At 53.4% G+C, this 285,242-nt stretch overlaps 3 protein-coding genes and 1 long non-coding RNA gene across 12 annotated transcripts; 3 read left to right on the forward strand and 1 right to left on the reverse strand.

The window, feature by feature from the left end:
* Positions 1-9,132: 9,132 nt before the first annotated feature.
* On the reverse strand, positions 9,133-211,598 carry TNS1 (tensin 1). Of its 6 annotated transcripts, XM_042950109.1 has the most exons (35): positions 211,536-211,598; positions 191,970-192,084; positions 180,753-180,790; positions 121,440-121,481; positions 108,018-108,059; positions 106,964-107,014; positions 100,846-100,895; positions 98,577-98,748; positions 96,090-96,140; positions 95,056-95,178; positions 94,602-94,666; positions 93,563-93,646; positions 89,919-90,031; positions 89,451-89,511; positions 89,141-89,216; positions 88,416-88,545; positions 86,191-86,256; positions 84,943-85,059; positions 51,584-53,179; positions 45,458-45,541; positions 40,784-40,980; positions 39,819-39,894; positions 36,044-36,136; positions 35,385-35,408; positions 29,888-30,086; positions 25,953-27,019; positions 23,047-23,133; positions 21,955-22,086; positions 21,489-21,581; positions 20,703-20,780; positions 18,818-18,889; positions 18,423-18,591; positions 17,709-17,777; positions 17,209-17,241; positions 9,133-13,879 (listed from the first exon to the last, which is right to left on the reverse strand). In XM_042950109.1, exons 8-35 carry the CDS (start codon positions 98,742-98,744, stop codon positions 13,735-13,737), a joined length of 5,268 nt encoding a protein of 1,755 aa, XP_042806043.1. In that variant the 5' UTR covers positions 98,745-98,748; positions 100,846-100,895; positions 106,964-107,014; positions 108,018-108,059; positions 121,440-121,481; positions 180,753-180,790; positions 191,970-192,084; positions 211,536-211,598; the 3' UTR covers positions 9,133-13,734. The 6 variants fall into 6 exon arrangements, with proteins under 6 accessions (XP_042806043.1, XP_042806046.1, XP_042806045.1 ...); XM_042950112.1 differs by lacking the exon at positions 45,458-45,541 and having other exon boundaries at positions 211,536-211,597; XM_042950111.1 differs by lacking the exon at positions 35,385-35,408 and having other exon boundaries at positions 211,536-211,597.
* On the forward strand, positions 113,461-116,706 carry LOC122226623. Its single transcript, XR_006205707.1, has 2 exons — positions 113,461-113,494; positions 115,617-116,706. It is a non-coding gene; the product is annotated as an uncharacterized LOC122226623 (long non-coding RNA).
* A 25,988-nt stretch (positions 211,599-237,586) lies between the features above and the next one.
* RUFY4 (RUN and FYVE domain containing 4) lies at positions 237,587-256,293 on the forward strand. 2 transcript variants are annotated; one of them, XM_042950117.1, is made up of 13 exons: positions 237,587-237,670; positions 238,413-238,561; positions 238,691-238,797; positions 240,246-240,371; positions 240,684-240,790; positions 241,135-241,278; positions 241,744-241,807; positions 242,342-242,482; positions 242,887-243,516; positions 244,276-244,382; positions 250,124-250,270; positions 254,639-254,749; positions 255,276-256,293. In XM_042950117.1, the coding sequence occupies exons 2-13, from the start codon at positions 238,522-238,524 to the stop codon at positions 255,379-255,381; spliced, it is 1,830 nt and encodes a 609-aa protein (XP_042806051.1). In that variant the 5' UTR covers positions 237,587-237,670; positions 238,413-238,521; the 3' UTR covers positions 255,382-256,293. The 2 variants fall into 2 exon arrangements, with proteins under 2 accessions (XP_042806051.1, XP_042806050.1); XM_042950116.1 differs by lacking the exons at positions 254,639-254,749; positions 255,276-256,293 and adding an exon at positions 249,680-249,840 and having other exon boundaries at positions 250,124-251,485.
* Positions 256,294-259,558: 3,265 nt separating this feature from the next.
* Positions 259,559-271,236, forward strand: CXCR2 (C-X-C motif chemokine receptor 2). Of its 3 annotated transcripts, XM_042950119.1 has the most exons (5): positions 259,559-259,654; positions 260,081-260,133; positions 261,356-261,438; positions 264,559-264,630; positions 268,518-271,236. In XM_042950119.1, exon 5 carries the CDS (start codon positions 268,543-268,545, stop codon positions 269,611-269,613), a length of 1,071 nt encoding a protein of 356 aa, XP_042806053.1. In that variant the 5' UTR covers positions 259,559-259,654; positions 260,081-260,133; positions 261,356-261,438; positions 264,559-264,630; positions 268,518-268,542; the 3' UTR covers positions 269,614-271,236. The 3 variants fall into 3 exon arrangements, with proteins under 3 accessions (XP_042806053.1, XP_042806054.1, XP_042806052.1); XM_042950118.1 differs by lacking the exons at positions 259,559-259,654; positions 260,081-260,133 and adding an exon at positions 260,942-261,162; XM_042950120.1 differs by lacking the exons at positions 259,559-259,654; positions 260,081-260,133; positions 264,559-264,630 and adding an exon at positions 260,936-261,162.
* Positions 271,237-285,242: the final 14,006 nt, after the last annotated feature.

A 285,242-nucleotide genomic window follows, 5' to 3' on the forward strand; every position in this document is an offset into this window, starting at 1 on the left:
CCGGTGGCCTGGGAGTCTTCGAGGGAAAGGTGGATGTTCACACTCAGTCTCATGGGGGGTCCCTGACTTTGAAGAGGGGGGAAGTGAATTACCAAGTCCAGGGAATGCAGGCACCTGCATTCCTGGTTCCTAGACCCAGGGCCCTGAGAACAGGAAGCAGCTGTTTTCCACCTCCGTAGGAGCCGGACCCTGCAGAAACCTGCTCGCACTGAAGGCCGAGGCACAAGCGTGAGCAGAAAAGAAGCTACAGAGTGTCGGGTCATTCCTAAGGACAAGTGGAGCCAAACTCTTCATTGCTTGCCTAGGAGAGACCCCGGCCCGGCCTGCCAGCTTGGCGAGGGTGAACAGCAGGCCGGCGGCAGGGCGATGGGCTGACCAGCCTTGCAGACCCAGAGAGTCGGGTCATGCAGGGCTGTGATAAGGTACCCAGAGACATCGTCTGGCCCAGAGACCCATGTTAGAGAAAAGGACACAGAGATTTCAGAGGGGAATTCTCCTGGCCAGCCCCAGTGTACCCAGATCTCCTGGCTGCTAGTTCAGTGCCCCTCCACTGAGCTACACACTGTGGCCTCAGTAGCCTCAGGGCCTCAGTTCCTGCCACCACGGGCCACCTGCAGGACCTCGGGCCCCATCCCCAAGCAGGCCCTTAAGAAGATCTGGGGGGGCACCTGAATGGCTCAGGGGCAGCTGGGTGGCTCAGTCGGGTAAGCGTCCGACTTCAGTTCAGGTCATGATCTCAGTCGGTGAGTTCGAGCCCCACATCAGGCTCTGTGCTGACAGCCAGGAGCCTGCTTCGGACTCTGTGTTTCCCTCTCTCTCTGCCCCTCCCCTGCTCACAGAGCTGTCTCTCTCTCTCTGTCAAACATAAATAAATATTTTTTAAAAAAATTTTTAATAAATAAATCAATAAAAAGAAGATCGAGACCAGTTCTGCGCTGCCAGGAAGGGTGATTAATGATGAAACCTCCAGGGGCCTCCAGATCTATGTCCCCGCCACTGCCCTGGAGCTTTTAATAAACAGTCTGCGTCTAAGTGCCCAACTACTCTCGGCTTCCAGCTCTCAGTTAACTGGGCCTCTCAGGCCCTTGGAAGCTGGCTCAGCCTGAGGCCTCAGTGACCGCGGCCAAGAGTGCCTGCAGTACCCCTATTGGCCGCTGGAGGGAGCCTCAGGCCAGGGACTCCACTGGGAAGCCGGCCACGGTCAGACCCTAAGGCTGGAGGAGAAAAGTTCAGATCACAGAATCGCAGCCCCTTCTGGACTTCCAGAGCCCCCCTTCGCCCCCCACGCATGCCTAGGCCCCTCCTGTTTTCTGAGGTCCCTGGTCCATCCACCGGGAAAGACCACAGCGGGTAGTTGCAGCCGGTCTACCCGCCCCCTTGAGGGGTGGGGGGCGAGGGGAGGCTCCCTGGGGGACAGAGAAAGAGCAATGAGATGGGCAGTGAGGGGGACTGAACCGAAGGGAACCGGGAAGGCAGCGGGAAAGAGCAGCTAGGAAGGGGATGAACGAGAAAAGAAGGAAGGGAGAGAGGGCCCTGAGGGGGGAAACTTGAGACGTAACATCTCCCTAGGCCTCCTCCCGCCTGGCCCTGCAGAGCCCGGACACCCTGCTCTGGCGTCCGCCTCGTGCACCTGCTGCCAGCCTCCTCAATACCAATCCAGGCTTTGGGTTATCAGCGCTCCGGGAGCAGGGAGTGGAGAGGAAGAAGTGCGGGGAGAGGCTGTAATGCGAAGCCAAGGCACAAAGGCAGCCGGCTCTCACCTGATTTTCACCTCCCTTATCTCCACTTGGGATAGAGTCCGGCTGGTTCTAGCCCTCTGAAGGAGCGTCATTCAGAGAAGGCTTCTCCCTCCCCAGCTGACACCTGCTGATACTGCTGCGGGAAAGATCGAGATTAGGTGTCAGCTCCTTCTGCAAGGCCACCCCAAGGAGGCTTCGGATTTCCGGGACAAATCACCTCCTTTCCCGGCCTCTGCCCTGTGCTAAGCAGGTGGAAGCTAGGCCAACCTGAAAGCAGGTGGACCACCTGAGAGCAGAGAGCAAAGCCCAGGACAAGAAGGGAATTACGGTGGGTAGCAGTCAGGGTTTTTGAAAGAGCTGCCCGCACCTGCTGTCTCTCTCCACCTCCTGGTCATTCATGGAGTCACCAGTTCTGGGATTATCCTGTGCCCTTTTGAGTTAGACACCGTGCTAAGCCACTTGCTCAACCCTGTGCCCCCACGCTCTGCGGTCACTCTTTCCCCAAAGGAAGAAACAAGGCCTCACGGTCTAATTCAATGAACTTCCAGGGCTCATGCGACTTGATCCGAAGGGGGATGGCTGGACTGTTGATCAGCCATTTCTCCCTAGAAACTCTCTCCCCTTTGCCTATTAACACATGAGATCTTCCTCCCGTTCTGAGACCTCCGTCCTCTTCACAGGACCCTCTTCCTCTGCTTCCTCCCCACACACCCATGTGCCCCGGTCCCACTCATGACCCTCCTCTCTCTACGATGCCTTTAGATCAGCATGAATCTCACCCCACAAATGCATGACAAGATTTTCACGACTCAGATTATTTTCTCCATCACATAACCCTGTCCGCTAAAGTAGCGAGGAACTTCGGGGCGCCCAGTACTTGAACCTTAGGTAGGGCCGCGGCATCATCTGGGCTGCGTGGCCCCAGTGAGGCTGCTCTCTGCAGTTTCTGAACCACACCTGAGACACAGGGACCTCTGTCCTGCTGCCCTGGTCCCTGTCCTCTGTACTGAGACGCAGGACCGTCCTCCTCTTGCATCTTGTCACCTCGCTGGAGGTACTGTCTAGAAGTTCATAGTCACCCACCCCAGACCCGGGCCCTTTCTTTTCTCCTTTCTCTGGTTCAAGGAGGAGCTTGCACTGCCCCACCTTAAGTCACATACTCGCCCCTGGACCAGCCTGCTGTATAACTGGGAGGAAGCAGTCAGGGTACCCCAATGCACAGACATGACTACTGGGGGTCACCCCCGTATGTCATGGCCTTCCCAGGAAAGAGGACCACTGAGCCGTGCAGCTACCCCACATGATATCACTGTAAATTCAAGACCTTGACCCTTCACTTCTAAGTGCCCAGTGAACATTTCCACCCGGAAGTCCCTCGGCTACTTCCCTCAACTCATCCAGCCCCAAACTCCTCACCTGTCCCTCAACTCTGTGTTATCCTTCTAACCATACTTCACCGCCCCTGCATTGGATCAGTGTTTGTTTTCCAAGTCTAGCCACTGAGCATGCCCAGTGTGGCCCCAGAAAGAAGCATAGTGTAGGCCCTCACCTCCTGCTTCTGGAGCCACAGAGGGGATCTCCTTCCCACTGGCCCTGGAGTGTGAGCCAGAAACCAGCGGCTACGCCCAACACCCACTCTCCTCTTCTTCCTTTACTAATGAGTCCCCAGAACTCATTGGGCTCTTGGTGGCACAGCATCAAAGTAATATCTCCCAGCAGCTCCTTGAGGTCAGGTGATGGTCTGGGCGGTGGCAATCTGAGCAGAAACAATGTATACGATGCAAACAATGGACTGTGTCCTTAAAGAGAAGGACATGATCTGCTCTTCCTCTGTCTCTGCTTTCCACTAACTGGAATGCAGCTGCAATGGCAGGAGCTGGAGCCACCTTTCTGGACCACATATAACAAAACTGAAGGACCTGTATTTCCTCGGCAACTTCATCAGTAGAGCTTCAGTATGAGTTGGAGCCTTTACCTCGGGGCGGGGTGGGGGGGACTCCTAGCACATTTAAGTGTTTGGTAATGTGGAATCTGTTATAGAAGCTGAGTCAATGTCCTAAGGGATCTTGAATCCATTTCTGTAGCATTTTCCAGCTTTGAGATCTTGGGCAAACTAATCTCCCAAGCTTTAGTGTCCTTACCCACATATAACCTGTTTCCTGGGGTCGTTTTATAAATAAGTTAGATAACATCGACTATGTTATCTAACATATAGCTGGCATTCAACAGATGTTGGAACAGACAGCCCAGTCATCTCTGCAAAACGCTGATCTGTTCCCACCACTCTCATGATGGAGAATTTTCAAAACCGTCTACTGTTCTTACAACAAACACCAAACCCTTCACGTGACCAAATGCGCCCTGCCAAACTCACCCACCCTCTTCTAGTCCAACCTCCTGACCCTCCCCACCCCCCATCAGCTCCCTTGGGCTACGCTGACCTTGCAGTTGCCTCACTCTTTCCACAAACATGAAGAGACGGCCTCCCACATGCCCGACACTGTGCCGGGGCTCCAGGTACGGAGCTGGGTCCTTGCTCTTAAGGACTTCATAGCCTAGTGAGGGGGGCAGCGGGGAGGGAATCAAGTAGATAATAAACAGAGCCGACATTATTGAGTATTTACTGTTTGCCGAGTGCTGTCCTAAAATGTTTGTACAGGTGGAGACTCTCAACTCCTACACCAACCCCCGAAGTCGGATAACACCACTGTCATCCCGCCCTGGCAGATGTGGAAACAGAGGCATAGCGAGGTCAAGCCACGTGCTCAGGGTCACACAGCTAGTAGGAATGGAGCAGAATCTGAACCGTGACACCACAGCCTGTGCGCTTAACCCCTTTTCTATCTGGCCTTCCACTGAATATGAAATTAAAACTGCAAAACACGCTGCCCAGAGAAGGCACATGAGGTTCGGGCAGACTATGTCCCTCCTGCCCCTGGACCTTGGCATGTGCTGTTCCCTCTGCCTGAAATATCTTTTCTCTCCTTTTTACCCAATCGACTCCTGCTCACTCTGTGGACCCTAACGTCACTTCCTGGGGGACCCCTTCTGTGCTCTCCCCAGACCATCAGAATCTGTTCACAAACTCTTACTGCATGATGTGCCTGTCCTCTGGGGCACTTGTCACGCTGTAATTATATATTAGCTGCTTCTTTATGTTCCCCCCACTCTCCCTTCCATGCTGTCATTAGACCCAGGTGCTGCAAGAGAAGCAAACACACCAGTATTGCTCAATGCCAAGCACAATGCCTGCACATAGTAGGTACTCAATAAATATCTGGTGAATTCATGGATTGATTGACTTACCCTGAGGTCTCCACCAGCTCTAGAGCTCCGTGTCTGTGAGGTTTTCTCCTTCTCCCCCTGGTGGTCTCCTGCCCTTCTCGAGGACCCCTGCCCCACGCAGCCTCTGCTCCTGATGTCCCCAACCAGCCTGAGTCCCCTGAGGGAGGGGTGATGGTGCTCCAGGTCAGATTCTACTCATGCAGGATACGAGGCTGGGGGAGGCCAGGGGCCGATGACCTTGCAAAGCACCCCCTGGTTTTTCAGGACCAACCCAGGAGTCAGGGAATGGAACGGGGGCTGAGAGGAGGGGTCCAGAGCCCGGACATCCTGTCTCGATGGCCAGAGATGATCTTTAAACCCCATAAAAGCCGGAGCCGTGGAGGCGGCCGTACCACCCCCACCTCAGGCATGTGGTCTGGAGTCAGGAGCCAGCTAGATCAATATCGTTGGGGAGGCTCTCAACTACGAGTCCTTTCTGCAGCCAAGCGTCTCCCGAGGCCTGAGGAATGGTGTGGAGGAGGCCAGAGGCACAGGAAGAGGAACGCAGATGCATATTCCTTAAGGCCCTACAGCCCGGCAGCAGACTCTAGTTTATCTGCACACCCGCCCCTCGGGGTAGGCGCTCTCCCATTTTACAGATGAGGAAACCGGGGCCCAGAGAGGGAAAAAAAAACTTTCCCGGAGTCCTAGCAAAACCAGAACCACGCCCAGCCATGCCTGCTTCGGAGACCCGCGCTCCCTTGACAGGTTACACTGGACGAGGCTCATCTCTAGTCCCAAGGCCTGGCCTGGTTTTCCCAGATGCCCAGATCGGGCTGGAAGAGAGGCCTTTCCTAGGCTGTGCCCGCGGCCACATCCGGGATGGAGGCAGTCCACACTCCAGCACTTGCAGAGACGGGAGCTCACTGGTCCCAGAGCACACTTGCCAATAGCTCCTCCCCCCTCTGGGCTCCCAGCAGCCCCCACCTGTGACGGTGCGGGCTCCCTTGTCCCCGGGAGGCCACAGGACACAGCCCAGCCAGCATCCCGGCCTCCCCGCGTCTCCACTGCTCCAAGCCAAGCTGTGCCAGTCCTGAGGCTCCTCGAGGCTCCTCGAGGCTGCAGCCCACTGGCCCTTTCCACCCACTCCTGCTTGCCCACGTCCTGTGTCCACTGTGCACCGGGCCCCTGGCCTGACCTGTGGAACTCAGGGGGTTACGGGTGCTGTCCCTCTCCTCTGACTGTGCCACTCTGCTAATTAGCACAGCCAGGGGTCAGCTCGCTGTGGGAGCAGCCCTGCCCCTTGCTGGCCTGATACCCCTGGGACAGAGTCTCCACACCAGAAGGTGGGCGGGAAGAAGGTCACAAAGGAGACACTGTGCAGCCCAACAGGCTAGGTCTCCTGTGTGTGCGTGTGTGTGCGTGTATGTGAGTGTGTGCATGCACCCCACCCCACCCCCACACACAGGTGCATTTGGTCCCACACCTACTGTCCATTGTTTAGAACCAGCTAGATCCTTTCCATACTTTGAGTTGCTTAGAAACTCCTGAGACAAATAGTCATTTTCGCCAACGAATGAGGACAATCCAGCTCTTTAAAAGAGGAAGGCAGAATTTTATGCCCATGAGGAGACATTTCAGAGCCGCTGGACCAGATTTCCCAGGCCCTTCCCTTCCCACTCACATCCAGAGGGCCTGGGCATGGCCCTGGAGAGACTAAGACAGCTTCTCCTTCAACGAGTTCTGCCTCAGGCTGGTTGGGGGCTGGGGCAGGAGGAGGGACATTTGGGCTCAGCTCCCAAGGGGACAAGGGGGCACATGGGGAAGGGGGCCATGGGGCCATCCAAGCCAATCCAGAGAGGACTTCTTCCTACTCTGGCCCTCCTCTGGGCCGTTCTCCAGGGCAGGTGCCTCTGTCTGTCTTTCTGCCTGTGGGCACACACACCTGCCACAGAGGATTCTGCACGAAGAAAGGTCTTCCACAGTGGTTCTGGAGAGAGGTGAAAAATTCCAGTGCCCCCGCTGGACCTCAGACGGATTCACTTGGGATCTCAGGGTGTGACCCAGGCTTCGGGACTTTTCAGCCAAGTTTGAGGCCAAGTGAGAGACTCCTCTTCTCTGGCCCCTAACCCCATCCCTCTGCCCCTCCTGCCCTTCCACTGATGTTCCTGCCTCTTCCACGGCTGGACTCTGCCAACGCTCGGAACACCTGGAACAACCAGGGTGCTGAGTTCCAGGCCCCGGCGCCGCCCCTTCCTAGCCCCGGCCAGCGCCGGGCTGCAGAGACTCCACACTCCGGTCAGCAGGACGGGACGGTGAGGTGATGCCTAGGACCGCTGGTCTCCACCGGAGACCCAGACAAGAGCGGTCACCATCCTAACGGCTCGGGTGGTGCTGAGGCAAGCCGTGCATGGAGCATCTCGGCCCCTGGGTTTGAGTCCCAGCTGTGTGACACTCAGCCGGGCTGCTCAGACTTCGGTGCATGTGCGGATTTCTTGAGGGTCTTGTTAGCATGCAGATTCTGATCTGCAGGTCTGGGGTGGTGACCGAAGTTCTGCCTTTCTAACAAGCTCCCGGGTGATGCCGATGCTGACAGTGCAGGGGCCACACTCGCATGAGGAATGAAGAGTCGTCAGTGTAATAAGGGGCATGAGGAGCGCTCGCCTCCCTACCCCAGACCCTCCTGCTGCAGCCCCAGTCCAGTTCCTCCTCCCCAGGGCCGGCCCCCACCCTGCCCCCCTGTTTGGTCCCCTCAAAGCCAGGCAGCCTCAGCCTGTCCCTCTCCTCTGTCTCTCTCATCCCCTGCCCCAGGCCCAGCCTAAAGTATCCACATCCCTCCAGAGCGGGGTGGCATCGGAGGGTGCCCTCCCTGCTCACACATGTGGAGCCCTGGTCCCCTCCGTGGGAAGCCAGCCAGACCACCCAGCCTCCCGAGCTCCCCGTCGGACCGATGCCAGCAGTTTGGTCTCCTGCCTGCCCATCACTCATCAGAGTCTGTCTTTCCCTCCTAAACAAAACCCCAACAGCAGAGGAAGAGAGATGTGAGCTAAGAAACGCATGGACGCTTCAGGGTTCACAGCCCAGCTCCGCCAATTATCAGCTTTGTGATTTTGTGCAATCTCTCAACGTTTTTGAAGCTCGGTTTCTTTCTCTGTAAACTGAGGACAAGGACGGCCCTTATCTCACTGGGTGCAGGTGCATGAGAAAATACGCATACGTGCTCAATGTCGTCTCTGGCACTTAGCAGGTTTGCTACGTGATCTGCCTGTCAGAAGCTACATGACCTCTCACAGCCTTGCTCTCCTTGTCACTTTGATGTCACGACACCTCCCTGCTGTCCCCGTGGACCAGAATGTTCCAGAAGCAGTCCTGTGAACCAGCTCCAGATAAACTGGTTGGTTCGGAGTTAGTCATTATGACCCAAGCAGGGTCTATCAGAGCCTAAGAGCATTCATCCCAGCATCTAATACTTGCTTGAAATATTGGGAGAAAAGAGCTCTCTACAGGGGCTGCTGCACTGGAAGGATGCAAACTGGTAGCACCGAGTGGCCGTATCCTGGAGCATCCGTGTGGCCACCCCAGGGATAGAGGCTGTCCAAAAATTAAGCCAACTCAGAACCAAGTGATGGAGCTGAATTCCCCATTCCACCGTTCGAGCTGCTGGACCAGTGGTGCCTCACTTCTTGGTCACGTGGGCCAATACATTCTTTTTTTTTTTCTTAAACCAGTTTGAGGGGCGCCTGGGTGGCTCCGTGGGTTAAGCGTCCGACTTCGGCTCAGGTCGTGATCTCACCGTTCATGAGTTCGAGCCCCGCGTCTGGGCTCTGTGCTGACAGCTCAGAGCCTGGAGCCTGCTTTGAATTCTGTGTCTCCGTCTCTGTCTGCCCCTGCCCCACTCTTGCTCTGTCTCTCTCCATCTCTCAAAAATGAATAAACGTTAAAAAATTTAAAAAAAAACAGTTTGAGTTTCTCTCCTAACTGAGAAGAGAGGAGAGGCAGAGGCATCTGCCAGAGGCATCCCTGAAGCCCACCCCATACCCGGAGCCTGGGTGAGGCCCCCTTCATGCTCACCAAGACGCAGCAGACCCCTTCCCGAAAAACACAGTTAGATAAAGGCACAGACTTTTTCTTTCGCTTTACCATTTATAAAGCCATACAATGGGTCGCAAAGAAACAAAGCAGCTGTACAGGAGCGGGCCAGCATTGGTGTAAAATACATTCATATCCAGGGCAAGGAGCACAGGTCAGGGTTTATACAAGGTGGCGGAGGTTATAGGCACGATGATACAAAATAGAAAGGATATTTCCATCTATATAAATACACAGCCAGGGGACAGGGAGGATGCCAAGTTATTGTTTCTCCTGCAGAGGGCCTGGGAGGCGGGGAGGGGGTGGCAAGGAATTTCTTACATTTGTTTCGAATGGCGTGTCGGCGGGAAGAGAGAAAATGGGGAAACATGGCGTGCACACACACACATGTGCTCAGTCTCACGCACAAACCGAACATGGACACACAGGAGAGTCTCAAACTGTTTAACACTGATTAGAAAACAAACTGGGGACATTCCTCTGCAATTACCTCGCTGCTGAGAAGAGCCCAGGTGTGGGACATAAACGGAAGTCCTCAAACATGCTGGGCGTCTGAGGACAGAGGAGTCGGGAGGGAGCACCCCGTGTAGCCAATCCTCACCAACAATACTGATAATCTAGCGATCGGGGCCCTCCTGATTCCTTTCACTGCTGGGTGATACTGACCTTGACATCCCATAGCTCATTCGCTGCCTTTGACCCTAACCCCGTGTTCCCTAGAGACCAGCAAAATATGTACACATATACACCCACACTTGCACACGCACGTGTATGCACCCGCCCCGTGTAACACCAGCCAGGAGCTCCAGTCTCAGGACCCTGGGGCCTGGGCCTGGGTGAAGAGTGGCTCTGGGACTCTGCCCCCAACCTCTCCAAGGAACCCAAGTGTGGGGAGATGTAGGGGCGGGAGGCAGCCCTTGGATGGGGCATGGACCCACTTGACCTCCCCCAATCCTGAAGTTGAGACAGTCCGAAGAAGCAAGGGAGAGCCAGGAGGCAGGGACGGTGAGCAAATGCCCCAGGCCTATCCCTGTTCTGCTTACAGACACCTCCACACCCCCTGGATGGCAGGGGAGCCTCCCTGACCTCGGCTGTGGTGCATCAGAGTACCCCCCCTCCTGAGTGCCCTTTATAAGGATCACGCTTGTCCAGCTGGCTGCTGCCTCCTACAGATCACACGGCCACCAGGCCCCGCCACCCCTATCCTGCCAGCCTCTGACACACCCAGGGAGTCCTCGAAACCCACAGGAGAAGGAATCCACATGTTTTTAGAGTTGCTAGGGAGAGACTCCGACAAAGATAGGGGTCAAAAGGCCCTTCCCTAGCCTAGGACACAGTGTATTGGCCCCCAAACACCTGGCTAGATAAGGGGACCAGGGTGCCAAGACTGCAGGGCAGGAGCATTGCAGTCACCCCTGGAGGTTGACCAGACAGCTCACTTCCTTCCTATTTCCCCTCTGGGGTCACCTCTCCATTGTTCCCATGCCCTGCCCTGTCCTCCTGTTCCACGGGTGGGGAGCCACCTGGACCTCTCCCTGAATCGGACAGATGTCAACTCCCTGCCCTCTTCCCTCCAGACACCGTGCAGGCCAGCCCCAGGCCCCAGGCCGGCTTCAGACGCCTGGCTGGAGCGGGGGGGCGGGGCCTGAGCCCGCCTGGCGTCTGTGTCACTGTTTCACCGCCTCTCCCGTTCTTCCTTGCCAACTTCCCCCAGACCCTTGCCCTGCCAGCCTGTTTCAAGACCAGACAGCATTCTCCTGGCTGGCACACAGATTCAACAATAACAGCAAAAAGGGTTGAGGGGGAAGGAGGAGAGGAAAGGATAGACATTCACACAATAATAACAATAATTATTAAAAGTGCTTTCTCTTAAAGGAAATCTTTGGCAAGAATATACCGCAGCGCTGTGGGGTGTGGGGGGTGTGTGTGTGTGTGTGTGTGTGTGTGTGTGCGCGTGCACGCATGGGTACAGAGACCTAACCTGTGAGACATGGGAGAGCCACAGTGTGCTCCCGAGCAGTGTCTGACCCAAAGGTAGGGCCGCCTGGAGACGGGGGTACCCTTCCCTATCATTCTTCTGGAAACCCACTCCTTCCAGAGGGACGTGAGGGAGTGAGCTGATCAGCTTCCCAGGATGCCCGGTCCTTCCCAGGGTCACACTAGGCTCAGGCCTGAGTGGGGCGGGCTGGACATGCCTGGGAGGTGGGAGCTGCTGGTGGGCAGTGGGAACGCACGTGTGACGGCCCGGGGCTGGCTGCCGAAGGGTTTACACTCCACCTGGCCTCAAGCGGAGAGAGGACATCCAGGCCAGGAGGGGAGAGTCCCGGGGCCAGGTCCAGCAGGAGATTGAGATATTTACAAAGGAAGTGGGCAAGGGATATCTCCTATCTGGGAAGAGAGTCGGGGTATGTAGGGAATGAGGAGGGGGGAGATCTGGGTATCTGGCTTGAATGCCTCAGAAGGAAGAGCACTTGGGAGGAACCTTGGCCACCAAGTGCAAGGTTGTATTCTTTAGGAAGCGAGGGCCTGCTCCCTACCTTCAGACACTCTCCAACTCCCTGAAACAGAACGTCCACACAGGTACAGCTTCTTGGAGGAGAAAAAATGCAAAAGACACACCTGTCACCCACATCTGCCACACACACCCTTGTCCCCCGCAGGCTCATCCACTTGTTCAGGCCCACAGTGAGGGGGGCAGCTCCCCTCATCTCTGGGAGCTGACTGCTGTGCCCCGGGCTTGCCAGAAAACAAGGGGGTGAAGGGAATGGACGTGTGCACCCCCTTCTCACTGAGCCCCAGACGGAGTCTAGGGAAGGCCAACAGTAGGGCCAGGAGACCCCTGATGGCTCCAAGGATAAAGGCCCCCTACAGTTCAGACCTCACTTATACATAAAAAAGGGACGGGAATTGGTTGATGCCCGGGAAGGCAATAAAGCAATATGGGAAAACAATAAATACTTCTTGTCAATTTACCTATTCTTTTTTTTAACCTTTTCTTATATTTTATTAGCTTACAGATTCTGTCAGTATGTCTCACATATATATTATATATATTTATATATCAGTACAATGCCTCTCTCTAGGGAACCCCATAGGCTTAAGAAGCCATTCAATAATGGAATCCCGGTGAATTTTCTACTCTGGCTTAGAGTGCTTGGGTGGTGGTCTGGGGGGTTCGAATTGCCCAGATGGACTCTCAGCCCTCTGACCTAAATGCATTCCCTTGCCCCTCTGCTCCACGGGCAGCTTGGCTCTGCTGGGGAAACCATGGCAGGATGGGGAACAGCGAGGCTTTGGCATTGTAGGTAGGCCATGTAGATGCACAGGAAGTGGCCCCAGGAGCTCTGCCAAGGACAGCCCGGGCAGCCCAGTAAAAATCAGACCCAGAATCACCTGCAGAGGGGGGGACGAAAGGCCATCGGGTGTCTCCCCCGGGGCCTCACGGAGCAGGTTCCCCAGGACGAGCTCCAACATAGAGACCCTGAAGGACAAACCAGGGCAGGAAGGCTTGATCCCCGACACCCAAAAAGGCATCAAACAGATAAGCAATTCTGAAGAAAGGCTGGTCTGGGGCACAAAACCCAAGAATGGGCTGAGGGCTCAGAGCTGGCCGGAGCCACCTGCCCATACCTGCTGCTGGGCCACACGCCTCTGAGAAGACCCCCAGAGCTCAACCAGCAACCCTCTTGAGGGATCTCCTCCCCAAGACTATGCACACGTACATCTGCACCTCCCGAACCAAGCGTCCAGCCTCCCTGTGGGGGCAGATCAGGGCTAAGGCTGCAGGGCGGCCAGCCCCACTCCTGCGGGGGTCTTTGCTGGGAAGGTGCTGGCAGCACCCAGGGCCGCTAGAGAGCAAGCGTGGGGACCGAGAGAGAGTCTGCGATCCCATGATCTTGGATACTCCTGCTGCCCTGTCGCGCCCAACTCTCACCTTCTTTGGACAGTATGCACATGCATGTGCAAATACACGGGGCACGCAAAAGTCTATATATTTATAACTCTGGCTGAGAGGCACATGGAAATCAATACGTGAAGATGTGGGTGTGGACACAGTATATACCCCATACAGACACCCACACAGACTGTACATCGGAGGCAGAGTCCAGAGACCTCAGGGACCTCAGGTCTACGGTACTCTCACAGGCAAAAGTTCTGCCACTTGGTGCCCATGCTGGCTCTTTTTGGTTTGCCAATCTACCCCAGAGGTGGCCAGAAAAGGATTCTCTCAATTTGATTTCTCCTTGCAAAGCGGTCGGGTTAGGGAGACAGCTTTTCCATTTACTTCCAAAATATAGATCCTCAAGGAGTTGGTCTGTCTGTCTCCTCTGAGGAGCCTCTTGGAAGGGGGAGGGGGGTCAGGTGGACCTGGTTAGCGGTGGAGGCTTTGGGGGCTCTGCGGTATCCATCCACCCAGGGGAATCCGAGTTATCCTCCCCCATCTTTTTCTTTCTCTAGCTCTCTCTCTCTCCCCCCCTTCCCCTCTGCAATTCACTTCCCCCTCCCCACGTTGCACTTTCTTCTCTCCTTCTCCAAAATTGGCCCAAAGTCCTCCTTCTGGATTCAAGGGTGGTCAGGATTCATGAGTCCCCGCCCCACATGCCCCGTCCCCACTGCCATGGCCCCGGGCGAGGGGTGGCATTCATCTCTTCTGGCCTGCACTCAGCATGACCTTGGAGACAAAGTTGACGATGGCGGAGGCGGGCTGGTTGGGGTCAAGCTCAGCGAAGAGGTGGCAGGCGTTGTCGGTGGTGCTGCCCTGCTTCCGGGCCACGAAGCCGAAGAGCCTGCAGGGGCAGGAGAAGGGGATGACGGGCGTGAAGCGGACCCCAGGCCTTGGAGAGCTGCCCCCGTGAGCGAGCTCTCCTCAGGTTCAAGTCTCTCGCCACTCTTCCCGCCTCTCCCAGCACATGAGGACTGGGGCACAGGGCACAGGAGAGAGGGTTCCTCTCTCCCTTCCACCCCGCACCCCAAAGCCAGGTCCTGGAGATAACAGGGTCATTGGTTTTAGGTAGACAGAGATTCCCCTTTGAGAGGCAGGGGGAGGCGGAGCTGGAGGCAAATGACAAGACTGGACACTAAAAGGCAGGGAGGAGACCAAAAATAAAATGGGGACATTCCTAGGCGAGCTTCTCTCGGTCCTTCCCAGCCCCGCCCCTCCCTGACTGTTCACACAACACAGAAGCACATGAATAAAACGCTGTCTGCCTGTCAAAGCACTTGGCCTCAGACACCAGGAGAGGGTCAGGGAGACAAAAGGACAAGGGGTCACCACCACCCCCCCACACACACACACTTCTCCTGGGCTCCAGAGAACGGGAGGGGACAGAGGACCCCACACCTGTTCCTCCCTACCCCCCACTCCCTGCACCAGGGCTGGAATGACCTGGCATTCTCTGTGCAAAACAGAGTTAAAAATATGAGCAGAGAACAGAATGTGAGCCCAGGTCCCCTCCCAGTCGGCACGTTGCTAATTAGAGCGAGATGGGGAAATCGGGACAGCTGGAGATTCCGATGGAAACCCCTCTCCCCAGGACTGGACCACAACAGCTAAAATTAGCAAAGTTGGGTCCTGCTTGCCACCGACCGCACGTATGTACACACACACACACACACACACACACACACACACACACACACACTGGGCGTCCTACAGCTTTGCTCTCCCCAACTCTGTTTCAGGGTCTGGGAACAGCTGGACCAGAGTCTGGGGTAATGGCCTGCCCAAGTGAAGGGGTAGCCTGGGTCCACGGACCAATCCCCAGGACCCCCTTTCCAGGCTGGCTCAGTCTCCTTGGTGCAGTGGAAGGCAGTAAGGGCGGACAGAGGGAGCGGCTCCAAGCTGCCGCATGACAGCGAGCCAGCCCCGGCTGCCCGGTTCTGCCGGGGTGGAGAGCCAGCCAACCTCACCAGCCTAAACACGGCCCGCCTGCCCTGCCCTACTGTTTACTTCAGCTCCCAGGGCCAGTTCAACAACTGCCAAGTCCTTTCTCTGCTGGGGGCAGTGGATCCAGGCAGGAAACCTCAGCCCCGAGGCAGGGAGGGGCACTTACAAGAACCTGAGAACAAGTGTCTCCTTAAACGTGGGGCCTGAGGCGCCTTGCGCACCCCTCCTTCATCTGAGACAGGCTCCCTGGGGCTCCGCCTGGCCCAGCAAGGCCGTGTCAGCAGGAAGCTCAGCACAAAACCAGCTCCGGAATGAAGAGAATGACTTCCAGGCCTGTGACCAGCCCACTTCTGTCCCTGACCCATCTCCCCACGGTGGGGCCCAGTGCTGAATGAGCACGAGCTCCCTTAAACACCAAGTTCTGGCCTGCCTGGCTGGGGTCCGAGACTGAGAGACCCAACGACCCTGGGAACTCAAAGAAGGCTGAAGTAGGTACAAGGCAAGCTTCAAGAAGGCTGGACACCTGCGTGCTCCTTTCAGCTAATTCTTTATGTAACCTCGGTCAAGGAGAGGTGCCCTGCATCCCCCTCTGGATGCTCCCAAGGGCGTTCACGGTGCTGACTGCCTACGCTCAGCTCCATTCATTCCTGACCCAGGGGGCCTCACCGTGCTTCCTCCTCACTCTCCCCCTGCTTGCCTCCATCCTCGAATTTCTTCATTTGGCAAATATTTATCACCCCTCCCATACCACGAAGGCAGTCCTGCCCTCAGGAGCTTGCCATCGGTGTGGCCCTGCCTCCCTGTCCCCTGGAAATTGTCTCCTACTCCCACACCCATTTCTACCTGTGCAAAATGTGCTGTCTTTTAAGACCCATTTGAAAGTATTAGTTCTGGGGCGCCTGGGTGGCGCAGTCGGTTAAGCGTCCGACTTCAGCCAGGTCACGATCTCGCGGTCCGTGAGTTCGAGCCCCGCGTCAGGCTCTGGGCTGATGGCTCGGAGCCTGGAGCCTGTTTCCGATTCTGTGTCTCCCTCTCTCTCTGCCCCTCCCCGTTCATGCTCTGTCTCTCTCTGTCCCAAAAATAAATAAAAAACGTTGAAAAAAAAAAAATTAAAAAAAAAAAAAAAGAAAGTATTAGTTCTTTCCCCAAACCTTCCCAAATCTCTCCCTGCCTAGATGTGCTCTTCTTCGTGCTTGGTACCCTTCATGTGTCGCTACAACAGCAGTTTTAATTTTCTTTTAACAGGAAAAGTTTTCCTTTTCTAAAGCAATCTTACATGAAGTCCAAATACATGAAGGTGACAGCAGGATTTATGGCCATGAATGTATCGATTCAACAGCAAAACATTTACCTATTATAAAGTCAATGAGGGAGAAAAATTGGGGCTGCTTGCATGAACCATACAAAGTCAAATGTGGAATTGCAGACCATAGGCCAGCTTCAGTACTCAGATTATTGCTATACCCTATTTAGGTTTTGTGAAACTGAGAAAACCCTGATCCATACTGGTCAATAACTGCCTCTCAAGCCAGGGTTTCTTCTTCCTTCATAATGGCTCAGTTGCAACCGGAAGACCCTAGGGTTCCTGGGAACATGGTTTGAAAACCACTCCAGCACGTCAGGGCTGTTTATGCACTTGTCTTATCCACTGGGCCAATATCAGGCCTCCTGAGGGCAGAGTCAGCCTCCTGGTCCGTCTGAATTATCCTGGGGCCGAGTGCCCTGCAGACATGTGGGAAATGCTGAAGGGGTGGAAGAATCAGCCAAAAGGTCCTAGGTCCATCCCAGAAGAAATGTGGACTTTCTGGGCTCCCGACTTCTGATGAAGAGGTGAGGCCCAGCCACAGGATCCACAGAAACCCACCAAAAGAGCAAGAGTAGGAATCAAGGAAGCCAGGACTGGGGCAGAAAGATCATTTAAACAAGCCTTGCCCCATGACCACTGCCTCCAGTAGAACTCCCAGCTTTCTGTCCACTTTCTCAGATCTCTGCTGGTCTGGTCCTGGGAGAGGGAAGGTGAGGAGACTGGAGGCTGGGCCTCTGGCCTTGAGGCAAGAGAAGGCAAAAGACCTGGCTGCCTGGCCAAGCTTTTCTCCAAAGCTGAGTAACCTGAGCACAAAGGGCTTTGTTGCCCTTTGCCTACCCCTGGTCCCAGATTCTAACCACCAACCCCCCACCCCCCCGGCCCAGGGAGCAGCCAGCTGGCATCGGGGGAGAAGCCACACTTACTTAGCAGGGGCACCTCCTTCTGTCTTCATCCACCTGTGGAGACAAAGATACCACAGTGTAAACCACCACAACTCCTCCCCCGAGAACGCAGCCCTGCGCATGCCCAGACCTGCAGGGGGAAAGCAAGGGAAACCCCGTTCCAGGGGGGTGGGAGCCTCCAAAGACCACGCGGGGGGAGGCATTCAGGGTGGAGAGAACACTGTGGCCTGCCTCACAAAGAGCTCTCCCGAGTGTGAAGAGGAGAAGCGGATTCAAGGTCAAGGATATGGCACGGGGCATGGAAGCAAGCATTTGAGTCCCTGGGAGGGGCTCCAAATTTGTGGTGGGAAAAACTCAAAAAAGTACCCAATGCAATTACTGACAGTCTCACAGACACAGGCGGATCTTCCAGTTGAACTGTGAATACACACCCACACGCACACCCACGCCCACACGTGCCCCCACACAGACTTCAGGGCTGTGAAGATGGGTGCAAGAGAAGGCGACTACAAGAGACTTACTTTCTCTCCTGTGGATCCAGGTCACAGAAGGTGACAGTGTTGAGGGGGTAGTGTCGTCTGAAGAAGAGCCTGTGGCACAGATACCAGATACACAGAGAATGAGTATCCACGTGACCACCCTTTGCCACTTTCCACTTGCAGGCGTCAGGCTACCCTCTGCAGCTGTCATGGGTTAACCCAGCCTCTCCCTTATGAGCAAGGTGGCCTGGGCTGCTCATCTTAGCAATGCACAGGGACATAAATGTGTCACTGAAGCATGTCCCCAATGCTAGTGACTAGGAAAAGAAGGAAGAAACTGGTACTGAAGAATGATCAATGAGGGGATGTGACAGAGGAAGGAAAGAAGCTGGAGGAAGAGCACAAGAGCAAGGGCTCTGCTCTAGAAATCAGGCACTTTCATGAGTTGTGTTTCTGGCTGTATACCCTATGCAGGCATATTTGTAGGAGGGAAGACAGATGGATGGATGGATGGATGGATGGATGGATGGATGGATAGATGGATGGGTGGGTGGGTGGATGGATTGGTGGGTGGGTGGAAGACTGGACAGGTGGGTGGATGACAGGTGGACAGATGGAGGCACAGGTTGGTAGGTGGACGGGTGGACAGGTGGACAGATGAGTACAAGGTACAAATGGTAAGTGGGTGGGTAAGTAGATTGACAGATGGGGCACAGTGGGGAGAGCCCAGTACGGAAGCAAGTGGAAGAGTCTTACTTTCTCTGGTTGTCAGTCAGTGTGATTCCCTGGGCAGAAACTTTGAAGTGAACGATGGTGGCAGCTGGTGTGGGGTCAGCAGCCAGCGTCTCAGAAGTGGCTTTGGAGATGGCCTGTGGCCCAGTGAGTGATTCCATGTCCACGGAGTTGACGAAGAGCACGTTGCAGGCTGGAATAAACCCACCCAAAGAGAAGTCACGGGGAGTGGAGTGGGTGGGGATTACCTCCCAGCTCAGCTCTTCGGGGGAGGAGTAGATGAATGTTAGGCCAGCCTCAGTCCAAGGCATCCGCACAGAGAATCACGGACTGCCCAGAGATAGCTGGGTCTGCAGGACGGGACAGGGCAGGCAGAAGGAAAGGGCTGGGCGGGCATCCTGTCTGGGGTGGCCACTTACCTGCCCCTTGCTTCAGCAGGTCAGTGGTTGAGTTGGCAGGGCCTGAGCTATCTTTCGATTCATCTGTGGGGTCTGAGACAAAAATTTAATTCAGCTGGTAATTAAAACTCTAGAGCTGGAAAGAAGCACAAGTTCGGCTGGGCCTCAGGCAAGCTCTGCAAATACTTCGTGCAATGGATACCGCTTTTCGTAACAGGCCCTGGCAATAGGCATGTGTGTGTCCAGTCTGAACATTCAGTGAGGACTGTCGATAGTTAGCACATGGGTTGAGAGCTCTGGAATCCAACAGTGTGGGGTGCAGACCCTCACCCCAGCACCTGCCAAGTACCTATAAAATGGAGATTGTGATGACAGTCCCATTGTGCTGGGTTTTTGAGATGTTCCATATACAGTGTTAGCCCAGTGCTTGGCATAAAGCAGGACCTCAAGTGGCAACTGACATCTCTGTTGTCATTTTGCATTAATGTGTCTTTGTGTAGATCGATAAATGTCCCAATTCACTAAAGCACTAATACAGCGCAGTCATGATTTCGATATTACTAAGAACGGAGTATTGTCCGTACCAGTGTTTCTCAGGCTTTGGAGTGCAGGCTGATTAAAACACAGGTTGCTGAGCCCCACTGGAGGGCTTGAGAATATCTGCATTTTTAACAAGTTCTCAGGGTGCCGATGCCACTGGTCTGGGAACCATACTTTGAGAAGCACTGGTTTATATAATGTAAACGTCAAACAGTTTTGTAATTGCTAAACTACTTTCATAAATTTCATAGAACTATAATTTAGTTAGTGTCTCAACTTTGTGCTTAATAATGCTACTTAAGTTGTACTTGAACTTTTAAATTAATAATGTCGGCCAATTATTAGTAGCAATTCAATGAAATGAGTTGTATTCACAGAAATTGTGAAATAATATTAGGGGTTTTGTGTATGGGCACAACCCCAAGAGCTCCAAGAGAAACCGGAAGAAAGTCCCAGAGACACTTCTGAATATCCTATTGCTAAACAGAGAGGATGGGGACCAGGTACCCAGTTTCCAGTTCCTAGACCTCAAGGTCAGGGCTGAGCATAATTTCCCTTGGGTGGGCCCTGATTCATGGGGCTGGGCAACAGAAGCCTGTGCGGTGACGAGTCTTGGGTGTCCATCCGCCAGCCTCCAAAGCTGGAGCTCTTCTCTGAGAGAAGCTGGGCCTGGTGTCTCACTCAATGTCCTATATGTCCTGAGGCTCGTGGGTTCCATTTGTACTTCCCACAGTCAAGAGGCCTTGCTCTTCCCATCAGCTCTACGTCCCCTCAGTCAGAGAACACCCTGTCAGCCAAGCAGACTAAAACTCCAAGGACGTCTTGGCCCTGTTTTCTTCCCACACCATGAGGAACCCAGTCACTCTTCCTCTGTGTGTGCTCCCTGCTCTTTATTCACACCAACCTCCAACACGTGGGCACCCCCATGACCTAAATCTGCCTTCCCCTCCCCCTTCCTTCAGCCCTGCCCACCGATGCCCATCTCATCCTCCAGACACAGTCCTCCCCATAACTGACTCCTACCTCTAGTGCCTCCCCCCTGGGCTTATTCTGACGATTCGCAAAAAAATTTCTCAAAGGCACCGGAGAATTTTCCAGAACAATCTGGAAAGTCAATTATGTGTGTTCCTGGAGTTAAGTTTTTTTTTAAGAACTTTTCCTTCTTTTTTTAATAGGAGATTTAAAAAAAAAAAAAAAAAAAAAAAAAAAAAAAAAAAAAAGGAGAGTAGCTTTGAATTTCCCTAGATTGGCAAAATGACCCAGGTCCTCAATGCTGGCCCATGTTCTGGAGCGGCTGGCAGAGCAGACACAAACAGCAGCCCAGCTCAAAGATGTACTTGGAGAGCAAGGAGTCTCACGTTCCTACCTCGGTTTGGAATGACCAGCTTACAGGGCAGAGCCAGTGGGATGATGGAATGCTGGTAGACCAGGGCAGAGAGAGACCCTGCAGGGGGAGACAGCATGTCAGGAGCAGTGCCACTGGGAGCAGGCCCGGGCACCGAGGAGCCCAACCACCCAGCCCACTTTCCGTCATCTTCAGCTTCTTTATTACCCACCTCTCCCTCATCCCACAATGAAACTGAAAATCCACTCCCTCCTTGTTAGCAATATCTAAGGGAGAAGGTTCCAGCAGCTCGCTCTAAGCAGCCATAAGGTGTCCTTTCTAGAAAGTTCCTCCCAACATTTCTCCTAAGTCCCTCTGGCTACTGAGGCCCTCTCAGGACAGTGCAGCAGAAGTATCAGAGAAATCGTGGGATCAAATCCCAGCTCAGTCACTTATTAGCTATGTGTTCTTGGGTAAGTCTAACTTCTACAAACCTCCGTTTCCTCATGTGTAAATGGAACCATAACACCTCCCATGCAGGATTGTTATGAGACCAGAAGTAATGTAAGGTTCCCAGACAGTGACTTTCACATAGTAGGTGGTCGATAAAGGCAGTTGTTACAGCTGTTATTCAAATTCTAATGATAATGCATTTCAGTGGGGTGAGACAAATGCAGAAAGGAATTTGGCAGAGTGAATCAGCCACAGTACAGAGGACGGGAGGCCACTGTTCATTTCCTCTGCTGCGTCTATGACAAGGGGGACCTGGGACAGCCTGAGATACTCTAGGCAGGTGGACTGTGGAGACGGGGTTGGGGAACAGCTCACCGAAGTTTGGCTCATTGGGGCATCCCTTGAGCTTGACTCCTCTGGGGCCAGTCTCTATCAGGAAATGTCTCACCAGCTCATGGGTCATGTCCCCTGGAATAAAGAGAAAGACATGAGGTTTGAGCACTTCTCATGGGGCCCTCCCACCACTTGCTAACATCACTTCATCCCTTCCCCACATGCCGCTCTGTGGCGGGAGAAAGGGTTGGAAAGATAATACAGCCAGAACCCAGGAATGGAGAGACCACCGCTCAAGGAAACACAACCAGAGTTCCAATAATCCTGCTTCCCTGTCCTCTGACCCCAACCATCACCAGGCCCAAGACTCATTCTTCCAAAGAGTCTGACTCAGCAGGCACCAGCTCCCCCAAGAACCATAGGTCTGTCCAGCCCTGAGTCCTTCTGGCACCTCAGGCTTGGAGGAGGCTGTGCTGGTCCAGAGCCTGGCTCGAGAGGAGGGTGTTACCTTTTTTATTCTGCTGCACGACGGTCGGAGGAGGAGATGACACCTTCATGGCCAACCCGTAGGCCCCTCGGAAGGAGTGGCTGTCGCGGATGATGAAGGCCCCTGGCTCCTGGTCCTTAAGGAGAGCGATGGCTGGGATTGGAAGGGATGAGGGGACCAGAGCAACTAAGAAATTGATGGCACGGGCCTTGCTTAAGACTCATCAGGTCTACCCAATCTCGCTCCTTAGTTAGAATTTAAACACCCCTAAGGGTCCTCCTATGATAAAGTTGGCGAACATCTTCTATAAATAGCCAGGTAGTAACTATTTCAGGCTTCACAGGTCATGCTGTCTGTATTGCAAACTACTCGTCTCTACCATTGCAGCACAAAAGCAGCCACAAACAATACAGAAGCAAAGAGATACAGTGTGTTCCACCGAAACTGCATTTACAGAAAGAGGTCCGGGCCCTGGGCCATAGTCTCCAAAACCTGTCTAACATCCACACAGACCTTCCCTGGGGGCCCGGTGGACCTCACTCCATCCCCACAACCACAGCTTTGTTTTGCCTATAAAATGTGCAAAACTCTCCACATCACATAGCTAAGATTTGTTCTATGACCTTGGCTGGCCTTTTACCTTGCTTGGAAAATCATGACTTTGCTACCTTTTTTTTTTAACGTTTTATTTTTATTTTTGAGACAGAGAGAGACAGAGCTTGAGCGGAGAAGGGGCAGAGAGAGAGGGAGACACAGAATCTGAAGCAGGCTGCAGGCTCTGAGCTGTCAGCACAGAGCCCGACGCAGGGCTCGAACTCATGGGCCATGAGATCATGACCTGAGCTGAAGTCAGATGCTCAACCAATTGAGCCACCCAGGCACCCTGAGACTTTGCTACTTTTAAGCACCCTTCGTAGGTCTACAAACCATGCTTCCTCTCCCCACAGTTCACCGCGAGGAGGTGCCTCTTACCGTCTGAACTTGATCCCAGCCCCCCTCTGTGTCCACCCCGTACTGCAAAAAGGAGTAAGTCTGCCCAGGAAGACATGGTGGGCTGCAGCCAGCTGTGACCTCTGATGGACCACAGGACCCTCGGTGCCACCTAGGACTCACCCTGCTCTCTGGAGATCTCAGGCTTGTACCAATACTTGGAAGTGTCCTGGACGAACTTCACTTTAGCCCGTGTCTCGGGGCTGTTGTCTAAGAGAGACGGAGACAGAAAAACAGTGTTATGGGTTGAAATGTGTCCCCTAAAAAGGTAGGTTGGAGCCCTAACCCCAGGTACCTGTGAATGTGACCTTATGTGGAAATAGGTCTCCGCAGGTGGATTCAAGTTATGATGAGGTCATGCTGGATCAGAGCGGGCCCCAATCCAATATGACCGGTGTTCATGTCAGAAGAGGAGGAGAGACACAGAGACCATGGGGACAGTTGTGAAGATGAAGGCAGAGGCTGGGGGGACACATCCACAAGCCAGGGGACACCAAGGATGTGCCAGCAACCACGAGAAGCTAAGAGGTAAGCCTAGAACACATTCTCCCACGAGCCTCCAGAAGGAGCCTGCCAACACCTTGATTTTGGACTCCTAGCCTCCAGCCCATGACAGACTAAATTGTTCTCTTAAGCCACCAAGTCTGTGGCACTTTGTTACGGCAGCCATAGGAAACTAACACAGAAAGGCAGTGTCCTCGACACCATCAGAGCCCTGCTGGAAGGGGCCTCGAGTGGCTTGCCCATCCTTCCCCTGTCTCCTGCCAGCCGCTGTGCATCGCAGAGCTGCTCTCCGATGGAAAAGCCTGGCACAGCATTCTCACTGAGCTGAGGAAAGCCCTCCCTCCACCCCATCCTCTCCTCTCTCCAGAAGATCTGGACCAAACCCTTCCTGAAGCTTCCCTTCCACAGGCTAACGCACCCCACCTGCTAGCCTCTTTCTCCACTGGCTGAATTTCCCGACTTTGTCATAGCAACCTTGCAGTTGAGGGAAGAAAGCTACATTTCCATCACTTCTCCCCAAGCCCCTCCTCATGCCCTATATGAAGAGCCCGTGTTCTCCCTCATATTCACATACAAAAAAATCAGTCCTGCCCTGGAACAGAGGAGGAGGTGGCTTAGAGGCCATCTACTGTGAGTCACATACCCCACTTCCCTGGCAAATGACCCCCACCCAGACCCTTTGCAGACCAGAGATGCTTTACAGAGCATTAGGTTCTGGAAGATGCTCAGAGAGAGCACCCAGGATAACCGCTCAACTTTACAAACGAGGGAAGTGAGGTTGAGAGAGGGAGAGGGACCTGCCCAAATCACACAGGTGGTTCACAGAAAGGCTCCTGTAAGATCTTCCCAGGTAAGAAAACACAGGTGCCCATTTAGTGCCTGCTTTGCCTGATCTTTGTCTGGGTATTAGGATGTGCGGCCCTCGCTCTCCAAGCCTTTCCTTCATCTTTTGGCACCCAAGAAACAAAAAGGCGGGGGGGGGGGGTGTGGTGGAGTTTGGGGGGAGAGGAAGAAAGGAACATTCCAATTCCCCAGGTTTCCTCCCCTTTAGAAAGAAGCCAGAACAGAGGACGCCTGTGCTAACGACGCTATAAAGCTGAGGGTGCAGAGGTGAGATCCGGGTTAGACTGTGGGTCCAGCGTTCAGTCAATTTTGACTTGTCAGTAACCCTGGGCTAGACCCCTGGGATCGGCTCTGGAGGACAGCAAGGGGGTAGGCCGGCTCCCTTTCCTGGCAGCTGCGCACGGGGCAGGGGCGGGCGAAGCAGCCGGGCCAAGCAATTGCGGCAAGCTGCCTGTCTCTCTGCTCTGAAGCCCCAGGCCCCGCGGCTGCTGGGGCCTAACGAGCTGTCAGAGGTGGCTGCAGTGACTATTTTAAGCAGGGAAGATGGTGGGAAACAGGAAATGTCCCAACTACTAGAAGTTTTCCATCCTCCAAGAAGAGGGGCTGGGAACCAATCGTCTCCGGTGGGCAGCAGGAAGCAGGGGCATGCGGGGTCACTGTCGATGCCCCTGCCTGGCAGGCTCGGGGCAGGACCTGGGAGCGACACACTGAGAATCTAGGCAGCAGGGGCCCACCCCGGGGCTGCCTGAAACCTTCTCAGTCTTCCTCGAATGCCCCAGAGTTCTGGGGCCATTCTGCAACAGGCACATTCGAGGTCTGGCGGAGGCCCTGACCTTTGTGTTTAGACACTGAGCCCCCTACGCAGAGGCCAAAGATGCCGAGTTCTGGAGACGAGCAAAGAGATCAGTGTGCGGACATGCATGAGCTTCAGCAAAGCCGGGTCGGCAGAAACCAGACTCCAGTGAAAATGCTCAGCCCTCGGCCTCAGCCCCCAGTGCACGTGGCCGCCAGATATGTTAACAGTGATGTGCACACAGTGGGATCAAAAGGTGGGGACTGAGTGCTGTGGGCAGGCCAAAGGGATGGCAGTCCGGGTTAGGAAGGCAGATTCTCAAAGTTTTGCTAAATCATAAATGTGGAAACAGGAGAAGACAACTCCAATAATGCTTTGAGAGCGTGAGTTTTATGGCCAATGAGCCTAGATCGGAAGCCATTTACTAACTGTGTGACCCTGGACAAATGACGGAGTCTCTCTAAGCCTCACTTTGTTCATGCATAAAATGGGGGTAATAATACCTACTTTGCCAGGCGGCCACGAGGATTAAAGAGCTAGCGCATGGCTCAGAGCCTGGCACACAGCACGTGCTCAGTGAGTGGCAGAAGCTAAGCTGATAGTGATGATAATCATAACAGTAACACTATCATTATCCTCCCCCTCCTCCCCCTCCCCCTCCTCCTCCTCCTCATGGGCACCCACATCCTCATCACTGCCCCCGCACCTAGCCCACTTACTTTGAGGCCACCTCCAACTCCCATTTTACAGACAAGGAAACTGAGGCCAAGAAGTCAATGAGCCGCCCCTGGTTGTGTGCCAAAGAGCCGTCAGCACAGAGATGGACACAGACATCCTACCCAGTGGGCCATGTGCCACGGCAGAGGCGGGGGCGGAAGGAGGGGCTCACCTGGCATGGAGTACTTGGAGAAGTCGGGCAAAGTGTGGGAGAAGGAGACGGTGCTGCCCCCGCTGGGGCTGGACATGCCGCTGGCCACAGGCGAGGAGGACACCTTCCCGTTGACAGTGGCATAGTTGGGGAGGCTGCCTGCTCGGTCTCCCACGGACATCCTCCGCTTCTCGGGCAGGGCTGGCGTCGGGCTCCCTTGCCGGAAGGCTGCCGGATCCGGCGACGGGGAGGTGACGGGGCTGCTGAGGCCCGGGTAGTAGGCAGGGGACACAGGGAAGGAGGGCGTAGAGGGAGCCTGGTAACCAGAGGCACTGCTCTGCCGGGACAGCGTGGGTCTCCGGTCCTCAGGGGTGGAATAGCCGCCATAGGCCGCGTGCCGGTCCAAGCTGGGGCTGCCGGGAATCATGGATCCAGGCCCTCCCAGGTGCCGGCCCGGGCTGGGGCTTCCAGGGCTGGCTACTGCATTGCCGTGGAGGCCGGAGGCCAGGTTGCCTTGGTGGGCCCCGGGGTGCCGGCCCAGACTGGGGCTTCCCGGAGTAGTGGCCACACTGCCGTGGAGGCCTGAAACCTGGTGGGCCCCGGGGTGCCGGCCCAGGCTGGGGCTTCCTGGAGTGGTCGCTGTACTGCTCTGGGGGCTGGAGACTGCACTACCATGGTAACCAGTTCCCGCTGGACCCATCACCTGGCGGTGGCTCAAACTGGGGCTACTGGGGGCAGCCATGCTGGGGTTGATGGCCCGGCGGCCGAAGCCAGGACTGGGGGGGGTGTTGGTGCCCACTGTCCTGTGGCGCGCCTGAGGGCTCCCAGGCACCGTGTGGACGCCGGCCACGGTGAACTGAGCCCGCGCCTGGCTTTCTGGGGAGCTGAACTGCTGTAGTGAGTAGTCGGGGCTGCTGTAGCTGCTGCCCACGGTCGGGAGAGGAGAAGAGCTCTGGGAGCTTCTCTGGGCCGAAGGGCTAGGCTGTCCCAGGCTGCCGGAACGGAAGCCGGAACCCAGCAAAGGCTGGGTAGGTGTCCGGGGGCCCTGGTCGCTGCTTTCCCCTGAGGGGAAACTCCCCACTGAAGTGCTGGAAAGAGAGGGGGCAGGTTGAGACATCAAGATGGCATTTCATGAAGGCCAGGCTTGCAGTGAGCACTCAGCCCTCCCCCCCCCGCCACCACTAGCAGCAACACTAGGAGCCCCACTGGCATGAGCCAGAATGTCACCACTTTTGCACATCACCCTATGGAACCATCAGAAGAAGAGAGAGGCTCAGAGAGGTTAGGCAATAAGCTCACAACCACATAGCTTGTAAAAGACCAGGCTTCCAACTCAGTCGCATCTGATTCTGAAGCCCATGTTTTCCCCACTGCCCCTGTTGACTCCTCAACCAGAAGGCAAAGCAAGGGGTCTCCCTTATGGAAACTGAAGATGGCTGTCCCCATGTCACCTCCAGCACCACAGACACTGAACACCAGGGTGGGGTCAAACCACCCGGCTCCTGTTCCTACCAGGAGTATCCCTGCCTTGACTCACTTTTCCCAGGATGCTGCTAGCATCTTTGAACACTGCCTAGACCCACTAGACCTGGGCTCTCATTCCCATTTTGTCTTTGCAAAAGGCAAAGACACCACGTCTCAGAGCAGGACAGTTCAGCTTATTGTAAGGTCTGCTTTCCAGCTGTTGGATCTGGCCACTAATTCAGCAAGCTGCCTTGCATGGTAATGAGGCTCCCATCATTAGCAGCATTTAAGCAGAAGACCAACCTCTTGAATGTTGTGGTGGGAATTTCCTCCACCGGGAGGTTACAGTAGATGAGCACAAAGGTTGCTCCCAATTCTAAGACTCTGGAAAGTTCAGTTCAGAGGGGACTGTACCTGGCAGACAGCCACAATCACAGGCTCTCCTCCAAGGTTAAGGGCAACCTGGATCGTGCTTGTTAAAGTTTCCTCATGTGGGAAGCAAGGGGGCTGGATCAGATAACCCTGATTCCTTCCAGACCCAAACTCCTATCCATTGTTGACATGGCGGGAGAGGCCAAGGTTGACAGGGACCCTGCATCAGCTGCAGCTGCAGGGAGGTGGCAGGTAGGCTCTGCTCCAGGAGCCCCTGGGTGGGGGGTGAGGTAGGGGTTGGGAGGGTGTCCTTACACAAGAATATGGGCCAACCTGGAAATACAGACTGGAGGGAGTCTCGAGGCCAGGCTGAGGCCAGGATAAGCTCAGGTCCCCGGCTGAGGTGAGGTGGGGGGCCCGGCAAGAGCCAAGGGCAAGAAGCAGGTCACGGGCCAGGCCAAGAAAAAGTCTACCTCAGATCCCAGAAGTGGCTAGAGTGGAATGCCATTCCTGGTACGGAATAACATGGCCTCTGAGGAATGGAGGGAGTGTCCGGCTGAGCAGGGTGGGGTCGGGGGGACTGACATGGAGTTCTGGAAGATTAACCCCACAGGAGAAACACTAGCTTCCTGAGCCCTGAAAAGAGCCAACTCTACAGCAGGAGGAATTTGAGTGAGAAACAGTGAAAACTTCCTGATGTCAGGGCTCCCTGGACATGAGCTGGGGGGGGGGGGGGCTGGCCAGGTTAGGAAATGTCCTTTCCTTGAAAGGAAGAATGCACCTTCTGGCTCGGAGCAGATTTCCCAAGAAGTGGAGCCGTCTGCCTGTCAAGAGGCTGGGGAGGGGGCAAGGTGGACTGAGGGTGCACGCTTGGCTTGAGGTTCCAGAATTCTTAGAAGAGCAGAAGAACGCAACCTCTGCTCACCCAGCCACCCCCACGCTGACCTGGGAGGGGGCGCGCCGTGCGGGACCAACAGAGGGTGGAGGGCCTGCGGCAAACTCAGCCACCGGGGCCTGGCCGGTGACATGGTTGGAGAGTTTCAAGGCCTCCTAGGAGCCCAGGCTAGGGAAGGGGGTGGACGTGCAAAGGGACGCCCAGCAGCTGTCTCCCGTCCCAGGGCAGCCTAGCCTAGTCCGTAACCCCCGTGCCCGGCACCCTACACCCTGCCCGAGCTCACCCCCGGCTGGCTCCCTGTCCTGTGTCAGGTCACGCTCTCCCTGTCGCCAAGCCCACACCCACTCCCCCAGCTGAGCAGCGTCTCACTTTACCCCCCACAAGGGGGCTTCCCCTTCAGAGCCCTCCCCTGCCTGATTCCAGGCTTTCCTCTCTGTCTGACCCACCTCGAATGCCAGGCGCCCTCCACCAACACGGCCCTCCTCACCTGCCGCTGTGTGCCCTCAGCCCCCCGCACCAACACGTCCGCACCCCAGTCCTTCGCCCCGGCTGTGCTGTCCTTCTAGAATGCCCTCTCCCTCCCCCTCCCCCTTTCAACACCTGCTCGCCCTCCTGGCCTCACCACAAATACCTCCAGCCCCCAGAAACCCTCTCTGCACCCCTACCCAGAAACGGTAGCCTCCTGCTCGGAGCTCCAGACACGTACATGTCTGCTTTGGGCATGTCCGACTGTCATCCTGTGACAGGCGGGCACCTAAATGCAGGTCCAGGAGAGACATGGGCTCTAGAGCCAGACGCCTTTGGTCTGAATCGTATTTCCGCTACTGTTTAGCCTGCAGGACCTTGAGCAAGCTACTTGGCCTCCCTGTGCCTCAGTTTCCCCTTCTGAAAAGTAGGATCCTAAGAGTAGCATTTAGCAAAGCGCCTGGCACACTGGAAGACTCACTAGATAGTGGGTGCTGTCGTTAGGTTTTAAAGTTGGGGGGAAGGACTGGTTTACCACAGTGCATGGTGGTTTACATCCGGCACAGTTTTCTGGATGGTGGCATTGAATTCAGCCTGGGAATTATAGTTCACCCATCCTCATGCTCCATGAGATTTGGCACCTGGGATGCTCTCCCAATGCACCCTGGGGGGCTGGTGTCCAAGGTGCAGCCATCTGGACGTGATTTCTACCCGCCCGCGCTCCAGGCAGATCTAGGCCTGGACCCTCCTCCCCACTTACCTGTCAGCACTGAGGATGGGGCTGCTGGTGGAGAGGGGGCTCGGGGAGACAAAGGAGCTTCCTAGGGTCCCATTCCTCAGGGGCATCTCGTGGCTATAGGCCTGGGCAGGTGGGGCGCTAAAGCTCTTGGGCTCCGGGTCCTGAGTTCGGGGCCCAGCCACTGCCGTCCTCACCACTGACTCCACGTAGCTCCGGGGCTCTGGAAAGGGCCAGAAGAGACACTGAGGTCCACGAGGGTGCAGTGTAGACCCCTCCCAACCTGTCAGGGAACCCAACAGCGTTTCCCCAGTCTGTGGGGACAGCTCCCAAAGGACAGCCAAGCATGCAAAGGGCACTCCTCGGGCTCCGGCCTACCCACACTCCCCCTCTTCCCAGTGTCTTGGAGAAGCTGTAAGAGCCCCCACAGAGCCTTTAACCAGGGCCTCGCTCACAGAAGCTTCCCAGAAACGGACCCCAGCTTTGCCGCTGGACACAGCCATCGTAGAATCTTCCCTCCTAGAGCTAGGACACCTGTCGATGGCTGGCACCCCTTTTAGTGGCTTCTTTCCTTCAAAGACCCTTCTACCCAACCTCCAGGCCCTTCAAGGTCCCCCTGGCACCGCTGGAGTCTGGGCTCTACAGTGAACCCAGAGCTCCAGCCCAGCCTTGCCCACATTCGGGACAGAGCCAGGGTTCACATGGGCTCCACCCACGCCCAGAATCCACAAACAGGCTTGCTGGCCTAGCAACAGGCCCGCGCTGGTGAGTCACGCCCAGCCCCTTCCCTGCCAAGACACACCCACCCACCTTGCCTGACACACTTAGCATTCCTCCCGAGACCGACATGACTATCCCTGTCTGGTGTTTAGCAGAGTCTCAGAATCCGGGGGGGGTTGCGGGACAAGTGCCAGCAAGGCCGTTCTACAGGTGAGGGCGCTGAGGCCTGGGGAGAGCGATCAATGTGTCCGGAGGTGCGGCCCGGAGCCAGATCTCCTGACCCCCAGCCGGCGTTTGTCTGACCCTCCTCCCAGCCCTTTGAGGCCAGGCCTGAAACTAACTCCGTGCTACGCGGGGAGAAGAAGCAGGGCACTCGGCCTCTCCAGGGACATGAGCAGGGACGGATGATGTTCCTTCCACCTCCACACCTGGCACCATCCCGTCTCCCCCAAGAGGGACATAATCAGAAAACAGGCTCACACACTACCCACAATCGGGGCATCCGCTGAAATCAGCCTGAGAAAGTGAAGAACCAGAGAATCTGTGCTGCCCTGGGCCGGCCAGGCCCCTGGAGCTTTCTCAGGCCAGGACTGTGTGACAGCAGATGGGGGGAGGGCAAGATGTCTTCAGAGGGTCAAGCATGGGGTGTTGTATTCCAGGTACAGAGCACAGGGTGATACAGAACCAGCCACCTTGGTGTCCGAAGCTGGAGTCCATACAGGCAGAGGTAAGCAAGGCCTACTCAAAAGCCCCCCTCCACCAGCCAGGCCACCCAGCCATGTCGCAGAAGCCCCAGGCCTCTGTCACTCCAAAGGCATTGGTTCTGGGCCGACCATGCCCGAGGGCCTGCTGGAGCCAGGAGACGCTACAGAGACCCTCTGGCCCAGTGCAGGCACGCGCTTCTGTAAAAGGTTCGATAGTAAATCGTTTAGACCATTTAGTAAATGGTCTCTGTGGCAAACTACTCAATTCTGCATTTGTAGCACAAAGTCATAGACAATTCGTGAATAAAACAGCATGGCCGTATGACAATAGAACTTTCTTTACAAAAATAGGCAATGGGCCAGATGTGGGCATAGTTTACTGAGCCCTGATCTCACCCGTCTCCTCAGCCCAGAGAAGTGGGGTGATTTGCCCCAGAACACACAGCCAATCAATGGCCATAGGTACTAGCACTGTGGTCTCCTGATTCTCAACGCTGGCTCCCGGTAGCCTAGAGAAGGGCCAGAGCCCCATGGGGACACCAAGAGCTGGCTGTGACCCAGTACTCCAGCATGTCAGCCAGAACTATTCATAATAATAACAATGGCAATTCCGTGAGCAAAGGAGGAGAATGTAAGTCCCTCGGCCCGTCACAGGGGACCGAGGGACCCAGCTGGCCTAGGAAAACAGGCGGTCTGACCCGGAGCTGCCCTCCCGCCCACCGCACACACACTGGCCAGCTAAAGTCCGGAAGCCCGTCGTTTCATGTGTCTTTACTCTTGGGGGGTGGGGGGGATAGCTGTGTCCTGGGGTGACCCATCAGGGCAGAGGAACCACGCAACAAGGAGCCCACAGAAATGGCAATGGAGACGCAAAGCCAGAGTCCACTCTCCCCTCCCATCCCTTGCCATTCTGGGTCACTCTCCGAAAACTCCTCTTGTACCTTTCCAGGCTCCTGGCTTCACCCCGGGTGCCCACAGTCCTCAGCACCCCTTTTCTCTCACTGGAAGACAAGGACGTCCATCCGCTCCCTGGCCACCCTGGGATCCTTGCTGATCTACACTTGCAGCGCCCCCCAACCCCCTTGCCTACAGTGTACCCTCGCCCAGGGTACAACCTCCAAATGGAAACAGTGGGGCTGGGGACTGAGTTCTCTTCTTCATGAAGGAAGGAGAGGAAGAAAGCCATTCCCCCTTACTCCAGCCTCCAGCTCCCTCTTGCTCTCAGCCTCACTGATTTTGCAGTTCCTAGAAACAACATGCAGTTCCCTCCCACCCCAGGGCCTTTGTACATGCTTTTTCTCTACACCAAATGCTTTTCTCACCTCCCAGTTTCACCAGGTTAATGTCACTCACCCTCACATCTTACTTCTTCAGCCAACATCAGGTTCTTGGCTATAAGGTCCCGTAAACTGTATCCCTTCCCTTTGGAGTGCCATCTCAATGCGTAACTCCAAGTAACCTAATTCTGGCTCCTGATCACTCATGGAGTATATGCTCCATGAGATTAGGAATCACAGTACTGCGTATCAGTATATTCCCAGAGCCTGGCACAGTGACTGGCACGTAATAGGGACGTGAAATATGGAATCAATGAATCAAAGAATGAGAGAATACATGTAAAGCACTTAGCACAGTGCCTTGAGAGCAGATCCCCCTAAAATCTGCTCTTCCTCTAGCCGAGTAATTCTGCCTCTGATCATTTTTCCTCACAGGCATCTTTCTCTGAATTTCCCACCAAAGTTTCAGCAGGGAGATCAAGCAGAGCTTCGGAGGGTCAGCAAACAATGTGCTTTGGTCTGACCAGGGAGGTGGTACATGAGTCAGGGAAAATGGAACTGGCCGGGAGCCTCGCTCCCCGGCCCTCTCCCGCCCCGCACCCCAGGCCATGACAGAAATTCCGACCCCCACGCTGGAATCCCAGGGCTCAGTGTCTGGAGGCAGGAGGGGGGCTCTGAAATAGCCCCTTGACTAGGAGACAGGAGACCTGTAAGTCCAGTCTGGGCCCTGCTGCCTCCTAACTGGGGCCTTGGACTGAAGCCCCAGACCCTCACTCACAACACAGGCCTCCATCCCACATCTGTGGAAACGATGGGTCCAGCAGAGGTGATCCCCAAGAACCATCCCCTCCAAACTCTGTGGCTCCCGGACACACGAAGGAGGGTCGGAGGACTCGGGGCCTTGAAGGCCGAGAGTCATTCGTGCGGTAAAATGGGCAGTTCAGTTCTGCTGAGACTCACTTCTCTGAAGTGTCACCCCAAAGTGGGAAACACAACACCCAGCACCTATCAGCCTGTGGGATAATCCCCCCTCAGAGCCTCCCACTGGAGAGGGTTTGTGGGTGCTCCTGGGCCCCAGCATTTCTGGACTCCTGTCCCATCCCCACTGCCCTGTCAGGAGCTAGGAGCCAGCAGCCGGCCTGGGGGAAAGCCCTTCCCCACCCCCGACTCCCATAGGAGGCTGGGGAGAAGGGCAGCCAAGAGCACGCTGTGGCTCCCCCTGCTTGGGGCCTGTTGCTGGCAGCCACCTCGTTCTGCAACCCCCAGGCAGCCTGGGGCTGCTGCCCAAACTCTGGCTGGTGTCCAGTGCGCAGATTCAGAGGGGCACAGCCCATGCCCACTTTGGGGGTGGGAAATCAAGGCGGTGAGTGCAAAGGAACGAGGCAGGTGGGATTCGGAAAAGCAGATAGAGCCTTTAAAGAAAGCAGGCCACATGGAACCAGGGCCCGAGTAGGAAGTCAGAACATCTAACATGTCAGAGCTGGAAGGGACCTCAGTGCCCACCTCATCCAAGCCCCCCTGGTGGAGACGGGGACCCTGATGCCCAGAGTCACACACAGACGGCCTCGGCCGGCACCCCCTTCATTTCACCTGATGCTCTTGAATCATCACTTGAATCCTGTTCCTAATAAGTTAAAGGCCTCCAACCAGATTGTGTCCCGCCTCTGCTTATGTCCCCTGCTCTGCTTCATGTACAACACAGAATTCATCTAAACTGAGGGTTAAGCTGGGACACAGACATGCTAACCCCTTGAAACTGTCAAAGTTATGTGCACGGTGTCCCGATGCATTTGTGTGGGAGGAGATCCATAGCTGTCATGAAATCCCCAGAGGCATCCAAGATTCCAGAAAGCAGACTCCCTACCTACCATCTGTGGTAGCAAGGGCTTCAAGGGGGCAACTCTCGGCTCTAAGTCTGCTGAGAAACCTGCTCTGAGCTATGCACGTGGGGCACGCCCCAGGAAGTGGGATCACGTGTGTCCCTTCGCCCTCTGAGGGGGCTGGCCGCACCGCAGGCAAGCTAGCGGAAGTGTCGCTGGGGGAGGAAGGGGCGGGGGTGGAGGGGGGGTGGATCATCGCGAGGGGGCACCACACTGGCACCCAGAGCTGGCTACGCCTGAACCTGTGCCCAGCTCCCTGGTCAGAACTCGGGGCAGCATCCAGGGGGACAGCTCATCACCAGGGGGTGGGGACCAGAAAGCTATGTACCTGGTCATCTGAGACCCATCAGAAAAGAGAACTGCCCCCGAGCCAGCCCAACCAAGCCCCTCGTGAACAGCCACTGCCAGACTCAGAGAGAGTGAAGCGGCCACCAGCAAAGCCACACTTACCTTTGGGAAGCTCTGTCACCACCTTCCCCTCATCCTCCTCTGAGGGAAGATGAGAGGAGAGGTAGCAGGAAGGAGAGGCAGGAAAGAGAGGCAGATGATGAGGAGGTGAGGAAGAGCAGAAAGGAGAGAGAGAGACCGATTAACAGGGATTATTTCCTGAAAGAGAATTCACTGAGAAAGGGGTGGTAGGAAAGCAGGGGTGAGGCCAGGGCGGAAGAGCCCAGGGTGAGGGGTAAGATCCACCCTGACAGGACCCTGAGGGCTCAGGGCGCACAGTTCAAGGACAGCCTCGCTCCCAGGGACAAAGCCGGCCCCTCTCACGGCCCCTGCCCCCTCGGCTTACATCTCGAGCAGAAGTGTGCTGGCCGGTGAGAGGCAGCCCCAGCCCCTCTGCTCCCTGGTGACTCAGTGTCCCTGGCCATGCAGACACCTCCAAGTGGGAGGCTGTGCCGGCCGTGTGGGTCACACATGCGTGTCATTGCCCTCCTACCTGGCTGGATCAGTCTTCTGGTGACTAAGGAGAAAAAGCAAAGTTGGCCCCAAGAGCCCCAGCCCAGCCCTAAAGCCAGAGTCTAGGGAACAACCTTCTGGGCTCTGCCTGCGCAGAATGGCCACTCAGGGACCAGGGCCCTCCACTCTCCCCTTCCCCACAGGGAAGAAAGGAGCTGGGGCACGTGATAAGGAAGTAGGAGGTGTGAACTGGGAGTGTGTGTACATCTGTGTGTGTGTGTGTGTGTGTGTGTGTGTGTGTGTGTGTGTGTGTATGTGTTTCCAAGTACACAGTGCCTGAACACTGGGGGATGGCAGGGCCAGGCTTCTGGCAGAGAAGGAAACTGAGGCCAAGCCTCCAAATCCCCCTGTCAGAGGACCCTGGGAGTGGCACTGACCCCATGAAGACTATAAAGGGACCTGCCCGCCTCCACCCCTGCAGAGAACCCCCACTCAGACCTGACAGTGTGGGCACAAAGCCAGGTTGCCATCTTGTTTCCAGAAGGGTCCTGAGAACCCATCACCTCGGGGCATTTTCTGATTAGATCCTGAGGCCCCGCCCAGGACCACAGGGGTCCTCAGATGCTGACTCACTCCTTTGGCCTCCCCGCCCCCCCCCCCCCCCCCCCCCCCCCGCACCTTCCATGCCCTGTCACTCACCACCGGTAGGGTGCAACAGGATGTCCGCTGGGTTGTGGGGTTTCAGGCCAAGAGCCGACAGGGGTGTCTTGGCCAGACCTGGAGGGGAGCGCACTGTGCCAGAAAGAAGAAAGGAGACACGGCGAGTGAGCCTCGGGGCGAGAGAGGTGTGGGGAGAGGAAAAGGGGCAGGAGTGCAGACACCCATAAGTGAGGGCATGTCGGTGAGGGGTGGGCGACAGGAGGGGGTGCAGAAGAACCAGCCCCAGTCCCAGAAGTTGCTGCCACTGCCCTTTCCTGTCTCTGTGTTCCTCCACAGCTCCAAGGGTAGACAAAGTCAAGACATGGAGCTGCCCCTCAGCCTGGCCCTCAACCTCAAGGAAGTAATTTCTTGACCTCAGTTGCATCGCCGTGATCCCCTTGAATCGCCACGGCTCACGACATACACACAGGCTTCTCTGGCTTTCTCTGACTTCCTCCATACTATACTCTCCCTTCCCTCATCCTCTTGTTCCCCGCCGATGCACAGTCTTTCTATACCACGCATTTCAACGGACTTAGAGAACTAAAGGAAATGGGATATCAAGACGGCACATCCTGTAAAGGACAGAGGGAGGAAAGGGACCCCGGGCAGAGCCGTGCCCACCCTGAGACCCCAGGGCAGCCCTCAGCCAACCACGTCACTTGCAAACCCCAGGAAGAGAGAATTCCTCAGTGTGAGGCTCTCTGTACCCCCAAATCCCAGCGTCCGGGAAGAGGGAGAAGCCCCATCGCCACCATCCTTGGCCAAGAGCACTGACTCCCTGCGCAAACCCCAGGGCCCTTCGCAGCTGCCCGTCTGGGTTAGAAGTGTCATGGAACACACAAGGTCAGAGAGGGCTGTCAGCCGTTTTCCCATCAGCCAAGGACGTGGCCAGCGTCCGAGCTGAACTGCAGGGCGGTGGTTATGCCCAGCCACGAGATCTCTCCTCGGTGGCAGTAGCTGCCTCTCCTAACACACCTCTGAGAAGAAGCAAAGAAGCAAGCTCTGTGTCTCCTAGCCCAGCCACGGGGAGCGTGCAGAGGCCACGGGCCCTGAGGACACGCAGCCTCGGCCAGGACCCAAGCCTGCCTGCCACACGCCGTTGGCCTCAACAGACCAGCGGCCACCCTCCGATGCCTAGCACCCCCACAGCAGCTCTGGGACCCCCCCCCACAATCCTTTTCCCAAAAGGCAGAGAGACCTACAGGAAACAAAAGCTACACGCTCTCAATGCAAGCGACATACATAAGTTGCTGGTGCACAGGTGGCTGTGTACATGGGTGCACACAGGAACAGTGGGAACTCGCAGGGGTCCAGGTGGGGGGCAGTGTCTATCCTCGCACCATCCTTAGGTGCTGATTAGACAAATACAGCACAGGAGACAAATGTGTACAAACGTACACATCTGGGTAGTGAGGCAGATCCAGGTTTGCAGGTCTCTCTCCTTACGTGCACACACACTCACACACACACACACACACACACACACACACTTTTGGTTTCCACCACCCTCCAGCCCCCCCCTTACTGAAAATGGTGTCTTGCAAGAGATATTTATGAAGCACTTATTAATGTTTGTCAAACGAATGAATTTGAACGTGATTAGTTATGGAGGATTGAGCCCAGCTTCAGAGACCACTGCCCATGGAATGGGCACGAAGCATCTCCAGCCCACAGGTGTGCATGTGAGGGCCCAGCTGGTAGCAGAGGCACAGGTGGCCCAGTGACCCAAGATGAAGAGGACAAGAGGCAGGGGGAGGTTTCTCCTGGCTCCACCTCAAGCATCTCCAGCTGCCTCGTCACTCATGCCCCAGTCCCCAGGCATCTGGCTCTTCTGCTGAGGCAGACGAGTGGGTGGCCCTGAAGCCAGGCAAGGCTTTTGCTTCCCGACAGAGAAATTCCTCGCATTTCTCCGCCTCTGTCCTCTCTCCCAACCCTGTGCACCGATGAAGCCTCGGACTTACTCTCCCCGCTGGGACACCAGGGCTGGCGAGGGCAGGGCGAGAAGAATGGGAACAGGCACACGGGACAAAACCTAACTCGAGCTCAGCCCAGATGGCTTCCATCCCAAACAGGGTGATGACCAAGATCCTGGCTGATTGGACCAACCGCGAATTGGAGCAGGGGTGAAGGCGGAGGGCTGAGACCAGGGAGAGCGATTCCACGGAGTCACAAAAGGCCACAGAGCTGCCTCTTGAGCAGACCGCCCTGGGCCCGCACTGTCCACGAGGGGAGCCCTGAGGCACACACGTGGCTTTAGAGCACCTGCGCGGTGTGGCCAATCTGAATCGAGATGTGCTGCGCGTGTAACACACACGCCCGATTTCAAACACTTACTGTGAAATAAGAAGGCAACACATCTCTTTGTATGACAGGTCTTTGGGGTTAAATAAAACCTGTTACTGAAAGGGATTTCATTGGCCTCTTTTTACATTTTTTAAAAAAGATTGTAACAGACCCCGTTAATATTTTTATCTTGAGGGGCGCCTGGGTGGCTCGGTCGGTTAAGCGTCCGACTTCGGCTCAGGTCATGATCTCACGGTCCGTGAGTTCGAGCCCCGCGTCGGGCTCTGTGCTGACAGTTCAGAGCCTGGAGCCTGTTTCAGATTCTGTGTCTCCCTCTCTCTGACCCTCCCCTGTTCATGCTCTGTCTCTCTCTGTCTCAAAAATAAATAAACGTTAAAAAAAATTAAAAAAAAATATTTTTATCTTGATCTACCTATTGAAACGATAATATTTTAGATATTTGGGGTTAAATAGAAAAATATTAAAATGTACTTCTCCGGTTTCCTATTATGTCTTTCAAGGCGGCTGCTAGAAAATGTCTCATCACAAACGTGACTCGTGTCCTGTTTTCCTTGGACGTGAGCTGCTGCTCACTACTTGGGCCTCCTGCGTGTCCCAGATGACAGCCAACACCAGTTGTGCTGGCACCGTGGCGGGGGACTGGTGCCACGTTCCTCCCCTCCTCAGGATAGCCAGCCACCAGGAGAACATGTCAGCAGTTCTGTTATCACCCTCCTCCCCTCCCCGGTCTCTCCCTCCTCTGCTGCCCCGGGCCTGCCACAGACCCCCCCTGAGTCCTTCTCAGTATTGTCCCATCACTGCTGTCCCACAGCTGCCCTCTTCCAGCTCCTCCTGCCTCTTCTACTCCACCCCTGCACTCAGACGGGTCTTCTGTTTGGTTGGAAATGCCTGTGTCCTTGGGGGATTTTGCCTCTCCAATGAGTGCATCAGGAGGTACAAACTAAATGCTCCTGCCTGGAGACCAAGGATGGATGAGATGGGGACTCTGCCAGGCTGAGTGTTCTGGGCCTTTCTTTCCTGGATGGAAACTAAGTAGGTTGCCTGAAACAGAACAGGTGCCTGGATGTAGACAGAAATGGGTGTCAGGAGCAAGTAGGTCAAAGGGTATCTCAGGGACACATCGGCAAGTCACAGTCGCTTTAGGAATTGGGGGAGGTAGGGGGGGGATGTTGCACGCAGGATGCAAAAACTCTCAACAGTTAGGAAAAATCTAGACGGTGGGAGGCCGGGGACCCCACAGAAGGTCAGCAGGATCCCAAGCCTGTGGCTGCTGCATCCGTACATGTCTGCGCGTGGACGACGGAAGGAAGAGACGTGGGGCAGGATGGTGAAGTGAAATGAGTGGCAGATCCTGGCCATGCCCAGCATTGCCAGCACCTCCCCCCACACCGGGGTGCTTACTCAGGCCAGGGCTGAGAGAGGGGCTTGAGGGGACCCAGGGAAGACAGATTCAGTGAGGAGCTCTTACCCCCGCCGGGTGGTGGGCTGGTCGGGGAGGCTCCCTCCATCTCCTCAAAGGCCTCCTTGTAGCTGTGCAGATGGGGCTGCAAGAGAAGAACAGGGCGGGTAGAGGGGATGCCCACTGGCGGCCATACCCTGCAATCAGGGGCTTCCCAAGTAACCGGCCCACTAGTCCCCTCGCCAGCCCGACCACCCACCCCTCCTCAGGCAAGCACAAAGGTCAAAGGGAGATGGCCACCAATTTCTTTATCACTGCTCTTTGCAAAACCGTGGAAATCGGCTCTTTGCAAAACCGTGGGCCAGCATGGGTGGAAATGAGGGGCACCTGCCTTGGAAATACTCCACAATGGGGCCAAAGACAAGAGGCTGGGATGGGGGACTTGGGTCCAGAAGGCAGTCAGGAGAGAAAAGATGTCCAAGAGCCATTTATATCCAGAGTAACTCACTAGCCTGGATTGTATCCGACATGGGCCACTCGTATCAGGATCTTCCAAGATGCACGTCTACAATGCATATTCCTCAGCCCTGTCCCAGCCTTAATACACTGGAATCTACTGCCTCCAACTACTGAAATGGCTCAGAAGTGCAAACATTTTGACATAGAAATTAGATATCCCAAGAAAACTCTATACCTAGAAAGAATTCAACAACACTCTTGTCAGTCTCTATGATCGGGTTCGGAGTGTAGAGACTGGGGTCATCTGTGTCATACCCAGGATCCTTACCACCCTACTGAGGGGCGCCCTTTAGGAGTCAAAGGGGGAACTTCAACCTCAGTGTTGATGTAAGAAGTGGGAGCATAGAAGTTATTTAGGGAGGGAAATGCCAGCTTCCACATGCCAGAGAAGAGACATAGGGTGAGAACTGAGTTTACTGACAGGAGAGTGTCACTCAGGTGACTATCGGGCCCCTGGATAGTTCAGGTAGGCTCCACTACCCTCTCTGGCCACAGGACACAGCCCAAGGACTCACCTCTTTGGGCCGCCCTCCAGGATTGAGGGCGATGGTGAGAGCCAGCTCGGGGGAGACGCACTGGACAGGGGAACGGACCCCAGGGCTACGGGGAGACGCAGGTTCTGGAGACTGGTTCTCATACTGTCCGTCGCTGGCTGCCCGCCTCCGGAGAGGGGCTGGGGGTTCTGCAGGCTGCTTCTCCCGAGCCTGCACCCCTGGGAAGAATGCAGGGCATAGAAGGCAATGAGCATATTAGGCGAGAAAGGATCGATGAGGCCCAATCCCCCCAGAGAAGGCGGTGCACCTTAGCCAGGGGCCACACTGGAGCTGGGCCTGTCTCCCCTGAGTACTCCCCACCAGCTCCCTCCGCCCGCACCCCAGGCTTTCTCTGCAGGGCGGGGGAGCTGCTAAGGTTGGGCTGGCCTTCACCGGGAATCGCTACCCTGCACAGGGCTGGGGCCCAAAGCACAAGGGCTGATACAAGAAACAGATGTCAACTCTTTGCAAACCCTGGAGGCAGAGGGCCAGAGCTTCCAGGGAAATGAGGGAAGGTGGAAGGAGGAGAGACAGTCTCCAAGGTGACCGCGTCAACCGACAAGCAACATCAGGCCCGTGGGGAAGAAATTTGGAAAGAGCCAATAATGCATCATCTTGCAAATGGTGCTCCCGAGGAGAAACAAAGAAATGACTCAAGTCTTATCGTGAAGTCCCCAGCCCCAGCTGGCCCCTAGAATATCGCCGGTCTTCTCTGGGGTTCCCCACCCTTCCTCCCATGCATCTCTGAAACCTCTCGCCAACTTCCCTTCTGCCGGCCCCTCATCTACTCACCCCTTTCCTCGCCCCAAAGATGGTGAGCTTCCCACCCTCCCCCTCCCAGCAGAACAGCAGGCAGAGGGGCTGAAGTCATGAGCTCCATCTGCTTTTCTGTATCCCCTCCGTTCCACAGGCCCGGGCACGTTGGGAGCCTCGCCCTCCTTCCTTCCCACTCCGTCTTCCCACAGCTGGGCTGAGGCACGGAACCCATTGCCTCATGGAGCTGGCTCCAGAATCCTCGAAAACTTACTCCCCAGGTCCCGGAGGCCAAGACCCAGCCTGAGGACAGGCTTCTTGTCTTCATTATCTTGTGTGAGAGAACTTTCAGCTCTGCCTTCACCACTTCCCGGGAGGGCAGGTGAAGTGAGAGGAAATGCCGGGATATTCCAAAGGCCACGTAGGACGCTGGCCGCACCAACCTCATGCCAGCGCATCTGGGAACGCTGTCCCACCGCACACCACTCACGCACACACACACGCACACACGCATGCGTGCCCAGCCCACTGCTGGCCACTAGAAATGTGCCAGCGCAGCCAAGCAGAAATCACCCTCCTGCAGAGCGAATCGTCTACCATCCACAGTGGGGTCGGCGTGCCCCCAGGTGCCCCACCCCCAGCTCCGGCCTGGCTCAGCCACTAAGGCTGCCGTGAGAAGCACTTGCCGGGAAGCCTTCCTACTTGTCATGAGCAGCAAGATGCCGAGGCCAAACTAGGGCCAGACACACACTCTCTCTCTCACACACACACACAGTCACTCATGTCCCATTACTGGGGGCCCATCCAGAGAGCAGCAGGACTGGCATAATTTACAAAGGCACAGCGGTACCCAGATGGGGTGGGGTCCGCTTTGGGCTCCTCATTGCCCAGAGGCAGCCTCCCTGTTATCTCCACCAAGACAAAAGAGCCCCTTGATGGGGACAGTGATCCAGACTCCCAAACGGCTCTCCTTAAAGCAAAAAAGCCCTCACCTTAAAATGCCCTTATTTTCAGAATAGAAGCATAGGGGTCACATAGCCCTAACTAGGGTCTGAGCATCAGCCCGGGTCAAAGGTGCAGGCAGGCCCTGAAAGGGCTGAGCAGCGCCCGGGGACCCCGCAGCAAACCCCAGGCTCCCAGCCCTCAGAGAAGCAGCAGCATCGAGTGCCACTTCACAACTGAGGGTGCGCCTGCCTTCACCCCGCTTCTCCCACCTCCGCTGAGCCCCTTCCTCCCCAGGCCTCCTGGGCAGCCTCATCTAGAGCTGCTGCTCATTTCATTCCTGGCAAAAACATTAGAAAGAAACAGACATAGCCATTGATTTTCTAATAATAATTGTGACAAAGGAGGCCCATTTGGGAAAGGCTCTAGGGGTTTGGAACGAAGTTCAGCCCCAAGGTTAAAAGAAATGCATTAGGGCCGGTTTTCAGTTCCGGCTCACCCAGCCTGGCAGCCTCTTTCTGGCAGGTCCCTGTGTCTTTGCAAGGGGTGGCCTGTTTGGGGATCTGATGTCTGCCCTTGAAAAGTGTGTCTGTTTTAATCCAAGGCCCTGAATCTCCCAGAGGGACAGAGAAAAATCTTCCCGGTTTGCTCAGAGCATCCTCCATGTCTAGGTGCCCCAGATGGTGGCCACAAATGGTGGCCACCTCGCAGAGGCGAGGCCGGACTACTGGAGGGGCTTCCCAAATGTGGAGACATGAGGCCCTGGCACAAGGCAGTCAGACATCTGAGAACGATCACACCTCCTCAAGTCCTAAGGCAGGGGGATGGACAGGATGACCTCCAAAGAGCCAGGAGTCTGCAGAAAGGGGAAGACCCCACATTCCACTCCCATGGGGACAGCCCCTCCCCCCGCAGTGCGCCCCATGGCACCAGTGGCCGGCCAGGGCTCTCGCATTCTTTGAACACAGTATCTCACTGTTGTCCCCCTTGGCAGGCTCAGATATGCCCCGGAGTGCTGGAGAGCGTGTCCCCTCTCTCTTGTCCTTCTCTATGGGAGGGGAGACAGGGCATGGCCGGGGGGAGGGAAGAGAGTCCTACTGTTCCTCAGCCAAGCTGGGACAGCTGGACACAAGCTAACAGCCAGTGTCAGAGAGAGAACACCCCTCCCTCGTGTCCCGCAGACTGACCCATCATAAAAATAGGCTTGCTCCCCACTCCCCTCCTTCCCCCCACCACCCTCAACCCCAAGACTTTCTCAGTCTCTTGAGCCTGTTCCCGGTCTGTCAGGGCCTCTGTCTCCCTACACATACACAGGCGCGCACACATACTCACTCTCTCTCTCTCTCTCTCTCTCACACACACACACACACACACAGACACACACACACACACACACACACACACACTGCAAGTCTGGGCGCTGTAGCCCTAACACACATCAACACACCCGCTCTGGCCGAGCACAGCCACCCACCACCCGAGTCCCACGGACAAATGCCCTGGTGTCAGGCTTCATCACATGTCTCCCCTGCAGCCCCCGGACTGGCCACTTCCACCCCCACAGACCCAGCTCTTCTTTCCAGCCTTCCGATTTCCAAAAGACTGGATTCCTCAGCTCCAGGTGACGGGGCTGGGTGTCCGACGGCATGCCTGGGGCTCCGAAAGCCAGGGTATCCGGGAGGCCACCTGCTGGGCCAGGGCACCAGAAAGCCACACGGCGATCACACTAGCAGCCCCAGGGCAAGCCATGCCAGCTCCCCTCGGGACAGGCCCCCCCACCCCACAACTGCCCCCATCCCCCAGGCCCAACTGAACACTCCCCACCACTGGGCCGAGAAAGGGTGAAGGGAGGGGAGAGGAGGCGGACAGGGGGCATTCTGCTAGAGCCATCTCCCCGTTATCCACGGACTGGGAAGAGGAGGGGCTGTGCAAGCACCAGATACCGCCATTGGGAGTCAACAATCCCCACTGTCCCCTAAGCCTTTTCCCGGAACTGCAGCCTTCTTAACCTGGGCCTTCGGGCTTCGAGGCTCAGGGCACTGATAACAAGATTCCCTCCATAGAGCTAAAAGACTATGGGCCTTTACGTCCGAGAGGCCAGGGGCAGACGTTAGTGGGCATCATCGAGCAGACACAGACCCTTGATAAAGGGTCCACCATACTGGAGGCCATGAAGCCACCAACGTAAAATACACATGGCAGGGCTATGATCTCTCCATTTTTCTCATTAGGCAATTGAGCCCTGAGTAATTAAGAGACCTGCCCAGGGTCACAGAGATGGGTCACAGGCAGAGCCAGGACCACACCCAGGGCTTCTGACGTTTGGCAACGGGTCCTAGGATCCGAGATTCAGGATGAGGTCAGAGGGTGTGCTGTATCCCCAGAGAATAGTGTGCTCTAGAGTGGACAGAGCACAGATGTTCGCTCTTTGTCGTGAGCCTGGTGGCCCACGCAAAGCACAGCCTAGCTCCTACCGAGACCCTGGCCCAGCAGCCTGAGTGGTCTGGCCAGGGTAGCCAGAGAGCTGGGCTGTCCTCACCCTTACTGAGCACACTCACGCGGTGGCCTGCGTGTCCACCGGGAGCCTGTAAGTTCATCTAGTCACCCCAGACCCTGTCCCCAGCAGATAAGGCCAAGGCAAAAGGCATCAGGCCTGTGTCCATGCAGAAGTGGGAGCACTCGCTCATGCAGAAAGGAGGGGGAGAGAGTGTGGAGAGAGGGAGGAGAGAGAAATGGGTGGGGGGGGGCAGTAAGGGGCTGGCAAAGAGAATGGGAAGAGATGGAAAGAACAGAACAGAAGAGGGAAGGAAGAAAGGTAAAGGGGAATGGAAAAATGAGGACAGAGGACTAGACTGGGCAAAAGTTTGGAAGAAGCGGCCCATGGAGCAGAGAGGAAGAGAAGCTGAGAGCCATAGTGAGGGCGGCAGACTTATCAGGGGGAAGGGACAGAGGTGGACCAACCAGAGAGGGAGGAAGATCGGAGCCGGTGGAGAGGAGGCAGCTGGAAGCTCGTGTGCCCGATGCTCTGCAGCTTGGCGTTGTATGCTGCCCACCCCCACCCCGGGGAGCCGGCAGGGAGGGGGTGAGCGGGAGGGGATGACACCAGGCAAGGAAGGCACCACACCCATAGCACAGGGGGCAGGTGAACACGGGACACACGGAGAACGCAAGGGACAAGGCATTAAACAAGACGAAACAAAACAAAAACAAAGAGAAAATCAAGATTAGTTGGTGTTCTGAGTCTAGGATCTGACCACACGCTGGAGGGAGGTGGGAGGGTGTCAGGCAAGAAGAGAGGGTCTTGCTTCTCCAATGGCCAGGCGGACCTCCCGCTGTCGGCAGGGATGCCACAGCTCTCTTTTCTAACCCCAGCATGGGGCGAGCAGGTGCCAGCCAGAGACCAGGAGACTACAGTCCTGTCGCCCCACACCTCACCCGCCCTCACCATCGGCCTGGCCCCATCCCAGGACCTGTCTCCTCTCATGGTCACCTGCCTCTTCCTGGCCTCAGCTGTGATCCTACCAGCCTGGCCCAAGGGCCACACTCCCTAGCCTCCTAGCATCCCTCTGCCCTTCACCTTTCCCTCACACGTACCTTAGGTAACCTTCTTCCCCGGAGCCCCTTACATTTCTACTGCCGCCCAAAGCTGCTGGGCACCACCAAAAAGTCGTTAAAATGAGCCCACCTGAATGCACTAGAAAGACCTACTATGCCATCCTTTAATCCACCGTCACTGACCTCCTGACACCTCAGGGGCCGCACAGGGAACCAGGCTCCTTCACCAACCCTCTGCTTCACAAGCTGCTCCACACCGGTTTCTTGGCCACTTCGTCTTCATGCCTCCCACCGTCAAATGTGGGAGGCTCTGGGACTCAGTCCTAGGACCTCTTCTGTATCCGTGCTCACCGCTAGGTGCCATATGCTACGCCACACTTCACGTGACATCACATACTGGCATCATAACACCCGCATTTTTAAACTCCAACCTCTCCCCTTGGTGGTTTCGAGGGCATCCCAAATCGATCACGGCCAAACTCACACTTAGGACATTCCCCCCAAGCCTGCTCTTCCCACACCTTATCCATCTCAGGAAAGAGCAACTCCACCCTTTAGTTGCTCAGACCCAAAACCCTAGAGCGGCCCTTGACTTGTTCACATCCCACCTCTAGCCTTGATGGCTCCACCTCCAAAACTGTCTACAACCTGAGCACCTCTCACCATCTCCACAGCCACCTCCCTGATCAATAGCGGCAGCCTCCGCACCAGTCTCCTTCCTTCCATCCTGGCCACACCGATCCTTCTAGAGCAAGTCGGATGATGTCACTGCTCTGCACACAGCACACAGAGTACCAAAGTTCTCACGATCATGTAAAAGGCCCACTGCAAGCCGGCCCCCACTCCCATCACCTCTCTGACTTCATGCCCCACTAGGCTCCTCACATCAGGCACACCCCCACCTCAGGGCCTTTGCACCTGCTGTCCCATCTGCGCATTCCCTGGTGGCCCGGTGAAGCCTCCTCTGATCCTACGTAAAGTGCAACCACCCATCTACCCTCTACCAATCACTGACGCTTGACTGCTTTAACTTATCTCTATGGCACTTATCAGCAATCTGACATATTATATATGTGTTTGCTTATTTGTTTTTTGTCCATCTCCGCCATGAAGGCAAGGATTTTTACCTGTTTTGTTTACCTCCATTTTCCCAGAGCCTAGACTAACACAGACTAGGGATTCGTGCTGAATGAATGACTGAATGGGCCTCGATGCCCTCTCCTATTTCCATGATGAAATGTAAATGTTGGGTTCTCAATTTGAGGTCCCAAAGCTTGATACAGATATTTCCCTATATCTGTATTCATCCATTATTCTTGCTTCACAAAGAGGTATCTCACTTCCTGCTTGAGCCTAAATCATCCACCTGGGCTCCTGGGCCTATATCCCCTCTTACCTCCTTAGAGACCTTATTCTAGCAACTTCTTTCTTTCTCTTACATTCTTTTTCTTATTTCTTTTCCCTCCATATTCAACCTCTGTTTCTCCTCTAAAAACATTCTCATGCCTCTTAAATTTACAAAAAGAAAAAAAGGAAAAAACAGGCTCTCGATATCTTGCTACCCTCTTTAGCTACTGTCGTCTTCCCTTTTATCACACAGCCACTTGAAAGAACAGTTGACATCCTGTCTGTACTCTCCCTGCACTCGCTCCTCACTCCTGCAGTCTGCTTTCTGTCACTCTCTATATGCCTTTGAAAATCCCTGGGGCCACCTAATTGGCAAGCCCAGTGAACTTCTCCCAATCCTCTTCCTCATGATCCCTCTGCAGTGACACTGCGAACCCCCCACCCCTCCCCCTGGAAACCCTCTACCGTCTTCACTTCTGCGGTGACCCACTGTCCCTGTCTTCTCTCACTGTCCTGAACATTCCGTCTCAGTCCCCTTCCTCTCTCTTCTCCTCATGGCCATCTCGTCCTACTTTTCTCTCCATGCCCCCTGACACAGAGATCTCATCCATGCCCAAAGGTGTGACCTACATCTTTGCGAGGATGACTCCAAAATCAGTAGTTTTTCCACTCTTTCAAGCTCCAGTTCCAAATGTTTAGCTGTTTTCCATACATCTCTCCTACCTGCAGGCTCACCGTCACCTCCAGACTCAACATAGGGAACACTGGCATCTCTGTCTCACACGAAATCCACTTGTCCTCCTAACTCTGGGCTGGTTAGTGGAACTAGCATTCTGCCCCTATTCGTGGAGCCTCAGAATAATCGTCGACGTCTTCCTCTCCTTCACCCACTACATCCAATCAACTTGTAAATGCATTGGTTCTACTCCCGCGGCGTCCTTGACACTTTTCTTTTTCAACTCCACGGTCAGCATCTTAATGCAATCCCCCAACCCAGTCTACCTAATAAGCAACTACACCTCCTTAACTCAAACAAAGTCTCCTCTTTTGCACCCTTCCTGCCCAGATTCACCAGCTACATCTTCCTAAATTACAGCTTTGATCATGGCTTTCTCCCGACTAAACACAGTCATGGGTTCCTACATTGCCACCAGGTAAGATTCAAGCTCCTTGGTCTGGTATTTTAAGACCAACCAGAGGCAGGCCCCAGGCTACCTTTCTTGACCTCTCACACTACCTAAATTGCTCTCAACCTCCTATATCCATCAAACACTTCTGCCTTCGTGTCTTCACTAAAAACCCTCTCTCTCCTATGACCCCACCCACTTTCAAACTCCTACTCATCTTCTAAGGCTCTATCTAAAACCCACACGCAACTCACTCCTCAATCTCTCCAGCTGATACTGATCTTTCCTTTTTCTTCATTCCCACAGAACTTTCCCCATGTCTCACTTATTAGGAATGACTTCATTTTAAAGTTCCAGTCCTTTTTCCCCTTACTAAACTCCAGACTCCTTTAGGGATAAGATTCACACCTGATTTCCAGCATGCACTGAAATCTCTACCTCTAGAGACATCTGAGATCAGTCCAGTCACATAATCAGGATCATACGGTAACATGAACTCGACAACTCTGGCTTCTATCTCTTTTTCCTGCCTTCTTGCACTGGCTAGGGTATCCGATACAATGTTAAATGATAGCAGTGATACTAGGCATGTTTATTTTGTTCCTAGTGTAACAGGAATGCTTCTAACCTTTCACACGAAAGTGTGATGTATGCTACAGGCTTCTGGTGCCTACCCTTTATCAGGTTAAGAAAACTACCCCTATGTTCTCTGAGATCCAAGCTTAAATAAGATAGGAGGACCTGTCCGATCAAAGTGGAATGAGCCAGGGATATAGTATTAAGGTACAGAGGAGGTATTGAGCCTAGGGAAGAAAAGGCAGACCTGTGGGAGAAAAGCCAGGAGAAACCAGATCAGGTTCGTGGCCATGAAGAGGCTCTCCCTCGGGTCTAAGCTTCCTGAGTTACTCACGCTGAAGCTTACGTTCCAGCTTCTGGCAGAAGAATGTACAAGAAGCAGCAAGAAGCGGTCCTGGTCTATTCCCTGACTCCCATACTGTTGCACGCGATGATCCTGACAGTGCATCTGTACCTACACAAGCACGTCAGACACTCTGCAGGGCAAACAGGACCCGCTGACATAGGAAATACTTCCATGGCAGGGCATGAACCAAAGAGGTCCCTTCATGGCCCTGGGGACCAAACGTATCTGTCCTCTCTATGCATCTCATCCCTTCTCTGACTGAGGTAGAGAAGAGGAAATTAGGGTTGGAGACAGAGATGCTGTACCAACGACGTCTCTCCCTTCCTGTGACTCCTTGGCAGCCAAAGCCTGAGCAGCTAAGGATATGGATGGTGACAGTCAAAACCTCAGAAGCCGGCAGGAGAGAAAAAGGCTGAGGGGAGACGCACTATAAGATGAACACACTTCTGGAGCCATTCAGGTATGGCTTCCTTTAGGGCAAGCTCCAGGAGAACTACACAGAAGGGTTTTCTGGTGGGGGGGTAGGGAATTCACTCTGTTTCCCCAGAGAATCTGCCCCCCAGACCCTATCATTAGGCTAGAGGGTTACCATTCATCGGGCCACCTCAACTCTGTAAAATATTAAGAGGGCCACATCCCTCTCCCTTGACCAAAATCTGTGACAAGGAAGACAGGGCCCAGATGTGGGACAAAGCAAAAGACGGCAGCCCCCTGTGGACCACTCCATAAAGCATTTCACGTCTAGAGCTATAGAGCTACTCATCCTGTGTTTGACTCCCCACTAAAAGCAATGATGTTCTCGTGGGCCAGCTCTCTAGGCGAGGTGAGACCCTGATTACCAACTTCCATGGTGTAAATACTTTCATGACGGCCAATTTGAAGTTGCTGACAGTGGAACTTGGGACTGTGCTCTCCTCTGAAGTACAGCAGGGCATCTATGCCTCCACACCCCAATCCTGAACCCAACCCAATAGCCAGCTGGCCTGCCCTCAGCTACTTCCCCAAGCCCACTGTCCATCCCCAGGGAGGGTGTGTCCCTCTCTCCTACAGCTGGCACGGTGACTCAGCTTCCCCTAAATTTAGGGAAAAGGGTGGAGGGCAGAGTCAGCCGCCCAGGCTCCTCTTCTTCTCCCTGAACTCCCACCACCCTGTCAGCTGAGGGGCTTGGCACAAGATCCCCTAGCCCCAGTCTCTAGTCCATCCCCGCCCAGCCTTACCTCCACAATGAAAAACACCCCCAGGATTTCCCACCCAGTGTGGCTGCCACCATGGAATGGTCATAGGCTTAGGCCATTAAGAAGGAAGGGAGACCTTCTGGTCCCTCCCAACATGACTCTGCACACTCGGCCATTTCTTGCCTTTATCTCCCCAGTGAGCTCTCTGGTCACCCCATTCTCTCTCCTCTCTCCAGGAAGATGAGCCCATTCTCTGATAGGAAACAGAGTTTGGTTCCTCAGTGCCTGCTTCTCATACAGAGCAGGTCCAAAAGCCAGGACTAGCAGGACAGTTGAACAAGAAGGGGACCTTGGCCTCCCCACCAAAATGAGACATATCTTGAAAGGACCCACCAGGGTTGAACACTCGGGTAGAGCCCAAGGCCTTTAGGACACCCTTTCTATCTTTGTTATGCCTCTGAGTCTACAGAGGTCTCCCTCCAGCCTTCTCCACACCTTCCCCCTGGGAACTGAAGTCTGAGGACAGCAGGCAGTTGCAGAAAGCATCTTCTCTCTGCATAGAGAATCTGTACTCCAGCCCCAAAGTCACCACTTCCAAGAAACTTTCCCTGATTGCCCTAGGTGGTAAGCCTTGCTTTCCCTCCAGCTCTGGGGCTTTGGTCCCCACCTCTGTCACAGCACACGTTACATTCCTGTGTAGCTGTCCCTTAACTAGACGGTAAACTCCCTGAAAGCAGGAACTGAAAGACACTGATCTTTGAATCTCAATGCCTGGCTTACAGCCTAACAGACAACGAATGCAGGAAGGGACGGCTAGGACGAGGCTCCTGACAGCCTCTCCTCCAGGTCCAAGCGGCACCTGCCAAGGGGCGACGGCTGTGCCTACACCTCCTCCCCGCAGCGAGACCAACCAAGACCAAAGAGGGAAGGGGAGGGGATTCCTAAGACTGATGGCTCTTACCTGCTACCCGGTGGGCCACCAGCCCCTCCAGGTTCAGTGGCTCCTCTTCTGGAGTGCGGGAGGGGTCTGAAGTCACCTCCTTTGGTGGGGGCTGAGGCTGAGCAGTGAGGCCAGGGAGAGAGGCTGGGGGCTGCTGAGGCCCTGGAGGGCTATGGGTAGTTGGCAGGAAGGCAGACGAGGAGGAGGAGGCTGGGCTCTTTGGACGGAAACTCTGGTTGGGCCCACCTGGACACGGCTGATAATCGTAAGGTGAGTAAGCCCTGCCAGGAGGGAAGGACTCCAGGGAAGCCCGTGGGGCCGGCTCAGGGGCTCCCAAGGAATGCCCACTGGGGATGTAGCCAGATCTGGACTGGGTCAGTGGATGGGGCTGACAGGAGGAGCCGGAGAGAGGCTGGGAGGACAGCGGGGAAGCCCCTGGCCAGGCCCCTGGGACACTCTGGGACTTGTGCAGGGGGGCGGCGGCCGTCGGTTCCAAATCCAGCATGAGCATGTTGAGTGTTTCGATGGACTGCTCGATCTCCTGCTGGGAGGCTGCTCTTGGGAACTCAGGGAGGCCGGGGATGGGGGTCTCTGCCAGCGGCTGGGGGCTGGGCCTGCTGGGCCCGAGACTCTCCAAGTAGGCTCTATCCTGCTGGCGAGGAGGGGGACGAGGCTGCTGCTGCTGCTGCTGTGGCTGCTGCTGCTGTTGCTGCTGCTGCTGCCAGGAATTCAGGCCCCTCTGCACAGCCTCCCGGCTGCTGCCCCCACGGGCCGGAGCTGGGGGCAACTGGGGCTCGGTTTCTGGAAAGGACTGAGAGCGGAACATACCGCTGGGGTCATGGCCATAGTGGGAGGTGGTCATTGGCTGCGGCCAGGCTGGGTGGGGCCCCTCCCGCTGGTAGCCGGCTAAACCCTCCTGTGCGGAGTAGGAGGGCCGCATGGGGGCCGTGTGGCCAGCGTGGGCAGGCACCGACCGGCTGGCGGACTCATAGGCGTAGCCCCCACCGTTGACCATAGGTTCCGCGGGATAGGGCTTGTCCAGACCGTTGGTCAGTGAGGACAGGGCCTCTGGGTAGCCCCCCTCGCTGGTGTTGGTGACCCCATCCAGGGAGGACAGTGTGCCCATGCTGCCCACGCTGTGCCCATCCTGGTTGGGCAACTCGTCATCCAGGATGTCGGTCTCCCGCTCAGATGCCAAGGCCCCACCGTTGACGTGAACCTGGGCCGGGACAACATGGCGGCCAGGGGAGGGCACGGCAGGGCCCCCCGCTGGGCGGGACCGGAGATGCTGGGTATGGTACATGGCGCCTTGCTTCTCTCTCTCTACGCCGAAGCCGCTGAGCAGACGGTCCAGCTCCCGCTTCTCCTCAGGACTCAGGGCAGCAGGGGCACTGGAGGGGCCAGGGGCAGGCTCATCGGTCTTGTCTGTTTTGGTGGAGGCTGTGGAGTTGCCGGAGTCACTGCTCACGGAGAGGGTGTGCTCTACGTGGTTGGGGGTGGCCGACAGGACAGGACGCGTGGCATTGACGGCTCCGGTGCTGCCGTGCAGGGAGTCCTTCTTCTTCACCTTGGCATACAGGCTCCCGTCCAGAGGCCCCTGAGTGTGTCCCACCACCTCTGTAAGAGAGCCGCGGGGGGAACAACAATCAGCAGACGTCGGTGGGAGGCAATGACATCTCCTCCCCAAGGAAAGGAGCCAAGAGCTTCCGTTCCCTAGACCCTAAAATCTCCTCGCACCACCCGAGATAGAGCTGAGGTCAGAGGATATAGGGGAAGAGGACAAAGGGACCCCTACCCCAGGCTCTTGGGCCCCAACACCCGGCTTCAGGGCCAAACAGCGAAGTCTAAGACTGGCTGGGGTGCTCTGGGAGCAAGGTGCCCCAGTCCAAAGCCTGGCTCTGGTATCTCCTCAGCTTCCCAAAGACCTGGAGGTACTGGGTCAAGATGGAGTTCAGCCAAGCCAGCACTCCCCGTGCTTTTCCTCTGAATGCTGGGCTCATGGGCTTCTGGAAAGGGGGTTCAGGGGCCAGGGTGGCATGGGAAACATCTTAGGAATCCAGAACACAAAAGGAGATGTTCTCATCCAGGAAGGGTGTCCCCTGTGTCATTTTGTCTGCACACAGCTCTGGCGACCCCATGAGCAATACTTTCTCTGAAAGGAAAGAGTGAGCGCTGGGTGGCTCAGGGCCAAAGGGCTGACTCAGGAACGAAGAACTTCCCCACCCAGAGGGACTCGGTGATTTCACACCCTGTACAGTCAGCAGCCCAGCTTCCAGCCCCGACACACACACACACACACACACACACACACACACACACACGCACACACATACACACACGCACAAGCACCTCCCCTCCCCTCACTCCGAGGCAGGCCCCCAGCTGGCAAGAAAAGAAAGTCCCCTCCCAAAAACTGCACAAACTCCAGCCAGACACCAACAGTCACACACACCAACCACACACGGGAAAACCAGACACAAAGACATCCAGACACAAACACACACCAGCTCATAATCACCCAAGTCGAACACCCAGCGGCCAAATCAAACGCCCTGGTGCGCTCTTGACGTACACGAGACAGGTGACCTCGAGACGCCAATCACCTTGCTAGGCACTTTACACACACATTATTTCTAATCCTGTGAGTCAGCGAGTTTTACACCTACTTTAAGGATGGGAGAAACTGAGGTTCACAGAAGTGAAACCATTTATCTGCAGATACACAGTATCTGGTAAAGCGAGGATTTAAAATCAGAGATTTAAAATCACTTAAAAGTCAATTAAAATACAACTAAATTAAAAGCAAAATTAAAATCAGAACTTCAAAGACCACGCAATTTCTATTATTCCACATTCTCGTATCTCACACACACACACGCACACACACACACACACACACACACACACACACACAGTAAAATAAACACATAAAAGGCAGCAATACCCAAAAATAAATACTTAAATTTAAAGCCACAATCATTCCAGAAAATACAAGCTCCTACCATGCCCAAGGATCAGCCCTCAGGCCAGAAGTGGCAGCCTCTAAAAATAAACACTCATACAGAAGCCCACGGCCAAAAACAAGTGATCAGACAACCACAAAACAGGAACATCCTGATCAACACACACACACACACAAACCACAGGCCAACCAAATGACGTCACCGGGAGCAGGCACAGAGATGCCGGCAAGGCACACGGTCCACACACACCCCCCGGGGGCTGGATGCTCTGCCCATTCACTTAACTCTCCAGAACCATCTATCTGTCCCCAGTTTTCCCTGGGGCTTTGGGATGCCGGCCGGCAGCAGGCCCCAAGCGATAGGGGGCCAGAGTGTGGCCACAGCCCTAGGCTCACAGGGATGGGGCTGGTCTGAATCAGACATAGGTCTGAATCTCCAGCGGTCTGCTCCCTGTGCCAGGTCCCCTAATAGTTGCTAAGACGCAGATACAAGCATGGCTGCCTCTTCTAAGTGGCCTGTCACCGTTCCTAAAGGTGTCGAAGCTACTAAAGGAGAGAGGCTGTCCTTCGTGCCATGTCCTCTAAAGAACTGGGCTCCTTGCTACACCAAATAAGAGACCCCAGCTGACTGCTTCCCTAGCATTGCCGACAAGGGCTCTCCTCCACTCAGACTTCCGAGGGTGGTGCCGTGAGAGTGGGCCCCTCGCATCAGTCAGAGGAGGCTGGAGGGCTGTCCTTCCTTCTCTCTGTGCCTGGAAAGCTGCTGGCACCAGTGAAACAGGCCCATTCCGGGGCCCTGGCCCCACTCTGCAGCTCACGCTGCGAGACGCCAGGTGCCTTCCGGGCCAGGGAGCTCCTGCATCCCCTGCACCTCCTTAATCCCCCCAAGTCCATGCTCATGTGGTCTGGGAAGTGGCGGGGACAGCAAAGCAAAGGGTGGTGTGCCCAGTACGCTCCCCATCTGCACTTAGGGTCGATGAGAACCGCTGGGTGCAAACCAGTGCAAACCTGTAAGTATCCTTTCCTTCTGGGAGAAAGTGGACCCACTCCTGCATCTCACTCGGGTTCATAAAAGAAGAGCTTTTGGCAAGAGAGCTAAGAGAGCGTTCCCGGAGGCAGGGAGGAAGAATTCACACTAATTACCACTACCTGATATCTCGTCCCTTTTGGCCCCTTCATTGATTCTGACAATGTCAAAATTAAGCTCATTCTGCCACGTAATCTACCCCCAAGGGGTCCACTGTTTGCAGCAACATCAGGAACAGTAACTGCCAGGCCACTGAGGCTGAGTAAGAAAATGGAAGAAGTAAAAATTGTTGAACTAAATCTTTTTTGCAAAGTAACAAACGGAAATGTCTATTGCTGTCTTCCAAAAAGGAGCCAGCTGCTTCTGACCACCCAGTGCTGGCTACATGTTCCGGGCTCTTCTGCACCTTCACTGGTCTTCCTTTTCACATCAGGGGGAGACAGTGAGGACACCCCAGACCCATCCCGGGTATGTCTAGTCCCCGTGAGGGTTCGCTGAAACCCCAGCATGTCAGCATGACCCCAGCGGAGGCACGCACCCCCGTTCCTTCTAAAGGAGATAAAGTGCTCCCCGCACCCCACACAGGTACACACATGCCCATCATTCCCTTCTGCCCATCCACCGTGGCCGCGTTAAGTGCTATTTAGCAGGACCACAAGAAGCCGGAACATAGCGCTGGTTTCAATCTATTAAGGCAGGAAGGGCAAAAGAGAGGCAGGCAGAGTAAGGAGGAGGGTGAAACAGAGAGCCAGAGAAGAGGGGCTTTAGAAAGGTGGGGGGAGATGGCTTTGAGGCTCTAAACCTGAGGGGCCACCAGATTCAACTCACAGTCCCAGAAGCCTCCAGGGGCATGACCAGTTTACGTAAATCCTCTCAGTTGAGAGGCTGCTGGGCATCCAGGGGCAGGGAGCAGGGGGCAGAGGAAGAACCTGCCTGGTTGGTGGGGCCGTGGGGACAGGAGGAACCTGTCACCGGCATGGGTGACAGTGGAACAGAAAGCTAAACTTCAGGGGAAACGCGAGTTACAAGCAGCCCGGAGTGGAGAGCTCTCAGCCCCAAGGCCAAGCCAGCCAGAACGTCCTGTCTCATGGGCCTTCTCCCTGGCCATTGCTCTAGGGAAGCCGAGAAGCCTGCAGTCCTTTCAAGGCCCCACTTGCTTTGTCTGACTACATCTCCTGGCTCTCCCCAGCAGCTGCTCCGAACCCGCACTCCACCCTCGACGCTGAGCTTGACTGTACCAAGAGGCCCTTATTCCACAGCGGCCGTACTCCAGATGTGTGAGTCACGCTTTTGGAAAGCCCTGAGGAAAATCCCCAGCTGACTTGGATGTGGACCTACTCCCTAGGCTCCTGCCAGCAGGCCGCGGAGGTGTGTGCGGTGCTAGGAGGCGCGGCACAGGCCAGGATGCAGGGAAGGAGGGACGCATCCATCCCGTACGCTTCAACCAGAATGAAAGAAACACGGGTGCAAAGGTGATACGGGTTTAGGGCAGGTGTTTCCCAATTTTGATGTTCATAAGCATCTCCTCCAGGGATTGGTTAAAAACATGTAGATTCTGGGGCCCCACCCCCAAAGATTTTCACTCATAGGTCTGGGGTGAGGCCAAAGAGCAGTGTTTTAGCTCTCCCAAGGTTCTGGGGCTCACACAGGTGGATAACATCTTGGGAAACCCTGATCCCAGTGGTCAGCACTTTGGACTCTGAGATTAAGGATCCTCACTTCTCTTACTCATGTCTAGTGGAGAAATTTTCTTGTTTAGATGTCAGGACAGATGGCCTGACCATAAAGAATAAAAGGTGCCAGGGGCACCGGGGTGGCTCAGTAGGTTAAGCGTCCGACTTCGGCTCGGGTCATGATCTCGCAGTCCGTGAGTTCGAGCCCTGCGTTGGGCTCTGTGCTGACAGCTCGGAGCCTGGAGCCTGCTTCAGATTCTGTGTCTCCCTCTCTCTCTCTGACCCTCCCCCATTCATGCTGTGTCCCTCTCTGTCCCCAAAATAAATAAACGTTAAAAAAAAATTTTTTTTTAATAACAAAAGGTGCCAGGCTGATCGAGTGCAAGAAAGAAGTTTCCTTTAGTGATGATTCAGTGAGGAGCGACCCCTCCTTGTGTAACCTGCAGACCTGTTTTGAATAGTGAATGATTTATTAAGGTTTTCAGGATGGGGCCTTTCATGATAAAAAGTCTTTTGGGTCCACATCCAGCAGAATAGCAATTCATTAAAATATATTGCCCAGAGCAGTGATGACGAACCCTTGTGGAAGAAAATCAATGCCGTGCCAATAGGAAGAGGCACCGTGCCCACCGTGGACACAGGTAGCTCAGAGGCAGACCGGGGCCCCCGCAGACCCAAAGGGAATCTCAGCTCCTTACACACGGGAGTGGAGCATCAAAGGCCATGTGTGTCCAAGAAGCAGGTGAGCTTTGGGGCACCCGGGTGGCTCAGTTGGTTAAGCGTCCAACTCTAGGTTTCAGCTCAGGTCATGATCATGATCTCACGGTTCGTGAGATCGAGCCCCATGTTGAGTTCTGTGCTGGCAGTACAGAGTTTTCTTGGGATTCTCTCCCTCTCCCTGCCCTTCCCCTGCTTGTGCGTGCATGCTCTCTAAATAAATAAATAAATAAATAAATAAATAAATAAATAAGAAGTAGGTGAGCTCTGACAAGGGCTGAGGCTAGGCCAAGAAGCAGCCTGGAGAGCAAGCTCTGGACGTGTTAACCTGTTAGCCACAGACTCTCCCTCAGCCATGGAGGGAGCCAGGCTGGGGCTAGGACCAGGGCTATTGAGAAGCAACAGTGTAAGAGCCAGAGGAGGGGGCTAGGTAGCAGGGAGGCCACAGAGATACGGTTCTGGAGAGAAGGCAGAGGAGATGTACCCCTTCCCACCCCACCTTTGTGCCAGATACACCCCGTTACTCCAAAGGATGGTCCCCATCTTAATGGCAAGTCAGCTTGCATCAACCATTTAACCACACAGAGCCCAGCCTCCAAGCCTGGTGAGTGAAGATTCAGATGCTCACTTGAAGGTTTGCTGAGTGACGAGACTCAGGAGCTAAGTAGCTAGAGCTCTAGTAAGCTAGAACTGGGACATACGGACACTATTCTCCTCTCTCTCTATTCCTCTTTACCTATTTTAACAGCTTCCATCACCCACAGAGTAAAGCCCAACCCGCCACTGCTGGACTGCCAGACCTCTTCTCATCTGGCCCTTGTCTGCCTTTTGAAGCCTCACCTTCGCTGTCCTCAATACTCCAAATACCCTTCAACGCACTCAATATTCATATGCTCTTTCCTCCTCTGGGCCTTGTACATGCTGTTCCTTCTCCTGTAAGATCCTTCCTTGCTTTTCTTCCCCAAAGCTCCCAACTTCCCTGGAAAACCCCTTTCTCCTCCTTCAGGTTCAGTCTGAACTTCTTTGTGACACATTCCTCAACCTAACCCTTTTCCCACAGCCCTCCAAACTGAGATTAACCTCTTCTCTGTTCCTGTTGCCTTCTTCAGACAACTACTCTAACACCAACCTCCCTACTGTTATCCATGTTTGTCCTCCCACTAAGGTGAGGACTCCTGGAGAAAAAGCCTTTGTCTCTCCCGACACACACCCCGGTCCAGTGCCTGGTTCCCAGAAGGTACCCTTCACAATATGTTCTACGTGAACAGTGCCTCTTGGACTTTAAGGCATAACCTGCATGGCTATACAGGACAGCTCTACAGGATGCAGTGCCTGGCACACATTATACGTTTCCTAAATGCTTCTTGCGTTATATTAAATAATCCAAAAACTTTTATATAGTCCTGTCAGCTACTGAGACACTCTTCTTCCACTGCCACCCGGGGACGAGAAAAATCAGAGGTTCAAGGTGGACCCAAGCTTCTGCCAAAGGGAAGAAGAAAGAGAACATCACGAGAGAGGAGTGTTTACGTGGTTATTAGCACCGGCTGGGCACGGTGGAGGTGCCTGTAAGCTGGCTGAGCCAGAGCTGGACCCATGGGGTCTCTCAGAGGGCTCCGCGGCCCTACTCCAGTCCAGTGGACGTTAGTTTTCTTAGGTAAGGACCCTTGGGGATAGCTGATGAAAGCCTAGACTAATTTCCAAAAAAATTGCACAAACACAAATGTCGTACCTAATTTCAGGGGGTCAACAGACCCCTCCATGTCCATCTATGACTCTTAAATTTAGATGTATGCATCGAACAGGGTGCTGCTTCTGGGGATCCCTCTCTGGCACCCAGGATTCCGCCAAGAATGCCAGGCTCTGCGAGAGATGGGACAGTGCACCAAAAGGAAAATCTTCTGGTTGGGGGAGCGCAGAGGGGGTCTAGCCCAGAGCAGCCCACTGAGTTGCGACCTGCCCGAGGAAGGCAAGGGTGAGGAGAGGATGGTGATGGACAGGGGCATGCAGAACCTCAGCCCCATGGCCCAAGCACAACCTGGGGTCCTCCTGAGACACCCTAGCAACAGTGGCAGGGATCTCCTGTGCCCCTGTCTGTGACAGCCTTAGCCTCCACCCATGCTGACCTCCCATCCTACAGCCAGCCGGGGACTGAGGCAGCCCTTTGTTCCTCCCAGCTGCAGAGAGCTCTGGAACATCTCCAGATGGAAACGGGCTTCCTCGGGGACTCTGAAGGTCAGCAGAATTAGGGTTGAAGAGGAGCACGCAACTCTCTGGAGGGGAAGCGCACAGAGGAGACACTGCCTCTGAGATGGCAGAGAACAGGCAACAGGTGCAGCCCGAGAGACTTAGGTCCACATTGGGAGGCGTCCGCGGAGGAGCACGGGCCCTCAGGCCCCGTGGGCAGGGACAGACGAGTCCACGCATGGCAAACAGACACCTCTCTTCTTGTTTCATAGCACTTGGAGGGAACCCACTACGTTTTCCGAGACTGAACAAAAGATCAATAAGATTCCTCTCAAGGCTGCTGTCAATCTTTTCACAGGTGGCTCTGTGCTCTGTACAAGCGACCTCACCAGAGATACCCACAAACCCGCCTCTGTGGACCCAGGGAGGGTGGGTGGCCACCTCCGTCATTCCACTGAGACAAGAAAGAAAGAAGGCCCAATGTCCAAGTGGAGGCCTGGTCTCAACTTCACCCTGTGGGCCTTGAAGGTGGAGAAAGTCAGCAGTCAAAGAGAAATTGGAAAGACAGCCCCTCCCACGGGCTGCTCCAGGAAGTTAGCGGAGCCAAGAGAGCTTTTTAAACGTCATGAGGTTTTAAGCTAAAGGGTCTTAGGGGATCAGTTACTCCACTGCCCACCCCTCAGTTTTCAGGAGGCATTGACACTCAGCAGGCTCAGCGAATCCCTCCCCCTCCCCCCCAAGGTCACCCAGCACAGAGAAGTTCGGCGCTCGTTCTCCTAACGGCCTTCAAGGTGAAGATGGCTGAAGTCTGGGGAGGGCAGGGGGACTCCATTCATGGCTGCACACCAAGAACCTCACAATATAATATATGGGGCTTCATCAAGCGATGATGATAGATGTGTCCCCAGGCCTTCCTCAGGAAGGACCCATGGCACTTTCACAGATACCATCTTACTGGAATTCCTCCAGAGAGAGGGAGTAGGGACAGAAAACTCAATCGTGACCTTTATTTCAGACCCGAGGGACCGGGGCCTGGATGATGTGTGACCTGCCGAAGTCACACGAAGGCCCACGCCTGTGGGGCAAACGTGAACTCTCAGGGCCAGCCGCTTGACTCCAGCCTGGCCGTCAGCTCCCACGCCAGGCACTATAAGCAGAGCCTGGCGCCCCCACTCCCTGCCCTCGGCCTATCCGGGCACCAGATATCACAGGCGCTCGGGACAGTAAAAATAGCACCCGAGCCCACAGCAACCGAAGTCCTTCTGCCAGGCCAGGGTGTCCGCCTGGACACTCAGGGATCCCTGGCCAGGAGGATGGTCGAGCCAATACAGGCCCTGCCAAAGTTGGGGGAAAGCCATGAATGGGAGCCCACGGGCGGCCAGCGGGGGAGTGGTCAGCACGGGGTGGGGGGGGGGGGGGGTGCCACAAAGCCCCGACCACAGAATGAGGGCGGGGGTGTCCTGAATAAAACATCCCACTGGGAATGTTTCGGGAGCTAGCCATGCCTCCAGTACATTCCCTCCACCCACCACCCCATTCTCATCCTCCGTGAGCGAGGCCAGCTCAGACACTCTGCCCCCCACCAACTCAGCCACCCCTCAGACCTGAGGCGGCGGCTTTCACTCGTCCCAGGGCAGCAAGTCCAGGAGGGAGGTGGCCACCTCCAAAGGCAGCGCGGCGGGCCACAGCCCCACACCGCCCCACGCGCTTCCCTGGTCCGGGTCCACGGCAGATCCCGGTCCACGAGCACAGAAGCCCCCCCCCCCCACACACACCTCCGGGTCCTACAGGGAGCGCCACGCAGGGACACACACAACTGCCCAGCAGACACTTACCCTCTGGACGGAGAGGGAGAGAGGGGAGGAGAAATAACCACTCCGATCTGATCTCTGCTCCTTGTGCCTCAAGTTTCAAATAAGTCCTCCATGGCTGCAGCCCCAAGGCTGTCTGTGTCCTGCTCGGGGCTCCCTCAGACTGTCAGGGGTGGGAGGAGCCAGTGCCGCCTGCCTGCCCGGTCCACACGCACCACCCCGCCCTCCACTCGCTCCCTCGCTCTCTCCCCCTCTCGGCCAGCTCTGCCTCGCTCTGGCTTGTAGGAAGCCAGTGGGATAAAACTCTGTCTGTAATTTCAGCCAGCTGGGTCCCCAGGGCTTCACTTATCATCCTGTAGCTATGCAGCTCTTGAATGACATCACAGTGGCTTCCCAAGCCCTCCACACGGAGCGAGGAGCGGCGGCCAGCAGCCCGGCCCAGCTCAGCCCCAGTCCCAAACCCATCGTGGCCCCAGTGCCCAGCAAAGTGGGAAGAGCGAGCCCGGGAGCAGAGCAGCCGGGATGCTAGGGGGAGAGAGGGAAGGGCCAGAGCTCCTACGATGGTATTGAGATTTATTTCTCCAAATTTTTCCACATTTTTTTCCATTCTCAGCAAATGAAAGGCAGAACAGATGACAACAATTTTCCAGCTGCTGAACAATAAGGTGGAAATCTTTTTTTTTTTTTTCCCCTCCCTCTCCCCCTCCTTCCCCCCAGCGGGGCAGAGTCTAGGAACCAGGACACTTCCTTGGCTTATAAAGGGGAAGAGAAAACAAAACAAAACAAAACACAAGCCCCCGTTCTTCCCAGAGGTGACAATAGTTCTGAGGAGAGGAACTGAGGTGTCACCCAGGCCGGTCTCTGGGAGGGGGACAGGAGCCCCAAAGTTACATTCTCAGTGCAGAGCTTTGGATTCTGGCTCAGCAAACTGAACGATTTATGAGGCCCAACTTTGGGAAGGCCAGTGGGCATCTGGCCCAGGATATTGATCCACCAAGGCCACCTAAGATGCCTCCAATTGACTAGCTCTCAATATTCAGCTTGTTGCAATCTATAAAGATCATGAAGAGTGGAGAGAATAACTTTTCAGAGCATCAGTGACATCCACATTCGACACCAAGCACCCAGACCTGAAGCAGGCCCCTCAGCCAAAACCACGAGAGCTGCCCGAAAGTCCCCACCATCATCCTGGCGTGCCCCCCAAAGTGCCAGAAAGTCCTGGTGTCCCTGACAGTAGGACACCAAACCTTAACTCTTATTTGCACCATGTTGGTGACTTATTTGCACATCAAGGGGATGTCCCAACTCTCAGAGTTGGCAAGACATGGCCTGGGGGCTGCCGCCAGGCCATGGGGGCTTCAGGGTTTGTCGTCTCCTTGAAGACCCCAGTTAGTTTGCAATCCCAGCATGCTTCTGCATCACCCCACCCCCGTGCCCAGACCTTTCACAGCCAAGTCTGGCGCCGCAGGCAGGCTCGGGAGGGAAGAGGCAGGAGCCTGAGCTGATACCTCAACCCTGGCCCCCTTCCCATTGCCAGCATCACTCTCTGGCTGCCTCTTTCTGAGACTAAAGAAGGAAAATAGGAGGAAGAACAAACATGGTACCAAATGCCCTGTACGCTGGTCTTGCCCTGTCTAACTGCATCTACAGGGATGAGACGGGATAGGCCCTTAGCCCAGTAACACAGACTTCACGGACACCATTACGAATGGAGAGGGGAGAAGTGAATTTCCAGGCCTCAGGCTCCAAACTGGAGGCAGGACAACTTGGAATTTTCCCAGTGCCGGGTTGTTGGAAGACCACCATCTGGACAAACTACTGCAATTACCCTCCTACCTCCACAGAGCCTTCTAGAACTAACCAACAAACCCCAAGCTCCTGAAAGGGTTAAGGTTACCCAGTCCATGGACGTTCCTACCCAAACTCCACCCACAACAGTGTTAACCTAGATTTTATTTGTATAGGATCTTCTTGTTTATCTGTACATGTGAATCCTACCAACATCATTTTTATATAATTTTGCAACTTTTAAAATAAACTTCATATGGGGCACTTGGGCAGCTCAGTCGGTCGAGCATCTGACTCTTGATTTCGGCTCAGGTCACGATCCCAGGTTTGTGGGATCAAGTCCCGCATCCGGGTCCACATTGAGCATTAAGCCTACTTGGGATTCTCTCTCTCTCCCTCTGCCCCTCTCCCTTGCTTGTGCACGTGCACGCTGTCTCTCAAATTAAATAAGTAAATAATTAATTAAAAACCTAATTTAAGCTCAAGTAGTTCTAAGCATCAATACCCATAGATACATACCGTATAAAATCTGTACCTTTTTTTCCTAACACGCATTAAAATAAATGCACCTAAAATCGTTTCATATATAATTGTCAACCTGGCCAACATAACCACACTTTGGAAACCACCGCACAAGTCCCTAGAAGTCACAACCGGATCCTACGGTTCTGTGCTACCTCTAGAGACCGGCTGCACCAGAAGCCCTGGGAGTTTTATAAAAACCCTGAACCCCTGGCCCCACCCCAGACCTTCAGAGGCAGAATTGTGAGAGGTGGGGCCTAGGGAATCTGAATTGGGAAACGCTCCCCAGCTGAGAACGCTAGGCCACCAGGTTTGGGAAAAACTGGTCCTCGCTCTGCTTAACTATTTTCAGCTATGGGGAATCTTACTATCCCCCCAAAATGCCCACTTCATCTTTAGATGGCTGTAACGGGTAGATTTTAGCACCCTGTTTTTTCCACTAACTGGCCTTATTGTGCCCGATGGCAAATTTCTGCCACACGAGAGCTCTTCAGATACTAAACGTGGTGCACATGTCCTCCTAAGTCTGTCCTTTGACAGGCAGTCTCTCCCCAGAACCCAACCTGGAGTCCCTGCGCCCGCCGTACCATTACCTCCCTTTGCTTGACTATCCGAGCACCCGTGTGAGTGGTTTTATCACTGGGAAGCAAGGGTCCCACAAACAACGCATGTAACTCTCTGACCTATATGGCCCCATACGCCTATCACCTCCCACGTTCTGGAAACCACACCTTTAATAATGAAGCCTAATATTATACCCAGCCCTTCTTGCTCATGTCACTTCAGCATCTGCCATGAACAGTGGCTAAGAACACAGGCTTAGGGGTCAAGCAGACACTGGTTTGAATCCAGACACTACCACTTACTAGCTTAGTGCAACCCTGGGCCGATTACTTAATTTTTCTGAGCACTGGTTATTTTATCTGCAAAATGGGTATATTAATATTTTGATCTCAGAAGGTACTGCAAAGACCGATGCAGTGCGCATACAGCACTCGGCACAGCACAGAACGCACAGAGGTGCTCTATATGAGGCAACCCCATATACACAACCACAACTATGACACCTGCTTCCTCCTCCCCCTTCCCTAACCCAGCTCCACCCTGAGCGGCACCTCAGTGACCCTAGCGCCCCGGGCCCAGATGCAGTATGCCCGATGCTTAAGCTTCAGGGCATATCACTTGGCCTGTCCTTTCCCTGCTCCAAAATCATGGCATCAAATGAAACAGTGATGCTGTTCAGCTAATTAAGTACCAAGACCGTCCAGTTTGGTTACTGCCAACAGCGCCTCTCCCGCCTCCAGAACTGGCTTCTCCATAGGACCATGAGGAAGGAGGAGGAAGGAGGGGCAGGCAAGACTTCGGCTGCCTTCACACAAATAGGAAAGTGCTTCCTGGAGAACTGGGCAGGGGTGTGGTCGATCTGGTTTGAAAAAGGATAGACTCAGTGTTACCATGCATTCTATTTAGGAAAAAACAAACATTTTTTTTCCTTAATGTAAACTGCAGAATAGAGCTACAGCAAAAATCTTTCTGGACAGGGGGTGGGGGAAGCTAAGCTTGAGATGTGAAAGCACTGTTCCTGCTTCCAAGGAGGCTGCGTGTCCCCTGCCCCCTGAGACAGTCCTGGGCAGGGCGGCTTCATGAAATATAAGATCTAGAGCAAGGATGTGACCTGGTGACCTTCTGGAGACCCTCAGACGCCCAGTAGTACTTGAGACCCCAGATTTGCCACATGAGGCCCGGCTAAGGGCAGCCAGCCTGGATGAGCCCTAGTGGTGGTCAACCCAGAGGACATCCTGAGTTCGTCACCCCCCCCCACCCCCCCCACACACCCCTGTGTGGTCCACCAGACTCAGGGTAAGGAAGTTTCCCACTGCTGCATTTTGGGTCAGTGCTGGAGCAGAGACTACCACCCAGGGCTCCCGGTCCCCAGAAGGAAATCCTCTCCACCACCAGAGAAGAGTCACACACGATGAGGGAGATGCCCCAAAGGGCACTAGGGTCCCTGTTATGTAAGAACCTCAAAGGTCGGGGAGCCTGGATGGCTCAGTCGGTTAAGCATCCGGCTTCGGCTCAGGTCATGATCTTGCGGTTCGTGAGTTCAAGCCCCGCGTCAGGCTCTGTGCTGACAGTTCAGAGCCTGGAGCCCGTTTCAGATTCTGTGTCTCCCTCTCTCTCTCTGACCCTCCCCCGTTCATGTTCTGTCTCTCTCTGTCTCAAAAATAAATAAACGTTAAAAACAAAATTAAAAAAAAAAAAGAACCTCAAAGGTCTCTGGGTCCCGCCATGCAAACAGAGTGGAATAATCGAGGGCAATTCTACAGCTGAGAAATTGCATTGCATTTCCATCCAAATGCAAATCTACCAAATGCTTCATCCCCTGCAGACGCACAGCTGGGCCAGCTGGACAAGGTAGGGCCTCTCACTCACACTGAGGGTTCTCCAGGGGGCCTCCCGCAGCCCCCTTCCTGCCCCGTGCTTTCTTTTCATTGCCAGGTGTGGAAGATCTTTCCCAACCTGGATTTTGGGAGGGGGGGGGGTGGTATTTTTCTTTTGTTTTTTGTTTTTTTGCTCGTTTTCCTAAGGAACAAAATGGCTGAGTGTTTGGGTTTCCGAGCAGCCAATCCGGGAACGGAAACAAGAAGCAGAAAAGAGTGTCCCCAGTGAAGGGCTGCTTCACACCCTACGAGCAGGAGAGGTAAGGTCCCAGAGACAAGGGGCTGAGGGGACAGCTAGGCCAGTGGTCCTCCCCCAGGGGATGTGCCCCCCAGGGAACAGTTAGCAATGTCTGGAAATATTGTGGGGTTGTCACAACTAGAAGAAATACCACTGGCATCTGGTGGATAGAGATGCCGCTAAACACCTGCAATGCACGGGTCAGGGCCCAGCAACAAGCAATTACCCAGTCCAGACTGAGGGTGTGAGAAACAGAGCTCAGGACTGTGACTCACGAGTCCTGGTTTCCGGTCCCAGCTGGGCCACTAACTCGCCACTTGACCTTGGGCAAGTCATTTCCTTTTCCTGGGCCTCTGTTTCCAAAGTGGTAAAATGAGAGAGAAGAACAAGATGACCTCTGAACTCTAAAGCTTCTCGTCCTACGCGGAACAGGCACGGGGAGGAGAAAGGCACGGGCATGCCAAGCGTCAAGTTGTCGAAGGTCAGGTGGACAACGGAGGAGCACAGGGAGAGGCCTGCTGCCTGGGTGGGGGATGAACTCATGTCCACACACCTCCACAGCACCTCCTCCTGCCTGCCAGCCCAGGGGAGATGCAAAGCAGGGCTGACCGGAAGCTCAGGGGCACGGGGGCAGGGCAGGCTCTGGGCGCCCCTCACACGGCCCCAGCCTTCCAGGGTCTCTAAGTCCCCCCACCCAGAAAGGCAGCAGACAGCGCCAGCCTCAGGATAGTATTCCCTGAGAGGAGGGCAGGGGCCGGTGTGCCAGAGGGTCACTCAGGGAGGGAATCGTCAAGTCCCAGGCAGATGTCTGAATTGGACAAGTGTCAGAGACATACCCACACACCTTTTCCTGCCTCTCCCCACTCTTACAGTCTCCCTAGAGAAGGATGGAGGGAAATGGGGAGGGGGCCGTGGAACCAGGGGAGCCAAGAAGAATGGGAGAGTGCCACAGAATGGAGACCACAACTTATTTACTGTGTGTCCGCCCTTCAATGGATACTCGCACATTTGCTTCCACAAATGCCCTTCAAGGGAGATACTATCATTCCCATCTTCCCGGTAAAGAGACTGAGGTTTGGAAGTTGTATCTTGCTCAAGATCACATTGCCAGTGTGATTCTGCGGGGCTCATGTTCTTTCTGCTTCCCGGAGGGGAGGAAGGAAGGAGAGGGAAGGGCAAAGGGTGAGGGCTGCGGGGGTCCACCAGGAAGAAAGGAGTGGAAAGTGACAACTGCGATGCTGATTCAGAACGACCTGCTTAAACCCTGACATCCAAGTGAGAGCCATCAACGTGGTCCCCTGGGGCTTTTATGCATTTACCCTAATGATGCTTCCGGGGCTCAAAGCATTTCTGGAAACTTGTAGGCAACTGTTTCAGGACTGGTTCAAAATTCACAAAAATGAACCCATCTCTGCACTTAAGGGTCAGTCCCCATCCTTAACACCAAACAGGCCCATGAAGTACCACACGTGACTACTGGTTATGAGACTGGCCGTGCAGTTGTACCATTAGAGCCCCCATCACCACTGTGCGGTGTGCCGTGGGGTAGAGGTCTACGTGGGTCCATGAATGAGTGGTGGGTGTATGCTGAGTGGGAGATATTTGTGGTTCTCTGCACGAGTGGTGAGTGTACACAGAGGAGTCTATGCAGTTCCATGCGTGTGTGGGTGTGGGTATGGGTGTGGGTGGCAAATCTGGTTGGGGCTCTGCTTCTTTTTCCAAATAAGTGAAAGGAGGCTCATACAGGCATCTCCATGGCAGTCTGCCAGGCAGCGAGTGCAAGCTCCACCCACTGGGCAGGGGTGGGCCAGAAATGAGCACTCCCTGCTGCAGAGGGACAAGCTGGACGTGCCCCCGCCACCAGCCGACAGAAGCTACGACACCATAGGGCACAGGCCTGGACAGGACACAGAAGGCAGGGCACCACCCCCAGGCTTCTTTCTCTCTTTGTGTCACATGACAAGCACCTGCCTGCTTCTGGAAATTTCTCAAGTCCTGTACGCACAGAGGGGGGCAGGGAGGCAGGAAGGGAAGTGAAAAGATCCGAGCAGCTTTGAGCTTTCATATCAAAATCTGATCTCACTGCCCCTGGAGAAGGAGGAGAACAGACATCAAAGAACACTTGGCTGCTGACAATTTTAAAGCCATCAGCACAGTCCAGGGTGAAGTCTCCAACTAGCACCAGGGCATTGATGAGCTGTAAAGATGTGAAGACTTGGTCAGTCGGTCGGGGATAAGAAAGGCAGTCAGAGCTCCTGGCGCCCACCCACTGACAGCTCTTCAGCTGCTTCCCAGAAAAAGGGAGCCCCGCCCGCGGCCTGGATAAAGTGCCCAGGGGATGGACAGGCTCTGGCCCTCGAGGGTGGGACAGCAGTCCAGCAGCTCTGTCATCTGAGGCCGGATGCCCCGTGTCCCTGCTGGAGAGTCCTGTACTTGCAAATAATGCTTGAGCACAGAAAAGGAGGGGCAGGAGTAAAGGGGGTTTGGGGCAAGACTCCAGAGTCCCTCTTGCACTCAGAACCTTGTTGGGGCTCTGTCCGAGCACTCTAGAACCTGCCTTGTTTCCCCATGTCCGTGCACCATGGTCACTCACCCCATCTAGGCAGATGTGTAGGGTGGAAGGAATCTCAGAGAAAATCCAGTCCTGCCACCAGTTCCCCTTTCTCATCTCCCTCAAAGGCAAGTCAGTTCTCCTGGATGTCAGACCTCTACCTGTCGTGCTGCAGCTAAAACCCACTCTCTCCAACTCTGTCCTCACATCCGTAACTGGCCACTGCACAATACACAGTCCTAGAGAAAGGCTGTCCGGCAGCAACAGCAGTAGACTGGGAGTCAAGGGGCCAGAGTACTAAAGAGCGATCCTACATGGGCCTCCGTGTACTCCTCTATGCAATGGGAAAGCACAACCAGATGATCTCTGAACTCCTGGCCCAAAGCTAGGTGCTCAAAGATCCAACTTGGCCAGATACTGAGCCTGATTCTCCTCTCCTACTTGGTCCTGCCTGAGTAGCTCTGGGCTCCAAGCTCATCCGAGGCTATCTATGCAGCAGCCACAGAGCCCCTGGGGGCTAGGACAGAAACAGTGACTTACCGGAAATCTAGAAATACACGCCAGGCTGCAGAGATGCTGAGGGCCATGCTGGGCAATAAAGAGGCTGATTTATTTTCATCAGCGAAATGCCGAAACCCAATCCCTGGAGCGAGCCGACCCAGCAGACAGCAGTGGGGAGCCCCCCACCTGGAGCAGAATGAGCTGGACCGCAGCCTGCCAGGTCTCGCCACCGGGGCTGATGATGGGAGGGGACAGAAGGGGAGGCCAGCTTAGCCAATGTGGCTCCCAGTCCCTCGGGCTGGCCTCTTCCCACCCTGCTGCTGGCCTGCAAGGGTCTCCAAAATGCAGATGCAGCAATGGCACAGCCAGGCAAGCAGGCTTTCCATTTTAACTCAGCCCCTCGTTTTCAGGAGTCTCAAACCCCAGGCTGCTAAGTCCACACACCCGCTGGCATCAGGCAAGGGGTAGGGGGCAGGGGGGGCACAGCTCCTCAGACCATTGCCCTTGTGAAGCCATGGTGAGAAATGGCGGGCATCAGAGTCCAGCTCTATCCCTACCTGGTTGTGCAAACACTGGCAGGTTACTTAACCTCTCTGTGCCTGTTTGCTCATCTGAGAAGTAGGAACAAGAATAAGCATCTCACAGGAGGGTCATGAGGAGTAAAGGAAATAATGGGCACCTAACAGCATCTCACGCATGGAGGGTGTGCATAGAAGCGAGAGGTGGACTTTCCTCCTAGTCCCTAAGCAAATTGCTGGCGGGGAGCGTCAACTAACACAACCTGTACAGAGGCCAAGTTGGCCCTTTCAAAATTATGTATGCATCTAATCTTCACCCAGCAATCCCAGTTCTACAGATAGAACTGCACAAATAAAAATGGTGTAGATACGAAGTTATTCACTGCAGCAGTTTTGACAACAGCAAAAGCCTGGAAACAACTGTCCACATTACTTAAATACAGTTAAATAAAATACCAATTAAGTAAAACATAGTACATGCATACGGTGGAATCATATGCACCTGAAAAAAGATATAAAGGTTCTTTACGTGCTACTATGGCAGGGTCCCCATACACATCACTAGATGAAAAAGCTTAGGCTACAAGCCAAATCCTTGCAATGGCTACCAGACTCCAAATGATCTGGTCCCCATTACCTCTGACCTCTCTGCCTATTACAGTCTTCACTGCAATGACACTGGCCTCTTTGATAATTCCCAAGCCTACGTCTCAGGCAAGCTGCTGCCTCAGGACCTTTGCACTTGCTGGTGTTCTGCTGGCAATGCTCTTCCTCAGATATTTTGTTGACTAACTCTGTCACCTCCTTCAAGTCTTTGTTCAGATGTCTCCTCCTCAGTGAAGGCTCGGCTGACCAGCTTTTTAAAAAATTTCAACTCACCACTCAACTCCACCCCCATTCTCAACCACCGTTATTCTGCTCTATTTTCTCCCAGAGTGTTTATCACCTTCTAGCACGCTCTCTCATTTACTTATAATGTCTTTAAAACTTTCTTTCTCATTGTCTGTCTTCTCCCACTAGAACGTAATCACGACAAGGGCAAGGATCTTGGTTTTGCCCAGTTATATCTTCAGCGTCTAGAATAGTGATGGCACATAGACACTCAGTGAATATTTGTTGACTGAATGAGTGAATGTCACTGAGGATAGTCCATGTACCAAAGAACAGACGTGATTTGGTTTTTTTCTTTTTTTCTTCTTCATCAGTGGAGCAGACTCAAGGTTACCCTTACAACCACGTCATTCTCGCTCCCCTGAACTGTTTTCTCAAACGGAAGACAACAAAGCAAGTTCACAGCCACGCCAGCAGTCGCCATGACCCACAGCCTGGGCACTGCTGAGGATTGGTGCCAGGGAGGCAGGACCCGTAGAGGTGAAGATCCTGAAAAGACCCTGGGAGCTAGGCCTGGCTCTGTCCCAGTTACCAGTGTGACCTCCACCTATCCCCCAACCCTAGGGCAAAGGGTGTAACTCACCCACGGGAATGGAGCCTGGTGTTTGGATGATGCCGGGGAAAAGGTCCGGCCACCCATGCCTGGTGCAGTGTGGTGGGAAGAACGCCGGAACTGCAGCCAGAGGCCCAGGTTCCAGGTCCAGTTCAACAACTGGGATCGTTGAAAAATGAACGGACTTGCACTCAGGGAAGCATTTTACAGAGCACCACCCAAGGTCAGGTAGTGGTATCGGTGACAACAGACATGAACTGCCAACTCACTACGTATAGGCACAGAGCTAGACGCCCAAAGGTTATCTCAATAAATTCTCAGCCCCACGGGAGAGGTACTGTTCTTGTCCCCATTTTACAGGTGAGAACCCTGAGGCTCAGAAAGGCTAAATGATTTGTCCAAGGTCAACAGAAGGCAAGAGGGGCTCATCTGCTGCAGGATTGTGTGCTGTCTTTTCTCTGAATCTCCTGGACTGTTCTCCCCTCCTGGACTCTAGGATATGGCTCCCTCGGTGTTCCCCCAAACCCTCCACCTCCACCCTCTCCATCATCCCTTCCTTCACCAGCTCCAGCATCACGCTAGCGTCCCACCCACCCGCCCCAGGACCAGAGCAGTGATGAGAGGGAAGTCAGTCAGATTCTACGACTTTTCTTTCCCTCCACTAGCTACACTTTGAGAAATGTTGTTATGCCGCTTCTAGATTTGAAAACGATTCTGCTTTCAATGCCGCATACCCCTCCCAGACCCAGGGCAAACACAGCCCCTCTACAGAGCCGTCCCCCAGAAGCTGCTGCTCTCCTGAGAAGCCGGGACCCCCGGCCGAGATCCTTCTCCATCTGGCTGTGGGACACAGGGGACGGTTCCGCACCCCCTCCCGCCCTCGTCTGCAGGCAATTCCAGGACACAACATTCCATGCCCAGGCCAGCTCAGCACCTGCCACCTAGGAGGTGATCCATAAGTCTCTGGGCAAAGAAAGGAAACAGAAATGGAAGGGAGAGAAGGAAGAAGGGAGGGAGAGAAAGAGGGATGATGGTGAAAAGTAGCTGCAGCTGTAGGAAAAAATATTTGATTCATGGGAGCTTAAGTTTCTTTCCTTGGACATGGTCAGAGTCGGCATCTTGGGGTCTCGCCAGGTCCAGCTAACTCGCGCTTGTCTACAAGTGTGGCAGGAGAGGAAGAGGGGAGGGTGGCTGACAGGGGCAGAGTGCTCTCTTCTTGCCCTGCCTGGAGCTTGATATTTGAGCACCACAGGAGGGCAGACGTGCAGCTCAGGCCACTGGCCGGGAGCTCCGGTCCGCTCTGAGTGTGGCTCTGGCCGCCTCCCAGCCTCCACCCGATGGCAGCGATTACAGAGGGCCAAAATCACATTCCCTCAGGAGGGTATTGGTTTACTGAATGTTCCATGGGCAGACACTATTCTCCTAGCCTGCCAGCTGCCTCATGGAGCAGGGCCAGCTAAGGGTCCAAGGGCATTGGGACAAGCCCCGCCTCGCCCCACAAAGCAGGTGGCCGGCAGATGCTGGGTCAGTGGTGTCATCTTCTTACCCACAAGGTCAGGCCAACCTTCCGTCTGGATTCTCAGCACCCTGACTGTGACAGGAAGTCAGGAGAGAGGACTCCCCTCACTTGGGAGAAGAGAAGGTCCTAGATCCTCCTCAAGAAGCCATCCCATCCTGCCTCTGTCCTTATGTCAGGCCATCCCACCCTGAGACCCATTTCCCTTGTTTCTTGACATCTCTGCCCAAGGGAGCCCACAGGACAAGAACCTGACCTCCCTGACCTCCCTACTATAGCTGATCTGTGCTCTCACAGTCGGGAAGCTCCGCCACCAGGTGGCTAAGTCATTCCCTTCCTGCTGCAGACTAAGCTTTTGGTCCTACGTGACATGACAGAACACGGACAGAAGATTTCTGTGGCAGCTTTGGGCTTCTGCCTCTCTGCCCGTCCCTGCCCCCCACCCCCCGAAATCACAGACCTGAAGGGCTGCCTTCTCCAGCAGCCAGGTTGACATTTCCCAACAAAAATCAGTCTGGCAGGCTCTCGGTTAGAGGATCACCCCCTTAAAACCCTCTGCTCAGAGGTATGGGGCAGATTATCACTCCAGGATCCTTGGAAACTTTTCGTGAATCCGTTGGGACCGCCTGTAGTTTTGCACTCCTCTCTTCCTGGTTCTTCCCACATCTTACCCAAAAGTTCAGAAAGCAAGGATGCCAAACCCTATGCAAGTATGTCAAGGGCAGATATTCACCATGACGGATAAGTGTGTGCACAGGGTGGGCGCAGGGGCTATTTCCCCCTCTGCCGAACTGCCTCCCTCCCAACTCAAAGGGGCCACGTTCTGGAGGACAGTGTCACCCGCCCTCATCCTGCCTGGCCTCGGGGAGATGACGGGACGGACACAGGGCCATGTGGGTGGCTGAGGCAGCTGAGAGGCAGAGCTCTCTGCCATCCAGGGATCTGAGACTTGGCCTCCCTCTCTATGCAATGGGGCAGATTTTCTAGGCCAGTTCAAGCACCATCTCTAGGGCTGGAAAGAAATCAGACCAAGCAGCCTAAAGTATTTCAGGCTACCGATGAATTCTCTTTTAGATCAAGATCATTAAGTGATAGGAAGCAGTATCGATCCCTGACTCTGGCTCCAGACCCCCACGTTGGAATCCTGCCTCCACCATTTACTCAGGACATGATCCAGAACAAGGCCTTCAACCTCTCTGCGACAGCCTCAGTTTCCTCATCTAGAAAATGGGAACCCTAGTTGCAACCAGATGTTAACATGGAAGTATTGGGATCTCAGCTGTGACAGAGGCCCCAGGAAAATGAACACCCCATTCCAAAAGTAAAGCAGGAGATCACCACAGAAGGATTGCGGGAACACATCACTGACATCAAGAAAGTGAAGAGACGGGGCAACTGGGTGGCTCAGTCAGTTAAGTGTCAGACTTCGGCTCAGGGTCATGACTGCCCGATTCATGGGTTCAAGCCCCATGTTGGGCTCTGTGCTGACAGCTGGGAGCCTGGAGCCCGCTTCAGATTCTGTGTCTCCCTCCCTCTCTCTGCCCCTCCCCTGCTTGCGCTATGTCTCTCTCTCTCAAAAATAAACCAACATTAAACAAAAAAAAGAAAGAAAGAGAGAAAGTGAAGAGACAACCTGCAGAATGGGAGAAAAATACTTGCAAATCACATATCTAATAAGGGACCTGTCTTCAGAATATATAAAGAACTTATAACTCAATAGCAAATGTATAAAAAAATGATTTTTTTAAATGTGCAAAGTATGTGACTAGACATCTCTCTAAAATAAGATATACAGTGGCCAGTTAACATGTGAAAAGATGTTCAACATCATTAATTATTAGGGAAAGGTAAGCCAAAACCACAGTGAGGTAACACTTCACATCCACTAGGATGGCTAAGACCCCAAAGAAAATAGCAAGCGTTGCTGACGAGGTGGAGAAGTGGTAATCCTCAGACACTGGCTGCGAGGAATATAAAAAATGGTGCAGCCACTTTGGAAAACAGCCTGACGGGTCCTCCAGTGATGAAACATATTTTGCCCATATGACCCAGCAAGTTCACCCCCTTGGGATCTACCCAAGAAAAAGTGAAAGTCCATGCAAAAGCTTATCTATGAATGTCCACAGCAGTGTTCTTTAAAATATCCAAAAAGTGTTGGGGGGGTGGGTGGAGGCCTGGGTGGCTCATCGGTTAAGTGTCCAACTTCAACTCAGGTCATGATCTTACGGTTAGTGAGTTCAAGCCCCATATCGGGCTCTGTGCTGATAGCTGGGGCCTGGAGTCTGCTTTGGATTCTGTGTCTCCCTCTCTCTCTAACCCTCACACTCTCTCAGTCTCTCTCTTTCTCTCTCTCTCTCTCTCTCTCTCAAAAATAAGTAAATAAACATTTAAAAATTTACAAAAAAAATAAATATCCAAAAAGTGGACACAAAGAAAATATTCATCAACTGAGGTATGTATGAACAAAATGTGGTATGGCCATAAATGGGGTATCTCTCAGCAATAAAAGTAAAGCAATGACCCCACTACAACCTAGATGAGCCCTGAAAATATTACGCTGAGTGAAAGGCCAAGTGCTGTATAATTCCATTTCCAGGAAATATGCTGTATAGACAGATCTATAGAGACGGAAAGGAGGCAAAGGCTGGGGAGAGACATGGGGGGTGACTGCCAACGGCAAGGGGTGATGCAAACGTTCCACGATTAGATTAGGGAGATGGTCGTGCAACCCCAAATATACTAAAACTCACTGGACTGCACACTTTAAACAGGTGAAGTGCCTGTACTAAGTTATATCAATCAGTATCTTACATTAGAAATATATTAGCTGTCGTATTTTTATAAGAGACAAAGAGGGCTGAGAACTCTTCTGTGGCTCTAAACTACCTCCCACACCTACGCTTCACGGAGGAAAAGGATCAGGAAGTGGGACATTCCAAGAAGAATTTTGGAGAGTGTTGTTTTGCTGTCAGGGGCTTTTCCCTCCTTTCGGTGAGTCTTCCGGAGCACAGAGAACGTGAGAGGCAGAGCCTGGCTGGGGCCAAAAGTCTGGAGGATGAGAGGCAGGGCTGGGGAAGAAACAGAGGGGCTGCCTTGGCCACCCCCATCCCAGGCTTGGCTGAGGCCAACAGCACTTAAGGGCTCCCGTGGGCCCAGGAGAGGGAGGGCTAGCCTGGTGGGGGGGGGGGGGGGTGCCTCAGCTCCTGTCGGAGAGGGCCACCTGTTGGGCTGAACTGACATCAGCACCAGGAGGAGACTGCAGGGACAAGGGACACGTGGGTCCAGAAGGGTTGTGAGAGTCTGCCAGAGCTGCGGTCGCCCACCTGAAGGAAACAGAGTGAGTGACTTATGGGGAGTTTAACAGGGGCCCCCAAAACACCCACAAAAGTGCTACAGGAGAGAAACAGCAATCTACGCCTCCAGAATCTCCCATCAGCAAAGAGCTCAGGAATCATTATCCGTGCCTGTCTCAACACAGAGTGTGTGCAGCCTCACAACGGTACCTGGGGGACAGAAACGCCCTCCCGATTCCTTCCCTCCTTTCCTCTCTTCCCATAAGTCAGGAAAACAGGGAAAACCTAGTGATCTTCCCCCCACCCCAAAGCTGGTGCCAGGCAAGAGCCAACAAGGGGGAAGAACTGGCGGCCTCAGGCCAAGTCCACTGGTGCTGGGCACATTTAGGGCTGACCAGAGGACCTTTCATTCCGTGAAAGTGGCTAGAAAAGGCACAAGGCTGGCCCTAATATCACTCGGGGACAGGAAAAGCACAGGACAGATTTAAGGGCTGTGGCACCCAAGGTGGCTTTATAACCACACTCTACAAGTTCTGCATAGTAGTCCCAGAACAGTAGTACCTGCCGGGGAAGAGTAACCAAGAGAACATGTAGCTGGTGATGCCTGGCTCAGGGCAGGTACCAAGGCTAGCCGTCACCCAGTCATTTGCACGGCATCATTATCATCATCAGGGATACAGAGCTAAAGTCCCCTTCAGAACCCACCCTCCTCAATTCACTGATAAGGGAACTGAGAACCAGAGAGGAGAAGTAACTTTTTCGAAATCAGAGGCAAGTCTCCTGACTCCCACGAGTGGGATTCCTAGAACAGAGCCAGCTACAGATGGTTCCCAGAGAGTAGAGGAGTCAGAGGGATGTGGAAATTTTCTCAAGAAGAAAGGGCGCATATATATTCAAAATCACCTCTCTGCCTTCTCTCCTCCAGTAATTCAATGATAACAATAGTAACAGTAACAGACACAAATTACTGCCAGCATAGAACATACTAGGCACTCCATATTTCACTGGGCATGGGGCCTCAGGACCCAGGCCAAACAACTAATGGGGCTTCTGGAGGCTGTGAAATATATATTACCTCATTGAATCTTAACAACAATCCTACGAGGAAAGAAAGTACTGTTATTGTACCCATTTTATAGGTAAGACATTTGGGTCTCAGGGAAGTAAAGCATCTTGACCGAGGAACATTATAAACAGAGCTTAGAACCAGATCTTCTGATTCTAGATCCCACAGACTTAATCCCTATAGTAGGTATTAATCTTTTCAACGTTGTTTCCACTTTCCATCTTCCATGCACCATTTCTCTGCCCCCTTTGAAGTTAGGCTTGGGTGTGTGGTTTGCTTTGGCCAGTGAAATGTCAGGCTTGGGTGTGTGGCTTGCTTTGGCCAATGAATGTCAGCAGAAAGAATATGTGTCATGTCCAGGCAGAAGCACTGTGGACATTACAGTGTCCGCTACCCACTGGTATAGCAATGATTGGAAACATCTATGGGATGAAGCCACCACCAGCCTGCAGTAAATAAGATAGATGAACAGATTGCCATCCCACACTGGACATGCGGCATGGGCAAGAAATATGCTTTTGTTGGGGTAAGAATTTGGGGCTATTTGTTACCCAGCATAACCAAGCCTCTCCTGACTAACATAACCACCGCTGAGCTCCCCACTCCAAGTTCGTGAGGTGGGAAGGTCTGAGAGGGAAGCTCAGCAGGTCCATCTTAGCTCCTCACAAGTCACAGAAACAATGATTGAGCTCAAAGAAACAGAAAGAACCACTCCTTCAATCCCTTCATTTCAAAGGAAACAAGAGAGAGCTAAAGAAAAGGAGTTACCAAGGGCACCCAGAACACAAATCCCCTGCCTCCCAGGCCAATGTCTACCCAGGTCTGTCTGTCTCTCTCTCCATGTTCCTTGCCTGTTGCTCTCTCCTTCTCACTCTCTGTTTGCTATGTCTCCCTCTTTCCCTCTTTCCTCTCTCTCAAAAAAAAAAAAAAAAAATCAGAGAATTCTTGGACAAGCCCAGTTCAGGTGAAGTTACCACAGACTAGGGACTCATGACTGCCATCAGGAGGCTCTTCCCCAGCTCAGTCAACAGAGCTTGAAGAGACTCTGGGTGTCCTACAGTCACAGAGTGCCTCTCCTCACAGGTCCTCAGAGGGATGAGATGCTTGGGCACAAAACCACACCCCCAGTGCCCCTGGCTCTGGGCAGGGGGGGGTGGGGGAACTGCCCACAGAAACAAAAGAGGGACTAATGGGCACCATGGAGGAACAACCCAGAAGAGGGGTGGTCACCAGCCCCCCTTGCCATCTGCCACCAGGCCAGGGGGCCTATCGTGTTCTCCATTCTTTCTTTTGGCCCTGAGCCATCTGCTACCTTGCCCAGCACGCACCCCCATTACCCAATACCCTCTTAAGTTGTGAGGGACTCTAAACAACTCAATGTCCAAGGGGGTTAGGAAACAGGAGAAGTAAATGGAGACAGTGAGGCAGCTCAGGCCTGGCCAACCTCTGGGCCTCTTGGAGGTGGAAGGCAGCCCACATCGCATGGTATGGAACTCGCTTCCGAGAAGGCTCGCCCTGGAACACCCCGGAGGAATTTGGAGACCGCTCTATGCAGCATAGGCAAAAATACAGCCCCACTCCCACCCACAGGGAGCTGGGATCTGGGCATGGGGCTTCAGAACTCGGGCCAAACAGCTAATGGGGCTTCTGGAGGCTGTGAAACGTGGTGTCAGCCAGAGCGCTGAGCTGGCAGGTTTCCGACCAAAGCAGAGAAAGACAGAGACAGCCTGCTAGGAGGAGGCTGGTGGGGGGTTAGATCACTCTCCACTTCACCACCCTGGACCTTCTCTTCCTCCCCACTCAGGACCAAGGCTCCAGGCATCTGACTACAGGCAACCCAGAAAACTCCTTCCTAGGTGTCACAGGCTGAAGTGTTTGCTCCCAAAATTCTTATGTTTAAGCCCTAACCCCCAGTACCTCAGAACGTGGCTGTATTTGGAGATAGGGCCTCTAAATAGGTAATTGAGTTAAAAAGAGGTCCTATGAATGGGCCCTAATCCAATCTGACTGGTGTCCTTATAAAGAAGAGGTCAGGACACAGACACAGAGGGAAGAAGTCAGCCATCTACGAGCTCAGGAGGAACCAATGCTGTTGACGCTTTATTCTCAGGCTTCTGGCCTCCAGAACGGCGAAAAAATAAATGTCTGTTGTTTAAGCCACACAGTCTGTGGTATTTCACTGTGGCCGCCCAAGCAGCCTCAGACACCAGGCCGTTGTGTTCACCAGAGGGAGCTACTCCCAAAGTAAGGAGTCCTGGAGACGGAGGGGCTCCCCCGCTCCCCAGCCACATGTCCCGAGGCCTGGGACCTTCTCTGATCAGAGAGTTCTTGATATTAAGCTTCCATTTGATTCTTCACCTTTTATCCCTTCCCCTTCCTTCTGGCCTAAGCGCAGGAGAGCATTACCGGTCCCTGAGTATCCATGGTCCCCATGACCTCGGTCCACCACACAAAGGCAACTCTCCTTGTCCCCTCAATTTTGGGCTCGTCCAAAGTGAAATGGCTTCCCTGGGTGGCAGTGAGCTCTCTGCCATCTAAAGGTGTGAGAAATTCAGGGCGCCTTGGCGGGGGGTGGCGCTTGGGTGGCTCGGTCAGTTAAGCATCCGACTTTGGGTCAAGTCATGATCTCGCAGTTTGTGGGTTCCAACCCCACCTCGGGCTCTGTGCTGACAGATCCTGTTTCAGATTCTCTCTCTCTCTTTCTCTCTCAAAAATAAACATTAAAAAATTGTTTAGTAAATATAAAAAAATAATAAAGGTGTGTGAAGTTGGACAAGCACCCCAAGGACCACCCTGAATTAGGGGGCACGGGGCGCTGAATAAGCTAAGCTCCAAGGGAGGTGGAAAGGGACGGAGTCAGACCCCTGGATTCGAATAGCAACCCTGTGTCCCATCTCATGATGCCCCACGACACGACCACATTGGTGTATTCCTTGGAGCAACGGAGTCAGTACAGCAGGATATGAGGTCACGCAGATGGGGGTTCCACAAGTGAGGATTTCCTCCCCCTCTGGCAGGTCCCCACCCTTCTCGAGCCTCAGTTTCCTCACTGTGGCAGCACAGCGTCAGATAGGCTCCGTGACTGGCCTGGGCCACCCCAGCCTGGAAGGTCGGCCTACAGAGAACAGAAGTCCCATGGATTTTCTTCCCTCGTTTTGCTGCTGAGATTGATCAGCGATGTCCTGAGGGAGTGGAAAGTGGAACTGGGAACTGGTAGGGGGGAGGTGGGGGGTGCCGGCACCAAGGACACAGAGCAGGTCATGGAAGGTCAAGTCAGGGTCTCCTACGGGAGCAGGAGGAGCAGGGGGAGCAGGGCTGACTGCCTTCACTGCAGGGAGGGGGCGAGGAACAGCCCAGGCCAGAGGTCATCTCTCTCTGTTCCCCAGCACCTGACTCAGTGTCCCCTGCCTTTCCCCCTGAGCCACCCAGCGGGCTCCAGAGGGACTGGTCTGGCCTTTCCTCCCTCGCTGGGCCTGAAATAGAAGAGGCATGCCACTTCCAGAAATGGCCTCATCTCACCTTGGACACGCTACCCTCTACCTATTTTTGAGAGGCCACCCCTCACCAGAGGCATTCCAGTGTGAGTAGCCCCATACCCTGCTGGAGGGCGGGGTAGGGACATCCTAGGACATGCCTCAGCTATTCTCTGCATGGAAGTCCTGCTAAGCACCTGCCGGGGGTGCCTAACGGTCTCCCAGGTGCTGTGCCCCATGTACCACTGCATCCAATCCCTCCCTCATCCTGGGAGTCATGACAGGGCTCATCTGGTCTGCACAGGGGTGAGAGGTGGGGACCAAGGGAGCAGATTCCCCCAAGCCCGGTGGCGACACGGGGAGTGCCACAGGACCTGGTGCCTACCAAAATAGCACAGCGGTTGGCGTTCCACACCCAGATCCGCTCTTTACCGGCGAGGCAACCTTAGGCAGGTTACTGAACTCCTCTGTGCCCCGGTTTCCCTATCCAGGCACCATTATGGTGCCATTTCACAGGGTGGCTGTGACCATGACATGAAATGGTCACTATCAAGGGCTGGGCACCACGACTGTCACATGGCAAAGCCAGAACGAGCTCCTAAGGCCAAGGAGTCTTCCCCCTTAGGCTTGTCTGCAGATGTCTCAGGTGCGGGCCGCAGTCACCATTGACCTGTCAGAGACACGTGAGGAGCCACAACAGGCAGCCTCCGAAGCTCTTACTCCCCAAAAGGTGCTCAAAATGATTTGTCGACTGAATCCCCCGTTTACAGCAGAGCAAACCAAGGCCCTGGCATCTTGTCAAAGGATTTGAACCCGGGTAGTCTGTCTCCAGAGGCCACATTCTGAACCCCTACGCTAAACTGCCTTTCATGAAAATGGCTAGGAGAAGCCAATGGCACGAGTCCTGTTACGATCCCAAGTCTGTAGACGAAGAAACAAAGACCATAGGAAGGCTAGGTAATTCGACCAAGGGCAGGCAGCTCCAGAGGGCAGACCTGGGACCTGGACCAGACCCGGGCAGTCAGGCCTGAAGCACACAGGCTCGCCCACACTGCTGCGACTCCTCGGGCTTTGCCTGCCGCTCCCAGGCCGCGACTTCCTCAGAGAACAGGCAAAGCCACCTTGGTACTCACCCTAACCCACAGAGCCCATCCCCCCAGCCCGAGGACCACTCCAGGGGACACCCAGACACCTCCCAGGCTCCAGCCTGAGCCATCTCTTGGGCACCCCAGAGTCTTGGGGGTTAGGTGTCCTTACGCCAGCTAGTACACGGGGAAACTGAGGCACAGGGACCTACCCCCAACTAGGGAGACAGGCACAGGCCTCCTACTTCTCCCTCTTGATCAAGAAAATTAGCCAGAAGAAAATGCTTTTACCTCAGGGCCCCAGAATCTAGAACCTTCCAGGAGTGCCCCCAGCCAGGAAGAAAAGCAGGATAGGAATAATGATGACCGCTCCCACCTTATGGCTGGTTCCGGTTGGCTCTGCTTTCCCTGTGGGGGATGCAGCCCAGTGGCAGCGGGGAGCACACAATTGGACAGGCAGGGTCAGCCCCGCTGACCACCCCAACTGTGTAGCTCCTGGACCAGGCCAACCGTAGTCAGGCCAGGCCAGGCCAGGCCAGGGGAGAGGACAGCAGAGCCTCGAACTGCTTCCCTAGCCTTCCCTTCCCACCCTCCAGGCACAGGGCCAGCTTCTCAGCCTCTAGACAGGAGCCCCTCTGTCCCTGCAGGATGAGCTGACCTTTAACTGGCCAAAAGGTCCCACTGGTTCCATCCCCCTGCCTGGGGGAGCGGATGAGGAGAGAGGAGGGAGGCAAGGGGTGGAGAAGAGCCCCTGGCTCCCTCACCCTCTCCTTCCTCCTCTTCCCTGCCTCTCACGGCTGCGGTCTCCCTCCACCGGGCCATCCGCCTTCCCTCGCAGCAACTGTGTCCCCACCCTGGCCTTCCACAGCCTCTCCTTCTTTCTCTGTAATTATTTTACCTTTTGTTTGCCTGGCACTTTACTAAATGCTTTTACATTTACCATTGCATTGAATCCACACCAGGGAGAAATAGGGAGACATTGAAAATACCTTCAAATTGCCAAGTGTTCTTGTTAAAAATGCAAACATCTCCAGAACGATGAACAATTAGGCTGGCAGCCTTTGGTACCTCAGAACTAATTCATTTCATCCTCTGCCTTCTCCCCAGCCACTCGGCACAGCAGATGGGGTTGGGGCAGTGGGGAGGCGTGCTTTGGGCACCGCCTCAGCCCAGTGGGGTGTCTGGGCCCCTGGGGGGAGGAAGGGAGCGGGAACTAAGGGAGGCAAGAGGAGGAGCCATGGACCTGGCAGTGTTGCCTGTAAACAACATGCTCTCCTCAAGCCCTGGGTTCTAGCCCCACGGCCGCCCTCGTCCCACTCGCTCTGAAATCTATCACTCACTGTGGTATCTCTAAGGTCAGAGAGACCATCTGTTTTCAAGAAAAGACCTAAAAGAATTTCAGAGTGGATTCAACAAATCCAAAATCCTGGAGAAAAAGGTGGGAGGAGGCAGGGGGAAGGCGGGAGGAGGCAGGGGGGTACAGAGAGTCAGGAGCAGGTCGGGGGCCCAGCAGGCCTGGCTCCCCCAGCCCAGCTCTGCCACGGGGCCCAGAGTCCCCAAGATGGCACAGTCTCACCCTAGGACAGGCTGCAGCTGGGAGAAGCCCAGAGGCTGGGAGCTGGTGTCTTTGAAAGGACATATCCCAGGCCGTGGAGGTAAATCGGGAGACCCTTCCTTCAAGGGAGTCTCAATTATCCCCAAATGAAAACGGGGGAATGAGCCAGCAGTCCTCAGGATGCTTCCAGATCTGCCATGCTGCGGTCCCAGGACCAAATCAGAAACGCAAGTCCATGCCAACCCCCAGACAGGCGTCTCAAGGGCTCCTGGGCTCCAGGCATGCCCCCTGTTGGAGGCCCCACCCACCGCACATATTCAAATGAACCACACAAATAAATACAGTCCATATATAACTCTCAGGGACTGAACTTGAGTGGCAGTTGACCGTCTGACATAATGTTAGGTTTTGTAGCTAAATTAGACATGCATTAATTTCAACTGCAGCTTACTTTTCAAATTTTGGAGCCTATCGGTTTCATTTCCAGCTCTTCGACATTTTCGTTGGCTGTTGATGAAAGCTTGTAGGTCCTGCATGCTGTGTCTACATTCCTAGTGCTCTGACCCCGGGGAACTCAGGCAACGAGCCTGGAGAAATCTAACAGCAGGTTGAAAAGAAATCTAACAAATGCAGTGTTTGCTGCACAGGAGTTCTCTCAAGCTCCACTCAAGGCCACCTCCTCTGAGGAGCCCTCTCAGGCCACTCCAGCTGTCTAGAATCCCTCCCCTGCCAGTCTCAGAGCACTCACTGCTCACCGTAGATGGGACTCATTTAACAACAGCGATACACTCTCGTGTGGCTGTTTGGCTGCATTCTTTAGCTCTGTCTTCATTATCTATGCTCTGTCTTATCTTCCCCCATTGAACTGTGAGCTCTCCAAGGTGCCCTGGACCTCTCCTCTGCCTCCTCTTTGAACCCAGTATGGCGTTCACAGCCAACCAAGAGAGCCAAGGCCATGTGAGCAGGGGCAGTGTTGTTTGGAGAGGAGCTAGAAGCCACTGCTATCACCTACCCTCCATGCCATCCTCTCGATGCCCATTGAAGTTGTCATAGGAATCCCAGCGGATGAGGGGGTCAGAGGTGTTATAGTCCACGGACACACTCGGCCCGTTCTCCAGGTGTTCCATGCCTGAGAGAAACGGGGCGGGAGGGCAGTGAAGAGAAAGAAAAAAAAAATCAGCAGCTAGAAAAACAGAGGAAGTCAACAGCTTCCCCAGGGATGCTCCCTAAGGGACTTCTTATTTTCTTAACCATAGTGGGTGGGACCAGTAGCTTAAATTGGACAGAGAACCCAGGAGTCTGGTTTCTTGCATTCTTGAAAAGGCTCATACCAGGTCGTAGGGGTAAATCAGGACGGAACACTGAGGAATGAAGATCCCCCCCTTCCCAGGGAGAAAGCTGGAGAGCCCTCTGGCTGGGTGTCTGTCTCGTCCTATTCTGTGTCTCTAGGGTCCCTGGGTCAGTGCCAGGGGGCCAGAAGGCCTGCCCCTGGATTCAAGGGGAGTGTGGAAGAGGCTTGTGCCGAGCAGCATGGGGCCAAGTACATCAGGGAAATCACAGCCGTGATACTCAGAAGACACTAGGTCATTCTAGCCAACCCCCCTCCTCCCACTTAAGATGCCCTCCACTCCAGGCAGAAATCCAAGGGGAGAAGCAGTCTCTCCCACACATCCACAGAAGGGGAAGAGCGCACGAGCCCCAAGTCCTGCCTCCTAGGGCAAGTCCCTTTCCTTTCCTCTTGGCAGTCTTTTCTAGAATCTACCCAGAGTCCCACTGTCTGTAACCTAATTTCGTCTCGTCCTCATTCTGTTCTCAAACAGGATGGAGAACAACTGGCCTCCACATATAACCAGTCTAAAGGCCTAATGGCTATTATTAAAATGGCCTTCTCATCTTCAGGTTGAACCACCTCGGGCCTCATAAATACTTCTCGTCCATCTAGTTCCTCTGCATGGCCCCCAGCCACTCCCTCCATCCACCACAGCCCTCAACCTCTGAATATAACAGGATGGTGACCTAATGGGACAAGAACAGTCTACCCAACCCAGCACCTCTTGGTAGGCTTTTTTATTTTTATTCTCCAAAGATTAAGTCATTGGTTCATGTTTAGCTGAGGGTCCACTCTAATACCCAGATCCTTTACTGCTGGCCTGCCTTGTAGCCATAGTAACTTGACAATTGTAGGGCAGATGGGGTGGAGAGAGGACAGGTTAGGATGAAAGCAAGGGCATGGAAAAAATGAATTCTAACAAGCTAATACCTTGAATTTTCTCTGGTCCATAAGAAAATACAAATTCCACTTTGCCATATTCTGGAAATCGATCATCTGAAAAGGGAGAAGAAAAGACAAAAAGGGGCAGTGAATTCCCCAAAAGGACTCAAATTTTAATCTTTCTAGACAAGATTAACATAATGTGCATATGCAGGGTTGATAATACCACATATATACGTAATGAAATGAGCCTCTTTAGCCCTAGTCTTACTTGCCTGAGATAACCATGCCCAACCATTTCTATTTCTTGTTCCACTAACAGTTACCTCTAAGACTGTAAATAATAGACTCTATTTTTATGCCACTATCTCTCAATTTACCGATTTCAAGTAATCTCCACTGATTCACCATTATGAAAATGATTAATTTGGCCCACTAATATCACTCCTATCTCCCTTCTTATTAAGTCGATTCTTACTATTATTATTATTATTATTATCATCATTATTTATTCTAATTGCCTTTGAAACTTTAGATCCTAAGCTAAACCTCTATTTCTTGATCTTTTCATTTTCGACGGTGTCTCCTGACCCCCTACATGTAAGAGGAGAAAATTTGCACCACCCCCCTGCCTCTGCCTCTACCAACTCCACCTTTATGTTGTCTGTTATTCCTTTATTTTTCCTTGTTAAGACTGATAACATTTGCATTCTGTTCTGAATTATAATGGCATCTTCTGCTTTTCCCCTCCTGGCTTCAGTCCAGGGGAAGCTCATCACAGAAACATCCTTCTACTGCACTGGGGGAATCAGTTTCCTCCTCCCCCGAGCCCCAGCCCTACTCTCTGCCCTTGGCCTGAGCCCAATCTGCACACAGATCACCATCTGTGTGATCTGTGTGGAAAGCAAAGTTACAGTAGGCATGGTGACCACTTCCTGGATGGGACACGCCAGTGCATGTCTCCATCACTGCAGGGGTCCCTTCATAGTATCACACTTGCGTGTCTCTATCTCCAATGGGACTGTGAGTTCCCTGAGGGTAGGGCCTGACTTCTTTCTCTCCGTATCCCCAGGGTCTAGCGCATGCCTGGCACATACAGACACACAATGATTCTTGGTGGATATATGGATGGATGAGGGATAGACAAGCATACAGATGAATAGATGGATGGATTTGGATAAGTGAGTAGATGTATGGGTGGGTGGATGGATGGGTGGGTGGATGGATGGATTCAGATGGATGGGTGGATGGATGGGTAGATTTGGATGGATGGTTAGATAGATGGATGGATGGTTAGATAGATGGATGGATGGATTTGGATGGATGGATATGGATGAGTGGGTGGATGGATCCATGGATATGGATGGGCGGGTGGATGGATGGGTGAATGGTTGGATGGATGGATGGATGGATGGATGGATAGATGGATGGACTTGGAAGAGTGGGTAGGTGGATGGATGGGTGGATGAATGGGTAGATTTGGATGGATGGTTAGATAGATGGATGGATGGTTAGATAGATGGATGGATGGATTTGGATGGATGGATATGGATGAGTGGGTGGATGTATCCATGGATATGGATGGGCGGGTGGATGGATGGGTGAATGGTTGGATGGATGGATGGATGGATGGATGGATATATGGATGGACTTGGAAGAGTGGGTAGGTGGATGGATGGGTGGATGAATGGGTAGATTTGGATGGATGGTTAGATAGATGGATGGATGATTAGATAGATGGATGGATGGATTTGGATGGATGGATATGGATGAGTGGGTGGATGGATCCATGGATATGGATGGGCGGGTGGATGGATGGGTGAATGGTTGGATGGATGGATGGATGGATGGATAGATGGATGGACCTGGAAGAGTGGGTAGGTGGATGGGTGGGTGGATAGATGGATGGTTGGATGGATGGATGGATTTGGAAGAGTGGGTAGATGGACGGATGGATGGAAGGAAGGAAGGAAGGAAGGAAGGAAGGAAGGAAGGAAGGGAGGGAGGGAGGGAGGATTTGGATAAGTAGGTGGATGCATGGGTGGATGGGTGGATGAGTGAATGGGTGAATGGATGTGGATATGTTCCAGGTCTCAATGTGATATAGACAAAACCTCAAACAGATAGAGAAGGGAGACACCTCCCTAACCAACTCTCTTTCCCTCAGAAAATGGTTCCCCCTTCCTGACTGCCATAGCTCCCCCATTATTGCTCTTCTACCCTGTGGTATAGTTATTCCTTGCTAGGTCTGTCCCTCTACTCAGTGAGCTCACCTTTGAAGGCATCATCAAGGTCTTCCTTCCCAAAAACAACCCCGAGGTCATGGATGGCACAGGTGTGGAACTGCACACGGAAGATGACATCTCGGGCTGGGCTCCGAAACTTCTTGTGGTAGCACTTCAGCTGGGTGGGAAAGAAAGCAGAGCCCATCAGGGGACTGAGGATGAGAAATCAGGTCTCAGGGAGCCTCCTTATTAGCTCCACGACTGAGAAGCAGGCCTCACCCAAGCCCACTGAGGGAGAGGTCACCAATACCAAACAGGATTTCAGAGCTATCTGGGGAAACTTCTAGAAAGCAGAATGTTGGAGGCCAGTCTTGCCCTGTAGGGACAAAACTGTCCTCCCAAGAAGTTCCTTCACACAGAAAGGAAAAAGTAGGGGTGAATTTAAATTACAGGAGAAAAGACTGAAGTTAGAAGTGAAGGAGTCCTTGTCACCACAGGAAGCCAGCTCACACGGAGAGATATTTCCCTGAAGACATTCCAGACCAAGAGACAGGCGTAGGAGAAGCGAGTCCAACTCTGAGGCAGGGGAATGCACAAGGACTACTGGAGGCTGAACGCCTTTGCAGGAGCCCTGAGAGCCTATGGCCCCAAGGCTGGTGACTCACGAGGAGTGGTGATCTTGTCTGGAGAGGCAGGAGGGGAGCAGGAAGAGAGAAGAAAGGAGAGAAAATAAACAGGGAGGAGGGGGCTCGAAACAGAGGGGCAGCACTCACCAAGATATCTCCCTTCAAGAGCAGGCCAGGCTCGATGGTGATGCAGATGCTGGTCTGGCTGTCTCCTTGGACATTGCTATGGGAGAGAGGCGAGCGGAGAGAAAGAGAGCTGTTGAGGGGGCAGGCAGCACGCTTGTTCCCTACCGCCCCCTGCCAGAGGGCTCCTAGGAAGGCTTGCTGCCTCTGTCCCTCAGCCCTGTGCTAGATGAGATCCTCCTAGAGGAGGTCCTGGCCCATCCCCCCACACCCTGTCCCTGGACCTCAGCCTCAGGCCCCAGGCACCCCTGGCCTCTTTGTCCTGTGGACCTACTAGATGCCCGATGTGTAGACAGGCTGCATGGCCTGGTAGATCCGGAGAAACGGCCGACACCCTGTAAGGGAGGGTGATGTTAGCTAAGACAGCGGGAACGGTGCAGGGGTGGGGGAGAGGGTGAAGGAAGGAAGGGCTGGGGAGAGGGGAGGGAAGAAGGGGAAGAAGGAAAAGAAGAAGGAGAAATGGAAAGAGAAAGGAGGAAGAAATACTAACTTTTCATTTGAGAGGCATTTTTAAGTTTATAAAATACATTGCCACATCCGACATCATGTGCCAGCAGGCAATGCCAGTATCTAACCCATGAATAGACTGAGGTTCAACGAAAGCTCAGGAAGTCATGCAGTCGGGACTCCAATCCAAGCATACGTTTCTACCCTCCCCCCCCCTCCCCCACCCCAAGGCTGCCTCTTAAGAAAAGAAGATGGGAGACAGGAAGAGGGGAAGCCAGAGGGCTCAGGCAGGTACCTCCTTTAGACTCGAAGTTGGGGATGCCATGCATGATCACGTGGTGCAGAAACAAGGGCTTGTTGTTCATTTTGATGGAGCCAGAGAGCAGGCCACTGAAGTAGTGCACGTACCTGGGGCAGGGAGAGGGGCAACTTCAGCCAGGAGGCCTGCCCTAGAGCAGAGCCATCCTGGTTTCTTTTCTGGGCTCACCTAGCTCCCCACCACCACCACCCTCCTAGACCTCCTGGAAGCTGGGGTCTCCTTCCCAGCACCATCCTTTCTTGCTGCCTGGAGCCCCAAGCAGAGAGGACAAGCAGGTACCACTCAAGCAGGAGCTGAGTCAAGGCAATACTCTGCTTTGGGGTTCTCTGGCGCCCCCTGGTGGTCAAAATGAAAATCCCTATCCAGCTTCACTCCCAGCCCAAAAATCAGCTGGACCAAAATTCCCCTCCACAACATCCCTGACAGGCATCGTTTAGCTGCTCACCACTGCACAAGGCAGGCTGATCAACCATCAAACACTCCAACACCCCTAAACCTAGCTTAAACCAAGCTTGTGCTTATAACCACAGGCCCCAGTTCTGTCCCCATAGACCCCCAGCCACATGACAGTCCAGCAAACTGTAAGAGCTTAACAATTACAGCCCTTCACTTTTTTATATCACGCTGAAGTGTATGAAATCCCTCTATATCTGGTATTGAAACACATCTAATATCTACTGTGTATTCCTCTCCCCAATTCTCTTTGGATCTTGTTGGAAGAATGCATCTCCACTCCTTCTAGAAGAGGAAACTAGGTCCAGAAAGAGTTGCTGGCACAGCAAGAACACACAAAGCCGGGGGTGGGTGGGGAGAGAAGGAATGCTGTCTTTCAATGCACCTGCCAGAAAGAGAGGCCCATCCTTTTGCTGTGGATTGGTCAGTGCGCCCTCCTTTTCTGAATGGTGAGCTGGGTCAGCCACACCAATCACAATGAATCCTGAGACTTGGCGAGAGGCAAGGGGGCTCTTTGAGGCTGGTGGAACCAGAACCCACATGACCGTGACAATGGTCCCCTCCTATCTCTTGGCTCCTTGGCCCACCTCCAGGCCTGTGGGCCTCTGTCCCTGGGCCCGGGTGGGGTCACTTCAGACTACCCAAGCAAAGATAATCTGATGGGCAGAGCCGGTTCCTATTCAGCCCCTGACCAGCCCCCAGCCCCATTACTCAAACCGGAAACCTGGAATGGCGGTTCCTATCAGATCTCTGGATCGTGCCAACAGGATGTGTCTGTGCGCTGGGGACAATGAGCCGCCCGGGGGTGGGGTGACAATGAATGGGGGAGTTGCAGGCAAAGCCCCTCCCTCCCTCTCTCTCTGCCCTCCTCTCCTCCAACTGCTCCCGTCCCTGCAAACGACACTGCCCAGAAGGCGGGAAAGTGGCAACAAATACATAATGAAGCCAACAGCTGCATGTTCACACACGGGCACGGACAGAATCACCCACCCATAAGCAGGTGCGGTTGCAGATATAAGCTGCAAGGCAGACAGATAATGTAAACATACGCCCGACTGCGCGCTGTGTAAGCATACGCCGTGCGCTGTGGAGTCCCCGAACACTCCTACGGCTGAGAGGTAACCCCGACCCCGTGCTCCAGGCGCTCTGCTGCAGGGGTGTGACTGCTCTGCCCACTCTCTCCAAGCCACACTGCGTCACCGTAACATCATGCTCTTCTGTTTGTCCCTCTTATCCTTCAAGGTCAGGCTCGTGACCAAGGCCACCAGCCATATGTAGAAAGCCAGGGACCGACGAGCAGGTACTTGAATGACCGTTCTTTCCTCCCTGGGAAGATTCTCATTGATCCACAGCTGCTGCATCTGGCAGCCCAGCCAGAATTTTCTGCACATAAAGCCATCCTGTTTCTGACGGCTGACCCAGAGATTGGCTCCTGGGTGTCCTGTGCCAGGTGCAAGACACCAGGTGGCCTGAGGACTCGCTTCTGCTTGGGCTTCCCACTACAATGGGAGTAAGTCCCCAGCGGAGCCAGCACCCTTCTAACAAGGCAAGAAAGATGGGGGTGATGATGAAGAATAAGAAGGGAAACCCCAGCATAGAGAGGCGAGGGGGTCCTGCCTGCCCGGTCAGTGTTCCGAGGGGCTGGAAAAATCAGTGGGATGCTTTGGCTTCTGGGCCACCGTACTTGCTGTCCCCTCTGTGTGGTGACCCCAGCCCCACCCTCAGATGCTTCCCTTCTTCCTCTCAGAGCTCACCCCGCATGTCACCTGTTCAGAAAGTTCAGCCCTGGCGCTCACCCTATCACTCTCTAGCCCATCACGCTCTGTTTGGGTTTTGTTCCCCTTCCAAGTACTTCTCACGACCTGAAAGTTCCCTGATGGCTCATGTCCTTGGGAAACTCCACGAGACCCTGCTGAGAGGGTCAGTCCCACAGCCCCGGTGTGCAGAGTGGTGTGGCACATCACCACATGTGGTGGGCCCGCAGCTCTGGCCACATAGCGGCAGGGCCCTATTCCCCATCTCCAGCTCTCCCCTCTGAGCCTGGGCTTCTGACTCGCACTCACCTGCAGCCTCCCCACAGTCCACCAGCCCTGTGCTCTCTCAGCCATCATTAAACAGCACGTTATCCACAGAGCAGAGTCCCAGGCCAGCCCTCAGGACAGTGGGCGGCACAACCCTAGGGCCCTGCCCTGACCGGACTTACAGGTCCCCAAGTACATTCTAGCTCTGCTAATACTTGCTATGGATCCTGGCCATGTTGAGTCCCCTCCCTAGGCTCAGGCTTCTCATCTGTAAAGTGGGGATGCCCTGGATCATCATACCGTAGCTCACCATTATGCAGGGTTGGCCTCAAATCCATCATTTCTGACAGGCGTTCCCTGACCCCCTTCATTACATAGCCCCAATCTCCTCCACCAGGTCAATCCCACTCTGTTCTCTTTCCTTCCTAGCACTAACCGCTACCTGAAATTGTCCTGTTGGTCTATCTACTCGGGCAATGCCCATCTTTCTTAGTGGCATATCAGCTCACTGCGGGCAAAGCACTTCGTCCTGCTCAACTAGATATCCCCAGCACTTGAAATGTAATAGAGCACATAAAACTTATCCAATGAATCAATGAATCCTCTCTGCCCTGCTTCCTCCCTCGGCTGCTGTGGACTCCAATGAGACCACGTGCTTGAGAGCCCTTGGTAAAATTTTTAAAGCTCTCCCAGCAGAAGGTGACCCTTATGGTAAGAATCTGTGATCTCCCGAGGGCAGGCGGCAATGACGCCAGCCTCCTACAGGCTCACCCAAGCGCGGACGCGGTCCCGCTGCCAGGACCAACATGGCATTTCCTTCTCATACAAGCTGCCTTCTTGCACCCAGACCAATGCATCCCCCACCAGCGGCCCCACTGCTCTCCAGCGCTGGCCTCAGGAGCCAACAGCCATGCCCATCTGTGGGCACACACAGCTGCTCACTCATGCCCCTGAGCTTACAGCACTCCAGGCTGGCACCTGAATATGCATGCTCTGTACACCCCCACCTAGGCATGGCTGTTCCACCCACTGTGGGTACGTGAGGCTAGTCCCCAAGACAGCGCGCGCGCACACACACACACACACACACACACACACACACACACACACGTGTGCATGCACTGGCAGTGAGCCCTGGAGACCCACCTTCTCTGGGATGGCTGACCAATGGGCACAATCTTATCCTCATAGAATCGCTTCATTGCAAACCGGTCCAGGGCCTGATCGGCGCTGCAGGGAGAGACAGGTGGTCAGAGGAGCCAACTCCCTGGTCTCCCCACCCCTGCTCCCCCAGACCTGTAGAGCCCTCCAGCCACCCTACTCTGAGAAGCTTTCAGGAAAAGAGTGCCCTGGCATTCCTGCATCCTGTATGCTGCAGGACTCAGCCCTGGGGCTTTGGAGCCAGACAGCCTGGGTTCCCATACCAAATGTGCCGCCTCCTTATTAACCTTGTGCCTTGAGGCAGGTTTACTTAATCCTTCTGAACCTGATTTTCATTTTCTGTCAAATGAGAGTGACAAGTGCCTTCCTTGAAGGTCGTTACGGTAATTGAGTGAAATAACATGTATAACAAGCTTGGCACATGTGGGCACACAGTAGGTGCACAGGAAATGTTCACCATTAAGGAAAGATTAGGCTGGGTTAAGTTTCTTACAGTCACACAACCACCGTCTAAACCCTTCATAGAACATTCTATCTGTCTGCAAAGAGATCATTTTGAAGAGAGAGAATATAGCCCCTCTGTTCTTGACTCTCTAGCAACATCCCATCCCAAGCCCCAAAGTCCTTATTAAGGCCCACAAGGATGAGATAACTTCTAGATGGTTCTTTCAGACCCAGATCTGATCCAACATTTCTTTCTGACTCTCTCACCTGCTCACTCAGGAAAAAAGAGGGCTATTTGCCAAGGAAAAGTGGTCCCGAGAAGGTGGCTGGATGGGGTGTCCGTGGATGGGCCTGCCTCTCGAGTCTGCTGCCACCAGTGCCCCCAGTAAAGGACTCTCCTTGCTCCTGCCTTCCGTGCACAGCCACCTGCCTCAGAGCCGTGGGCAGATCCCTCTCCTTTCCGTGGGCTCCTCCACCCCATCCCCTGTCATTATTCTCCCAGCCAAGGAAGGGAGAGGCCATGGAGGGATGGGCAGACGGGGTTCCTGCCATCAATATTCAGAGAATGAGAGGCTCTTACCTGGCAGAAATGTTGCTGTAGTGCATGTAAGCCGCGATGACAACACCTATCCTGCCTCGGTTTCCCTGAAAGAACCCCAAACACAAAGCCTGTATTTCTAAGGCCAGCCCTGCTGCCCCAGAACCCGTCCAGAAGCCTGGAGAAAAAGTGAGCAGCAGCTGGAGAGAGGGGTGTGGTTCAAAGGAGGGAGTGGGATGCCAGGGAGGGGAGCAGGTCGGGCTGAGTCCCAAAGAGAAGAAACGCAGTTGATCATCTACCACACGTGAGGGTCCCACAAGCTCCTAACCCCCATTTCTCAGGTGCCCCCCAGGACAGGATCTATCATCCCCTAGAAAGGAGAATGCACACACACTCACCCGAGGACACGTCTATGCATGTGTGCACATGCTCACATACACACACATGTGTACATGCACACACGCACACGTACATACAGAGCAGCCCCTGCTCTGACCTTATTGTGCAGAACGACGACATTGTGAGGGTCTGCATTGAGCCAAGTGTCCATGGCCTTGCAGACGCTGCAGATCTTCTCTAGGGCTGGAGTGTGGAGGTCAGGCCAGCCAAATTCCAGGACCTGTGGTCAAAGTCATGAGTGAGAAGTGGCGGAAGCCCCAGAGACTCAACCGGGGCAGCGGGAGCTGCACCTACGCCACATGCTGGCTCCAGGGCAGCGGCCACCAGCCAACCTCGCTTCCCGCCCTCCCTGCCCAACAACCCAGAGTGGGGGGCAAGGGTGTGGCCCAGAGACGCTGGCTCAGGGCCAGAGAGGAAAGTGAAGAGCCCCCAGCCATTCACAGCTCTTTTCCAGGCCCTGACACACAAGCCATTGATTTTTCCGGCCAACCAAGAGAACCCGAAAGGGGACAGAGGGCAGATCTGAATGGCCGTCCTCAGGCTCCTCAAAGCTTTGCTTAACTCACAGATTGTTAAACTAAAAGAGAACCCATGCTTGGAAAAGCCAAGAGAGCACGTCTAATCCAGCCCATCTACTTTCAGAGGGGCAAGCTGAGGCCCAGAGAACTGTCACCTGCCCAGGGTCCCACAGCAACAGGCACCAGAATCCGGGAGGCAGAGCAGATATCCACGCAAAGCCCGGCACTCAGCCCGCCGAGTGAACAAGTGAAAACCAGCCATTGGCAATTCCCAGCCAGTTTAAATCCAAAATGCTTTTCAATAAGACTAAAATTCTCACAGCTCCAGTCTCGCCCCAGAGATGCTATGTGCACCCGGGGTGGGGGTGGGGGGGTAGACCTGGGTAGGAAATCGCTGCATCAAGCTTTGCTGTCTGCAATTTGTATTACAGAAACCATAAATACAGTATTTTCCATGTTCCAAAGGGAAGCTGGCATAGAAAGGGAATAGGCTTTGCGAAGTGTCTCAGCCCTTCCCCCCAGATTCCGAAGTAGGAACCACGGGGAGAACCACGCTGTTCTCCTTCTCTTCCAGGCAGAGGGAAGCCCCCACCCCTAATCCGCACCAGCTCACCTTGGCGTGGAGCTTTGCGATGTCAGGCCTCCGCTCAGAGAGGTTGAAAAGCTACAAGGAGGAAAAGGAAGAGATCATGAATTGGTGCTAGCTGGCTGTCTGTCCATCTGTCTCTGTCTCTGTCTCTCTCCTCCCAACCACCCAGTGAAAATTCTATCCATGCATAAGCTTACAATGGAGTCCCATCAGACCCACACATTGACCAACAGGCACTCAACTACAGGTTCTCAGGATAAAGAGGAGAGAGGAGGCGCCGGGGTGGCTCACTCGGTTAAGCATCTGACTTCGGCTCAGGTCATGATCTCACAGTTCGTGAGTTCAAGCCCTGCGTCAGGCTCTGTGTTGACAGCTCGGAGCCTGGAGCCTGCTTCGGATTCTGTGTCTCCCTCTCTCTCTTCCCCTCCCCAATTTGCGCGCGCGCTCTCTCTCTCTCTCTCTCAAAAATAAATAATAAAAATATTAACAAAAAAAATTAAAGAGAAGGAGAAAGAAGTACATGGACACTCAGCCCCAACCCTCAGTGAGCAGACAGACACCCAAACTGCAGGTGAGAAGGGGATGCAGCCTGTCTCATCCCATGTGCCACCCGTCCACACTGGACGGGAATCCGGTGGTGTGACATGATAAGTGTTTGGCCATCTCTGGTTTCCACTTCACGTGTCAACTTTAGAACCTCATCCGCCTAAAAATGCAACAGCTCTGTGGGAGGACGCCCTCCCTCCGAGTGTGCAAATCACCCTGAGTGGGGCCTCTCAGACCCTTGACACCCCTTTCCCGGAAGATGCCCTCCGACACCTAACCATGTCCCATAAGACTCCCCCAATCCCTGGACTTCCTGTCTCCACCTTCACCTCATTGCCCAAAAAACTCAAAGAAAACTGTGCCGCCTCCTGCCGAGGAAAGCGACTACACGGCCTGCGATGGGAAAGCAGAGGGAGGGTGGCATAGCAGAGACCCACAGAACCCTGGACTCCTGAAACTGGGAATGATCCCAGATGGCTTCCAGTCCATTCTTGGACCCTATAACTGTACAGACTTTATTACATTAACAACAGCTACCACTCGAGTGTCCCCAACCTGCCAGCCCAATGCTGAGGACTTTACACCTAGCAGCTGGCTTAGTTCTCTCAACAACCATAAGAGGTAGGCGGTACAATTAGACCCATATTACAGATGCAGAACCTAAGGTTTAGTGAGGCGAAGTGGCCAAGGTCAGATAGTGAGAGCAGAGCCAACACTCAAACCCAGGACTCCCTGGTGTCTGAAGCCGGGCTCTCAACGCTGCCCAACACAGCTGATGGAGAGGCGTGTCTGTGGTGGGTTCAACAGTGTCCCACAAAAATTCAGATCCACCTGGAACTTCAGAATGTGACCTTATTTAGAAATAGGGCCTCTGCTGATGTAAGTAGTTAAGGATCTCAAGATGAGATCATCCTGGATTTAGGGCGGGCCCTAGGTCCGATGCCTGGTGTCCTTATAAGATGAGAAGACCCACAGAGAGACACAAGAAAGAAGGCAGGCCGTGTGAGGACAGAGGCAGAGACTGCGGCGATGCAGCTAGAAGCCAAGGTCACTAAGGATCGCTGGGGGGCACTGGAAACCAGGAAGGGGAAAGGCAGGATCCCCTGTAGAGCCTGCAGAGGGAGCATGGCCTGGTCAACACCTTGATTTGGACCTCCAGCCTCCAGAACTGTGAGAAAGTCAGTTCTGCTGTTTCAAGACACCACGTTTTTGTGGCAATCTGTTACAGCAGCCCCAGGGACCTAATGCAGTCCCCTACGCCGGCCTCTGCTCACAGATCGGGGCGGCCCCTCGAGGCTGCACGGTCTGGTCGGTGGGTGCGGCCCAAATCCACAGGCACCTCCTTGTAGAACTGAGCCCTCCCCTGGGGCCAAGGATAGGTCTGATTCCCCATGCCAGCTCTCTGCCATTAGAGAAGAGCACCCCCGGGCCCCTCATCCACATTCGTGATGTGTTCCTCCTGGGCCAGGCACCATCCCCGTGATAGCAACGTTTCCACAACTCTGCCCTCGGACTTCTCAGAGGCACTGCCGCCTCCCGACCTCAGGCAAACGCCCCACCTCTCTGTGCTCCAGCAAAACCTGATTTCTAGCGCTGTCATGAAGTTTAATACGTGGAGAGCAGATTGAACGGGGCCTGTGTCATAGCAAGCACGCAATAACATGAATTCTTGTTACTCTGTCCTCCTGGTCAACACACACATACACACGAGCACACGCATGCCCACGTGCACATATACCTACACTCACGCGCACACGCACACATGCACATGGGCACACGTGACTTGGTTCCAGACGCCGCATTCCAGCCGCAGACACACTCCTCCCAGTAAAGTTGGGCTGGGGGGTGAGTGAGGACTCAGGCCGTGAGAGAGGCTAAGAGCTGGCCCAGGGCAGGTGGGCAGGGGCACCAGCAGCGAGGAGGTGGTGAGCAGAAAGGACGGGGGGTACTGGGCCCCATCCTCACCAGGTAGCTGCCTCCATGCTTGGACTTGAGCATCTGGGCCACCTCTCGGAGGTTGCTCCGAAAGTTCTCCTCATTGGCTGTGCTGGGGAAGGAGACGGCGATGATCCTCTCTGTGACATACACCAGGTCCAGCTCACAGCTGTCCTCCGTGGTCCGGCTCAGACTCATGTTTCTGGAGACACAGTAGGCAGAAGGGGGTTCGGATCAGAACCCTGGTCCTCAGGGCAAGGTGTAGGGATCTGTGCCCCCTAGACACTCTATGTGGCCCACAATTCCAACCCCGGAGGCTTGGCTGTTCCCTGAGCACCAGAGGAAAGGGAGCTGGGCAGAGGCTGGCAAGGACCTCGGGCCATTTCCAAGCCAAACAGCGATGACAGCAACCCTAGGTGGCCATCAATCCTGTCGGCACTGCCTTCAACCTATAAACGCAGAGGTCGGGGTCAGAATCAGAACCTGCCAGGAGCCCAGGAGTCCAGCTCAGCCCTCCAACACACTGTGGCCACCTGGTCTGGCAGAAGTCTTTCAAAGGATCCTGGGACGGATCTAGTACAGGGAGGAGAGCGGCGGGTGCCCCTGGAGCTGAGCATTCTTCTGCCCTCCCCCTGCTCCTGAGCTATAGAGTGGGCAGGGGGATGGGAGGGGAGGCTTCTCAGGGGAAAGGGCAGCTCAGGTGACAAGCTCACCTGGGCTCCAGTAAGCCAGACCACGGTGCACATTCCAGCCCTCCCCAGAGGCAGGCCGGCTCCCGTCCTTTGTTCCCTGGCTCTCCCCCACCTCTGGCAGCTCCCACCACCTTCCAGGGCTATTTCTTGGCTGCAGCCTCCGTGATTTCTAAGAGGGTGCTGAGCCTACTGCTGCGGCGGCAGGTGGCCACCTGAGCTCCTAAAGGAAGTGGGGAGCCCCTGCACCGGGTGAGGGGAGGCGGGGGCTCACGCCTTTATACCTCATCCAGCTTCTCTTCCAGCAGGAGGGCCCAGAGTGGCCCCCGGGGAGCTGACAGGAAGGGGAAATGGGTCTCAGGACACTGAAATTCCATTCTGAGGCCCACCTTACACCCTCCCTATCACCATACCTTCTTACCCTGTCACCCGCCCCCTATTGTCTCACTTCCTCTTTGTATTCAAGGTGGGCAACATTTCCTTCTGAGACTCTTTCACTACAGCAGGCTCAAGGTGAGACGGGAGGGGCAGCAGAGAGATACCACCAGGGTTAACTTGGAACCCAACTGTGTATATAGGGCTTGGAGATGGGGGGGGCCGAGGGCGAGGTATGGCTTCTCCATGGTGACAAGGGCAGGAGCCAAGTGGTAGAGGGGCCAGTGGGCTGTGGTAAGGAGCCCAGTTTGAATTTGACCTCTGAGCCGGGCCATTCCTTGTCCCTAAGATAAGGTTCTCACTGCAGCCTTGGGCGGGCGGGGATGGGTCCAAGGCAGAACGGTGCCACCACCTGGACAACTTCAGCATCGCACCCTGCACCCACCCACCCCAAGGTGGTTCTCAGCTGTAAGGGAAGAAGATTCTCTAAGGGGCTGCTCAGGTCTGCGGGCAGCTGGCAGCCCGGCCACAACCCACTGGGGGCTTTAGCTACACACCAGCCCTCTCTGGCTGGAGCTGCATTTCCCTGGAGGCAGATTCTCACTTGTCTCAGGAGCCTCAGAGGTGAAGGTGAGGCAGAGAGGGAAGGCCAGAAAAACCACAGAACCTGCACACAGATCAGCAAGGCACCCAGTCCTTGTGCATCCCTGCCCCGAGCCCCTGCCGGCCCAGCCAGATAGAGAACTTTCCTTTTCTAAATGACCCTCAACATCAAAAACCCTGCCCACAGAGAAGACTTGGATCTAGATAGACTATGATGCCAGCCAGTCCCGAAGGCACACCCAAGTCTTGCCTCTTGTTGGTCTCATGACCTGTAACAAGTCACCGCACCTCCCTGAGACTCAGTTTCTCCATCTGCCAAATGGGAATAAAAATACTTACCCTGCAGGGTTGTTGCAAGGACTAGATGGGATCGTGCAGGGACATAAAAAAAAAAAAAAAAAAATCCACCTCAAGGCCTAGCTTCGAGCTAGAACTCAAAACATGACCCTTTCCAAGGGTATGCAGCTACCCGCATCCTCTCTCTGTGGCTTGCGCATCCGCCCACACTCCCTACCTGTGGCTTTATGACTTCGGTCTCAGGCACCCAAAAGCATGATATGCTGGAAACACCCACAGTGACCTCACAGCGGCACCCCTATCCCTAGCCACCCCCCCCAACAAGCCAGGCATACCTGATGGGCTGGGGGTGGGGCTGGACACTCGGGGTGACTCTGCTGGAGCCCTAGGACAGAGAAAAGACAGGCGGCATTATGGAGGAGGCTGGCGGAGAGATGTCCCCAGGAGCATCAGGGCTGCGGACAAACACAGATGATCTTATTTCTTGGCCAACATTGCAGCGCAGGCACCCTAACATCCAGGCTACACAGCAACCTAAGGCCAAAAGCGACCAAGGCCGATCGCTTGTGAGTGTGCATGCGAGCCCCCAGAGGGCCCAGCTCTCCCTCCCCAGGGAAGGAAGAAATCCCAGATGCTGAGAAATGTCTGGGCTGGTGCCATCTGCACTGAGTACACGCTCAATAAAAGAGTTTCGAAATGGACGGAAACACATTTCATCTTGATTCCCTGGATGCTGTAACCGTAACCCCCAGGGGAGAATACCGACCGCGAGCATGACAGAAGGAAAGACCGGTGACAGCAGCCTCTGTCCTGCTCTGAACCTTGACCCCCTGACCACCACCATCCCGCGATCCTCCCCTTCACAGCAGCGACAAGGAGCCATTGGAGCAGAAGTTGTGGCTTGAGAGCAGCCAGGGGCGGCGTGTACCCACCGAGACCAGTGCTGGGCAGCAAGTTACCCTCCTACGGACCCACCTCCCACTGGGTTACCCCCTCACCTGCTCCCCTCTCGAGGGTTGTCAACCGGCACAAATTTAGGCAAACGGACCCCAGTTCGGGTCCCAAACAGCCCAAGACGACCCGATGGCACCGTGATGGAAGCTAAGGGTCACCCTGCCGGCCGACCTGGGAGTACTCAATGCTCTGGATCTCTGTAACGTCACATGTAAGATGGGGCAATCCTTACGGAGTTGTTTGAAGATTAAAAGGAGTATGCATATAAGGCACTTCTTTATTGTTACTGTTACTGCATCTAGTACAATTAAAAGGGTGCTTACACATACAACCAACATTCACCTCTAGACACAGAGCCCTGCATCACCTCTCCCCCCACCTGTCAGCCACCTCACGTGATGCATAATCGACCACCCAACTTCTAGATTCCCAGGCCCAGCCAGGGCTCTCCGAGCCCATCGGCACCTTCCAAACATCCCTGTGCCTCCCCGAAACCAGCCTTTCCCCACCACCAAGTTGCAACCACCTCTTGGAGGAGACAGGACCACAGTCTACCAGGGAGAGGAGAAACTGAGGCACGGTGACTCACCCCCAAGTCCTGGGGAAGTTGACAACTGGCAGGACTCACCCTCAGACTTTGGGTTTAACCACTGGGGCCCCGAAGAGAGCAGCCACTTTCGGCTGCCTCCAGGCCCCTGCAGGGCCAACAAGGCAGGGGCAGAGAAGCCTGGAGGCCAGGCTCCTGGTAGTGCCCAAAGTCAGGGCAGCCCCACTAAGAGGAGGTGTCTCCATCCAGCCACCCGTGAGAAGGCTGCACCCAGAGCCCCCTCTGCGTGGGCTACAGCTCAGCTCCGAACCACTCAGCCTCTGCAGTAGCAGCAGGAAGAGCCAAGTGGGGCTGTTGGGGAGGAAAGTGTCTGTCTCCACAGCCCCCTGGCCTTGACAACTTGGGTTTGCATGAGTCAGGCATGGCGGGGGGGGGGGGGGGGGGGGCGTGGGTAAGAGGGATCATGTTTGCTTTTCAAGCCCCAAACCAGGCTGTTCCAAAACTACCCGCCCAGAGGAACACAGAGACCCAACACTTCATCCGTCTTGATTTCACTGGTCCCTGATGAGGAGTCGCTGGACCGCCCCAGGCCCCAGGCCCTGCTCCAGGCCCCGGGGCCACCCTGCTATAAATAGCCCCTCGGGTTTCATCTGTTGCTGATCCACAGCCACTTTGGAGGAGGCCACCACAGCTGCCTCGAACAACTGGAAGCCACAGCTGCAGCCGAGGCTTGTGGTGTGGTCAGGGCCATGGGTCTGGGCTCACGGAGCTGCAGGGAGACGTGATATTGAGGCCAGCTTGGCGAGGGGACTGGGGAGCCAAGGGGAGCCAGAAGCCTCCTCGGGCACAGGGGTGAAAAGGAAGAACGGGGCAGGAGAGCTGGATCCCGTTTCTCCACCCCCTTCCCAAAGTTACAACACTCCACATTCCTTAACCTCCCCACCCCAAAAAAGCCAGGGAAGATAAATAAAAACTTGGCCCCAACAGAGTCTGGCCGTGCCGCCTCCAGAGGTGATAAGACAAAGTCCAAGCCGGCTCTGCTCCAGGCCAGCCAGGGAAGGGGCAGCAGGGGAGGAAGCTGCCCTGGACCGTGACCCCACCAGATGACAGGGACGGGAACAGCTGGATGGTCATCCCCTGTTGAATCACTGGGCCGTCCTCTAACTGACGGGGCTTCCTGTTTTCTGCAGAGTTCGAGGACATGTGACACTCGCTGGCAGAAAGCAGACACACGGGTGACAAGCCTGAGTCTCGTGGACGTGAAGAACCACACATAGTTGTGGGGGCAGGGGGTATGAGCAAGCACGGCCTCATGCTCCAAAACACACAGGTGACCTCACACATGAGGCCAGAGATGGGCACCCCCAGCACACGCCTCAGCACACACACCCTCTCTGAGAGGCTGGGAGCCCCCTGAGAGATCAGTCATCTCTGCTGTCCGTCATCACGCTCCTTCCCTCATTCCAAAAACCCTCGCTGAGTGCCACCAGCTGTGTGCCAGGCAACGTGCTAGGCGCTGGGGACCGGAGGAGGCGAAATCCCTGACCTCAGAGAGCTTATACTGGAGCTGTTCTCTTCAAGAACAGGCATGAGACTCTGCTGCCGGGTCTCACTGGCCAGTCTGTAAAATGGGTATAGCACAGTGCTCGTGTGATCTTATGTGATTCACCTGTTCCACCTAAAGCCCCCAGGGGAAACTACCAGAGGGCTTTACAAAAAGTACTACAAAGATTTTATTTTAAAAAGAAAAAAGAAGCTCTCTGTCAGCCTGTAATCCCATTCTTCTCCTCTCTGGGGCTCTCAAAGCCCTTTGCCCATTCGGCTTTACCTCCCCCTCCCGCTTCTCCCAGGACAGAGATCAATAATACAACTTTGATCCAACTCCCTAGGCACCAAGAATGCTCCCCTACAGTCATCACCGAACCACGGTCTCGCTTTCAGTAAGAGAACAGCATGAAAGGAAGTTCCACAGCCCCCCCACCAAAACGGTGTCTTACTTCTCTACCAGGAAGTTCCTCCTAGTATCTAACCCTCACCCTTCTTCCTGCAGATCCAGCCAACTCTTTTTGCCTTGGTCCCCACTGCCAACGACCACTCGGACACTTCTGAGTGGCTCAAGGTCTGTGGCCCTAGGCTCTGTTATTTGCCACCACCTTCTCCACCATGCAGCAAGGAGCGGGAACCCCAGGACCTGGGTGGGGTTGGTTTAGAGCAACAACTGTGTGGGAAGAGTCCTGCCTGCCTTTGAGGTCCACAGACCAAACACAACAGCTCTGGACCAAAAGAAAAGCCGTTTCCTGAGCCCCAGTCCCCAGGGGGCAGAGTAGGGAGGAGGGTCCATAAGAAACACCAGGGGCCACGTCAGGCAGCCAGAAATTGGTGCCCAATCTACGTCAGGGGCCCGTCCCCATTCCTACCTCTCCTCTGGGGGCCGTGGCCACCCCCTCCCGCCCCCACCAGCCCCTCCAGCCACACCCCTTCCTCTCTCCTTCCTGCCCACCAGCCTGGATTTTTCCAAAACAGAGTGCGACACAGCACAGCATCCACAAACCTCTCTACACACCAGCCCTGCTGGAGGAAAACAGCCATTCCGGCCCTGTGAGTCCTGGGCCACGGGCCAGAGACAGGAAAACAGCTCAACAAACAGGCCCAACAGCACGGCACTAGGCTGAGGGCCGCAACCGTGCCGCCTCTAGCACAGGTCTCCTCGCACGGGGCAGACTGCGGGGGTCCCCCATGGCTGAGCAGGGCATGGACCAAAGACCCTGGGATCACCCAACCTGAGACAGGTGTCTGGGAACTTTAGACACTAGGTTTTCCCTCCTCTGCAGCACACAGGCCATTCTAGAATCCGCTCGCTCGCTTAGCGTTCCCTTGACTAGACTAGCTACGCCAGAAGTCACAGCCCTCTTCCCACACCCAGACAGGACACAACCCTTACCCACCTTGGCACACATTAGACACACGCGCGTTCATCCCAAATCAACAAACTTTCCTTCTAAAAAAAAAAAACCTCCCGTCCCAACTAAAGGGCCGCTTCTTTCTTTCCTGGGACCAAGGTCATACCCACCATCACATCAAAAAGTTCTTCATGATGTCTAACTTCACTCCCTCTTGCTGCAGCTTTCCCTGACAAGCCATGTCTGGCCCAGGCTGGGGCTGGGGAAGCAGTAGCATCAGGACCTGGCCGTAAGTGTGCCCAGGCCGTCAGGTAAAGGCTTTAGTTCACACATCATCTCCCGGCCAAGGGCTGGGAGAGCAGGGTACAACCAGATTCGAGCAGCAAACCCAGGAAGGGGTGGGGAAGGTACTCGTCAATTCACTGAGCCCCTTCAAGTGAAGGGGCTCTACCTCCTCATCTGAAAAATGAGGGACCAAGGGCGCCTGGGTGGCTCAGTCGCTTAAGCATCCAACCTTGGTTCAGGTCATGATCTCATGGTTTGTGAGTTCAAGCCCCGCACTGGGCTCTATGCTGGCAGCACGGGACCTGCTTCGGATCCTCTGTCTCCCCCTCTCTCTGCCCCTCCCCTGCTCACTCTTTCTCTCTCTCTCTCTCAAATAAATAAACATTAAAAAAAAAATTTTTAATGGGACCATAGCATCCACCATAGGGGTGGTGTCTGGGGATCACCAAAGTACTCAATCCAGCTCCGGGCCCTTGGTCAAAATAACAGTAATAAGAATGGCTAATATTTATTGAGCATATATTATATGCTTTCGGTGCACTACTTGAGTTCGTCCTCAGCAGTAGGTACACACAAAGCCTAATTTCTGACCCACATCTCAGCCCCCAAAATACCACAAACTTGGACAAGAGTCCCTCCCCAACATGTGCACTCCGTGCCCATAGGACCCACGCGTACCTTGAACAGAGCCTTCCCCACTAATTTAAGAGGCATGCTCCCGCTCCTCATGGACAGGTCGTACAGCCCCAGGGACGCCTCCGCCTTTCAGGGCTGGCCATGAAGGGCTGCCCCAGGGCAATGTGGCCGTGGCCACGGGCTCACCACACAAGGGCAGCCGCCTGCAGGAGCCTCCCGCAGCCTGAGCACCTCCCTCTGGGGCCCTCCCCATGGCGGGTCAGGCAGCTGTCAGATGATAGGGCCTCATGCCATCAACAGCTCCCCCTGTGCCAACCGCCAAAACCACTCCCTGTTCCTCTGTGGATCAAGGCGAGCAAGGATGGAGGCCAGCATAGGGGCAAATTGTCAGACGAGAGTGGGGAAGAAAGAGAAAGGCCCGACTGTGTGGGGTGTCTACCCCGGGCACATGAGGACAAGCCCAGACACGAGCACCGCTCAGAGCAGGGTCCCAGGAGAGCCCCTTCTGCCCTTCCCAGGGGTCTCTCCATTTAAGCAATTTGCCCATTGACCTCCACCAAAACTGCCCACCAGGAAGAGCCCAGAGGGGTCAACGGGCCCAGCTTCTAGCTTCTTCCTCCAGAATCAATGGCACTGAAGCCACACAGAAGATCCTGACGTTTGCAAAGACCCCTTTTTTCCAAAGAAGCAGAGCTTGTAATTCCTCAAGGTCTGATGACCCTCTGTGAGCCCAGGAGTCCTTCTTCGCCTCTGTCCTTAGTCCCTCTGCTATAGCTCTGCCAGTATCCTGCTCATCACCGAGCCAGACCTCACAGCACACCCTTGCTGCCTCCCTCCCCAGCCTGGAGCACTGAGGTCTGGCAAAGTGATGGGCAAATGAGCTCTGGATCCAGCCGAGCTGGGAGCCAAAGCCAAGACTGAGGTCCAGTATGTAAGTCCATGGGGCTTGTTCACCATTCCAACCCCTCCTCCCTTGCTCAGCCATAGCACTCAGAGACCCCTGCCTGTCCTTCTGGAAAGGAGGTAAAGGATGCTTCAGCAAGGCAGGTAGTATACATCATCCACACCTCCAATCCCCCTGGGGCACCATGAGCCCAGCCAAACCCTTCCCTTCCCCATCCCCATACTTACGTCTTCCTCAAGGCTTTTCCGTGTGTTTCCACCCCGGAAAGCTCCTTCTCCCTGGAGATGGAGAAAAAACACAGTCAGAGAGGGGAGTCAAGGAAAGTAATCAAAGGGCACCCTCGTTTTTCACCTACTGGGATTGGCAGGAGGGAGCTGGCAGATGGGCCTCGGAGGCAACTTAGTTGTGTGTTTAGCATTTCTTTGTCCACTAAAAGCCCCTCAGAGCCAACCAACCCTCTCATTTGTTTTATAATTTTCCTCTTCCCATTTTGCAGGTAAGAAAAGTGAGGTACAGGCAGGCTCATGAATTGCCAATGGCCACACAATTAGAAGCCTGAATGAAGGGGGTGCCTAGGTGGCTCAGTTGGTTAACCGTCCAATTCATGGTTGCAGTTCAGGTCATGATCTCACGGTCTGTGAGTTCGAGCCCAGCATCGGGCTCTGTGCTGGTGGTGTGGAGCCTGCTTGGGATTCTCTCTCTCCACCCCTCCCCTACTCCTGCTCTCTTGCTTGCTTGCTCTCTCAAAGTAAATAAATAAACTTAAAAAAAAGAAGCAGCTTGGATGAGGCAGGATCTGAACACAAGCCCTCCAACCTTAAGCCCATTATTACGTGTCGGCCATTGCCAGGAGATCCCCCTCAGCTGCTAATCTCGGTTTCCACACTCTGGGACCCACCCACTCTCTTCCCTTCCTCCTCATGCAGCCTTGAGGAAATTGGAAAACTGTCTGTCTTTCTGCTAAGTCAGAAAGTTCTGTTTGGAAACATCTGCCCGGCTTTCTCACATTCTACATATTTAATAAAGAAACCCACATTTAACCACTGGCCTCTCCCACCTGCCTCCCTAATTCCCTAGCAATCCATTTCCGAACACGTAAGTGATGTCAGATGCCCAGGTCCCCACGTGACCCACAAGCCCATCACTTCCCCCCAAGTTCCCCAAGTCTACTCCAGAAAGATGTCCCCAAACACATCTGTTCACTTTCCCCCAAATCCACCTTCTGCTTTCTGGGCTTCCCACACTATGCCCAGACTGTTTCCCACACCTGCTGCCACTCACCTTGTCGGCTACATTCTTCGGGGCATTCTCAGGGTTGATGGGCTGCAAAACACAGGGAGAAAACAGTGTGAGGCCTCAGGGCGAACAGCCACAGGTTGGGTCTCAGGCTGGCTCTCTCCCCAGGGCTGGTGGCCCTGAGGGGCAGAATGCCTCATGAAGCAGGACCCATGCCGCCGACCCAAGGCTCAGACGTAACTGGCTAGCCCCATGCTTGGGAGGCAGAGTTTGGAAAACGTAAAATAATCCGACTGGTACTAGAACGAGCCAGCTCGACGAACCTCTCACCAAGGCCTGTGATTCAATTGTTGACCCCTCCAAAAGGAACACAGAGAGGGTCAAGGTCAAGCCTATCCCTACGTGCCAGCTGTCTTCACCTGCACCGGCTCATTTATTCATGACGAGAACCCAGTGAGGTGGGTCCCATTATTACCTTTGAGCCCCCACTTCACAGAAAAGGACAAGGTAAATGAGTAGCCCAAAGTCATGGACTACTACTGGCCACAACAGGATCTGAACCCCCTCTTGGGACTCCGCGCTTCGTGGTCTTTGTGTGAAACCCCCACAGTCCAGGATGAAGTCTTCCAGAGACTTAACTCTTCTGTGGGCTTTCAAAGCCCCCCACCATTAGCCCTGCCCCAAAGCTCTGCCCCATCCAGACCTGTCCCTAGATCTCCTGGTTTATTCCCACATTCAGGCCTTTGCTTGCGGAATGGCTCCTGCGTCCACACTCTTTTCCGACAAGGTCTCCGCCCTGAGGCCCTTCCTGAACACTCAGTAAGGAGGACTCCCTCCCACCTTGGAACTCCAATAAGCCTGCTCTCTGTGCTATGTCTCTGGTCCTTCGGGTATAAATAATCTCATCATGGGAATATGTCTTGTTCCCCAAATACTGTTTTGTGAGTCTTACTCACCTGCCTCCAAAAAACATTCAAAGCAGCATTTTTACCAACTCAGCTGCCATATCCCTCACGCCGGGGACTGGGATATATGTGTAGCCGGCCACCAATACATGCCGGCTGATCCTGTCCTGATGCTGATCCTGGACTGATCCTGTCCCTGATGTTGGCTCCACCCTTTCCCTGCCAGGACAACATTAGTGTTTCCTACTAAAGGGATCCTAAAAAGCGGGTTCCTTGGACTCCCCCATACAGGAGAGAAACTTCCCATTCCAGATCCAATTCCTGCCTACAGTCTCGAGGGCTCTGTTTCCCACCCAGTAAAGTTCCAGGGGCCCCTGAATCACACAGAAGGACGTGAGCATGACCGTGAGGGTTAGAAAGCAAGCCATTGCCATGATGAGCAGGAACCAGCTTAGGACAGTGTCTCAGAATAGGAAACGCCTGCCCTGACCCCATTCCTGGTGAGCTGCTCACCCCTGTGGAAGACAGGGGAAAGGACAGAATGGCCTCTGAAAGGTTCTGGCATCAGGGAGGAGAGCTGGGCATGGAGGAAGAAAGCCAGCTGGGATCAAGGTAGCACTGCTCTTTCTGGAAATGGCCCAGACCCCTTTACCCCTATGGCCTGGAAGATGGGAGGCTGAGGCCAAAACTTCTTTCCAGAAGATGAAACTTCCTGAGTAGTTCATGGCCAAGACAATGTGGATTGTTGAGGGAGGACAGGGCCCAGGAACAGAGTAAGAGATGGGGAGGCAAGTCAGCCAGCGCCTCCCAGGCCCCAGGTCAGCCCGCCTGGAGTCTGAGAATGACTCTGGAGAAGAAAAGATGTCACATTCCACTCCCTCTGAGCCCAGTCCCAGTCCTCAGCCACCCTCTTCCAGCCCCCACTCCCGGCCCACAGGCCACCCGGCAGGGGCAGTCTGGAAATCCCCAGGGACCGCTATCCCAGCCTGAGCTCTAGGAGCTGCCTGCTAACTGGGGCCAGGTTCTCCCCTCAGCCTCCAACAACCACGAGCCCCAACCAGGGGAGTCCTCGGCAGTGGTGCCCTGACCCTCCCACTATCCCTTCTGGTCCAGGGCTCTGCAACACTCCTGTGGAGACTGTGGCTAAGCAGGAAGGCCCAACTGCCTCCTCTCTGAGCTGTTCTAGCCTCCAGGAAAGGAGGAACACTCCAGGCAGGCTGATCCCAGGGACCTTCTGTGTGCACAGTCTACACCACAGAACTGAGATTTGAATCCAGATCTCCCAACTCCAAAGCCCTCACTCTTAACCAGCCTGCCTAGATGGGGGGGGGGGGGGGGGGGGGGGGGGGGGGTCAGAAAGGTCAGAAATTGGGTAGGACAGAAAAGGTGGAGACAAAGTACCTGCCCCAGGCTCATCACAGGCCTTTAGGAGGCCCTCATCCTGCTCTGGGTAAAGCCTCCTGAGAGGCCTGACTCTGGGCAGAACAGGCTGTGAACCGGGCAGGCAGCGGGAGGGGAGGAGGGGAGGATCTCAGAATCCCCTGGAGGGCTGTGGACATACAGGTGGCTGGGCCCTGCCCAGAGGGTCTAATCCAGTGGCCCTATGGTAGAACCCAAGAACGTGCATCTCTCAAAGGTTTCCAGGTGCGGGGATGCCACTTTGAAAACCACAGGTCTAAGCTAACAGCGTTAGCAGCCAGGGCCCTGTCCTGACTCTCTCTGCTACTAACTTGTGACCGCAAGCAAGTCACTTTGTCCTTGCTCCTCAACAGGGCTGCGGAGCGCTATTTTGTGAGCACCAAATGAGACGGAGCACATTAAGCACTTAGAATAGGGCCTGGCACTTGGAAGCTCTCAATAAATGTTAGCTGTTATTTACCGTTTCCACCCTGCACACTCCCAAGGCCCACCCTACCCCGCCTTGACCCTCCTGCTCCACCCCTCCCCAGGGAGACGAGTCAATATTAGAAACCACAGGCCTCAGCACTGCAAGAGAAACTTCCCTCCTGGCCAGCGATCATCTGAGCACCAGCCCCTCGGCCCCCACCCCTTCCCCAGGCCAGCTGGAGGGCGGCCACAGGGTCAGCCATCAGATGCCTTCGACTTAGTGGTCGACATGCTTTCTGAGAAGATAAAAATTTCCAAAAACCCCTCCCGAGCTAGACACCTAGTGTTACCCTGCGGTGTTTGCAAATACAGCCCAGCATGCACGCTGAGCTCCCCACCCCTCTGTCTTGCATCCCAGTCCTCCCAGGTTTGAAGTCCTGCTTCTCTGTCCCCCAGGCACCGCCAGCCCTGGGGCTTCTGGAAATGAAAAAGGCAAGGGATGGGGAGCACAAGGTCACGGTCTCCCTGAGGCTGCCCCTGCCCCAGCCCCTTGACTGTGCTGTAGGGAAGCCCCCAGAGCACCCCAACCTGTGGGCCCTGAGCTGGCCGACCCAGAGCTCCGATGGCCACAGCGACCCACTCGGCCTAGGCTGTCAGCCCACCTTCGGGACGTGGACACACACCCACTCAAACATTCTTTTTCCCCATTCCCTGGTTTAGTTTTCTTCTTCGAACCCCTTGCTCTCCAACACACTATGTATTTTACTTGCTTATCTCATTTAGGGTTTTCCTGCCCCACTACAAGGTAAGTCCCCATAGCCCCCAGAGCCTGGGGCGGGGCCTGGCACACTGTAGGCCCTCAGCAAATAGCGACTGAGTGAGTTAACCACGAGAGCCCCTCACTATCTTCCCTGGCCCCCTGACCATGCTCACCCCTGACCATGAGGCTGGTACCCCCAGACTTCCTGGAGCCGAGCTCTCTGACCTCCATCTTTGCTTGGATTTTGGCCAGGACCTTTCTACACACACACACACACACACACACACACACCATCCTTGCACACCACTCCTAAGAACACCAGCTCTGAGAAGGACCTCAGACACCATCTCCTCCCTCCCTCCCTGTTTCACAGATGGGGAAACTGAGGTGCAGAGAGGTCTGAGTCCCCCAGCCTCTCGCAGGAAGGTCTACAGCAATACTGGGGTTGGCACCCAGGTCTCTAGACCCCACCGCTGAGCTCACCTTGCTGACCCTCACCCCAATCTCTAGCCAACCTGCAGGACACGTTAGCAGGAAGGCTCTCCCCTACCTTCCCCCTGAGGCTCAGCTGCAGAAGGATATAGCAGATGAAGCCAGACAGGGAGGGCACCCCTCATCTAGCCCCACCCCTACCCAATCCCAGCACAAAACCCAGATCTAAGGACCCCAGGCTTTCCGAAGCTGAGGGCGGTCAACTCACAGCCCCGCCAGGGGTCTTCAGGAATCCTCCTTGCCTCCAGCCAGAACAATGCCAAGCAGGTGGCAGGGTTTGGACCTGGTGCCACTTGATGGCCAAGCCTTGCTCTTCACAGATCACCCTGCTCTAGGGTCCCAAACTCTAAGTCTGCAGCGAGGCAGGGACTAGGGTGAGGTGCTTAGGGCAGAAAATGTAAGGAGGCATTCACTCTCAGGCAGTTCAACGTGCACCCACACGACCCTGAGAGCAACATGCCTTCTCACATTTTCCACCATGGGTGCCTCACCTGCCTTACCTCTTCCTGGCCCTAGTCTGGGGATGCCTTTTCATAACATCAGCACAATAACAGTAATTGTTCATTGAGTGCTAATGATCTGGGCGTCATATCAGGTTCTTGACTTTCACGATCATCAATCCGCATCACCACCCTGTGAGGTAAGCAGGACCCCATTTTACAGTTGAGACAGAAGGTCCAGGAGATTCAGTAATTTTCCCAACACAGCACAGCTAGTAGGGAGGAGGGCTGGGATTCAAACCAGGCTCCCTCACCATCTCTCAGGTTCTAGCTCCCCTCCCTGGCAATGATCTTCACTCATTGAGAGTTCCTCTCAATCAACTGCCCTCCTGTTGGGAACAAGCTTTCTGTGACTTAACGACTAATTGTCTCGGACCCTCAGGAGGAAGAGACTCCTCCAATGCACTGCCATAGGAAGAGGAGGAAATGGGCTGCAGTAGAAGACACTGAGATCAGACATCAGAGAGAACTTCCTGAATGTGAGGGGTTGTGAACCACAGGGCGGATAAGGGAAACTGCACATCCTTTCCTCAAGTTTTTTTTTTTTTTTTTTTTCCAAAAAAAGACACACGCACGCCCCCTCCATGCATGCATACCCACCCCGACTGTGTGGGCCCGAGGGGCTGGGTGGCCAGGATGCTGCCCAGGGGTTTGTGCAGTACATATCGGTGGCCTGCAGGGAGGGTGGGCTGGGGAAAAAATGTATCTGTGGGCTGCTGTTGTGGAGGAAGGAAAAGGCAAGGCAAGGGCCAATGGGGGGAGGCGGGTGGATGCCCAAGCCCAGGGCTGGGGGGAGGGGTCTGGCGCAGAATGCAGACTCAGCCTCCGGAGGAACATTCTGTCCAGAAATTCCTCACACCCTCCTCCCTTCCACCCCTTCAGCCCTCCCCACTCTTGCCCCCTGGGAGGCCTGGAATCCGGGCAGTTTTTCAGGCCCAATAGACCCCATGACATCACATCTACTGCCATGGCAACGGGCTGTGAGGTCACAGGCAGTGCTGCCTTTCAGGAGTGGGGAGAACAGGTGGGAGCTGGCAGGTAGGGCCAGCGGGGGAGCTGGGGCGTCCTCAGCCCCAGGACCCACGACAGGTTATTCCGGGCTCACTTGCTCCGGTTCCAGAAATAGAACCCTAAGCAGATGAAAGGAGGGGCTGGTAGCATAAGGGAAGAGCAGGGAAGCGCCATTTCCTGGGCACTTAGAGAGGGCGTGGCCGGGATGGCACTTTACAGACCCCACAGCCCCAGGGGTGGGAGCGGGACCATCACACAGGATAAAACGAGCTGAGGCAGCAGAGGCTCTCTGGAACCCTTCTGGCAGATGCAGAAACTGAGCGTCCAGGGAGGCTGGCCAGCTCTACATGAGCGCAGGTCTTCGCCTCAAAGCCTGTGTTTGCCCCCCACCCTTCGTGTTAATTACGGCCATCCTAGGAACGGGGAGCCACTGGGGCTGGGCATCAGCACTGAGTGCAGGGGGCTGGAGAGAGGGTGTGGAACAAGCAAGGCTAGGCCCGGCCAGGGTAGGAGGGAGGCCAGCAGCCTGGTTCCCCCTGAAGTGTTTGAGTGAAGTCACTCCAGGGGCGACATCCTCTCCTGGGCAGGCCTAGGCCACCAGAGAAACAGAACAGGCTGGGTGTGATTAAATGGAATGTGATGCCTGATTTTCCCCGCACCCCCCAGGGAGGGGCCCGGGCAAGCCCACTCCTGTCCTCGGCCGGCCCCAGTTCACCCCGAGGGACCCAGAGCACAGCTCCTGGCTGAGAGGGGGCAAGGGCAGGGGTGGCATGCACACACCTGGCCAGGCCAGGGGGGAGTACTCCCCCCAACACACCTCCTACCCCCTGCTCCACCCTGGATGCTATTCTCCCCTCAGCCGGGGCGCTGGGAGTCCGCTCGGCCCTTCGTCCCTGCCCCTCTAGCCACTCCTGTCGAAATCCTCTCTGCCCCCCACCAAGCACCTGTGCCAGCCTCTGGTCCACCCAGCCCTCCTCCCGCAGCCCCCTCGCCACACCCCACAGCTGGCAGCAGACTCAGATCCAGCTTTGGGTCACTTCCCCACTCACGGACCCATAACGCCCCTACTGCTTGGCTCATCAAGTTCAAGTTCCCCTGCCCAGCTTGTGAACTCTTCCCTCATCTGGCCACACATGCCGGGTTCACTCTGCCTCCATTCCTGCACTCAACCAGTTCCACCAGCATGCCCAGCCAGGGCCACCAACCAAAATGAGACAGGATTGTCTGGCCCCACTTCCCCTCCCCCCCAACCCCACCCAGCAAGGGCAGACTGGCCAAAAATATTTACCCTGGATTTGCCCTGGCTCCCAACGGTAACTCACACCAAGGCCCTACCCCCTCTCTGTCTCAGCTCTCCCTCCTCCTCCCCACCTCTCTTCCATTTGCTCACATCTTAAACTGGACCTGGAACAGGAGACAGACTTCCTCAACTACCACAGCACAACCTGACTGCTTCTTTCCCTGGCTCCCAAGTACCTCTGGTCAGACCCCCGCCCCCAGGCAGGCACTAATTCATTTCCACCTGATAAATCTCTCTCTCTCCCCCGCCCCCACTAAACGTGGCTCCAGAGGGCAGGGCTCCTGAGGGCAAAGGCCTGACTTTGGCCCCTCCCGGTGGAGGTCCCAGGGGTGGTGGTCAGCACATTAGTGGATGCCTTGGCCTCCAGGAACCATGTCCCTTCACAGCCCAGTCTAAGGGCAGGACCTCCACCAGGACTGCCACCAGACACTCCTCAGAGCAGGGACCTGCCATCAGCACCGGCCTCATACCTAACAGGTATCAGTGAGTATGGGTTCCAGCAATAGACAGAGACTCCCCCCGATGGCCCCGCTGGGCCATTTGAGGTGTTAGAAAGCTCCTCTTCACATCCAAGTCTCGTCTTCTTTCTAATAACCTCCACCTACTAGGTTCTACTCCGGAGAGCAACAGAAAACAAGCCAATCTGCCCTTCCTCACGTTCTTACTCCCATTCTGCACCCACTCCATATCTTCCCCTCTCCAGACCGCACAGCCCTTTTGCACAAATTGAGATCTTCAGCCTCCCTCACCACTCTGGGAATCTTCCTTGGAATGCAATGTCCTGAGTTTGCGCTCTCCTTTAAAAACCAAGGCTCTATGGGGTTCTTCTGACATTGCTCTGTTTTCTAGAATCTCCCAAGATGGTCACTCATGGCACACAGTGCTACAAGATGAAATTTCATCAAGAGACTGGCGTCCAAACTGAAGTGACTCCTAGCCACTCTCCTTAACGGAGGGCAAGACGGCAGCACGGGGGCTGAGGGTTCCGCACACTTCTCCGGAACCGATTAACATCACATCCTCTCCTCTTCCGTGAGGCGGCATGGTGCCTTCTTCCCTCAGATCCGCCCCTTGGGGAAGTCATCTGAAAATCTCAGGGCCACCACCTCACGCCCACGAGGATGGCTGCTATCAAGAAAACAGCATTATTCGCAATAATGAATGTTAAAACATGGAAACACGGAGGAAGCTCAGATGTCCGACGGGGGAACGGCTAAGCAAAATGTGACGCACGTACAATGGAACATTATTCAGCCTTGAAAAGGAAGGACATTCTGCCAGCACAGCACGGCCTTGAGGACATCCTGCGAAGTGAAACAAGTCAGTCACAAAAGGACACATATTACATGATTCCGCTGACATGAGTCACTTGAGCGGTCAAATTCACAGAGATACAAAGCAGAATGGTGACTGGCAGGGACTGGGGAAGCGGAGGGGGCGTTCTGTTTGATGGGTAGAGTTTTGTCTTACAAGACGACAAGAGTTCCGGAGACAGATGGGTGATGGTTGTACAGGAGTGGAATACCCACTTAACACCACTGCCTGCGCTCAAAAACGGTGAAGATGGTGACTCTTACGCTCCGTGTGTTTTACCACAATAAAGAAAAGAAAAGTCAAAAAATATTTTTTCAGGGCCTCACTGGACCAAACAGTGTTAAAGCCCTCTCATTCCTGTGACTCCATGCCACCCAACCCCACCCACCTTCTAGAAGGCCTGGCACCGTGGCAGAAAAGAACTTTACAGCCCCAGCATTAAAACGGCACCTGGCACAAGGCGGGTGCTCGGGAAATGTCTGTTGGTAGGATGGATGGACAGAAAGATGGAGGGACAGACCCTCCTTTAAATCTCAGATCCTTTGGCAAACGGGCTACATAGGTAGACTGGTGGTTGGTGCTGTTTAGAAAATAAAATCCCAGGGGCGCCTGGGTGGCTCAGTCAGTAAAGCGTCCGACTTCGGCTCAGGTCATGATCTCAGGGTCCGTGAGTTCGAGCCCCGCGTCGGGCTCTGTGCTGACAGCTCAGAGCCTGGAGCCTGTTTCAGATTCTGTGTCTCCCTCTTTCTCTGCCCCTCCCCTGTTCATGCTCTGTCTCTCTCTGTCTCAAAAATAAATAAACGTTAAAAAAAAATTAAAAAAAAAAAAAAAGAAAATGAAATCCCAACGCCTGAAACTAATGTAACATTGTGTATCAACTTCACAGCATTGACACCATATAAATAAAAGAAGGGGGGACCATATAAATAAAAGAAGGGGGGAGGGGAGGGGAGGGAAGGGAAGGGAATCCCAGAAAAGTCCACCTGGTTGCATTAAGTGTTTACATCAGCAGAAAGCATCTAGGGTATCCTGGGGAGAAAGCAGAACCAGGAATCAAAAACCCCACTCCAGGGGCACCTGAGTGGCTCAGTCGGTTGGGTGTCTGACTCTTGATTTCAGTTCAGCTCATAATCTCATGGTGCGTGGGTTCAAGCCCCAAGTCAGGCTCTGTGCTGACAGCTCAGAGCCTGCTTGGGATTCTCTCTCCCTCTCTCTCTGCCCCTCCCCTGCTCACAGGCTCTCTCTCAAAATACATAAATAAACTTTAAAAAATAAAAAAAATAAAACCACACTCCTGACCCATCCCCTCTCCCCCACCGGCACTGCTGTGTGACCATGAACAAGTCACCTAGCCTTTCTGATCCCCAGATTGTTCCTCTGCACAATGTGTTCCTCCCGTCCACCCAGGTTGGTCTCACACTTGTCTGGAAGTGCCCAGACTTCCACACAATTCACTGTGGGTTCCGAATAGCCCAATGTCAGGGGAAGGGCTTTGAAACCCACAGGTGCCATGCAAGGGAATGCTGTCTGTCATTACTGACAGGAGTGGAGGGTGCACTGTGGTGCTGACTACTGAATATTAAATATTCCAGCTCCACCCTCTGAATAGCTCTGTGGCGTTAGGCCTCAGTTCCTCATCTGTAACACGGGGATAATAACAGCATCCCTCTTGCTGTGTTGTCATGAAGAATAAATGAGTTTATTTTTGCAAAGCTTTCAGAACAATATTTAGCAAATGGAAAGTCCCATACGAGGGTTAACTTTGAACTACTGCTCTGATTGCTATTATGGGTGAAGCCAGCCTGGGGTTCCAATTGCCCCATTCACCTCTTCCTTCTCCCCCCCAACACAGACCCCGCACCGGACCTCCAATTCATTCCACGAGGCCCTTTGGAGCACCTGCCAGGGGGCTGGTCTGTATGAGGAGAAGCAGTGCACACCCATCTTTGGCCAGCCCAGGCCTCCTGGGTGCCAGGCTGTGTGTGCACAAGGGCTCACCATCTGGCACAGCTCGGTGGCCACTCCACTTGGCCACCACCCTCGGGAAATTCCTTTTGACCCTTATTTGTCAGAAGCTGAGAAAGCGGCTTCAGCAACTTGCAAGGATCAGGAGTGTCCGTGGCAAACAAGCCCTCTCTCTCCCCTCTCCATCCTGCCCCCACCGAGAGACCCCACAGGAGGGAGGTGACCCTAGGACCCTGCTGCCCAAGGCCTTGGGCAACATCTGTTGAGTAAGATGAAAACACGGGTTGAAGATTAAGCCACTTTGCCCTGGCTGGCCTGGCACAGGCTGGAAAATGTGTCTGGCAGGCAGAGGCTGGGCAGAAATCCTGTGCCCAGGATGTGGGCCCCCGATCCCAGGGGGGTAAGATCTAAGCAGGATGGGTGAGAAGGCCAGAGGGAGAGCTGGGGCCCAACTGAGACATGGAGAAAACACCACGGGCAGACACACACGGTGTGGGGCACGAGGGAAGGGGCAGGAAGACCAGAGACCAGCTCTGCCGAGGCTGAAGGAGAGGCAGCAAATGGAAAAGAAAGGAGAAAATACATCCCACCCTTTCCTCCCTCTTGTGAACCTGCTCAAAGCACTTGCCTTGCCTGCCTTGAGGAAAAGGTGCTGAGTGCCCGCAGGGGGAAGCCAAACTTCCTCCCGGTTTTCCCCTGGGCCACTTTCCCACTCTCTGGGGACAGCAGGAGAGATTCTGGCTGGAGCTCAGCCCCCCTAATAGACCCCCCCACCCACCCATCAGCAAGCCAGGGAATAGGAGCGACAGCAGCCCTGCTTACTGAGCACCTAATCTGCACCAGGCATCCGGCTGCAAGCCTTCCTTCTAGCCACCCAGTGAGCACATACTGAGCACCTACTATGTGCCAGACAGTGGGGATACAACAATGGACACAACAGTAAAAATCCCTTGTTGACACAGAGCTTACATGTTGGTATGAGGGGGACCTTGTAAGACACACAGTGTACCAGACGGCAATACGTGGAGGGACACGGAAAGCAGGGAGGGGAGACAGGGTTGCGGGGGGAAGAGAAATCTCACACTTGTGGGAAGATCCGAGGGAGGGAAAGAGCCTTGCAGGCTCTACAGCCCTGAAGCAGCATCGTGCCTGCTATGTTCAAGGGGCAGCGAGAAGACAAGGTACCTGAAGCAGAGTCAGTGAAGGAGAGAGCTTCTAGAAGGAGGCAAGGTCGGAAAGGAAACCTGTCACGTAGACCACGCACAGGCCAACGCAAGAAACTGGACTTTTACGCAAATCAAGTGGCCAGCTGCTGGAGGGCCCTGAATCCAGATGAATTAAATACATTCATTTGCTCCTTTTATTCTCTTAACAATCTCATGCAGTGGCTGCTATTACCAAATCCCAATCTGCAGAGGGGAAACTGAGGCCCAGAGAAGTTAAGCAGTGTGTTCAAGATCGCATACCACAGACTGGGGAGCCAGGACCCAAAGGGGGTAGTCTAACCCCTCACTCTTCACCAGTGCTGGGGCAGGGGGCGGGGCTGTTCTGACTCAGGTGGGGGCCCTCTGTGGGCACAAGCTGGTGTCACAACGGCTTCGCCACCAGGTGGCTGACCCAACCTCCGGGAAGGGCAGAGTCCCCTGCACAGGTGGGGCACATCACCCCGACGGGAAGACAGGTAGGAGTTCCTTCTGGTATCTGACATCCTTCCAGCTGGAGTGCCAACCTGTCCCCTTTTGTCCCAACCCCTGACCCCTTCCTCACATAAACAAAGCTCACAGGACTCCAAATGGCCAGGAATCTGGCTTCTGCTCCAAGATCCCTAAAGCCCGGACCCCCCAGCTGTCCAAGACCAGCCAAGGACATTCTGTTCTCAGAGGCAAGGTGGTGGCAGTTGGGTTGAAATGATGAGACTTATGCTCCTCCTCCCTGCTCTCGGCCCGCCACGGTGACCCTCAGCAATCCCAGAGAGACTTCTCGCTGGTGGCTGCAGACCAGGCCCGCACTCTGGCCTCCTCACCACCACCTCCCCGCGGCACCCCACCCCCACTGTTGTCAGACGACGTGCGACTGGGCCCTGCGTGAATAACACTCCACATCTGGAGCGGCACAGCTGGGCAGAGCTGAGGCCCAGGAGGGCTTGAGCCCGGGGAGGCCAGAGGGAAAGGGGCGGCCGCTGCACAGAAGGGAAACAGCTTGGCAGGGCCTGGGCCTGGGGTGCAGAGGGCAGGGGCGCCACCGAGGGTCCGAGGTGTCTGAGGCACAGGCACTTCCACAAACTTGATTTCGTTCCATCAATGACCCTCAGTGGAGGGGACACTTCTCAGCACTGAGAAGGCCTGGGGAGCATCTAGAGCAACCCTTCTCTTTGACAGAAAGGGAAACTGGGGTCCAGAAAGAGGGGGGGACTGGTCCACGGTCACCCGGCCAATGGGTGTTGGAGGGAAAGAAGAGACCAGGTGGCCTGACGGAGATTGCAGTATGCAGGCTGAGCGAGCGTGTAGATACCTGGAACAGCCTGGGCCTCAGGGACACCCCTGCTCCCTCCCCCGGCCCCCACCCACACCAGGGTCACCACAGGCTCCTCTGCACCAGCAAATCTGACTGTGCCCACCGGGGCCTTCCGTGACACACCCTGCATGCACACGCATGCCCCGTGTGGGGCAGACCCCTCCCCCTCCAGCCTCCAGGGCCCTGCCTGCCTCCAGCACTGGGCTGGGGAGCAGGAGGCCTTCACAGGGTGCGAAGGCACTGAGAGGGCAGGGAAGAAAAGTTCCCAGTGTTCCAAATCAGCCCAGCTGGGATCAGTCTGGAACGGGCCCCTCTCCCCAGCCCACAACTCATGAGTCCTGCCCGTCCATACTTCTCTGGAAGCCTGACAGGGGAGGGAAGGGTGGGAGACAGGGAGACGGGGCAGAAAAGCAGAGTCATTTCCAGCTTGGAGGTGGAACGGGCCACCTGAGTGTGAGCACCTGCCCAAGCAGGTGAACTCTGTGGGTCATGCCTCCCGTCCCCCTTCCTCCAGCCGAAGGGTACCTGACCCGGGACCAGGCAGGTAGAAGGAGATGCCACCCCCTGGTCCTGGAAGCCCCAGAACAATAGGCACCTGGCCAGGCCTCGGAGGCATGCAAGATGCCCTTTTATGGGTTTTTCCAAGGACTTAAGTCTCAAATTGAAATAGGAGGCCCTGCATCTCATCAGAAGGGACCTCATGACTCATTTCCTCCCAGTCCGGCTTCAGCCTTGGGAAGGGTCCCCCTCCTCCTCCTCCCCGAATTGCCCAGCACCCTCGGGGGCTTGCAGCATGCTTAGGTCTAAAGTAAGCTGTAACCAAGGAGCTGGGGAAAGAGGAGGAGAGACCAGCAGGGTAGGGAAGGGTCTGTCACTCACCACCAGTTCATGGTTGGATGGAGGAATGCAGGGGGCAGCCACCTGTGGGAGGAACAGAGAAAGGGCAAGGTTAGCATCTTTCATCCCCATAGAAAACCAGGGCCTCCTGAGATCATTCCAATGGTCCCACCTCCACACTAGACACCCCTTCCCTCAACTCAACACAATGACAATCTCCAGCTTGAGAGGCCACTAGAAGCCCGCGCAATAACATGGGAAAACGTTCAGGCAATAATGCTTGGTAGAGGGGGTGCCGCAGGAGGCAAAAACGAAATGTGTATCACAATTTTTCAGTTCTGTAGAAAAATACGCAGAAGACTGGAGGTCAGTGCACCAGAATTTTTCACAACAATGGGTTGAGGTAATAAGAATAAGGATTTTTTTTTCTTTGCTCTATGTTCTACAGTAGGCTAAGATTTGTTTTAAATTTTTTTTAAAAACACGTTTAAGACCTCTAGGAAAGGAGGTTCTCCCCAGCACCAGGGCATCTCACCAAAAACGGCAGTGTCTGGGGTCCCCTCAGCATGTGGGAAGCAGGCTGGCGAAGGGCCCCTGCCAGCTCTTCCCAAGGAAGCCTTGAGGGGCGAAAGCACCCTGTATGGGTCAGCTATTGTTTGTTTGGTTTTTTTTAAGACGAAATTTATTGTCAAATTGGTTTCCATACAACACCCAGTGCTCATCCCGACAGGTGCCCTCCTCAATGCCCCTTACCCACCCTCCCCTCCCTCCCCCCCATCAACTCTCAGTTTGTTCTCAGTTTTTAGGAGTCTCTTATGTTTTGGCTCCCACATCATCCTCATCTTCCTCTCCGATGGAGGCGGGGGTGGCAACTTGGGCCTCCAGACAGAGGGACTGGGGAGGGAGGGCTGCATTTCTCCCTTCCCTGAGATAACAACCCCCCCCCCCCCCAGCCAGGGCAGCCAAAACCACTACGCTGACAATTAGCAGGGCCCTTTATCAGAGGCGCAGTGTGTTCTTTTTTTTCTAGCCGGGACACGTTTTTCTTGGAGCTCATACCTCAATCTTGGCTCCAGTTCCCAACCCAAGGGGCCCACAGAGGGGACTAGGGGGAGGCTCTCCCTCGGGCATGAGGGTGTCTGGGCACAAGCCCTGGATCACCAAAGAGGGGGTTGCTGCCTCCTCAAACAGTGGGCAACCCCTGCTCCAGCCACCACGCCAGTGAAGCGGTAACGGTGACAGCCCAGGCCCTGCTGGACCTGGCTGTTGACGAGAAGCCACCCTCAGCCGGGCCCTCCCTCCACCTGACCCAGGCTGTCCTCCAGGCAGCCCAAGGGATCCCCAGGCTTGACACACCAGCCCGGAAGGGGACAACACATGACTGTGTGCCCTGAGCTCTGCAAGGCGTGGAGAAACTAGGGGTTTAGCATCCCCAGGTTCTTGACCCAGTCCTGTTACAGGCTTGCTGCCCAGCTCATTCTCCACCAAAGAAGCCTGAGTTGAATCTCAGTATCTATGGCCTGGTACTCAGCATTACTCCGAGATTGTGGCGAGACTCATGTATGAGGCCAAAAAAGGGAACAACAGCTAACACCTGCTGAATGTGGACTGTAGAAATGACAGGCATTATTATTATCAGTGCTTGACCCATATTAACTCATTTAATCCTTCCAGAAACCCAAAAGGGTAGGTGCTATTATATCTTCAGTTGAGGCACAGGGGTCACAGAGAGGTTAAACAACTTGCCCAAGGTCACACAGCTGAGAAGGGGGCAAGATCTGAACCCAGGCATTCTGATTCCCGAAATGAAATGTGAAGGAGGACTCATCCCCTATGTTCAAGAGAATGAGGAAACATGGGGGGAATGTTCTCACAAGTTCAGGGTTCTTGACACATACCAGCATGGAGCCATGAGTGACTGTTTTAGAAGTTTCAGGGAGGGGAGTCCAGGGCCTGGAGTGGGGTGGAGGATGCCAGGAGAACGGAGTGGGAAGGAAGGGAAGGCCCCAGCGGAGACTGTGGCCTGCGGGGCTCCCTACCTTCCCCACCCACCAGACAAGGTCTCAGACAAGGGACACATGGGTGTCCCCATCAGGCGCCTTCAGGGCAGGAGTCCTGAATCTAGCAGTGGCCTCCTCCCTGTCTCCTCCCGTCCCCAACCCCATTCAGGGGCTGCAGGCTTCAACCTTCTGGGGCCAGGCCCCCAGTGTCTCCTCCCACACCGCTCTACCATTTATGGGTCCCTTGGGGCCTGGGTGGGAGCGGGTGTGATCCACAGGGCAGCGCCCTGCTCTGCTCCTTCCTTCCGGGCTGGGACGGGGCTGGGAACCTGATGGAGGACCATACTGCGGGAGAAGGGATGCTGCGGGCTCCGGCCACAGCATCCCAGACCCGGGCAAGTCCCATCCATAGCCAGTGTCTCCCATGCCATTTCACCAGGGGATCTCTAGTCTCCCATTCAGGGACCGGGGATTGAGGGAGAGGTTATGGGTACATTTAAAGCAGGGGCAGAATGGACAGTATCCTCTGAAACAGGGGGAGGGTCTCTCTCCTAGAAACATCCTCAGGCGGTAGAAATAATGGGGGTCCAGGTGTCCTGACCCCAGGTCCCTTCCCTGCTCCTCCTGAGGCAGAACCACCCTCTAAGGATTTAGATCTGAGGGGAATCTGCGGACCCCCCAGCCAGAGGGCCTGAGGCCTGGGTGCCCCTCGTGGCCTGCTGCCCCCCAGCAGCCTCCTCCACCCGCCGCCCACAGCTGTGCATTCCAGGCCAGCCGGCCAGCCAGCCCACTAACTTTGTTGTGTGTTTCAATGTTTCTTGTCTCTCTCTCTCTCTCTCTCTCCTTTTTTTTTTTTTTTTTTTTTTTTTGTAAGTAGAGAAATGTTTCCTTAAAAGGCTCTCTCCTTCCCTCCGGCACCCTGGCCCCTGGCCACCCTCTCAGGAGCCTGGAATGTGCCAGGGAGAGCCAGGGCCCCCTGCCACTCTGTGGCCGGTGCCTACCGCCCCACACTCCGGGTGTCAGCACTGACCACTCCCATCGCCCCTTAGGGACCGAAGCTAGAAACCTCTCTGCAGAGGGGGCAGACTCTGGGGCGTCCGTAGCGGCTCTGGGTCCCAGCCCTGTCATATCCTCGTTTCCCTGGTATCAGCAGTGCAGGATTCCAGGGCTCAGCCCCAGGAGGTCAGCCTCAGGTAAGCCTCCTCCCCTGATATACCTGCAAAACCCCATCTACACAGCGGGGGCTGAGCAGGCCTGATGCACACTTTTCCACCCTAAGAAAGGCAACAATAAAAACAGCGGTGCTAACGCTCCCATCACACTCGCTATATGCCAGGCACTGTTCTTCACACTCTGCATAAATTAACTCATTAGTTCCTACAACAAACCTCAGCATCCTGTTTTATAGACAAGGAGGCTGAGGCACAGGGAGGTTAACAAGCTGTCCAGTAGAGAAGGCAGGACGCGAACCCAGCAGTCTGGCTCCAGATCGAGATGTGCTCCTGCCCTCTCTGCTATGCCGATGCTCCTGTAGACGCTGGCTTCCATATGGCCATAGTCAACAACAATAGTAATGGAAAGCTCATGGAATGTGGCTGTCTGTCTGCTACTGTCCTAAGCTCTTTTCCTGGACTCATTATGATCCTACTAAAAAAAATGTACAGGGCGCCTGGGTGGTTCAGTCGGTTAAGCATCCAACTCTTGATTTCAGTTCAGGTCATGATCTCACGGTTTGTGACTTCGAGCCAGGGCCAGACCAGGGCCAATGCTGGGCATTCATCAGCCCCCTCCCCCACCCCCACTAATGCTTTCTGAGTTTCAAATGTCCCTGAGCAAAATACCAACAACAGGAACACCCTTGGAGATTCCCCCAGGGATCACGAGGGTCTAAAGCACCAGACAGCAGCCAGCCAGGCAGACAAGGGCTCTCTGCATGACCTGGCCCCTGCCCTCCTCTCCACCACCACTCTATATCCATCCCCTTGTCAAGGACCCAAATCCATAAAGGGGAGGGGGGCTGATCTCAGTCCTTTGAACACACCTAGCTCTGCTCCTCCTCAGGGCCTCTGCATATGCTGTTCCCTCTGCCTGGGACACGCTCAGCCCAGCTGTCTGCATAGCTGAGTCCTTCCCACACTTCTGGCTTAGGCTTAAATGCCACCACCCCCGAGAGGCCCTCCCTGACTCCCTTAATTTACACACATATGAGCATGTGCGTGCGCGCATGCACACACACACACACACACACACTCCTGCACTCCTATCTCTTCCTTCACAGACCTAATTACGGTTTCTAATTATGCAGGTGTCTGTTTTCTTGTCTATGTTTCCCTTGCTAGAAAACAACCGCCATGAGGGCAAGGAATACATCTTGTTCATCACACTAGTCCCAGCACATAGTAGCTGCACACTAAATACTTGTGGAACGATGAAAGACACTCAAGGCCCGAGAAAGGAAGGCACCTGCAGCCACTAGTGGTAAAAATCACTGCCATTTGTTGGGCACCTCCTGTGTGCCAGGTGCTGGGGCTAATCCTGCCACATGCCTGTCTCTCTGAGACCTTCCAGTCCTGCAGAGTCAGTAATATTGCTCCCATTTTACTGATGAAAAAATGGAGACTCGAAGAGATCATGACACTTGTCCCCGGTCAATCCACTGGGGAAGGGTGCACTGCAAGTGAAATCTTGGTCTGTGGGCTCCAGGCACCCGCCTGGCATGGCCCCCAGCACCTCAGTCATGAGCCAAGTGGTAGGACCCGGTCCCCAGCTGGGTGACAACTCCCATTCTCAGGGCCTCAGGTTCTCAGCCTCGGTTACATAAAACCCCAGACTCCTCAACTTGCCCAACCCTTCCAAGGAGCTCCCCACACCCATGACCACCTGGCCCCTGGGGCTGGACAGGGCCGCCTTCCCCCGGCCAAAATTAGAGCCACTTGAGTCTCTGACTTAAGCACTTCATACACTCCCCTTATCTCTAGCTAGTCTTTTGTGTGTGTGGTAAAATGCACACAACATAAAATTTACCATTTTAACCATTTCTTTTTTTTATTTTTTCACTGTTTGTTTACTTTTGAGACAGAGACAGAATGCAAGCAGGGAAGAGGCAGAGAGAGAGGGAGACACAGAAACTGAAACGGGCTCCAGGCTCTGAGCATCAGCACAGTGCCCAACGTGGAGCTCAAACTTACGAAGAGCGAGAGCATGACCTGAGCCAAAGTCAGATGCTTAACCGACTGAGCCACCGAGGCACCCCACCATTTTAATCATTTTTCTAAAAAGTACAATTTGATGGCAATCAAGTGCACTCACACTGCTGTACAACCATCACCCCTATTCATTTCCCGAATGTTTTCATCTTCCCAAATAGAAATCCCACATCCTCTAAACAAGAACCCCCTTCCCCTTTCCTCCCAGCCCCTGGAGATCCCTAATCTCCTCTCTATGTCTATGAATTTACCTGTTCTAGGCACCTCATACACTGGGAATCACACAGCATTTTGTATCTGGCTTCTTTCACTTCGTGTTATGGGCTGAGTTATATCCCCCCAAATTCATATGTCGAAGTCCTAATTCCCCAGTACCTCAGAATGGGACTGTATTTAGAGAAAGGTCTTTAAAGAGGTGATGAAGTTACAATGAGGCCATCAGTGGACCCTCATCCCTTGTGGCTGGGGTCCTTATAAGAAGAGATTAGGACCCACAGAGAGTCACTAGAGGCACATACAAAAAAAGAGGACCACGTGAGGACACAAGGAACAGGCAAGGAGAGAGGCCTTGGAGGAAATCAAACGCGCCAACGCCTTGATCGTGGATCTCCAGCCTCCAGGACTGTATGAGGATCATCCATTCATGTCTTGCACTTAGCAGAGCGGCGTTCCTTTTTAGGGCTGAAGACTATTCCGCCGTATAAGTACAGCACATTGTGTTTATCCATCCATCCTCGATGGACACCCAGGCTGTTTCCACCTAAGTTCTCGCGGACTCCTCCTGCACATCCCTGCCCCCACCGCTCCAGGCGCCCATCTCAAACGACACCAAAAGGTACACGGGAGGGAAGAAAAGGTGGGTTTGCCAAGGGCCTGCTGTGTAGCACTGACTGGGTGCTTTACGTACATTAATTTTATTCAGTCTTCATGACAAGTTTTTGTGGCAAATAGGCTCAGAGAGGTTAAGCAATTGCCCAAAGTCAAACAGCTAGTCGTAATGGCAGAAGCAGAAGCAGCAGCATCTAGTGAGGTTTCTGTGTACATTCACTGCATGCCAGGCACACTATGTTATCCCTTACACGCCCTGTGACCTTTTCTTAAATGTCATTTATTGCAGAGAGAGAGAGAGAAAGAGAGAGCAAGGGAGGGGCGGAGACAGGGAGAGAGAGAATCCCAAGCAGGCTCCGCACCGTCAGCACAGAGCCTGACAGGGGGCTTGATCCCACAACCGTGAGATCATGACCTGAGCCGAAACCACAAGCCAGACGCCCAACCTACTGAGCCACCTGGGCACCTCTCCCTGTGGCCCTCTGGCGGTAGATAGCAGTACCCTCATCTCACAGGATCTCAAGCAGTCTTCTCAGCAATCCTGTGGATCCAAGAGGGCAGAGCTGCTAAATGACAGTGCCCGGACTGCCACCTGGGTCGGTCTGACTCCGAAACCCACTTTGCCCAGTGCACCATGCTGCCTCCATAGCCATACACGGTGCCAGGGGCTGTGAGAGCAGAGAGCACTCGGGGGGGGGGGGGGGGGCACAAGCAGGGTCCACGGAGCAGGGGGTCTCTGGGCCAGGCCTCCAGGACACATTGCTTTTGTCCATGGGGTGTCACACCCACTACTGTTCTAAGACCCCCCAGGGTGGGCAGCCCTGGTGTCTCGTTCAGGGCCTGGAGCTCACTATGTGGATAGGGTTTTAACAGGTGGAGATGAGGAGCGGGCGTTTCACGTGGCAATGATCACGTGAATAAGGCACAGCAGGAAGAACCACTAGAAGTCTCCTTTGGCCGGGACACGGGTGGGGGAAGGAAGGAGGAGGGACACTAAAGGACACGTTGAAGGAGACCAAGGGAAGGAGGACTGGCTGCAAACTCTTTCCAGGCTGGAACTTCCTACGGGCAACTTTGCCCAGCAAAGCAGTTAAGACTTTCAGATGCTGGCACTGGAGAGCCATTGAAGATGCCTGAGTAGGAAAGGAGGCAGGGGGAAGTAAATGGTGAAACTTAAGGCAGGCAGAAGATAATGCAAATAGCAATACTACTAATAATGGGGGGGGGGGAGGAAAGGGGTGGAGAGGAGGAGGAGCTCCAAAGCCCAGAGACAAGGGGCCATTGGGCACCCTAAAACCAAGAGCCCCTCATCCCTACCCTAACAAAACACACACTTGGATAGACCCCCACCTCCAGCCTCTACTGCTCTTCCCTCAGTCACAGCACGGAAGGATACCACTGCCCCCAACTTCTTCCCTTCCTGCCCTGCACAAAGCAAGTGGACCCTCCCCACGGGAGCCGCTGTTCACCCTTTGGGCCCTGCTCAGGGAGCCTGTGGCCAGCATGCTGCTACCTAAGCCCTGGTCACGGGGGCGACACGGCGGGGGTCAAGAATAATGCAGACCCTGACCCCAGAGGATCTAGCCCACATGCCATGTGACTGAAGAAAGAGCCCGAGGACCCCTTGGCCGTGGACAGCCCAGCACCTGAGACTTCATATTACGAGTCCACTGGGCTCCAGCAAAAAGACCACAGCCAGCCCCTATGAGCCCAGCCAAGTGGACCAAGGGATGGCTCGGAAGCCCCGTAGGAGGCAAATGTGCACCCCTCAGTACCTGAGGGTACATAACAGTCAGGCAGCTACAGAACACCACAGCCGTGGTGAGGGGGGCAGCAAGAACAAGGCCAGGATGGCTCGGTGACTCAAGACACTGGCCTCCCCTTCTGAGCCCCAGGCCCTAGGCAGGGAGTTCCTGGGGGAAAGATGGCCACTGCCCTGGCTCCATTTCCTCCCAGGCCCGCACCCCCTCCTCCAGGCCACCTGTCCTCACCAGAGCTTGTTCCCGGCCTACTCGGCTATTTCCTTCCCTTATATAGAGTTCTGCTCAGGATCAGGAAAGGAAGTGCATCCAGTTCCTGGAGGCAAGAAGGAGCCTGTTCCCAGGGACACCTCGAGCTGAGGGGGGTAGGGAATGTCCCAGCCAAGAGTCCCCTCCAGAGCCAGGGGACCAGCCCTTTCCCCAAACCCAGCACAGGCTCCAACTCAGACAAGAAATAGAGGAGAGTCCCAGAGGGCTGACTCCGGGCATTGCCCCTGGGACTCCTGCCCCCAGTCCTCCCCCCAAAATCCTCCTGAGCCATACACCTCTTGAACCACTGACCCAATCAACCTGCTCCCCAAGCTCCAGCAGCTGCCCTTCTGGGTCCACCCTCTTGTCTGGGAACCTTCTCCTCAGGCCCCACTCACTGGCCTCCCAGCCCACTGCCAGCCTCTAGGTCTGGTAACACACTCAAGAAAGGGCTCTCCAGTCAGGGAAGTTTCTCTACAGGCAAACACCTCCCTGACCTCTTAGCCACACCCACACGCGGCAGCCTGACCTGGGAAGTCCAACACTACACAAGGGGGAGAGCTGGGTGTGCCCTTCTTGTGCCCCACCAGAAGGTTCCAGCCACAGGAAAGGGGTTGCAGTGGACCTAGCAGAGCATATGCTGTGCAGCCAGCAGTCTCCCCGCTTACTGAAGCTGGTCCCCTGCAGAGCCCTTCTGGAAGATGGCATAAGATAGCACCGGATCAGCCCATGCTGGAAGCCCGGCTGTCTGCAGAGCATTTTCTCAGAAGATTTGCCTCCCCTTGAACCCCAGCTGGGACCCCAGCTCCAGCGCCCCACTTACCCACACCCACAATTAGGGAGTCCAGGAGGGCTGAGGTTGCAACCAGGCCAGCCTTCCTATGATGACCAAGAGAATCGGAAAAGTTGAGGTCAGCAAACCTTTACTGAGCACCTACTATGTGCCAGGCCCTTGGGAGCACTAGAGAGTAAGCCAAGGGTCCAAGAGGGGCTGAGCAATAGCCACAAGACAGGGTGGGGCACATGAGGCCACAGGAATTTACCGGCAGGGCTAAGAAGGCACAGCTGGGCCGGCCCAGGGCTTGACACTGGTCAGCATACTGGACTCACAGCCCTACCCCCACCCTGCCTCCGCCCCACCGCTCCCTTGCTCATCACTGACAACCACTCTACTCCCCCACCCCTAGCCACCCAAGGTTGTTAAGCCAGAAACCTGAGTGCCCGCCTTGACTCCTCCTTCCCTTCCCTCCCACCAAGCCTGGATAATTCATCTGCCCAAATATCTCTCCAAGCCACCCTACCCTCCAGTCCCCTTAACCACAGAGATTACTGTGAAAGCCTCCTAACTCAGGTCTCTGCCTTCAGTCTTGCCCCTCTAACCTATTCCCCACTAAGCAGCCAGGGAACTATTTTGGAAATGCACATCCAGCCCTGTCACTCTCCTGCCCGAAGTCCTTCCCGGGTCCATGGGATAGAGTCCAAATGCCCTAATATGGTCCTCATAGTCCTCAGGGACCTGGCTGGGTCTCTCTTTCAGTCTCCATTCCCCACCTCCTTGCCTCAGTGCTCTTGTTCCAGCCAAAGAAACCCCCTTTCAGGTCTAATTCTGTTCCATCTAATACACTCTGAGGTACTAGGTGTTATCAGTCCATTTCCCAGATGAGGCTCCAAGAGGTCATACACTTCACCCAAGGTCCCAAGCCTCCGCTCTGCCCAGCACCACACCACCTTGCCCAGTCAGGGCCACAGCAAGAGCTTCATGGCGGGCATGGCCTCTGAGGTGGAGGGAGCAGGGGAGACGGCAGAGGTGGGAAAACAGAGAAGAGAGACCGGTCGGCTGGGCCCAGGGAGCACACGGCAAAATGGAGGAAGCGGGTCAAAGACGGCACACTGTGCAAGGCCTGATGGGTGGGACTGAGGCAAATGTCCAGGGCTCTGGAGTAGCCCAGTGCCTCCAGAGCCAGTGAGAGAGGGCACAGGTGAGGGGCAGGGCTGGAGGCCAAATGTCCAGCCTAAAATAGGCAGCTGCCACCGAAGGGAGTCTGGCGCTGAGCCAGGGCCGGAAGCAGAGTGAGAGGCTACCAAGAGAGCTTCAAGGAGACATTAGAAGATGGAGAAGCCAGATACCACTGAGGGGCCCAGCCTGGAGGACTTGGAGGAAGCAGGGCCTCTACTGTACAAGTGAAAGTGTCAACAGGCAGTGTGAAATGTAGACTTCAGAGCTGCCTTCTCCTGAGATTCAAAGACCAGGGAAAACCCCAGCCCTTCTTCCCCTCCTGGAGAGGGGCCATGTGTTCTGAAGCAGGGGGTGGGGTGACATGGCCTATAGCACAGAGAGCAGCTTCTAGGAAGTTCCTAGAAGAATCTGGTCAAGGAAGGGCTGTGGTCTGTGGTGAAGGTTTCAGTGGAATGGGGGGCAGGAGGGCAGGGGGGTGACCGGCATGGGAAGCAAGACCATGCATTCACTCAACAATACTGAGGAGGGCCCCTCAGTGCCAGCTTCCCAGCTGAGGGAGACAGAGATGAATAAGAATGGCCTGGCCCAGGAGGGGACCTTGGGGCCCACTGGAGGAGGCACACATGTGAACAGAGAATTATAAAAGAGCCCAGTAACTGCTATAATGAAGGTATGAAGAGGCCTATTATCTCACTGGGATTCAAACCCATCTGTTTTTCCAGAAATTACGCCCAGAGGGAGACTGCCCACCCAACCCCCCTCACTCCCCACTGAGGGTTTCTGTCCCCAGATGAGAACTTTAAGGGACAAAAGCCTTTGACCCTAAACTGTGCCAGAACAGTAAGGCAGGAAGGACGCATGGGAAAAATATCTAAGAGCAAGGGGGAAACCCAAGAAGTCAAAGGGCTCGGGAACTGCTGAGAAGCACACCAGCAGCCCTCGGACATGGCAAAGGAGGCTGAGGGGAGGGTAGTGGGGGAAAGGCTGGCCTCGGCCAGGCCACGAGCTGAGAATTCTGGGGCTAGAAGCCACACTCGAGCCCACACAAACACCAGAGGCTCCCTTGGCCTTCTGAAACCAGCACAGCATCTGCTCGCAGGCCATGACGGGGCCTCCTGGCCTCTCTCCCTTCCACACCTGCATGGTGCCTTGCAAAGTGCAGGTGTTTACCCCCTCCCTCCCCCCGTTTCCTAATTTCCAAGATGCTGTTGCTTGTCTGGGGCACCATCAATTGGGTACCAGCTTTTGAGGGGGAAAAATGTACCCAACACGTACACTTCAATTGCAAGGCACATGCCAATTTCAGAAACACCAAAACGTAAAAAAAAAAAAAAAAAAAGGAAAAGAAAACCATCTCAAATTTGAAGAAAATTTTTGTTGTAACCTAAAAGTACTTCCTTTTTGAAAGATTCAGGGACACCAAAAGAAAGAACAAGGTGAAAAGAAACCCAACCGCATATTACCCCGGAGAAACTTCTATATCCTCAAGGCCCATCTGTGGCTTTTACGTTCCCTGGACAGCTAAAGGTCATTCTGCCTCATCACCGGACTCCAGACTGCTCTGAATCTAGCCAAGAAATGGGTAGCTGGGGGCAGATTCAGATCTCAAAGATCATACATAACACCTTCTGTTTGCGGATCCTTATTTCCAAATTCCTCAACACATCGGGAGGCCATGTGGTTTCCAACCAAAGGGCAAGAAGTGGGACAGAAAAAGCACTGAACGTGGAGTGAGGCGTGCTCCCGATGGCACTTTGTCCCAGACCACCACTTCCTGAAGCCCCCTGCATCTGTAAGATGGGAGTTAGGAGACCCACTTTGCAGGGTGCAACTCAATAAAGCTGACTGTGTGGACACGGTTAAAGATTCCTGGAACACAGCACCCACTGGGTAAACACAGTCCCCTTCTACCGAGTCGGTTGCTATTGTATTATTGCTCCTGTCTGCCCCTCAACGTCTTCATTTACAGAGCAGTAAACTGCACGGTGCCCCATTCTGAGCACTGCATGTGTCCCGACTTCTTCGAATCGTCACTTCAACCCCGTGAGGTAGGTTCTGCTCTCATGCCCTCTTGAAAGAAGAAACTGAGGAACAACAACAGATGAGATGAGGTTGTTGACTTACAAGGTCCCGCCCATCCACCGTTAAGTCAGAGATCGGGACAGTAGAATATAATGCAAGATTCCCATCCAAAAAAAGTAATAATAATAATAATCCACCTTTTTCCCCTGAGATTTCAACTCCGGCTAGGCTTCAGGTATCTGAAAATGCACTCATTTAGGAAACTCCTAGGCCCCAGAAGGCAGCGGCAGGAGGAGTTCGTGTGTTGGTTCTGCACAGTTGGCACCTGTCAAGGGCTGGTGTGCTGGAACCCCATCTGCTCTGATGAACGGCACCAGGAGCCCCGGAAGCAGGAATCCCAAGGGTCAGGCAGCCCAGCCTCATGTTGCTCCTTTAAATCCATCTGTGGCCGAAGCGCAAGAAGCCCCCTCTCACTCCCAATTAGCAGGCAGGCAGCGGAGACTTGAAGTGAAGCCAGCACTGGAGGCCGGCGGAGGCCTGGCTGTCACGGGCATTGTTTGGCTCCATCTGACGCATATCCACCCCCCTGCTTCCTTGTTCTCCAGGAGAGCCTCGGAGATGCACACATCTGAAACCAGGTCCGGGGGAAGGGGCGCTGCAGGGAGGGGCAGCGGAAGGCCTGCCTCTCTCCACTGGGTTCAGAAAACGCAGGCAGATTTTAAACAGGCAGGAGAGGGGGCTCACATGGGCCACAGACCCGGTGGCCCAGAGACACTGCTGATGTATGTACACACAGTTCACACGCCCTAAGGCACATACACACTGCACACACAGTCCTGCGGCCCACTGCCAGGTCCAGATGCAAAGTCACTCCCTAGCGCTCCCGGCCCCACCCGGAGCAGAGCTGCACCAACAGGAACACAGCAGCCCCACCAGCACACCCACAGGCAGGGGACCGGGTCCTGGAGCACAGAGGATCTGAGGAAGCCAGGGGCAGAATGACCCATGTGGGCAGACGGCAGGAGGGGAGAGCATAACCAGCAGAGGTGGGGTGGGGAGGGTTCAAGTCTGAACACTCACCCAGATCTCAGAGATTGTTGTTGTTTCAAAGTGCCCGCAGGAACCAGCCCATCCACTGAGGCAGGACCAGCAGCAGATTCCCCCTGGACTCTCCCCCCTACCTGCTTCCTGCCCGTCCTTCTGAAAGAGCAGGTGAGGGGCAAGGCACACTGATGGAAGCTGGGTAGGAAGGGTCAGAAACAGGAGGGCGAGTGTACAAACCATGGGGCAGATCTGATAGGAGAATAAACATCCTAAAAATCATGGAATAAAGGCATGGGAGCTGGAATTTTAGGGGTGGAGGTGGTGAGGAGGAGCAAAACAGAGCTTGGGGCCTTGACTGACAGCCCCAATATCTGAATACATAGAATGCACGGGGTACTGCAGACATGATGCCACATTTAATTCTTTCCACAGTGCGTACAATAGACACATCTTCCTTTTCCCATATGAGGCCACAGAAGCTCAGTGAGAAAAGTAAGCTGCCCAAGGTCACACAGCTATGAACAGTTGAACCCAGGATAGCCAGACTGCAAAATCTATACTCCTATAGGCAACCCAAGTCACCTGGGTGCTTCGAAGACAAGACAGGGCAACTATGGGGCCTAGAGGGTGTGGTGGCAGAGCTGGAAGGAGTGGCTGATGCAGAGGAGCACAGAGAAAGAAGCAAAGGGACCGGGAGGGTGGCGGGGGGCATGCCACCTTAGACCCCCAGCTCCTAAGTGACTCAGTGGCTGGGCCTCCCGGGAGCATTTCCGGAGCCCCAGACAGCCCTGCAGACTAGGAGCCACCTGCCCAGCAGAGACACGGGGTCATTACTCACTCACAACTGTTACTCACTCTTCTCTGCACCCTGCCCCCCCCAGCACATCACTTACTCCCACTCTGTTCTCTGAGAGTGGCCGAGGGGAGCCAGCAGATCTGGCTGGTTCCCTCCCCCGCTTCACTAGCTCCAATCCTGCCAGTGCATCTCCACCTGAGTCACTGGGACAGAGCCCTGGAGACTCTGGTCCACTCAACCCTGACAGCTGTTACCCTCCACTCTGTTCCAAGAAACAGAGCTGCCTGGAAGAGTGGTCAACTGGGCAAAGAACCTTCCAATCCCAGGGCTGGAAGGGACCTTCCCAGCATCTCAGCTGGTTTCCCAGCAGATGCCTGAAGACCTTCCAGGACACCCACTCCCATGCTGGATGGCTCCTCTAGCAGCCCCAAGAGGAAGAGCCTCTCTGCTCAGAAAGATCCACAGACTTGCAGGATTTCAGCACTGGTTAGAGAACTCTCCTAAGGCCAATCTGTCACCTTACAAATGAGGAAACAAGCCAGAGAGGGGATGCAATTTGCCCAAGGTCACATGTTGCCAAAAAGGGACGGGAAATAGGCCACCTGACCCCCCACACCTGCCACCAGTCCCTCCACTGCACCGCAAGTCCTGGGCCAGGCCCTGAAAGCCCACCCTCACCCCTGCCCACTGCAAAGCAGCTGCTCATCCAGAAAAGCACTGGAACTGGGAGAGCTGAAGCCGAGATGAGGAGAGAAGGAAGGAAGGGGGTGCCCCAAACAGTGGTTGGTGGGGAGCAATCACCGCCTAACGGTGAAGGGGCAGGAGGAACAGTCTTCCCAGCAGACGGGGAGAAAGACCACAGGCCTTCCGGAGGCCATGCAGCTAAGAGGCCAGGCCCTCTGGCAGCAGACGATGGGAGGAATTCCTAGGGTCCCAGCTGGGGACTTGGGAGAGTCCTGGCCTCCTCTCTGCTCACCTCTCCTCCCCCTGGCCCTCGCCCCAACTCCCCCTGCTCTCCCAGGGCTCCAGCCTGGAATCCAGGCTGGACGCGGCCTCCGCTCCCACGCCCAGCTCAGCCCAGCTGGCCACATCAGACACAGCCCCATGTGTGACGTTCGAGGCAGCTCACAAAGGCACTGAAGAGCCTTCGAAGCTCACGAGGCACTGGGGAGCCTCGTCTGTCTCTTGTGCTCTCCACCCACTCTGGGCACTTATGCCTGCCGAGAAGCCCCTGCCTGCCTCTCTCCCTCTACACCAACACAAGTAATAATGATAACAGTAATGATAATCAAGGGTCACATAACATGGCCTACATGCTGGACATGCTTCTATTTATTTCCCACTTTTGACAGAAGAGTAAATTAAAGCACCGACCACAGTCACACAGCCTGCAAAAGATGGGGTCAAGACTGAAACTCAGACGGTGTGACTGCAGCATCTGACCTTGACCCCCTCCCCGCCCCCACATTGCCACATTGCCTCATGATAGCACCTGGCTCCAAGTTAAAGCTCCTGAAATCCCTGCTTCCTCATCCACACACAGTCACTGAACTCCTGCGGTCACACTGGCCTTGGCGACGCTCAACGGTCCTCGTGCCTCTGAACGGGCAGCCCCTGTCCAGACACTTACCAGGCCGCTTACAGTCAGGCAGGGAAGCCTCCGCCTCCAAGCGGGCAGAATCCTCCGCCTGACTCGGGGACACTCCTGTTTGTTCATTCATTCGGCCAATAGTGAGGGCCTACTGTGTGCCAGGTGGACGGTGAAGGGTGCCCCCAAAAGGAGCCTCTGGATTCCTCAGAAACGTGAGCTGCCTGCGGTCCATCCTCACCCCTACCCGCTACGATCCGTCCGTGCCGGTCTTGTGTGTGAAGCCTCGCCCAGGAGGGCTCTCTTCTGACCTGAAAGATCTCCCAGGAAGGTTTCAGTGCCTCCTCGGCCTCCTGATTCAGGAGAGGAGGGCAATACGTGGGAAGGGAGCCCAGAGAGACGAAGTGATTCAGGAGAGGACTTCCCAGCTTGGGGTTGAGAAAGTTGAACAGAGGAGTCCAAGGGCCTTGGCTTATGGCCTGTCCCCAGATCTCCCCGGCCAGGACAGTCTTCACAGCTGCCCAAATCACCTTCCTAAATAACAGTCTCATCACATTTCTCCCACATTAAAGCCCTCGGCTGCTCCCTTGTTAACCTGGCTCAGAAAGTCCCCCATGGCCGGACCCCAAGCAACACCTACAAGCTCTCCCCAAAGCCAGGCTTTCCTACACACAACACTCACTGAGGGCTTATCCTGTGCCAGGCACTGAGCTGACTGCTTCCTAGACATGATCTCACTTTATCGCTACTATGATTCTAAGAGGTTGGAATAGTAACCCCATTTGACAGATGTAGATACTGAGGTTTGACCCAAGGTCACCCAGCTAATAAGCAGCAGAGCCGGGAGGGACAGCCCCGTGTGACTCTACCACAGGACTGGAGCCACTATTTTATCCATTACACGTGTGCTACTGTGCCTTCGTGCGTGCCTTTCCCCTGTGCCTGAAGAAGTCTTCATCCCTTCTGCTTCCTGCACAACTCCTTCTTCTCAACCTTCAAAACCCATCTCGCGGTGCCTGCGAGGCTCAGTCGGTTAAGCGTCTGACCGGCCCAGGTCATGATCTCACTGTTCGTTGGTTCAAACCCCACGCCGGGCTCTGTGCTGACAGCTCGGAGCCTGGAGCCTGCTTCGGATTCTGTGTCTCCCTCTCTCTCCGCCCCTCCCCTGCTTGTGCTCTCTCTCTGTCTCTCTCTCAAAAATCAATAAAAACATTTAAAATTTTTCTTTTACAAAACATTTCAAATGGCACCTCTTCTCCAAAGCTCTCTCCACTCCACCAGGTCATACACACCGCTTCCTGCTTGATACGCCCTCTGCATTTGGCAGAAACTGTCCATCTACTCCCCTTTGTCTCCTACTAGACCCTGTCCCCCTGGCCTTTCCAGCCCCATACCACTGGCACCTTGCCTGGCATAGGGTCAGTGCCCAAAAACAGCTTTTAAGTGAATAATCAGGGGCCTCGTGTGCCTGGCCAGATTCAGCCACGGCCACACAGCCTCCACGGTGGATGCCTGGGCACTGCCCCCACCCCAGAAGCTGACCCCCAGCCTCAAGCAGGCATCAAGCGCCCCCCATGACAGTTGAACACCCAGCTCATATCCCTCGGTGAGGGCTTCTCCCTGTGCTTGTCCGCCTACCCCTCTCTGCTCAACCAGCTCTGCTGTTTCTAGGAGTCTCAGCCAGTGATTAGGGCCCTAATCAGCAGGACTTCCTGCCTGCGATTGCCAGAGGTGGGGGCGGGGCAGAAGGGAAGCAAGGTCAATCCAAGGTGAAGTCTGCAGCCTGGGATGGACTCCCGGACGCTTCCAGCCCTGCACCTCCCTAGCCCTTCATATGACAGGTGAGGATACCAGGCCCAGCAAGGGAAGGGACACTTCCAGAGTCCAGGGACAGAGCAAGAACACTGCTCTCCCCATGCCCTGGGCCTGTCTTACACTTCCCTTGAACCTTCTGCCCACCCCTTGACCCCCAACCAAGCCCCAAACCCAGGACCTTACCCACAGACTGCTCCCCATAAAGGGCTGTTGTAGACCAGTTGATTGCTCAGATCTGGTCAAGGTCAAGAGCCAAAGGCAAGCCCCTCCTCCAGAGGAGCAATGGCCTAGAAATGGAGCAGAGGTGAGCAAGGGTTGAGGAGGGGAAGCGAGATAGGGGCGGGTTGAGCTCAGGAACCCTCCCCAGCTGTCATCATCATCAACCCAAGCCCATTCTTTCTCCAAAAAAAAGCTTAATGCCTTTTGCAGCTGCAACTGGGCGGGCCAGGGGTCCGGAAATAGAGCTCACACCCCTGACCTGGAGCACCCCCAGCCTCCCTGGGTGGGAACCCGGGCTAGGTGGAGAGTGCGGCTTGGCAGGCCTTTAGGGCTGACCCCTGCTAATGAGGAACCAGAAGGTGGAGGACCCCAGAGAGGCGAGAGCCCTGGGAGGAAGAGGCAGTGTGGCCAGGACCCGCCCCTACCACAGGTTCAAAGCCCCCAGCTATGTGGCATGCAGGAAAGGCTGGGCCTGGTTCTCCCCCACCTCCCGCCAGCAAGGGACTGAACTACAGTTGCAGCAAGAGGGATGGAGGTTAGACTTCAGAGAGACCTAGGGGACATAAGATACAGCAACTTGCAGTTGCTTGGGGATCCCACCTTACAATACAGACACCACCCCCATGGGTATGGTCCACGGTCAAGAGAAGCCTGCCTGGAGGCCAGGCCAGCCACATTCTTGCCAGGCCTGGGAGTCTCTGATTCAGTGACTCTCATCAAGGGATGGGATAGGATCCAAGGAGGGGAGCTTGGCCTGGTTTATAATAATGCATCTTGTTTACAGTGATGGCAATTTTCTCAGCGTCCTCCATAAACACAGCTCTGCATCGGCTCCCCTGGGCAGACAGGGCCTCGGGAGGTCCCCTTAGCTCCCCGCCTCCCCACACTCACAGAGAGAGAGAGACAGAGGTCAGGGGGAATCTCTTCTCTAGGCTCGGATGCTAGGACCCCCTCAAGGGAAAATGACGCCACCATCTCCTCCACCCTCTGATCCCATAATGCTCCCGTCTTAGGGACGGAACAACCCCAAGAGAGAGAAAAGAGTGAACTGAGCCCCTAGAGAAACACCAGGACCACCACCAGAACCAATAATAACAATTACTCGCATTTGCTGATCACTTGCTATGTGCCGGGCTCAAACACTGCTCGAAGTATTTCCAATAAACTAACCCATTTGATATTCACAACCACAGCATGAAACAGGTACAGTTATTCTCCCCTATTGCAGATGAGGAAACTGAGGCTCAGAGAGGTTCAGTCACTTGCCAAAGCCACACAGTCAATAAATAGGGTTGTCTTCAGTTGAGCCCCAGCAGTCTGGCCTTCAGAGTCACCTTTTCTGCCTCACTCTAGACCTCTGAGTAAACTCAGCCCTGTTTCCGGGCCTAGCAAGTCCTCCCAGGCCCCATCTAAAACCATCACTCCTCTGCCCCTCATCAGGCAGCCAGTTAGTGCTGAGCAACACTCTGCCAGGCCCAGCAAGGACCGCCAGAGAGGCAAAAGGCACAGGCCTGGCCTCAAGGAGCTCGTAATCCAGCTAGAAGACAGACGAGCACACGGGAAGTTTGAAGGACGGGGAAAACTAAGGGGTCCCATGTTCTCTGCCAGAGAAGGCTTAGGAAGGTTTCTGGGGAACCCGGACCTCTAACTGGGACTCCCTCTCACCACGGGAGCAGGACAGGACTCTGCTCAGACACCGCTGTCACCCCTCGTTGCTTGCAGGCTCCCGGGGACCACACCCTCCTCGGCTAGTCCCTGCTGCCTCCCGAAACACCCAGGCCTGAGCTACAAGCCTCCAGCCCTAAAAAGGCAGGGATTACAGAGTCCAGACTAGCCCTGGAGGAGGCAGCACCAAGGACTGGCTGGGGCCCACCTACCACCCCACCCCACAAAGCTCCAACTCTGTGGAGACTAACCATCTCCCAGAGGGAAACCAAAGTGTGGACAAATAGGAAGATGGCCAAGGTCACTAACCAGGGTAGAGGCAGGCAAGGGACCCAGCTGCACCTCCTGCCACCTCCCCTCTTGGGAAAGTGCTTCAGGCAATTTGAGAAAAGGAAGGAGAGGAGGGCCAGGTGTGACCTTGCATAATGGAGTAGGGCACCCAGGGAGGTGGGCATGGCCCGCAAGGCTGGCAACCCTTCCACCCCACTCCTCTCGTTCCGGCTCACTGGTGCCCACGCCTCTGTGTGCCTAATGGCTTTGAAAGCTAAGAGCCAGGGCCATGAGGATACAGCACTGGGGACAAGAGTCCCTCCAGTCTCTGAAAACCTCTCTCCCCCTCCCCCCAGCACCACACCCACTTGCTTTTTTCAGAGTCCAGTAACTGGGAGGGCTTTCCTCTGCCCCCCTCCAACACACATCCCCCAGCTGGACCTCAGTTTCCCTTTCTGGGGTAAGACTCATGGCCCCAGAAAGAAGCCAAGAAGCCAAATGACCTGCAGCTGAGAGCCTTTGCTGTCCCCAGCTCTAACCCTGACTTCTCTAGGCTCAAGGGCACACCCAGCATCTCACCTTCCTGCTCTTCTATTGGGTCTCGGTCAGACCAGAGCAAAGAGTGTCCTAATTAAGCTGCCTCATCTAGTCCTGGCTTGAGACGAGGGACTACAGTTAGACACTTGGAAAGGACTTCATCTTCAGACGAAGCCAGGACTGACTGACTGGAGGCAGAGGGTTGGCCAGGGGGACCTCAGACCCTACTCCTTCACTCTCTCCACTAAGGAGAAAAGGAGTCACGGGGGTTGTGTGGAGAGGCAGGCTGGGACGGGAAGGATGGAGCCCGGGTGGGTTCCTGAGCCTCTCCCAGAAGCCCACCTTGACATTCCCATCATGAAAAGCGCCAGCCTCCCAGGGTTTGGGGTTCCAGACCCTGTATCTCCAACCCCACAATGCCTCTCCTCTGGCAGCCTGGCACCCACACCACAGAGACACAGGTCTGGAGAGGTGGCGTGGACACAGCGAGTGATCTGCTCCTCCCACACTCCTCCCGTGAAATCCCCCTGCGACTTGCACAAACCACTGCAAGCTGCCCCTGACCACCCTGTGTTATTTCACAAATTTGGAAACTGAGGCTCAGGTAAGAGCCAACGCGGGGATTTTCTGCATCTCAGACCTTGGCACTGCTCCTCTGCCTACTATGCCCTAGCAGGCTGGGGAGGCCCCTTCTCATGGGCTTGTGGGGGGGATGGGGGGAGGGCCAGGGTCAGGGGGTACGAACTGGGCAGGGGTTTAAGCTGCCAAACCTCAAAGCACACTCCTATCCCTAATCCTCACACACTGGCCCCCAGTTAGCCCCCTTAGCTGGGAGCATGGGCTCTAACTGGAGGGGGCAGGGGGTGAGGTCTATGGCATCCCTTCCATTCCATACCATACACAGGTCTGTGCTGGCCCTTGTGGGGTTAACCCACGGGGCAAGGCTCAGAATAAGACAGGAAGAATCGGAAGAAACTCAGAATCCTTGCAGGAAGCAGCTGGGGCAGACCTGGCAGGAGAGTGCGCAATGGGTGCGAGGGGAGAGCATCGGGCTCTCTGTTCCCCAAACACTGGCAGGGAGGAGAAGACAGTGCCCCTGCCCCAGGCCAAAGGCCACCGCCTTCCTGCTCTCCCATTCCGGGTGTCCGAGAATTCCTGACTTCAAGAATCCCAGGACCTCAGCATCCCAAGAGACCTCCAGGGTCATTTCTCCTAACCGCATCCCAGCTCAGGAATCCTTCCAAGCTGTTTTCAAGCCGCTGTCCGAACTCTCCCCAGGACGGGAGGCTCGCTACCTCACAAGGCAGCCCATTCTCCTGCTGACCAGCAGGCTTGTTAAGAAACCCTTCAACAGACCTGAGCCAAGCTTCCTTCACCAAGCAAAAATCCATTCTCCCTTTTTGCTTCCTGTTCCCACCTCAGTACTAACAGGGCACTGAGAATTCTCAAACTCCAGGTCTTCTGCTACAGTCCATCAGAGGTGAGAAGATGGTCATCCAACGGCAAGGTTGGCCCTGAACTCCCCTGCACCCCACCCAGCAGCCCCCCACACCCGGCCACCAACCCCCAGGGTGTTTGTGATTCCGGAGGCTGTGGCCCCCATGGGAGATTCTCGGCTGGGGCTCTGTGGGAAGTGAAGAATGAGAAGTACTGAGAAAGGGATAGGGAAGGAGAGGCAGGGGTCTGGAAGCAGAGATTCCCACGCCCCCTCCTCCACCACCTGATAATTCTCAGCTCTGAATCAAAGTCCTGGCTCCCAAACCTCGGGGTTCCGGGAGACCTTCCCCAAGCGGGGATCCCAGCACTGGTCCTATTGAGAGCTCTCCCACCCAGCTCCTCATGCAGACACAGGTCCCCACCAGACCTGGGCCAAAGGGGTCGGGGCAGAGGGGGGGCTCGGCTATAACCAGCTCTGAGGTCCTGGGGGACAGCGAGGGTGAGGGAGACAGGAGAAGCCGCCAGCTGGCAGGGTTAGAAGCTACTTAAGGCCAAGTCTGAGCCACAATGGTCCCCACCCCACCCAGGCAGCTTCAGGAAGGGGCCCAGCAGAGACTCAAGGAAAGAGAGTGCTCCCCCACGCCCTCCTGACCCCCCTGCTTTGATTCTGCCACATGGAAGAAGTTCTGCAGCTTCCAGAAGAAAAACCCCTGTCCCCAAAGATTCTGAAACCCTGGTTTCCAGTTCCTCCTCTGAGCCTCACCCCACAACTGCTTGTCCTGCCCTCCCCTACCCAGCACCCATCCTGTCCCCTAACCCCATCCCCTGCAGGGAGCCCGGCTGGGGGGCACAGCAGGCTTCTCCTGGTCACTACTCGGTCACCCCCTCCCAGTTTCCTCTTCTAAGACAGTGGCCAGCAGAGAAACATCTGGGCAGGCAGTCCTGGCCCTGGTCCTGAATTGGGGGGTGGGGGCCAGACACTGAGGTTTAGCTCTGCATAGACTCCCCCACTTGGGAAAGGGTGGCAGGCAGGGCATCAGAGGGTCAGAGGAGGAGACAGGGGTGGGAAGAGAGGAAGGAGAGGGGGGTGGAAAGCAGCTGCGTGTGTCTGTTCATTAACCACCTGGATTAGCCATTTCTGCCCAGAGGGGTGAGGAGGGAATGAGAGCTGCCGGCTGGGGGAGGGCAGCAGGGGGCACTTATGCCAGGCTGTGCCCAGGGACCCAGGGACCCAAGCTGCGGGGAGGTGAGCGCAGCGGGGAAGCCCTTCCAGGCCCACTAGACCCTCCCTGGAAGCCTTGGGCAGCCCTCTGGGAGATGAGAGGTGGGAGCAAGGGGAGGCCCGAGAACAGGGCCCGGCAGCAGCTCCAGCGGTGGTGGGGAAAGAAATGAAGAGGAAAAATGCCCACGCCCATCTCCTGGTCCCCTCCTGAGGCACCCCTGGTATGGAGAGCAGGGAGGGGAGGAGAGCCCCGCAGACCCACACTCCCGACTGCCCCCTCTCGCCCTGCTGGCCTCAGTCTCAAGCAGCCACTGACACCGGCAACTTCCCCGGCAAACAAAACTCCTTCTGACTGGTCTCTCCTGGCGGGGGACAACCACACCCCAGACACCCTGCCAGAACCAGACAATGAGGGCAGGGGACTGACAGGTCGGGCTGGGGGCTGGGGGCTGGCCTAGCCCCGGGACAGGTGACCAGGTGGGCTGACCTCCCCCTCCCCTAATTTATGTGATGGGAGGTCCTGACAGCATCAGTAGGACAGGCCAGCACGCGAGCACGCGCGCGCGCGCGCGTGCGCGCGCGCGCACACACACACACACACACACACACACACACACACACACCCCACACTCACCTTTCTGACAGAAGAGCCACCGGGTGGGTGGGTGCCTGGGTCCCCCTCTGTCTGGGACAGAGGCAGTGGGCAATGACGGGGCAGCAGCTGTGGCTGGCAAGAAGCTGGTAAGCTGGCTGCCGGGAGGAGGGCGTGAGTAAGCCTTGTGTCCGGGGCGGGAGCGGGAGCAGGAGCGGAGCTGGTCCCAGGGCCACTGCTGGGAGCAACTGAGCCAGGGCGCCGCTCGCCCGGCTCCCTCCCCCGGCGGCGGGCGGGCCAGCGGCGCACCGCCTCCTTCCCCGAGCCGGCCAGCAGCCCGCCCGCCGCCGCCGCCGCCGCCGCCGCCGCCTTTAACCCCTGAAGCGCTCAGCCGCTCCGGGCAGCTCCCGGCAGGGCAGGGCGGGCGCCTGGGGCCCCGCAACGCAGCCCCCACCTCCTTCAGCAGCCAGCCAAGGACCTGCAGGGAGGCGTCAGAGGGCTTGGGGGCAGAAGCGGGAGGACAGGTGGCAAGAGGTCCAGGACCCCACGGAAGAAACAGAGCGGCAGAGAAATGGCCAAAGGGCTGCGGGGCGGAGAAGGATGTTTGGTCACATGGCAGTAACGATGATAATAATCGGAATAACTGGCAACTCCCAATTTTTTGGAGAGCACCCTGCTCTATGCCAATCCCAACTCATTTTGTGACAGGAGACCCAGAATCTCACTTCTGAGCCCGTTTTTTTCTTCACCTCTGCTTTTTTTCTCCCGGCTGAGTGAAGGCATTTGTGGTTTTATATGCAAAAGTGATGCGAAGAGGAACTCCGGTTAATGAATTGCATGCTTCAGCTGTCTTTGAAAAGCATCAAACAATAACATGGACTGATGGATGGAGAGATAAACAGAAATGTGATAAAGCAAATATACCAAAGGATTCATTATAGAACCTACGGAGTTTACCATTTAATCCTTTCAACTTTCCTATATGGACAAAATTTATTTATAATTAAAAATATCAGGGGAAACGTGATTTGAAAAGTTTGAAGATAAGTGGACAGGATTATTTTGAGGGGAAGGGAAAAGTCATTTATTTGCTACACACCTGTTGCATGCCGGACACTTAAAGAATATTCTCTCTCTCACTTAATCTTCAAATCTCCCCTGTTATTCTAGCTGAAGAAAGCGATCCTGGAGTGGTTCGGTGACTTGTCCAAGACCACACAGGATGGTGTTGAGCAGAAAGTCAACCTTGGATAGGCTCACTCCAGAGCCAAGCTCCCCACCGCTCAGCTCTCCAGACACTGAAAAGCCCTTCTCTTCCCCATCTGGGCCAGTGACCTGCATTTCTGAGCCTCAGTTTCCCCTGCTGTATGATGAGTTTGGATCCAAAGGTCTTCAAGATGTCTTCCAGTTCTAACACTCACTAATTTTATTAATTCATCCAAACGCTTCCCCAGGAAAGTGACAGGGAAGACCCAGAGGAGGGACCAACAGTCTCGGGAAAGATCTGGGGGCATCTAGGGCCAGTGTCACAGGGCAACGATCAGCACTTTGGAGGACTGCTCCCCTGCTTCAGTGACAGTGAAGCCTTGACGATTGGGGGGGTGGGAGCAGGGCACCTTCCCAGGACCCTAATGTGGGCAGGGTGGAGACGGAAGCATCACTGCACCCACCCCCTGCCTCCAGAACAAGATGACTTCACCCCTTCCCAGGTGGAGAGTCTAGATTCCCAGAGTCCCAAATCCCAGTATCTCTAAACCTACCAGCCCTTGCCAGTGGCCTCCCTCTGTGAGTGTGTAGGTGCAGCCAGAGACAGAGATAGGAGAGACGTGGCCCCACAGAATGTGCCTCTGAGACTGTGGACCGTGTGAGGAAAGAGTCTAGCCCTCCCTCGTCCCAACTCTGGGACAAAGATGAATACTAATAGCCTGTCCTACTAACTCCCACATCCCTGCAGACCAACATCGACTCAGGGGCTTGGTTCAGCCTTGGTCAGGGGAGGGAAGTGAGAGATTCCACGTCAGCAATCTGGGTTCCCCTAAAGGTAGATGGGGAGTCTGCCACAGAAGCGGAAACCCCCTCCCTGTCTTGGGTCACGAAGGGCAGACACGCCTCCTCCCCATCTCCTCCTTCCAACCCACACCCCACCATCACCCTGACTGACACCAAACTATCCCAGGCTCCCCACTGCCTACCAGATCCAGTCCCAGCACTGCAGAAGGACCCTCTGTGACACAGCCCCACCTCTGAGCCTTTTCAAGGCACCATTCCCCCTTTTCCTTCTCCATGATCAGGCCTCAATTCAAAAGCCACATCCTCCCTGGGGCCTTCTGCAACTGCCCCTCCCGTAGGCACTGGCCCCTCCTCTGAACACTGAGGGCTCTTGCTCATACATTAATGCCGGGACACTCACTGGTTGGGTGCACTTGTCTATGTCCCAGTGAGTTGAGCAAAGATTCATTCCTCATTTCCTTCCCCTTTCCTCGCATGCTGGGTACCCAGTGCAAGGTGGCCGCATAGATTCTCAGTGAATGCAGACTGAATAAATAAATGGTGGAGTGATGGATAGATGGATGGTTGGCTACAGACTGAATAAACGAACACTTTTTAATGTTTGATTCTGCACAAAGCTGTACCAAGATAACTGTTGGCAGACTTTTATCTTCAAAGCTATATAAAAAACTGACCATCAGAAAAACTGACCTTGCTAGGACTTGAGGATCATTTACACCATGTCCCTCACGCATCATCTGCAGCAGATCAGGAGGCTCTGAGAGATGTCTGCTTCAGTTGCTAGCAAGGAGCCACTGGAGGTGACACTCTCATCCTCCACCCCAATACCACCTCTCTTTCCCAGCCCTCCTGGGGCAAGGAGGCATGAATTCAGTAAGCCTCTAGAAACTGCACAGACAGAAGGTCAAGGATAGATGGGATGGGAGGGAGGGGGTTCCAAGGAGCTGGGAGATTCCAAAGAAATTGAGTAGTCTTCCCCTTTATTTCTAAGAGCTGTCCCATAGCTGACCATCCACCCCCAGTCCCTCCCTGGACTTTCACCAGTATCAGTCTCAGCCTCTCACACATGCACATGCATAGTCACACACACACACACACACACACACACACACACACACACACACACACAGAGTGAGAGCTGCTTTCTACAGGAGACTGCTTAGCCCCTATTCCCTCCCCTCCACAAAGCCCTCCTCCCCTGAGCCAGAGCAGACAAGGGATTCCCAGGGTTTTCCATCTCCCAACCCCCATCCCCTCCCTGCCTCCTAAGCCAGCCCATGCCCCTTTCCCTCCTCCCTCCCTCCCTCCCTCCCTCCCTCCCATCCCCACGTGCTGGACTGCACATCTGGTTCCAGTTGTGGTTGGTCCATTCAGGGGTAGGCCTGGGGGTTTCTCATAAAACTGAATAATACCAGTGTTGGAGACTGTGGAGCTGGGGGAAGGGAGGGCAGGAGGCTGAAGGGGTGGGAGGGAGAGAGGCCGGCAGCAAGGAGGCAGAGAGAGACACAGAACCCAGAAAGTAGCAGGGCTGTGCCTGGCATCTAGCAAGGAGTCAATGGATGCTTGTTGATGGAAGATAGAAGCAGGAGAAACAGAGAGCAAGGAAAGTCAGGAGGAGAGAGAGCAGGACAAAGAGGGGGTCAGAAACAGAGACCCAGAAGGAGCAAGGAGACAAAGCTGGGGGCGCTGGGACAGGGCCACTGAGCCACAGAGTAGCCATTGAGAAGAGCAGCGAAATGAATCGTGCATGTCGGGGCCAGGTGCTGAGTTAGGCACTTTCAATGGAACAGGAGGGGATGTGACAGAAAGGAGGACAAAGGGACACACAGAGACAGAGAAGAAAGGGCAAAGATAAAGTCAAGGGAAATACTGCCAGCGAATGTTGAATCCAGACTCCCCCTGGCCTCGTGGCCCCATGGGCCAGCACAGAGTTGCTCCCATGTTTTCCTTCATTCCATTTGCATCAATACTTGAGGACCTACCCTGCACCAAAACTTTCCCGTGTGTGTTTCCGTGCAGGCCCCCATTCAAATCTGAGAAATGGCTATAAGCTGTCATTCTTATCCCAGTCTTAGAGCTGGGCTCAGAGCAGTTAACCCAAGACCACAGGGCAGCTGATGAAACAGAGTCTGAATCCAGGTCTTGCAACTCAAGGCTGTCTCACTCCCCAATACAACTGGGAATGCTGGGTGCCAGCGCTCCCTCTGGAGGTCATCGTGTCATGTGTCACGTAACCCCCACTCTTGCAGGGCCAGGTTCCCAGATCCTTCTGGAGCTAGGGGCAAGTTCCTCTGAGCTGGGCTATGAGTAGACCAACATCCAGCAGGCAGGAATTGGCTTCCCAATCTTCCTAGCACAGGGGGCAGGGAGATGCTGGAGCTACTCCCCTCTAGCGCCCTTGGCCCCCACTCTTTTCCTCCCTCTCTACCACAGAGAAGGCAGGGAGGGCCACATGCCCAGGTCCCCAGGGGAGAGGCCTTGGGCCTCAGAATCCTGCTGGGCCCATAACACAGCTGGCTGGGAGCCAGGCCGTGGGGGACACCATAGGCATTTGGTCAGTGTCTGTGCATTGAGTTGCACCCTCTCCCTTCTGACCACATCCCCCCCGCCCCTGCAGCTAGAGATGAGCTTGGGCTTTCTCCAGGATACTTTCATCTCAGGGCCATTCTCTGGTCCTCCCCCTTCCACGTGCCCCCCTCCCCAGAGCTGGCTCCAGAAGCCACACCCCACCCTGCTGCCCCACAGAGCCCCTCTCCTTTCCTTCCTGATGCTGGGCTCCACAGCCCAGGTCACAGGTCTCTTCCTTTTCTGTTTGTCATCCTCGACATTCAGGCCAGACTGAGGCAGCAGCAGGGGCACCCCCTCCTCACCACTGTCCCTTATTTGCATCTCATTTGCATGCATTCCCAGCATCTCTCAGAGTACAGAGCTGGGCAGAGCCTTGGGCCCTTTGCCACACACTGCCCCAGGGAGGGAGAAGCTCCAGGCCTTCCGCATTCTGGTTTCCTCCTCTCTGGTTTGCGCCTGTGGTCTGAGGACAGAGGATCAAAAGAACAGGAGAAGCATGAGAAAAATGGCCTGCCAACAGCTTGTCCCCAAGACACATGCTGGCCGCCCCTCCCTCCTGAGCCTGCCTCAGTTTCCACCCAGGAAAGGCACTCGGATCCAGCCCCAAGAACCTCAGACTGGAAGTCAGGGTCTTGGGGTCCAGCCCCACTCGGCCACCAATGCCCTGGTGACCAGAGGACGCTCTTGGTCCCTCTTGGCTTCCATCCCCCCATCTGACAACCTCGAAGATCCCTCGGAAGATTGCTGGAATATGTTTCTAGGCAGACATTGGTCCTTGGCAGAAAATCATTGCTGGTGCCAGTTCACTGCACACAAATCCCTGTCTCCCCTGAGAAAGCCAATTTTAAAGCTGTAAGGACTCTGGGAGTTAATCGCCTCTGGGACAGGATTCCTCTCAAGCCTAAACCAGCGATGGTCACCGGCTTCAGCCTGGATCCTTTCAGAGAACCCACAGCCCTCCCTCACACACACACCCACCACCCTAACCCCATTATTACAAGGTCCCTAGACTGGACAGTCGGGGAATCCCCCACACCCAGGTTATCTGGATTTCAGGAAGGTGTTGGCAGGAGCCGTGATGAAATGCTTGGAGACGAGATAGAAAGCCGAGTGGATTCCGAGCCAGCAAGCCAAGGGGTGTTGATTAATAGATCAATGTCAACTTCCTGACTTGCCAAAGGGCTCTGTCCTCTGCCCTGGCTTGTCCAACATACTTATCAGTAACTTGGATGAAGACTTAGAACCAAGGCTTACCAAGCACACAAAGGTAAAAAAGCAAAAGAAAGATGTTGAACTGAACCAAAATACAAAATTGACACTACAAACAGACCAGAATTAGTAAGGGAACATTTCTCTTGAGGTCAAGTCCTAAACTAAGGTTAAAAAGTCATAAAATAAAGACGCTGAATTAATAATAGTTCGTGCAAGGAAAAGTCTAAGATTTAGCAGCAACAGAAAACAGAAAATTCAGAATTCTGCTCTCAGGAGGATATGGCTGCCACCAAAAGGCACATGCTCTTTGGATTGCATTAATAGAGGTATAGAATCTAGACCAAAGGAGATGAGAGTTCTACTCTATTCCATGCCTCTCAGACATCATCAGACGTGTTGAGTTCTCTCCTATACTCTGTAAACCAAACAGCATCCAGAAGAGGACAGCAGAAGACACTCCATAAGCATTTATTGAATAAAAGTGCAAGAAAGGCTAAAGAGATTGAGCCCAATTTTTATTTCAGACGATAAAGAGAGGACAAAACATACATCGTCCGATATTTGAAAAACTGTCTTGAGAAAGTGAGCCAGGGCAAACTGTACTGCCTACATACTCCTCCTTTGTCTCCCTGCCTCTTCATCTGTGAATTCCTTGAAGCCTGGGACCATTTCCCATTCATCTCTGAATATCCAAAAGGCAGCATCAGTCAGGAGCTGAGCAGCTGCTAAGGATGCAAAGGCATCCTGACAAGGCCAGGCCTGCGGGCGCCGATCAGTAGGGAGCGTGTTGGCCCCAGCCTGGGAGCTGACCTTTAGCCAAGCCGGCTGCTGAGCTGGAGAAGGCGAGGAGCCAGGCTTGTGGCTGAACGTTTGGCTCGCACATGCTGTCCCAGGCTGGCCGACTGGCCTCCCACCCCCACCCCCACCCCCACCAAGACTCACCCTTTGCCACTGCTCCGTGGGGTCTGGCCCCAGATGGGCACCCTTGCCCAAAGTCTGGAGCTCCCCAGCAGCCCAGATCCTGCCAAAGCTGGATTCCTCCCCTCCAGCCCCTCATCACCTGCATGGCCTTCCCACCTCCTCATCTTCCGTGCATCTTCCTTTCTCTCACCCCCTAACCGACCCTCACCCCACCATTCCCTCTCCTTAACATTGAATCTCAGGCCTCCAACGTTCTTCGGATGACTACTTTTTGCTCTGTGCTCCGTGGCAATGGGCTGCTGAAAATTTCAGCCCTCACCTCCCCTCCCGCCCGCCATATTTTCTTAATTATATAGCACTTTCAGGGCTGAACAGAGCTGGAGACTCCCTCCAGAGGACTTTTACCCTACAGGTAATAATAATCTCTTTGCTTCACCTTGAAATGAGGGCTGTCCCTCCTGGAGTATGAGAGCCAGGGAAAGCTGGCCCTATCTCACTAAGGCCCAGGGATGGGAAGGGAAAGAGTCTAGGCTTTGGTGCCACCCAGACCATCACTGAAGCCTGGCCACCCCACTCACCAGCTGTGTGACCTCAGGCAAGTTATGAACCACTCTGACAAATGATTACAGAGTCTGACACAGAGCATCCCCCACATCCTCCTCGTTCAAAGAAGCCTTCACCACCTCCACCCCAGAGTCCCAGTTCATCTCTCCTTCTCACGGATGTCTTAGGCCCTGTTTAATAAACACTCACACTTATTGAGGGCTTCACATGTGCCAGGCACTATTCCTAGAGCTCGTGGATATTAACTTCAATCCTCCCAACAACCCTATGGGTATTGACCATTATGAACCCCATTTTGTAGATAAGGAAACTGACGCTCAGAGACATCAGCTACGATTGCTACTACTCTCCTAACTGAAGCAGCCACGGTATGTCAGCAGGGACCTCAGGGCCTTTGCCCATCGACATCCTGTTCGGGTGCCGGGCTCTCCTGTGCCTGACAGATGCTCGCTCGCCAGCCTCTGCTTTCACACACCAGGCCCTTAGAGCCCGCTCCACACCCAGCTGAGGCTGGAAGGCTCCAATGAGTGGCAACCTGCTTCCTGTGGCTCCTGGTTCCACTGCAGAGAACAAGTCCCTTTAAAGCTTTCAGAAATCTCTCTCTCTCTCTTTCTCCGCCCCACCCCTCTCTCTCTCTCTCTCTCTCTCTCTCTCTCACACACACACACACACACACACACACACACACACACACACATACACACACACCTGTTCACACTCTCCCCAAATACTTGTTTCACAGGCTGGGCATTCCCAGCTCTTCCACAGTTTCTGGATCTTTCCACCTTCCAGGTACTCGGTCGTTTCCCTGCTTCTGATCCTGTCCCAGTTGGCCTTCATTCATTCATACATTCACCCATCCATTCAACAAATGCTTTGGAGTGCCCACAGAGGGTCAGGCCAGCACCACAGGTGGATCACACGCAAAGCCAGATGGAGCACCTGCCCGCAGGGACACTTGGTCTAGAGGACGAGACGCCGAACAAACAGAAGCACAAACACGTATCAGGAACAGTGCTGAGTGGTGCAAGGGGAAAGACCGGAAAGCCAGAGGGAGGGATCACTTAAATCCTAATGGCTAATGTGCCCGTAACATGTGCCAGGCCCCATTATAAACCCCACACATGCCTTATTAGCTCATTCCCTCCCCACCATAGGCCTGGGAGTAGATGTCCTTCTAACCCCCTTCGAACAGTGGAGAGAGCTCAGACCCGAGAGGCAAAGTCGCCTGCCCAAAGTCCGCAAGACAAGAGCAGAGAGGCGGGGCGATAGGCCTGAACCCCAGCGGTCTCCGAAGCACCATGTCATATTATGTCCAGGAGGTTCATGGAGGGCTCCTTAGGACTCAGTGCCCAAGCCGATGACCCACACACACATGCCAGCAGCAGCCTGACCATGCAGAAGGTGGCAGGCCCACGCTGGTGGTGACCTTGACCCCATTCTGTGCTTTTTATCCATGTTCCCTTCTGCCACATTGGCTTCACCAAGATGGAAGTCACCCAAACACCAGAGCCCCGGCTTACTCTCCCACTTGCTATCACCTTCAGACATTTGACCTTTCCCCTGGTTGGCTCCAAGGGGGCTGGAGGGGCTGTCCAAAACGATGTGAATGGGGCCAGTGGTCAGCCCCTCCTGTCAGGGCTTAGCTTGAGACATGGCTCCTGGTGACACCGATGGGACCAGGGATAGGGCAAGAAGGGCTCCAAACTCTGGAAAACAATCACCCCCGGCTCTCCCCGGGGCCACCCAATTCTGGGCTCACAAACGTTGACAAGAATTTAGAGTTGACTAACCCAATCCTCTCATCATAGTTATATGGAAGCTAAAGCCCAGAAAGGACAAGTAGGGAGTCCCGATGTCACCATAGGGAGGAACTCAATGTAGTCAACCCTAGAGCCATGTGTCCAGCTCCCAACCTGCATCACACTAGCCCCCAGGAGAGCCGGTGCTGGGCTTAGCCATGCGGGGATGGAAGGAGGACTGTGTCCACTTAACCATGAGGAAGGAAAGAGGGGCTCAGGCCCCTGGGGTGGTGAGGGACCCACAGGGCCAGATAAAGGATGCTTGGGCTCCAGGTGCAGGCCAGTCCTGCTCCCCACCGATGACCAGAACAGAGGCCAGGGAAGGAAGGGTGAGCAGGGCAAGGGGCAGCCGCTGGAGCCCCTCCCTCTGGCTGCTCCTCCCCAGGGACCCCGCGGGTGACTGTTTTCCTAGGAACATTGTGTTCAAGCTGGGAGTCTTGGCTCAAGCACCCTACCCTGGCAGATCTCCAGCTGCCTGTTTAATAATGTACAGCCAATCGGCCATTAACAGCAGGTTCAAAAAAAAAAAAAAAAAGTTTGATGGCTGTTTTTGCTGTTGTTGTTGGTTTTTTCTTTTCCTTCCAGGTAGTTGGTGATGGTTATGAGGAACAAGTCTCTTCTAGCTGGTGTCCAGGGCAACCACCGCCTGTCCAGGCTGAGAGATCCTGGCAGACCCCACCTGCCTCTGCCCACCCCGCCCACCATGCCCAGGCGCCAAAGTGCCCGCTCCCACCTCCACAGTCCTGGCGACACTCTGGGCTCGCTTCCCGGGGGCGGGCAGCTGTCCTGGCACCTGGGAGGTCCAGAGAGGCCCAGCAGGGCCAAGGCAGAGGATGTGGGATGTGCTGGCAGGGGCAGAGGAAGGCCAGGTGGGGGCTCAGCTCTAAATGGGCCCAGCACTCCCTAGGAATCCCACCCCATCTGGCCACAGTCAGGAGCAGAAGGTGGAGCTGCGGTATCCCAAGCAGGTGCGAGGACGTTGCCAGATGGCCAGCTCTCCTGCGCAGGACTGGGCAAGGGGGTGAGGACCCTGGGGCCTGCCTTCGTTGGGGCTGACTCATCTCCATCTGAAATTCAAGATTTGCAGCAGGATCAGGGGAGCTGCAAAGCAGGAGACTCACAGGAGAGCAGTTAAGACCGAGAGTGGAAACTTCTTTCCTTTAAGAAGCTGAATGATAAACAGATTGGCCCTGGGCTGTCTGCAGCGGTTGGCCCAGGTGAGAAAGCCTGCCAGACTCTCCTTCCCTCTCCAGCCTGGTAACCCAGAAATAGGAACAAGGCAGTGTAGCAGGAGGGAAGAGTCCCCAGGAGCCAGGGTCTGGGTCCTGGTGACCCGTGGCCGATCTGTGCCCTCTCTGGCCTCCAGCTTACTATCGGGCAAGAATGAACTGGGGGTCCCCCATCCTGCCTGGGGTCCCGACCACAGAGGGATTGCCAAGGCTAGATGTGGGGCAGACAGAGGAGTCCATAAACATGATGATGATGGTGATATGTTCTCAGTTATCAAGCTCTCACTATGTCCCAGGCACTGCATTTTTTTTCTCTCTCATGAATTCTACTGGGCAGACACTATTATTCCCATCACCATACAGATGAGAAAACTGAGGCTTGGAGAAGCTGAGGAGCCACTTGCCCAAGTGATGGCCAGTGGGCGATGGAGGCAGGACTTGGACCCAGGCCGGCTGACCTCAGGGCTCATGCTGCCTTGGAGAGTCCAATAGAGGGGAACGGCCCAGACCCCAGGTGCCAAGAGCCCAGCAGCCTCTGCTCTCTGCCCTGCATGTCTGGCCGTGGTTCGCCATCCAGCCTCCCAGCCTCTCATCATGCCCTGGTGGACTCATCAGCCTCCCCTCTGTCCTTTACCCGCCTCCTGTCCCCCAGGCCCCCTTGGGGCCTCCTGCTTCCCCCAGGGTAGCAGCGCTCACACAGACACAGCCACACAACCATGTATGCTCGCACACTCACATACACACACATTTGTGCATGTATGCACAGGTACCCAAGCACTACGCACAAGCACATGTACTTAAACTCATGCACACACACCTGTCTGCACACACAGGCAAGGAACTATGTCTACAGAATACACATGCACACTCTTTGCACACACATTCCCGTGCCTAAAGGCCCCCAAAGATCCACACTGACACACACACACACTGGCATCCACATGCACACACACACACGGATCCGTGTACATACTTCCAAGGATGCACACGTACACACACACACACACACACACACACACACACACACACTTGCACACAGGCACACGTGTGAGCTCCAGCCACGGGAGGCTTGGCGTAGGCACCTGTGGACTGTCTGGGCAGGCAGAACTGGACAGATGTCTGCCACGCCACCCGGGTGGTTATTCCAAAGGCGAGAAGGCCGTCGGCTAATAATACTGCAGCGCATTCCTGGCCCGAGATAAGCGGCCCCAAGCATCCTCGGCACGTTCCGGACTCGCTGTCTCACCCCTGTGGATTCCACCCACCCGCAGCGCCATCCTGGAGGAGCCCCAGAGGCCGACACCGCCAGCACAGACACCTTGGCCAGGAGCCTGCCACTCTCCCCTCTCCAGGGACCCCGGGCCCGCTGCAGGCCTCAGTTTCCCCCCCAGGGACATGCACGCAGGGAAGGAAAAGAGGTCTGTGTCCATCCTGAGACGCAGGCTAAACTATAAGACCTCTCTGCATTCCAGCCCCAAGCTGGGCAAACACACGCCCCATGCGCCTCCCGTACTAAGTACACACCAGCCTGGCGGAGCCTCTCCCGCCAGGGGAGCGCCTCATCACACCCGTGCTCACTACAACTCAATGATATCATTGTATCATGCAGGTGAAGGGACTGGGGTCCACTGAGACCCCGCTGCCAGGAAGTGAGAGACCCAGAATTTGAACCCAGGTCTCCCAGCTCCTAAGCCAGGGCTCCTCCTAGGACCTCAAACCATCCCCCTCCTGGCTGACTCTTAAATCACATATTTTCAGTGCCACCAGGTAGATCAGGGACATCTTAGGGATCATCACCTTTCTCAGGGAAAAAAATCGTGTTCATTACAGACCCAGGAGGGGGACTGTGAGTAACACACACGCAAGGGCAGTACCCCCACGAAAGTGTCAGACGTTAGGGGCTGTTCTGGGGCATCTGCAGCTGCCAGAGGCGTGATGACAGTCCCCATAACAGGGGACAGGAGGACATGAGCCCTCAAACCTCCAAGTCACCAAGGGTTTGGGAAATGGAGGTGTGAAGACTGAGAAAGGGGCTTCCTCCACCCATGAAGTCAAGAGGGAGAGGTCTTTGGATTTTAGGGCTGGAGAGTCAGGACGAAGGGGAACAAGGGAGAATCCAGGGGATGACATGAACACACAGAGCCCTCAGGGCCCCAGAAGAAGGGACATAGAACAGACAGGAAAGAGAAGGAACAAAGCCAAGGAACCTGAGGTCCCTAAAGGAAAGAGGCAACAGGAGAGAAGGAGAGATGTGGTTGCAACAGAGACTGGGAACTAGAAAGTTCCGCTGCACTTTGGTGATGTGGAGCAGTCCTCATCTGAGTCTTTTTAAAGAATTAAATTTTTTTAACATTTATTTATTATTGAGAGACAGAGACAGAGCGCGAGCGGGGGAGGGACAAAGAGAGGGCGAGACACAGAATCCGATGCAGGCTCCAGGTTCCAAGCCGTCAGCACAGGGCCCGACATGGGGCTCGAACTCACAAAGATCCACATTGACACACACACACTGGCATCCACAGGCACTCATACACACGGATCCGTGTATGACCCGAGCCGAAGTCGGACGCTTAACCGACTGAGACACCCAGGCGCCCCTAAGTCTTATCTCACCTTGTAGCCTGACCATGTTCCAGGGCAGCAGTTTTAAAGTCTGTGTGTGCGCGCGCGTACACACACACACACACGCTCACCTAAATCTCAAGTGCCCTTCTGGGCAACTCAGTCAATGAGGTCAAGAGCTGTTCTGGACATGTCTCACATGAGAACAGTGAGGGCCAGCGAGAGACTGTGGCTTCCCAAAGGCGCCAGGTTTCCTTTTCACTGAAAAAAACACAAGCCAAGAAGAGGCCCCAAGTATCCCCATCCCCTCAATTCCCCAGGAGGCAGCACTGCCAACCAGCAGAGCCGAGGCAAGAGGCCCCAGAAGCAAAGGGAGAATGGAAGGAAGCAGGCCCGGGGGACTCTGGGGTGTGACTTTCCCAGCCCCGGGAAGATGGGACCGGGCAGGATCAGAGCAGCCTCCCTAGCCTGACACCAGCCGACCAGGCTCCAAGAGCACAGGACCTTGGCTGGAGATGAAGGCAGAGGGCACAGAGGCACAGGAGGTGGGGTCATGGTGGGGACTGCAGCTGAGAGAGGGGAGAGCGTTCCCACGAAGACTCGGCCATCCCAGCCACCGGCTTGGTAAGTAAGGCAGCTGTGCTTCCCAGAGCCGCGGGACCCTGCTGGCCACCCCCTTCCGGCCCCCCACTCCACACTTGACCCCCCACCCCCCACCCCCACTCTGAGCAAGCCAGGCAGCCTTACACGGACAGCTCAGGGAGGCAGTGTTTAGCAGATTAGGCACTCTGGGGTGCTGCTCTCTCCCCACAGCCCCTCCTTCCAGAGCCCCCTCTTTTCCGGGGACAGGGCAACAGACCCGCAGGCCAAGGCCAGAGAGGGGAAGCTGAGAAGGGAAGGATAACTGAGCTCCAGATTTCACATGTAGCTGGACAGAGACCCTCCAGTTGGGAGCCCGTAGGGAAACCTGGAAGGGAGAGGCCAGGGACAGAAACTATGGAATGAGGACCCATCAGAAATGTGATCACATGGCACCAGCTGATCGGCGAAGGGACAGAGGCAACAATATATGTAGATACGTGATCATTACAGAAATAGATGAGAGCACAGTTTCCAAGTTTATTTGCCTGATACACACAAAGCAACTAAAACAGGATGAGGGAAAACGGGACACATACTAGGTATTAGCTGCTCCTAAGAAATTATTATTAATTATGCTGACTGTGATAATGGTACTATGGTAATGTTAAAATTAAAAGGCCTTATCTGTTAATGATACAGAGTGAAGTATTTACAGTGGAATGATATAATGTCTGGGATTTGCTTTAAAAACACTCCAGCAAAAATAAGGGAGTGAGGGGGGCAGATGAAACAAAAACACCAAAAACTGATGGTTGTCAAACACGGGTACAAAGGAGTTCATTATGCTATTCTTGCTACTTCTGTACAAGTTTCAAATCTCCCACAATAAAGAATTGACAAACACACGCACATGCGCACACACGTGGCGGGGGAGGGGGGAGTCAGCTGATCCACATTCTATGAAGTGTGGTATTCAAGATGCTGTTAGCCGGAAGCATGGCCCAACCATTTTACTTTAATACTTTTGTATATTAAAAGAAACCAAAAGTATATAATTGCAGAGTAAGCCTGTACATTCTAGCACTTAAATGAGTAAAAGGTTATAAAAGCAAGTCTTTTTATTTTTAATGTTTATTTATCTATTTTGAGAGAGAGAGAGAGAGAGAGCAAGCATGCGAGTGAGTCGGGGGAGAGGGGCAGAGAGAGAAGGAGAGGGAATCCCAAGCAGGCTCGGTGCTCAGTGCAGAGGCTGACACGGGACTCGGTCTCGAGACTGGGAGATCATGACCTGAGCCAGAATCAAGGGTTGGATGCTTAACTGACTGAACCACCCAGATGCCTACAAGTCTTTTTTTTTTTTTTTTTTTTTTTTTTTTTTTTTTTTTTTTAGTGACTAGGTGAGAGAGAATAGGCTGGTGAGAATGGAATTGTACAATGGGAAGGGAGAATACACCTGAGGGCAGCCGAGAGACCACCAAGCTCACCCAAACTCCCCACGGCCGGGGAAACCATACACAGATCCACGATGGAGGCATCCTGAATATGCAGCTATGCAGCCTTACCTGAGACATTGGCCACAGGGGATGGTCCTAGGCTGGCCGCACAGCTGAACAGCTGGAATGCAGAGACAATAGTGGAGAACAACTGCGGCTGTTTATCGAGGGCAGCCCCCCACCCCGGCTCTGTACTTGCACTGGCTCTGATCCCTACACAGCCTTCAGAGGTAGACAACATCATACCCATTTTACAGATGGGGGAACTGTGGCTCAGAGAGCAGATGTGACCTTCTCAAGGTCCCAAGGCCAGCAGGTGGCAGTCAGGGTTTGAACCCACATGCTTCTGATGCCCGCACTTGCTAGTGGAACCAAGAAGGCAGCCAGGGAACCAGCCCAGCAGGAGCCTGGGCCCAGCAGAGAGCTACAGCCCTGAAAGACATGGAGAGGAAGACAAGAACGACATGATCTGTGGGAGGGAGAGGTAGGAGAGGAGGGCTGGTAGGGCCCGGGCTGCACAATGGGTTTGGGTGTCTGAACAGTTGTTACACAGAAGTGGCAGAAAGGGAAAGACTGCAGCAAGATGAATGAAGGTCAGACAGCTGGGAGAACTGGAAGGTAGAAACAGAGGGCTGTGAGCCTTGGTCAACATTTCAAAACGTCACCCTTCGGAGCTTTGGGGCTGGGATTACACCAACTCAGCATGGGAATATATGCTATTCCACACCTCCTGGGAGTTCTAGTTGGTAGTCAAAATGTGTTTGATTAACAAAAATAGGAAAATGCATGTAACTTCTCAAAACGTGAGGCTCACGGGGGAAATATTAATGAAAGAGTCCTTCCATTGTGCATCAAAGCCTGGAACACTCTTGATGACAAAGGGGTTAAGGTGGTGCCCTAGAAGGGCTATCTGCATGCCCAAGTTCTAACTTTTCAAGGCTAGGAAAACAGGCGAAGGAACATCGAGGGACACAAAACTTCTACAAAGCTCTCAGCACCCAGGAGATCCCCATCCATCTTTCCTGGCAGCTGAGATGCCCCCAGGGAGGCCTCCTAAGCAAGTCTCACCTCCCAATCTTGCGTCTGCTCTCAGGACTAGGTCCTGAGTCCTGGGCTGGACACGTTGACCGGAGCCTAATGCTGGCTGGCCGGGAGGAGCAGGTTCTGGTCAGCAGCAACATAGGGCTTCTGGCTCCGTTCATTAACTATGTGAGGTTGGGCAAGCCGTTTGACCTCTCCCCTGTTTCCCTCTCCTTCCCACCTTCCCCTGCTGTCCGTGCTAAAACTGGAATAATAATAATAATAGCAACTTCCTCACAGGGCTGTTTTGAAAATTCATTGGCATGATCCGTGTAATGTGCTTAGCATGGAACCTGGTCCTAATTGCTTAATAAGTGGTAACCACTGTAATTATGATCATTAACTATCCTGTCTGAGATCCACAGTTGGGCCCTTTGGCACTCAAGGCCCTGATGAGCCTGGACCACAGGAAGCGGCAGGGTGGGCAGCAGCCCGCAGGACAAAGGAGGCCGAGAGGGGAGAGCAGGCCAACCTCATCCTCTCCAGGAATGCGGCTGGCGGCTGGGAGGGTGGGGGGCGAGGGGAGATGCCTCGCCGCTGAGGTCAGGCCCTATTTGGAGCTGGCAGAGTGTTTATCACCCTCACGTGTGAGGGGAGGGGGGGCAGTGGGGATTGGAGAGGGAGAGGAGGGGAGGCGGCTGCCGGGAGGAGGGGGAGGCCTCCCTGAGCGGAAAGGACCTTCACCTTTGCCGGGGTCCCGGGAAAGACCACAGGCCCCTCCGCTCGCTCCGCGAGGGGGGTGGGGCAGCAGGGGTACCGGCTGCACACATCAGCCACCCCCCACTCGCTGCCTCAGCCCGGAACAGGACGTCCACCCCACAACGGGCATCGTTTCCAAAGCTCATCACCACAACCCAGCAAGCTAGAGCTCATCATCCTTGTCTCACACATGAGGAAACTGAGGCCGGGGCTGCTGAGGCTCCCTGCCGAAGGGTGCCTGCTGACACCAGTCGCTCGCTGACCCATCACCCTGCCCCTCCAGACACACACTCCACCTGTTCGGCCCTGCCCTGGCCCAACACAACCTCTTCTATTCTTGAGATTCCAGTTAAGGGGCCCCAACTGCTCCTTCGTTCCCTGCTGCCCCTTTTCTGGCTCCCCACCACCAGAAGGCACCCCCCGGAACCAACCCACCTCACTCCAGCTGCTGCTTCAACCTGCTTCCTCCTAGATTGTCCTCCACAAAGACCAAGACAACTCCCTGGTTACCCTCCGTGGTTGTGGTCGTACCCACCCCTCTACTGAAGCTGCAGCCACCCTGGGCCTCAGTTTCCCCTTACGGAAAGGACAAGTGGCCCACAGGGAGGGAGGGGGGATGCCAAGACCCCAAGGGCAGGGGAGAGCCTTGGGGATATATTTAGAGCGTTCCTCTTGCATGAAGGCACCCTTCTCCCTAGTTTCCACATCTTCCCCAATTCGGTGAAAGCCGGACCTCTCTCCCTCCCCCTCTCTGCCACCTACAAAACTTCAGTGAACGCAGCCCTGTTAGAGAGACTTGCTCAGTGGCTCTAGCCTCCTTGCTGGTTCAAATCCCAGGCCTCTCTGAATCTCCAAGCATTCCCCACCCACGCCCTAGGATATTTCACACACACGCACGCGCACACATGCACAAACACATACACATGTGTGCACGTGCACACACGCCCTGTAGCCACAATTCCTGCCTGGGCTCTGTGGTTACCCACTGTGGTCTCTCTGATTACCATCTCCCATACCGATCAGATCAGACAGAGGAACCGCTACTCTGCCAGGGCCACCTTAGCCTCTCCCAGAAGACAAGGTACTGCGTGTTTCCCCGTAAAACTGGCTGCAAGTCCTGGAAGGAACCGGAAGCCAAGCCCTGTGGAGGGGGTGTTCCCACTCAGGCTTCTGAAGCAAGCATTTAAGATCCTCCTTCTGGGGCACCTGGGTGGCTCTGTCAGTTAAGTGTCCAGCTTCAGCTCAGGTCATGAGCTCACGGTCCATGAGTTCGAGCCCCACATCGGGCTCTATGTTAACAGCTCCGAGCCCTGGAACCTAATTTGGATTCTGTGTCTCCCTCTCTCTCTGCCCCTCCCCCACTCACAGTCTGTCTCTCAAAATGAATGTTAAAAAAAAAATGAAAACAAAGTGAATATCGAAATAAAGCTAGCCAAATGAATTTTTTGGTTTCCCAGGGCATATAAAAGATAAAAGTTATGTTTACACTATAATCTATTAGGTGTGTGATAGCATTATCTCCAAACATTTACATAATTAAAAAATATTTTATTTCTAAAAATGCTAATCATCTGAGCTTTCAGCAGATCATAATCTTTTTGCTGGTGGAGGGTCTGGCCTCAATGTTGATGGCAGCTGACTGATCAGGGTAGTGGTTACTGAAGGCTGGGGTGGCTGTGGCAATTTCTTAAAGTAAGACAATAAAGGGTGCCACCACAGAAGTTGACTCTTCCTTTCACGAACCAATTCTCTGTAGCACGTGATGCTGTTTGATAGCGTTTACCAACTGTAGAACTTTTCTTATCACTGGAGTCAATGCTCTCAAACCTGCCACTGTGTTATCAACTACGTGTATGCAATGCTCTAAATCCTTTGGTGTCTTTTCTTTTTTTTTTTTTTTTTAATTTTTTTTTTCAACGTTTTTTATTTATTTTTGGGACAGAGAGAGACAGAGCATGAACGGGGGAGGGGCAGAGAGAGAGGGAGACACAGAATCGGAAACAGGCTCCAGGCTCCGAGCCATCAGCCCAGAGCCTGACGCGGGGCTCGAACTCACAGACCGCGAGATTGTGACCTGGCTGAAGTCGGACGCTTAACCGACTGCGCCACCCAGGCGCCCCCTTTGGTGTCTTTTCAACAATCTTCACGGCATCTCCAACAGGAATAGATTCCATCTCCAGAAATCACTTGGTTTGCTCATCCCCGAGAAGCAACTCCTCCCCCATTAAAGTTTGATCCTGGGATTGTAGAGATTCAGTCCCATTCTCAGGCTCCACTTCTCATTCTAGTTCTCTTTCTATTTCCACGACATCAGTAGCTACTATCTCCCCTCCCACTGTAAAACACAACAACGACAACAACAACAATACCTGCAAAGCACAATAAAATGAGGTGTGTCCGTTTATACCTCCTACTGCTGTTTCTGTGAAGAACCTGACTGATATAGGGAGTAAATAAGAGAGGTCAAAAACTATGGATCCTACCAACTTAAATGAACTCCCAATGGCCACAGTGGGGTCAATTCAATCCAAATAATAATAATAATAACAATAGCAGTGGATTATAACCTTTAAAAAATGAATATCCAGGTTCCGCACTGACATAAACAAATAACTGTATAAATAAATAAGACATAAGAGACAGTAGAACAAATAGAGACAGGAGAATGTTGAAGAACAGACGAATTCCATTTATAAACGTAGGAGGAATGATACAAATACAAAATCAAATGAACTCAAACTAAGAGACATTCTATAAAATACATGACGAGCACTCTTCAGAAGTGCCAGAGTCACGAGGGACAGAGGACTGCAGAATTATCCCAGCTTGGTGGAGGCCAAGGAGACACAGACTAAATGCAATGTAGGATCCTGAAGTGGATCCAGGATCCAAAGAGGGGCAGTAGTGGAAAAACCGGCCAAATTCGACTAAGGTCTGTGGATTAGTAAAAGCATCAGATGAGTGTTAATTTCCTGGTTTCCATCATTGTGCAATAGTTCTGTAAAGTTGTCAACATTTGGGGAAGCTGAGAGAAGGGTATATGGGAACTCTTTGTCCTATTTTGGCAAACTTTCCGTAAGTCTAGAATCATTTCAAAATTTAAAAAAAAAAAATGTAAGTAGGTTCTAAAAAAGACACAGATTAGGGTTCAGAATGAGAGCCAGAGGGCAGTTAAAGGACTGGGCCTTTGGGAGGGAAGAGGGATTCAACTCGGGAAGGTCCCCAGCCTCAGGGAACCCGAGGAGGGGGCCCTCAGACGAGAGGAGGGAGAAGGCAGACTGCTCCGGGTGCCAAGGAAACGGATCCGGCCTAGACACAAGGTGACACAGGCAGAGTCCCCGGGCCTTCAGCTCTGGGATAATCGCCCAGAGACAGTCGGCATCTAGTGCTCATAGCCATGATGCTGCCACCGCCACCACAGCTGTCACAAATTGCTAGCCACTGAGCACCAGGAGCTGAAAGCACTCTCCATTATCTACTAATTTCATTCTCACTACCACCCTGCAGAAAGGCCTTTATGACCCCAGATCATAGATGAGAAAATTGAAAGGGACATTTGGGTGGCTCAGTCACTTAAACCTCTGACTTCGGCTCAGGTCATGATCTCACAGTTCATGGGTTCAAGCCCCACATCATCTCCCGCCCCCTCCAACAGCATTGGGCCTGCTTGGGATTCTCTCTCTCTCTCTCTCTCTCTCTCTCTCTCTCTCTCTCTCTGTCTCTCTCTGCACCTCCCAACTTCCACTTTCTCTCTCTCTCAAAATAAATCAAACTTAAAAAAAAAAAAAAAGATGAGGAAGCTGAGAATCAGCACACCTCAGAAAATGATCCAAGGCCACTCAGCTATAAGCGGGGAAGCAGAGAACAAACCCAGCTCTGACTCCCGAACTCCCAAATCTTACAACAAAAGAGACCTTGACTGTCTCCAGTCCAACCTCCCTCACCACAGCACAAGATGGCTGCTGAGAGCTCACCATCTCACAAGACAGCCGAGTCCAGGGGGGACCGATCTAACTTTCTTCCCTGGAGATTAAGGTTGGCTTGGTAAGACAGAATTTCCTCCACCCAACCTGACTGCAGACTCTGTCCTGGGACCCCAGTCACAAAGCAGTGGCAATGACACTAATCGCTGGTATTCACTATTGCTCTAGTACTTTCTACGCATTGACTCGTGTAACCCGCACAATTACCTGATGAGGCAGGGGCAGATCAGAAACCCAAGTCACAATGAGGCTAAGCAACTTGCCCACTGTTGAAGAAGATAAGTCAGATGCAGGTCAGACCCACGTCTCCAGATCAGACCCTCTCCTCAAGGATCTCCCTAAGTCTGGGTTCAATTCCTGGGTCCCGGTTCTATCACCTTCCTGGCTGTGTGAACCCACTGCTCACCATCTCAGCCTGTTTCCTCCTCTGTGCCCTAAGGGATTACATTAATGCCTACCTTTCCGTGTTGTTGCAAGGATTAGATTAAATGGATCCTGACCACGCAAGGAGAGAGGATCTTTGTAAGCCAGGCACTGATGGTGGAATTCAAGCCAGTGTGATTTTCCGAGTGCAGGAGAGGGCACTGGAGCTTTTAAGCTGTTCCTCCAATCATGTATGACCCATGAGTGACCTTCCTCCCTGGCTTCCTTAAACAGAACCCAGTTTGAACCCAGACACCTCTGAACACCCTCGCTCGGGTGCCTCAGCCCAGCAGGTGGAAACAGGCCAGGGGGTTAATCTGTGACTCACTCTGTGCTTTCTTGTGCCTCAGGATATATATACCCCCCTTTTCCTAATGGCCCCCTGCTAACATCCCACCCTGCTTGCTGGCTCCAGGGGACAAATGACCAAGTCACTCATGTCACTCATCAGCCAGAGCGCAGAACTCTCAGAGAGAGGGAGCGGGGCCTCACAGCTCCTGGGCAGAGCAAAAAGCAGGGCGCAGGACAGGGGGCCAGCAGGTAGCCTCAGGCAGAGGAACCAACGTGGGGGCAGAATAACAGGGTGTGGGTCACTGTCATTCTTCTGGAGCTGGTGAGGCCTGCTGGCTGGTGGATTTCTGGGGCACTTAGATGTTTGTTATCCTTGGGTCTCAGAATAATAGAATGACTAAGAGTTATCATCTATCGATAAAGAGCCTATCACATGCCAGGATTTTACCCACACTTTCTCTGATCCTTACAGCGACCTTGCAAGGTTGGCTGGTATCGATGTCGCCATTTTTATACTGGTGAGGAAATCAGATTTCGGAGGTTATGTGACTTGTCAGACATAACACAGTTCATGTAAGTGGCAGAGTCAAGATCCACCTGGGCCCAAGGCCAGAGAAGCTCCAACTCCACTGGGCCCCCTCTCGGGCCATGCGGGCTCCGGAAGCCGTTCTAGGTCAACGGCTTGGGAGGCTCAGAAGGCTAAGACAGTCTTGGCCCCTAGAAAGAGCAATGCAGGAGTGAATGCCGGGTTCTCCAGAGGCAACTCAGGATGCCAGGAGGCAGGAGCTGTAGTTCCTAGCTACCGGGCTCACCATGCCCCAGGAGCGGGGAGCCCAGCCCTTCCTCACCCTGTGTGCTTAGCCAGCTCCAGGAAAGACTAACTCCCAAGCTAAAAACTGGAAGGAGTAGGGGAGGCTAGTGTGGGCCAGGGGTCCAGGAGTCACCCCGTTCTCTCCCACACCACTGACAAGCCTCCTAATCTTCACAGGGCCCTCTGCCCTCTACCCTCACACCACGGACCCCAGCCCTCACCAGATCCCTCATGCTTGCTCGTAGTGGGAAGCTGCTGGCCTCTGTTCCCTCCCACATACCTCACCACGTGTCCTGTTTCAACAAGACCCCCAGGATTTCCCTCTCCTTTCTCCCTCTCTGGCTCCAATTTGCCCTCTCTCCCTGCTCTGGGCTCCCACCCTCCCCCTTTCTAACTCCTCTGTTCTCTCAGAGGCAGCAACCCCCTGTGTGATGTTTACACAGCCTCAGAGTCAGAAACGCTGAAACCCATGAGACCTTTTGGGAGCCACATTCCAGGAAAATGAGAAGCCAGTCACAGCTCAGTGTCACTTTCTGCCCCCCCCACCCCCTCGCCTCACCCCCTCCCTGCCGGTGTACGTGTGTGTATGTGTGTGTGCACTAACTGCTTATGACACACTCCAAGCTAACTTATTAACTCCTGAAGGTCCTATACTCTATTACCTCAGAGAGAACTTTAGGAAGATGAAGTAGGGGTGCGTGGGTTGTTACAACTTCTGGCAAATTTTTATAAAGCAGAGAGAAAACAGCTTCCCACCCCAGACCTACCTTGGCTTTGACTGGCACCCCAGGAGAAGCAGAAGCCAGGAGAACACAGAGCCCAGAGGAACCAGTGGCTTGCTCCTAGGGGGCTTGCCCCCAGGAAAATTGAGGAGGAGTTTCCAGGGGCAAACATGGGTTACTCAGGTGTTGTCAGAGAACCCCAGCATCGGAATTGTTAGGAATGGTAGATAATAATGCATATCCCTGGACCCGAGCCCAGTCTCACTGAATCAAAGCTGAGGGTGGCAGGAATATGCTTAACAGGCTCCCCAGATGATGCTGAGTTCCACTGACAGGTGATGTGAGGGAACCGTGACCCATGGCTCTTCCCCTTAGAAATCAGAAAACAAACCTCGGCAGCAGAGAGTAGAGGCTGAGAGCAGAACAGGGGAGGTCCCCTGCTGCAGTGAAAAGTGATCAGGCTTTGGAGCCCCAGGTCCACTGCCTGCCAGCTTCATGACTGGCACAAAGTATTTCACCTCAGTGTTCTTATTTGAGAGTGGGGCCAATTGCACCTGCTTTATGTGTGTTTTTTCAGGGATTAAATGAGTTGAGGGTCAAGTAGCCACCCTGCAGAGGACACTCAATAAACAGTGGCTTTAACCAAAGTGATTGCAACAAAAAATCCTGTAAGAGTAAGAGAAAAAGCAGATTCTTTGAAAAAGCCAACAGAGTTGGCAAAACATCCAGGTAGACTGACCAAGAAAAAAAGAGAGAAAACTCAAATTACTAGAATCAGAAATGGAACAGGAGTTTGGGGTGCCTGGGTGGCTCAGTCGGTTAAGTGTCTGACTTTGGCTCAGGTCATGATCTCACGGTTCGTGAGTTCGAGCCTCACGTCAGGCTTTGTGCGGAAAGCTCAGAGCCTGGAAACTGCTTCAGGTTCTGTGTTTCCCTCTCTCTCTCTCTGTCCCAAACCCCACTTGCACGCTGTCTCTCTCTCTCTCTCAAAAATGAGTAAATGCTTAAAAATTAAAAAAAAAAAAAAAAGAAAAAGAAATGGAACAGGAGACATTCCTGCTGACCTCACAGAAATAAAAAGAATCATGAAGGAAGACTATAAACAAACATATGCCAATAGATTAGATAGCCAAGAGGAAATGGACAAAATCCTTAAAAAAAAAAAAAAAAAAAAAACGAAAACAAAACAGGGGCGCCTGGATGGCTCAGTCGGTTGAGCATCTGACTTCGGCTCAGGTCATGATCTCGGCAGTTCGTGAGTTTGAGCCCACATTGGGCTCTGTGCTGACAGCTCGGGGCCTGGACCTCAGCTTTGGCTTCTGTGTCTCCCTCTCTCTGCCCCTCCCCCACTTGTGCTCTGTCTCTCTCTGTCTCTCAAAAATAAATAAATGTAAAAAAAAATTTTTTTAAACCAAACTTCCAAAACTGAGTCAAGAGGAAACAGAAAATCCAAGTTGAAGAGCTCAAAGTTGCAATCAAAAAACTATGCACAAGGGAAAACCCAGACCCAAAGTGCTTCACATGTGAATTCTACCAAACATTTAAAGAAGAACCAATACCAATTCTTCACAAACTCTTTAAAAAACTGGAAGAAGAACAAACACTTCCCAACTCATTGTATGAGATCCTTATTACCTTGATACCAAAACCAGACAAAGACATTACAAGAGAAAAAAAAAACTAAAGACCAATATCTCTTATGAATAGAGATGCAAAAACCTTTGACAAAATACTAAAAAATAAACCCAGCTACATGTACTAATAATTATGCACCATGACCAAATGGGATTCTCCCCAGGAATGCTGTTTTCACACCTGAAAATCAATTAGTTTAATCCATTCTATAATACAATCCATATCAAAGAACAAAAATACAAAAACCACATAATCATCTCTATAGATGCAGAAAAAGATTTAACAAACTCCAGCCATATCTCATGATTTAAAAAACACTCAACAAATTAGAAATAAAAGAAAATGCCCCTGACAAAGAGTATCACCAAAAAACCCCACAGCTAACATCATGCTTAGTGGTAAAAGACTGAATGCCTCCCCTAAGGTCAAGAACAAGATTAGGATTTCTGCTCTGGCTACTTCAAATCAACATTATACTGGAGGTTCCGGCCAGGACAATTTGGGGGGAGGGGGGATTAAAAAAAAACACTCAGGTTGGAGAGGAAGAAGTGAAACTATATTCACAGGTTATATGATTTTGTATAGAAAATCCTAAAGAATCCCTTAAAAAACTATTAGAACTAATGAGTTCATCATGTTGCAGGATAAATCTCCAATATACAAAAATAATTGTATTTCTATACACTGGCAATGAATAATCTAAAAATGAAGTTAAGAAAACAATTTCATTTAAAGAAATCCATTTCTTCCATAGAAAAGATTAAAATACTTAGGAATAAATTTTACAAAACACACTCAGAAAACTACAAAACCATGTTGAAAGAAATTAAAGAAGATCTAAATAAACAGAAAGACATTCCATGCTCATGGATCAGAAGACCCAATATCATTAGGATAGTAATACTCCCCAAATCAATCTATAAATTCAATGCAACCCCTATTAGAATCCCAGCAGATTGCTTTTTAGAAATTGATAGACTGATCCTAAAACCCAGGGACCCAGAATAGCCAAAGTAATCTTGAAAAAGAACAACACAGAAGACTCACACTTCCCAATTTTAATATTTACAACACAAAGCAACAGTAATCAGAATAGTGTGGTACTAGCATAAAGACAGTCATATGTATCAGTGAAATAGAATTAAGAATCCAGAAATAAACCCACACATCTATGGTCAAGTGAGTTTTGATAGAGTTGCCAAGATCATTCGGTGGGGAAAGAACAGTCCTTTCAACAAATGCTTCTGGGACAATTGGATAGCCACATGCAAAGGAATGTAGTTGGACCCTTACCTCATACCCAATATAGAAATTAACTCAACATGGATGAAAGACCTACCTGAAAGAGCCAACGCTATTAGACTCTTAGACGAAACATAGGGGCAAATCTTTATGACCTTGGATTCGGCCATGAATTATTAGGTACGACACAAAAGCAAAAGTCATAAAAGAAAAAATAAATAAATTAGACTGTATCAAAATTTTACACTTTTGTGCAAAATGAGAGGACAACCCACAGAACGGGAAAAATATCTCAAATCATATCTGAGATCAGATATCTGACAACCCAAATATCAAGAACCTATAGGGGCGCCTGGGTGGCTCAGTGGTTACGCGGCCGACTTCGGCCCAGGTTATGATCTCGCGGTCCGTGGGTTCGGGCCCCGCATCGGGCTCTGTGCTGATGGCTCAGAGCCTGGAGCCTGTTTCAGATTCTGTGTCTCCCTCTCTCTGACCCTCCCCCGTTCATGCTTTGTCACTCTCTGTCTCAAAAATAAATAAACGTTAAAAAAAAATTTAAAAAAAAAGAACCTATAAACAACACTTACAACTCAATAATAAAGACAGATAATCCAATTTTTAAATGGTCAAGGAATCTGAACAGACATTTCTCCAAAGATGATAAAGCAAATGACCAATAAGTACATGAAAAGATGCTCAACATCACTAGTCATCAGGGAAATCAAATCAAAACCACAATGAGATGTCACTTCATATCCACTAGGCTGGCTATAATCAAAAAGATAAGCAGTGACAAGGACATGGAGAAATCATAACCTTCGTACGTTACTGGTGAGAATGTAAAATGGTATAGCAATGTTACAGGTTGAATTGTGTCCCTCTAAAAAGATATGCTGAGGTCCTAATCCCCAATACTTGAGAATGGGGACCTTATTTGGAAGTAGGTTCTTTATAGAGATAATCAAGTTAGGATGAGGATATTGTTATAGGTCTTAATCTAACATGATTGGTGTCTTTATAAAAATTTGGACACAGAGATAGACACAGAGGGAAGATAATGTGGAGACATACAGGGAAAATACCACATGAAGACAGGATTGGAGTGATGGATCTATAAGACAAGAAATGCCAGAGATTGCCAGCAAACCACCAGAAGCTGGGAAGAGGAAAAGGATTTCCTCTACAGCTTTCAGAGGAACATGGCCCCGTCAACACCTTGACTTTGGACTTCCAGCCCCTAGAACCATGAGACAATAAATCTCTGTTGTTTTAGGTCACGGGTTTTGGTACTTTGGTATAGCAGATCTCGAAAACTAATATAAGCTACTTTGAAAAACAGCCTAGCAGTTCCTCAAAAAGTTAAACAGGGTCACCATATGACCCTGCAATTCCACTCCTAGGTATATACAGTTGACCTTTGAATGAGGGGGTTAGAGGCACCAATAGCCGGCACATGAAAATCCCCATATAACTTTTGATTCCAAAACAACTTAACTACTAATAACCTACTGTTGACTAGAAGCCTTACCAATAACATAGTCAACTAACACGTTTTTTTTTTTTTTAATTTTTTTTTCAACGTTTTTTATTTATTTTTGGGACAGAGAGAGACAGAGCATGAACAGGGGAGGGGCAGAGAGAGAGGGAGACACAGAATCGGAAACAGGCTCCAGGCTCCGAGCCATCAGCCCAGAGCCCGACGCGGGGCTCGAACTCACGGACCGCGAGATCGTGACCTGGCTGAAGTCGGACGCTTAACCGACTGCGCCACCCAGGCGCCCCAACTAACACGTTTTTTACTCAAAGTTAGCACACATTTTATATAGCATATGTATTATATACTGTAGTCTTACAATAAAGTAAGCTAGAGGAAAGAAAATGTTAATTAAAAAATCATAAGGAGAAGAAAATACATTTACAGTACTGTACTATAAAAATCTATAAGTGGACCCGTGCAGTTCAAACCTGTGCTATTCAAGGGCCAACCGTATACCCATGAGAAATGAAAACATATGGTCACAAAAAGACTTGTACGTGAATATTCATGACAGCATTATTCATAATAATCAAAAGATGGAAACAACCCAAATATCCATCAACTGATGAACGGATAACCTCACATAATGGAATGTTATTCAGACATAGAAAGGATGTGCCTTGAAAACATTATGTGAAACGAAAAAAGCCAATCATTAAATGAACACCATACATTCTATTATTCCATTCATATGAAATCTCCAGAACAGGGAACTATGTAGAGACCGAAAGTAGATCAGTGGTTGCTAAGGGCTGGGGCAGGGGTGGGGGGAAAGGATAGAGAGACTGAGAAGTGACAGCTATAATGTACAGGTTTCTTTTCAAGGGGACAAAAAGGTTCTGATGTTGATGGTCACAGAACACTGAATATGCAAAAAACAAAAAACTATCACTTTAAATGGGTGAATTGTATGGTATGTGAATTATACCTCAATATACTTGTTACCAAAGAGAGAGAGAGAGAATGACCAAGAGGGAAAGGATGGAGAGAGGTCTCCAGAAGCTGCAGACCACTGGTTTTCAAATCTGGTCGCAAAGAGGACTCGCCTGGCAGGCTTTTACTTAAATCAACTTTATTGAGACAGAATTTACATACGGTAAACACATCCCTTTTAAGCATATAGTCCAATGAGTTTGACAGATGGATACATGTGCATAACTACCACCACAACAAAGATAAAGAACATTTCTATCACCCAAAAAAAGTTCCCTCACACCCTTTTGCAGTCAGTCTTCCTACCACCCCCGGGGCCAGAAAACTACTAATCTGCTTTTTGCCACGACAGCTTCATACTTTCCAGAATTTCATAAAAATGGAATCAGCCAGTGTGTACTTTTGTGTCTGGCTTCTTTCACTCAACAGTGTTTTTGACATTCACCTCCAGTGCTATGCGGAACAATGGTTCACTCCTTTTCGTTGCTAAGTAGTATTCCATTGGGCCATTATATCACAATTTCTGCATTCACCTCTTATTGAATATTGGGGTTTCCCCAGGTAGGGGCTACTGTGAATAAAGCTGCTATGGATATGCACGCATTTTTGTGGACATGTTTCCATTTCTCTTGGGTAAATACCTTGGAGTGGAATTGCTGTGTCAGGGAGCAACCGTGTATGTTAACTTAATAAGGAACGGTCTGTTTTCCAAAATGGTTGTACCATTTACACTCCCACTGCTAGTTGCCACTTTTAAAAATCCCAATGCCCGGGTCATGTCGCAAGCCAATTAAATCAGACTCTCTGGGGAGAAGGACCCAGGCATCATCATTGCCCCTAGGTGATTCTAATGCACAGACAAGGTCTTGAAAGCCAGTGCTACAATCTCAGGTGCCTTGGGGCCAGCAACCAAGCAAAAGACACATTATATTCACCTGCACCATTTCCTGATGCCTCCTTGATAATGGAAAGAAGAGAAGAAAACATAGGCAAGCATCTAGTCTCGAGTCAGCTATGTTGGTCTTCCAGATTCTCCCCACCTTTCATGAGTTAGGAGAAGGCGGAAGGAATGTAAAATAATAAATATTGGGGCACCTGCGTGGTTCAGTCGGTTAAGCACCTGACTTCAGCTCAGGTCATGATCTCATGGTTCCTGAGTTCGAGCCCTACGTCAGGCTCTGTGCTGACGGCTCAGAGTCTGGAGCCTGCTTTGGGTTCTGTGTCTTCCTCTCTCTGTGCCCCTCCCCAGCTTACATTCTGTCTGTCTGTGTCTCTCTCCCTCTCAAAAATAAATAAAACATTAAACATAATAATAATAATAAATATTAGCAACTTTTTGACCACTTGATTTTGAGCTTGGCATTACAGTTGGGTCATCACTCTCAGTGCTCACAAGAGTCCTACAGGATAGGCCCTACTATAATCCCCACGATACAGATGAGCAAATGGAGCTCACAGAGGTAAAGCAACTTGCCCAAGATCACGCAACCAATTATCCACGCAGTCAGGATTTAAACTCAATATTCTGCCTCCAGGGCCAGAGAAGACTCAATGGGTCCCAAGGCATGAAACACACCCACCCCCCACAACCCTCAGTCCAACTATACCCGGGACAGCAGGAGAATTCTCCAAGCCTCCAACACAATTGTGAAGGAAAGCCGCAGGTGTGTTTATGAGAGAGTGGTAAAGGTGGTGTATAATATGACTGAAAGGTGGGGGTTAATTATGGGATTTCCTTTCCTTTCAAGCTTAAAGGACGGGATTTAAACCCCTTTGGGACAGGGGAGGAGACCAAGTCATTGCTGGTGCTCGGGACAGGGAAGAGCCAGGGTCTGGGAAGAGGGAAGGAGAGAGATAAAGAAGCAGGAGGTGAGTGGGAGCTGCCTGAAGGCTGAGGAGTGGGCAGTTTGCCTGCCCGGCTGCCTGGTCCTTTCATTTAACTCTTCTCTGGCCTGGGAACGGGTGAGGAGCACTTTGCTGGAAGGAGCCGCTCTCTTCAGCGGGGACGGCTATTTCAAAACAAGGAGCAAACCAGGAGTGAGAAAAGCATTTCTCAAAAATGTATCTGGGGATTAGGGAAACCGTGTGGGCTATGCAGGTACTCTGTATTATCACGGCAACTATTCCATAAATCTAAAACAACTCTAAAATTACAAGTTGCCTTTAAAGTGATAGATAAATGGGGCGCCTGGGTGGCTCAGTCAGTTGAGTGTCTGACTTCAGCTCAGGTGGTGATCTCAATGGTTCGTGAGTACGAGCCCACATCAGGCTTTCTGCTCTCAGTGCAGAGCCTGCTTCGGATCTTCTGTCGCCCTCTCTCTCTGCCCCTCCCCTGCTCGTGCTGGTGCTTCTCTCTCTCTCTCTCTCTCTCTCTCTCTCTCTCTCTCATTCTCTTCCCTTCTCACCTGCTTCCCACCCATGGGTCCAAGGGCAGGGCCAGAATCATGTAGAAGACCACTGGCCCTTAGCCAAGTTGGTTACCCTCCCCAGGCCTCAATTTGGGATCTATAAAATAGGACTACCAGGAGTCCAGCCCACATCACAGAACCGAGAAGATGAGTGGAAACGTTTTGTGTGTTGCAAAGATCTGTGTAAATCCAGATGATTCAATGTTCATAGCACGTCTGTTCATAATAGCCCCAAACTGGAAATCACCCAAATGGCAATCAACAGTGGCATGGATAAACAGGTTGTGGTTTATTCATGTGCTGGAATACAACACAGCAATCAAGAAGAATGAACCGCTACAGTGTGCACGCACACAGATGAGCCTCCCAGACCTAATGGTGAGTGAAATAAGTCAGGAGCAAGAGTCAACATACTGTAGGAGTCAATTCGTATGCAGTTCAAACAGAGGCAAGTAATCTGGGATGGTGCAAGTAAGACTAGAAATTACCTTTGAGGGATACTGACTTGGAGGGGCGCATAAGGGCACTTCTGGGTGCTGGAAATGTTCTGGATCTTGATCTGGTTCATATATAGGTACAGACTTATCAATGTATACTTGATGGTACATAACTTATACCTCAGCTAGAAAATGTAAATGACTAAAATTACTATGTGGAGTCAGTCTCTGTTGGAAGGTAAGAGGGCTTTTGGAGGGAAATTATGAACCCCTTTGCTACTCCTTCTTTCCTGCTCTCACACCCTCCCCTCACCACCCCCCTCCATAGCCTCTCTCTAAATGGGAACTTCTTGTCCCTCAACATTCCTTGATTCTATTCCTTTACTCCTTCATTGGAACCCCTACCTCTAGAATAGTGGGGTCAGGCACCATTCTAGAAACTTGAGGGTGCAACCTAACTCTCAGCCCTCCTTTGTGCAGTAAACAGGTATTTAACATATACTTTGAGGCCCCTCCTCTACCAACACTAAGCATTTTCTCTCAAGCAGGTCCAAGTGGTAAAGAGCTGGCAAAGAATATCTGGAATAGATAACCCTTCTCCACCTGTGGTTCAAGAAAGGAGAAAGCTGTCTACTAGGTGCTGGTATCCATTTATTCCTCTACAACAGAGCTCACATAGCTGGAAGGCAGCAGGGGTAGAGTTGAAACCCAGGTATGTCTGACTCCTACATCTCTGCCCTTCCCAACGCTCTCACAGCCCCCCAGGAGCCAGATCCACCGTGCCTTCTCTCTGGGCATCTGTACAGTCAGCCTCCAAGGTGGCCCCCACTGATTCTTGCCTCCAAGTATTCGTGTCTTTATATCGCTCCCCCCCCCACAATGAAGATGACCTATGCAACCAACAGGATATTGTACAAATAACAGTATTTGTCTTCCAAGGCTAGGATATAAAAGACACTGTGACTTCCACCTTGCTCTGCCTTGAATTACCCACTTTGTGGAAGCCAGCCGCCATGTTGTAAGGACACTCAAGCAGCCTAGGGAGAGTGCCATGTGGTGAGAAATTGAGACCTCCTGCCAACAGCCAGCCCCAAATTGCCAGCCACATGAATGAACCACCTTGGAAGCAGCTCCTCTAGCCTCAGTCGGACTTTCAGATAACTGCGGCCCTAGCTGACATCTTGACTGCCACCCCATGAGAGACTCCAGGCCAGAATCAGCCAGCCAAGCCACTCCAAACTTTCTGACCCATGGAAGCTGTATGAGATAATAAATGTTTGTTGCTGCTTTAAGCTACTAGATTTGGGGGCTGTTTGTTATATCATATTGCTTCATATAAATAATATAGTCCCTCTCAGCTCAGAGCCATGGGTTCATGCTGCAGGAACAGTCCGGAAGGTGGCATGTTAAGGGGTCCAGAATGATCCACTCACCAGAGGGGTAGCCAGCACGGGCTGAATTTGAGAGGACCGGAGAGGACACACATCAACAAGAAATCCCCAGCATGTGCGAGAAGGACTGTGAAATAAGAAATCAGGCAAAGCAGAAATCCTGGCACCTTCCTACCTAGAAATTTCTTACACACTCCATCTATCTCAGTAAATGGAACCACGTGGCCAGTTACTCTGGCCAAAAACCTGGGTGTCATCCTTGAGCCCATTCTCTCTCACATACCCAACATCTCATCCATCAGCCAAGCTCTGGGCTCTACCCCAGAATGTATCCCAGACCTGGCCCCTTCTCACTGCTTTTCCTGCAAGCACCACGGCCTAAACCACCAGCCCCCTTCACCTGGCCAACATCCGCAGCCTGTTGACCCATCTCCCTACCCTACTCTTGTGCCTGTTCAAGGCCAGAGGAGTCTTCTCAGAATAGAGATCAGATCATGTGGCATGTGCTCAGAACACTCCAGGGCTACTATTCTCCAGCAAGGCATGGCCTTCTTTCAAGCATAATAAGCTCATCTCACCTCAGGGCCTTTGCACTTGCTCGTTCAATCTTCCAGATCATCATGTAACATCATCATTTGGGTCTCACCTCATGCAATACTTCCTCTGAATTTTCCGGGGCCACACTAACATAATCACTCTCTAACCCACTGCTTTAGCTCATTTCCTTCATAACATGTTTACCTATTTACTGCCTGTCTCCCCCAGAAAAGTGTCAGTCCCATAAGGGCAAACACCTTATCTATCTTATTCACTTCAAAACCAGTGTCTGTCTCTTGATGTCAGCTCAGGTCATGATCTCACAGTCACGAGATTGAGCCCCACATCAGGCTCCATGCTGTGTGTCAAGCCTGCTTGGGATTGTCTCTCTCTCTCCCTCTCTCTCTGCCCCTCCCCCACTCATAGTTGGTCTGTCTCTCTCTCTCTCCCCCCCCAAAATAAATAAACATTTTAAAAAAACAGTGTCTTAAAATAAATGTGTTTCTTACAAAAAAAAAAAAAAAAACAGTGTCATATGGAAAGAGTTCAATAAACATTTGTTTAATGAATCCTGTCTAGAGGTAAGGGGGTGGATGAAATGACCTCCAAGTTGATCTGGCTGTAAAATCCAGAGGACAGAGCTCTGCTGTGTGCTCTGGGGCTCACATCGCCCTTCCCAGCAGAGGAAAAGGCAGGGCGGTAGTAAGAGCTGTGGTTTTAGGGGAAAGACTTGCCAGCTGGGTGGAGCTCACACCACCGGTGGGTCCCATTTCCTACAGAGGAAAATCCTCCAAAAAGCTCCTTCTGTCTGCCTGGCCACTGCCCTGCCGGGCCACCTCTACCCTCTCAGTTGTCGTCCTTGGCTGGGCAGAGCAGGACTGCCGCAGTCTGGTGGATTCTGAGCTTCCAGTATTTTCAAGAATTACCAGGCAGGCTACACCCCCCAGAAGTCATCTTTGGCATCCCTCTGTCACCCCACAGGAGGCTGCTGCATAATAGGGAACCCTCTTCTGTCACACCTCCGGACCTCTTTCAGCCCCTGTTCACCCAGACTCAGACCCTTCATTGCCAGTATGTTCGTCCCCTTATCCTAGTTGAAGGAATCCGCTGCCATAAGAGATGGAAAGCAAAGACGGAGGGGCAGGTAAGGATTAAGGAACGTCAGCAAGATCAGATATTTAGAAGGAAGCACAAAGGTCCAGGGACAAAGATGGGTGACGAGTTACACTGTGAGACCTTGGCAAAGTCATCCAACCTCTGGATGCCTCAGTTTGCTTATGTGTAAAACAAGGAGATCTTTCAGCCTGCTTTATGCGGTGATGGAATTAAAAGAATAAAATCAGACAATCCACTGAAGTGCTTTCTAAAGCCTGAAGCACTGTACAAACATCCATTGTTATTAAGAGAAGCAGGTGCAGAAAGCAGGAGAGAAAGGGAGTAGACAGGGAGGAGGGAGGAAACAAAGGTTCTGGAGTTAAGGGTGGAAAAGCTCTGCTCTGGACGAAGAGAACAAGGAAGGGAGATGGAGGGAGGAGCAGAAACCCACTGCCCCCACCTGAAGAAGGCAAGGCTGGGAGAGTCAGAAAAGCAGAAGGCACCTGGAGGGGCAGGACCGTCCACCTGTGCCCATTGCGAGCCGGGCCGTTGGCACCTCTGCTACGAGGGCACTCCCCCTCCCCCACCCCCACCCCCACCCCCGGAGTTCACACACAGATGGGGAGATGCCCCCAGCAAGGCCATGTACCCTGCTTGAGCAAGGTCACTCCGGAAGAAGTGGATTCCCTTGCAGACCTGCCTGCTCCAGGGGCACCCTTCCCCAAAACAACAGTTGGCTCTTGGAGCTACCAACTGATAATAATCAATTACTCTGCTCTTGAGCACCTGCCTTATGTCAGGCACTGGACTGCGTGCTTCACACGCATTATCCCATTTTATCCTCATAACAACCTTTTCTTACCCCATACCCTTGAGAATAAAACAGAGGCTCCGGGAGGTTAGATGCCTTGCCCAAGGTCACTCAGTAAATAAAGAAGCAGAGCACGAGATGTACTGGATCCTGGGCCTCAACTGCCCAGTACTTCTTTTTGAGACATCCTCCCTCCTGCTTCCATTCAAGGAACTCCTTCCTGAAAGATCAGGTGTGAACGGCAAAGGTGGGGTGAGAGGGCAGGGAGGATGTAAGTAATGATGGGGGACAATGCAGAGATGGGCTGTGTAACAGGTAAGGCAGGGCATTTCCACCTCCAGAGAGCTGAGCCCATCTGACAGAACAGCTGCTCTCCCAAGTATTCCATCATAATCCATTACTCCAAGAAGCCAACTCGTGATCCATCACTCCTCGGTCCAGGCCCGAGAGGATGCAGCAGGGCTCCAGCCAACCTGGCCAACCAGGACCCAGCAGTCCCTCTGACCTTCTTGCCTCAGTTTTCCTCTCCCACCAAGACCAGCCCTGAAACACTGATGGGGAAACTGAGGGCCAAAGTGCCACCTGGCCAATAAAGAGAGTGGGATAGTCTCGCAGGAGATTCCAGGCCCAGGGAAACCCTGACCTCCAACCTCATCCCCACTTCTACCTACCCCGTTTTCCCGCCCTCGGGCTCTTTTGACTGTGGCCCCCATCCCGAGTTTTTCCAGATTGCCCCAATTGGGCCAACCAGGGCTCTGCGCGGCCCATGGGATAACTGAAACGCGTCGTCCTCCTCCTCCTCCTCCACTCCCACAAGCACACCCCCCCCCCCAACCAAGGGAAATGCCTTCAGAAGCCCCTCCCTCGGAGCTTGGTCCCCGCCAGCCACGTTCAGGAGCTGCGGAGACCCCGCGCGCGGCCCCCATCCAGAGCCCCCTCCCCCTCCCCCGCCCCCCTCCCGCCAGTCCCGGCCCTCGCCTTCACCTTGACCCGGGCCGCTCCCGGCCCCAAAGCTTAGCATAAACAAAGAGCAGGGCAGGGGACGACCCGCGCACCGCCCCCGGCCCGCCGGCGCCCCGGGCGCCCCCCGTGCCCCCGCTCCCGTCCCAGAACCCGAACCAGTCCCGTCCCCGAGCCCCCCGCAGATCCAGGCGGCCCGCGGCCCCTTACCTTGGCCTGGCATTTCCGATGACAGGAGAAGCTGCAGACTGTGAGAGGGCGAGACACAGAAAGAAAGTTTAGCCGCGAGGTATGAAATGGAAACTCCGGCGAATCTCCTCCCACCCCCGCCCGCACTCCGCGCTTGGGAGGGAAGGAGGGAAGGAGGGAAGGAGGGACGGAGGGAAGGAGGGAAGGAGGGACGCAGGGAGGAGGCGGCGGAGGGGGGCCGCTGCCGCAGCTCCCCGGGGCCCGCGGGGTGGGAACGCCGGGGACTGCGGACCCTCCGGCCGGGAGGCACCGAGCCCCCATCACCAGAGCCCCTGGGGCAGGCCTGCGAAGGTGGGAGGAACAGGAGGAGGGGAGGGGGGGACAGACTCCCCCGCTGGATCCCTGCCAGGGGCAGAGGTGGCCCGGACCCAGGCCCCATGCCAGCCGCGCCAAGGAATAACGGGGGCCTTCTCCCCTTACACACACATACACACACACACACACACACACACACACACACACACACACACACACGTGCGCGCGCGCGCCAGGAAGGCAGTCGGCACCCCAGGAACCACAATCGCACTCACTCTCCCCCAGAGAGGGACACACGGACCCGATTTACAGTCCAGGAGAAGACCGGTGCACACATACATTCGCATTTACACCCATACACACACAGACTCACCCATAACCACTTATACCCGTACACTCAGCCAGACTTGCAAACGTAACCATATGTACACATATAGCCTCACACACACTCACACTCATGCCCAAGGGAAACCTCTGACTCGGGGACACCAACACACAGCCTGACACGGACGTGTAGACACAGACATATGGACAGATGCTCATACAGGCTCACAAACTTCTTGTCCATCATTTGAAACACACACACACACACACACACACACACACACACACACACACAAAGGACTTAATTCTGCCCTCCCACTACCAGAAGCTGGAATCAAATTTCCTCTGGGGTTCCCTCCGTCTGGAATGTCCCAGCCCTGCCTGCCCCACCCACAGGGCCCTTCGCCCTGGGGTTTGCTGGTCCCCTCCCACCAAGTCCCACAGATAGAGTGAGGGGTCTCCTGAGCTGAGCTCCTACACGGACTTGACCTTATTTGCTACCCACGACCTGCTGAGACAGTGGGTTAGCAGCACTGGTTAGAGAACAGGGGTCAGGGAGGCAGGGGAGCTGCTGCAACCCCAAATCCTTGGTAGCCACAGCCAACTGCCCTGACCTCTTGGATCCACAGTTCCTCTAATCCTTTTCTGTCTTTGAGCCAACTTGATTCTCAGCAGAATGCAAAAGGGGAGACTGAGGCACAGAGGAAGGCCCAGAGTTGCCAAAAGAGGCTCTGGGGCTCTCCATACCAAGGCTTCTGATTGGTCCGTGGGAGTGGAAGTCCAGAGGCACAATGGGTGGAGCCTAGGATTCAACCTTGGCTATTGGCCCTCCTCACCTGGGACCTTGTTCTCCCAGAACCTAGTCCTGGCCCCAGCTCAGGCGTGTGACTCAGCTGCTGCTGCACAAGGCTTTCCTGACCCCACCAGCCACCCAGCCCAGCTCAGGGACTTCTCCGCCCCTGGCCACACCAAGACGTATCCACCCCTGGCCACCCAAAACAAGTCATGCCCATCTGCTAGCCTTTCTGCTTCTCTGTCTCCCCACTCTCACTACCCCAGCGTGGCAACTCCCCTTCAGACTCCCCAGCCCCACCTCCACACCTTCTTTTCTGGCCTCAGAATATGGAATTGAGAAAGCCTCAGGCTGAGTGTGGCCTGAGCTCTGAAGGCCTTTCCAGCCAGACCGGCCCCCCACTGGGCCACTACCTCCAGCCTGAAGGAGCTTTCCCCTTCCTCTGCTAATCAAATCCCAGGCCTTCAGGAAAAAGTCCTGGGCCCCTCATCTGGAGGCCTCCCTCACTGTTCCCTACCTCCTTGCAGGTATCACCAGAGAGAGCATGTTTCCCATCACTTCCTTGGTTCCTACAGCTGTGGGCTCCTTCAAAGGAAGGATCTCTCTCTCTCTCTCTCTTTCTCCCTCTCTCTCTCTCTCTCTCTCTCTCTCTCTCTCACACACACACACACACACACACGCACACTACACAGTGCCTGGTATACAGCAGAGGTTTAACAAATGATTGATGAGTTGGACCTGACTGAAGATCTCCCCTGGAATCTATGTACACCCCCATTTAATCATTCCCACCCCACTCTCAGCCTTTCCCTGAGCCATACTCTGCCCCCAACAGTTAACTATCCATTAAAATGGATCCCTAAGTATCCAATCTGGGCCTCCTGATCCCAGTCTAGATACCAACAGCCAGGATTCCATCTTCCTCCAGTATCATACTGCATACCTGACAGTTCACAGAATGCACCAAACTCTTGCCTGCCTCAGGACCTTTGCACTTGCTGTTCTGGCTGCCTGGAACACTCTCCCTCACCCCAGCCATCTATTGTTCCCCAAGCCAAATCCTTCTCCTACTTCTAGAATCCACCGAAAGCCATCTATCTCCCCAAAGAGGCTTTTCTGACCACCCAAATTACATTAGGTACTTCCAATATTCTTTCTCAGTGGTACCCTGATAATTTCCTTCTTAATACAGTTCACAGTCTGAAGTCAACGTGGGCAATTCCTGCTCATTTATGAATAGTGCATCTCCCTACACTAGACTCACCAGGACAAGGAGCATGCCTGTCTCATTCGCACCATATCCCCAGTAGCTAGAACGGTATCTGCTCCAGCCCACAACAGCAAACAGCAGCTTTGTGCAAATTAGAAAAAGGCTTACCCTCTGAGCAAACCAACCCCTTGGACACACAGCTGAGTAGAGTATCTTTGTGGAAATGGCAAGGAGGTGCCCCCTCTCCAGGCAGACCCCACTCTGTACCTGAGTGTGTGGTTTGGAGAGCAAAGAGTGGCTGCTTCCAGGGCTCCCTCGGGTAGGCGCCCTTGGCAATGAACAGCCTGCATGACCATACAGGGCAGCCCCGCCTATCACACAGTGGGCAGACACTCCACAAATGCCCTTGAATGGAGGGCAGATGGAGAAATCATCGGGCAACTGCAGTACAGTGTTCTGAGGGCTCCCTGCATGCTGGAATGCAGAGAACTTGCCCTTGAAAGCTCTACAGTGGGGAGCAAGGGAAGACCTCCCCCAACCCCCCAGAGCCCAGAAGACAAAAGCTCGGCAAACTCAACTCAAGTGGCAGGTTCCAAGCAGCTCTGCTGAGAGCTTTTGACACCTTAGGAGCACCTGCCCACCACTCCCCAAGGAGGCCCTCTTGCCCTGAGTGCCCTCCAGGGACTGTGCACTCACAAATTTGTCACCCCTTCTCAGCAACCCCCCACACACCCGGGGCAGTATTTCCTACTCTGACTTGCACATCCCCTCTGCTGTAATTTGAAACTTGAGCATGACATTCTGCTGGCTTCTCACTTCCCAGATCAATGGCACCTCCCGGAACCCTCTCCCACAACGAACAGGGCTGCTTTATACACCCAACTGAATATCATCGAAAGGCTGCTGTGTGACCTCTGGGGCTCAGTCATCAAAGGCACTGTGGCTTCAGCCCTGGTCTCTTGGATCACTTGCTGGGGCAGAAGCGAGTCCCGATGCCACGAGGCGCTATAGACAGGGCCACGCGAGGAACGGCCGCGGCCCCCTGCCACCGGCCTGCGCCCATTTGTCAGGCACAGGCCCGGGCCACCTGGCAAGTGGATCCTCCAGGCCCTGTCTGTCAGGCCCTCCGATGACTACCGCCCTGGCCGCAGCTTCATGAGGGACCCAGGGTCCAAACCACCCAGCTAAGTCACACGGGAACCCCTGACCCTCAGAAACTCTGTGACATAATAATTGCATATTTATTGTAAATTGCTAAGTCGGGGGATGATGTGTTAAGTAGCTACAGATAAACAACACAGAAACCAGGGCACAGGATCCCTCAGAAAGCAAGAGGCTAAAGGCTGTTGCTGGGAATTGAGGCCAGAGGCCATCTTCTCAGTCCTGCCTTGCATCCTGGGACCAGCATGCTCCTCCCCGTGACCCCTTCTCCCCTCTCCTTACCCTACAATACGATTAGTCATCCTGTCCCAGAAAGTAACTCCAAAGAGGCAGTTGGGTCACCCTTTTCCTGCCAGCCCCCCACCACTGCACCAGTTCGGGCCAATTATCCTTCCCTGGGCCCCGTCTCCCCTCCAGCCTTGTCCCCCTTCAATCCACAGAACCACAGGCCATTCTCAAGTGCAAACCAATCGCATTTATACTCCTTCTTAGAAACACCTGGTCCAGCACCTCAGCACGCTTATAAGGCCCCGCACAGGCAGGTCTTGTCTTGGCCTCCAGCCACTGCCCCAAAAGAGATCTGTTGCTGCCACAGTGAACTCCCCCAAAGGACATTGAGGCTAGTAGGCCTGAAATGGTGAACTCATATACAGCCTCTGAGGCCCAGTTCAAAACGCCCCTCCCTAGATGATCAGGCACTCAAAGCCTCCTCTGTGCTCCCAGGCAGGTCCTGTTCAACTTGGCAGCTTGGTATCCTGCCCCTTCTCCTAGCACAGGGTCTGACATACAGATGGGGCTCAACACACGTGGAGTACACTTAAAACTGGAAAGATTCTCCCCAGCCCAAACCACTGGGACTGGGGCTGATGTTCCAGGGCAATGAGGCAGACACAAGAGAGGGTAGGTGAGCCCTACTTTTCAGCTCAGTTCCTGCTGGGAAAGGGCAAATAGGGACCGTGGTCAGTGCTTTCCGAGTGTGTCAGTACAAATACTACCTACGATCCAACCTGGTCCAGCTCTCCATCTGCCCACTTACCTACCTGGCTGCGTGTAGACTGGCTCTCAGCTCAGATGTAGGTCATGCTCTGTGACCTGGGACAAGTTACTTAACCACTCTGAGCCTTAATTTCCTCATCTATAAAATGGGGGCAATAACCGTATCTACTTTACAGGGTTGTTATGGGAATTAACTGACTCCCTATATGTGGGCGACCCACAGCATAGCAGCTTTTCATCCCTGCTGTTATTATACTGGAGAGCCCCCAACTCCTAGTCAGGAGGCCCGGCTTCCGGTCCCAACTGCCATCATATAGTTGTGTGACGTGAGGCAAGTAAGTCATTCCCACTCTCTGGTCCCCACCACGCCCTGCTGACTCACACTCATTTGCCTACATTACCCCTGAAGTTCCCTACGTCACTGAGCCCTGGAACAGATGGTCCTCAAGCCCTCTTCCAGCTGTGACAGTCTGGGTTACCCACCGGTCTCCCCACCAGTCACCACCTGTCTCTTCCTCCCTCCAGCGAACAGCAAAGAAAGCGGGGGAAGCCCAGGTTCCAACCCTGCGCACATCCCACACACTGGAGGAAACACCCAGCCTGTGATTGACATGGATGCCCACTCCACACTGTACCACACCTCACTGAGGGTCAAGGGCAGGAATACGCCACCCTTCCCGGCCTGATGTCCTCTACGCTTGAGTCCTTCCCAGATGCACATCTCAGGATCAACCCCACCTGAGCGAACCGTGGCCCTCCCCAGCTCCCACAGAAGACAGTGGCCTCTGAAGCCAGTGACTCTGCAAGATGAAGCCCCCTGGGGAGTGATCCCATCAAACCAAAGCTCCGTGCAGCCCCGAGAGTCCCATCTCTGCCCATGGGTGTCAACAGTGACCCCCACACAGCAGGGCACCTCCCCTGCCTTCCAGGCTCCTGATACACCAGCTGGTGGCCTAAGAGGGAGCTGAGAGCCCCATAGTGTAGAGGGGTCCATAGGTTACCTTCTGGGGTGGAAAAATGCACCCCCAACTCCAGCCCTCAGCCAGCTCCCGCCTCACTGGCTCACTGGGCTGCCAGGACTCTGTCCTGAGGTGGCTTCCTGCCTCTCAGGAACACAGGAAGCCAACATTGTTGGGATCTAAATGGCCTTTTCCTCCTGGCCTCGGCTTGGAAAATGAGCACATAGCCTCAGTGTGCACCTGACCCCAGCAATAACCGCCCACACCCCCAGTGGGCCTCAGCTTCTTCCCCAGCTGACAGAGTGACTAGCCCAGCCACCCACCTGCCCACCCAGCCTAACAGCCCTTCCCTGCTCTGCTGATCTCCATGGCCTTGGGCAGGCCATGGTACTCAAACAGTTGTTCAACATTATTCTAGTTGTTTCTATGAAGGGGTTTTTTTATGGATAAGAGTAACATTTAAATCAGGAGACTTTGAGTAAAGCACATTAACTTCCATAATGTGGGTGGGCCTCATCCAATCAGTTGAAGGCCTGAATAAAACAAAGACCTCCCCAAGCAGGAAGAAATTCTGCCAACAGACTAGTTTAGAACTTGAACTGCAATTCCCTGGGTCTCCAGCCTGATGACCTACTCTGCAGATTTTGGACTTGCCAAGTCTCTGTAACTGCATGAGCCAATTTCTTAAAACAAATTACCTACCTATCTCTATCCATCCATCAACTACCTACCTACCCATCCATCCATCTATACACACATCCTGTTGGTTCTGTTTCTCTGGAGAACCCCAACTAATGCAAGGGATGGTCAGAGGTACGGGCGCCATGAGACTTTGAAGTTGAGCGAGAAGAAACTTCTAGATCATCCCGTCCAGTGCTTTTGAAACTTTCATACGCATGGACTCCTTTGATATTGGTTACCATTCAGGAATGCTCATTCTGTACCAGGCTCTGTTCTGAGCCCTTTATGTGTACATATTATCTCATTTCATCCCCAAAGTAAGTCAAGGAGAGAGGTGTGTGATGTGTGTCATTTGAAAGGAGAGGTAACTGAGGCTCAGAGGGGTTATGCGACCTGCCTAAGTTCTCACTCGTAAGTGGCAGAGCTGGGATATGAATTCAGGATGCCTGGGCTAAGTACAAAACCACCATCCATTCTGCCTCCTGATATATTTAACTCCCACAACCAGAGCTTTTCTGATTCAAATGGGCAGGGGCTCCAGAGTCTCAGCCCCTCAAGCCTTCCCTTGGATTTCTCCTTTTTCCTACCTTCTCAGGCCCCTAAAGTATCTCAAAAAAAAAAAAAAAAAAAAAAATCCAGTTCCTTTGGAGAACAGTTTAGAACCTCTAATCCAGTCCAATCCCTCTTTTAGAGAAAGGGGAAAGTCAGGCCCAGAGAGGTTAAGTGTCTCACCCAAGCTCACACAGCCAGAGCATAGCAAGCCACGACAAGAACCTGGGGTCTTTCCACCCTACCAGGCTGCCTCCAATGATTCCAAAGAGGTCCTCAGAAACAGGGTGAAAGCTGTCATTGTCAGTGAAATAACAGAGGAGAACGAGCTCCCTGAAACAAGTTTTCCCCAAATCCAACCAGTAAGGGCTTCTGAGTAGGCCTGTCCCACTGAGAGGTGAATTGTCTTCCCCGGGTACATCCCACTCTGGGGAGGCAGCAGGCACCTCCCCTGCCTTCCAGGCTGGTCAGTGGCATTGAGAAAGGAGGTAGTCTAAAACTAGGCCCACACCGAGGCCCAGATGGCAATCCTTGGGCTCTGGAGCCGGCATTTTGGTCTCTCCTCTCAGCTTTCAGCCTAACAGAAGGCTAGAGCCCTTTAGCAAGGCCCTAGACTCCCTAAAGCACTGCCCCCAAGGACCTGGGGGAAACCCACCGTTTGACCTGAGGAACTCATAAACATCCCTCCAGACCCAGCCTCCTTCTGCCTTCCCTGATGAAGCCTAACAGGAAAATCTCTGCTAAGTCAGAGACAACCTTTCTCATACACCTCTGTGTCAGCTTGGCCACATGTTCTGTGATTGTCTCATGGCATGTCTGTCTTCCCAGGTCAGGGGCTGGGTTTCGGCACCAGTACCTGGTACAGCGTCCAGCCCAGAGGGCCCTTAGTTCACGACTGCCAGGTGGATGTCCTTGTGTGTGCAGGAGGTGAGGTGGCAACCTACACTGGGAGACTTATCTAGCCTTTACAGACTCCAACAGAGGAGTTTTCCAGGCCCTCCCACTGGCCGGGGCTCAGGGAACATTCTTGGTCCAGCCCCTTCTCTACAGTTGAGGAAACTGAGTCCTGAGTGGTGACGTGATCTATCTGAGGTCATACAGCCTGTGAGTGGCAGGGCCAGACAGAGTGCCTGGACCGCTAACAAAGGCCTGGGGCCTCTTCTCCTCCCATTGTCTCATCCATCTGTCTCCCTCACAGGGAGCCTTAGTCCAGAACACTGGTATTCATTTTACAGCCACACACAGAACCTCAGTGTTCCTCGCAGTAACCACCCCCCCAGAGACGCAGGACAGGGTTTATTACTAATCCCATGGTACACAGGAGGAAACAGGCTCAGGGAAGGAAAAGACTGGTGACAGTCTCACAGTGACCTCTCTGCCTGTATATCAGTCATACTTATGCCCAAATGTCCTGCCACCTTCGTTCTTTTCCTGCATTGTCCATCTTTGAGTCTCCCCGTCCAGAACTAGACCCTAGGTTCCCTGACTCCTTTCCCCAACCCCATCATCGACCCCAACCCCTTCAGCCATAGTACATTAAACAGTGAAATGCGGAAGGCAGGGAGCAGAAGACTGGTCCAAGCTATAGAGCAGGTCAGCCAGAGGGAGACAGGACAAACGCCCCCATTTCTCTAGATCTAGGAAAGTGCCCTCACTTTCCATGCCTGCACTTGGAGTGCCCTCAGCACTGCAAGGAGACTGAATTCAGAGCCTTGATGTTCCATGCACCCCTCCACATTCATCACCCTCAGCCACTAATCCAGAGAATGACCATGTTGTGACCCCAGACTCGAAGACCAAAAAAGGAACCAGAGAGCACCACAAACCCTTCGGTTTGGGCTTGGTGAACAAAACATGACCTGGGTTTTAGTCCACAATCACCCCCTTAGCCGGGGAACAACCTGTACAACCATAGCTGGTGGCCGTGGATGGATGGGTGGGTGGGTGGATAAGGGGGTCTGTCCATCTTGTGCCACCTTCTGCTTCCAAAACACAGAGAGTTGGCCCACTCCTGTATCTCTCACCAGCAAGCCCAGTGGCTCCAACCCCATCCCCAGGCCTGGTGACCCCAACCCTCTGCTGAGAATGCACATCGTAGTCTCCTGTAGAGCTGGGAGTCTTCAATCCTCCCTTGCTGGGCCCAGCCCCAGCCCTTCCATGGCCCAGTCCTGACACCTGGTGGTGCCTCTGGGCTGCAGTCCTGGCTTTCTTCCCACTTCTCAATAACTCATTCAGAGCTGCCAAACCAGCCTGGCAGCTCACTGGCCACCTGCCCTCCACTCTGGTTCACACTGGCAGGGCCAGGCTCCGAACCAGGTAAAACCCAGGTCTCACCTTGGCGGCCTTCCCTTCCCACAGGTTCACATCCCCTCCTCAACCCAGGCCTTCAAGCCAGGTCAACTGGGGAACTTAGGACTACAGACTATTACAGAATTTGCAGCCAGAGATGTGCCAAGGTCAGACATTGAGTGCCAGACTTCCTTCTACCCCACCCCTGTTCTGCCTCCTATCAGAGGAGTGCTGGCGGTCTGGGGTGAAGGGAAGGCACACCAGGGAAGGAAGGAAGGAACTGGTGGGAGGTGGAGGGGATGGAGGCTCAGGGGCTAACTTCAGCGGGTCGGGTGGGGGCGGTGACGCAAGCAAAATGGAAAACGGCGCCCCCAGCAATCTCCTCCTGACTCTCCCGGCTCCCACCCTAACCCGACACCGTCCCAGCCGGACCTCTTGGGAGGAGGGTGACACCATGCGGCTTACTTTGGTACTGCAAAAGTCCCTGTGCCTCCTAAATTCCTTCCGGGCGTCCCAGCTCTTCAGTCAAGGACCATTAACCTCTGCCCTTTGCACATAGCAGGACGTGCCTAGAATGCCTCCACGTGCACATTCACACACACTCACACATTCCCATCCACCCACTCCCCCCTCCAACATACTGCTGAAACTCCTTGTCTAGGAGGACTTCCCTCCCCCAGAGAGCACACCCTCGACAACCCCACTCGGACCCAGCCAGCTGTGTGCCTTGGCAAGAGACTTAACTACTCTGAGCCTTGGTTTCCTCATCTGTAAACTGAGGGCGACACTAGCACTTTCCGGAGGCTGCGAGCCCTGCAGGAGATCCATGTGAGTGCTTTCATACTAAGTGCTTTCGTGCTTGCTCCCTAGGCTCTGATGCCCAGCTTCCCAGCCCCGCCGAGACTGGCAGGGAGGGAGGGGAGAGTCCGGGTAGAGCCACCTGAGTGAAGACCCTCGGGCAAGAAGGAGCCTGGCCCCTATGGCATGTTTGATATACTTGGCGTATTCCAGAACTGAGCGAGGTGCAGCCGGGGTGAGTATGGGCTTGGGGGACAGGGCGGATGGGTCAGAGAGCTGGCACGGGGTGGGTCCTGCTGGGCCTTGGAGGCACAGGAAGGAGTCAGTGCTTTGTCTTGAGCGTAGTGGGGGCTCCCGAACCTTTACCCAGGGAGCTGACATAACCAGATCTACGTGGAGTCCCTCTCGGAGCTGGTGAGGACGGTAGATTGGAGAGGGCGGGCCAGGACGCCAAGAGCTGAAGTCAGCCCTCCGGATGACAGGTGCTGCCAGCCTGAATTGGAGAGGCTCAGTGATTCAAACTACACTGGGGGCCCTGGCGACTGATGGGAGGTGGGGGGGTGGTGGGCAGGAGAAGGAGGCATCTGGTAGGGCCGCTGGGCAGGGGGTGTCAGTCACCATCACTGAGACTGTGCGCGGGGCCCCCCTGCTGATTTTACTGTGTGATCTGGGGCAAGACACTGACCTCTCTGGCAACAGTCACAGCCAAATCCCAGGCCGTGTCAGAAGCACATGAGAACAGTGATTGAAAAAGCCCAGCAGCCGCCAGGCTCTCCCCCAAGTCGGATTCAGAGCCTCTTGCACTCCTCCCTAGCTTTGGCGTCTTCCTCAGTGCCAGGCACACTTCCACACACCTCCCCCACACCATCCACACGCCATCCACATGCGACACCCCTTCCACGTGCCTTCTTCATATCATCCACACGCATCCCGGCCATTCGCTCACAAGCCACAGGTCATGCCCGTGCCACCCACACCTGCCAGGTACCATCCACACACACCCACAAGCTTGCCATCTGGTGTGCGTAGCACATCTCCCCACAGGAGAACCAGGCACCAGGCTAGGACCCCGAGGACATCTGCCCCGGCCCCAGGCCACCTCGTTCCCATGACAGTGCTCTACCCCCCCCCCCCCCCCAGCCAGAGCCTGACCAGCTGCTCACCTTTGCAGGTGCAACCCTCCCGGGTGATGGCCTGTCGGCAGATACCACAGGGCTTCACCTTCTTGAAGGTCTTCACCTTGAAGTGGTGAGTCTTGGGGGCCTCCAGATCCTCCGGCTGTGGGGGGTGGGGGGAGAGGCACAGTGATCAGGCCTGGGCAGAAGACCGGGGAAGGAGGCGGAGGGGACTAGGGGACAAGTGGGCAAGGACTGGGGAAAAGGAGAAGTGAGAGCCCCGTCAGGGGTGACAGGCCTGGGCCCATTTCTGGGAGGAGGTGCCCCAGGAGAGAGAAAGCTGAGTGTGACCCAGACTCCCACAATTAGCTGGGTCAGCCTACCGGGACACTGATTTTAAATGGATTGCTCAATACGGTTTTACACGCGCACACCGCACAACCACACCCCGGGAGGCTGTCTCATGGCCGACCCGGTCAATAGCCCCCTAAGGTAAGTACTGTGGCGACTCCTTTCACCAAAGATGCATTTTGCCGGAGCTCTAAGCTTCACTGTGAGGTTTCTGTCACTCAGGATTAATCCGTGGGGTTTATCCACACAGTCGCACGGAGCAGCAGCACCTCGTTTTCATCACCGTGTGTGAACACAGCTAATTCCTTTCCCTGTCCATGTCCCCATGTCGCCAATGTGACACGTCCCTCCATTCTCTCTCAACCCCATCCCTACCACCTCCTGCCCCAGCCCGGGCTTCTTCCATCTTTATTTTTGGTTCTTTGCACTATGAAAATATTGGCATGTTAAATCTCCTTTTTATTTATTTTTTTTATTTTTTTTCACATTTATTTATTTTTGAGAGAGAGAGACAGAGTGTGAGTGGGGAAGGGGCAGAGGGAGAGGGAGACCCAGAATCCGAAGCAGGCTCCAGGCTCTGAGCTGTCAGCACAGAGCCCAACGCGGGGCTCAAACTCACAAACGGCTAGATCATAACCTGAGCCGAAGTCGGACACTTAACCGAGTGAACCACCCAGGTGCCCCTTTATTTATTTATCTATTTATTTATTTATTTATTTATTTATTTATTTATTTATTTATTTTTAAGTAGGTTCCACACCCAGCACGGAGCCCAACACGGGGCTTTAACTCACAACCCTGAGATCAAGACCAGAGCTAAAATCAAGAGTTGGATGTTTAACCAACTGAGCCACCCAGGCAGGCGCCCCTTAAACCTCCTTTTTAAAATGACAGCACCACACACATGCGATGAGAGGCAGGCTGACAGTCCAGCCTTCTCTGTGTCCGACTGGCCGTGAGCCCCGAGCCAGTCACCAGCCGCCGCAGCCACAGGCCTCGGTTTCCTGCTCTGGATGGCATGAGGTTGGGCACCACACCCTCAAACTCTGACAGTCTGTCCTTCATAACCACATATGGGAACACACTCTAAGCCACAAAACCCTGCACCCACACTGCCTAGGACCCCCTCCTCCCATCTGCAGCCCTCAGCCCAGGCCCAGGCTCAGGGAGCTTCCCGTGGATGCCCCGGGAAGCCATCCCTGCCCACGGGTGCCATGCCTCTCCAAGGCCCCTCACCCTGGTGTCCAACGTGATGCATTTCCCGGCTTTGGCAGCAGGGGCCGGCAGAACACAGACATCGGCAGCTCCCTCACCCTGCGCAGGGCTCCCTGACACCCCTCTGCACACACATGGCCACACACAGAGACACAACCTATAGCAGACCCTGAAGTCCCAGGGGAGGGTTCTTCTCTTCAAGGTCCCCCTCCTTGTGCCCTGCTCCAGAGCCTCCAAGCGCTGACACAGGGGCCAGAGGGGGCGACTTGTGTGTTCAGAGCATCCCGAAAGCTAGCAGGTCCAGGACTCCTCTCTGAAGACACTGCAGTGGTGAGTCCTGGGGGGCAGAGTGAGTCTGAGCCGCGAGAGATGCAGAGAGAAAAAAACAGACAAAATGAGAGAGACACAGAAAGCCAGAGAGACAAAGAGGCAGAGAGATAGAGAGGGAAAGAGAGAGACAGAGACAGAAACTCAGAGTTGGAGAGACCGAGAGACAAAGATAAAGACAGAGAAACAGAGAAAGACAGAGAAAGACAACAGAGAGAGAGGAAGAAGACAGAGATAAGGCAGAGACAAAGGCAGAGATGAACAAGCACACATGGAGAATAAGAGAAATTAGATAGAAACACACAGAGACTGTAAAGGGAACCAGAGAATCAAAGGGGCAGACAGACAAAGGGACACAGGAGCCAGCTTGAATGGGCCCCCAAACGCTAACTCTGGGAAGACTTGAGCATCACAATACAGAACGATAGCAGTGGCCTAAATGAGCCCATGCTGATATGCAAAATACGTGAAAAAATTCACAGTGTGATGAGAAACGGAATACTTACAAATCTCAAAGCACCTCACCACACCACACTTTTATAAATTACAAAGGGAAAAAAGTCACTTTTCCCGGCAGACTCCACGTTAATCAAATGATCAAAGCGAACATCACCAGTAATGGGAAGACTGGAAATCGCGCACCATGGCGGACACACACTGAGAACAGAACATCACTTCTGCCACTTCCCTGCCGAAGAGACACAAGCTGAATCTAATCGTGAAGAAACATCAGGCCAACGCAAATCGAGGCACAGTCTACCAATTAAATGGCTTATAATCATCAAAAGTGACAAGGTCACAAAAGTCAAGGGAAGATGGAGGAGATTTCCAGACTGATGGAGTCTAAAGAGATAATGATTGCCAAAAGCAGTGGCTGATTCTGAACTGGATTTTTCCCATGCCCATAAAGGACGTCAGTGGGACAACTGGCCACACTTCGGTGGGGTCTGAGGAGGACACAGTAGTCATGTATTGATGTCAGGTCCCGGACGTTGATGGCTGTGTTGGGTTAGGTAGGAGAAAGTCCCTGTAGGAAAACCAGGAAAGCATTAAAGGGTGGCAGGGCATTGTGTCAGCAACTTACTCTCAAATAGCTCAAGAAAAAAAGTTCTTTGCACTGTATCTGCAACTATCTCAAGTTTGAGACTGTCTCAAAATTCAAAGAGACAGGCAGCTAGAGATGGCAGGGAGGCAGGATGGATCAGAGACAAAGCCCAGGGCAGAAGCGGCAAGGGCAGGGGGCAATGGAGCCAGAGTGGTGCCAGAAGCCCAGCAGTGCCCCCTAGTGGTTAAGACCAGCAGCAGGGCCTGGGTTCTGATACTCCAGCGTGCTGGGTCCTAGGAGCTGTGCTTCCAGCTTCTGAGGATGGGGGCAGGACATGACAGGGCACTGTCCTGCTCTGGACCTCATTCAGTTGTCCCCCAGCCCGCAAGGAGGGTAGGTGAGCTCCCTCCATTCTGAGGTCTCACCTCCCCTGTTTTCCCATCTGAGCCCCTGGCTGGCAGCCTTCCAGACAATCTCTGTCATAGACATTCCAGGGAGGGGGCCCAGCCCAATGTCAGACGCAACAGCACCCCCTGGGCTGGGGGGAGGAGCAGGAAGGGGACCCGGAGTTCAATTTAAGGCCTGTCTGGGGAGGCAGGCAGGAAGCCCTTAAGCCCAGTCTTTTCAGGCCTACTCTAGCCACCCCCTAAACCTGCCTCTCCCACCCCACTGAGTCAAGCAGGGCCCCCCATTCCGATTTATCCCCCAGACTTCTCCACCTATACCCCAAATTCAGCCCTTCCCCCAAAGCCGGCAGAAAGAGACCTTCTCCCCAAAGTATACTTGGAGCAGTGGAATCTCCCAAAAGAGGGTCCTGGCTGCCCAGTGAACAGATGGGGAGCAGGCGGAGCCTTCCAGACTGACAAGCAACCGCCCAGACTTCTCCCGTGGGCCCTGGGCTTGCCTGCTCTGCCTGCCCAAACTCATAAATGTGAGTTTACAAAATCTCTCCCCACACAGGCTTGGAGAACAGGAACAGGGTTTCAGATACACTCGGGGCCTCACTCGCGGCCTCTCTAAGCAGCCTGTGGGCGACGGCCCAGCACACTCCTGCCCCTCACCCCCACCCCATTCTGGCTCTCTGGCTCAAGGAGTGCTGGGATGGGAATCTAGAGACCTGCTGTCTAGGCTGGTGACCTTGAGAACATCAGTGACCTTCTCTGGTTCTCACAGTCCCCAGACAGAAGTGACGGGTTTGGACAAGATCCTCTGAGTATAGACAGAGCAGGGGAAACAATGGGCCCGTTTGAGATGAAGGGATTGGAGGAACGGAGGGCAGGACATGCTCATGGTGACACAGAGAGATGTCTCATGAGATATCACCCCTCTGTGAGAGTCTAGGGAACCCAGGTGGGAGTGAGGAGGCCAGCTTGGCCAACCCCAGGCAAGTGGTTCCAGGCTGTGACCTCCACTTTACAGTATCGGCTCACCGGCTATCCAATGGGTATCTGGCAGTTTCATTGAAAGGGTCACCCACAGAGGTATGAAGATTTCCCAGTTTGCTGGAGGAGAAAGTCTAGGGTGGGTGAACCTTATGTCTTCAAATATCTGAAGGAGGTGTCACGGTAAGAATGAACCAGACGTGATCTATGAAGTTACTGAAAACAAAACAAAACTCAGTGGGGGGCGGGCAGAAGTCACAAGGACACAAGATTAGACTCGAGGGGGTACGAGAACTTCCCGACGACCACATGTTAAAATCCAGACAAAGAAAAAACATGGGGGTCGGGTACCTTCACTGCCTTCCCCCAGAGTTACTCTGCAGATACAGGCAGAGGATGTGAACGAGCCCGTGAAGTGCAAATCTCTGTGCAGGGGTAACCACTTGTTGTGACAGTGCTCATCATTTTTCCTGACAGGTGGCAGACAGCCTCACAAAGCACTCCCCACCCTTCCTAGCTGGATTAGCTCCTGGAGGGCCTGGGGGAAACTAGGGGGACACAGAAGACACAACAGGAGCTCCCCGATCTCTCCAACACCCACTTCCCTCAAGAGCCAGAGCCCGGAAAAGGGAAGGGGTCCCAGCCCAGAAGTCATACTTCCCCACCCTCCGAGCCCAGAGTCCCCTGCCCCTGTGACAAGCCCACCCAGCATCAGAGGGCTTTCCTGGGCCTCAGGGGGATCCTCTCTTTCCCACCCTCCATTCAGCCAAGCCTGCCTGCCAGATACATCCCAGCCAGAGGGGCGGGGCACATCTGGCTGCGACAGATTTGGCAGGAGTCCTGGGCCCTGGGGTGGGAAAGGCTGATTGTTGGTTCCTCCCTGCCCCGTGGGGGCAGAGTGTGATGGCGTGGGGGTGGGGAGTGAAAGGGGATTGGCAGCCCTAGGGGTCCTCCAGCTCAGGAGTTCCCGCCCCCTCCAGAGAAACTTCCCCAGCCCTATCCCCACTAGGTTCCCTATGCCCTGAGGCTAGGAGCCCTGGAGGATGTGGCCAGAGGGCAGAAGTCTACGCGGCCAGTGAGCTTCAGGGAAGAGAGTCACCAAAAAGCAGGCCTAGGGCAGGCCTTGCCCTGCTTGCTGGCCACCCACCAGTCCACGTCTGGCAGTCTTGTGCTAGGCTGCCAGGCTGGCATCAGCTGTCATTTCTGTGGAGGAGACTCAGACTCCCCAAGGAGCATCTGGGAGACCCCGGTCACCTCAAGAGCAAACTTCCCCCAACCCCACTTCCTGTCACATACACACCAAAGTTCCTTACCCACCACCACCACCTGCAATCTGCTAGCCAGCTAATGGCCTGACAGTGTTCTTGGTCGCCAGGGTGGAAAACTCTGAGTCACCCCCCAACTCCTGGCCCTCCACCCTCCAATCCAACCAGCTGCCAGACTCTGAATTTTGCTTCCTGAACACTCTCAGCCCTCCTGTACTTTTTGATTCCAGGGCCGTTGCCCTATCGAAGGCCTTGTCACTTCAACCTACGGCTACCGCAACAGCCTTCTGGTCCCCTGACACCGGGCCCCTACTCCCCACATAGCCTCCATGCAGCCTCTAAGGAGCACAGCTCTATGAGGTCACTGATGCCCCCACTCCCCCCAGAATGCTTCCATGCCTACCCATGAATCCAAGATGAAACCCGGACTCCCTCAAGCCAGCCGGGGAAGCAGCCTTGGTCCGTAAGCAGCCCACCCCGCCATCTCAATCCCCACACCCCACTCCCCGACTCCCTGCCCTGCGTCCACCTCTGAGCCTCTGCTCTGCTCTTGCCTCCTCCCAAAATGCCCGTCCTCCCTTCTCAGCTGGCCAAGCTTCTAGGCTTCTGTCCTCATCCTGGAAGGCTTCATCCAAACCTCACCCCCTCAGGGAGATTTTCCCCATACCCTCCCCCACACACCACCGGCTCAGATTCAGTCTCTCCACTGCTGCCTTCTTTTGGTGTTTTGAAAAGCGTAAAAGCGCTGGAAAAGACGAGCATGCTTGTTCCGTGGCCGTGATTCACCGTTTGTTAATGATGTGCCACTTGGGTCCGCGCTCCCTCTCCGTCTCTGCCCCTACACAAGCTCCACTGAGTCTCAAGCGCAGGAAGTTCCACACCAATGTGGTACTATTATCTAATATTGAATTCATATTCTCATTTCCCCTTTTGCCCCATTAACATCCCTCAGAGCTGGGCCGTTGGTTTTGTTTTTCTTTTGCACTCAGGATTCAGGCAGAGGCCTGTATTACATTTCGTTGCTAGGTTTCTTTCATCTTCTTTCATCTGGACCCATTACTCCTCCTTTTGATTTCCCTGTTTCGAAGACTCTAGGCTCTTTGGCAGGAGGTCCCTCAGGTTCCTCAGGATTCAATTCAGGCTAAGCACCGCCCCCCACCCGCAACCCAGGTATCCCTTCCTCTCCTGGTTGTGTTTTCCTGGGGCTGCATCATAGGACTCTGTGCAATGTGACTGTCCCTCCCCTCCCTTGTTAGCTGGGTGGCCCCAGGCAAGTGTTTGAACCCCTGTCTGCCTCACTTTAGTTAAATGGGCTGATAAAAGTAACCACCCATAGCTTGTGAGACAATGCCTCAAAAGCCAAGGGAACAGCACCTGGCACATAGTAAAAGCTCCCTAGCTATGGGCTACGTTTCACCTTGTCTGTCACTCCTGCGTGTGTATGCGTGTGTGTGTGTGTGTGCGCGCACGTGCGCATGCACGCTAGACTAGCTCCCCAGGTACACGTGTCTGCCGGTACTTCTGCTCCATGTCCCTCAGGTGCTGGAACAGTGTGATCCCTAAAGAAGGAGCGAATTGAATGGAGTTGATGCCTGGCCTCAGTTCCCCGTGTAATTGTACCCCACTGACCTGCCCTCGGGGAGAGGACACAGGTCACCCCCTTCACCAGCCACCGATCCAAGCTCAGAAGAAAGCTCTCTGACTGTGAGTAGCCCTGCATCTCTGCGGAGGGAGGAGGGCAGGGGGCGGCACTGACTGAGTTCCTCCCAGGTGACAGAGGAGCATGGGAGGTGTGGGAGCCCAGGACTCAGCCCCTGACTCGGTCCCCTGAGCTGAATGATCTCTCCCCTCAGCTGGCCTCTCTCTGCGCCACTCGGCTCCTTCACAAACCACATCCCAACGCTCCTGATCAACAAGTCCCAGGTCCCTTTTTGTGCCCACCCTTCCCGGGGTGGAAGGACACAGGGACGGGATAGTCTGAGCCACATTCATGGGCTGGTGCCACGGCAAGAGGCTGCCACGGAGTCCCTCACGGACCCCTCACAGTGACGATGAGGTGAGGAGCTTACTCCAGACACACAGGTAGGGCAGGATGGAACAAAGATTCGAATCCAGGTCTGACTGAGGCAAGGTCCCAAGTCCCTAGCCACCTCACTGCCATCATCTGTAACAGTATGCCGGAAGTGGCCCGTCCTGGCCATCTCTAGGAGCCCTGACAGTCACATCGTCAGTGCCCCTCTACCCAAAGGCCATATCCTGGCTAGTTGACCCTGTCCTATCCATCCACAACTATCTTCATTTGCTGTACTTGGACTTCCGAGCTCTCAGCTTCACCTCTGCATTAAAGGCCTCCCAAGAGGCCTTTCCTAACACCTCTGCCTCTGCCAATCCAGGTTAGGTACCCCCTAACCTACACCCACAGCTTCCCTCTTGGCAACACCCATCTTATTGTAATCATCAGCCCAAGATCTGCAAGCTTCTTGAAGAAAGTAGAACCCCATCATCATCCATGAAATGGATGGACAGGCAGTGGGTGGGCAGGCGGGTGCCAACATGGCCCAATGGCCGGACGGTTTCTCCATCACACACGGTACTTCCCCAACACCAGCCCGTACCCCTCGCTGCTCGCCCCCAACCCCCTTTAACCAGAGCTCCAACACCCCTCACCCCGCACCGGCCCTCACCTTCCCTGTCCAGGAACACTGAACCCAGCGGCCATGTGGCCTTGGGCAAGCCACCTACCCTCTGTGGGTCCCCTTCGCCATGGCTGGAAACTGGTACTTGTCGTCCCTGCCCTTCGTGCCTTACGGAATCACACTGAGGTTCAAACGAAATTGTTTAAGTCAAGGAACTGTACACAAGAAAGGCAGAGAGAGGCAAAATAACTTGTCTGACCACCACAGCTATCCAGTGGCAGAGTCAGGATTTGGACCCAGGCAGGCTGGCTCCAGAGGCCGTGTTCTGAGCATTGTGTGTGCTGTCTGCAGGGGAAGGCCTTGATTGTTCTCTGCCTTCACATCGTTCTCCTGGCCCCATTCACATCGACTCCACACACCCTACCCTGAAGGAGTCCCAGAGTGGAAAGCCCTTGATGGGGGACCAGGAGACCCAGGTTCTAGTCCTGAGTCTAGCTTGCTGGGTGGCTTTGAAAACATGCCATCATACGATAAGAGCTGACATTTCTTGAGCCCTGACTGTGTGAGAGACACTGTTCCAAATGTGTGGGTCTATTAGCTCATTTGAAATCTAACAACCCTATAGGTAGGTGGGGAAACTGAGGCACAGAGATGTAAAGCTACTTGTCTAAGGGCACACAGCCAGCAAGTAGCGAGGCCGGGATCAAGGCCAGGCACGGCACTGTCAGCGAGCACACAGCACTTCCTTTGAACACTGCAGAAAGACAGTGAGGTACTTGTCTCTGACTTTGTGCCTCAAAAGTCATTCTGAAAAGCTTTGCCCAAGGAGGGGTTTGTTTCAGACCCTGGTCAGTCTCATCCAGCCCAGCCTAGGTCCCAAACCCTGCTTATCAGGAGGCCCCGGGTGGGCACAGCCCTCACGGGCAAACAAAACTCCAGAGACAGCAAATTCAGGACCAGGAGGTCAGACTGGGATCTATGTGGCAGAAACTGCACACTGAGAACCTGAGGGCTCGTGAGGACCCTTCTGAAAAAAATATGTGCTTAGCACTGGGAAGAGCATGAACTCCAGAACAGAGAACACTTCGTTGTCTGCAGCTGGAAATGGCCTCAGAAAATACTATCCACACTTCTGCGAGGTCCAGAAAAGTCGAGTGGCCAGCCAGAGGCCACGTGGCTTACTCAGGGCAGGGCCTGGGCGCCTTCGCCACTCCCCGCCACGGCCTTGTGTCTCTTTCAGCCCCACCACCCTTGAGGCATTCCTTCCAGTTCCAGAGGACAGAGTGGCTCTAACTCAATCGGCGTAACATCAAAAAGCCTCAATTAATGGGCATGTATTATTCTCTAAATAAACCATACTCGGATATGTAGAAACAAACGGGAGCATTTGATGAGAGAATCAAGTCATGCAGAATATGTAGCTCTACCCCTCAGCTAATAAAGTGATATTTGTTTCATTCCTAGAGCTTGTGAAAACTATACCCTGCAGATACGTTGCTTCTTGGATGAAACATCTGTAGCTATCCCTGTCCGGGAACATGTGCACACATAGACAATCATGCACTCACACTAGGGCATAAGACATCTCTTCCAGACCATGCCTCAGTTTACCTTCCTAAGCTGCAGACCCAGCTAGTTCTTGGCTCCAGAATAACTGCAGACCCAGCTAGTTCTTGGCCCCAGGCCCTGGGCAGTCGGGAGCCTCAGAGGTGGGGTCCCGGCCCACAACAGCCATCCCAGGTAGATCCTCCCCGCACATGAGATCTGGGATACAGGGGATCCCACGAGCCAAGGTTTCCGAGAGGGGGAAGGACCAGCATCTACTGAGCACCTACTGTGTGACTGGGTACCTGATCTTTTGACATACATTACCTCTGTGCTCATCCCAGCTATACAAGGTGTGTTTTATTATTCCCACTTTACAGATCAGGAAACTGAGACTCACAAAGGGGACTGTTTTACCCAAGGCTGCCCATCTAGCAAGTAATAGAACTAAGATTTTAACTGAGGCCTGTCTAGTATCAGAGTCCACGCATTTCCCACCGCCAGGTGCCTTTCGAGGCAGAAGCAGCCCCCCTGGCAAGGTCTCCAGGGCTTCTGTGCCCCATCTCCATAACTGGTGCCATCTACCCCTCCATTCCCTGCCACAAACACACACCCCAGTCCCACCAAGGCCCACCCAGAAGAGAGGAAGTTTGCCGGTACAACTACCCGTGCAGCTGTGGGGGAGGGGGAGACAACAGCCTGGACACGGGCAGAACGGGGCCCTCGGTCCAGTCCACACTTCCCCAGACTGCAGCCCACCCTGGCAACGGCCACCCCCTCTGCCCAGCCCACTCCCTCAGCTCTTCCCCATCCTGTAGACGAGTGCCCATTGGGCTGTCCCACAGGGCCAGGAGGGACAGGGCTGGGAAGGCACCAGGAGAGGGGGTAGGGGAGGGGCTTAGAGGCACCAAAGTCGCAGCGCCCATACCTCCCTTTGGTCAACAGCACCTTCTCCCAACTCTTAGAAAGGACAGTAAGATCCATAGGGCACACACGCCTACCTCTCTGCAATGCCCCTTTACCATCTTCATTTCACCCACGGGGAAACTGAGGCTTGTCAGGATGAAGGACTTTCCCCACGACCTCTGAGCAGGGGTGGCCCTTCCTCCATCCACAGCAGCCTATCATCCCTGGAAGTCTAACTGCCCTCTGTTCCCCCTGCAGGGCTCCCCCACTGCCCACCTCAGTCCTCAGCACGGTAAGCTCATCTGAGGGAAGCCGGAAGACCTTAGAGAGATGAACTTGGTCAAAGCTCCCATTTTACAGATGTCAACATCAGCCCGGCAAACCACTGATGCATCCCGTGTGCAGGATGTTCCAGGCACCCTCAGTCTACTATTCAGACCCACGCCTGCCCCAGAGCCCCACACTCCACCCAAAGCCCCTCATCCCAGCCCCGTCTCCCACCCTTCCCCCCTCTGTCCCAAGTACACCTGGCTACCCAAGTCTGATGTCCCACGGTTGTCCTCAGACTGAGCTTGCCTAGGGCCTGGCCAGAACAGGGAAAGGGGCAGGAAAGGCCACATCTGGATCCGGGTCTAAAGCTCCCTCCCCCAAAACCAGTCATCACTCTCTTTGAGACGACATGAACCTCAGCCGGGGATGGCTTCCCCGCCCTCCTGACCCCTGTGCATGCCTTCGCCCAGCCCAGACAGCCAAGTAGCCCCTCTAGGGAAGGGGTCTCCTGCCCCTGCCCTCACCCCTCTTGCAACAGCCGGGACTCTCCCAGCCCCCACCTCTCCCACGAGGCTTTTAACCTCATCATGTGCCCCCCCCCCCCCCCCCCCCGCCAAGCCCTGCCTGGCCACACCTCAGCACCCTCACCTCAACCCACACCTCCCTCAACCGAGGAGGAGGACGAGGCAGGGGTTTCCTCCCCTGGGCAGGAGGGGAGGGGCGGCAGGGGTGTCCGTAAGGATGGGAGGCCTAGAGAGGAAGGGATGGCAGTGGGTAGAGGCTGAAAGTGAGTGGAGAAGGGACAGAAGTGATGGAATCCCAGCAGAATTCTTTGCAGCCAGGCTTTCCCAGGTTACATTTGCTAGGTCAGTGTCTCCCATTCCCTGGGCCCCTAGCACAGCCACCTTCTCCAGTTTGGGCTGAGCAACCCAGGGGGGGAGGAATTCCCCCCCCCCACCCCTCCCCAAGATGGCAGGGGGTGGGGGCGGCAGGCAGGAGAGGCCCCAAAAAGAAACAAACTTCTGGTTCTTTCTTCTACTTGCAGCCCCTGCACTCAAGCGGAGGCCAGAGAGGTAGAGAGGGGGGATGTGCCGACCACGAGAACCAGGGCCTAGGCCCTGTTGATGGGGAAGGACTACGGCTGAGGGCCTGCCCAAGTCAGTCTGTCCTTCTGTCAGTTAGAGGCAGAGAGGCCCTCCGCCTTCACCACCAACCTCCATTCCCCCCCAAAGACCCGACCACCACTGGCTCTCAGCCTAAGGATAAGACCGGGGGTGGGGGGTACAACCTCCTAGCTAAAGCAGCCAGACCTACCCAGAGCATGCAGGACAGACAGATCCACGTCATCTTTGGTGGGTCCCGTCGCTCGGGCCAAGCCCGGAGCCTGCACACGGCCCCCCTGAGCTCACAGCCTTCGCGGAGCAGGCAGAAGGCAGCTCTGAGAATGAGGCCGCTGCTCCTCCAGCCAGCATCTGTCGGGCCTCTCGCCCTCCCTCCCTTCCTCCTCCTCCCCCCACTCCACCCCCTTGTCCCAGCCTCCAGTCTCCTCCCTCCTTCCAGGCTCCGCTGGTGGCTGGTGGCTGGTGGCGTTGGGGGTCAGAAGCCCTGCTTTGCAGGGGGTGTGAAGGAGACGGGGCAAAGGGACAGCTACCGGAGACAGCCCCCCCACAAGCCATCACCGTCCACCCTGCACTCCCCACACACACACCTCCAGACATACAACCCCGGTGAGCCACCAAAACTTCCTCCACCTTCTGATCTGATGCCGGTGGCCTGGAGTCTGCTGTCCTCACTGCGGAGCCCCCCTCCCCACCCCCAGACCACTGATGAACAGACAGACAGACACAGTCTGTATATCCTGGGGTTCCCTGGCCCCATCCCATCTCTGAGTACAGATGCACGTTCTCCCGCCCTGGGAACGCACATTTATTCGCACACACTCAGCCTTAACACAGGCCTTAACACAAGAGAAACCAGGCCAGAGACTGTGGGAGAATGGCCCTGCCTCCAGGCTGTGGATTTCATTCCAATTTTTTTCCTACTTCTTTTTTTTTCCTTCTTTCTTTCTTTTCTCCAAACATCTGTCCCAGCCCTTCCTGCCCTTCCTAAAGGGAGCCCCGCTCCAGGCTCCTGCAAGAGTCTGTTTTTCTTGACTGTACCCTGGGCCAACATTTGGTTTGCATTTCCCCACTTCCTCCTCCACCTCCCTGGCTCCCCCTCCCTGGGCCCGGTTTTCACCTCCCACCATTCCACCCGCCTACTTCTCCCCCACAGTGTCCCCCTTCCTGGCCAGCCCTCCCCTCCCCCCACCTTAGCTCGGGGCAATAGTTTGGGGTCCAGAGAGGGGTAAAAAGTAGGGTACAGAATCTAAGTGTATTCCCAGGGAGCACTGCAGGCGAATCCAGCAAAATCTGCTCAGGCTCTCATTGTCTGGATCCACCCCCCACCCCCACCCCCCACCTTTCCCCCAAAGACTTTCCTCTTTGAGCTCTGGCCGAGGCTGGACCAAGTGAGAGTGGGTGGGGCTGGTGAATCACCCATTCTGCTTTTTGGAGCCTTTCAGGGGAGGGAAAGAGGGCTCAGCCCCACCCCCTTCTGAAGACACACACATCAGGACACAGAGTCCAACTCACATAAACACTCAAAATGCCGAGCACAGGGCCCCACCCAGAGCACTCTGAGACCATTTTCCTGGATTGAGTAACCTGGCAAAAAAGTCCTCTCGCTTGAGCTCCTACGCACATGCACGAGTGTGCTGTATACACCCCCGGCCACATGTACAAAGGGTTACAAATTCCCAGCCTCGCTCCCCCCACCCCCGTCACCCAAGAGCATGCCCTTGCCACTCTCTGTCAGCACCACACACACAGTGCATCCCCAGGGGTCAGTCTCTACAACCGGCCTCTCCCCTCAGCCGGACCTGCCCAGCAGGTATGTTGACTCCCAGCCCACAGTCCAGCCAAGACATTTACCTGAGAAACTCCAAAAAGAGAGGGAAACATTCACATTTCCTCTGGGGAAAGGCTGCCACACACAGAAACACGGGTTGTGCACTGCACAAGGGACTGACATTCTTATCGTTTGGTGTTCTAAGAAGTCAGGGGAGGACACTGAAGCAAGGTGTCTGATTCTGGTCCTTCCTGGAGCAGGTGCCTAAGTCTTTGTTCTGCTCAGGGGGGTGGGGTGAGGAATCAGGACTCCCTGCTCCTCCTGCTCCAAGTGCTTCTGCAGAGCTACTGAGCTGCAAAGGGTTTTGCCCCCACACTGCATGCCCTGCAGCGTCATAATACCCTTCAGCCCCCTCACCCCAGCCACCTCCCTACCAAGCCCGTTGGGGGCGTCCACAGACAGACACTCCTGCAGACCCTCCCACCCTCTGCTGGACCCAAGCGTAGGGACAAGCAAGGAGGAGTGGTTTTTCAGGAGGCCTCTCTGAGCGCCTGGAGCCCACTCACCCCCCCAACCACCACCACCAGCCCTGCCAGCCTTCCCACCGCTTCAAGGGCTCAGGCGGCCACGTCCTGACACCCCAGTACCCACGCCCACCCGTCCTCCCTGCCTGCTCCCACCGCCCTCTCCTGCTGGCGTCACTAGGAAATGTGCCTCCCAGCAGCTATCACAGAAGTTCTGAGAAATTACCTTGCAGCTTCCCAGAAATGCTGGAAAACAAAACTGAGGACCAAGTCACAGTGACAGCAACTTGTCTGCCTCCCACAAAGCCCAAAGGGGCCCTGCAGCCTCTAGGCCAGTGCCTTCCCCAGTCCCCCCCAGCTGGGACTAAAAACAGGTGGGAAGGGCCCTAGTGCCGCAGGTCCCCTTGGAAGAACCCTCCCCCAGAAGGCTCCCATCTCTCTTTTCCAAGCCTCTGGGGGTCTGTTCCTGTATCTTAACCTCTCACTGTTGGGAAGTCCTTCCTGCTACCTAACCACCATCCAGCCGGTTTAATGTTAAGCTCTGCCACCTGAGGTGTCTTTAACTCTGCAACGACCCCCTGTTTGGGGCTCGTTACCCATTATTCATCCTGCACAGCCTGGCGCTCCCTCCCCCACCCACGCAAGGGGAGAGCTCCTTGGGCAAGGACACGTCCTGTGCTTATCCCCAGAGCCTGGCATACAGCAGGTACCAGACCTGATTAAAGAATGAATGAGTCAATCTGTCAATCAATGGGTCTTAACCTATTTTCCTACAGTTAGCATCTAACTTCCCAATCCTTCCCTCTCTCCCCCTCTGGCCCCCTTGAAAAGGCCTTGGGCAGTCCAGCCTGCACACCTTTGCACATGCCCACGATACCCACCCATCTTCAGTACTGTCTCTTCCTGCCACCCCCTCCCTTGCCTCTGAGCTCTCTCAGGCTGCAGACTCTCAGGAGGCCAGAACACTCGTGCTCAGTCTGGGGTTCCCCGCCTCGCGCTTGCACCAGGGTCTTGTCTGCAGCAGACATCAGGTACACGCCAGCGGGCCGGCTGGATTTTCCAGACTGGGATCCCAGAAGCCTCAGAACCTGCCACCGCCCTGTGCCACACCACCCCACTGCCTCCCCACTGCTGTGGCCTGGTTTGTGTTCCACTCGTCTCCCCCACCTGCACGCAGAGCACTTCCTGCTAGCGGGTCTCCAGATCCAGATCCAGACCCAGCAGTCAACGGAAGAAACAGTTCTGCAGGTTCTAGGGCCGGCGCCGGTCGGAGGTGAACTGAGCTGACGCGGAGGGATGGGTGAGTGAGGGCAGGAATGAAGCTAAAAAGGGCTTTGTAAGCCTGACATTCTCCCAGCCTCAGTTTCCTCACCTGCAAAATGGCCGAGCTGATGGCCTCCAAGGCCCCTTCCAGCTGCACCTTCTTTGATGCCACCAAGTTCCCTCCAATGCATTCCTCCTATCTCTCGACACTCATCCATCAAAAAGTTCTTCCTGTTGTCCAGCCCATCTCCGATGGTGGCACTGAGCCTTTCCTCTGTCACCACCAGCACAGACGTGAAAGTCATAGACCATCGGAGGCGGAAAGACCCTCTGGCTCAGCTAGCAGCCACAGTCAGGGTGACTGGAAGGGTCACAGGCCAGAGCTCTCAGGGGCACTAGAGAAGGCAAAGAAGAGGGGTCTCTGGTGACCTCGAGACGGCAGCCCCAGCTAAAGGGGACACACGCTTCTCAGTGACAGCCACTGTGGCATCAGGGACGTGAGCCCATACCATCAGATCTTTTGATCTGCCGAGAGAGGCCCCAAATCTATATTATCGTATAAAGTCTTTTATACCAAATATGAACAAAAAAGCAAATTTCACCACGCTGGCTTTTTTAAAGAAACCACTCTGTCAGTCAAACATATCCACTGGGAGAGTCTGGCCTTGGGGCACAGCTGACCTCATCCAGCTTCCTTGGTTATCAGATGACAGCCCTGCAGTGGAGGGAGGTCACAGAGCCAGCGGGTCAGGAACAGAGCCCCCAACCCGTGCGTCCCAGGCCCCACACGTTCTCCTAAGCAGCCTGCCTTCCGGTCACTATCAGACCAGAGTCCAGCTTTCAGCTTCCTACCAATGCCACAGCCCACCGCCTTCCACGCAGGGGCCGCTCAAATCATGGCCTTCTTCCCAGCCGGTCCCAGAGGCCTCCCATCAAATAGGCAGGTGCACTGCCGGCTCTGGAATTCCTGTCCGATGTCCAACTGCAGATCCTAACACCAAAGCACTCGGCAACTGTATCTGTCGGCTTTCGTCCCCTCAGCCTCTGCCATGCCACCTCTGGCCCCGGGAAAGATCACTAGTAACTAACTCGGCCCTTCACTGTGGTATTTAAGACTCCTACCAGCTCTCATTTTACAGATGCAGAAGCTGAGGCACAGAAAGGTTCAGAGTCACACAGCTAGTGTATGTGAGAATGGAGACCAGGGCGTCTGACTCAACATCTCATGAGAATTGAGAACTTTCCTGCCGCTCCTGTAGCAAGCAGTACGGTCACCCAGGGACGAGGGGTTGAGGTCCCATGTTGTGGTGACATGTGAGCTCTCTTGCCACCCCCTATCAAAGGGCTGGTGCTGCAGCTCCACAAAGGGGGTCAGCTGCCCAGGTCTGACTTGGGTGGGAGGAGCAGGGGGCAGGAAAGAGTGCTGCCGCACAGTTCAGGGTGAGACTGACAGGCTGGGCTCCCTTATGGCTCTAGAAGAGGCAACAGGAAGAGAAAGGCCACAGTACCAGCAAGCCCTGGGGCCGAGACCTGGGTGAGCACAGGGTCTGGCCCCCGCTGCCCAGAGAGCCTCCTTTCGGGTAAGCCATGATTCCTCACCCTGCTTCCCACCAGCACACACACACTTGGCCTTCGAGTTCTAGGGTGCTGGAGCCCCAGCATGCCTCCATGTACCACTACGTGGGATGTTCATCACACAAGGGTGCAGCCAAGGGGCGAGGTGGGGGCTGAAGTCCCATCCATACTCCAGTCACCAAGCCTGGCATGGGCCGCATCAGTCCGGAGCATGGGGCATCCATCCCAAAGCCCACCAAGGCACCCTGTGGGCTAGGGGAGGTCTTGCCTCTTGCCCCCATGACTACCACCCCTCTAGTACGAGATGGAGGTGGCCCCCTTGCATTCCAGAAATCTGGATGCTCCCTGAGACAAAAGGTGAGGTTCCAACCCGGCCCTGCCTGGGCCTCAGTTTCCCCAGCTGACATAGGAAAGGGCATCATTCACATCCCCTTCCCCTAACCTCCCCTCCACCAGCACCCTAGGTGGGGACAGAGTCTGGGCCCAATCCCAACAATTTTTAATAAAATCTCTCCCAGAGCTCTACTCAATGATCTTGATCTCTCCCCCAGCTCTAATTTCCTGCCTGACTCAGGCCCTCAAAGGCTGGCTGGAGGGAGGTGACTGCACCTGCTCAGCCAGCCCCTCACCCCCCCACCCCCACCACCAGTGCCCAGTTCTAATCCTGGCCCAGGAGGAGTTCAGGTCACTCTCTACCTCTGCAAATGAGGAGGGGGAATTGCTAAGCAGCCTGGGGTCTGACTGACCTGGTCCTGGGTGGCCATTGCCCGCTGCAGGCTGCCTTTTCCCAAATGTGAAAACCCGACTCCGCAGCATCTGAACTCAGAGCCCACTGGACCGTGGATGGTGCTCTGGTCCCGTGCTCCACAGCTGCAGCGGCTGCCTCCCAGCCAATCACTGGGGACAATGCATTTTGCTAGAAGATTTCAAAGCACACCTTGGGTGACTGGGGCGGAAGCCTGCTGGCACCTTTCCCCACTGCGGAGTGGCAGAGAGGGAAACTGAGGCCCAGAGGCAGCACCTGGGAGGAGGAGCTGAACATTCAATTCCATATGAGGGGGAGAATAGATACTGGGAGAAATCCCTCCATCCCCACATACCCCAGTTCTGGCCTGTCTGGAGGTCTACAAGGAAGGAGACCCCTGCTTGGAAAGGCACACTAATAATAAAGACAATATCCGTAATTTTTATGGAACACTACTATGTAGTGGGCACTTTGGTAAACACTTTAAACGTACTGCCCCATTTAACCTTCACAACGACTCACTGGGGTAGGTAGTTTCATCATGCCCATGTGACACGTGTGAAAACTCAGGTCCAGCCAGATTAAGCACCTTGCCCAAGGTCCACAGCTAGTAAATGGAAGAGCCAGAATTCAGAGCTAGGCAGACGGGCTCTGCAGCTGGCACTCTTAATTAACCAGAGTGGGGTACTGCACCCTTCTTCCCCAGTGTGACACGGGCCCTTCCAGTTTCTCAAAGGAATGCAGAACAGATCAGAAGGTCAGTTTCCTGCCATAGGACCCCGAGTCCCTAAATTCCTTCCCCTCACTGGAAGCTTCCAAGGGCTCAAGTCATGCCCTGGGGATTCTCTCTGCCCCTCCAGGGGAGAATGTGAGGTTACAAGCGGTTTTTCCAGTTCCCTACTCTGCTGGCCACCTATGCCCCCACCTCCACCCTTTCCCCACCCTCCCCCTTACACATGCGCGCGCGCACACGCGCACACACACACACACACACACACACACACACACACAGGCAAACACACCCTGAAGACATTGTCAAGGATCTTCTCTCCTCGGGGAGGATCCCAGGATGCTCAACTAGGACACACCCACCCATAGCACTGCGTCCCTGCAGACCCTTCCACCCTCACTAACCCAGCTACTGCCTCCCGCCCCCATCCTCTCCCTGTCCCGTTCCCCGGTCCTTCCATCTACTGGGATAGCCCCTCTGAGTCCACCAGCCCCTCACACCCCACTTCCATGTCACTCTGCTCTCCCCCGGCCTTAACTCTGGCCCCTCCTCAGTCCGGTGGGGGAAAAGAGACGTTTCCAGGAACTAGTCCTCCCTTCCCACAGAAACTTAGGGATGCTTAAACCCTTAGATAGGTTCCTCCGTGCCCAAATCCCCACTGCCTTCCCAAAGACTATCCTCCAGACTTCTGACCAAACTTAAGGTGTGCTTGGGGAGGGGCAGCCACTCCTCCTTCATGTATCCCTATTGCATGGGTAGGGGCCCCCCAGGAGTCCCCAAACTCTGACGAAAGCCAGGCTGACAATGGTCAAGACGGTGGTGTCCCTGAGGGTGGGAGGGTGATACACTGGCCCCCAGGCAGACCGCAGACCGCTTGCCCGGAGTGCCTGTCTGAGGGAGGGGTGCAGGGAGGGGACAGGTGCCAGGTGAGGCAGAGGACTTTTACCTGGCTGCGGAGGCAGAAGCGCAGGGGCAGGAGGCAGGAGAAGAGGTACTTGCCCCATCGGATCACGCAGGAGAAGCACCAGCTCAGCCGAGTCATGATGACCCCGAGGGTGGGCGCCACGGGCGGGCGAGAGGGTCTGGGCACGTGGACCCGCCGCTCGGGGCGCCGAGTTGGGGTGGGGCGAGGAGGAAGGCGAGAGCCCTGCCCCGGGGTCTCCCGGAACCTGAGCCCCGCAGGAGCCGCGCGAGTGTCCCGCCCCCTCTAGCGGGAGGAGCGGCCCCGACGTGGCTCCATCTCCCCGGAAGCCCCTGCGGGAGGCGCCGGCCGCTGCTGGGCGCTTCCACCCTCGGGGACTTCCTCCGGCGGCTCCCTCTCTCCTCCCCTCGGCGAGACGGCCTCGGCCCGCCTGCTTCTCGGGCGGGCTGGGGGGCGGGCGCAAGCACCCCGGCAACTTGGGAGGCTCGCGGGGCCGCGCGGGAGAGGCGGGTCGGGACCCGGCAGAGGCGGTGCCAGGCGCCCGGCGTCCACCTGCGAGGAAGGCACAGCGGCGCTGGGAGGCTGAGCGGCGGCGGCGGCATTGTGCTCCGAGCTGCAGTGAGTGTGCGAGCCAGCGTGCGTGTGTGGATTCCCTCCAGACCTCACTCAATTCCCATATTGCTCCCCAGAGCATAATGTGATTAACTTAAACGGAGGCCACCGGCTTCCAGCACAAGCAGAAACATCCTCGAGCTGGGGCATGCACATGGGGACGCTGAACACAACCTGAACCACCTGTCCCAACTCACCACCAACCCCTGACCCTGGCCACACCCAGACTCCTCTACCTGGATCTCTCTCCAGCCAAGTCAGGGAGGGAGGGAGCTCTGAGCATCCAGAACCCGCACAGGTTGGAAGGAACCCTACCTGGGAGGCTGAACCAGCTCAGATGAATGAGAGTTGGACAGGCTGCCTCTGGCTATGGCCGAGCCTCCTGCTCAGGGTTCAGGGCACTCCACTCCCCATCTTCACTTTCTGTCCTGCCCCGTAGCTGCCACTAGAGCCGGGACCCACCTCTGCCTCTGCTGTGCTCAGATGATGTGAACCAAGGATGGGTCCTCGAAAGAATATTGTTTGGGGTAACCATACTGTGACCGTGGAACGAGGAAGAGGGAAGAAGAGAGAAGTGAGGGGGAGGTGCAGGAGAGAGGGAGAGAGAAACAGAGACACAAAGGCAAAGACAGACACACTGGAGACCCACTGCCAGACCACAGAGAGGTGGACAGGCAGCCATGAGCTTTGCCCCTCTTTCTGTTGCTGCAGAGAAACGGGAAGGCAGCCAGCCAGCCAAGCCCAGAGAGAAAAGGGGCGGGGGAGCTGTGCGCTTGCAGGACCCTGCCAGGGCCTCTTCCGCAGCCACAGGCCACCAGAGCCAGCTAGGGACCCCGCCCCCAGGGCCCCCATGGCCTGCACTGCCCAGCCAGGCTTCCCTGTGGACCATCTCAGGGCCATTTTTCTTGCCAATGCGGTCTCCCTATCCCTTTCCTCTCACCCCTGTCCCAAGCTCTTCCCTTCTCCAGCTGACTTCTCAGGCCCTGCCCCCTCCCCACTTCAGATCCCCACCAGGAGACAAGGCAGTGGGGTACAGTGCTTTGGGGGAGATTGGGCAGGGACACAGTGAAAGAGAAGGAAAAGATCCCAGCCAGTGCATGGCTAGTAAGAGAGGGGAAGACAGACATCAGGGCCCTCAGCCCCTAACAATCCCCCAAGCAAGGGGACCACCATCACCCTACACACACACAGAAGGCTCTAGGTGAAAGCTGGAGGGGGCCTCAGGGGGACACTCTACACCTCCCACTAAAGTGAGCCCATCCCCCTAGCAGGCCTTCGCTCATGCCCGTGACCTCCAGCGAAGGCCCTGGCACTGCTCAAGCCTCTTCCAGGGCTGCAGAGGGGCGTTCCTCTTCTCTGGGGGTCCGGCAGTCTCCACAGCCTCCCCACCGGGGCACCAGAGGAAATGGATAAAACGTGAGACGTGAGGAAATGGGGCTTAATCCATAGGGAGTGGAACAAAGTTTAATCAAAGAAATCACTTGTTGCATTTTTTAAATAGGAGGAAGTCCTTCAGATAGGGTTGGCTGCTGAAGGGTGGCCCTGCTTGGCAGAAAAGAGGACAAGATGACTTTCTCTTAACAGCATCCTTAAGTCTTCCTGGCACTTAGGACATGAAAGGCACTCATCAAGGACACTGAAAGGAAAGAGGGAGGGTGGGAAGAAAGAGTAGAAACTGATGGCTAGACCTAGCTCTTCGGAACAAGGAGATCCGATGAAAAAGGCTCAAAAGGACAGAGTCCTTCACTTCATCCACTGCCCAGCAGGAGGTGTCCTTAAACCAAGGGACCCTCCAGAGAGGAACGGAAGAGTCTGTGCAGCTGACAGAGTCAGGCAGTCAAGCCCATCACTGCCTCCAGCTGCTTCCCAGCTCTCCCCTCTCCCCCAGCTCCTGGCCTAGCTTCATGCCCCACACCTCAGTTCCTGAAGATTAACCCTGCCCCCGTGGATGCTGCCTTGGTGGGACCCAGAAATGTGGCCCTGGGAGTGTGATGCCTCGTGGGAAACCACAAGGCCTCTGTTTGGCATTCACCACCAGAGGAGGGCAGAATCCTGAGAATAGCAGCCGCAGAATCCCCAGAATCTCCCAGAAGGTTTTAGTAGGGACCCCTTTGCTTCCTCTTCCACCAAGGCTCTTGTGGTTTTGGGGGGGGGGGAGGAGCCGAATCCCAAAAGGTCTCTTAATCTCAATCCCCTTCTCCCGCAAAGTAGTCAAAGCACCAGAAACTGCATCCAGTACCCGGTGGTGTTTAGTAAATCTTCCCTCCTTCTTCTTCCAGTCCCCTGAATACTGGGGACAGATGCAAGGCTCCACAGAATGGACCAGACACGGATGCTCAAACACAGTGGACCACACATTAGAGCCAAGGCATGGAGTGAATGAGGAGCCAGGATGAGCCTGGGTGGAGTTTGGTCCATCAGAGGGCCTCATATCAGAACCCCAACCTTTCTACGGTGCCCATGAGGGTGCCGGACAAGAGCCCCCAGACTCCTAACTCTCCCTCCCCATTGGAGCTTTTGTAAAGCTAGCCAGCATCCTCAGAGGATTAACCAACCTTCCAATGACTGCTTCCACCCCCCGCCCCCCAACTCATGTGACGTGGCCCTGCCCAGGCCTCAGTGGTCCCTGGGCCTGACTCCCAGCCCTGCCACCCTCCGGAACCTCCACTATTCCTCCCTCTTCCTCCTCTCCTCAGCTAGATTCCAGACTAGCAAACCAAGCTGTGTTGTGGGTCTGGCCAGGACTTGAAGGAGGAGGAATCTCTCCTCACCCCACTCTTGTTCACACAACCCAGAGACCCAGATTCTGAGTGCAGGCCAGGGAGGAAATTCCAGAGACTAGGTGAGACGGAAGCCACGTGCACAGAGAGGGGGCCACTCTGGGCTTTTCTCCCCAAGTTTTCCCTGGGTCAGAGCCAGGAGGGCCTACTTTTCCCTTGAGTAGGAGAAGAATGGGAAACTTCCCACAGGCAGCCAGCAAAGGTGTCAAGGAAATAAGAGAGCAGGTCATAGCCAGTAGCCCCCTGGGGACAGGCCTTGGGAGGAGGGCCCACTGGCTCAGGGCAGGCACAGAGCCTCCTCTGTCTCAGGCCCCAGGGTCACAGTGCCCCCAGCTGGTTTTGTCTGTGGGGGGACAATGGCGTCTCCTGTCTGGGGAGAATGGCTTGGGCATCAGATCGGAGGCTCCGGGTCTTCTTTTCACACTCAGAGAGAGATGCACAGAGGCCGCTCCCCAGGGACCTCCCAGCCTTTCTCCCCCATCAGATGGGGACGGCTCTGGCAGACCTGGCTTTCTCACTACCAGTTAGTTTCAACACCCTCCCAGCTTCAAGGAGTCCTCTTGTGGCCCCCAGGGGGCTCTCACTTGGTCTCACCTCCCAGGCTGGTTTCCCCAGGTTCCAGCACCACTTACAGGGACTTCATGGGCTGCACCCATAGCTACACTGCACAACCATCTACAAGATCCAGAACTCCAACAGTTCTCCCGCCATGCGACAGAATAGGGGTCCCTGCAGAGATGGGGTCCCATCTCATGTGGGCTCCAACGTCACCTCCTAGGTTCCCACCTCCTCGGACAGCCTCGTTAAAGTCCTTGCCTGCCCTCCCCCACCCTCAACCCAGCATTTCTTCATAGCACTTAGTGCCTCTTGTTGACAGATTTGCTCACTTTACTAATTCATCTCTTCCCCACCAGAATGCCAGCTTCCAGAACACCTTTTCAGCCACTGCACTCCCCGCCCCCCCCCCCCCCAGCACCCAGCATGGCCTGGCACGTGGTCGATGGACATACATTACTTGGTAGATTGGTTGGTTGCATGAATAAAAGGAAGAAAGGAAGGAGGGAGGAAGGGAGGGAAGGGAGGGAGGGAGGGAGGGAGGGAGGGAAGGAGGAAGGGAGAGAGGGAGGGAGGGAGGGAGGGAGAGAGGGAGAGAGGGAGGGAGGGAGGGAGGGAGAGAGGGAAGGAGGGAGGGAGGGAGGGAGGGAGGAAGACCATTCCTACTTCCAGATCCACTAGATCCCTCCCCCAGCCCTGGATTATGGGCCAGGGGGAAGTGTCACTTTCAGGGTTGTTGCAGCTCTACAGCCAGGACAGTGATGTCTTTATGCATCTCCATTATGCATCTCACCCCTAACTAGGGGACCCTGTTCCTATTCTGAAACAGATCCCCAATATCCAGTCCTGATTCGAGGTACACTTGAAAAAGACCTACTACCTTCTCCTGCCCCCTGCCCCAACACACACTCAGTTTACACTTGAGGACACCAAGGCCCAGAGAGGTAAAGTAACTTGTCAGGGGTCACTCAGCTAGACAGTAGCGGTGCTGGAAGTGGATCGAGGCCCCCCATTCTTGGTTCATTGCTTTTCCATAGCACAGCATTGCAGACAGGAGGAGAGGAGAGAGAAGGGAGAGGGGGAGAGGAGAGGCAGGAAATGCTCCTCCTCTTACAGATATCCCAAGGAGGTGAGTCCCTAAATTCTCTCTCTCCCTTTCACCCCCTAATCCAGGTCTCTGACCCCTGACAGGCAGGAAGTTCCTCCTGATACCTAGCCTCCATCCCCCTCTCAAATTCCAAACCGTTTCCTCTTGTACTGCCTTGCCTGGGAAGGAGAAGGACTTGGTCACTCTCTTCTGCACAATGAATGCCTTCAGGCTCTGGCAGCTCATTATTCAAGCCCCCATCCCCACCCCACCCCCACCCCTCTCTATTCTGCTGGATGAGATTCCTGGGTCCTCTGGGCCCCTTTCCAAACGACTTCCATCACCACCCAGCAGCTGACATGATAAACGGTGGTGCGTGGGGGAGGGGTGGGACAGACCCAGAGCCATGAAGAGTATTGATCCCTTGGGGAGCCTAAGGCCTGGTCTCCCTCCCAAGGCAGGCTAGAGCATGGTGGGGAGGGGGGCGGGTGGAGAAGGAAGAACAGGGGCCCTAAGGTCATCCTGGTTATCCCTCTGCCCCTGGGGTTTGGGTTGCAGGGCCCCATGTGGAAACTGCAGACCAGGAGCTGGGCAGCTGGGTCTGAGCCCAGGCTCCTGCATGAGATTAAAGCAGGGACTGTCTAATTGATTCTGATGGAACTGGGAGAGGGAGGGAGATGAATGGAGAGCACAGGAGGAGAGACAGAGGAGGGGTGCGGGGGACAGGGGAGGGAAAGGGGGTTGGCAGGGGGGGGGGGCCCAGTCTGGGAAGCCCAATTGCATCAGAACTAGCTAATACAATTACCATTCACCTCCACCCCCACCCACCCCCCACACGGCCCCTTTCCCTTCCTGGGAAACCAGCCCACTGACTGGCCCGCCCTTGAAGTGGACAGAGAGGGTGGTGCGTGGGGGAGGCACAGAGGGGAGGAGCTGGGTTAAGTCCCCCAGTCCCAGAACCAAGATGACACGGAAAGGCAAAGACAGGGACAGAGACTGGCAGACAGCTAGAGACATCCAGAGACAGGCAAACAGAGTCAGATACAGACAGATAAGCAGATCCCTGTCTACCCCCTATTCACCAACAATCTCCCTCCCATCCCACTCCTGGCACCCCTCACCATGCAAACACACACACACACACAGTGCCACTTCATCATTGGGCTCCTTTCCCTGGCCCACCCCTGACAACAGAGTGAAGAAATGGGAGGGAGTCCAAGAAAAGGGACCCCAGGACTCTCAGGCTCCCCACTGTGCCCAGGGCCCTCGGCCTACACCTTGCACTCCAGGGAAGTGAGTAGGTCAGGGAGGAGCCAGGTCACTGAGACAGATCCCAGGTGGACCCCAAGACCAAGCTGAAGACAGGAGGGGGAAACAGAGCCTCCAAGAGAGACATGCAAAGACAAGAAAGGCACTGGGGCTAATATGTCAAACACAGGAAGTGAGAGAAAGCCCCTGTGAGTAGGGAGAAGGAGGTAAGCCAAATTGAAAGGCAGGAGGCCAGCAGGAGGACAGGGAGGCAGGGAGGCAGGTGACCAACTCACAAAGGGCCGCAGCAAAGGTCCGGCATTAGGGGAGGGGAGGAGAGGCAAGGAATAGACCAAAGAGGAGAGAAAGCACAGGGTGCCACCTGCCAGCTACCCAGGGAAACCAAGGCACAAAACAAGGTCACATGGCCTTATACCCAGGCTCCAGAAGCAAGCAAGGGACTCCCGCCAGGGCCCAGCTGCAGCCCCTGTGGTCAGGAGCCAGATCTGGGCCAAAGCTCTCAGGGCACTTGATTCCTGACTAGGAGGAGGCCCCAGCTGGCCCAGGGGCCAGGCCCAAAACAAGCTCCTGAGGGGACCCAAGCCCCACCAGATGCAAATTCTTCACTACTCCACAGATGCCAGGAGGGGTGGCATCTCAACGCACCCTGGCTGGATCCTGCACCCTCTCGAGGCTAGAGGCCCTCCAAGGCCCTGCGGACTTCCATTTGCTCCCCTGACCAGAATGGTACAATACAGCTTCCTCTTCCCACTCCCCAAAGGGTCCCAGACCCTCTCTGTGATCCACTGAAGCCCAACTCCTGGCATGTTCTATTCTCACTCTGATAGCTTCAGGGCAGAGCAGGGCAGGCGCAGGACCCCGGCAGACCAGAGAAGAGGAAGTTACTGATGCAGCCCCATGGAAGGATAAGCAAAGTCATGAGGCCTTGAGGGGTGAGGAGTCAGACTGAAGGACAGAAGACAACATCCCAGACACAGCTTGAGCACAGCGCTTCTGGGAGCTCAGCATGGTCTGGAGAACGGGTACTGCTGCCTTTGCCTTTCTTACCTCCCAGTGCACTTCAGAGCATGCCAGGGGAAAATGTACAGGAAGAGTCACCTCCCAAAGGAAAGGATACAGGTACAAAGGTAGCAGAGCCCGGGGTCCAAATCCTGTATGACCTTGAAGAGATTATTTCCCTATTCTGAGCCTGTTTCCTCTTCTGTATAACGGAGACTAGGATCCTAACCTCATGGGATAGTTGTGAGGATTACATTAAATGTGAAAACGCCCTGGGGTGACTGTCAAAGCAAGTTCAGACCCCCCCCCACCAGACAGACGCTCCCCACCAGAACCCTCGGCAAGAGCACCCTGTCTGGAACACACAGTTCACACCGCCATCTGGGGAATGGACACCCAAGGAAGAGGAGCCAGGATGAGCCAAAACAGTATTGTTAGGAGATGTTGGAAGCAGGCCAAAGGAGAGGTAGAATGGGGGCACAGGAGCCCAGAAGAGGCCAGAACTCAAGAAGAAAGAGGGATTGAGGGATTTTCTCAGGCAGAGAAAACAGAAGAAAAAAGCAAACAGTGAGTTCCTGAGCTCCCCACCCACACTGAAGATAAACATGAGGAAATGGGCCCAGACTGAAGCAGGAGATACTCAAGTTAGACAACAGGCAGAACTTCCAATGAAGCACCACACCTACGGAGAGACCCCCGTTTTAGCCCCATTACTCCCCCACTCTCCTCTAAACCCCAAATGAGGTCTGAGTCTTCAACTTTCTGTTGCTCGGCATAAAACCTCAGTATTAGAAGTCCCTGCTCTCCTTAGCAAGAAAATAGGCCAGCCCTGATTCCCTGGTCCCCAGATCTCCAGACTCATTCAGCCCAGCCATCTCCGTATGGATTCTCTTGCAGAAACCAAAACTCAGTCCCACCATCCGTGGCCATCTCAGATGCCTGGAATGGGGGACCAATTCCCACAGAGACATCTACTCCTAACCCCTCAGAAACCCCTTCTTCTGCCTCAACCAGGCCTTGCCTGGACCACTCAGACCTGGCTCTGTATAGCACCGACTGTCCCCTTCCTTAAGTTTTCTGTCTGGGAGGCAGAGTGAAGGGGGCACAGGCTGCCGGTGGAAGCAGGGGATGCGGGAAGTAGGGATGGGGGGGCAGGGAGGAGCCCTTCATAGGGAAAGGTTGATGGAACCCCATTATTGCTCCTAAAAGTTTGTAAGAAAGGCCTGGGACTTGGTTAGAAAGGAAGCAAACATGCGCCTGGAAATAGAGGAAGACTATAGCACATACACACACATACATACGACACATGCCCCTGCAGGACAAAGTAAGCATCCTAGAGGGTCAGGTCCAGGCCTGGTACCCCGTAGACAAGACAGGAAAGAGTGGAAGGGGGTGGAGCTGAGTATCCCCCCAGGAAGAGAAAAGTAGGTGCTAAAGGAACCTTTTGACCATTATGGACCCCAAAGGACACACAAGCCAGTATGCAAATAAGGTTGCCTGACAGGGAATTCTTTGTCTATGCTTGACCATCATGAGAGGTCAGTGTTGGGGTAAGAACCACCCCCAGGGCTCCACCTCAAACCCCTCACCTCCCTGCAGGAGGTCCCTCTCTCCCTCCAGCCTTGGGCCCCAGAGAGAGGGCCACACAGGGCCTCTCCCCACCCTTGGGTCTCTTTCTAGGTCCCCAAAGCTTCTCCTGTCTCTGCCCCTCACACCCCAAATTGCCTCCTTCCACGAGGGGCTTGCCCCTTTGCCCACAGGAGAGGGACCCTGCCTCCCACGGAGAGAAGCTTTCTTTTGATAAAAAGAGGAAGAGAGGCCCGAAAAGGGAGATCAGTTCATCAACAATCATAGGGGCAGGTCAGGCTGCAAAGCCCCCTGGGCTCACTGAGGGATCACCCCAGGCAGCCCTCTGCCTTTCTGGAGATCTCTCTATATAGCCCCAGCCCACCAGGTCCCCTTCGGCTGAAAGTGCTTCTGAAAGGGAAACCCCATCCTGTTTTCTGGCCTCACAGCCCTGGTTGGCTGGGAAGTGCTTCCAGTTGTCTGACCTGCTGCTGTTTTCAAGCTGGATTCACACTTCACTGTCCCGTCAGTGGCCTCCAGGCCATGCTTACCATAGGTGATACCTAAGACAAGAAGGGAGAGGAGACTCTGCCTCTGGGTCCCAGGAAAGGCTGTGTCTTCAAGCCCTTCTGACTAGTCACATAGCCTCCCTGCTTGCCAACTAGGACCTTTTTTTTTTTTTAAGATTTTATATTTAAGTAATCTCTACACCCAACATGGGGCTCGAACTCACAACCCTGAGACCAAGAGTCACATGCCCCACCAACTGAGTCAGCCAGGCAGCCCCCCAACTTTGCTTTTCTGCAGGTGACAGCAGCCAAAGCCCCAAGAAACAGCAAGGATACTTCCGGTGACATTGGCCAATTGAAGACACACATTTACTTTTGCTCCCTCTCGAAACTCCTCTAAAACAACAGCAAAAATATTTTTTTTTTTTAATTAAAGCAAAAAGTCCGGAAGACAAATAAACAAAAAACAAAAAAAGAAGACACAACCATGGAGTGCCATTCAGCACAACACAACCACTACTGGAATAGTCAATTCCTTCTGTTCCAGTTGGTAAATAGCTCCTGTGCCCCCACCCTCCCAGTGCTCTGGCCCTCCCCTGGACCTGAAAGGGCTAATTCCTGGCCCAGGAGGGGCCTCAGGAGGACTGCTCTAGCCTCCCAGCCCAGTCACTAGAATCGCTTGTTAAATATTTTGATTATCACCCCTGACAACACTGTCAAAAATCTGGGAGCTGGAGGGCAGATGGATGAACAGGACCTGGGAGCCTGAGAAAGCTGCACCCAGAACTGCCTGCAGGAAAAGCCAAGGCTAAGAAGAAGCCGCCAGACCCTCGGGCACAGAACCCTCCAAAGACTCCAAATTAGTGGAGGCAGATACCTTTGGGGGTGGGGATGAATGTGAACTTAAACTAGAAGATATGTAGAACATTGGAGAAGCAATTGGTTTCGAGATCCTGTCTCTGACCCCCAGCAGAAGGCAGGAGGTTTTATTCCCTGGAGAGGGTAAAACAGCAGGCCCTCCCCAGAGGCCACCAGGCCCAGCCGACAGTGTGAGTATTGATAGGAAAAAGGGGGTTTAAGTGTTTCCTGAGAATGAGGCAGCCAGGCCTGTACCTGCCCCCCAGGCAGAGAAGTGAAAACTTCTCTGGGGATCTGACAAGCCCAGGAGGAGAAACCCAGATAAAGACAAAAGCTTCCCCAATGCAGTAGCCCAGCCAGGTCCCCAGGAGTGAAGCCCTTGGTGGATCCATTTCCAAGAGCAAACCATCAGCCTGTTAGGGTCCCATTTGAAATATAAGCCAAAAACTCAGGCTATAGCCATCTAAGGAAAGCTTAGAAGAGAACACTTGGAGGAAACAGGTGGGGTGCAGGGAGAAGAAAACTTCAAGATAAAGTTATTAACATTCACAGAGGCCAGAGAGGAAAGTGTATCTATGAAACAAGAATAGGAAGGAAAAACAAACAAAAAAGTTCTTGGGAATTAACTTAAAAAAGCAGAGCCCAGACTGAGTCCCTCACTAGGCACTGGTGCATACCTTCCCCTTTACCCACCCCCCACACACTGGCAGAAGGCCAGGCCCTCCTCTCCTAGAAGCTCTGCACACCCCTCAGGGCCCCAGAGTCCACGATGGGAGTGACCTGGAGACCTGGTGAAACAGAGACACAGACACATAGAAGGATCCAAGAGGCCAGGAAGAGACGAGGGTCCAAGGCCTGGGGCTGGAAAGGGACAGAGGCTGCCAGCTTGGTAAGCTTGTAGATGGTCCCCCTGGAGCCCTGGCAACCACTGACCTAGCAGCCACGCACCTAGCAATAGCCCCCAGATGTGGAAGGCCCCTCCTACAGGCAGGGAAAGCGGATGTTCAGAGAAGTTGAGTCACTGCTCGGGGTCTAAAGCAAGACAAGCGCGGTGCAGGGAAGGAATGTGAACTCTTGCCTTAACTCAACCTTCGTGCCACAAAACCATCTAAGGCTGCAGTGTCTATACCTCCAATCTGAGAGGCTCGACATGGGTTCAAATCCAGGCCATTGACACTTACCAGCTAGGAATCCTGGGTTGATCCCAGCACTCAGTTCACTTCTCTCTGACCACGTGTCACCCGCCAGCACCAGAAAGTCCCTCCCAGGTGTCGCTCGGGCCCACGGCCCTCCAACCAGGCTTCTGGCCGCAACAGGGTGGTGGGGAGGCCCCAAGGCCCCAGCAGAATATGTGCCCCAAGGAGACCATGAGGGACCTGTGGGGTGGACCCTGCCTCTGCCCCAGACTGCCCTGAAAGCTCCCCCAAGCATGGGTCTATTTTTAGCCAGGTCTCAGAGGGCAGCCGGCCACCTGGTGTTATTCTAGACCATGGGGTCAGCAGGCTGGCCAGGATAAAGGAGAGCCAGGGCTGAGGCTGCGGAAATGGCACCCCTGGGAGGAGACACCCACAGAATAAGGGAGGGCAGGAAGAGCAGAGCCCAGGGCAAGGAGTCAGGGCCAGGGAGGGCTGAGTCAGGGGCAGACATCCAGAAAAGGCTAGGATACTGGGATGGCAGTGGGTGACAAGACCCCCCTGGAACTGGCATCGAGGGGCAGGAAAGGGAGTCCGCCTTGTTTCTCCTCCATGAGAGGGGGCAGTACCAAAGGAGATAGATGCCAGGCTAAGAAAGAGGGCTGGGCATGGACAGAGTGAGTTGGAGGACAGATAAGGGGAAGGGCAGGGAGAAGACAGACAGACAGACAAAGAGATAGAAAAACAAGGGAATGTGAGAGCTGGGTAGAGGTGGTGAGGGGGACAGCACCCACTCGTGGGGACAGTCTGGTCCTCACTTCACACACCCCCAGGCCTGCTCACCTCCTCAAAAGCACCTAGTCTCCTTTCACCCACCAGGGCCTCTCAGCCTTGGAGTAGAGGCCCCGACACCGCTTGGCATCCCTGAATCCTTTTAAGATTCCTCCCTACTCCCAAGTTACATGTAAAAGTCACCAGGCTCAGACATGGACGTGAGCACGGCACGTGCACAGGCACACACACGTACCCACACGCACACACATGCACACACAGACTCCTGGGAAGAGATGGGACAATAGAGAGGGGAGAGAGGGGTGTCCCTTCGTCCCCCTGCCCAGGCTTAGGAGCTCAAATCCACACAAAGAGCTTCACAAAAGGCCTCTGGCTCCCAGAGGAGGAGATAAATGGGGCGGCGGGGGGAGACCCCAGAGCTGGAAATACCCATCGGTGGGTCTGGGAAGCAAGATAGGGGCTGTTCTCACAGCCACAGAGGCCACAGAAGCGTTTAGTGGGAGGGGGAAGTGGGGGGTGGGGGGCTCATGGGCTCAGGAGGCAGGGAGAAAGCGAGGACCAGAAGTTGCTTCCTGGAGGAGGCAGTCAGAAGTACTAACCTGCTGGAGGCATTGAGAGAGAGAGAGCTGGGCTTCCTTGCCCAGCCTGAGTGAGGGAGCAACAGGCCCAACCCTACACTATCCCCAAAGAAGGCAGGGAAACCACAGACCCTCCCATTCCCCACCCCCCTTCCCTATGCTGCCTTGGGTCTAGCTGGGAGAAGGGTGAGTACCTTCTTCAGGGCTGAAGGCCAGGCTGGGGTGAGACTGAGGGGTCCCAGGAGAAGGACCAACCAGTCAAGCAAGACAATGGCCTCTTGCTCCAAAGAGGCCACTGGGAACGAGAGGAACCTCTCCTTTTGCTCCTACTGCACACCCCCAACCTGTACTGTCTGGGGGTGGGGGGAAGAGGGGGTGGTATCCTGCTCAGAAGAATGGGTAAGAAGCAGGAGAGAGGCCAAGTGCAGTGAGCCAGGAATCCTAAGACCTGGCTCGCGTCCCAAAGACACTAACAGCAGTGAGGCTGTTGACAGGTCACCTCCCAGGGCCTCAACCTCCCCATCTGTGAAATAGGGCAACGATGACTGCCCACATCAGTTTTCAGGGTTGTTGTGAGATCATGGGAGGCTCTTTTTATTTTTATTTATTATCATTATTGATAAGCGACCTCTGACTTGCCAGACAAATCAGAGATCCCAAGCCCAGGGCTCTCCCCTTTTCCTACCCCCAATTTCTACTTTCTGGGAGGAATTCTCAGGTGAGGCTTCTGGCCAGCAAGTGAAGGGGTCAGCCAGATGATCTCAAAGCCTCCTTCAAGGGGAAGAAGGAAACTAATGTTTATTGGGGGCCTACCACGTACTAGGAGCTTTATATACATTAGCCATCTCAATTTCCTCACTAACCCTGCAAGGTAGGTGCTATCATTCCCATTTCCCAGATGAGGAAACTGAGGCTTACAAACTTATCAGTGGCAGAGCCCAGAGCAGCCCAAGCCCTGGGCCCATGCTTTTCTACCACAAACCCCCCCTCATTTCATTGCCATAGAGCTTTAAGCTCACCCGTCCCTGCCCCTCACCCCCAATCCCAGTTCCTCAGAGCAGAGCTCCCAGAACAACCTCCTCCCTGAACACCATCCCCAGCTGACCTCAGGATTCAGGTCTCGAGACTGCAGAGGGTGACAAAAGAGGGAAAGGAGATGCCAACCAGAACAGTGTGGACCAACTCGAACAGTGCTGCCTGTCCACTGGTCCCAGGGCTTGGCACATACTATGAAGCTGGCTCGCTCAACAGCCTGGCGAGGTGGGCCCTGAGTCCCGCACTTTGCAGGTCGGAGGAAGCCAAGGCTCAGAGGCACTAAAAGTAGCTTTTCAGGGGCACCCAGCTAAGAAAGAGTTAGCAAGGACTTATCCAGCTGCCTGTCCCCCAGTCCCTGCTCTCTCCACTACCCGGCTTCCTCTCTGAGTGGAAGCCTTGGAAGAGGCAGTGTTGAGTCCCACAGGGAGGCCAGGAGAATTGCTTCAGAATGCAGAAGAACCACGGAGAACCCCCCACCCCAGTGCTACTTCCCACACGCTCACCCCCTACTGGCTTTGTGCAATTCCATTAAGAAGCAAAGGAATAAATTAGCCCTGCTTAGCATATTGAGTGGCTGGGGTTCAAGAGGCCGTCTGGGTGGCTCGCACATCTCAATGCAGTCTGCCAGCAGCTGCAATGGCGGAGAGGCGATCCGGGCAGTGGAGGGAGTGGGGGGTGCAGTCTGGCCAGGCTGGGCTTGCTCCGACCTCCCACGGATGGCCTCAGCTCAGTGCCCAGAAGCACTTGCTCCTGCTCCAACTTCATTCCCTTAATGGTGTCGCAGCTTGGCACCTGCTCTCCGCACCCCTGCCCCATGCTCCCGCCAAACCTGGGCCAGCCCCAGAGGACACCTAAGGGTGGTGTCACGGGTAGTCTCAAGCTGCCCCTCCTTCCCCAGGACAAACTTTGAAGTGGATGGCTCTGTTCAGGGGGGAAGAAGAGAACAGCATGACGCAGAATCCTGCATGCACCTACAGGACCCTCACTGGCCTCACGCACCCATGCCTCAGTTTCCCCCTCAGCACTGAGGCACCCTGAGCACAAAGGAAAGATGGGGAGGGGAACAGAGAGCCGTATCAAAGGCCAGGTGGGTCATCTGTCTGCCTCAAGCAGGATCACTCTATTTAGCCTGACTAGGACAAAAGATTTTTTTTTTTTAATGTGTTATTTATTCTTGAGAGAGAGAGAGACAGAGCTTGAGCAGGGAAGGGGCAGAGAGAGACAGGGACACAGAATCCAAAGCAGGCTTCAGGCTCTGAACTGTCAGCACAGAGCCCAAAGCGGGGCTTGAACTCACAAGCCATGAGATCATGACCTGAGCCGAAGTTGGACGCTTAACCGACTGAGCCACCCAGGTGCCCCAACCTGACTAGGACAAATGATATTAACTTGACAGCCAGGACCCAGCCTGAAGCCAGGCCAAGCAGGCCCAGGCCTGGAAGGGGACAGGACAGCCTGGGGCCCAGTCTGCTGCCTCCCTCCACATCACTCGCCTCCACACCAACCCACCCCACACCCCCAGAATCAAAGACCTTGTCCTCCCCCCCTGTCTCCAGGCCCTGGGGCAGGCCACGAGAATGCACCTTACAGACCTGCAGAAGGAACGGGACTGACCAAGGCCCCACTTGAAATCACCACCATGCTTGCTGAGGTCACGCACTCAGAGCGCAGGGACAATTCCAAGGCAGCCTTGTTCCCGGCAGACACGAGACTTTTGGCCAACTTTGGTTCATGGATTTCCTATGGGCTTTGCTCGGGAGTGCACAGAGGCCTAGGACACTTCCATCCAATCCTGGCTCCCTCTGCCTCTCCTTCACTCAGGGTCAGTCTTATATGGCCATCTGAAGGCTCTCTCAGCCTACCCTGGCTCCTTCCTTTCACTCAGGCATTTCCCCTAATAAAATCTTTACACATTTAATCCCATCTTGTTTCTTGGAGAACTTGGACTAATGCAATGACTCAGTAACCATAACAACAGCAACAATAGTTACCGTTCATTGAATGTTATTGAAATGCGCCACACTGTTCTAAGTGCTTTTAAAGGCAGCAGAGGATATCAAGGCACAGAGAGGTTACATAAGGTGCCCAGTGATGCACAGACCTGAAGCGGCCAAGCCCAAAGTTGGCAACATTTTGACCACAAAGGCCTCTGTGTAACCACTACTCCATACTGCCTCCTTTATAAGAGAGAGCCCACCCATCTGGGGAGAGAAAGAGGGTAGAAAAGGGAATTGAAACTCTTGAGGATTGGGCAAGACAGACACGCAGAAAGAACTGAGCTGAAATTTAGAGACAGAATGAAGGCACAAATGAGAGCCAGAAGAGACTAGGAGGAGAGCCAGCTCTGGCCCCCAAAGAGTCCTGATCCTACAAGCAAGAGCACCTCACCTCCCCAGGGCAGGGACGGGCTGAGCTCTTGGACCACAGGGAGGAAAAGAGGAAGGAGAAGGTGGCCCTGGAGCACTTTCCGACCCCACCCACTTCTTGCCATCCTTGGCCAACCACCCCCAACTCGCCCCCCTTGGGCATGTGATGAGGGTGTCAGCCAAGGGACTCCTCGCAGTGCCCAGTCCCTGGAATCTCCATCCCTCCCCGCCCCCGCCATTCCTAGTCCTCTATCCCTTCCAGGGCAGAGCCAACAGGGCTAGCCCAGCCGGGTCTCAGGGTCCCAACAAAGCCAGGCCTGTCCCCTGCCCAGCCTCCGTGGGAGTGATGTCTGGGCTGGGCAGCAGGTAAAACTGAGCCAAAGGGACATGGCAGAGAACCAGGTGAGTTCCTCCAGGTGAGTTCCCAGCTTAACTCTTGACCTGCCAGACCAGAGTTCTTGGGGCTGCTGGTTAGGGGACGAAGGGGTCGGCGGAAGTGAACTCAGGGACAAAGAAGGAAAACCTCTACGCACCCACACACACATGCACGTATGCTCGCATACACACACCCATCCCCGATTGGTCTAGTCGCATAAGAAAGACCCATCACTGGCTCCAGGTACGCCCCACACACCTATCATCCATCTTCCACCCTGTGCCGGGGACTGTTTAAAATGAAGACTCCACCCCCTCTCCACACATCCGGCTGAACCTTCCAGGGGTTCTCCATGACCCACATAAGACTGAAGTCCAGACTCTTTCGCTTGCCATTCAAGGCCCTGCCCACACTGACCTACCTCTTTTCCAGCTTCTGATCCAGCCTCTCCTCTCCCTACCACCCTGAGGGTACCACACACCTTCACGCCCCTGGGTTCTCCTCCCCTCTGTGTCAGTGAACTCCTACTCACCTTGTAAGACCCAGGTCAAAATGTCACCTCCTCTGGGAAGGCTTTCCAGACTGCCCCAGGCAAAGTAGGCCACCCCAGTTCTAGAACCAGGGGACGGCTTATACAGACCTTCTTGCACACTGCCTCCAGATGATGTGTTGAGACATCTTTCCCGCCAGCCCCCAAACTGGGCCTCCGAATGGAGGGTGAGGACTTACTGGGGAAGACCAGTATGTGTGCTCAGGACCTGGCAGAGGGCGGGTGAGTGGGAGAGAGGAAAGGCGATGGGCGCAAGGAGGAAGGGTGCACAGGGAAAAGAGAAGGAGGAACGGACGGTTGAGAAGACAGGTGAACTGAGAGGGGAGCAGACAAGGGAGAACCGGGGAGCTTCTACTAGGTGCGGAAGGCACATGCCACACGGGGCACCGGGGCCCACGGGACATCCCACAGAAAGCTTTGCCAGGCGGCTTTGAGGATTGGGCCCAAGGACGCACCAGGCCATCCTTGACTCCTTGGCTTCAGCCGTGGCACGGGGAGTGGGCTGAAGTAGGGTTTGACGGGGACACTGAGAAGTTCCTGAGAGGGGGTGGCTGGCAAGAATGCCAAGAGGAGCTGGACAGAGGCAAAACTCGTGCTGAGGCCACAGAACAAGCCCCTGGGCCCCCTGGTGACTGCCGCCCACTGCTAACCCCGGGAGATCACCAGGGTCTTTCTCCTCTCTGTTCTCTCCAAACCTCGGAAAGGCCTCTATCAGCAGATTTCCAACCATGGCTGAGCTTGACCAGGGGAGTCTCCTCCTACCTCCCGTCCCATCCCCACACCCACACCCACCCACGGGCTGCCCAGAGGAGCTTGGGCCCAAGACGGAGTGGGGATCACAGCCTCCCAGGCAGAATAGCTCCACCCAGCGAAGCAGGCCACACCTGCCCATCGCCATCCCCTAGGCCTGGCCTCCCTGGGGATTCCCTCGCCTCTTCTGGGGTCTCTACCTGTCCCAGTCTCACAGGCGGTCATCCTTCCACTGGGCGACCCATAAGGAGCCTGCCTTCTGCTAAATTCCTAGGATACCAAGCTCTCAAAAACTGGGCTCTGGTCTAAAAATACCAGCTCCCAGACCTACTAGGGAGACAGAAATCACCAGAAGCACCCCAACACTCTCACATCTTTGGCCAGCAACAAACACTAAAGCTGAAATCCCTCATCCCTGCCCCTGCTCTGGGCCCTCAGGCCACTCAGGCTGAGAGAGGGAGGGGCTGGCCAGAAGCACCAGGGCTGCTGTCTCTGGTGGGAAGGGAGTCAACTTAGGGAGCAAAACTGGGACGATCAGCAAGGGGACTGAACCCTGGACATTGCCTGGGTTCGCTCTGCTCCCCACCACTTGGCTTCTTTGCAGATGGCAGCCTCTGTTTCCCACCCACAGGCCGCTGCCCCTCCAGGGGCTGCCGCAGCTTGCCTGCCCTTGGCATCACACTCTGTCCTGGTGCCAGGGGCCCTTGGCAAGTTCATACATCAAACAAGGAGGCAGCGGCTGGCTTCCTGCCCTTGGGGAAGGAGGAAAGGTTGGAGGCGTGGCCACATCCTCAGCCTCACACCCCCTTGATCCACCAGGGACCCAGATCTGCCCCTAGAGAGTATGCAAGTCAGAGGTGGTCAGCTCCCACCCACCCCTACTTCAATGCAGGCCTCTAAAGCTTCTTCTTCCTTCCCCTCCCACCCACTGTAAGAGGGAGGGAAAGATGAGAAGAGTTACTACAAAGAGACATACTAGGGGGCTAGAAAATCTTCTCCACTTCCCCAAAATGTCTCTCATCACCCACAAATGCCTGAAGTGCTCCCCTTATAGAATGATGCCTCTGATTCTTGAGGTGCTGGGGTCTTCCAGAGACACCCATCAAAACAGAGGGATGGATTTACCTAACGGAAATTAGAACCAGGGGCACCTGAGTGGCTCTGTCCATTGAGCGTCTGACTTTGGCTCAGGACATGATCTCATGGCTCGTGAGTTCAAGCCTCATGTTGGGCTCTGTGCTAACAGCTCAGAGCCTGGATCCTGCTTCAGATTCTGTGTCTCCCTCTCTCTCTCTGCCCCTCCACCACTCGCACTCTCTCTCTCTCTCTCTCTCTCTCAAAAATAAACATTAAAAAAAGAAGAAGAAAAAGAAATTAGAACCAAAAGGTAGGCCCAAAAATGTTCATAGCAGTGCTTTTCACAATGACCCCAAACTGGAAACAACCCAAATGCCTGTGAATAGCAGGATTGATAGTGTATTTTCACCAGATGGAACACTACCCAGCAATGGGAAGGCACCATCTACAAACGAATGCAAGACTCCTGATGAAATTCACAACCATAATGTTAAGCAAAAGAAATCAGCTACAAAATAACCCCTGTAAGTGCTCACGGATAAGAAGCTCTGAAACGGGAAAATCTATGTTGTTAGAAGTCAGGATAGCGAATAACCCTCAGAGGGGACTTAGTGACCGGAAAGGGGCAGGGGGAGAGACTTCTGGATGCTGGTAACACTCCATTGTTGGCTGTGTTCTGGGTCATGGGTATGTGGGTATATTCAGCTTGGGAAAAGTTTGTGCGCTTTTCTGTATTTATGAAACACTTTATATTTATGAAAAAGTAAACTGAAATCGAGGAGTGCCTGATGAGGCTTTATCAGCTACCACTTCTGTAAAATGAGGAGGTCAGGTTCACACACACCTCTGCCTCATCGCAGCCCATTTCCAACCCATCTCCATATCTTGTCCCTTCTCTGCCTGAATCAGTCTCACCCTCACCCCCTAATCCCTCCCCATGACCAGCCACTTCGCTAACCTCAACCACCACCAGCTCTCACCCACACGCCTGCATGTCACCCAGATGACTGGGGGGGGACCCATCTCCCCCCCCCCAGGTCTCCCTGCTCGGCCCCCTTTCCCGCTTCCAATCCACCATCCAATCAATATCCACACCACGTGGATGGCAGGGCCCATGGGGAGCCAGGCGCAGCCAGAAAAAGCCTCTGTCAAATCCCATGAGGGCTCCCACCTCTTCACCTCAGGACCTTCAAGTATGCCGTTCCCTTCACCTAGAATGCTTCTCTTCCCTACCTTCTGCTCGCTAAAGATGACTTCCTCCACCTTGCCAACCTAAATCTGATCCCTCTATTAGCCCCCATCACATCCTTATTTCTCTTCCACGGCTCTGTTTCCAGTCATGTTTGCGCTCTGTTCTGCCTGTCCCACTGCATCAGCACCACCTCTGAAGGCAAGGATAGGGGTTGCCTGATTTCCTGCTCTCTCCCCAGCCCCCAGCTCAATGCCTGGCTTATAGCTGGTGCTCAAAACTGCTTGTGGACTAAGAGACTAAATCTTAATTGCTCCCACCAAAAACATAAAGAAACGATAATTACGTGACTCAGTAGAAGCATCGATAGAAGTGTTAGCTGAAGTTGCAGTGGCGTTCATATGGCAACATACACATGAATCAAACCAACCCATCGTACGCCTTGAACTTCTACGATGTTATATGTCAATTACATCTCAATAAAAATACGTTTTGTAAAATACATCAACATACAGTGAAATAAACCCTATTAAAAGCTAAGCTAATAAATACCCTAAAACTCCCCACCAAAAACCCTCTTGTTGAATAAATGAATGGCCAGGCCATTGAAGGCAGCCTTTGGGGAAGGCAAAGTTGCCTCTGGGAACAAAACTTCCACTCGTTGGGGGTCAGGACACCTGGGCTGTGGTCCTGACTTTGCCACCCACTTGTTTTATGGCCTTGGGCAAGTCATGTCTCCTCTCTGGGCTTAAGCCTGCTTCTCTGTGAAATGCAGGGGTTAGCTGTATCAGGACCACAGACGGTGGTGGTGGTGGTGGGTATACGGGAAGGGGTATATGATGTGTGTATACACGCGTGTGTACACATGCCCGTGCACATTTTCCTAGCAAGAACACCCATAGCTTTTACCAGATTCTTAAAGGGATCTGTGGCCTCAAGAAGTTCAGATCCACTAACCAAGATCCTTTTCAGCTTGGGGCAGTGGTGGGGGGTGGCGGTTATGATTATATGTAACTAGAGAGAAAGAGGAAGTAATCCAGCCTACAGTAGACGGAGCTAAAGAACTCCCATCAGAGGTGAGGACCGCACAACAGGAACACAGGGGAGGCTGTAGGACTTGGCCTCCTGGGGAACCCCTAAACTCAGCAGAGCTCTGGGCAGTTGGGCAAAAGCCAGACCAACTGACCCGAGGGGCTGGTTTTTTGAGAGAGGAGGCTGAAACGATCCAGAGTCTCCTCCCTCTGCTCCTGCCCCCATCTGACAAGCACCCACTTGCCTTGGGATACAGCAGAAAGTGAGGAGGCGAGGCTGGCACCTGGAGATGCCCTCCAGGCCCCTTGGCACCCAGGTCAGAGAAGGTTTGGCGGGAATGCTCAGGAGGGGTGCCAAACCCCACCTTCCCTTCTCCTGAAGTTGGCAGGCTGACATGTGGAACCAAAGGAGAGCTTAGAGCATAGGGTAATCGTGGGACCCTCAGGAGGCCACCTAAGGGGTAGAGGGCCTACACCTCCAGGCTCCAAAAACCCAGGCCTAGGGCTCTGAGGCCTGGGAACCAAAGTGGACAGACCTCCCCAGAGCAAAGAAGAGGAGCAGGCCACAAATTCGGGAGGGAGGAGAGTGCTGTGGATAATGGGGCCTGGTGGGGGCGGCGGGGGAGGGGTGGACAAAGTAGGCCGCCAGAGGGAGGAGGGCAGTGTGGTATGAGCAGAGGACAGCCTGCTTAGGGGAACGAGTTGGGGGCAGCATGCAGCGGGGGAGAGGGCAATATGGCCTGGGTGGGACGGGGCTGCCCAGAGGGGAGAGGAGGAGAGCAAGGCTGTGGGTGGAGGAAGTGATAGGAGCCTGTGGCCCAAGGAAAGAAGCTTAGCATATGTATTGGAGGGGGACAGGGGGAACATGGTCAGTGGCAGCAATGGTGGCATGTCAGTGGCAGGTCTGTCAGTGGGAGAGCCCTGGCTGGGAGCCCAGATGCTTGAGTAACTTCTAAGCCCTGACTCCGGGGGGGAGCTCAGAGCCCAAGAGATGTTTATCCACTGCAAGAACGTGGTAAACGCCCCCTCTAGTGAAGCGATAAGCAGCCTGGCTGTTCTTTCCTGGGTCACCGGTCTCCTGAGAGTTGCAGTATAAATGGGGGTGGGGGGGTGCTGGTGAGAGGAGAAAGCAGCGGGCAACAGCATGCCCCGCTGGAGCCAGGGCTAGGGTAGCAATGGGCAGGGGCTGGGACTGGGATGGAGTTTTGTCCTGCAGATAAAGGAGCCGGTGAGTCATGAGCGAGCGCCAGGCACTCTCAAGAGGCCGCTCAGAAACCAGCTCATCCGAATGCAGACAGACACTTGTCCCCATCCCTGTCCCTGTGGCTGTCACACACCCACGCACTCACTCCCTTCCCCTCCTTCTCCTTGATCACCCACCTCCAGTGCCCCTGGCTTCTTCCTCCTTCTCAGCACCGACTGCCTGACCCTGTCCCTGCCCACCCTCAGGTGGCCCCCCTGGAAGCCACCCCACAGCTGCCTGCATTGCAAGTGCAGAATGGAGGGAGACAGGGGGAGTCAAGAAGAAGCACCAACAGAGAAAGTGAAGTCCAGAAGGGTCTGAGACAGAACAGATAAAGGGGAAGCGCTGTGAGCACACTTCCCCCTGAAACCTTCGAAGAGAGTGGAGAGTTCATGAGACTCTGAGGCAGAGAGGAGTCCTGATGACCTCTAGAAGGGCCCAGCAGTCCAGGGGTTGTGCCATGTCATTTCCACTCTCCAGACCCTCTGCCCTTTTGCCAGGACTGAGAAGCAATACTATGGGATGCCAAGCTGACACGCTGAGGCCTCACCCCACCCCGGAGCACTAAGGCTCCCATCAGAATCACACCTGGGCCACCAGCCACTATAAGGGCTAGGGCAACACTCTGCCCCACCAAGCCTGTTCCTCACCATGATGGGTCATCACGGAGATGATCAGGGCTAGGGCTTGGGGAAGACAGAGCTCAGTCAGTAAATGCAGCCCCATGTTTTGCACAGTGGAGTATAACCATGAATATGCTATAATCCTGCCTTGGAGGGGCATCCGGTCAAGCGAGACAGAAAGGTCACCAGCACATGCGTGCGCGCGTGCGCACACACACACACACACACACACACACACACTGGACTTCACTGGCTGCCTCAGTGAAGGGGAAGAAGGGCTGGGATATGGCCACAGCATACGTTTTGAGTTGCCCAAACACCATGTGCCCCAGGTGGAGGGAGATAAGACACCAGCATAAGCCAAACCCTGCCCAGTAAACAAATCTTAGGAGGCTGCAACCTTTCCCAAACAGGGAAGTAGGCTGGGCTTAAGCAGGGAGCCTAGAGCAGGGTTATCTAGTCCCTAGTGACCCCAAATATCTCCTTGTCCTTCACTTCCTCCTTGGAGAAATCTAGCGCCCACACCTACGCGGGGCCTGGTGGTTCCCAGACAGACGCCTCGTCCGGAACAAACACCTGCCTTCCGCACCAGCCTATCCCCATCCCTCTGGGTCAGCTGCCCACTTGAGAGGCTCCAAGACTTACCAGAAACAGAGAACGCAGGGGTGAGGGTCCAGCTGCCCATATCATCTTCAGGTCAGTCCTTGCTCTGCCGGGGCCTTCCCTGGTTCAGAAGGCCCCCTCCCTCCTGCCTACAGAAGTCAGGGACAACAGCGACGGCTACCTGGCTACCTCGGGACACAGTGAACTCTGCATCGGCTCCGGGGAAATCAAACTCTTTCGGTGCCTTTCCCCAGCACTCCCAGCCCTGCCCAACTTGGGTGGCTCCTAAACCTCACCTGAACCATTTGCCCTTTTAAGGGGGTCACGTCCGACATCCGCCTCCTCCCAAGGACACAACAGACCCAGGAGGGACCTCAGGCCGGCTCCCGGTCCCGGCCCCGACCGGCGCCCCCGGGGGCAGCTGGCTCTGGCAGGCGACTGACAGGCGCTCCCCTGGCGTGGCTCCCTACCTGTGTCAGGTGAGCGGGGCTCTGCCCGCCACCGCCACCCGCTCCCCCGCAGCCGCCCCGCAGCGCCCTACCTGAAGCAGCAGCCGCCGGCTCTCGGCGCGGCCGGAGGCCCCCGGCTCCCAGCCCTCGGCCCGCGCCGGGGCCGGGGGGCTCCCCGGGGGCTGGGGGCCGCAGGGGGGCCCGGGCTCCAGCGCCTCGCAGCACACCAGGCTCACGGTGCAGCCCATCCGGCCGGGCGCCCGGCTGGGGGGAGGGGGCGGGGACGCGGGCGCGGGGGCAGCCGGGCCCCCTCCCCCCCGCCCTGGAGACCGCGCCGCCCGGGGAGCCTCGCACGTCGGGAGGGGGGGGGGGCGGCGCGTCTCCGCCCGGAGCCTTCTGGGCCCGCACCGCCTGGCGGCCGGGGAGTGCGGGCCGGGAGAGGGGCGGCGACACGGGCGCCCGGACGCAGCCAGGGGCGGAGGGGGACGCGAGGGCGCGGGGAGGGGCGGCGGCGGGGTCTCGGGGGCCCGGGCGGCGGCCGGCCGAGTCTGGGGAGGGCGAGAAGAAGACCGACGGCGCGAAGGGGAGGCAGGAAGCAGTGAGAGAGAGACCGGGGACACGGGGACACGGGGGACAGAGAGGGGGGCCGGAGCCTCTGTGCGGGGAGACCGACTCCCAGAGAGGGAGAGACGGGCAGGAAGTCCGCGGCGAAACGGCGGACCCGGGCTCGGCCACCTCGAGTGCCACTGTTTCCAGGCGGTTCCTGAGGTCTGTGAAACAGTAGTCTTCGCAGGTGCCTGCCCCTCTGTTCTCGGCCCCCAATACTAGCCCTCGGGGCATCCCAGCCTGGAAAAATGAGGACCCGGAGGTGGAAAGACCCCGGCCTCGAGGAGGCGGGGCACAGCCAGGGTGCGAGAACACGGCCCACCAGGGCAACCCAGCTGTGAACCCGGGTTCACAGTGGCTTCACTTCCATTCTTTTAGGGGTGAGTGAGGGGCGGAGCAGGATGGCGCTGGTGACCCGGAGACTGAAGTGGGGAAGGGGAGGGAGATACGTGGTGGGACCCTGTCCTCCTCCTCCCCACCTGCTCCGCAATTCAACCGAGGCTCGAAAAGACAGAATATCTGGTAGAGCAGCAATCACAGCCTCTCTGTGCCGCCTGGTGGCCACAAGGAAGAAAGGCAAGAGCCAGTGACCCTGTTGAGAAAGGGAAGGAAACTCGCATATAGGGGCAATTGTCGCTGTGGCTCTGGGTGAGTTGGTGTCTGGCCAACAAGTGAATCTACCACCCCATCTGCCCGAAGGGTACCATCCCCCAGCTCACCCATTCTGCCCTGGTGCCTTGGATCCCGCCTCTCCCACATGTCCCCCATGATTTTCTGCTCCTCCTGCTCCTGCTGGGCTGGGCCTGAGTCACTTCCCAGGCGGCACTCTGGGAAAGGCTGCGCGGGACCCACGGTCACAAGTGACAGGCTCGGGCTGCAGTGCCGGCTCTCCGTCTCCCAGCCAGCCAGGCCTTCCCAGGTGAGTAGCAGGGAAGGGGTCTAGGGGTGGCTGGAGAAATGGGGCAATGCTAGGAGCGAGAGGCAGGGACACTTGGATAGAAATGAGAGACGATGAGGCACATCTAGGTGTTCATGGAGTTCAAAGTGGATCTTTGATCTTCCAAAGTGGATCTTCCAAAGTGGAAGGGGGTGCAGAAACCCTCAGTCCACCCCCTTGGTCTATAGATGGGGAAACCGAGGCCCAGGGAAAGCAAATGATGAGCCTAAGGCCACACAGTGAGTTAGTAGCAGGGTCAGGATGAAGACCCGGGGCTCTCAACGTCCAGCTCAGTGTTTCCTGAGCACCATCTCCACCCTCCACCCTCGTCTACCTTTGTTTCCCTCCCCTTCTCCCTCCACTGTGTCCCCTGTTTCTTTACTCCTACCCACACCCCCGAATTCCAGCAACTGTGGTCTGAGAGACAGGACCCCTGGGGTTTCCCATGACTGGTCTTTATTCCAGGTGACATCAGGATAAGCCACTGGCCCCCAGCGGCCACAGTATTCCTCTCTGAGCCCCAGGACCCACGGGGGAAGAAAGGCTGTGATCCCCCGGCGGGGGAGAACCACAGGATTAAAACCAGGTGCCCTGCCCCCCACACACACCCAGCATCCTGGCCCAGTCCCAGCTCTAGGGCCTCATTTTACTTCCGCCTCCCTTTCCTCAAACAACACACATTTTCCACTCAGCTGGGGGCCAGGAAAGGATGAATGTGCGCCTCAAGGATGATGACTGCTCTGGCAAGACTCCCTGTGGCAGAGAGGGGTGACCTTCCCTCAGCCCAGTGTCCTCATGGCGTGAGCCCTCGCAGGGCCGCTCACATCAGGTTGCCCTGTGTGTGGACACTCAGACCTGAGTTCAAACTCTAGCTTCTCCACTTAGGGCCTGGGTAGCTCAGTCAGTTAAGCTTCCAACTCTTGATAGCGGCTCAGGTCATGATCTCGCAGTTGTGATCTCACAGTCATGAGATCGAGCCCCGAGTCCAGCTCCGAGCTGGGCATAGAGGCTGCTTGAGATTCTCTCCCTCTGCCCCTCCTCCACTCACGCTTTCTCTCCCTCCATTTCTCTCTCTCTCTCTCTCTCTCTCAAAATAAACATTAAAAAAATTTTTCATGGAGTTAATGACCTCCTAGGTTATTATGGGGACTGAACAAGACAAAGATGTCAGGCACAGAACATAGGGCCTAGCACCCAGGAACTGCTCCCCTGGTGTTGTGGGGCCCATACCATCCCCTTCCCATGCTGGCCTACGAGGAAGAGCCGAAGTGTCTATCCTACCAGTTGACTCACTGTGTGACTCAAGATATTTCCCATTCCTGGCCTAGGCTCTGATTCTTCCTCTGTATAAGGAGACCACTGGGCAGCTGAGCCCGGAGGCTCCTGCCTGGACTGACCCTGCAGAGCCACAAAGAATCACATCATTTTGAAATACTCATGGCAGAGGAAGGGGCCATCCTCACCAGGAACCTGAAAGGTGAGTGTGTCCTGAGAGATTTTCTGGGATTGAGTTGGGAGAGAGGTGAGGGCTCTTGGGAGCCCCTCCGTCAGAGCCCTCACTACCTAGTGCCTGATGTCCACCATCCCCCCGCCCCCGCCCCTGCAGCTGCTGTCTCCGCCATCCTCCAGGGCTACCCTGGCGGGCAGCCTCCAGTGACAGATGCCAGCGCTGAGCTGCACAGACTCTGTGGCTGCCTGGAGCTGCTGCTACAGGTGACCCCCCGCCCCGCCCCCTTCCCACCCCGCTCTCTCCAGGCCCAGGTCACCAGCAGGGATTTCCCAGATACTCAGGAAGAGCCACTGGCCGCCTCAGCACCCTCAGAGTCAGCAAGCCCTTCCCGACATCTAATCTCACCCTTGGAGGTTGACATTGCAGGCGGGGGCACGAGGTGGACAGGAGGCTGGGGCAGGGGTAGGGCAGCCACCTTTCTCTGAGGACTGAAGTCTCAGAGCTGAGATGTCCTAGGGCTGGACCCTTCTGCTGCTGGCGCTTTTGTTGAGCACTTACCAAGGGCCGGGCAAAGCCCTTCTCTTGCCCCACTTATTAAATTCTCATTCTTTTCTTTTTAAATGTTTATTTACTTATTTTTGAGAGAGAGAGAGAGAGGGAGAGAGACCACATGCACACAAGTAGGGGAGGGGCAGAGAGAGAGAGAGGGAGACAGAATCCGAAGCAGGCTCCAGGCTCTGAGCTGTCAGCGCAGAGCCCGACGCGGGGCTTGAACCCACAAACTGTGAGATCATGACCTGAGCCGAAGGAGGATGCTTAACCGACTGGGCCACCCAGGTGCCCCTTAAATTCTCATTCTAACCCCCTGAGGTGCTGAATGACCTTACCAGCCCCACATACGCACACATACCCTTCCTACTTCTCTGCGTGTTATGCCCATGTGTGTGGTGTGAGTGTACATGTGAGGTTGGTAGGATGCATGTGTGAATCTTCTGCCAGTCTACCCCCATCATTTGCTGCATTCCATTCACACTGACCTCCTTGATCTTCCGAAAGCATGCACCTACCTCAGGGCCTTTGCACTTGCCCTCTGCCTGGAATGCTCTCCCCCAGAAATCTGAATGGCACAATTTCTCATTTCCTTTGGATTTGGACTTTGAATAGTATCGCCTCAGTGAGGCTCTCTCTAGCCACCCTAATACAATTTTTTAAAACTTACACACACGTACACACCACGCGCTCACAGACATCACACACCCCGCACACATCTCACACACACACCACATACACACACGGGTGCACATACCACGTGCTTTCTATTCTCTTTCCCTGCTCTATTTTTCTCCTTAGCAGTCAGCACCATCTAACATCCTATATGTTCTACTTACTCTGCACATTGTCTGTCTCCACTACCAAGGTATAAGCTCATGAGGTCAGTTTGCTCACTGCTGTATTCCCAGGGCACAGAGCAAACCCTGACGCATAGTAAGTGCTCAGTAAGTATTACTGGAATGAATGAATGAGAATACCAAAGGCTCAGAGAGGTCCTGCACCTTGAGCGTGGTCACACAGCCTTTGAGGGCAGAGCCAGCCCCTGAAGCCAGGTCTGTCTGCAGTAGCCCCTTCCCCTCCATTCTCAGCGTGCTGGAATGCAAGGTGGGTTCCAGGAGGAAACATTTCCATGCTTTCCTTTCCCTGGTCTTGCTCCCAGTTTGACCAGAAAGAGCAGAAGAGCCTCCTGAGGCCTCGGAAGGATTACTGGGACTTCCTCTGCTCTGGCCTACGGCAACAGCGGGGCAGCACGGAGCCGGCCCGCTTCGTCTGCTCACAGGACAAGGTATCCAGAGCCAGCTGGCAGGGAGACTGGCCTCAGCATGAGGGGGTCCCGCCACCAGGCCCTTGATGGGGATGGCCTCCGGGAGCCCCTTTCTCACCCATCCCCACTCCACTGACCACAGACCCCTCACCCGGCCCTCATGTCTCATTAGCCCTGCCCTCAGCAGCCCTCCAGCCACCCCTTTCATTCCCAAACAACACAAGTCCCCATCCTGTCTCTCTGTCCTGGCCGAGTTCCCTCTGATCTAATACCACACCACGCCCCCACCTCCCCACCTCTTCCCCACCATTTCGCCCCCTATGCACTCTGCAGTTGAAGACTTCTCTAGCAAAAGGCCGTGCCTTCATCCGCTTCTGCCTAGCCCACGGACAGCTGGCCGAGTCCCTGCAGCTCTGCCTTCTGAACCCCGAGCTCACCAGGTGGGGCTGTTGGGACATGATCCTACTGACACCCTCTGAGTCTACTGTCTGTCCCTTGTGAAAGATGCCTCTTTGCCCCCCAGATGGATGGATTAATATCAAGGACAACTAAAATGACAGCCATGAGGGAAAAGTCCAGGAAGAAAGGGCAGAGGGGGCGTCAGAACCCAGGAGTCCTGGTAGCACCATGATGCTTAAGCCTCTTGCTCCCCAAGGGCCACAGCACTGCTTGGGGAACCATCCCATGGTGGTGTATAGCAGAGGAAGATCCCCTGGGGGCGGGGGCGGCCACAGCACCAAGGCCAAGTACCAAAGGCCAAGTCTGCTGATTACCGATAACACAGGGAATGGTATGGCCCCCGGAGCCCTCTGGTGTGCCCTGAACTCCGGGAAGACCTCTTGGATTCTCTCTATGCTCTCAATGGAGTGACCTTCGACTTGAACCTGCGGTGGCCGGACCTAGATGAAGCCTGGCCCATGTTCTCAGAGTGAGTGCGTCTAGCTTGAAGGGAAGCCTCTCTTCAGTGCCTTCCTGCCATTTTACCACCACGCATCCCAAGCAAGCTCCAAACTCAGCCTCCGGTCCCATCAGTTCTTCCCTCCTTGCTGTCTGAGCCTCTGATTCTCCACCTCCCCAGACTTCTATTTTCCCGGCACGATCTGTCCTGTCACATGATGCTGCATAGACTGCACACTCACTAAAGAGTCGTTGGATGGTTGGGGTGGAGGGTTAGAAGGACGAGCGCATGGTGGCTGTTAGGACGAGTGGTGGGCAAGGCTCGTGGATGGATGGAGAGGGGGATGCACACATGAGGATGGAAGGGTGGGAAGGTGGGAAGGCGGGAGCGGAAGTGAAATGAGTGGGTGGGTGGAAAGATGGGATGTCCTGCCGCTGAGCACCACGACCACTGCTGGAGAGAGGCCCGTGGTCCCCCTGCCACCTTCCCTTGCAGGTCCTGCTGCCCCAGCCGGACCCAGGGAAGAAGACCCAGAAAGACCAAAGACTCCCCAAAGCAGGTGCCTCTGCCCAACTTCATTCTGATTTGCCTCTTCTCCGTCTCTGCTGGGCCCCACAGGATGGGTAGTAGCTGAGGAGACAGACAGAGAGGCCGGCATGTAGACCTGGGGACTGGGTAGCCACAGGACAAGAAAGGGCTCGTAGTCCTACGGTGGTGAGGATATCAGGGAGAGAGGAGGGCCACTGGCACCATCTGCGGGAGCCATGGGGCCCAGGAGAGGAGGCAGCGGTGGGGAGGGTAACCGGAAGCGTGTAGGATGCACATCAAGGAAACAACCACCGTTGGACAGTTTGCAAACGTCTCAGTTCATTCAGTTGGAGACATTGAAGAGTCAGGTTTCTGGGTTCAAATCCCAGCTCTGGCCCTAATAACCAAGGCCCTTGGCAAGGTACTTGCCCTGCCTTGCAGGGTGATTGTGAGGAAGTGTAGAGACAGCCTGCGTGTAGCACAGAGCAAGGCCCCTGGCCACGTGCTCCGTAAGTGGTAGCTCATGGCCATTGTCATTCCCCAATCTCACTCTCCACTCCACCAGCCTCCTAGCACCAGGTACGGATATCGTGAGGACTCAGCCTGTGCCCAGAAGGGGGAACACACTGCAACACCACCTGTTAAGTGCGGTGATGCAGCCATGCACCGAGGAACAGGGGAGCCTGGAGACGGCTTCTCAGGAGAGGTGACCCTTAGCTGCTGTCGGTCTGTTTAAGCTTTCACCACAACTCTACAAGGCAGGCGTTATTATTCCCATTTTACAGACAAGAAAACTGAAACCCAGAGAATTTCAGGGGGCAGGGTCAGAGGAGAGGGTGGGAAGTAGAAACCAGATCACTGCAGAAGACGCAGGGGAGGCAGGGAGGGGGGGACAGAAAAGAGCACTGAGGAGCACTACTGCTCCCTGACCAGGATCAAAGCTGGGGCCTCCCCTCCACCTGGGGCGATGTTAACATTCTGATTCCTGGGCCCTGAATCAATATTCCTTTAGATTTAGTAAGTTCCTTGGATTAGGTCTGTGGCCTCTCTCACCCACCTGGTTGGCAAATTGGTGCTGAGAGCAGTGATGGCTTTGGGGCTTCTCTGCAGATCTCAGCCACACGTGGAAACCCCACAGCAGTCCAGCCAGAGGAGCTAGACACTAGCCAAACCAGCTGTCTGCAAGATGCACCCAGGGAAGACTGGTTAGCCGGACTCCCCAGGTCCCAGCAACAAAGGCACCTTCCTCCCTTTTTGGAAAAGAAAAGAGAAGATCCCAGGAGCCTCGGGTCCTCCCAGGGCATGTGGGAACCAGCAGGGGAGGAACTTCAGCAAGCCCAGGAGAAAGGAGCCCCAAGAACTGGGATCTGCCTGGAGATTTCAACACCCAGCATCCAGGGACAGGGAGAGGGGTCTGAGGGGGCTCCAAAGGAGGTGACAGGCACAGAGGCCAAGGGCAGAAGGATTCTTCCCAGTGCGGAGGGGACTCATGAAAGGGGAGCAGAGCGGGGTCATGTCCGTGGGCTACTGGCCTCCAGCCCTACAGGGACAATAGAGGACACAATGTCAGGGAACCAGCAGGAGTGGGAGGTGCCTAGCATTCCAGGGGAGCCCCGGGTCCTTTGGGGCCTGGGAACAAAGGAAGACTTCACCCCAGAGAAACCACAAGAGGAAACAGGAGAGACCAGTGTGACCAGGAGGAAGGAGCAAGCAGAAGTGGCCTTGCAGGATGTGGTCAAGGTGAGAGCAGTTGAGCTCTGTACCTGTCTCCTTTCCCCTCTCTAACCTGGCCCCCAGGTGGGAGTCTTCAGTGGTCCGGGGGGAGGGGTGCGTTCCAGCCCACAGAAAATTCTGACTGGTCTGCACAGGGTTATTATTCTCTGAGAAGGTCTTCTTCAGGTCACCACAGTCCCTGCCTCTCCCTACGGCCTCACTGCAAGCCCACTTTATTCACCAGTACTACCTGCCTGGCTCCTGCAGGCCCTGGAGTCTAAGACCCCCCCCTCCCCCAACAGTTCTTTGGGGGCAATGACAGGTTCTCAAGTTCGGTAGCCCTCATTATTGGCGGATTTCCCACCAATGTCTAAGTTCTGCTGTTGCACATCCCACCAAGCAGCTCTGGTTGTAGATGTTTCTCCTGGAGATCCCCAAGATCAATTTCAAGCCTTCCTTCCGCCTTCTTTGTATCCTTGAGCTCTGTAACTTTCATCCTTCAGCAAAGGAAGAAATCTTTCACCTGTTCCTCTGTCTCTCATTTTCCTGTTCCTGTTGCACAGTCCCCTCTCACTCTCTTGAATTGTGATCATCATCCTCTCCCAGGGGCAGTCAGAGCCGGGCTTCTCAGCTCCCAGTGCTGTCCTCAGTCCAGCCCTCCACCCAAGGGCTATCTCGCATGGCCCTGGGGTCTCATGGGGATGTTTGTCAGGTCACACCCGGGGCTGGGATCTCTGCCCTCCTCCTCCAGCTTCCCTTTCCTTTCCTTTACCTCCCACCCCCAAGAGCCTGAGACGTGGGCTCCGGAAGACCGAGGAGCGGGCGCAGCACCAGGAGCAGCTGCTGAAGGAGAAGGAAGGGGAGCTGCGGACACTACAGGAGCGGCTCAGCAGGTAACCTTGGCAACCTTGGCAACTGCTGCCAGGTGGGCAGCAGAGGCCAGCAGGACAGGAGGCACCCCCCCGGCGCCCGCTCACCTTCATGGTCACACCAGCAAGAGGCTTCTGAGCGTCTCTGGTACATCAGGCCCTGTGCTGGGCACAGCTTTGGGACACTGAGGCATTCAGGGCACTACTCCTGGGGCTCCTGGAGGAGCTCCCACCAACCCCTCCCCTCCCCTTGGCAGACCCTCCCTCACTGGCCTTCCCAACAGCCTGCAGGAGGGGTGCATGCCTCCTGTCCCTCCCTCCCCTCCCACACTCACCTTTATCTCTCTGCTGCCTCTTCCACTGCCATTCCCCTCTCTCCCAGTCTCCCTCCCTGCCCCTCCACACTCCTGCCCCTTCAGTGTCCACCTTTCCTCTGGTCCTCTGTCTCTCATTTTCCTGTTCCCTGTTGCACAGTCTTCTTTCACTCTCTTAATGCATAATCATCATCATAACTATCATGTACTGAGCGTTTACTATGTCCCTGGCACTGTTCTAGGCATTTCCTCCCAACACACTTATAAGATAAGTTCTCTAAGAATTTCCATTGTATAGATAGGAAAACTGAGGCTCAAAGGTGCCACACAATTCACCCAGTGTCACTAGTGGAGAAGCTGAGGTCTACACCCTGGTAGATGATTCCAGAACCTGTGGGCTTAAACACGGGCCCTCCGCCAATATTTTGTGTGCCTGTATTTATTTCATTCTGCCTCCCCCTCAGCTACTCTCACCTCCACCTTCTCCAACTTCCTGTCATTACATTAACCGCAAGGGCCCAGAGAACACTTTCTCAGTGTCCGAGTTTCTCTTTCATCATTTTAAAAAATACCTCTGCTATGCAAAGATCTTCCTTGGTCTGACTTGGTCTCTCTGTCCCTCTCTCCCTTAGCTCTGTGTGCCCCAGTCAGTTCACCTGCCCCTGACTCTTGCACATGGCTGACACCTGCCCCAGGGCCAGAGGCACCAGCCTGAACCCCATCAGAGCCTGGGTAGCTGTGATTCAGACTGAATCATGGAGTGGTTTACTGAGTCTCTGTTTCAAAGGCTGAGAGACACTACAGGCCCAGAAACCAACCCAAAAAGGCCCCCAGGGGCTCCTCCCACCAGACACTCAGCTGAGCCTGGCAGTTTGGTCAGCAAGGATTCCCATGATTCAGGCCCTAGGTGAATGCAGAGGCCTTGCCCACCCAGGGGCCTTCTCTGGGAATCAAGACAGGCTGGGGGAAGCAGCTGGGAGGCTCCAAGGAGACAACCAGGCCCAGGCTGCTCCCTCATCTGGGGGAGCCCCTGTCTCACAGCCGATTATTCTTCACTTGTCATCCAGTCCGTTATCCACAGACCCTCAGAGCTGCTCCAGGCCTGTTCTGTGTGCCAGAAATCCTCTTGCGGACAAAACAGACCAAACGCCTGTCCTTGTGGAGCTTACCTTCTAGTGCAGAAAGCAATCTGTAAACACGATAAGCAGGTTAATTACGTAGAATGTCAGAGGTGACGAGTTCTAGGAAGATTAAAATAAAGCAGCAAATGGGAGCGTCAGGGGTGATATTAAATGAGGCGACACAGCCAGGGAAGGCCTCCCTGAAAAAGTAATATTTGAGTTAAAAACTTGAAGCAAATGAGGAATGGGCTGTTTGGGCATGTGGTAGAACATTCCAGGCAGAGGAAGAGCAAGAGCAAGGGCCCTGAGGCAGAAATGGGCATGGCAGGTCCTAGGAACATCATGGAGGTTCAGGGGAGTAGAGGAGGGAGAGGAGGTAGGGGGAGGTCAGTTGGGTAATAGGAGACCCTCACAGGTCATCAAAAGGACCTTGGCATTGACTCAGAGTGAGATAGGAGCCACTGAGAGTTCACAGCAGAGGGGGAGATGTGACTATGTGCTTTAAGGTTAAGTAGGTTTGCATTTTTTTTAACAGTTCAGTGGGTTTTAGTGTATTCATGAAATTGTGCATCGATCACCACAATCAGTTTTAGGACATTTTAATCAGCCCAAAGAGAAACCCTGTACCATTAGCATCCACTGCCCACTTCCTCCCAACCCCCCCCCCCCAGCCCTAGGCAACTGCTGATTTGTCCCCATAGATGTGCCTATTCTGGACTGATCTGTGCTTTCAAGGGCTCGAGCCCGCTGCTCTGTGGAGCTAGTCTGTAAGGAACCAAGGTGGAAGCAGGGAGAGCGATGAGGAAGGGGAGGGCAGGGGAGTGCCTCTGAATGCTCTCCGGTCGTGGAGGTGCAGAGAAGCTGCGAGATTCTGGATTCACCGGGGCTTCCTGGGGGGAGAGGGAAAGACAGAGTCAGGAGTGACTCATTTTCCAGCCTGACCAGCTGGAAAGCTAGAGTCACAGCTGACAGTGTGCTGTGGCAGGGCTCGCTTGTGGGGAAAGTTCAGGAGTTGAGGGGAGAGCATGCCAAGTGTGAGACACCCCTTAGGCATGCCAGTGGAGCTGTTGAGCAGACAGCTGAGTGTGGAGCTCAGAGAAGCCTGGGCTGGGGATCTGCGGGAGAGTCGTCAGAATGCAGATAGCAGGACGGAAGCTCCCGTGGCCAGGAGGGATCCTCCTGGCATCCAGGGACTCAGGAGGAACACATCACTCCAGGGAAAAGGGGCCACGGGCATCAAGCTGGGGGCGACTGTTTCACTACCGCCGGATTGAAGTGCCAGGGAGCCCACTCGGTCAGCAGATAGTATATTATGACTCTCCTGCGGCCATGAGCATGGTGACAGCAGTGAATAGAACAGTCAGTGTCTGCTCTCACAGACCTGGGGACACAGACACTAGATCAACAAATAGGAATAGGATGTCAGGTAGTCATGGGCGCTGTTAAAAAAAAAATCAGTCCAGGAAAGGGGACAGAGACAGGAGATTCACCTAGATTTAGAGTCACGGGGTTCCTCTCTGAGGAGGTGACAGTTGAGGAGAAACCCCAGCCACTGGGAAAATGACTGTGCAAAGACCGTGGGAGGAGTGCTCCAGGCAGGAACGCCAGCAAAGGCAAAATCCCAGAAGTGCACTTGTAATCAAGCAAGCCCATGTGGCTGGAGTGGACAGACTCCCTGTGCTATGGAAGGCTGGAACAGTCTTGAGCAGGAAGTGGAGAGCCCCGTGGGTTTCAGGACTACTATGTCTGTTGGTGTGGAGAATAGACAGAAGGTGGGCAGCATAGAGCCAGTTGGGCACAGAGCCCCAGGCTGGACACATAGGGAAGACACAGTGGGCCAGCTAAGCCTGGCCTCAGGCCTTAGCAGACCAACCAGGGGCTATGAAAACACAGTTAGAACCGAGCTATGGGGCACCTAGTACCCACTTCCTAGCTTTCTGGCTGTGGCACCTTGAGAAATTGGCCTTCCCTCTCTGGCCTCTGGTCCTTGATTTGCAAAAGGAGACAGTTGGATCTCTAAAGTTCCTCCTTCCAGCTCAGATGCGCTGTGGGACCATCTTTCCAAGTAGGTAGGTTTCCTCTGCCCCTGGATAAGACCTCAAAGCAAAAGTGATTAGGGCAAGTGTAAGTGGAAGGTCCTCAGACAGAATTAGGCAGACATCACACTTCTCCCCACGCCGCCCCCCATTGAGCTCCTTTGGGGCACACCAGGGGCTCATGAGGATCTATCCCTTGCTCCCACCTGCTGCCTACTCAGCACTTGTGCCATAAACCACTGGTGACCGGGCCCTGCACGGACAAAAGTATGGGGAGGCCAGTTGGGGAGGCCAATAGAGCTTATGGCTCAACAGGCCTGCGTCCAGATTTCTTCTCCCTCCACATATCAAACAGTGTGACCCTGGGCAAGTGTTATTTCCTCTCTGAAGCTCTATTTTCTTTCCTGTAAAATTATGACCATATCACCTGTCTGCCATATTTGTGAAAATTAAATGAAATAGGGCATAAAGCACTAAGCTCGGGGGCTGGCGTGTAACAGGTGCTCTAGACTTTAATTCCTCCCGTGTCCTCTCCTGCACCAGGAGTGTCTGTCAGCCCCTGCTGGAAATACTTCAGTGGCTTCCCATTGCACTGAGGTTCAAGTCCACTCCTCCTGGGGCCAGTGAGGGAGAGAGCCCTGCCCCTTTCCACCTCATCTCTTGCCTACCCCCACCTCCTGCAACTTCATGGTATCCCAGCTTCCCTAGTCTTCTTTCAGTTCCTCAAACAAGCAAGTTCTTGCCAACTTGCAGACCTTTCCATGTGACCTTCGCTGGCTCTGCTTGGCTGACTTCTCATCTCTTACATCTGCTTAAAGGTCACCTTGTCTAAGAAGCCTTTCGTGAACACCCTCTCAAGCCTCTATCCGCCCCTCATTTATCTCCGTCACACACTTAGCTTAATTATGCTATTGGTTTATCACTTCTTTTGAGCACTGTCCCCAACACACTATAAGCTCCACCAGGAGCCGTAGGCACTGCTGTATTCCTGGCACCTCAAACAGCCATTGGCACACAGATGGTGCTTAATAAGTGTTCCCTCCCACCTCAAAGACACACACTAACCACGGGTTTCACATTGGGACCTGCACTGGCCACACCAAAGGCCCTGGGATCAGTGTGCAAGTAAACTAGCTCAGGAAAATCAAATACCAATATTAAGAAACAAGGACACTGAAGGCCAAGATGTTCATTAAAATAAATACAGCCCTGGTCCAGTGCCCAAACACAAGAACACCCTTCCTTAAAGCTGCAGGGACTGGTCTTTTTGGAATTATGGTGGATCTCTGTTGTCAGTTTGACTTTACAGCCTACCCAGCTTTCTTCTCTGAGGTGTGCTACACGGCAGTGTTGTAAAAATTCATAATTCAGTTCATTGGCAAGCCTCCTGCGAGCCTCAAACACACTGAAAGCCAGGGGTGTGGCCGTGCATGCGTGTGCGTGCGCACACACACCCCCCCCACACACACACCCTGAGGTCACGGGATGTGCACCCACCTTTGCAACACCCTCCTCATCTGAGTGATGGAGGGCGGGGCTGGGACTTTCTTATTTCTAGTGCAGTAGACTTCTTGGAACCTTCTAAGAAGCCACCAAAGACAAAAAAAAGAGGCAAGAATAGAGCTGAGGAGATTCTAAGCCCAAACTGAAACAAAAATTTAAGGAAGCCATATGTTTAACATTATTTTCTTAATTGAAAAGACAATGTACCATAATTTTTCAAAATATTTTAAAACCTAAAAATATCCCCCTAAGTCCTACACCAGTTACCCCACTCCCAAACCAACTGTTGTTCTCAGCTGGGCAAAGCCCATCCAGCCTGGGTTGCCAGATACCCCCCTTCCCTCCAGAGAGCTGCTGCAATTGTGGGCATGCCTTTCAAGAAAATTACATTTTAAGATGGAAATGTTAAAAAAGAAAAGAAAAGAAATACAACCAATGGAGATGTTGGCTCACCTTCTCTAAAGAAACACAGGAGGCTATACCCTGTTTTCATTCCTCTGGACGGTTGGTAAGGAGTCAGCCTATAGATGGCATGCTATCCGTGGTGTTCAGCTTGGTGTGTGGTATGGCGTGTTTTATGTGTGTGTGAGTATGTGTGGCGTGGGAGGGCACGGGGGTATGGAGAATGTATGCAGTGTGTGTGTGTGGAAGGGAGTGTGTGTGTGTGTGTGTGTGTGTGCGCATCAGCTATAGGAGGTACCACCAGCTTCCCCCAGGAGCTCCCTGTCAGGTAGAGGCCCAGCCTAGCTTGGTCACAGATGCTGGGAACTGAGTCTTCCTTCTGTGCCCAGGTGTCAGGAAGAGAGGGCCCGGCTGCAGACAGAGCTGGAGCAGAATCAGCAGGAGGCTGAGAGGAGGGACGCCATGTATGAGAAGGAGCTTGGAGGGCAGCGGGACCTGGTCCACGCCATGAAGATGAGGGTGCTGGAACTGATTCAGTAAGGGTGGACACAGCAGGGCAGGACTGCAGAAGAGGGGATGATATGGGATGTAGAGACTGGGTAATGAAAATTCTACTCCGCTGAGAACTATCGAGCAGAACTTTAATATATGCTAACTCATCTTCTTTTAGCCGCCCCAGCTGTTCTCCTCATATCACAGATGAGGAAACTGAGGGTCAGAGATGCTGACTTGGACACCAAGGACACACTGCATATAAATTGCATGGATTCCTCTAGCTCTAAGGCACGCCACCACTCCAACACACCCCCACATACACACATACCTACTAAGGTTAGGGGAAGGGAAAAGAGCCCATAGATGGAGAAGGATTTGAGAGAAGAAAAAAGGAGGTTAACCAAGAGGTAATCATATGTGCTACCCCTGACTGCCTGGTCGACTTCCTGAGACCACTGGGCCTGTGGGCCATCCCAGGTCAGCTGCCCTAGGTACCAGAGAGCTCACCAGGATGGATTCCAAACCACTAAACCACTGAGCAATGGAGGAGGTGTGTAAAGCCTGGTTTCCGCCCTTCAGTCTAGTAGGGAACTAATGCTATACTTTGACCCAGTTCAGGAAACAGGACAGCATTGGACTTGGGTTTCATTAGAATTGGAGGGTCACTGAGGGATCATCCAGGACTAAATCCTCTTGCAAAAAAATCCAAGTGATATTAAAGATGAGAGAAGGGAGAAGTCAACCTGGAAAGAACAAACAAAGAATTTAAGAATGACCTCCTCTACAGAGCTGTCAATGGGGAGAAAGGGAGATATAAAAAATTAGCCATGTATCTCACAAAAGAATTTAAGGTAGCCAACAATAAAAGACATATACATATGATTGTTAAGAAAAATAGATGAAATGGAAGAGGAAACATTCATACTTTTGAGGGATTAGGATTAGGGTTAAAACTTAGCTCTGAGCATCTTGGCAGAATCAAAAATGGAAACACAGTAAATTGCCTAAATGTCACTATGCATTCCAAGGAAATATACCAGTTCATCAGGAAAGGAAATTTTTTTTCCTGTGTTAAAGAAACTCATCACGAGATCCCAAGATACATAATATAATGTCCCTTGCAGAAGCATCATGGAAAATATGGCCCTAAGCACAAAGTGGGCAGGCAAGCTATAGAGGCTGATTTCTACATCAAGGTGGTAGACAACACATCATCTGCTTTCCATCCTGAGATCTCAGTAGAATGATTGTCAAAATAAATAAATAAATAAATAAATAAATAAATAAATAAAACTTCTAATAGAGAGAAAGGTAGAGGAGCCAACCACAGATAAGAGATTTCAGCTAATTTCCAGAAGCCAGAAAATGGATGAAGAAGTAGAGACTGGATTTAGCCCAAGTTAGAACTTCAGGGACCAGAGACACTAGGAAAACAGACGGCAGAAATGAGATAAGGGACAGTAATCAGGAATATTGACCGATAAAGTCATTGGAAAGATCAGTGTATATCCCCTGCTTTCAGCCTGCTTCCCCAACTTCAGAATATCAACCCTGAGGGGTCTATCTCCCAGGCAAATAATTAAAACTTCCTTCTCTAAGCAAAGTTAAATGTCCCAAATAAACAACAGTGTGTTCTGGCATTTGACAGTCTGATGTGGCAGTTAGCTTCCTGCCCCATCCTTCCTAAAGAGAAGCCACAAGTCAACCACCCCTGTCCACTGTTGAAGCTCCAGCAGCTTAAACATGAAATCATGACCATGGATCCTCAGATGTTTGAGAAGAGTCTAGAACATAGAAGCAGAGACAAAGGTAAACAAAAAAGATCGGTCTCCTATGAAACAGGATAATGTGAAAAGTGACCTACAAAAGATGAGAAATGTTCTTGGAAATTAAAAATATCTCTGAAATTTTAACTCGAGGATGGGAAAAGGAAGAGGAGGCTATCTCTCAAAATGTAGAATAAAAGGCATAAAAAGATGGAATACATGAAAGAGATAGTTAGAAACATAAAGAATCATTCCAGGAGATTCACTATCTCACTATCTCTTCTCCAACTGATAAGAATTCAAAAAAAAAAAAAAAAGAGAGAGAGAGAGAGAGAGAATATAAGATAAAAGTATGCGAGACTTTCCAGGCTCTAATGGTTGCAGATCTTCAGATGTAAAGATTTCACTGAGTGACCAGCACAATAAGTGAAAGGGAGCAAAACCCACATTGAGATACACTGTTGTGAAATCGCCATAAAACAAAGATGAGGACAATATACTCAAAGACACGTCACCTATAAAGGAAGTAGGACACAGAAAAACATGTTAAGAATCAATGGTGCAATACTTTCAAGTTCTGAGGAAAGCTAACTTTTGCCCTAGAATTCTAGATCCAGCCAAACTATAAAACAACTAGAGAAGGTGATATGGGAAAAGACATTTTTCAGAAAGACAGGTTATAGAAAATTTACCTCCCACAGGGCCCTTCTTGGGAAGTTAATTAAGGATGTGCTTCGGAAAAACAAGGAAGTAAGCTTGGCTTACCAAGAAAGGAGAAGATGTGGAATTCAGGAAACAGTAGCTCTAGCCCGGGAGAGAAGAAAAGGGAATTTCCAAGATGACAAGTGGCTGTCAAACCCAAGGAGCAGTACATCCAGGCTGAAACAGAAGTACTGAGGAGGCAGGTCTCAGGGCAAAAAGAGAATCAATGCCATACCTGATATGATGAAGAATTTGTTGAGGAGAGGGAACAATTAGACTGTGTTAAAGGCAAGTCATGCAAGGACTTTGCAAGGAGCAAAGAAAGGCAATTAAAAAGTCCTGGAAAAACAAAAAATTTCCAAGGAAATGTTTAGAACACATCTTAGCTCTCCTTGAAGCAATATGCTTATATATTTTCTAATAATATAAATACTATTTATTGGTTTTTTCAATGTTAGAATCAACCTAAAGACAAAGCACAGTAAACAATTGTAATTATAGAACAAATGTAAATGTTATTACCTAAACAACATTAAGTACACAAAATAGAAGCCAATAGAAATTTCTGTGAAGATGGAAATGTTCTATACTCGCCCTGTCCAATACAGCAGCTACCAGTCACATGTAGTGACCGAGTACCTCAAATGTGTCTGATGTGACTGAGGAACTGAAGTTCTAATTTTAGTTAATTTTAGTTAAATGAAATATAAAGTTAAGTAGCCCCATGTGGCTAGTGGCTACCATATTGGACATAGCAGGAATAGATAACGAGTAGGAGGTGGATGAAGGAGGCCAACCGAAGAGGAAGTGATGCTGGTATCATCATACTACAGAATGGCAGTCAGGATGCTATCTGTGCTTCACAGAATGAGTGAGAAATAAATGTGTGAGTATATTCTGTAAAACTACAGTAGTAATAGAGGAACCAAAAATAGGGATATAGCCGCATGGGGAGGAAGGAGGTGGAGTTAGTGGGGATGGTAATAAACAAGCTAAGTCCTCTGACATCAAGGTAAGGAGCTCTGTAGATGTTCTCTCTTGACATATCAAAAAAAAGAGGATATGAGCATATTACTTAAGTGTGGAAGTAATATCAAAGAGAAAAAGCGACAAGTGTAAGAGGTGGTTTGCCATTGAGAATGGAAGGAGTAGGGAGGGTGTCTATTTCCTTTTGATATAAGTTCTTCTGCACTGTTGGATTTTTAAATCGTGTGTATATATCATCTTGATAAAAAAAAAAGACTTTAAACCCACATTCCTAAACATCCTTTAAAAAAAACAACAGTAAAGATAGTTTTGCAGGAGTATAACATACATAAATACAAGGGGGGTTGTATCAAGTGCCAAATAAAAGATAAGGGCATCGTAAGAAACTTATGGGGGCTTCTATGATCAGGGAACACTCCTTGGAGGAGGTGGGATATGAAGGTTCTTAAATAATGGATCAAGGTTGTATTGGGGGAGGGGACTGGGGTGTCACCATCCATCTTCCCAAAGACTGCAGACTCATTCACCTCTTATGTGTGTGTGTGTCTCTCATGATCTCTTCATTTCTTTCCTTCTCTGTCACTATGTCTCTCTCTCCGTCTTTCTCTGTATTTTTCTCTCCTTCTCTGTGTCTCTGTCCCTGACTGTCTCCACATCTTTTTCTCCTGGCCTTTCCCTCTCTCTCTACATTTATCTCCCTATCTACCACTCTGTCTCTGTCTCCCTCTCCAACCCCCTGACTTCCTTTTCTTGTTTCTGTGTGTGTGTATCTCTGTATGACTCTCTCTCTCTCTGTCTCTCTCTCTCTTTCTTGCTCTTCCTTTGGTCTCTGTGTTTCTCTTTCTCCCGGTCTCGGTATCTCTACCTGTGTCATCTCCATCCTCCTGGTGTGTGTGTGTGTGTGTGTGTGTGTGTGTGTGTGTGTGTGTGTCCCCACCTCCATCCACTCATCAGAGAGAAGGATGACCTGTGGCAGAAGGTCCAGCATCTCTCTTCCATGGCCCCCGGATGCTGTGTTGACTGCAGCAAGGTCTTTGGCCGGCTGTCTCGGCGGTACCCATGCAGGTAATGGGAGAGCACAGAATTTTTCCTCTGGGACAGCCCTGCTTCCACCAGCCCACAGCACTCTGCCCTCTCTGGGAAGGGAGGTGTCACAGGAACTGGGCTTTTATGAGAGCCACTTAAAGCTGGCCATTCACTTTACACAACACTTAGCATAGACATGAGCTAGAACAGTGGAAAGGAGTCAGACGAGCAACAGTGTCTGGAGGATGGGACTGTGCCAGCCTTCCAAGAAGAGACTGATTAACAGGCTCCTGGTCTGGGAGAGATCTCCTATACAGAGGAAGCTGCTCCCCTCATCTTCCTCCAGGAACATGGTGGCAGGACCAGCCATGAGAGAGAGGGAGGGGGGCCAGCAGGAGAACCTGTCATTGCCATTTAGAGGACTCTGGAGGGGGTGGGGCACTGGGACGCCCTTTAGGAAAGGGGAGGCCTCCTGAGACACACTGCTCTGATGGGAGATGAGAAACATGCTTCCCTCCCCCAAACACATCCCTGAGCTCCCCACTCTTCCCACCTCTGCTCCTAGGCTCTGCGGAGGCCTGGTTTGCCATGCCTGCTCTGTGGATTACAAGAAGAGAGGGCGCCACTGCCCACCCTGCTCCCAGAAGGGAGCAGCTCAGTTCGACCAATGAGATCACCCAGGAATGGCCACCCACCCCATCCCGTCAGCTCCCTCCCCTCCGCCCTTCCCACCCCTCTGGTCTGACCTATCCTGCCTTCTGGAAGTTGGTGACCTAAGGCGGACAACACTTGTGTGCGCATTCTGTAGTGTGGGAGTGGAAGGACCCAGGCTGGCAGGCAGGAGGCAGGAGGCAGGTTGAAGCCCTGCATCCACCATCCATGAGCTGGGCGACTTGAGAGAGCTCACAGCTGTCTGGGCTTCTTCTGTAAGTGAGGGAGCCGGGCACCATCCTCTCTAAAGTTCCTCCAGGCCCAGAATGTCCTTGACCAAGAAGAAGACCCAGAGACCCTGACATTTCCCACACTCCCACCTCACCCAGCCCACCGCTCACCACACTCAGGAGCATCCTGTCTGCTTTGAAGGTCTGCTTTTGTTGTGTTTTCGTCTTTAACATCTTTCCTGAGTTACTATTGACATTTAACACACTTCACATAAATTGTACAATTTGATGAGTTTTCACTTTAATATATACCCATGACACCATCGCCATACTCAAAATAATGGACATCATTCCCATCATTCCCCAAATTTCTTCATGCCCTTTGTAACCTCTCCCTCCTCCTCCTCTCTCCCCGGCACCCACTTACTTGCTTTCTATCACTGGAGACTAGTTTTCCAGAATTTTATATAAATGGAATCCTAATTTTACACTCTCTATTGTCTGCCTTCAATAGTCCCTTTTTACTATTGAGTAGTATTCCACTGCATGGATATACCACAATTTGTTTACACATGCAACTGTTGCCTGACATTTGGATTATTTCCAGTTTGAGACTGTTACAAATACATTTCCTATAACCATCTGTGTACAAATCTTTGCATAGACGTTTACTTTTTTTTTTTTAAGATTTTTGTTTTTTAAAGTAATCTGTACACCCAATGTGGGGCTTAAATTCACAATTCCAAGATCAAGAGTTGCATGCTCTGTCCACTGAGCCAGCCAGGTGCCCCTAGACCTTTGCTTTTATTTCTCTTGGGTAAATACCTAGGAATGAACTTGCCAGGTCATATGATAAGTATATGTTTAACTTTTAAGAAACTGCTGAGTTGTTCCCAAAAGAGTTGTGTGTTGGCCCCTCCCACCAGCAGTGTGTGGGAGGGCCGGCCGCTTCGCAGAGCATCTGGTTTAGTGGGCAGGAGAGGAGGCTCAGACATGAGGCTTGGGCCTCTCTGTCCTGCCCTTCCAACCACTGTGGTGACTTGGTCAGTCCCCAGTTGTGAGTGCCTGGACGGAGGAGCTGAGACTAGGTAACTCTCTATGCAGTGCTCACTCAACTAAACTTTAGTAAAGATAGTTATGAGGATTTGTGTACCTTCATGGTACAAGATCATATCCCCTGACTGCCCAAGAAGTCTTACACAAATTCTGTGTCATTCACTGGACTCCCAATTGTGGTGCTTCTGAGAATACTGTTTCAGAAGAAGCACAGGCCCCACTCTGTACCAGATAGGGATTAGCTGCCCTATCTGGGCTCCAGGGCAGACTCTGTGGCCCCAAATAGGCATACGTGCTATTATCCCCATCCCCTCTGCCTCACACAGACTGCCAGAGCCTCTGCAGTAGTTGGGCAACCTTGTGGCTCTGACCAGCCCCTGTGGACCGCCTCTTGGGGTCAGGGACACGCAGAGTTGCATCCCATTACCATAGCATGGAGCAAGAGTTTTGCAATAGCAGTTCCTGCCCTGGAGAGCTGGTAAGAACTTCTCCTTAGCAAAAGCTACAACAAGGTGAGGGGCACGGAATGGAGGGAGTGGAGGGGGGCAGGGCTGGGGCTCTGGAGCAATCAGGGCAATAGAATCACCCCTACCCTAAAGGACAGCGATCCCTTGTTAAGGATTAGATTTGCTCAGATACTTTTATTAGGTTCTTACTATAGTGGACGGCATCATGTTCTAGTTGAACTCCAGTGTCGAGTTCAGGCCTGCCTGATGAACTGATGGGAGAGAAGAGAGGTAGCAGAAGCCAATGTTCAAAGAGAAGGCAAGATGCTCCTGGACAAGAACTCATTAGAAGGAAATCAGGGGCCAGAAATGGGGGAGCTTGACCTTCTCCCCGTTTAGGTGGGATGGAAGGGCTATGATGAGGACCAGTCTCTAGCTCAACACTGCCCCCCAAAGAGTCCACACCAACTCCAACGAAGAGCACAAAAGCTCCACAAAGACATTAGAAGAGCTTGTTAGACCTTGGGGAATCCTCTGGCAGAAGGTTCCACAAGGGTCACCAAGAGTACCAGTCCTTCAGCAGTGACTCCAGCACACATGTCTAGCGCAGCAGCACGCACAGGAGCACCCAGGACACTCCCAACAGACCCCCTCAAAATTCCTGGAGAGCACCTTACAGGGGGATGAAGCCCTGAATGAGCACAGAGGGTTTAAGCCAGTGCTGTTTGGGTTTACTGCTATTGATGTGACTATTGACTATTACTGCTATTGATGTGATGGGAAATTTTGGCAACATAATTATGTCTTTCAATTAGATGTCATTCAGATCCTCCAATGTACATCAATCCCCCTACTTTGTCAACTCATTCAGTGCTCAACAAAATTATAGGAAGCACCCAGGATGTGCCAAACAACTGTGATTGGTTTGGGGATAGAGATTTTATGTATATATATATATATATATATATATATATATATATATATAGTCTGTATATATTTATTTATGTTTATATTTTTATATGTATATTACTTATTATATATAAAATCCCTGCTTTGAAGAACCTCACAGTGGGGAGGAGGGAGCAGCCAGAGATTACAAAACCCCTAACTGAAGCCATGATAGAGGTAAGCCTAAGGGTGTGGACAACACAGAGAGAAAGGGCTGCATTCCATACAGGTCATGACTGGGCTGAATCTAAAAGGAAAAAAGAGAGGTGCCTGGGTGGCTCAGTTAGTTAAGCATCTGACTCTTGATTTCCACTCAGGTCACGATCTCGAGTTTTGTGAGTTCGAGCCCTGCGTCAGGCTCTGTGCTGATGGTGTGGAGCCTGCTTGGGATTCTCTCTCTGTCCCCACCCTACTTGTGTGCACTCTCTCTCAAAATAAGTAAACTTTTAAAAAAATTTTAATTTTGTAATGTTTACTTTTGAGAGAGAAAAAGAGAGAGACAGACAGAGCAAGAGGGGGAGGAGCAGAGAGAGAGAGAGAGAGAGAGAGGGACACGCAGATTATGAAGTGGGCTCCAGGCTCTGAGCTGTAGGCACAGAGCCCAACATGGGGCTCAAACTCGCAAACTGCGAGATCATGACCTGAGCCGAAGTTGGATGCTTAACTGACTGGCTCACCCAGGCACCCCAAACTTAAAAAAATTTTTAAAGGAAAATGGAGAGTTGACCAGACCAAGAGGGTAAGGAAGAACCTTCCAAGGGGAAGGGAAATGCATGCCAGGCTCTGTGGGGGAACCAAACAGCTCTTTGGGGAACTGCAAGTAGTTCCCTGTGGCTGTAGTTAAGGGGTCAGGGGGATGTGGCCAGCAGCAAGGCTGGAGAAGTACACAAGGTCACATGCAGGGGCACCAGTTGCCCATAATCGGGAGATGGGCTCTACCTGAGCTCAATGGGGGTCCTCCAAGGGTTTTAAAAAGAAAAGAACACGATCAAATTCACACTTTTGGAAGATGGTTCTGAGAGCAGAGTAGAGGATGGTTTAAAGGGGAAAGATTTGAGGCCGAGATCACTTAGGAGAATAGTTGTAGCTGTCGTGGTGGTGGGGACGATGATCTAGTGGTATTGGTGATTAGTAGTAGTAGGAACAGCAGTAGCAAATGGTGCCAAGCACCATTCCAAGTGCTTTATAAATATAGACTCATTTAATCTGCATGACAACACTCTAACATGCAGTGGGTGTTTTCAACAGCCCCATTTTCCAGACGATGAGACTGAGACCCAGTGAGACTAAATAACCTCCCCAAGGTCTACAGTCCAGCTCCAGAATCCACAGCTGTTGCATGAGGACTGCGGTGTTGCCTAACACTGTCAGTGAAGATGGCGATAATCAAGAGATGCTAAAGAGATAGCCTCTGAGACAGGGGTGTGCGAGGGGCGGGCCGTTCCGGTTGGGCAGATGCCCAGCTGGGAGGGTGGGGTCAGAATTCCACAAGACTGGTTTTCTACCTGCTCAGCTTGCAGCACCTGTGGAGCCTCAGCAGAAATTTCAAGAGGTGGCCCCGTGAGGAGTTGGAGCTTAGGCGAGAAGTGCAGGAGGCGAGTCAGGAGCAAAAGGTATGGGAGATCCTGGCCCTTACTGGGTGGCCGTTGAAGCCAACAGGGGGCAGGTGGGCTGGCCTGGGGAGGGCAGGGAGAGAGGAGGACCCAGGCAGAGCCCGGAGGAACATCCAGATTTGAGGAATGAATTGAGAAATAATGCCCCAAAGTGAGATGAAGAGAGGTGCAGGAGAAATAAAAAAAAGAATGAGGTCAGGGGGATTAAGTGCTACAGAGGTTAAATAACACTTGAACAATAACCATTTCACTATAAATACAGTTACAGGGCATGCAACGGGGGCGGGGGGGGGGAATATTTTAACATAATTGGCAGACATGAGTAGATGGGGTAAGGGGCCCTTTTGTAAACTGACAACGGGAGAATAAATTGATACAGTCTTTTTCTTGAAGTATGGTTGACATATAATGTTATATTACTTTCAGGCGTACAACACGGTGGTGTGGACAATTCTGCACATCACGCCCTGCTCATCACGGTAAGTAGAGCCCCCGTAAGCTGGTATAGCCTTATCAAAATTTAAACATGCACAGATATGACCCAGAAAAATTATAATTAAGTCACACATACAATCATACAAGTTCCCAAAGACCTGCGCCCAAAGATGCTCGTAGCAAAATTTAAATATTCGTCCATAAGGTAATTATCGAATAAATCGTGATACATCCGCACCACGGGCCAGTATGTGTCACTGAAAAGAGAAAGACGGATCTACATGCACTGATGGGTTAATAGGTCCGCGACAGCGTATTAAGGTGCAGGATGGTACATCTAGTTAACTATCACTTGTTTTAGGGAAGGAAGGAAAACACGCTTGTATATGCATGGGGAAAAGTCTGGAAAGATGGACACAAGGTATATGTGAATCTAAGGATGGAAAGAGTCCTTCCTGTTTGACTTCAGATGCTTCTGTGGTGCCTCTATTCTTTACCATAGTCCTGCTTTGTTTTTCCAATATTTAAGTGGCTTGATTTCAGAAAAGGGCTTATTGGAGGCCGTGGCCTGAGGTCATTGGTAATGTTGGCAAGAGCTGCGTCAGCAGAGCGGTGGGAAGGGAGCTAGCTACAGCGGGCTGAGCGGTGAACAAGAGGTGGCGAGGTGAAGACAGTCCCCGCTTTCTCCAGAAGTCTGCCTGCGAGGAGGGCACTAGGGGAGTGGTAGCTGGAGGGGTCCTCCGACAGAGGGAGGGTGAGCTCAGGGAAAGGGATGGGGGATGGGGCAGAGAGGCCGGGAGGCAGGACCCTCCAGGATGTGAGAGGCAGTGTGTTCCACAGACAGTGCAGGAATTTACCAGAAAGAGAAGGAGGGACACTTCTTACGCTGACTCTACAAGGAAGGAAGAAGGTGTGCAACAAGGGCACGCAAGCCTGTTCACGGGGACCGGGGTCGCCCGCATCTTCCTTGTAAAGAAGGAGGTGCAGTTTCCGCAAGCTCGGGGACAGAGGTAGACTAGGCATACTTCCACCTTCAGACTGGCAGGCTCCTCCAGCAGCCATTAGACTTTCAGGTAGGCATGAAAATCCCCAGCGCTCATCACAGAATCTCCAGGCGGATCCTGGGCCTGGAGTCAGAGTCTCCGGACAGACCTCATTCCTCCGAGGGAACTCTCCCCCTGGCGGGCCTCCTGGAATTCACCCTGGGCAACTCCAGGTTCGAGGTTTCCCCATAAAGTCCACTTCACTCTTTTTCCTGTCCGACAGCCCTGACTGCTTCCAGCCCTGAGTCACAGAGGAGGTACCAGTGACCACTCCAATTACAACAGCAGCTGTAGCGGCGACAGCAGGTAAGTGAGTGTTCGGGCTGAGGGCCGCCGGGGGCATTTTTCTGATGGACGTGACTTTGAAACTTCAGTCTCCTCCACTGAGCCCCCGAGAACCGGGGTGATGAGTTTTCGAGCTAAAGCTAACAAAATCTTCACCCGGACAGCATATGGTACAAAAGAACTTACTGCAAGTGTGAGAGACTCTGTATCTGCACCGTCCAACGTGATAGCCACGCGTGGCTCTTGAACCCTTGAAAGATGGTTGCTGTGACTGAGGAACTAAATGTTTTGTTTCACTTTAACTCATGTTAAGTAGCTCCATGTGTCTAGTGGCTATCGTACTGGACAATGCAGATCTAGAACAATCGCCTCATTTTCCAACGGGCCACGTCAAGGCCCAGAGAGAATTGACTTGTCCTAGTTCATGACCATCAGCAGCAGAACCAGCCTGTTCTTTATTCACCCCAACATCCATATGCAGGTGGTGGGTTCAGGGGAAATGAAATCAACCCGGTGGACGTCAAGAAGCTGGCAGGTGGGGAAATGTCAAATCTGGGCTCCCCCTACGGGGCGCCTGGGTGGCTCAGTCGGTTAAGCGTCCGACTTCGGCTCAGGTCATGATGTCACGGTCCGTGAGTTTGAGCCCCGCATTGGACTCTGTGCTGCCAGCTCAGAGCCTGGAGCCTGTTTCAGATTCTGTGTCTCCCTCTCTCTCTGACCCTCCCCCGTTCATGCTTTGTCTCTCTCTGTCTCAAAAATAAATAAACATTAAAAAAAAATTTTAAAAAAATCTGGGCTCCCCTTTCGACACCTTTTCATTTAGTTGCCTGGGACAGAGAGGTACCTAACAGAGCTCAGAAACCTGAGGCTAGGATCCGGCCCCTTGTTAACAGTGGAAAGAATACAGGATTTAAGGTCCGGTAAAAAGCATTGCTTAAAAATTGTTTAAGGGTCACCTGGGTGGCTCAGTCAGATGAGCGTCCAACTTCAGCTCAGGTCATGATCTCGCAGTTCGTGAGTCCAAGCCCCACATCGGGCTCACTGCTGTCAGCCTGTCAGCACAGAGCCCACTTTAGATCCTCTGTCCCCCTCTCTCTGTCCTTCCCCACTTGCACTCTCCCAAAAATAAATACATTTTTTTAAAAAAATTGTTTAAAACCCAGTTCCCTGCGTCACTCTGACGAAGTTGCTTAACTCCCAGAGTCCAGTTTCCTCATTCACCAAATGTGTACTTCATGGGTTTGTTGAGAGGATTAAATGTACAGATTCTTTTTTTTTTTTTTTTAAGATTTTATGTTTAAGTACTCTTCACACCCAACATGGGGTTCAAACTCACGACCCTGAGATCAAGAGTTGTTTACTCCACTGTCTGAGCCAGCCAGGCGCCCCTAAAATACAAATTCTGGAAAGCACTTTTCCCAGGAGCTGGACCCTGGTAGGCACTCAACATTATAGCTAATGTGACTATTGTTATCCAGGTCAGAAAAAGTGAAGATGTACATGTGAAGTGAAGTGAAAAGTCAGCCTGGAAAGCATACCCACTGCTTTTCCTTGCTTGGGGGTATAGTGGAGAGACGTCATCGTATAGTTGATACACTATTTCAGTAATAAAGATCACAATGATAGGGGCGCCTGGGTGGCTCACTCGGTTAAGCGTCCGACTTCGGCTCAGGTCATGATCTCACAGTCTGTGAGTTCGAGCCCCGCTTTGTGCTCTGTGCTGACAGCTCAGAGCCTGGAGCCTGCTTCGGATTCTGTGTCTCCCTCTCTCTCTGCCCCTCCCTTACTCACGCTCTGTCTCTCTCTCTCTCAAAAATAAATAAACATGAAAAAAAATTTTTTTTAAAGATCACGAGGACAAAGGCTAACATCACGCTTTCTGTGTGTCTTAAGAATTTTACGGGTAATTCTTCAGTCAATCCTCAGGACAACCTGACGAGTTAGATGCTATCATTGGTCTCATCTGACAGATGAGTAAACTGAGACTTGGAAAGGAAAAGTCACTTGCCTAGAGCTGCTCGGCTAGCAGAATCCTTATCCTGCTTTCATGTTCCTCTCTCCGTGTATAACGAGTTTCTGTCTGGTTTTGGCATCACCCGGTCAGGAGTCACTGCGTTCTTCTCCGGCATGGGAAAGAGAAGGGTGACGAAGAATGGGTGCTAAACAGTTGGACTCAGAGGTTCTTTTGTAGGGGCAGGCAGCCTGGGTGAGTCTGCTGCAGGCTTTGAGAATATTCTGCAGGGACACACGGACTGACAGGCTAGGGTAAGGCGTAGTGGAGGGGATGGAGGTATCGTTTGCTGGGGTGGGGGCTTGGGAGGGAGCCGTGAATTCGTGTTCACTGCTCTGCCTTTCCATTGTAATCGATAGCCAATGTGACAAAATCCATTCCTAGTGCCACCCAACACTGCTTTCAAAACTGTTTGGACTTGGATACGTTGTTAATTTTTCCCGAAAGGCTTTCTTTCCAAATCCGATGGTCTTGGCTCCAAAGACGGTAGCTACAGCAGAGCCAATCCCAAGTGTACAAGCCGAGAAAGAATCGCAATGCCCTTAGAGGAGCCCCTGGTCAGGGCAGATGGTTGGGCAGGGAGGTGGAAGACAAGAGAGTGGGGCCCCCATTTGGGGGTGGGAGTTCTCACAGGGATGTGACATGGAGAAGGAATCTGTGAGGCTTTAAGGGTTCCTGGGGTGAATGGGATGGGACAGGAGGCAGGAGGAAACGATCTCTGTCGTCGTCTTCATGAGTCACTCTCCTTTGAGATGTGAAAGAGGTTTATGAGCCGGGAGCTGCCCGAGGCAGCTGCAGCGTGGAGAGAGTCAGACAAGGCAGCTGAAAGAACCAGGGGCTGCTGAGACCAGGGCAAAGGTGAGATAAACCCATGCTGTCCTGGGCAAACCGCTGCCTTTGTGTGGGCCTCAATTGCCTCATCTGTGAAATGGAAAAGATTGTCTAGAAAACACCATATGTCCCTTACCAGTATGGAACTCTACCGGTCCAGAAAATTACTTGTGATCCAAGAGCTGACCTGGGAATTAATTATTCAAGTTATCAAAAGCATCCAGCACCCTGAGGACTCCACCCTAGAATTGAGCAACCTAAATCCTCTGCTCACTTCCTCCACTGTGTTCTCACCACAGCCGCCCTGTCAGTCAGGCACATCTGCCCTCCTGGACGCATCGCATTGTACAGGTGAAAGTCCCAGACTCCTGGTAAGTCTTGGAACACCTACCCTCTCACCTTCCAGAATGTTTCTGTTCTCTATTCTTCTTAACACCCAGCCTCTGTTTATCCCAGACACCTCTCCCCACCCTGGGTGGGCTTTATCCATTTTTAGGCCTCCCTGCCCCCAAAGGGAGAGCTTCTGCCCTTCATCCCTACACCTCTCTCCAACAACCACTTAGGGCAACTCTCTTCACACCCCCTTCCCTTCCTAACTCAGTGAGCTCTCCTGCTTTGGCTAGGATTGGGTCTGAGGAAGGGACAGACATTGCTGAGTTCCCCCCCCCCCGCCACCCCGTCCACTATATTAAATTGCAAATATGTGTGGATTATATTTATAGAGAGAAAGAATGCTAAAATTGTATTGAGATGATTGAATTTTCCATTGCTGTTGAAAAGATTGCCTTCAATGTTTGGGATCTTATAAATGTCTCCGTTTTATAGCATTTTCATAAAATAAATTGGACTCATCCCATCTGTGGAGTTTCTGAACGGCCATGAGTCATCAAGGGTATGGCCATCTCACTCAATGAAGGAGTCTCCTGCTCGTTCACCGAGAACAGGACTGGGTGGTCAGTAGCAGCTAGTCAGTTCAAAGGCGTTTGGTTTATCATTCCTGCAAGGGCTGTAGATTTCATTCTGGGTCTACAGAATAGCTAAGAAAGCACTGCACAAAACAGCAAATGATGGGAGTCCACCGTATACAGTCTGACTTCATGAGATCTTGAGAACTTAGCTTAGAAGTATATTTAATATATGAGGTATGTTTTGTTTTTGTTTTTGTTTTTTTTTTTCATGAAGCAGGTCTATAGACTGTAAGTAGCATGTGGAGATGTCCACACCTACTTGGAATCCTGGCTGCAGCACTTGTAGGCTCTGTGACCCTGGGCTGGTTTTTGTGCCTCTCTGGGCCTCTCTTCTCATCTGTAAACAGGGGCTAATCATATCTATTTGTAACCATCAAGGGAGATCACGTACCTATGAGGCACAAAGCAGATCTCAGATATGTTAACTCCCTTCCCTTAGTTTCTCCCTTTAACTGTCAAAACATCCTCCCTAGAGACTGGTAAATTGAAAACCCAACAAGCAACAACAAACCTCATCCCCCCCATCCCCCAGTGGCTGGGGGTCATTGCCCTGGCCTGGTTCTCTTTCCCAAGTTCTCTACCTTCTATCCTGATTTGCGGGGCCTCCCTCTGGACCCTCCAACTGACACTTTGTGGAAGTACAGCTGAGCACTGGATTATCCAGAATGAGGGCATATCTGTGAAATATACTTGACTGCTGCCTGTCCTGTCCTGATGGGGAAGTTTCTGTGGCCGCCTTAGCCCTGTCTTCTCACAGCCAATGCTCATAACTGGGGGGAGGGAGGGGTCTCCTCTGTGGGCACAAGTTCTGCATCCACTTTCAAAAGTGGGCCTTCTCTTAGGTCACTTGTTTCCCTTGAGAGCACCTTTGATCATCAGTTCCCAGAGGCGACCTACCCTTGACCTTGTGACTTCCTTGGATGTGACCCTGGGATAAACATGCTCTTGACTATGGGACTGTGGAGCCAATGACTTGCAGGTCTTGCCAACAACCATGGCTGAGCCAGCTGTACCATCTGCCTATCCCACAACCACCTTATCCTTCTGGCCAGACAGGGCACCACCACCAGCACAGACTGATCGAATCTGCTCTGTGCGTGGTCTCCATGGGCTAAGAGGCTAACTTAACTGACCTCCATCATCTAGGCAAAAAAGTAATAACCTCTCAGGAAAGTGAAGGCTAAGAATTCTGTCACTCTAGGGGAAAAGGCATTACCTTTCTGGTGTCTCTTATCCCTACCCAGCTTTCTTCTTTACTATGTGTGATTGACAATAACAGACTTTCTTCCGTTAAAGAGAAAAGCTCCCTGGGAGTTTCGTTGTTGATGCTATTGTTTTACTATTTGTATTTGCTTTTCAATGTATTTGCCCTTTGGTTATTTTTTTTCTGGTTGAGATGTAATTCACACACTGTCAAAGTCACCCACTTCCAAAGTACAACCAGTGGTTCTTAATATACGCACAAAGTTATACAATCATCACCACTGTCTGATTCCTGAAGACTTTCATCACCTTGAAAAGAGAGCCCGTACTCATTAATATCCCCCTCCCTCCAGCCCCTGGCAACCACAGATCTGCTTTCTGTCTTTACTGATTTGCCTATTCCTTCATACATGGACTCATCCAGTATGAAGCCTTTTATGTCTGGCTTTTTTCACTTGGAATAATGTTTTCAAGATTCACTCACGTTGTAGCATAGATCAGTACTTTTTGTGGTTGAATAATATTGCCTTGTTTGTATAGACCACAATTTGTTTATCCTTTAATTGGATGATGGACATTTGGATTGTTTCCACTTTTTGGCTATTATGCTGCTATGAACATCTGTGTACAAGTTTTTGTGCGGACATACGTTTTCAATTCCCTTGCGTACATATCTAGAAGTAAAATTGCTGGGCCATTGGTAACTGTGTTTAACTTTTTGAACAACTGCCAGGCTGTTTTCCAAGGTAGCTGCACCATGTTACGTTCCCACTTACAACGTATGTGGGGTCCAATTTCTCCACATCCTTGTCAACATCGTTGCTGTCCATCTTGTTCTATTATGGTGATCCTAGTTAGTATTGAAGTAATCCCAGAACCATTTACTTTATGTTTTTTCTCTTTGACACCGGTTCCATTTTGAGGTGGGTCACAGACTTGCATGTGGTCACAGGATGGTCATACCTCGGTATAAAGAAATGGCACAATGGTGACATATTTTGTGGTTCAAAAGGAACTAATTTGGTAGCTAGTCTATTTTAATTTACTTCCTGTTTGAAAACTGGGTTCATATTTCAGAGTGACTGCAGCTTCCTCCAGAGGCAGGCTTTGGGCTATCCCCGTAACAAGGGCAGAGCCAACAGAAGTAGGTTTACCTGGGGAGAGTCTGGGGGTGCTGGGGAGTCAATGACGGATGAAGGCACTCCCTAGCAGGACAGAGAGTATCCCCACCAGAACTGGAAAGCCACCAAAACAAGGATAGTGTGTCTCCACCTGTCTTCTCTGCTTCCTGCTGCCTCTGCTCCTCATGCTGGGAGCACGCTGGCTTTCTCTGCTCACCTCAGCATGACAGAATATGGCTCCTCAGAGCTCCCGAGACACCCTGTTTCATTGCCACCCACTTGGAGAATCAATCAGCCACCTGCTTAGGATTTTTAATATACTTTTTTCCAAACTACACAAATACTCCCACTGCAGGTCTCCTGCATCCTGAAAGGAAAATACTGGGCTGTACTGAGTAAACTCTCCTTCTTCTAGCTCAAGTATCTTGCAACTGTATGCTGTTACCACTAAATCTGTTTCCCCGCACACTTCTTTTAAATAACTTTCAAAAAGTTGGACAAAGGGCTTCCTCCCTCAGCTTTATAGTCAAACCTTGATCTTTTTCTAGTGGTCAAATCCAACTGGATTGCCTGCTTCATCCCCCAGATCAAGAACTAAATGGTACCTCATGTTTCTGACATTAAATTCAGCCTCAACAGCCAGACATGCTCACCACTGAAGAATCCAAGACATGCTCTATAGGGATTATTTGAAGGGAAGTTTCAACAATGTTTTGGGTGATGGTGGTGTCGTGGAAAGTGCTCAGAACCTCTCTGGCTTTGAAGGGAACTACACTCTTCATGCAATGTACCACTTATCACTAAGTAAATGAGTCTCAAAACCCTAGAGCCACTATTTCCTAACGTGAAACTTGCTTGCATGTAATATACAAGCCAAAGCGAAGAGTCCTGTCGGAGGTTTATGGGCAAACAGGCTAGAGTCTGGGGAGATGTTCCTGTGCAGTAACTCTCACCTCTCTTCTCTAGGCCAGGATTTAAGTTTGCCTCAAATATGGAAGTAGACTGGGATAATTACAGCTTGGAAGATCTCTTCGACATGGAAAATTATAGTTACCTCCCTGACCTGCCCACTATTCTGTCAGACTCTGCCCCATGCAGGCCAGAATCTCTGGAAATCAATCAGTATGCCATGGTGGTCATCTATGCCCTGGTCTTCGTGCTCAGCCTGCTGGGAAACTCCCTGGTGATACTGGTTGTCTTATATAGTCGGGTGAGTCGTTCTGTCACTGACGTCTACCTGCTGAATCTGGCCATAGCCGACTTGCTCTTTGCCCTGACCTTGCCTATGTGGGCTGCCTCCAAGGCAAAGGGCTGGATCTTTGGCACAGCCCTGTGCAAGTTGGTCTCGCTCCTGAAAGAAATCAACTTCTACAGCAGCATCCTGCTGCTGGCCTGCATCAGCGTGGACCGCTACCTGGCCATTGTCCATGCCACACGCACGCTGACTCAGAAGCGGCACTGGGTCAAGTTCATCTGCTTAGGCATCTGGGCCCTGTCCCTGATCCTGTCCCTGCCCATCTTCATCTTCCGCAGGGCCATCTATCCCCCCTATTCCAGCCCAGTCTGCTATGAGGACATGGGTGCCAATACTACAAAATGGCGGATAGTGATGCGGGTCCTGCCCCAGACCTTTGGCTTCCTCCTGCCCTTGATGGTCATGCTGTTTTGCTATGGACTCACCCTGCGCACGCTGTTTGAGGCCCACATGGGGCAGAAACACCGGGCCATGAGGGTCATCTTTGCTGTCGTGCTCATCTTCCTGCTCTGCTGGCTGCCCTACAACCTGGTCCTGGTCGCAGACACCCTCATGAGGCTCCGGGCGATCAAAGAGACCTGTGAGCGCCGCAATGACATTGGCCGGGCCCTGGATGCCACCGAGATTCTGGGCTTCTTCCACAGCTGCCTCAATCCCATCATCTACGCCTTCATTGGCCAGAAGTTTCGCCATGGACTCATCAAGATCATGGCCATCCATGGCCTCATCAGCAAGGAGCACTTGTCCAAGGACAGCAGGCCTTCCTTTGTTGGCTCTTCTTCAGGGAACACTTCTACTACCTTCTAGGCCCCTGCCCCTGTTGCAGCCCCTCGGGGCTCCTCCCTTGCCATCAACACCCCATTCTAAGCCTCACGCCCACTGGCTGTCCACAGTCTCTATGTCAAGGCAGCCCCCGTTGTGGTTACAGGAAGTTACTGGGGTCACATCCTCATCAGGCCCTCCTTGTATGGTTGAGAAAGCCTGCCCTGCTGCCCCTCCCCTTACTGTAGTTGCTATGTCAGCTGCTAGAGCTCAGTCCATCCTACCACTGAGCCCATAGCACCCTGTCCCCTGAGACACTTAAAGACATTTAACAGACATTCTTTTAAGTGACTACAGAAAGTTCCCACCATTGGGAGCCATTAGTGGCAAAGAGCATTTGTTGCTGCCCCAACTCTCTCTTTCTTGCCTGTCAGCAAAGTCCACTTCCCTTGAGAGAGGCCAAAAAGGACAGGTACTCCTTTCTAAGACTCCTTTTTGCTAGGAGTGGCCTTATCATTCACTTCTGACTAATAAGATTTAAGGGCATTAGTGTGCTGGTCAACCACTGTCCCGGGGGGGGGGGGGGGGGGGGGGGGAAGTCCTGATTTGTAGCATTTGCCAAGTTGCCTGGTGTAAATGCTCCACCGTGGCGATGTCAGGGGTGGTGGTGTTTAGTAACCAGCTCACAAAAATCTAGGAAATGTAATGATCTGCTTTCACAAGCAGGTACAAACTGGCTTCAGTGCACCATTGCTTAAGAGGAAGTCTGCTGGGACTGGAGGACTCCTGGGAAGTACTCCTGATTAAACACACACACACACACACACACACACACACACGCACACACCCTTGGTTCTTGCCTTTAAATATGGTTGTAGGATATAATGTGACAAAGTGGCAAAAACTAAGTATGCCCAACATACTTAGGCAGATGGAGTCAAAGTATAAAAAGGACCCGAGAATGAAGAGCCCAGAAAGAAACCTAAGCATAAATGGTCAAATTGTTTTCAACAAGGGCGTCAAGACTCTTCAGTGGGGAAAGGATAGTCTTTCAACAAATGGTGCTGGGAAAACTATTCACGTGCACAAGAATGAACTTGGTCTCTTCTCTTACACTATACACAAAAGTTAACTGAAAATGGATCAAAGACCTCAACATGAGAGTTTCAATGATAAAACTCTTAGTAGAAACATAGAGGAAAAATTTTATAACATTGGATTCGACAATGATTCCTTGGATATGACACCAAAAGCACAGGCAACAAAAGAATAAATAGATAAATTAGATTTCATCAAAGGTGAAACCTTATGTACGTCAAAGGGTACCATCAACAGAGTGGAAAGGGAAACCACGGAATGGAAGAAAATATTTGCAAATCGTATATCTTATACAGGTTACTTTCCACGATATATAAAGAATTCCTACAATTCAACAACAACAGACAACAACAAGTGTTGGCAAGGATATGGAAAAACTGGTGGAACCCTAGTGCACTGTTGGTGGGAATGTGAAATGGTGCAGTTGCCGTGAGAAACAGTGCCTCAAAAGATGACACCTAGAATTACTATACAATCTGGCAATTCCATGTCTAAGTGTATACCCAAAAAACTGAAAGCAGAGACTCCGATATTGGTACACCAGTGTTCATAGCAGCATTATTCACGATAGCCAAGAGGGGAAAACAACCCAAATGTCCTTCAGTGGATGATGGACAAACAAAATGTTGGATATACGTACAATGGAATTTTGTCTTCAGTCTTAAAAATGAATGAAGTTCTGATACAGGCTACAACATGGATGAACCTTGAAAACATTACACTAAGCGAAATAAGCCAGACAGAAATAGCGTATGATTCTACTTATTGGAAGTACCGAGAAGAGTCAAGTTCATGGACAAAAAGTAAAATAACAGTTACCAGGAAATGGGGAGAGGAGAAAATGGGAAGTTATTGTTTAATGAGTACAGAATTCATTCGAGGAAGATGAAAGGTTCTGAAGATGGCTTGTGGTGATAGTTGTACAAAGGTGTGGATGTGCTTAATGCCCCTAAACTGTACGCTTAAAAATGGTAAAAATGGTAAATTCTATGTTATGTGTATTTTACTACAATGAAAAAAAAAAAAAAAACTAGTTCCCAAAAGACAAATTGTAGCCACTGAACCAGCCATGGAACCATCTACCAATAATTTCTTGTTAAGGGAGATAATTAAATGTCTTTTTTTATATATAAACCACTTTTAGTCGAGTATTTAATGACTTGCAACAAAAAGCATCCAAACTGGAAAGTCAGATAAGGGTGAGCAGAGGTCCCGAGTGTAAATTTATTTACAATAAATAAACCCCTTTGCTGTTTATTGGACACACAGAGAGAAGGATTGAAATAGAGATCGAGGCCAGCCTTTCTATCTCCTTCATCCTGAGCCCAAGCCTGTTGTTGCTGGTCATGTGTTATGTTAGGAAATGTGTCCCGGGGTCATCTAGTGCTTCTCGTGACTTTGGGTGAAACCATAGTCAAGAGTGTCAAGGATGGGATTAGAAAAGCCAAGTGTGTTGACCAGATCAGCTAGACGGGGGAGCAGGAAGTCAGAGAGCTCTCCTGAGCCCAGTCAGCAACACCTACTTCGAGTCTCACACAAAACGTACACTCACACACACACGTGCACACATATGTCCATCGTCCAGACTGGCAAAAGCACACTCTTGCAGCATGGGGAACTGATTTCCGCACAAAACAAAGGCTTCAACTCACTGCTTTAGCAGTATTTATTAAGGGCCTGCCAGCCCAGGGCTCTGGAATAAGGCAGAGCCTTCCCCGGCAGCCCTCCTGTTCACATGCCTTGTCTCTGCAGGGGACAAGAGAGCTCTGAGCAGCCTGCTAAGGAAATAAGACGTCAAGGGGAGTTGAAGTGCGCAGTCCCCAAACTTTACCAGGTTCTGATCCCCTTCCTGTTACCAGCTCTCTGACCACTAAATCGGAGGCCTGAAAACAGGCCTCACCAGGGAGGCAGGAGCAAATCTCTTGAGCTGGAGTGTTCGAAGGGCACGTAACTAGCACTCCCAACTCAGGAAAGTGCAAACAGGATTAATCCAGGCAACGATTTATCCCTTGTTCTGAGCTCATTCTGTGCCAGGCACTGTGCTAAGCTCAGGTTCAGGCATGACCCACCGCTCTGGCCAAGCCTCCAGAGCAGCTTCTGATTCAGCAGGTGGGAAAGGCAGGTGAGCATGTATTTACTAGAGGGAACACCCGAGTTGCCAGAGGGGCCGGTGGTGTTCTGACCTGGCACAGTGGATGGGCCAGATGGCTCCCTGAGATCATTGTCAGTGGGAAGTTTCACTCTGGTTCCGGGGCTCTGCTCTTTCCTCCTATAACAAGGGCTCGAGGAAGCATGTTTCTCCAAGGAAAATAAGAGGATTAAACAAGCCCAGAAGCAATCAGGCAGAGACTCAGTTGCAATTAGGTGTCTGTTAATGTTTCTCTTTCTCACTCTCTCCCTCCCTCCTCCCTTGGCACAAGGGACTGACCGACCAAGCCATCACTAGGAGGAGGCAAATCCCGGGCCTGCCTTTGAGTTGTTGATTTCTTCCTTCCCTCCCAAGTTTCCAGGCCTGAGTCCCACTGGCAGGGCCCAGCTCCTTTTTTTTTTTTTTTTTTTTTTTTTTTAAGGTTTATTTATTTTTGAGAGAGAGAGAGAGAGAGAGAGACAGAGCGTGAGCAGGGGGTGCGGGGCGGGGCACAGAGAGAGAGGGAGACACAGAATCCGAAGCAGGCTCCAGGCTCGGAGCTGTCAGCACAGAGCCCAACACGGGGCTCAAACTCACAAACAGAACAAACAGAACCGTGAGCTCATGACCTGAGCCGAAGTCAGACGCTTAACTGACTGAGCCACCCAGGCGTCCCTAGGGCCCAGCTCCTTTCTGTCTAGATCTGCCTGCTCCATCTAAGCAGGGGGGCAAGAGGGGAGAGGGGGGCTCTTGCTTCTGGAGATATATTCCCCTACTTGCACAAACACCCTTTTTTCTCTGTGGCCCAAGTTTATACCGCCTTCCTCCACAGCAACCCCTCCCCATTCTCTGCGGGATGGGCTCCCTCTGTTCATGAGATCAGGACAGCCTCCAGTCTCTCTTGGGTGACATAAAGAAGTACCTCCAGTTTGCATATCACATTGAAATTCATCGCATGCAGACCCACGTGGAAAACCATGCCACCACTGCCATAGTGGAGCCGGAGGCAACCTGGAGCCCCCCTCCCTCCCCGCCAACCCTTGCAGTACATAAATGAGGAAACTGAGGCCTGAACAAAGCAACTTCATCAAAATCTCATGGCTGGGTCAGAGTAGAGCTGCAATAAAAATTCCTAGTGTGGTTCGTTTTTTCAGATATTTTGCTTTTCTTTTTTTTTTTTTTTTTTAACGTTTATTTATTTTTGAGACAGAGAGAGACAGAGCATGAATGGGGGAGGGTCAGAGAGAGGGAGACACAGAATCTGAAACAGGCTCCGGGCTCTGAGCTGTCAGCACAGGGGCCCGATGCGGGGCTCGAACTCACGGACCGCGAGATCGTGACCTGAGCTGAAGTCGGCGCTCAACCGACTGAGCCACCCAGGCGCCCCAGATATTTTGCTTTTCTAGTGGTGAGACTTCAGGCCCCTTACAAACAGATGGGGGAAATATATACATGAATGTCTCAGAGCATTCTGCTCATACAGGTAGGGCCAGTCTCTACTTCACTGCCTACACTCATATGATAGAGGTAAGGGCCAACTGAGGCTTGGGGCCCAGGGTTGGGAGCAGGCTCAGAACAGGGTTACCGTATTCTGAGCTGGTACGCAAGCCAGTTAAAGAGACAATTGGAACCCAGTACAAAGTGCAAAGACAGGCAGCCCTAAACCCTCTATCGAGGACACACGCGCTGTCACGCAGGGTTCAATTAGGAAAGCGGGACCCCTTGGAGGAGAGATGGGTTATAGGGATCTGACTGTATGCAGTTGTGGGAGCTGGCTAGACAGTCTAGGTCAGGCTGCGGTCTTTGCTTCTGGTGCTGGGACCCGGAAGTGGCAGGACAGGTGGCTGAGAAGGAGAGATCACGTGAAGCAGAGAATAGGACAAGCTGGACCGTGCAACGACAGACTGAGACCTGCACTGGCCTCTCATGGCCTTCAAGTTCAACGTGTGATGGCCTGCAGGACACGCCAATGCCTGCGTCATGAAGGTCAGAGCACACCTGGCTCTGGAGCAGGAAGTGCTGCAGATTCAGCAGCCGCCCCACACTGACAAGAGGAGCCAGCAAATGAGGCACAACATAGATCAGCATCTGCTGCCTCGCGCTGACCTTCCAGAGCATAAAAAGAATGCAGCTTCTGCTGGTAAAGCTCACACAGAAGTCTCTCCTGGCCGACGGCTAAGGCGGAACTAGGCAAGAAAGGGAGCTTGAGGAAACGTGATTCCAGTTTAACTACATCAACTCATTACAAATCTTCCACACAAACTAGGTGCAGACTCGAAAGAAGAAGAATGGTTACCACCGAAATCTGGATAATGTTTACTTAGGGGCTTCCTGGTAATATTCCCTTTCTTTACCTAGGATATGGATACCTGGGATTTGTTGTGTCACTATTCTTTTTTTAAAACATTTATTTATATTTGAGAGAACGAGCGTGCGTGCGAGTGGGGGAGGGGCACATAAAGCCAGGGAGACCGAGGATCCGAAGCCAGCTCTGTGCTGAGTTCCACCGGGGGCTCGAACTCACAAACTGTGAAAGCATAACCTGAGCCGAAGTCGGACGCTTAACTAACTGAGCCACCCAGGCGCCCCTGATGTATCATTATTCTTAAAGCTAAAAACATTAGTTTTCGACAACCTGTAGTATGTGTTCTACTCACCACAAAAGTGATTTTAATCACTAAAATTAAGGGAAAGAATATGAAGGAAGTTACCAGAAGAACAAAGGACAACTCTGGTCACTTGGAGCAGCCACTGCAGGGAGTCAAGGGGAGGCTGCCACATCCTATAGTTTTGGGGGTCAGAAGCCACCAGATTAGAAGACAATATCATCACCCATACTTGGTAGCAGAGTAAATAGGGACACCCTTTAGAGAAGGTAATTTGATCGTATTATTTTAGTGTATATACCTTCTGACTCGGGAATTACTCTTCTAGAAATCTACCCTATACAAATACCCACGTAGGTAGACAAAGGATATTTGTCACTGCGTTGCTGTTAAAACTCAAAGCTTCGAGACAACCTAAATGTTCAACAGGAGGGAAAGATGCAATAAGGCTCGAAGGAACATCCACACCATGGAATGCATTGAATGCAGTGGTTTAAACACAAGGTAAAAACATGGTGTTCAGTGGAAAAAGTCAGAACAGAAAATCACACATTGTATGATTCCATCGACATAAAATGTCTGAAAAAGGCGTATCTACAGAGACAGAGATCAGGTGAGCCGTAGGGCTCGGGATGGGAGCAGGGAATGATTGAAGACAGGCACAAGACTACTTTTAGGGGCAATGGAAATATTCTACATCTGGATTGTGGTAATAGTCATACGACTCTGGAAAATTGCCAAAAGTCATTGGATGGTATATACTTAAAGCAGGTGAATTTTATTGTAAGTAAATTATAGTCAATAAAGCTGTTTTAAAAATCCTTAAAGAATAATGAGGTGGTTATATGCATGGACACAGAAAGATCTTTAAGAAATCATGCTGAATGAAAAAGGAAAGTAAAACAGTAAATGGCTTATTTTTGTAAAAAAAAAAAAAAAACATAATATATATGGGTTTATAAATGTTCAGAAAAATATCTGGGAGGATATACACAAAGTTATCGAAAGGCGTTAGAGTTAAAGAGAATTGGACAGCGGAATAATATTTAGGATTAATTCATACAGTTTTGCATTGTTTCACGTATTTGATTGGGGTGGGATTTTCTCAAAAATGGGGGGGAATGGAGGCCTATTGTCTGGGGAGGGGGCATGCCAGGCTGCACGCATATCGGTCTCCTTACAGACAAGGAGGCTAGGCTTTATGGATATGTTCCTATGCTTTTATATTTTCCCATTGAACAGTCTTTTTTTTTTTTTTTTAACTTCATTTTCTGGTAAAGTTGCCTTTGCAAAACATCACCTTAGTCTCAAATGAGTTAAGAACCAAGGGACTGAAAAAGAACTAGAGAGCATAAAAGGCCATAAAGCAGTATTTCTAAAAGTTCTCCATGTTTAAGATGGACCCCTTGCTTAAAAGGCAGCTTTATGGACAATCCCTGAATGGATCAGAGCCCTGGCAGGACCAGGTGGCGTACTGAAGCTGGGCAAGGAGAGAGAGTTTTATCAGACTGGTGAGAGTGTAATAACATGTGGAAATGGCTCGGGGAAAAGAAAATGAGTGATGGTGCAGCACCCCAAGGCCAGTAACAGTTGGGAGCTGTCACTGCCCCTAGGTCTGAGGAGTGAAGCAAGGAGACATTACGGGAGCCCAGGGAGGAAGCTGTATGATGATGGCCGCCCAGCAGGAGCCAATCCCAGCAACTAGCAGGGACAGAGCTGGTGGGGGGGGGGGGGGGAATAAATGCCCTGACTTGAAGTTTCAGCCCACCCATCTCCTACTAGGGTTCCCGCTGGCTGAGCTCAGAATCCAGAGGACAGGGGAATCCATTTAGGTAGTCCCTATCGGTCAGCATCCCACGGCATAGAGCAGGGTAAGAAAGGCAGAGAGTGGATGCATGGAAGGCATCCAACTCACCGCTCCAACCCGAGGTTGATGTAAGGGGAGGGTCCCAGTCCTACCGAATCTGAATAGCTGAGGGTGGGGTCCTGGAAATCTGGAGTCCCAGAGGAGTATCATCAAGACTCAAGCGTAAAGCCCACTGACCCAGAAGCAGTGATGGCCGAGCTGCCCAAACCAGAGATGAGAAATGCCCCGTTGCAATTAGAATTGTGTGTGAAGGTGAGGCTTTCCCTTGCACAAGGTATGTATTCTACTTTCTCTCTCTCTCTCTCTCTCTCCGTGTATGCTTCCAGTTTCTAAGACCCTCCAACTCCTGCTGACCCCTAGCCCAAAGCAAGGTGGCCTTGCATTTCAGCCTCCTCCTGACCATTCCATCCGCTCAAAATAGAACAGATGTGGGGATGGGGAGGGAGAGCGGGGAAAACAGAGATCACATCCCCAACTCAAGGCCCCTCCCCCAGCCCTTCAAAGACATTCTTCCCGGAGAAGTCACCTTCCCGGAGAAGACAGACACACAACTGATTTCTCAACAGAGCCTTGCAAGGTCTGATGTCAGACATGTTCCCCCGGCCATAAATGGCAAGGTCAGCTTCCTATCGAAGCTGGCTCTGTGCCAAGCCACCTCAGAGATTGGGTCTTGAATCCCATGAGGTGATCTGACCCATGTTTCTTCTCTATTCCACTACAGTAATAATACCAACTAGCATTTCTAGGGGACTTTGTCGGATGTCCAGCATTATGCTACGGGATTTACTACACGAGACTGCATAGCTGGCACTTTGGGCAACTCTGCTGTCCCATAAGTCTACGCTTGCCGAGGGTCTCACTCAGTTGTCAAAATGCAGGAGCGTGACTTCCAGGGAGCTTCTGAAAGGCTCAGGACTCTCAACGTCATAGTAGCTCCCGGGGACCAGGGTCAGGGTTGCACAAAAACCCTCCGTTTTGGGGAGGCCCTGCTAATTCAGCTTAGGGCATACATGTGTATATATATATATGTGTGTGTGTGTGTGTGTGTGTGTGTGTGTGTGTGTGTTATTCACCTCATACTCTGCAAATGGCACCCCCCTTAGACTGTGCAGTGTCAAACCTGCCCATCTACGAGTGGTGGCCCTGAACTGCTTTACCCAAATCTAGACTGGTTGGAAGGGAGCTTAAAAATATCCCCTTCCAGTCTGAACTCCCCTTTTGACAGGTGAGTGACTCAAGACCGAGAGCAGATGGACCCTTGCCGAAGGTCTTGAACTACAAGTGACAGAGGCAGAGCTGGACCCTGGTCTCCAGATTCCCCATCCGTTACCCTCTTCACTAGACCAGGAAGCCTCCAGTCAAGTCGCCGGGGAAACTAATTCGCATAGGACTGACAGCAAGACTCATGAGATTGTGCCCATGACCTTTTTCTTCCAGCACCTATAGATAAAGATTCAAGGGGTAAGAAAACCCAAAATTAGAGACTTAGAGGGCTGTCCCCAACACTTCTTCATGTATTCCCACCCATCGTGAGAAGCAGGTAAACATTTGGAGCTGGTTTAGGTGGTAGATTTAGCTACTTAAGGGTCTGGCCCCAGGGTCTACCACCTGTAAGTAGGTTTAGCTTCGGGGCCAGATCCCTACAGGCACATCCCGACTCTAGTTAAACTCTTGTGCCTCGCCTTCCTCTTCTGCAAAACGGACTAATTATAAAACCAGCCTCATAGGGTAGTTGTAAGGATCAGAGTAGTTAGTGAACACATCTAAAGCACTTAGCAAACAAGCAAAGGGAAAAAAACAAGAGAGAGAACCAAACCAGGAAACAGATTTTTTTAAGTTTATTTTTGAGAGGCAGCGCATGAGTGGGGGAGGAGCGGAGAGACAGGGGTCCACAGACTCTGAAACAGGCTCCAGGCTCCAAGCTGTCAGCACCGAGCCCCAGCACAGAGGCCGATGCGGGGCTCGAGCTCACAAACCGCGGAATGATGATCTGAGCTGTAACCGACTAAGCCACCCAGGCACTTGGGGAACAGATTCTTAATCATAGAGAACAAACTGATGGTTACCTGAGGGAGGAGCAAGGGGGGATGGGGGAACTAGTGATGGGGGTTAAGGAATGCACGTGTCATGATAAGCACCAGATGATGTATGGAATCACTATATTGTACATCCAAAACTAATACAACCCTGTATGTTAACTAATTGGAATTAAAATTAAAAAAATTTTTTTAAAGTTCTTAGCTCAGGAGCACCTGAGTGGTGCAGTCAGTTAAGCGTCCGACTCTTGATCTTGGCTCAGGTCATGATCTCACAGTTCCTGAGTCTGAGCCCTGCATCGGGCTCCGTGCTGAAGGCGTGGAGCCTGCTTAGGATTCTGTCTCTCCTTCTCTCTGCCTCACCTCTGCTTGTGCGCGTGCGCACGCGTGTTCTCTCTCTCTCTCTCTGTCTCTCTCTCCCTCTCTCTCTCTCTCAAACTAAATAAACTTTTTAAAAAACATATTTTAAAAAAGCACTTAGCCCAGTAATAGAGCATTGTAAACTCTGATAAATGTTAGCTATTAATTTTTATTCAAAATTTTAATTTTGCTCTGACTTTACAGAGGTCAGTCATAATTTGGGCTAAACTTTATGCACAGCAACATTGATAATAAAGTTCAAATGAGTTCCCAACTATAGTTTTAATATAAAATGAACACAGCCACTATCAACTTGCCTGTCCTAAGAAGGTGGTAACATTTTTAAAACGTGTTCTGCAACCCAGTCTGTTCTTCGTTTAGCCATTCATTTTCTTGTATCAGCTTATAAATCAGATTAGGCCCTTTTTATCGAGGAAGTCAGAACCCTGTAAACCTGCAGAACACTAATCCTAAATTACACAGCTTCCTCGGGGCTGACACTCATAGGACTCTGACGAACAGTGAAAGAACATGCTGCCATTAGAAGAAGTCAGTGTGAGGGGCGCCTGGGTGGCGCAGTCGGTTAAGCGTCCGACTTCAGCCAGGTCACGATCTCGCGGTCCGTGAGTTCGAGCCCCGCGTCAGGTTCTGGGCTGATGGCTCGGAGCCTGGAGCCTGTTTCCGATTCTGTGTCTCCCTCTCTCTCTGCCCCTCCCCCGTTAATGCTCTGTCTCTCTCTGTCCCAAAAATAAATAAAAAACGTTGAAAAAAAATTTTTAAAAAAAAAAGAAGAAGTCAGTGTGGTATTTTCTCTTTTCCCACCATATGCCTGAATCCTGCCCTGAAAAATACCTACATGCGGTAGATGGAGATTAATCACCTTTCTCTTCATTCGTCTAAAAGGTGATCTACCCCCATTTTAGGCCTCACTCTTCCCCCAACTCTAAAGAAAAAGAGGTGAAAAGATTCAGTGTCTACTCCCGAGATCTTAAGGTCTAAAGGAAAGATGGAGAAAATTAATTGACATAACCCAAACGCAATAAGCATTCGAGTCAAGATATACAATAGTTTTATGGGAACACATGGAGGGACTCATAACTCTGTGTAGGGAGGTTTTCAAAACAGTCTAAATTTTGAGCCAACTTTTGAGATATGAGTAGAATTTAACAGCTGGAGATGCAAGAAAGGGCATCCAGTGAAAGGGAATAGTATATGCAAAAGCTCAGCAATGAGAGTTTAGAGACTTCTTTGAAGGTATCATCCAAGCCTCCCTTATGAAGCTATGTATGTTCTGCCCAGAAGCTGCCTCCATGGCCAAAGCTGGGCCAACAAGAGTTGCTTGCCTGGAAATGGAAGCCTGGGATGTTTCCTGGAATTTTCAATTGATTTAGGGTGATATAAATTCACTTATGGAGTAGCTGTGAGCAGGAAGAAGCAGAGAAAGCTGGTATGCCTAGAAAGAGGAGTGAAACAGACTTGCTAAATGAAGTAGAGGTGAAAAATCAGTAGCCCCCAAAGAAAGAGAGCCCAAGAAAAGAGTTACCTTCCTCCTCCTTGTTCTTGTCCCTCCTAGAACCTCCTCACCCTTGGGTTCCATCAGATGACCCTTCCACTAAATTCCTTTCAGGCTTCGGTCTCTTTAAAGCAAGTTTCTGTTACTTACAAGCAAAGAAATCTAGGCCAAAGCAGACAGCATTATGTATCAGGGGAAATTTAAGGAAAACAGTCTGGCCAAAGCAAAGGTCATAACAGATGTGAGGATAAGAAAGATAAGACTGGGCAAGTCCAAACCTCAGGAGGCCTTGAGTGCTGTGCCAAAATGTTGGAGCTTTATCCCACAAGAAATAGAAGCTCTGGGAAAGCTTTCAGCTGATAAATAATGAAATCAGACTGTTCCATGAGTAGTGTGTGAATGGACCCAGAGATCTAGAGGCTCAGGCAGGAGTCCAGTCAGTAAGCTATAGCAGAAATGATGAAAGTCTGGGCAAAGTAAGGACAATGTGGGTGGAGTTTAAGAGACCTTTAAGGGCAAGACAACAGGACTCGGCCATCAAGGATAGGAGTGAGGAAGCGAAAAAGAGGGAATGGGTCAAAAAGTTTTCTTCCACCCGTAGCTTGGACAAACAGCCTGAAGGAAGCAGGTTTTGGAGCGAAGACACCAGCTTTCATTTTGGATTTATGGTGAGGGTCCAAGTAGGCATGTCGATGTGCTTTGGAAAATTTAGTTCGGGAAGCCCAGGAAAAATGGCTACCCTAGAAACACATTTTTGAACATCATTTTCACAGAGGTGGCAGATCATTAAAGCCACAGGGGTAGATCACATCACCCAGGGAAAGATGATAATAGATAAAGAGCAGGAAAAGGGGAACAACTGGATCTGGAAGAATGTCAGCATTTAAGAGTCTGGGAGAGGAAGAGGAGCCTTCCAAAGAGACTGAAAAGAAGACGAACATGCAGAAGGAAAGCAGGAGACCAGGGAGAATAGATCTTTAAGAAGGAGGAAGTGAGGTTTGTGGAGAAGTAATGCCCTCCTCTGCTACTGGTGGTCCCGGAAATCTGCCCGCCATTTCCTTCTTGAGCTCTTTCTTTGCTTACAACCTGTATGTAGACACCCAGTGAGCAAGCTGTGATTTGTCACCTCAGGGAACCTCTCTGGGACTGCCTCCCACCAGCCCCTTTGAAGCCCCTTGGCCTTTTCGTCAAGCTGCCCCTCATTCCTCTGCCAATTCCAGCCTGGCCACCTAGAAAGAACAGGCCCAGTCTCCCTGAGCATGTTGCTTGCACTGGCAAAATCTCCCAGTGTTTTTCATTTTCTCTCCCAGCCCCATCTCCCTGACAGGTGAGAATCCATGGGCCAGAGTCCATGGTCTTAACCACAACGCCCACTCCCATTGCCCCTAGTTCTGACTCATTACCCTCTGCAGGCCCATGGACTTTACTCTAGTCCCATAGAAATGAGCTCACTTCCTAAAAAGCTCCTGACCTCTTGTTCCTTTCAGGTGTGCTCAGGCTTACATGAACCCCCAGAATGGCCCAGGTCAGGTTCCAACTGAGACTCTGCTCAATGTCCCTCATCTCCCTTCATGGGTTTGAAGCATCCCTTGAGCCATAAGACTCAGATCTTAGCTGCAAAGTGGAGCAGAGAAATAGGACCGTAGCTGACAGGGATGTGGGGTGAAGGGATGATTATTATAAGAAGGGAGCTTAGATGCTAATGGGAATGATTCAGGAGAAAAAAAAAATGGTTGTAGGAACATGAAGCAAGACAATTGATCCCCTTTCCAGGCTCTGTCCTTTCATCTCAGAGTGGCCTGATGCCTTTGAAAGTAATGTATACCAACTGTCTCCTATTAGCCCCCAACCCCTGTAATATCATGCAGGAAGCACTGCCATTAAAGTTAGAAGGTTTCAGGATACTTGCCAGCTCTTCAACTGAGTCGTCCTTCCAAGGCTCTGCTATGATAATAATGTCTGCCATTTGTCAAGGCCCTGGTCTATTCCAAGAGTCTGCCGTATATTGCCAAGCATCTCATGCTATCATCCCTTCAAGGAGACAGGAGTTCAGACAAGTTAAGTTACTTGCTCGGGATTAAAGAAGTCAGGATAGAGGGAGACCGATCCTGACTCAAAGCCCCACATGGGTCTCGCTCTACCATAGTGCTTCTCCACCTACCATGAGCAGTTGAGAGCTCAGACTCTGAAAGCACTTAGTCCTTGATTTAACCTCCAGTTTTGCCACTTCTCTGTTGCTGTGTTACCTTGAGCAAGGTACTTAATCTCCTTGGGCCTTATTTCTCTCATCTGTAAAATGGGGATAGTAATAATTCCTAACATAAGGTCTCGGCGAGCATTAAATGAAATAATGAATGTAAGAAGTGCTTTTCGCAGTGCCTGGCACAGAGTAGGTTTTCAATTAGCAGACACATCTGTTAGTGACAGGCTAAGCTGACATGTCAGATCGCAGCATGCAAGTCTCTCATGACCTTGAAGGCTCAGAAGGAGAGAGTCTTCTGTGCAAGGGAATGATTCCAGCCATTTTTGTTCTAGGCTTAATGACTGAAAGACAAGTATTTCCCTCACCCAGGAGCATTTTCCCTTTTTCCAGATGACCTGCCTAACCCAAAGGAATTAATTGCTGATAGATGAGAAAAGGAGATATTGGAAGGGAAGGAGGAAGAAAGGAGGAAAGAGGGGAGAGCAAGGGAGAGAAGGGAGGCCTCTCTGGAACCCTTCATGTTAGGCCTGGTCAGCATCTGCCTGGAAAGCACAAAGTGGCCTTCTGTGACGTACCTAATCACTAATGATCATGATCTGAGCAAAGATAAAAGTTTCTTATCAAGTTTACATGGAGCTATACATCTGCACAAATATAGATGCATGTGTACTTCTCAGTAGACTCTTAGATTTAGATCACCTCTTAGAACTGGAAGGGAGCTTCCCTAATCAAACTTCTATTCAATGAAGAGGAAACTGAGGTTCAGAAAGTTTAAGTGAATATTCAAGGTCACACAGCTGCTAAGTCTTTCTTTTCTCTCTCTTTTATTTAATTAGAAGCATTTTCCCAAATCTTCATAGTCCGCTTGTAGTACAATAGGACCCCCAGCTAGATCTCTTTGTTCTGGCCACCATGATGCGACAGGAAATTTCATAACTCTTCACATATCCTCCATTCACAAGTTTCCTTTGTCCCCTAAGTTTCATTTCTATAGTATGTGCCCTTGTCTTAAGGAACTAACACGAAGTTGGGTGCATAGTAGGCATTTGATACATAATCCAATAACTGGTTATTTGATCCTAACTTATGAACGTATGTTTTCTAGAACACCTCAATCAATGTGCACAGGGCATAGTACATGCTAAGTATCATCAGGATCCCAGCTAAGAGGAGTGCACAGTACACTGTCAAAGTGGGGAGCCCTGCACTGCATCCTTAATCTCCCTCCACCCTCAACACTTTCAAAGTTGGAGCAAAGCCAACCCTTTCAGGAAGATAGCCTTGTTTACAACATGGGAACCAAAAGAGGTACGGATGTGGCCTCACATTTCTGTTGGGCAATACAACGTCGGAAATGACTGGATTTCTTCACAAGCACCTTCCTACTTACCTTTATATCTTACTTCTCCCACACCCCCAATCTGAACCTGGCCGAAAGAAGAGGGTGATAATTCTGGGATAACCCAGTGCCATGTACCTCCAACACACACATACACATCACACTGTGAGTTAACTAGAAATCTGGTCAATGTGACTTCCAGGTTGAAATTTAAAATGTATTGGAAGAAGGTTTTAACAATGCTTATCTTCATTGAAAAGAAGAAGTAGAGTACAGGAAGGGAAACTTTGTTTTTATTTCATGAGATATTTCAATTTTTACTGATATCCCATCATCATGATGTTGGGCTGAGGAGGCATGGGAAACACCAACAACCACACACACACACACACACAATCTACAGAGAAGTGTTAGATAACATGTATTTTTAAGTTTTTAAGTAAATATGTGAGATCAAAAGCAAAAGGAGAGAAAGAGAGAGAGAAGAGGAACATAAAGAGGTTTGGACTTATTAGGAAGGACCT

The sequence above is a fragment of the Panthera leo genome, chromosome C1, assembly GCF_018350215.1.
Source record: "Panthera leo isolate Ple1 chromosome C1, P.leo_Ple1_pat1.1, whole genome shotgun sequence".
NCBI lineage: Eukaryota > Metazoa > Chordata > Mammalia > Carnivora > Felidae > Panthera > Panthera leo.

What these genes read in the sequence shown, in the direction of transcription:
- CXCR2 (XM_042950119.1), top strand. Translation starts at nt 268,543, where the DNA reads ATGGAAGTAGACTGGGATAATTACAGCTTGGAAGATCTCTTCGACATG.
- RUFY4 (XM_042950117.1), top strand. Translation starts at nt 238,522, where the DNA reads ATGGCAGAGGAAGGGGCCATCCTCACCAGGAACCTGAAAG. An exon ending in GCCTGGAGCTGCTGCTACAG is followed by an intron (nt 238,798 to 240,245) that starts GTGACCCCCCGC and finishes TCTTGCTCCCAG; the next exon opens with TTTGACCAGAAAGAGCAGAA. An exon ending in CCTTGCAGGATGTGGTCAAG is followed by an intron (nt 243,517 to 244,275) that starts GTGAGAGCAGTT and finishes CCCACCCCCAAG; the next exon opens with AGCCTGAGACGTGGGCTCCG.
- TNS1 (XM_042950114.1), bottom strand. An exon ending in CCCCACCCCCAGCCCATCAG is followed by an intron (nt 98,749 to 100,845) that starts GTATGCCTGGCT and finishes CTGTGTCTCCAG; the next exon opens with AAACATGAGTCTGAGCCGGA. An exon ending in TCGAGAGGATGGCATGGAGG is followed by an intron (nt 53,180 to 84,942) that starts GTAGGTGATAGC and finishes GCTCTCTTACAG; the next exon opens with AGGTGGTGGGACACACTCAG.